At 42.2% G+C, this 222,553-nt stretch overlaps 3 protein-coding genes and 3 long non-coding RNA genes across 19 annotated transcripts; 3 read left to right on the top strand and 3 right to left on the bottom strand.

The window, feature by feature from the left end:
- Positions 1 to 10,040: 10,040 nt before the first annotated feature.
- Positions 10,041 to 15,609, top strand: B230220B15Rik. Its single transcript, XR_382885.1, has 2 exons — positions 10,041 to 10,192; positions 13,251 to 15,609. It is a non-coding gene; the product is annotated as an RIKEN cDNA B230220B15 gene (long non-coding RNA).
- An 11,002-nt stretch (positions 15,610 to 26,611) lies between these two features.
- On the bottom strand, positions 26,612 to 55,412 carry Gm41055. Of its 3 annotated transcripts, XR_003950674.1 has the most exons (6): positions 55,146 to 55,412; positions 45,659 to 45,774; positions 38,130 to 38,947; positions 35,174 to 35,260; positions 31,380 to 32,669; positions 29,704 to 30,105 (listed from the first exon to the last, which is right to left on the bottom strand). It is a non-coding gene; the product is annotated as a predicted gene, 41055 (long non-coding RNA). The 3 variants fall into 3 exon arrangements; XR_003950673.1 differs by having other exon boundaries at positions 26,612 to 32,669; positions 55,146 to 55,411; XR_003950675.1 differs by lacking the exons at positions 29,704 to 30,105; positions 31,380 to 32,669; positions 35,174 to 35,260; positions 38,130 to 38,947 and adding an exon at positions 42,135 to 42,359 and having other exon boundaries at positions 55,146 to 55,326.
- Position 55,413: 1 nt separating this feature from the next.
- Smim15 (small integral membrane protein 15) lies at positions 55,414 to 60,086 on the top strand. The gene is made up of 3 exons (NM_001048250.2): positions 55,414 to 55,426; positions 57,365 to 57,508; positions 58,380 to 60,086. Exon 3 carries the CDS (start codon positions 58,402 to 58,404, stop codon positions 58,624 to 58,626), a length of 225 nt encoding a protein of 74 aa, NP_001041715.1. The 5' UTR covers positions 55,414 to 55,426; positions 57,365 to 57,508; positions 58,380 to 58,401; the 3' UTR covers positions 58,627 to 60,086.
- Positions 60,087 to 63,528: 3,442 nt separating this feature from the next.
- On the bottom strand, positions 63,529 to 169,592 carry Ndufaf2 (NADH:ubiquinone oxidoreductase complex assembly factor 2). Of its 4 annotated transcripts, NM_001360140.1 has the most exons (5): positions 169,383 to 169,565; positions 102,474 to 102,563; positions 92,293 to 92,333; positions 77,134 to 77,231; positions 63,529 to 63,894 (listed from the first exon to the last, which is right to left on the bottom strand). In NM_001360140.1, exons 1-4 carry the CDS (start codon positions 169,507 to 169,509, stop codon positions 77,181 to 77,183), a joined length of 309 nt encoding a protein of 102 aa, NP_001347069.1. In that variant the 5' UTR covers positions 169,510 to 169,565; the 3' UTR covers positions 63,529 to 63,894; positions 77,134 to 77,180. The 4 variants fall into 4 exon arrangements, with proteins under 4 accessions (NP_001347069.1, NP_001120818.1, XP_030103303.1 ...); NM_001127346.1 differs by lacking the exon at positions 77,134 to 77,231; XM_030247442.1 differs by lacking the exons at positions 63,529 to 63,894; positions 77,134 to 77,231 and adding an exon at positions 91,776 to 91,829 and having other exon boundaries at positions 169,383 to 169,592.
- On the bottom strand, positions 142,076 to 147,224 carry Gm52057. Its single transcript, XR_003950676.1, has 2 exons — positions 146,340 to 147,224; positions 142,076 to 144,193 (listed from the first exon to the last, which is right to left on the bottom strand). It is a non-coding gene; the product is annotated as a predicted gene, 52057 (long non-coding RNA).
- A 58-nt stretch (positions 169,593 to 169,650) lies between the features above and the next one.
- On the top strand, positions 169,651 to 212,144 carry Ercc8 (excision repaiross-complementing rodent repair deficiency, complementation group 8). Of its 9 annotated transcripts, none has more exons than XR_003950484.1 (13): positions 169,651 to 169,810; positions 171,575 to 171,670; positions 177,330 to 177,431; positions 180,308 to 180,431; positions 183,642 to 183,723; positions 184,932 to 185,000; positions 186,494 to 186,560; positions 186,745 to 186,846; positions 188,557 to 188,657; positions 189,512 to 189,636; positions 194,665 to 194,862; positions 198,137 to 198,220; positions 204,996 to 210,224. XR_003950484.1 is itself a non-coding variant. In NM_028042.4 (12 exons), exons 1-12 carry the CDS (start codon positions 169,734 to 169,736, stop codon positions 205,062 to 205,064), a joined length of 1,194 nt encoding a protein of 397 aa, NP_082318.2. In that variant the 5' UTR covers positions 169,678 to 169,733; the 3' UTR covers positions 205,065 to 205,922. The 9 variants fall into 9 exon arrangements, 3 of the variants coding, with proteins under 3 accessions (XP_017171097.1, NP_082318.2, NP_001349332.1); XR_003950485.1 differs by having other exon boundaries at positions 194,763 to 194,862; XR_382743.4 differs by lacking the exon at positions 186,745 to 186,846 and having other exon boundaries at positions 169,654 to 169,810; positions 194,665 to 194,679; positions 194,763 to 194,862.
- Positions 212,145 to 222,553: the final 10,409 nt, after the last annotated feature.

A 222,553-nucleotide genomic window follows, 5' to 3' on the forward strand; every position in this document is an offset into this window, starting at 1 on the left:
CACGACAGCTTTCTCCTCTATATTTTCATCTTTTAAATGTTCGTTAATTTAAAAAAATCCAATAAATATTGTGAAGTCCGCTATTAACGTGGTCCCAAACACCACTAAATCAGTCATTTCCTATGACCAGTTTCTAATTGCACGTATGTGTTATCAAAATTTCAAGATGACCCCTAAGAGCCCAACCCTGGTGTATCTATGTGGTCCCCTTCCCTTGAATATGTTCTGGACTTATTAATATAAAAAAGTAGCAGTCCTATAATTGTGGTGTTATACAGCAGAAGAGATTTACAGATGTAATTAAGATCTCTAATTAGTCGACCTCTAGTTAATCAAAAGACAGATTATCTTAAGCAGGCCGGATCTAACCAGGGGAACACTTAGAAGAAATCAGAGCAATTCAAGGGGAGAGAGGCTTGCCCTGCTGACGATGCAGAAACAGCAATGCTTCGACCCGCTTACAGGAGGACAAATGGCAAGACCCTGCCAGCAGCCGGTGGGAACTGAGAGTAGTCTCCAACCAATAGCCACCAGGAATCTGGGGACTTGACTCCAGCAACTGCTGCAAAGCTGACGCCTTACAGTACCAGTGAGATTGAAAGGAATTTCAGCTTGAGATGGTGTTAGAGCCCTGGCTGATCTTTGGCTTCAGCTGGCTGAGATGCTGAGCAGAAGATTCAGAAAATCATGGTCCCTTTTTCTAATGCAAGGAGGCTGAGATAAAAGGAAATGCACATGGTAGCCTGGTGCAGCACCCAGGAGGCAGAGATCGGAGGAACTCTGTGTGTTCAATGGCAGCTGGTTCACAGAATGAGTTCCAGGACAGCCAGGGCGACACAGAAAAACCCTGTCTCAGAAAACAACAACAACAACAACAAAATAAATAAATAAAAAAGAAAACAAGCAAAAAATGCATGTTATATTAAGGTATCAAGTGTGTTCTACAGCAAAACGAATAGTACTTAGCTTCTTTATAAAGTGGGGTGGGGGAATTGTGCTATTATCTTACTTCAGGGCATTTGGTAGCCATTTATGCTAGTAAACTGTTTCCAGTTTCTCCAGAAACATGGCTACTGATGTGTTGTGTGTCCCCTTTGTGTATTTCTTGATGAATAGACCCTGGGCATCAATTGGGAGGGAGCAGAAGTGTGCTATCAGTCTAGGATGGGGCGTGCGGCTCTGGACACAGACTCTCCTTGGCTCTCTTCCCTCTACTCTGGAGTATGCTCCTCATAGCCTCACTCTAAGGGTAAAGGTGTGGGATTCACGATGGCTCTTCTAATGTGAGTAAGAATAAGTCTCTGATATTTTAATGCCCTGTTATGTGAGGTTGTTTGTTACTGAAGCATAACTGAGCTCATGGCTGACGTAAGTGGGAACAACACGCCAAAACATCAAGCTGAGATGCAAAAATGAGAGGGTAGAAGGACTTTTATTTTAAGCCTGGCATAGTGCACACACCTTTAATTCCAGCAATAGGGAGAGGGGGAGGGGGAGGGGGAGGGAGGCAGGGAAACAGGGAGGGAGGCAGAGATGGAGGCAGAGAGGCAGACAAGAGGCAGGGGCAGGGGCAGGGGCAGGGGCAGGGGCAGGGGCAGGGGCAGGGGCAGGGGCAGGGGCAGGGGCAGGGGCAGAGGCAGAGGCAGAGGCAGAGGCAGAGGCAGAGTTTGAGGGCACTATGGTCTGCATAGTACACTCCAGGACAGCCAGAGCTAAGTAGTAAGACCCTGTCTTGAAACAAACAAACAAACAAACAAGACTAGCAGAAGCCAGGTATGATGGTACATGCCTACAGTCTTAGCACAGCACCAGATAATTACAAATTCATTGGCCAGACTTGGAAGGGAGGTGCTAATAGGCATGTCCAAAACTAGAAGCCAACCTTTGTAAGAGCTAATGGTGATTCTTCCAGGGCCTGTGTCAGTCACGGGAGAGAAAGGTTATGACTGCACAAAGCAGCTGATACGAACTTGATGAAGAGTGGACCCCAATTCCTCCTCTCGTCTTGCCCTCCCCAGCTTTTCACCTTGTTTGACTCTCATATTCTGCCTTTGGTGAAACTAAGGCTGGGAACCATTTGGAATTACTAAAACAGATTTCAGATCTCTTGAACAAGGCTTGTTGTGGACAAATTTGCAATTGCTTAATCAGGAACACAAGGCAGAAGGAAAGGAGAGGGTGTTTGAGTGGCAAAGATGCTCACGCTGTGATACTTGGATGAAGCAGATCAGGACCAAAAAGGAGACCTGCGAGGAAACAGTCATCCCACCTAGGCCGAGCAGGGAGGTGAGGCCTATGTCACACATGTTTCCGAAGCTTCTGAGCTCCCGTGCGGAGGGAGGAGGGTTCGAGGCTGCAGGCCCCAGAACCACCAAGGGGCACCGGCACCATATGGGTGGAAGCGGCATTTGAGGACATTTATTTTTAATGTTTTTATAGACCTTGGTTATTTCTTTCATGAGAGAGAGGTTTGAGTGGACAAGAAGACACAAGAACAGCAACCATCACTCATCCATGTTGAACGTAGGCAATCTAAGGTCACAGGCTGTTCTTCTTTCCCCAAGGAAAAAACAGGGACAACTATTCTTGGGACAAATGCTATCCTTCATCTTTGGGCTTTCCTAACTTCCTTAATAGAAAGAACCTCTTGAAGGTAGGGTATGCCCAGAGAAATGGCTGTCCAGAGATAACTGGAAAGGATTGTGTCTACCCTGCAGAGACTTCTAGACAACATAAACACAACTGAAAAAGAACAAAACCAAAACCAAAACCCCAGAACTTCTCAGGAGAAAAGTGAAACATTTGCTATTTAAAAGAGAGGGAAGCTGCCTTGGGTTAAGTGGAGGGGAGGGGGGTTGAGCTTGGGATCAGTGAGATCGGGTTTAAAGTCCTTTTGAAAACAGTTCAGATGGGTTCTGTGGCAAACGCTAAACTTAGATCTTAAAGATGGAGGCTTTGCTGAAATGTTATTTGGGAAATTAACAGAAATTCCATCCTAGCAGGGTTGGATTTTAAAGTTAAAAATACCACTGGCTCTGTGAACAGTGGGAGCCTTAGAGCAGACATGTATAAATTAAGCTAACCCTATGCATATCTTCTCAATGCATCACTCTGTTCAGACACATCAATACTGTGGAGTGTAAGGGATGGATGGAGGGGTGGAAGAGGAGCCCAACTCCAGCGTCTGATGACTCTTGAGCAGCTCTAATGGAGCTGACAGATGTAGCTCTGTCAGAGCAACTGTGTCTCTCAGAAGTCTGTGACTCTCAGAAGTCAATTGATCAAAGGGATCAAGACTTAGATCTGGCATGGCTACTTACTGCTATGGTTTGGGTATGAGATGCTGGCCTCCTGAACCCCCAGCATCAGGTATTAGGGGCTTGGTTACCAGCTGACCGACTTTGGAGAAGTGATGAAATCCTAATGCCTCTGACCTAATCGATGGATTTATTCCTTGGTGGATTGATACTATGGTGGCATTACGGTTTGAAGTAGGAAGTAGGGTCCAGTTGGAGAAAGTAGGTCCCTGAGGGTGTGTCCTGGGGTGTGTCCTGTGTGTCCTGGGGTATAGGCCCTGGGGGGGTGTGTCTTGGGGTGTAGGCCCTGGGGGTGTGTGTCCTGGGGGGGGTGTGTCTTGGGGTGTGTGTGTCTTGGGGTGTGTGTCCTGTGTGTCCTGGGGTGTGTGTGTCCTGTGTGTCCTGGGGTGTAGGTTCTGGGGGGGATGTCCTGGGGTGTGTGTGTCCTGGGGTGTGTCCTGGGATGTGTGTCCTGGGGTGTGTCCTGGGGTGTGTGTCCTAGGATGTATGTCCTGGAGATATGTCCTGGGGGCGTGTCCTGGGGCTATATTTTACCCAATACCCTTTCTGTGTTTTCTGTCTTCTTGACCATCACAAAGTGAGCTGGTCTACTTTGCCATGTCTTCTTCACCTCGATGGATGGATGCTTCTGAAGCCATAAGCAAGATGAATCCTTCCCCACTTTAGTTGTTTATCAGGTGTTTTGTCACAGGGAACAAAAAAGTGTAACACCCTTGTGGGACATTTCTCAAAGCAAATATGTTGGCTGAGCCTGCCTCGTAGGAGGAAGTGAACCGCTGAAGGAATGATGGGTAACTCAGGCCAAAAGCTTATATTTACAATGAAAACAAACTAATTATGACAAAGTGGGCTGTAAAATGGAATCACCTAAGTTAATTGCTTCAGTTCCCTCACCCCCACCTTCCTCTATAGATGTTCGGTCTCAGCCTTTAGGAACGAGGATACTGTAGAGGTTGGCACGCTGTCTCAAGGGATGCACTCCCAATAACCGTAGCTGCAAAGCACCTGCCTGCTGCTAATTCTTTACTCTTCTCACCAAAATGCTGGATGGTATGGCCATAGCCATTGTAGGCAAGGTGGTCCTGTGTTCTTTGGATTCTATATTCAGTTCCCTGGACTCATGTGGCAGAGTCACCAGGCCAATGAGAAGGACGTACAGGAAAGGAATGTCACCTTGCTCTCGGGCCAGATCCACAACACAGGTAACAACTTAGGGTGCAGCGAAATGGAACTAATTGTATCAGATTTAATAAATCAATTAGCTTACCCCGAAAGAAATACAAAAGTAGCTTCAGGGTGGCTCTCAGGCTTAGACACGATTATGAAGATATGGTACAAAAGGGATCTTTTTGGTCTTTGGAAAAAAAAATTACTCTCTTCTGAGACCCAGTTATCACCCACCCCCACCCCTACCTAGTTCCTCAGCTTTTCGTCTAAATGGCAATACTGAAGCTTTATTAGTTAATCAATAAGACATGATACAGGGCATGGTTATCATAAAATAATCACACCCTGGAGCATTTTGAGGCTTGAGCCACTTGCCTCTAATCAGATTGGGTTGAGACTACCTTTGGATAACCACACTCCTGGGGACCTCCTCGTTTCTATCACGAGTGCTTTTTATAACGGGGACTATATGTTCCTGCAGGGAAATGAAGTTAGCAGTGTATGCCCAGCAAGCATGTCAGCTGGGCTGACAAACCCAGCTTTGTCTATGGAAGCAATGTCCGAGGAGGCAGCACACACACGCAGAGTGGCTGCCTTCACACAGGGAAACTTTTAGCTTGGAATGTGATGCAAACATCCAAAGGGGGTCATTTGAGACTTGGCAGGAGTGTTTACAAAGTGGGACACTTTGAAGGTGAAGTGTCTTTAGGTGTCTCGGTCATAAAATCAGAAGACCTCCCCAGGGAAATGGAACAGAACCTTTCTCTAACTTCCTGTAAAGCAAAGACGTTCATCGCTCCTTCAACTATTGTCACAGACAAATCGGAGATTCTGCTATGAGGAGTTTCCATCTCGTCCTTCTTGTCCTAACCAGCCAAAAACTTCAGATGCATATATCAAAGAGTTACAAACAGAAATGCCCGGTGAGCCGTGAAATTTATTTTACAAAGGTGTGCATAGCGCTTGCCCGGTTAGTTTCGAGTGGTGGAGAAAGTCCATTTCAGATGTTAGATGAATCCATGGAAGTTTGCAGGCATGACTCAACTCTTAGAGCCAGAGGTCCCAGTCCCGTTTTCTACACAGAACATTCACATCCAGGAAATTTTAACATAGAGGTAAATAAAATAGTACGATGAAATTTCATATGCTAATTGCTTTTTGACAGGGGTGATATTTGCAGCTAATAATTCGGGTGGGAGCAAGAGCTGATACTCTTGCTGTGTTGACAGCACCTGAAGGCTGATTCTCTGGGTTAGCCACACAGTTCTCACAATAAAGCAAGCATGATTTTTTTTTCTTGAAGGATGAGAAGGTAGCATAAAGAGAACACTCTCATTTTATGGATTTATTACATTAGAATTAAATTTAGCTTTTATATGGCAATACCACACTTAATTAATGTGAACCCCTTGCAAATGCTGGTTATTTCAAGAGCCTCAGAATGTCTGTCTTGGGTCCAACCATTGCTTCACCCTTCCTACTATTTCATTTCCTCCAAATTCTCCTTGATCTTTGAAAAAAAAAAAAAAAACCAACTAGGGCAGCTGGGCTCCCCGCTTGAAAGAAATGAGGCCTGGTCAGAAAGAAAGTGAGCAAAGATTTGCAGTGATCATTAAAAAATTCATCTCACAGCTAGACGAAAGAGGCCATGTTTAATTATTCAGAGAGCAGAAGGGCTCTCCACCCTGGATTCCGCCCGAGTTAGGAGCTGATCTGCGGTTTTGTGGGAAAAGTCTCATTTGAGCATTTCTGGGTGAGGCAGTCTGGTGAAAATCTCCAACCAATCCCGTCTGCGGAACTGCAAGTCACCAAAGGCTGATGTGGAGAGCTGTTCTGACAGGAGCCCGGGGGAGGCCCATTGTCTTGAGGAAGCAGGGAGATGCTTGGCTGCTCTGCCCCTTGACTGAGGTCCCCAGAGGCCTGTGTGCACCCTGCCCTGTGGATGCCTTACAACCTCTAGTCTGATGTCACCAGTGCACCAAACGTCTTTCTCTAAGGTTCCCACATAATTGAATTAGTGAGCTCTTCCAGCATCCTCTGTCACTGCCACATTTGCCTGTGTGAATCATGGGATCTTGAACTGCCTTCCGGGGGCTGTCTCCAGTCGCTCTTCAGTTTTCTCCTCCTATATTGGGTGGTTGGTTTCAACTTCTCTAGGTTTCCCCCTTGCCTAAGCAGTAGACATCTTCCCTGGCATAATGGCATACACTTGTGATCTCAGAACTCAGGAGGCAGGGGGAGAAAGTCCAAATCATAGGGGTAAGCTGAAAGACTCTATTTCCAAAAACAACAAAACAAAACAAAACAAAACCAAACCCAAGACCTGGACATTGGACTTAATGGTAGAGTACCTGCTTAGTATATGAAAAGCCCAGAGTTTGTTCCGCAGAACAACAACAACAACAACAACAAAAAGTGAATAATAAACACTTTCCCCCTCTGATTTCTCCTCTAAGGGAGGTATGCCTTCTTATATCACCAACTGTCAAACCCGGAAGTCAGAGTTTGACTTCTCATCTCCCACTGACGCTCACACCTGACAACACCTGAGCTGACTGACTGGTGGTGTGCAGACTCCTGCGATTTCCCCTGTGTCCAAGCCACAGGGAAATCTTCACCTTTCAACAGCGAACGGAGCCTGTACGTTGCTGATACCCAATAGAATAATGTCAAGGTGAAGGGATTTAGCAGTTATAAAAAGCTCCTAATCAGCTGGCTTTGATCTAATTAAAAGATAGGCATGCGCAATTGGGCCTGACCTATAGAAAGGAGCCTTTGAGCTTTGGGCAAGAGCCTTACCGAGAAGAAGAGATGGAAGCAAGAAGGTCACCTCCTGTCTGTGTTGGAAAACATACACACTGTTTATAAAGAAGATCTCTTCTAGGGGCTGAGGACCAACCACACCCATAATTGTAGGCAACAGATGCCTTCCAACAGTCTCCATTGGGCCTAGAAGACCCAAACCTCCAGGTGAGAGGATCTTCCTTGCTGGTCACTTTCTTTGCTGCCCATGGGATTCTGAACCAGCTAAGGCTTAGGCGTGTCTAGATTTCTTTCCCATAGAAATAGTGTGTTGTTTTAGCAGGCGGCAGTGATTTGTTTTGCAGCATAGAGAACATACTCCTCAATTGTTTTATCAGGGTCCTCTTTATCAGTATCAGTATTCTCTGAGGTTTTACATCCTTGTCCATTATCCAAGACTTGCCACTTTTCCACCACTGTCTACTAAGCCCAACTACATCCCTCTATTCAATTTGAAGCCCCCGTTTACCTAACAAAGAGGCGTTGGGCCCTCTGTCCCGCTCAGAGTATGTGACGATGGCTGGGCTGGGTTGAAGCAAAGTAGAATGCTGTTGATAAAGTGCACACTGAACGTGAAATTGCAAGGTGCCTCGTGAGAGACCTGCAAGGGACCTTCACCTTGTTTGGAAAAAGATGGCAGCCACATTATCAAGCCTGGGTGACTATGTATGCCTTACACCTCGCCTCTTTTCTCCTCATCCCTCCAGTGCACAGAGGCATTGGATTGCTTTTCTCAAAGATGCGTTTTAATGAAGTGCTTGTTGGAGGACTCTCCTTGGTCCCCTGTTGCATCGTAGGTGTAGCACACTAAATGTCAATAAGGTGGAGGTGAAAGTGAATTTGTCCCTTATCCAGACCAGAGATGTTTAAAGACTTGGGTGAAACCACAGAAGTGGTTAGAGACGGGGCTGAGTTCCCTGTGTTCCCACTTGGAATCAAATCCTCTTTGCACAGTTGCCACCTCTTTACCACTGTAACGTGTCCATGAAAACAAAACAGCTCTAAACCTTATATCTAATCATGAGTATAGATATGCCAAATATTGTAGATAATTTACAGACCAGATGTACTTCCTGAAAGGAAAATATTTAACCCATTTTTGGCCTTATTTTAGGAACATTTTGATAAGTCTTCATGCTTAAGACTGTGTAATATTTGACTGCTGGGTCTCATCTCAAGCCAGTGGCTATAAGATAAGGGTCATGTTTATGTTTCCACTCATTTCAGTAACTCTGAAACCCACCTCCCAAAGAGAACAGAGCACTGGTGCATGCTTTTGATGCCCTGGCCTTTTGTATCATGCTCACAGTTGCTTTGGGAGCCTCTTTAGTTAGGTGTGATGGTTTGTTGTTATTAGACGCGTTCTCACGACCGGCCAGGAAGAACACCACAGACCAGAATCTTCTGCGGCAAAGCTTTATTCTTACATCTTCAGGAGCCAGAGTGTAAGCAGCAAGAGAGCAAGAAGCAAGAGAGAGCGAAGCAAGAGAGAGAAGCAAGAGAGAGAAGCAAGAGAGCGAAGCAAGAGAGAGAGAAAAACGAAAACCCCGTCCCTCTTAAGGAGCATTCTCCTTCGCCTCGGACGTGTCACTCCCTGATTGGCTGCAGCCCATCGGCCGAGTTGACGTCACGGGGAAGGCAGAGCACAAGTAGTCATAAGATACCCTTGGCACATGCGCAGATTATTTGTTTACCACTTAGAACACAGGATGTCAGCGCCATCTTGTAACGGCGAATGTGGGGGCGGCTCCCAACATCTCCCCCTTTTTCTTTTAATAAGAGCAAATAGGCCACCCATATTAATGAGAGTGGAGATAGAGGTCAAATCCCCAGTGTGTAGGTAAAGGAGCCATGTACAGGATTAGCTCTTAGGCTTACAGGCTTTTACCCAGAGCAACCCTGACCTGTTCCCGTGTCGTTTTGCCTGGGGGAAGGGAACTAGGACACTGAACCTTCATGAAAGATGACATGTCTCCCTAGAATAGGCTCATATATGCCGCAGAGCCTTTCCATTGCAGTGCTTAGCCTTGCAACTCTCTCGGGCTGCTGAAGCACACTCACTCTATCCCGTGCAATGAGACTAGCCTCGTGGGATATAAGAGCTGAGTGGCCAGCGACCTATTGCCTAAGCATAGATATATCAGGGGAAGCTCCATGTTCTAGTCCTGCAAGCGCCTGGGCAATAACCACCTTGTCTCTCCTAGTTTAGGCCTTAAGCTTACAGACCAATCAAAGAAGCAACACTAATCCACAGCAAAGTGTATCTCCAAATAATATTAATCCCACCCATTTTTTAAAGAAAGAAAATGCTGAGGAGATCCAATTGGGTAATCCTTTGGTCAGCGACAGGTCCAAGCGCGTGGAGTTGACCTGAAGTCTCAATTCCCGAAGGATCTGTTCAAATTCAGCCATCCAATTCTGTAACATATACTGAAAAAGACTTTTTGACAATTTAGCTGCCCTAGTAAATTTAACATACTGAATGGAAGTAACACACAATCCCGGAAACTTTTGTTCACATCCCAGCTGAGTTATTTGTCATAATACATCTATTTGTATCTGGACAAGATCTATGAGTTGATTAACCAGCATGAGACCTCCCTGTATCTTGACATTAGCTGAGGCCTGTTCATCTATGACTGTAGTCACTGAGGCTGACAAAGTGTTAATGGTGTCAGTTGTCTGGACCTGTCCAGACAGAGCCAAGGCTGTCTGAATTAAGGCCAAACCCAGTTCCTAGTTAGTGGTAAAAAAGCAGGAGAATACTTGAGCATTATACATCACCGTCATTGGGAGTGGAAATGTCGACATTATCCCCCAACGCTGCTCTCTCTTTATTATTGACGCCCTGGACATCACCAAGACGAGGGACATTAGTATTCCCTTGGTCAGTCTGGATTTTTCGGGTGAGTCTTTCTGGTAACCAAAATGGGTTGTCTTCATTCTGTGGGAAAACACAGATAGCTCCCCTGGATCTTATCAAAATAGGATCCGGGCCATACCATTTATTATCAAGGACATTTTTCCATTTAACCATCTCATTGGGCCTATCTGGCTCTGAACAATGACGTTCAGCCGCAGTATGGCCATGAGCATCAATATTTAAAAAATTGAGTGTAAAGAGTGCCAAAGACACCGACACTCTTGGTGCTCGGGGTACAGTCTCCTCAAAAGTTCCCCTCTTCTGTTTTATAAGATAGGCTTTGAGGGTGCGATGCGCACGCTCAACAATACCCTGTCCTTGAGGGTTGTATGGAAGTCCAGTCAGGTGGGTTACGTCCATCTGACGGCAGAACTGTTGGAATTTTTGAGACGTATAAGCTGGTCCATTATCAGTCTTAAGGAGTCTGGGTTTCCCCCAAGCACTCCATGCCTCAAGGCAATGTTGAATCACATGTGAGGCTTTTTCTCCGGTTAACGGAGAAGCAAACATGATGCCAGAACATGTGTCAATGGACACATGGAGATATTGAAGTTTTCCAAAGGAAGAAACATGTGTAACATCCATTTGCCAGACCTGTAGAGGTCGAATACCGCGTGGATTAATTCCCACATGAGGAACTGGCAAGAACTCACAGCAGCTTTGACATTGAGTAACAATGTCACGGGCTTCTTTTCTTGTCAAGGAGAAACGACTGCGTAATGTTTCAGCCGTCACATGAAAATTGTTATGAAAATTTCTTGCAGCCTCTACCGGGGATGATAGGGCAGCAGCCACCACTTTAGTGGCCTTATCTGCCAAATCATTTCCCAGAGCCATGGGGCCAGGTAGGCCTGAATGGGCTCTAACATGAGTAATATAAACAGGAGATCTTCTAGATAACAAAACTAATTGTATCTGCTGAAAAATATTGGCAACTCTACTGGAAGGCTTAATCACTCCAGCCACTTCTAAAAGATTTACTGCATTAACCACATAATAGGAATCTGACACAATATTAAGGGGTTTTAAAAAGGTTTTTAAAACTTCTAAGACCACTAAACATTCTACCACTTGAGGTGAATTTTCATTATACTGTTTGGATACCACTTTACCATTAGCCACATAGGCACCTATGCCAGTTTTTGATCCATCAGTATATACCACAATCCCATTTTTAAGTGGGTTTCTTACTGTTATTTGTGGAAACACAACAGATTGATTTTGGGCAAACTGTAAGATTGGATGCTTTGGATAATGGTTATCTATTTTTCCTGAAAAGGAGGTAACTAAAACTGCCCAATCATTAGATGTGGCTGCCAAGGTTTGAACCTGTGCAGCGGTATAAGGTACAATTAAAAGATATGGACTTTGCCCAAAGTGGGTGATTGCTGCTTTTAGACCTTTAAGGGCAAGCTGTGCAATTGCATCAGGATACCAATCTATTATTTTAGCTGGGGATACGTTTGGATGGATCCACAACAATGGCCCATTCTGCCACAAAACTGCAGTTGGCAATTGTGCTGTCTTAAAGACACACAAACTGAAAGGCTGCGAATCCTCAATACGTTGTAATTGTGCATTCTGTAAGGCTTTTTCCACCTTATGTAAGGCCTGGTTAGCAGCTAGAGTAAGAGTCCTAGGGGAGGAGATATGAGGATCTCCTTCTAAAATACTAAACAAAGGCCTTAACTCAGCGGAAGGAATCTTTAAAAAAGGTCTGAGCCAATTAATATCTCCCAACAGCTTTTGAAAATCATTTAAGGTATGGAGGTGATCTCTTCTTATCTCTACCTTTTGGGGCACAATCTTATCTGGGGACACCACAGAGCCCAAGAATTGTCCTGTATCAGAAATTTGGACCTTTTCTGTGGCTATCTGTAAACCCCACTGACTTAAAGTTTTAAGTAGAAAAGGATATGCCTTTTGTAGCATGGTAAGGTCTTTATGGCACAGGAGGATGTCATCCATGTAAAGGAGCAAAATTAAAGAGGGGAATTGTTCCCTCACTGGCAAAAGAGCTTCTTGCACATAAAGTTGACACATAGTAGGACTATTGGACATCCCCTGTGGTAAGACCTTCCATTGATACCTCTTATCAGGTTTAGCAGAATAAGCTCTCTGACCCGTTAACAAGTCAAAAGTCCAATCTCTCTGCTCTGGAGTTAAAGCAGCAGCGTTTGCTCGGTCCTGCGCCTGTGCAGCCTCTCGCCACAGAGATCTCCATTTCACATATTTGCCCATACTAGGGAGAGCGGCTTTTGCAATCATTTGCCAGTCGGCAGGAGTTAGTGCCATGCCGGCAAGCCTGTCTAACTGCACCAAGGTAAAATTAGCATTGATCCTTTGTTCCTCTCGGGGAATGAATGAGTCTGCGCACTGCCTCTCTGCGCATTGCTGACGCACTACGCAGGGCGGGGACTCCGCATAGGGCGGGAGTGCACCTGGTAGCCGATTGCCCTGAGGCCAATTAGCAAACTGGCCTTCGCCAGCCGCTTTTGGCTTTTTCCTTAAATGACTAGTTAGCACTTTACTTGGCGGCTGGTATCCTTTTCTTTCATAATGAGCCGCTTTTTTCTCCCAGTCTGTTTCTTCAGAGCACAGGCTCCTTCTCCTAGAGACCTCCGCTAATTGATCTTTCTTCTTTTCCCTTTTTCCTCTTTTTCTTCTAATCTCTCTCCAGGTATTCCTACCTAACCTTAACTTTTCCTCGGGTTCAAGACCCTTGGAAAGGCCTGTATACTTATTTTGTGTACCATATTTCCTTTTTGTTCCTACTCTCTCTCCCCGCTTTACTTCTGATAGCTTGTCCTGAATTTCCTCTAGAATTTTCAGCCCTATCTTAACCACTATATAACATGTGAAAAGGAACAAAAGGGCTTCTAACACTAGAAAAAATTCAAGGCCAAACATAACTTGTAAAGCCATTTTCCACTTTACTTCTGATAGACTGTCTTGAATTTCCTTAGAAAGTTCAAGATCAGACTTACCTCGTTCCCCAGCTGAAAAGTTCTGAATTCATACAGTTGAATCCTTCTTAACAGTCTGCTTTACGGGAACCTTTATCACCGTCGTTCCCCAGCTGATGAGTTCTGAATTCGGCAGTTGAATCCTTCTCAACAGTCTGCTTTACGGGAACCTTTATCACCGTCGTTCCCCAGCTGATGAGTTCTGAATTCGGCAGTTGAATCCTTCTCAACAGTCTGCTTTACGGGAACCTTTATCACCGTCGTTCCCCAGCTGATGAGTTCTGAATTCGGCAGTTGAATCCTTCTCAACAGTCTGTGTTACGGGAACCTTTATAAACGTGATCCGCAGTTCTGGTTCCGGAATGAGGGATCCTCCTTGCGCCAGTCCCGAGTTTTTTTCTCGTCCCGGAATTCGGCACCAATTGTTATTAGACGCGTTCTCACGACCGGCCAGGAAGAACACCACAGACCAGAATCTTCTGCGGCAAAGCTTTATTCTTACATCTTCAGGAGCCAGAGTGTAAGCAGCAAGAGAGCAAGAAGCAAGAGAGAGCGAAGCAAGAGAGAGAAGCAAGAGAGAGAAGCAAGAGAGCGAAGCAAGAGAGAGAGAAAAACGAAAACCCCGTCCCTCTTAAAGAGCATTCTCCTTCGCCTCGGACGTGTCACTCCCTGATTGGCTGCAGCCCATCGGCCGAGTTGACGTCACGGGGAAGGCAGAGCACAAGTAGTCATAAGATACCCTTGGCACATGCGCAGATTATTTGTTTACCACTTAGAACACAGGATGTCAGCGCCATCTTGTAACGGCGAATGTGGGGGCGGCTCCCAACAGTTTGTATTTGCTTGGCCCATGAAGTGGCACTATTAGGAGATGTGGCCTTGTTGGGGTAGGTGTATCACTGTGGGTGTGGGCTTAAGACACTGGAAGTCAGTATTCTGCTAGCAGCCTTCAGATGAAGATGTGGAACTCTCGGGTCCTCCTGCACCATGCCTGCCTGGATGCTGCCATGTTTCCACCATGATGATAATGGATTGAATCGCTGAACCTATAAGCCAGCCCCAATTAAACATTGTCCTTTATAAGACTTGTCTTTTTCATGGTGTCTGTTCACAGCAGTAAAACCCTAACTAAGACAGAAGGCTATTCTAACTCTTAGAGGTGGGGGGTGAAGCTCAGCCTCTATATGACCAGTCTACCCTCTGGGATGCTCATGTGGGCTCCAGAAGACACTAAACTGAGGCTGAGACCTAGAGCTCTCTCCCCTCCCTAACCCATCCATTTCCTGCATTTCTTCTAGAATAATCACTCAGTGATGAACTTCGATGTCAGGAGCGAACCTCCGGAAACAGTGGGGTTCCTCGAGGAATACCTGATGTGTTCTGATGAGCAACCACAGGAGCCACGAGGATATCTTTGTCACTGTTCTTTTGCTGTGAGGAGACACCATGACCACTGCACCTCTTATAAAGGAAAACATTTAATTGGGGCTGCCTTACAGTTTCAGAGGTTTAGTCCATTATTGTCATGGCAAGAAACATGGCAACACGCAGGAGGACATGGTGCTGCTGGAGGAGATGAGAGTTGCACATCTGGATCCACAGGCAGCAGAAAGAGAACTGGCTAGAGCTTTTGCGACCTCAAGCCCCACCCCCTAGTTTCACAATTCCTTCAACAAAGGCACGCCCACTCCAAGGCCCCACCTCCAAATAGTGCCCCTTCCTCTGAGCGTATAGGAGCCATTTTCTGTCAAACCACCACAGTGGCGGACTGCCAGTCAGTCATGGCATGGTGGCAGTGCAGTGTTCCTCTGTATACTCTTCCACCTGGATGTCCTGGTGATCACTCATGAGTATCGTTGACTGAACCTCTTCATAATATCTGTAGAAAACCCTCCCTCTGAAAATAATGATGGCCATATCAAACAGGCTCATCTGGGACGTCCCCCAAGTCGTCACCATGACCAGCTATCTCTGGAGAGCTGGAAGCACAGTCTTTCTCTTCACTTCCTGGGCACTTTGTCACTTAAGCCACAGAACAGCCCTGGCACACCGCACTAGTTGTTGGCCTTTACTCTAACCCAGAGGGTCCACGCCCACTTTTATGGACAAGTAGGATGATGTCACCTCTCCCCAAATCTTCTTGGAGCCTGTGCAGAAACCAAAGTCTTCTCTCCCAAGCAAGCTGAAAACCAAAGCCGAGTGGAGCGCAAATGCATGTGGGGAGGAAGCGCGTCTACTCCAGTGTCTTCTGGCACCTGGCTCAGTCAGCCAGAGTCTTTTAAATTGGGTTTTTATTTTAAGCCTGTATCAAGGAAACCTCCTTCCTGGAGCTATTTTGGATGGAGGACATCCGTAAAGAACGAACAGATACAACCTGTTTTTGAGGAACTCTCGTTTTGTGAGACTGATTAAAATGTACGTAGACTCACACAAAGAAACTTTGAAGGTGTAATTCTTCCACGTCTTACAAAGTCCTTTTGATTTTAAACAAGAAACTTCTAGAATGAAGTGATTTCCATTTCTCTTTCATGGATAGTTAAAGTTTACAATAGTGTTTCTTCCGATAGTGCGTCGCAAGCATGTCCAAGCACACGTCAAAGTTAAACAACGCACATAGAAAAATCCCTATACCCCTTATGCTGATTCTTCCACTAACAATTTGCCAACCTTGTCCTATCTGTAGCTATATGTCTATCTTGCTATTTATAAACGATAGCATTGCAATTTTTAAGAAATCATTTTACGTTTTGGTGTAGACTAAGCATCTCATATAGGAACTTTAAACAAAAATAAACGGTAAAGGCTCTTTTTAATCATAGAGGTATTATACATATGATTTGGTTCTGTAAAGCTCCACTTTCCTAGTGGGAGGATCTGGAACTCATTTTAACACTTGCTGGGGTGAGTCTTGTTTTAGTGCAATCGTTAGAGCAATCAGTTATTCTACTGTTTGGAAGTTGAAAGAGACTGCCTTGCAAAGGTTTCAGGACTATTTCTCAGAGCCCCTAGTCTGCTTATTCATAAATGGGAGAACCTATTTTTCTTGAACTAGTGGGTAAATGTGTCTATTCATTAACACTTAAGCATAAAGTCACAAACTGAACTTGCTACGATACTAATGTGTTCGTTAGTATGAGCCATATGCATTTAGCACCATGATTTATAAAGATCTCAATCAGCTCCCTGGCACACAGAGATCTAATTACAAGAAAAGCTTTGAGTTAGAGGCCATAAAGACAATATACTTCACCCTGCAGTGCCATTTTTTAATAGAGGCCCAAGAACACGACGTGCAAATGTGAACTATCAGGAAACAGGAAAAACGTTTGTTTCACTATCATAAAAGTAAAATATTATTGTGTTGACCCATACAGTTTTCATTTCAATCAAAGTATCAGGCAATGAATGCAAAGAAAGATTTGGCTGTTCTGCCTAAAGTGACTACTTGAGAATGCCACAGTAGCATGGTAGTGTTAATCAAAAGCAGATCCCCTCCAGGAAACAGAAAACAGAAGCCCAACCCTAGAGCCACAAACTGTAGTTACAACCAAACATGGTGATAGATGCTCCAGAAAACACATGGTGTGGGCAACCGCCAGGGACCATAAATGTGTCTAGTCTTGGTCCCTGTGAGTAGGGCGAGGCTGGGGGAAACCATGGTCGTCCCCTAGATAAGACAACGGGTGACAGATCTCAGAAGTACCCAGGGACTTTCTCTGTAAGAAGAGTGTGATGAAACTGAAGCCCACAGGATTTTATCTTTAGCAATAGTGGATGGTGCCTGGTGTACAGGGTCAGTCACAGACTTAGAGTCTATGAGCAGATAAGTATGGTCCACACAGGGCTCCCTGAAGACCAGCACCTGGCATTGTAACAAGATGGCTGAAAGTGAACGGAACATGAGAAAGACGTGGACAACAGAGAGCTGGGAATGAAATCAGAGAGGAAGGCAAAGGCAGGGAATTTAAAATGTACTGCATTATGTTATTAGCACTGTGAGGACAGAAAGCAACCCAAGTCAGAAGCTACATGCAGTGGGCCTTCTCAGAGTGGAGGAAGTGGATCTCACATCAAAGTAAACAATGGGAAAAGCCCCAAGTCAAACTCCATGGTAACTGTCTCAACAACTGGACAGGAGCAGAATAACATCCCCACCGTCAATGGCAGACAGTCCAGAAAGATGCCCAAGCCACAGCTGACTACATCAGAATGACTGAGAAGTTACCAAGAAAAGGTTGTATAAGAGAATAAGTAAAAATTAGATCATGAAACCCAAGAAAGAATATAAAATAAAAGGAAAGGCCATTTTAGAAATGAGGAGTAAATGAGAAAGAACCTAAGGATAAAGTAGCAGAAGAGGAAAGTGAGAAGAGAAAGTTATTATTAATCTTTTAGATAAAAGAGGCCAGAAGCTGAGCTCACAGGCTTAGAGCTTTGGAGGTTAAGGTAGGAAATTTACGAGTTCCAGACTTGCTCTATATGGTTTGAGACCAGCATGAGATTTATATCAAAACAAGCAAGCAAGCAAGCAAGCAAGCAAGCAAGCAAGCAAGCAAAAACTATTTTGTTAATGTTTTAGTTTTATTTTTCTGTGCATTGGTGTTTTTTCCCTGCGTGTATGTCTGTGTGTGAGGGACAGATCCCTTGGAAGTTCCAAGTGATGTAGACAGTTGTGAGTTACCTTGTAGGTGCTGGGAATTGAACTTGGATCACTAAAAGAGCAGCCAGTGCTCTTTGCCATGGAGCCATCTCTCCAGCCCAGCACTGGTTTCTTTAAAAAAGAAAAGGAAAGGAATGGAAATATATATATATGTATATATAAGCTTTAAAAAGGCTGTAAGTGATAAATACTGAAAACAAGTAGAGAAGTTGGACAACGTGCAGAGAGTGAGAGACTTTGGGCCACTTGGTTCTAATGGGGTGTCTTCATCAAAGCTCTCCCCCTCTCAAGGTTCATGGATCTGTGTGGAAGAGGACGCAGAAAGATTGTAGGAGCCCAAGGGATGGGTGACTCCAACAGGGCTGATGTGTATATGAACTCACAGAATGGCCTCATGCACTAGAACTATACAGGTTCAAATCAGACAAAATCCCAGCTCAGAGAATGGGAAGTGGACAAAGTCACACCTGTTACCCAGACACAATTGCTATGTAATTGCTACCTGCTGGGGCAGGGAAAAGCAGTTTTTTCCAGTGGAGAATCACAGGGAATATCAACCATACTCATGGCAGGCCCCATGCCAACACAAATGAAAGTCAAGTTTTGTTCTTTGTTTGGGGACTTTTCCTTCTATCTTTTTTTGAGAGAAAGAGAGAGAGAGAGAGGGGGGGGGAGAGAGAGAGAGAGGGAGAGAGAGAGAGAGTTTGATAGGTAGAAGGAGAGGTCGGGAGAATTTGGAAGGAGCTGGAGGAGAAGAAAAACATAAAATATGAAATATGGAAACCTAATAAGCAAAGCAATTAAAATGATCCAAAATCTGGACAGCACAAGTACTTAAAGGAAAACAAAGGGGAGAAACAAAACAAACACTGAAAAATATAATTTAAGAGAATTTCTGAAAGTAAACTGCTAGAAGTCTTACCTTAAACCTTAGGGTTTTTTTTTTGTTTTGTTTTTTTTTTTTGTTTTTTTTTTTTTGTTTTTTTTTTGTTTTTTTTTTTTTTTTTTTGTGAAGTTTCACTTTTGAAACTCGGTTTCACAATGTAACCCAAGCTACAGTTCATAATCCTCCTGCCTCAGATTCCCAAGTACTGGGATTATACGTTTGCACAACCATGCCCAGCGTTTACCAGTCCAATTAGAAAGAAAAAAGGTTCTCTGGGCATCTAGCCCAAAAGGGACAGAAAATTAGATCACAATCAGACATTTTGACAGCAATGTTTTATGGCAAAGGGAAACCGGATGGCATATTTAAGATTTACATAACTAACACATATTTAAGATGTTACACAAGGAACATATTCAAGATTTGCATCTAGTAAAACATATCTGCAGTTACAAAAAGTGTGTGTAAACTATTAGCACTATGTGAGAACTCTAAGGATGTCATTCGTAAGAATATTTCTTTAGGAATCTACCACAGAATAAGATGACAAAAATAACCCAGGGTCAATGAGATGGTTTGGTGAGTCAAGGCATTCCGTTGCCGAACCAGACAGGTTGGGTTCAATACCTGGGACCCACAAGGTGGAAGAAGAAATGTAACTCATACAGATTGTCCTTTAGCCTCCATGTGTACACTGTTGCATGCATATGCCTAAACACAGAGACAAATGAAGAAATGTAATTGTTCTTTAACAATTAACCTAACAAAAACGTGAGTTACAGGAGGTTGATTGTGTACACCAAATACAGAATTGCATGTAGAACTAAGACTGAAAATTAAAAAGTAGTGACTATAGGCTATGCAATATATAGGATAAAAATGGAGGAGTAGGGGACTGGAGAGATGGCTCTGCCAATAAGAGCACTGCTGCTGATGGAGAGGACTTGGGTTCAGTTCCCAGCATCCATGTGGCAATTGGAATCAGTCAAGATTTCAGTTCCAGGGAATCCAACACCCTCTTCTGGCATCCTCAGGCACTGCACCCACATGGTGTTCTTACACACATGCAGACAAACACTAAGACACATGCAAATAAGTAATCCTTTCGGCAATGGAGAAGTACAAATAGAGGATATGCAAAAATGCTTTCAACTATTTTTAGTAGTAATTTTTGGTGGTAATATTAGAATTGTTGCTCTGAGGCTGTGGCATGCATGTCTGAGATAAAATGAGAGAACTACTGCAGAATATTCTCACTCCCTCATCCCATGAGTCTTTGAGAACCAAGATTCATGGAGTACAAGGATATATACCAAGAGGGCTAACCAAAAGCCCTACAGCTAGGAAGTTGAATCAAACATGGGAGGGTAAACCCAAGAGGTATTTTACCTTTAAGCATATATGTTACATTATTACATATCGTATAACTTATTTTTAATACTATTATATTTTATGCTTCCCTATAAAGCCCAGAAACAATGACCAGTTCTGCAAAGCATAGTCTCCAAACATCATTTACTGCAGAAATAAACCAGAGTTTCTAGGGAAAAGGGATGGTTGCATCTAGGTCTGGGACAAGGACTATTTAAAAAGGAGTGTGGTGTCGTATTAGACAGGAAGAACACTAACAGACGTTCCCAGCATTGTGTCTAAAAGGACCCAGGGAGCAACCCAGCAAGGCTCTGAAAGCAGAACAGCTTGAATTTCAGTAAGGATAAGTATTTCCATGGACTGAGACCTATCACGTGTTTATATAGTTGTCTGTTTATAATGTTAAAAATAACTGTCTACTTTAGGATGACCAGGAGCTAACTCATTGGAAAAACTTTTAAGTTAAGGAAAAGCCAAACATTTATCTTGCTCTTCTTGACTATTACTGACTCGCCAACTACAGATGAGAAGAAGCGTCTGTTGAAATCATCCTGACTGATAAACGCAGCGGCAGGAGTGTTTCCTTACTACACTGTTCCTTTCTGGCTACAGATCAATGCAACTAGATCAGCGGTTCTTAACCCGTGGGTTGGCTCCCTTTCATAGGAGTTGCCTAAGATCATCAGAAGACACAGATATTTACATTAGGATGCATAACAGTAGCAAAAATATAGTTATGAAGTGGCAACGGAAGTTGTGGTTGAGGGTCACCACAACACGAGGAACTGAGGGTCACAGGCGCTAGGAAGGTTGAGAACCACTGGGCTAGACAATGGTGACATTTCAAAAGAGAGACAACGCAACCACCTACAACCTTACAGAAAAGATCTACCCCGAGTCTGGTCAAGTGTCTGGATTCAGCTTTCACGGAATGCAGAAGACAGAGGACCATGATGAACTGAACCACAAACAAAGCTAGAGCGAGAGAAACACTCGAAGTGGCCCAGGTTCTTCAGCTGATTCACTGTGGAGACAGTAAGAATGTGGTCCAGACTAAACTGTAGAGTGTAAAGACTGAACTATAAAGTGTAAGGCTGAAATATGGATGGTGACGTCATACAGAACCATAAAGAAAATGTGACTGTAAGCCCCACGAGTGGTCAATTCTGGGTTTGTGGTAAGATCGACAGTGGGGGTTGGGGCTCCTGGATTCATTTCAGGACCTTGGTGGTGGTTTGAATAGGAATGTCCCTGTAGGGTCTGACATTTAAATGTTGGTTCCTAGTTGGTGGCACTGTTTGGGAAGGCGTAGGAGTGTGACCTGGTTGAAGGAATTATGTTACAGGAGTCAGGCCTGAGAGTTCAAAGACTCATGCCATTTTGGGTCTACTCTTTCTCTGTTTCATGCTTGTAGTTCAATATCTGACCCCTGGCTTTGGATCCTGTCACCATGTCTTTACTCCACCATCATGGGCTCCAACCCTCTGTAGCCATAAGCCCATGTAAGCTTTTCCTTAAGTTGCCTTGGTCATGGTGTTTTATCACATCAATAGAAAAGTAACAAATACAATGGGTGACAACAACGATAACAGCATGTGCCTTATAACAACACGTTCCTGAACTGTACAGTGAAAGGTGATGAGGAGATGAAGTTGAAGACCGAGATTGAGATGAGGAAGAAACACTATGAAGATATGGAGAAATAAGATTGAGCATGAGGATGGTGATGGTGATGATGACCGTGATGAAGATGATGATGAAGCTGAAGCTGATGACAACAGCGATTGGGATATTCCTAGCCTTTACCATGGGCAGACACTGTGCTCAGTATTTTCTCTGTGTGATCCTCTGCCATCCTCACAACAGCTCGAGGAGCTGAGGGTGATTGATATTCATCTGAAAGTGTGAATCGGTAGGACAGGGGATGCGGGGTGCCCCTTGGGAGAGCACTTGCCTAGCATGTGCAAATGTGGGAGAGCCTTGGGTTTGATCCCAACATCACAAAGACAAACCAATCAATCCAACTAATAAATGGTAGCTCCGCAATTGGTCCAAAACCACCTAGATAGTGAGTGACAAAATCCACTTACTATCCATGCTTATCTTACTATGTGCGCCTCCATCCCATTATATTTTAAAAACTGAAATGTTGGATATGAATCAAAACGTTTTCCTTTTTGTGCCTCTTCTCAATAAGAATGGTCTTTAAACTCCTGTTTATTTTATATGTTTTTTTAAAAAAGATTTATTTATGTATTTTATATATGTGAGTATACTGTAGTGTACTCTAACGCACCAGAAGAGGGTGTCAGATCTCATTACATGTTGTGAGCCAACATACGGTTGCTGGGATTTCAACTCAGTGCCTTTGGAAAAGCAGTCAGTGCTCTTACTTGCTGAGCCATCTCACAAGCCCTATATGTTTTGTTTTTTAATTCTCACTTTTTATTCACTTAGTGGGTAATTGACCCAGTAAGACCCACTAGAAACTAACTGTCCCAACTAGACAGATAAGGTCTTTGTTCTCCTGGAGTTTAAAGTGAAGTTCAATGGAGTCGGCAAGCCAGGAAAAAAATATCTGAGAATGGTGAATGCTGAGCAGACGGGTGATATAATGCGTAACAAAAAAGACTGCTGCGTAACTAACTAGGTCTGTTTGCATGCTCAGAGAAGGCATCTTTGGGTAGATATGTTGTGAAAATTTTAGAACCCACCATGTAAAACTGCAGGGCAAGAAACTCCCAGGTAGCGATACTCAGCAATTTGGCAGATCTAGAAAGAGAAAGGCGATCAATGAGCAGAGAAGGTGCTTAGTCATGTTTAGTCAGGTGAGAGAGAAAAAAACCGTTTGACAATCACAGTGAGGGAGAATCTTAGCAGGTGAGTGCCAATCCCTCATCCAGTTACTCCAGAGCTTTGTGAGGGAAGTGGAGTGTTTTCCCTTTCATCCTTGGCTCAGTGTAAACTCCACTCATCTCAGCAAGGAGGCCGAGGAGGAGGCTGCATACCTCCTCAGTCAGGTCCTTTCTGCTTCCTGCCCTTAGTCTCTCTAACCTTGGAGTAGGGGTCTTCAGGAACCCACCAGCACTCATGCAGAAGCTGGGGCTGAGCAGACGACGCTTGGAAGTCTGAGGGATAAGACCCATGAGATACTCACGCCCTTTTATCCACAGACATTAGACAGTCCTGAGGCACACAGGTCTCTTCAGGATCACCTGTAATTGTGGACACTTCCAAAGCATGGCTATGAACTCACCTTTAGCCCTCTGAATACTAACTAAAGCTCCTTGGAATCTTTGCCCAAATCCCCCCATCCCCGCTCTACTTTGGGTGAAAATGTATCAGCGATTTGTCTCACCACTCTCACCAAATAGCTCACAAAAGCAATTTACTGGAGGAATGGTTTATTTTGGCTTAGGGAGTCAGAGGATTTCAGTCCACCGTCCTGGGCAGGATGTCACGGCCATAGAAGTTTAGGCTGCTGTACAGGAACATGAGGTCATATCACAACAGGAAGCAGAGTTCTGGGGCCCAGAACCAGGGGTGGCTATGACCTCAAAGGCCTACCCCTAGTCACCTAATCTCAACCCTCAAGTCTCCACCCCATGAAAACTCCACAACCGTCAAACTAACACACAAGCTGAGGACCAAGTCTTTCAAACATGAACCTTTGAGGTTCAAGTTCAAAGTATAAAGAGAGCCAGCACTTAGAGAAAACAAAACAAAACAGAATGAAGTACTCAGTAGCCTTGAAGGGGCCAAGGGTCCATAAGACATACCTCAGTGGGATTATTACTGGGGACCTGGAGTCACACAGTTGTTTTCATATAAGTTACTGAACCTCAAAAACTTCCTACTGCAAATGTAGAGGACTTCTCAGAAATAGTACACTTTGGACTATGTTGTTCTGAAACAGTACAGTATATTATTTAAATTATTATAAATATGATTTTGTATTTATAACAGAATATAATTTTCCTAATCAGTATCTCAGAAATAAGAAAAGTTGTATGAATTTATCCAGCGGCTGAGAAGGGAACTAGCAAAAATTGCAGGCTTCCCAAACCAGAGACCTCAGCGGACACGTTTCTGAACCCCGCTGAGCCATGACGTCATTGTTTCCTTAGTTACTCAATGTGGAGGCAGAAATGAATAAGCCAGATACGACTGCAATATCTAATGGGGTGGGGGTGTTGTAACTTTTAATGGCCATGGGATCTGTCATCCTTGTAATTCAAAATGTAGTTACTCAGTACGTGTAACCAGAAACTTTATGGGGCCTGTCAAGTTGTTGCTTATGACACCGGTGAAAAATGTCCTGCAACCATTTACTTTGGAAGGAGCTAAATGTAGATGGTTCAATGACGGTAAGTAAGCTCTTGAGTTAACACTTTGCAGATATGTCAATATAAAAAAAATACATATTTTGTCCTTGACAAGGAGTCCGGAGACAGACATTTGAATATGTTTGTACTTATTATATAATGTATGAATTAGATGGTTCATTTTCCTTTGCTATATAGTATCTGCTCCTGCAGGCGCTCTGGAAAGTTGAAACAGCCCAGTCCCTACCTTGATATAAAACTCAAATTCACTTTTTCTTTGTTTATTGTAATAAGCAACCGCCAACTATCTTACTTGTTTATTGGCAGTTGTTGACGGGCATCGTAACGACTGTTTTGGAAAATCCATAAAAGGTGAACCAGCCTGGTTATTCTCATTTCAGAGTTAGCAAAACTAAGGGGCACACTTTAAATGCTGTGTGTAAACTCAGGATTCGCTGTGGTGAAGACGCCTGTCTCAGATCAGTTGTAAGGTCAATGGGGAACGAAGGGAGCTTTGACTGGTGCCTCGTCGCCTAGCTAGGATCTGGGAAATTGTGGTTGAGTGAGTGCCAAGCTTGATATACATTAACTAGAAGGTAAGGCACACTGTTTATGGCTAACAGAAACTGTGTGAAAAGTTCAGCCTCAGTAGCCTCTCATCACGCATGCCTGAACAAAAGGATGTTCTCTACCAGAAGAGTGTGTTTGAGTGTGTGTGTGTGTGTGTATGTGAGTGTGAGTGTGTGTGTGTGTGTGTATGTGAGTATGAGTGTGTGTGTGTATGCACATGTGTGCACACACATGCACATGATATTTTACAAAAATTATCACCTTGATCATGGTATTTCACAATGTTACATCATTCGATCTATACTTCTTCTAGTCTGAAGTTTGACTAATAACAATTTTGCAGGTATTTTTATTGAACCTTTGTTTGGAATCAAACAGTAGCACAGCTGTGTTTTTAGTTCATAATTTTTCAGAGTTTGAGGACCATGTACTATGGATATTGGTCTACTAAAGCCAATGCAAGTGCAACCCATACCCATTCCCACCCTTTTAACTGAGAAAGAGAGGAGGGTGAAGAAGCTGGGCGTGGTGCCACACACCTTTAATCCTTCGAGAGACCAAGCAGGCACATCTCTGTGAGTTCAAGTTCTACATGGTGAGTTCCAGACTAGCGAGGGCTGCACTGTGAGACAACAACAACAACAACTACTACTACTACTACTACTAATATTATAAGTAGTAGTGGAAAGAATTTGCTAAAAATTAAATTGTTGAGTCAGTAGATTATGCATAGGATGAGTTTTAGGCACGAGTTTCCCCTGTGCTCGGTTCTGTAGTTATTTTTACTTGTTTCTGATAACACCTTTTAACTAACATATAGCTTTTAGTTTTACTAAATTTTTAGAGTTTACAAATAGTTTAAAGGGTCAAACAGGGCTGGTGAGACCGTTCTGCACATGAGGAAAGGCACTGGCCACGAAAGCCAAAAGCCCTGAGCCCAGTCTCTGGCTCCCAGGGAGAAGGAGAGAAACAGACCTTGGCACACAGGCCCACTCCCACATCCCACACGTAATAACAAATTAAAATTTAAATATAAGTATAGAGAGTCAAGCAGCTTTCACAACCTTGTTTCAAATATCCTCTCTCCCTCCCAGCTCCACTGAGCACACCTGCTGGCAGCCATCTTTAACTCTGTCTGGCTGCATACTCTGTGTTTCTTCTTAGTTCTAATCCATACTGTCATTTCTCAGTTTTTCCATGCCAGACATTATCTGTCGATTTCCCAATAAAGAAAATAAGGATCTGGTCCTCATTACTTCCTGCTTGGCCTCAGCTTCATGCTCTACATCTTCACGTTTGGCTCGGTGACAATGGCTTAGGTCACTATCCTGCCCGTACATTACTTAAGTGCTCTTGTCCCATGCTGAGTAACACACTATGACTTTATTTCCTTCCTACATATTTTTTTTATTGAAATTGAGGTTCGTGGGTTATAGTAAAGGGACATGTGACACACACTTGTCATCGATCTGCATTTGGCTTTCCTTCCTTTCTTTACTTGATTAACTGTTCTTTTGTGTGTCCACGTGTTACTGTGTGTATAGGTGCACGTGCGTGTGTGTACGGGTGGGTGTGCTCACGTGTGCATGCATGTGACGGTCAGAAGACAAGCTCATACTCACACTATATTCACAATTTTTATTTTTATTTTGGAAAGAAGCCTTGGACCTCTTAATCAGCTAGGCCAGCTGGCTAGTAAGCTCTGATGAATCCAGCGGTCTCTGCCTCCCCAGCATTGAGAGTACAAACAGCCATCATAGCACGGGGTGTGAGTGTGTGTGAGTGTGTGTTTGTGAGTATATGTGTGTGAGTGTGCGTGAGTGTGTGTATGTATGTGAGTATGTCTGCATTTGTGTGTGTCCCCACATGGGTCTTGGGGCTTGAACTCATGTCCTTGTGCTTGCAACTAAGAATCTCACCAGCCCTAATTAGCTGTTTGCAGTAACGAGCCTTCATCTAATCACTTCTTAAATTACATTTCCTAGCCTTCTCTCTCCCCTAGCCCTTTTCTTTTTCCTTTTTAGGGAACACTCATTACTCAGGTATCAAATCTTTTGCACCGGTCTTCAATTTTTTTTTTATCTTTTCCTTCCTATTTTTAAAAACAAAAACAAACAAACAAACCAACAAACCAACCAGTGCTCGGAACTATTTCCTAAATTCTACTCTTTAAGTCTACCTTCAATTTATCTAAAGCATTTGAATGTGGTGGTAGGCATAATTTTAGTTTTTAAAGAAGCTAATTAATTTTTCTGTGTTTGCTAAGTGCCTATCTGTTTTTAGGATAGCATCATTAAAAAGAAAGAAGGAAAGAAAGAAAGAAAGAAAGAAAGAAAGAAAGAAAGAAAGAAAGGAAGGAAGAAAGAAAGAAAAGCACACGCATGTGCATGCAGCGCGCACACACACACACACACACACACACACACACACGCACACCAAGTCTTGTAGTATTTGAAAGTGTTAATGGTCGTTGCCATCTCCCTTAAGTGACTCTGTTTCCTTTGAGATTTTGGGGAATCAGTCAGATCAGTTTCCTTGCCTTTTTCCCCCCATTGCCTGGTTGTTTGTTCAACCCCCAAATTGTCCATCAGAGAGCTGATTTAAAACCCCAAGGTTGTACTTCATTGACTAAAGCCACCCCTGTCCCCCATGTCCCGAAATCTAGCTGCGTCCATCACTTGGGGATTCCCGAAGTGGAGACCTTAGGCTATCCCCTGAGGGGGTTGCTGATGTTGGGGTACTCCTTTTCTTCCCTAGATCAGATTTCTATTTTCTGCCAGGAGCATGCTGGTTTGATAGGCAACAGTCTGCATGCAGAGAGGGTCAGAGTTGTTGCTGCACTCGAAGCAGGAAAAGGGCTAAAAGAATAATTGCTTCATTAACACACTGTCAAAGAAACCTTAACCTCATCTTCACCCTCACTTTCCAGAGTCTTCGGGGATTTTGCAATGTAAATTGAGTTTCCCTTCATCTTTGCACGCCGCCCATTTGGGCTTCTGCTCTTTCCAGCCCCGCATCAGTACCTCTGTTCTTCCCAGCCTCCATCATTTTCAGACATTAGTTTTCTTTTTCCATTAGGCTTGCACTTCTAACTGGAAACACATTTTTTTAAAGGACTGTCAGAGACTCAACAAGAATATGTTGAGCATCTATCATGTGCCAGCTGTATACACTTCTCACATTAATGGGTCTGTGGACTTTTTAGCTGCTTTTAAATCCTATGTCTCTCAAGCTTTGGGCTTTTTCCATCACAGCCACTGGGCTATTTTCTCCAGCTCCTTCGGAGACCCATTATTTATCCTGTTATCTCCCGTGTCTCATTGGTCACTTCCTCAATCTCTATCAACTGGAAGTATCTTTTCTTGTTTTTCTACTTTAGTTTGAAATGTGTAATCTGTTTCTAACTCTGTCTTCTTTCTACATAAAGCGCTCAGCTCACTTCACCTATTACAACAGAGAGGACTTTAAACTCCAGGTAGTAAGAAATATTGCTACCTGCTCACAGTCGGGCTCAGAGCAGATAACCCTCCTCAGCCTGACTGTGCAGTGTCACGACCATGAACTATCATCATGTTTCATGTTAACACGGTTATTTCTTGCCAGGGACCACTGTGAAACAAGTACTATACAAGGACATTGCGTGGGTGCCAGGCAGTATGCTTCCCAGGGTGACAGTGCTTGGATCCCAGCTGTATGACCTTGGAGTCTTTGTGTCCCCATCTATGAAACAGAATGCACAAAAGCGCCTACCTCAGCTAACAGCTTTCTCTTCTGTAGGCTAAAGGGAGTCCTAGCATGAAGTTAGAAAGACTGTTTTCCAGATCACATGACTTAATAGATGTCAAGTCTTTAGAATGGCAAAGGGACACGGTCATAAGCTTGTGCCATCATTTGTGTCATCATCCCATTTCACATAAAACTTTAAAAAGCTAATTTGTCTATGGCTGGTCATCAAGTTAACAGCAATGCAAACTCAAACTATTCTGATGCCATCTTCACCCAAGTGTCAACATAACAGATCTCTATTTTAAAATATAGGTTTTAAAAAGTACTTATCGATTAGGTATTTATCATTTGCCAATTATATGTAGGTAACCTGGAGCTTAAGTTGAGCAAAACAGGTTTGGCTGGCAGAAAGAGTTTCATAAATGGTTGGAAAAGGAAGGTGAAGAGGATGTCTAAGCAATGGGACAGTCTGGCCCTGGGCGTATGCCGGCCCAGAGTGGTGAGAGGAAGCTATCTAAGTGGGTGTGGTCATTGACTGAAGCAAAACTCAAAGAGGGAGGGGACAGTGGTAAGAGGAAGGAATGTCAGTGGGAATGCTGGTTACAAACAGGGTCACTCACAGGTACTGGGAGGTGGGATTTTTGTGGCCAGAGCAGGGGGTTATGAGTACAGAAAGGGTAAAAACCAAACAGACTTTGTGGTGTCAAGTTGAATACTGGCATGAGAGATACGAAAGGAGGTACTTCCTAAGTCAGACTCCAAAGCTAACTATGAATGACACCTCAAACCAGACAGAGTCATTATGATAAAAGACAACTTACAGGCCAATATTTTACAGGAACAAAGAGCCAAACAAAAGCTTGCCACATTCTAACAGTCAGGTTTCTCTAGAGTCACAGGACTTATGGAATGTCTCTCTATATTAAGGGAATTTATTGGAATGACTTATAGACTGCAGTCCAACTAACCCAACAATTGGCAGCTGTGGATGGGAAGTCCAAGAATCTAGCAATTTCTTGGTCCCACGAGCCTAGGTGTTTGAGCTGGTCTTCTATATAAGCTGGAATCCTGAAGAAGTAGGTTCCAACAGCTATGCTGGCAAGTAAATTCGAGCAGGCAAAGGGTGAGTTTCCCTTCTTCCACTGTCCTTATATAGGCCTCCAGCAGAAGGTGTGGCCCAGATTAAAGGTGTATACCACTGTGCCTAGATTTGGAATTTGCTCTGTCCCAGGCTGGCCTTGAACAAAGAGATCTGCTTACCTCAGTCTCCTGGAATTAAATTAAACATCAAAATCCAGTCAGAAGCCTGAGTCTTCCAGCCTTAAGATCAGGATCACCGGAGTTACCCCATTTCTGGATTGTAGTTCATTCCAGATGTAGTCAGGTTGACAACTAGGAATAGCCATCACACACATCAATTATAACAATAGTCTTTTACAAAACAGTACATCATGACCAAGTGGAATTTTCACAGAAATAGAGTTGGCTTAACATTAGAAAAAACAACCAGTGGAATTCATCATGCCAACAAACTGAGAGCGAAACAACACAGGCAGAAGAAAAGCATTTGCCAAACTTTGCGCACCTCATCAAGGGCAATCTCTGTTGAGTCTCATGGTTAAAGAGAAAGATCCAGACAACTGTCTATTGTACAAGGGTGAAGCTGTGGCCTCTCCCATTACATGGTTCTTAAACACACATTCCAACTCCCTATGACATTTTGCCCAATATATTGAACCAGCTCATAATTTACTGTCTTCAAAAGTCTATTTCTTGGAACACCCAGCGTGCCTTGAAATATAAGGTTCTTCTTGGAATATCAAGATGCATAATATTAAAAAAAATTCTAACTCTAAGAGAAAAACCATTTCTGTTCCCATTTACATGTGGTGTGATATGTACAGGAACTTAGAACATAGTACAGCAGTGACAGTTTGGATGGAGGGTTCCTTGAATGGTAGTTTCCTTGGGCGATGGATTCCTTGGGTGTTGGATTCCATGAATGGTAGTTTCCTTGGTTGTTGGCTTCCTTGGAAGGTAGGTTCCTTGAGTGTTGGGTTCCTTGAGTGTTGGGTTCCTTGAGTGTTGGGTTCCTTGAGTGTTGGGTTCCTTGAGTGTTGGGTTCCTTGAGTGTTGGGTTCCTTGGGTGATGGGTTCCTTTTTGTTGTTATTGCCATAATTTTGTTTTTCTGAGACAACATCTTGCTATAGCTCACCTAGAACTTGCTATGTAAATTAGACTAGCCTCAAGTCTGTGTTGCTCTTCCTGCCTCTGCCTCCTAAGTGCTAGGGTTACACGCATGAGACACCATACCTGGCTCCATCTGCTACCTTTATCATGACTTCCATCCTGAATAACTTATCCCCACCATGGTAATCAGCAACTCTTCTTATATATTTTTCTAGTTCTGTCATTTTAACTCACTCATGTCCCTAAAATAATCTTAATTGTGTGCCCCAGACCAATAAAATCAAGCTGCCAGGACGATACTATATACCATCAGTCAGAATGATCCTTGCAGGGTCCTCCAGAAGTAGATGAATGGAGCTACTCTCCACATTCCGAGAATCTTCATGAGGGAGATGGCTCAGTGGGTGAAAGGCCCTGATGTATATGCCTGGCCATCTGAGTTCTCACCAACCAGCATAAATGTTGTGGTACTCACCGCAATCCTGGCACTCCTCTGCTATGATGGCAGGAAGAAACAGGATTGTCAAGAAGCTCGTGGGCATGCACACAGAGATGCAGACTCAAGAGATGCCCTGCCTAAAAGCAAGGTAAGAGCAGACTTGTTCGTTGTCCTCTGAGCTCCATACATATGTGCTATAGTAACCGTGTGTGTGCTTTCACAGATTTACACACACAAAATAAATGTGTAACAGTATGTACATGCATTTATGTAAAAGTCATATGGTAAAAACAACAACAACAACAAATTCTGGCATTTGCCAACTGTGTTTATTTCTATACGCATGGAAATCATGATGAAGAGTATGGAGCCCTGTGAGAGGTCAGTCTATAATGACCCTGAACATGGGACTGCATGGAAACCCAAACAAAAGGGAACTCTGCAGAGCATTGTCTTTTGGTGTTGCCCAGGGCACCACGGACCTATGCTGTGTGCACTGCTTTGCACATGCATAGAGAGGCTAAAGGTCCGAGTTAGATGTCTTTATTGTTCCTCACCCATTTTCTTTTCAACAGGGACTTTTGCTGAACCAGGAGCTCACTCACTGACTTGGCTAGATTAGCTGAGAAGCCTCCTTCCTGCCTTAAGCCCCTCCCTCTCCTTCCAGTACTGGGATTACCGACACATGCTACCACACCTCCCTTTATAGGTTGATGCTGGGATTTGAACTCAGGTCCTCATGTTTGTGTAGTAAGCCCTTTACTAAGTGAGCCATCTCCTCAGACCCCAGATTCTCTGGATGGAAATTTCTATTAATGTGTCCAGAAAGTATCCACCATCTTAGAATAACCCAAAGAATGGTGGTATGTTTATCATTGATTTAAGGAATTAATTTCTTATTAATTATTAATTAAAGAATTAATTAATTAATTAATTAATATGAGCCTACAAGCACTAAGAGCTGGTGGAAGAGAGCCCACAGTAGCCAGGCATGGTGGTTTGAGACATAATCCCAGCACTTGAGTGGCTGAGTAGGAAGTTCATGAGTTCAAGATCAGAATGGACTACATAGCAAGACCTTGTCTCAAAACATTGGAAAGGGGTGGGGGGAGGTGCATTTAGAATATCCATAGTGACATATGAAGTAGGGACACACATCTAAGCTAAATGTTCATCCCAACAGGATGGCTGAAACAGGTGGCTATGAGTTTACACAACAGAATACTACATAGTACTGAAAATGAATAACTCAGCAACACGCACAAGGAATGGAAGAAACCAGACGAAGGGACCCCACTTGTCTGTGTGGTGACTCATGTGGCAGAACTGTAAGGAAAAGCAGACAGGGAATACTTAAGTAGAGACCTGGAGTTCATTCAGGGAATGGGTACACACGTGGGGAGGGCGGCGGCTTAGAAGAGACTGCAAGGGTCCTGATGTGCTAGTCACGCTCTTCTTCGTCCCCTCCCCTTTCTTCCTTTTCACCACAGTTGTGGTTACAAGCAAATATTTGAACATTTGCAGATGCATGGCCTTTGGCTGAGAGTAGGCTTGCATACAAAGATTCTTCGTCTTTTTTCTCTTTTTCCTGATTCTGATATAACTTGAGAGCAGTGCTCGAGACAAACATATCTTCATGACATTACTTGAAGGTAATGTCATGTGACCCAGAAGCTTCAGTGCTTTGCTGCTTTGGGGGACAGTTTCTTGCTTCTGTCTGTATTGTTTTCTGACCTTCTTTGACAAAGAAAACCAAAGTAACACGGACTGACCCAGGACCAGATGATGGTAAATCTGACTTAAACCTTAACCAACTAACTGATTCTTCTGTACGTTGTAGGAAATTGACAACTGAAGCTAACCAGGACAATTGTTTCCTGTTGGTGTGTTTTAATAAAGCCAGCATTCTGCAAAAGGAGCAGGAGGTAGGAAATACATATAAAACAATCTTACTTAGAAGTTAGGTTGTTTAATCTACATGATAGTCCACTGTTTGACAAAACAAAACAAAAAAAAAACAAACGACAACAGGCCAAAGGCGGCTTCTCCAGATATAACTGCTTCTGTGACAAGATGGGGAATGCCACCTCTAACTTGTAACCTTGTCACTGAGTTAATTTCCGGAAGGATTCACATTCACATACAAATTCCAAGGCTCAATTCAAAGTCACAGTGTATGGTGATTAGTGGCTATTGGCTTATGCATGCAATGGCAGCTCTTCCTTGGGATGAAATTTGAAACTGGCAGATAGGAGATGACATTTTCTGTGGATTGGCATAAGTGCCCTCTAGGACAAAATGTAAACTTGTACATTAAAAAGGGAATTTAGCAAAAGACGAGTAAAATGTCACTATGTATTAGAGTAGCTGTAATGCAGACACAGGCCCTTGGACTCTATGTCCTCGCATGCTAGTAAGACACTACAGCTAGCCTTCCCTTCCTCAGTAATGACACAGCTAAAATTTTTATATGAAAAATGATGACCATTGTAATTTCCACATCTCAGACAAAAGCTTGTTTCTAAAAAGGTGCATGTGCATTGTCACCCTGTTGAGGCTTAGTAGAGTTTGTGTCCCTGTGAGGGTTCATATAGTGTAGCCTGGGTCTCCGTGGTGATATTTAGAGGTAGCTGTCTCTTTAAAAGGTGAGGCCTTGGACTAAGCCAAGAAAGAAGTTCATAGTTGCATGCCTTGGCCAGGTAGCGCTCTGGAGTCCCGGAAGGTTTCTTTTAAAGATTTACTGTTTTATTTTATGTGTTTTGATCTGTGTGTGTGTCCATGCAATGTGTGTTCACTGCTTGCAGGGGCCAGAAGAAGGCTTCAGATCTCCCGGAACTAGAGTTATAAATGGTTGCTTGCTGTCATGTGGGACTGGGAATCCAACACGGTTCTCTGGAAGAGAAGCCAGTGCTTCTAATCATCAGGCCGTCTCCCCAGTGCCTCCACTGAGGTCCATGAGGTGCTCTTAGGTAGTAAGCCTGGCCTCTCTCTCTGCTCTGCCCCATATGTAATGGTGGTCCCACTGTTGCTGTCTGCCAATCAACACGTGGTGAGTTAGTCAAGGAGTCAGGACTTATAGCCACCAAAAACTGGGAGCTAACTTCTTATATCCTGTGGGACTCATTTCATTGTATGAATACACCCCAAACAATTATATATAGTATATATATATATCAGTTATATTATATTATATTATATTATATTATATTATATTATATTATATACACATACACATACATACATACAAACATACATACATGCATTTCCCAACAAGAATTGTTTCCTGAATGTTTTTTTCCTAAGAGATATTATGAATGATTAGATTATAGCTGTGTGTCTTTGGTTTTCTCTTCTCAATGCTAGCAGCCAGAGATGAATTAAGCACAAGGTCAAGAACTTTTACATATTAGCATGGAAGGTTTTACGTAAGCAATAGATCAGAAATTAAGAGAGAGAGAGAGAGAGAGAGAGAGAGAGAGAGAGAGAGAGAGAGAGAGAGAGGTTGTTCATAACTTCTTTAAGTCAAAGCCATACCTATTTGGATAATTGCAATCATCCAAAAACTTGAGTTATAATTTTATTTCAGTCTATCTCTCCCAAGGTACAGCTAGCAAAATAACTGCTAGTTCTAAAATTTTATAAGCCAGCATGCAATTATTTGTGCAGTGTTAGAGCTCTGAGCTCCAACATGTACATTTACCTACGAGTGAACAATTTGTTGCTATAATTAAAATCACCTTCCTTTTAGTTTCTGGACAGCTAAGTAGTTATTTACATAAATAAGTACTGTATTATCTACATGCAGAAAGTTAAGGTTTTTCAATACCTACCTTTTTACATCAGATTGTGATTCGTTAAGCAGGACAAATGGACAGTCCTCACTCCCTGCTCTTAGGACTTCCTATTTCAGGCTGTACCTGACAAAGACAACCAAGTCAGAATTCTAAAGCTTACAGCATGAGACTCATTATACAGAATTCACAACCTGAGAAGTCTTTGGTGTCTGAAACTGCAAGAGGGAAAAAGAAACTTGGTTATCTGTAACATGCTTAAAAATTAGCCTCAACCCAGCAGGAAGTACAAGCATCTCTTTTACATCCACATCTGGGTCTTTGCCCCCTCAATGCTTGTCACCTTTCATTTATGTCTGGCCCAGTGTTCCTGCTTAGGCTTACATGCTCAGAGTTCTCTGTGGATGGAGATATGAAAGATGCTAAAAAGTCAAAAAACATACCACCAACGGCAGGGCTGGGGAGGAGAGAATGAACCACAGCCATGTTGCCGACAGCCTTGTCCAGATCATGGTTTCCAAACATGTCTACACATGGGGATGACCTGTGGAGTGTAACTACTACTGATGCCTGAAGCCCATCCTTAGAAGTGTGAGTTAATTGGTCTGGCACATAGCCTGGGACTTAGAATTTTATAGACCTTCATTAGACTCCACCTGCAGAAAAGTCTGGGAACAAGTGATCTCTTTAAAAGTCTATTACATTTTCAACAAATTCAGATCAACTTTAGCACCTTTCTCTTAATGGTCTCATGCCATTTGGAGACATCTAAGGAGGAACAATGTGTTCTGGAATAATCCCCTAACTATAAATCCACCAAGGTAAACTGAGACACAAAAAAGCAGGAGTACAACATAATCAGTTAGGTGCCATGGGCACTTATATAAAGGTAGAAAAGTCGGAGGCAGCCACGCTTCATAATGTTTTTTCAGGACAAGAATTACTACTTTTCAAAGCTATGCCACCTTAAAACCAGACAGAGGAACTGAAGACCACAACATACAATATCCTGGTCCCATTTTTCTACCTCCTTCAGATGGAGCCCAGGCAGCAGCTGGAAGGAAGGCTAAGCAATCGTGTGCTCTACATGAACAAACCTGCGTGAGATACTGAGTTCATTAATGTTCTTGTTGGCAGACATCTAAGTGACTTAGATGCAGTCAAGTGGAATTGCAGGTTTGATTTACTGAAGAGATACAAGTTAAGTTATGCAGACATAAGCTTTTTTTTTTTTTTTTTTTTTTTTTTTTTTTTTTTAAACACCAGCCTCAGGCTCGATGTCCAGACCAGACCTTGTAATTGTTTTTTTTTTTTTTTTTTCTTTTTCTTTTGGCCACAGTAAAGTTCAGCTGTGTTTCTCTATGACGGTCCCTCCTCTTGTGGGGACACAGCAGCTATCCAGAATAAAGGAGAAGGAAAAACAGATTGAAAAGCTCAAAGCATCCAGATTAGGCAGTGGGAATACTATGTGTTCTTCACCACTTAATAAAAAATGAAGAGCCCTGCCCAACAGGTGAGCAGATTGCAGCTGGAAAGTTGGCATCCATCTGTGTCATGGATCCACAGTAAAAACGTGTACGCTCGCCCTGACACTCTGGGCAGAAACGTCTTGGGCAGTACTGCTCTTTGAAAAGAAAACAAAGACCAAATTGTTAACGAGGAACATGAATGCTATCACTCACAAGTCCCTACCTGGAGATGAAGAGCTACAGGCAACTAATGGCTATTAAGAGAGGGCGAATCAGTCTCTTCCAGGGAGGAGCCCCCCTCCCCCATTGGTTATCTAACCCTATGTGGCCAGCCCTGGGCTGAAGAGATGACTCAGCCCTTAAAGGCTAGGCTCCAAACCAGAATGCCAATCGGTCAGCCCTAAACATAGGAGAACACTAAATGAACTCACCAGTCTGTGGGTGTGTATAATATTATTGTTATATTTATATAACATATATGCATATGTACATATGCATTCATATGTAATGATAATAATTAAGAAGAGGTCATGAATTTTAGAAGGAGTTAAGGAAACAGGAAAATTGGGGGGGGGAAGATGTAAATACAGAGCTCATGTATAAAATCCTCAAAAATAAAATAAAATACAGGTAAAAAAGTCTGATGATGTCAGCTCATATTCTACTGATTGCTGGAGAAAGAAACACTTTAGCTTGGGGCAAAGGTGCCTAAAAAGAAAGAACTGAATAAGCCACAGCCAGAGGGTGAGAATGGAGTCTGTGGTTGTCCTGAAATAACGCGTGCTCTCAGAGTCAACACAGCTAACTCTCAAGGTCTCCTGAGCAAAGCACCATGGCGCCCTACTGTGTAACCCCAGCTTTCGGAGGCAAACCAAGAAGACAGAAAACTCAAGGGCAGCCTGGGATACCTAACCTTTGTCTCAAAAAAGAAAAGAAAAAAGAAGGAGGAGGAGGAGGAGGAGGAGGAGGAGGAGGAGGAGGAGGAGAAGAAGGAGAAGGAGAAGGAGAAGGAGAAGGAGAAGGAGAAGGAGAAGGAGAAGGAGAAGGAGAAGGAGAAGGAGAAGGAGAAGGAGAAGGAGAAGAAGAAGAAGAAGAAGAAGAAGAAGAAGAAGAAGAAGAAGAAGAAGAAGAAGAAGAAGAAGAAGAAGAAGAAGACGGAGAAGAAGACGGAGAAGAAGACGGAGAAGAAGAAGAAGAAGAAGAAGGAGAAGAAGAAGAAGGAGAAGAAGAAGGAGAAGAAGAAGAAGGAGAAGAAGAAGAAGGAGAAGAAGAAGGAGAAGAAGAAGGAGAAGAAGAAGAGGAGAAGGAGGAGGAGAAGGAAGAAAGATCTCCCCAGACTTATTAAAGCTGACTACACATCACTAAAACACAAGTGTTCTGTCAGCAGCCCCCTACTCCTAAAGGGTCCTCCCTTTTTATTCAAATAATCATATGCCATCTCCTTGCTCATTTGACAACTGGACACCTTAGCTCTCCCTACTCCTTTGCTATGTTCATTCAAAACCACTCACTGGTTTTATACTTACCTTGAATCTGGGCCCCACATTTTTCTAGATGACGCCTGTTCTGATTTTAACAAGCTTGACTTAGGGCATTCCATCTTCTTTCCATTATCTTGCAACTCTATTGGAACGTTTGTCATTATTGTAATTAAAATCTGTTTTGCCTGGTGGTCTCTTTCCCTAGAAGGTAGGTGAGTATCATATTGTATTCTCTATTGTCACTTTCAAATGCAGCATTCAGAAAGTGTCAAATAAATAAGTAAATAAGTGTGATCCATCTGTGATTCTTTATGTACCTACTAGAAATCCATGGAAGACTTTGAGAGTGACTGAGACAGGAGTTCTACCCTAGACCAATTGAATTGAATTGAATTTGTGAAGTGAAGGTACTTCTCAGATGGTCTAATGTGTAGCCAGGGTCTCACAACTCCTGTTTTACTTGGAAATGCTAGTTAGAGCTATAATAAGGAAATGGGAAATAGGAAGGTCTTTTGGGACTTAAAAAAAACAAAACAAAACGATAAAAGACTCTTTATTGGTTATCTATGAATTAGTAATAAATTACTCCAAAAGTGAGCAACTACCAACACCCAACTTAACTCTTACAGGTGTCTTTTGGCCGGTAATCTAGACACAACTTGGCTGAGTCCTTGCAAGTCCACATTCAAAGGCTTAGCCCAAGCTGGTGCCACCTCTGGCTCCACTGGAAAGAAGAGGGTGCGTCCAGACCCACTCGCAATGACAGGATTGATTTTCTCCGTGGCTGTTGGCCCTCAGCCATCCTTTGGTCCTTGCTTTTCATTAGAGCAGTTCAGAGGATGACAACTGGCTTCTGTGAGAGGCTAAAAAAGGAGAGCGAGGTGGAAGCCAGAGGAGTGGGAAGGATCCAGAGTGGGATGTACCCTTCCCCCCCCCCCCCCCGGCTCAGACCTTGGTCCGTAAATACCATTCTCGACCAGAAATAAACAGGACCCCTAGAAAAACAGCTGATTCTAGGATCGGAGCTGAGGAAGCAGAAGATGAGACTGGAATACATTTATTTTTGTACTAAAAAGTAAGAAAGAGCTAAAAAAAAATGGTGAGGTTGGGTAAGGAGGGAAGGCAGATAAAGGGATAAAGAAAGAGCAGAGATGGTAGGAAGTGGATATGACTGGAGGCTGTCCTTAAGCTGCCTACCTAGACATGTAATAACATTTGGCTTAAAAATTAACCTCTGTTAAAGAAACTCCAGCTAGACGGTCTTAACACTAGGAGCAAGCCCATCAATGTAAAACCGATGCTGAAGGCTTTCATAGAAATGATCTGGAAGTCAACAGACAGGTGTACTAGCTAATCACAAATCTATAATTTTGACTAGTTATATAACTACAGATAGATTAATTGAAGGCCATTTAGGTGAGATAGTATCAAACCAGGCCCATCTGTACAGCAGTAGCCCGCATGTGGTCTTATAAATTAGGTCAGTGTGCTTTTCAAAGATTAAAAGTGATTTTCCTTTATCTCCCTAACATCTTCTTGGTTATACAAGTTCACAGAAAATAGGCCAAGCACTGTGAGGACACAACACTAAATCTGATTTTAGTGAAGAGAAAATGGTGAACAGAGAGGGTAAAATGCCAAGGAAGACAGGCAAGCTCATGCATGGCTCTCAGGCTGGTGAGAGTAGCAGTCTACACTTCTCACACTCTTGGCTAAAGCTACTCTACCGAAGGGTAGCCAGCATTCATGCTAACAACCACAGAAGCACAGGAGGAAAGCCTTCCCCAAAGACTCCATCAGTATGAATGCATGCAATCATGTTTGTTCTGTTCTCGGATTCCTGCTATGATGGCACGCAGAGTAGTTACTTTTCTATTGGTGTGTGTCTTTGTTAGATTTTCATTGTTGTGAAGGGAGACCATGACCAAGGCAACTCTTATAAAGGCAAACATTTCATTGGGGGCTGGCTTACAGTCTCAGAGGTTCAGTCCATCACGGTGGGAAGCATGGCAGCGTGCAGGCAGACACGGTGCTGGAGGAGTAGAGAGTTCTACATTTTGATCCAAAGGCAACCAGGAGGAGACTGTCTCCTATAAGCAGCCAGAAGGAGGCTGTCTCTCTTCCCCACTGGGAAAAGCTTGCGTTTAGGACCTGTACTGGCTAGTTTTGTGTCAACTTGACACAGCTGGAGTTATCACAGAGAAAGGAGCTTCAGTTGAGGAAATGCCTCCATGAGATCCAACTGTAAGGCATTTTCTCAATTAGTGATCAAGGGGGAAAGGCCCCTTGTGGGTAGGACCATCTCTGGGCTGGTAGTCTTGGTTCTATAAGAGAGCAGGCTGAGCAAGCCAGGGGAGGCAAGCCAGTAAGTAACATCCCTTCATGGCCTCTGCATCAGCTCCTGCTTCCTGACCTGCTTGAGTTCCAGTCCTAACTTCTTTGGTGATGAACAGCAGCATGGAAGTGTAAGCCGAATAAACCCTTTCCTCCCCAACTTGCTTCTTGGTCATGATGTTTGTGCAGGAATAGAAACCCTGACTAAGACAAATTGGTACCAGCAGAGTGGAGTATTCCTGTGACAACATGACCATGTTTTGGGGAGGACTGTGGAAGGACTTTGGAACTTTGGGCTTGAAGATCCATCTGTTGTTAAGAGCTCTGTTGGATGTTGTGTAGGAGCTTAGAAGATAATGTTGAGAACACTGCAGAAGATGGAGGTCTGGTTTGTGAAATTTCAGAGGGAAAATTAAAGACTCTTTTCAGGGCCATTGCTGTTTTGATTGTGAAGATTCTGTAGTTCTGGTTAGCTGGGGCTGAAGAATCAGCTGTGATTAACAAGATACCAGAACTACCAAAGCAAAAACGTTGCATTACTGGGACTATTGATGCTGGTTAGCTGGAGCTAAGAAATTAGTGGTGATTAAGAAGATACCAGCATCATTGAGGTGACATCTTCTGGGAAGTGTTTTCTGAAAGCATAAAGAGGCTGTGTTCCAGAGATGGCCAAGATTGTACTCCTGCTGCAGTGGGACTTGGTAATATGTAAGGGTCACCCAGGTGGTACTGGTTTTGAAGGCATGAAGGGGTCATGCAAAGCAGCTGAGGCTCGGCACTGTGAGAGGCCATGGAAGGCCATTGGTGAAGGTGCAGCCTCAGTTGCAATTGAAGGCCCAGGACTGAAGGGGTCATGCAGTGTTTTGGAGATGCCAGTACCATGAGATGACCACCAAGAGCAGCAGCAGCAGTGGGGTACAGTCATCTGGAGCCTAGAGGATGATGCGTGTGCTACAAAGGGCCTGGCTGGAGAAGTGACCCAAGCCCTTGGAGGAGCCCAGAAGATCGTGAGTTGGATCCCAGACATTGGACGGTTGGAGATTGACTTTTGCTTTTGATTGTGACTATGACCTGATATTTTCCCTCTTGAAGGAAGAAACTGTTTTAGTGGAGCCCACAGTACTGTTTTAGTGGAGCCCACAGTTAAGAGACTTTTAATTGTAAAAAGACTTTGAATTTTAAAAGAGATGGATATTTTAAAGAGATTGAAATTTTAAGAATATGTAAAGAATGTGGGACATTTAAAGTTATTTAGACCTTGGGGATGAATAAGAATGTGAGGGTTGAGGCTTACTAGTGATGTGTTTGTGTGTCAAGTTGACAAGGGGTCAATTGTACTGGCTAGTTTTGTGTCAACTTGACACAGCTGGAGTTATCACAGAGAAAGGAGCTTCAGTTGAGGAAATGCCTCCATGAGATCCAACTGTAAGGCATTTTCTCAATTAGTGATCAAGGGGGAAAGGCCCCTTGTGGGTGGTGCCATCTCTGGGCTGGTAGTCTTGGTTCTATAAGAGAGCAGGCTGAGCAAGCCAGGGGAGGCAAGCCAGTAAAGAACATCCCTCCATGGCCTCTGCATCAGCTCCTGCTTTCTGACCTGCTTGAGTTCCAGTCCTAACTTCTTTGGTGATGAACAGCAGCATGGAAGTGTAAGCCGAATAAACCCTTTCCTCCCCAACTTGCTTCTTGGTCATGATGTTTGTGCAGGAATAGAAACCCTGACTAAGACAGGACCTCAAAGGCCACCCCCACAGTGACACCTTCTAATAGTGCCACTCCCCATGGGCCGATCATATTTAAAATACCACACTGCGGCAAAACACCATAAGCAAGGCATTTAAAAGGCAGCACTTAATTGGGCTTATAGTATCAGAAGGTCAGAGTCCATGATGGTGGACGGAAGACATGTTGACAGGAGCATCATCTGAGAGCTCACATCTTGATCTGAAAGCAGGAAGCAGAATAAGAACATCAGGGATGGTGGGGAGGCTTTTGAGGTCTGAAAGTCAGCCCCTTCACACACCTACTCCAAAAGGCCACACCTCCTAACCTTCCCAAGTAGTTTCACCAAGTGCTGATCAAGGATTCCAGTATATGGGGCCTATGGGGGTATTCTCATTCAAACCACTGCAGTAAGTTTAAGTTGCTTAATGGTATTTAGCAAGTTACAATGAAGTACCCCAGATGAGAAGAAACCCTCATGAAGGCACAAACGACTGTCCTCTGGAAGCTTGAGACGGACTGCCCATCACACACAACCCTAATCTCTGAATTTCTGTTCCAACTCCAACAGTCCACCTCCTAAAAACTCCATTGTTTTTGTGTTGAGAGCACCAGCCTTCCACTTTGGGAGCACTGCCTTTGACAGTGCCTTTTCCTTTGAATGATTTCCTAAATATTTGTTCGGAAGCATTTGAACAAAAGTCTTATAAAACCTGATATGTGTGTGTGTGTGTGTGTGTGTGCTAAGGACGTGGTCATAATGCAAGATATAAAAAGACACAACTGAGAACCAAGCTTCATGTACTTTACCTGGATAGAAACGACTTAAAAGCAATCTATTATGGTCTGCTTCTATACGGATTAAACACCACCACGGGGGAAGCCTGCCCTTTCTTTCAGCTGAGGTGGCAATTCCTAGTGACATGATTACAAGCACTAAGACTCACACGACAAAGCTGCGATCAGTTACTACTGTCCAACATAAACAGTTTTGTGTCAGACCATCTAACCAGTTAAATCTAGTAACGTAGACGGCCTAGAGTGTTGGATCTCCTGCTCATGGGCTACACATGGCTACATGGGGCCCACGCTTGACTTATTAAGTTTGCTCCACAGTTGGCACTTCAGTGACCAAAGCCGAATGATAACTGAGAAGGGGCAGATCACCTAAAACTCCAGTAAAGGGTTTTTTTGTTTGTTTGTTTGTTTTGTTTTTTGTTTTTGACATGATAATATCAGAGAGTAATTCTGAAATTACTTTCTGTATGCTGTACCCTGGAGTGAATGAATATGGAAGCTAATGCCAATCAGGTTTCTGTCTGTTGAGTGAGTTTGAAATATGGCAGAAGGGAAAACTAGAATGCACTCCTTTTTTTTTTTAAATTTTAAGATTAATTAATTTATTTTATGTATATGAGTACGCTGTTGCTGTCTTCAAGACACACCAGAAGAGGGCATCAGATCCCATTACAGGTGGTTGTGAGCCACCATGTGGTTGCTGGAAACTGAACTCAGGACCTCTGGAAGAGCAGTCAGTTCTCTTAACCGCTGAGCCGTCTCCCCAGCCCCTAGAACACACTCCTGATATGGTCCTGAGGGGATCAGAATACCCTTTTGGGTTGTTTTGCTTTTCTGAGGCAGGATCTCACCATGCACTCTTGGCTAGTCTGGAATTCACTATGTAGACCAGGCTGGCTTTGAACTTACAGAGATCTGCCTCTCTGTTTCCCGAGTGCTGGAATAAAGGCTTGTATTATCATAACTGACCCAAACTTGTGGTTTTTTTTTTTTTTTTTAATACGTTGAAGTAGCTAGAGATAGGAGTGTAACTGTCTGCTGAGAACGACAAGAAGTGACATGCCAGACAAGAAGTGACATGCCAGTAGCTTGAACAAACCCGGCATTGAGGTTTTAGATATGGAATACCATTTGCCATGGAAAATAAGCAGGGCTCCTCAGAAACCTAGCTAATCCTAGGATTGGAGCTGAGAATGCAGATGAGCCTGGGGCATCTTCTTGTATCAAAAATTAATAAAGGGCCTGTGATGGTTTGTATATTCTTGGACCAGGGAGTGGCATCATTTGGAGGTGTGGCCTTGTTGGAATAGGTGTGACCTGGTTGGAGTAGGGTGTGCCACTGTGGGTGTGGGCTTTAGACTCTCACTCCAGTTGCCTGGAAGTCAGTCTTCCACTAGCAGCCTTTGGATGAAGACATAGAGCTCTGCCTGCGCCATGCCTGCCTGGATACTGCCATTCTCCCACCTTGAAAATAATGGACTAAATCTCTAAACCTGTAAGCCAGCCCCAATTAAATGTTTTTATAAGACTTGCCTTGGTCATGGTGTCTGTTCACAGCAGTAAAACCCTAACTAAGACAAGTTGGTACTGGGAGTGGGGTATTGCTGTGATAGGCCTGACCATGCTTTTATTTGAAAGAATGTGGATTTTGGAACTTTGGATTTGGAAAGCAGTGGAATGCTTTAAATGGTGCTTAATGGGTCATCCTAGTAGGAATATGGAAGACTTTGTTGCTGGGAGTGATTTGAACTGTTTTGACCTGGCCCAAGAGATTTCAAAGGAGAAGAATTTCAGAATGTGACATAAAGACTGTTTTTGTGGTATTTTGGTGAAGAATGTGGCTACTTTTTGCCCTTGTCTGAAAAGTCTGCCTGAGGCTAAGGTGAAGGGACTCAAATTAAATGAATTGACAAAGGAAGTTTCAAAACAGCCCAGCAGAGACTTTGTTCTCTGGTTAAGTCTTATGAAGAGAAGTTTGATCAAGCATAGCAAGCCAGTAAAGAACATCCCTCCATGGCCTCTGCATCAGCTCCTGACCCCTGACCTGCTTGAGTTCCAGTCCTGACTTCTTTCAGTGATGAACAGCAATGTGGAAATGTAAGCTGAATAAACCCTTTCCTCCCCAATTTGCTTCTTGGTCATGATGTTTGTGCAGGAATAGAAACCCTGACTAAGACAGGGCCCAATGAGTGATGACATAAGAAAAGGATACAGGCACTTGGGGCTTCTATTGGTCCAACCAGGGATATTCAGAACATCAAAATAAATAATCATAGTGGGTTTTAATTTGTCGAGTAAACACTGTGAGTGCATTGTGTTATAAATGAAAAGACAGAGACAGAAGAAAGGAAGAATGTTTTCTTTTCACAGAATGTGGACTAATAAATACTTCTGGAATGCTTGAAGGGGCTAGGAAGGACACATTTTCACGTCCTCTGTTCTGGGTCTCTACTGGGTTCAGTGCCATGAGAACAGCTACCTCACTGGGCCTTCAGGTCTCTGTGGCATCACCTGCTCCTGAATTGGAAAAGCTTCAGCTATGATTCTTCCACTGGAATCTCTATAACCTCTCCATGGCACCTTTCCCCACTACTAACACTGTGTGTGCAGGACCTTTAAAAGCCTGTCTCAAGTAGGAAGGCTTGGGCAATAGGCAATACAACATGAGGACCTGAGTTCAGTTCCCAGAACAGGCATACAAATGCAGGCATGGGAGATCTTACCATCTTCTGAGATCTTTAATTTCTTTGGATATGGCAGTCTCTAGATGGTCCATCCTTTTGTCTCAGCTCCAAACTTTGTCTCTGTAACTCCTTCCATGGGTGTTTTGTTCCCAATTCTAAGAAGGGGCAAAGAATCCACACTTTGGTCTTCGTTCTTCTTGAGTTTCATGTGTTTTGCAAATTGTAACTTATTTCTTGGGTATTCTAAGTTTCTGGGCTAATATCCACTTATCAGTGAGTACATATTGTGTGAGTTCTTTTGTGATTGGGTTGCCTCACTCAGGATAATGCCCTCCAGGTCCAACCATTTGCCTAGGAATTTCATAAATTCATTCTTTTTAATAGCTGAGTAGTACTTCATTGTATAAATGTACCACATTTTTTTGTATCCATTCCTCTGTTGAGGGGCGATCCATCCCATAATCAGCCTCCAAACGCTGACACCATTGCATACACTAGCAAGATTTTGCTGAAAGGACCCTAATATAGCTGTCTTTTGTGAGACTAGGCCGGGGCCTAGCAAACACAGAAGTGGATGCTTACAGTCAGCTATTGGATGGATCTCAGGGCCCCCAATGGAGGAGCTAGAGAAAGTACCCAAGGAGCTAAAGGGATCTGCAACCCTATAGGTGGAACAATAATATGAACTAACCAGTACCCCGGAGCTCTTATCTCTAGCTGCATATGTATCAAAAGACGGCTTAGTCGGCCATCACTGGAAAGAGAGGCCCATTGGACTTGCAAACTTTATATGCCCCAGTACAGGGGAACACCAGGGCCAAAAAGTGGGAGTGGGTGGGCAGGGGAGTGGGGAGGAGGGTATGGGGGACTTTTGGGATAGCATTGGAAATGTAAATGAGGAAAATACCTAATTAAAAAAAATGCAGGCACGGTGGGAGGTACTTGTAATCTAAGTGCTGGGGAGACAGAGAGGACCCCAGGGGTTCACCCTATCTCAAAGGAGGTGGATGGCATTCCTGAGGGGGACACTTGACCTCTACATGCACGCACACACATGCAGGAACATTAAAAAAAATTGGAGAATTTTTAATCTTTATAGCGTTTACCCCTCTCCATCAGGAGCACCCACGTCTTACAATGGTATTCAGCATAGTGGCTGTCCTTTGTTCATTGTATCCAAACAGTACAATGTGGTCGATAAAGAGGATCAGGCCATTGATCTAACGAACACTTAAATGATTCAGATTAATCCATTCTTATTATGATTGAGGGTGGAGGCGTTAACAGCCTTGAGGCAAAACTCATTCCAAATTACTATTATTGCCTGTATTTTGTGAAGGTGTTTCTTTTCCAAGTGGAAGAGAATAAATGCACTTGCCAAATCAATGGTTGTATGCTGTGTATTTGTGGTAGAGGCTCAGATCTCAGTTACTGTTTGGTCAAGTCAGTGATGGCCCATAGTCATTCTCCAAGACCCATCCAATTTTAGAGACCAGCCTGGCAAATTGATGCCTCCAGACAGGAATATCTCCCCTCTGTCCTTTAGGTCTTAAATTGGGGCACAAATCTTTGTCTTCTCCTAACATACACTTTCGTGTCTGATCTGTCTTGGAACAAGAGGCAGTTTCAGTTTGTCATTTGGCTCTATCATAATAGCTTTCAATCCACAGAATCAAGTACTGTTAATATCTAGTCCCAGGTGTACGCTCCTGGTTTCTGCCAGAACATGTCACTTGTCTTAGTTGGTGTGTGCTGGGATTTAATCCTAGTGATTGGCTTGGCAGCCAGGAATGGAAGTGAAGGGCAGTTCAGGGAGGAGGTAGGCAAGAGAGTTTTTCTATCGCACCAGGCATGCCAGTTAAATCAGAGGGAGTCTATGGGTACCGACGAGATGACCTCATCTTATTTATGTTCAGGATCCTACCTTTCTCTGCCTTCATTGTAACAGACTTGCCTACATGTTCAAAGCCCAAATGTAAGTGGAGTGCTGTGCCTCTTAGCAATGAGCTCTTCGGCCCCAGTTCAGCTGGATCTGCTCTGTGCTGAAGGCCTCTTTATAAGTTAGCACAGTGCTTCCCACGTTTTCCTTCTTAAGGACTCCAACACGGGTATCCAGCCAATCTTGCTGTCTTTTAGGCATCAACCCCACTCTGTTTTCTGAGCCCTTGTATTCTTACACCTACTATGGTATTTACCTCCACTGGGACATTGTCCCAGGTCAACATAAGCTTCTATCTTATGCCAGGGACTATGAATGCCCTGGGCACCAAAACTGGTGTCTCGATTTTGTTACCCGAGGACATGCCAAGAGAGGAATACACATGTAGGAGTTTTGTGAGATGGGGAAGGATCTGGGAAAGACTGGGTGGGTTATCACTTGACAGTTCAAGTGTGACCCCAAATGCAAGTGACAGGGGAGGTATGTTGGGTGGAGTACTCTAGACCACGTAGCCTAAGGAAGGCTTAACAAAACAAAGGACATAATTGGCTATTGGAGGATTTTCATGTCTACAAGCATGCTAGCTCGACCACTTTTTGCCGTGATTAGCTATGGAGCAGAAAGAACCAAGGCCCTGACACAGACACGGTGATGGCCTCCGGTTGTCTCTAGAGTATATTCTCAAAGTAGCTCCATCGTCCCAGTAAGTAGCAGTTCAAACCAGGCAGTTTGGGTTCATAGTCTAGACTCTGAATCACTGCCCTGTGAAGCATCTCAGAACTGCAGAGATCTACAATAAATTGGTCTCTGTCATACTGAGAGTTTACATGGAAGCTTGGCCAGTCTGGTAAGTCTTCATTCTATTGTATGTGTATGTGGGGAGGTGTGAGGGACATATTACAGATTAACGTATATGGACAAATTACATATGCATTGGATATACACATGAATAATTTATAGAACCATATGTGGATTTAGTTTCCTGAAGTATAAAAGGGGTTAGCAGATTGGAAAACAGATGCAAGAAAGAGTATTTCCTGGATTGCTTATAGAGTAAGATGGTCAGAAAATGGTGGCTAAGCATTCATATTTTCTAGGGAGCAAAAATTTGAATATGAACCCATAAAAATTCATTTTCTTCTACATTCTTTGAAATCTTACTGTAGCACAAAGCATAAAAAACTCATTTAATTTTTATCATTTTCTTAATAGTGTTAGAAATAACTTTCTATCATTTTTTTTCAGAGATGCTTTTTTCACTTGGGCTGTGATAAATATGTATTGATAGGACTTTTCTGTTTTGAGCTGGAGCCTCACATAGCCTTGTACTCCTGATCATGTGCCCCCACCCCTGACAAGTATTAGGTTTATAGGCAAATACAGGCTTACATGAAGACCTTAGTGACACTAACCTCTTAATGATCACTGTAAGCATCCAATAATCAACACACACACACACACACACACACACACACACACACATATACAATGGACTGCAGTATACTTAATTGGAAAAGGAGTTCATGTGTAGTCATTATTTTACAGAAAATAGGCATTGCTATTTTTTATGGATATCAGAACCAAGGTACAGAAAAATTAGATTTCCTTCTTCCACAAGAGAATAAAAATAAACTGAAATATTAAATCAGATACTTAAGCGTCTATGTTCATTAACAATATAATCCTACCATTGTAATGTATTCTTATATTCAAAGGCAGACGTGAAAAGATAATTTCAAGAATACAGATCCGTCTGAAGGTAGATATTGTGTATTATGTGTAATACAGTAGAAAACTAATGTTAAAAGTAAAATGGAAAATTAAAAGTTGAAAATTTAAAAAATTGAAAATTCCAAATTCACAGCCTCTGGAAAAATCATAGTATTACTTCTAAGGGGCTAAAAGGGCACACAAAAATCCAAATGGAGCGTCTGAATTCAGACCGTTTCCCTTCTTAAGTTGGGAGATACCAAAGCATCAAATGTGAGTAAGACAATGAAGGGAGGAATGTTGGAACCAGGATGTTTGTAAGTAACGGCCTAGCAAGCTTTATTTATAGCCTGGCATTTTCAATGTTTCTTTACTTTTAAAAGCTAGATTCCAAATATATACTTTATACTGGTGGTGGGGATAGGGGGCAGTGGTCCTAAGGACACAGACTGGCTTTTAGAATTAGACCTTAGGAAGCAATTTTGATTTCCTCCTTTCTTTAGTTCTGAATTTGAAGAAGTGGTTCTTAATGGTTATAATACAAGATAAAAAAAAGTGAGTGCAAGAGTTTGAATAGCAAATAAGTAGTTGTTACACATCAGGGGTTTCTGTAAAGTGTGGAATTTCACACTCCACTTAAAGGTAACCTGTACCCCTACCCCTTAACAAAGGACTTAGGGTGAACAAATGTTATGTAGGATACCTACCCTAGGAAGAAATAATCTAAAGAAATGTAGAGGTTTGGTGTGTTGTCTGCTGGTATAGTGTATGCTTAGGACATATGAAGTTAGGGTGGATGATCAACATGAATTTCAAATTTGGCTCAAAGTTTCTTGACAGTCAAATCAACAAGACACAATTCTATCAAAGAGTAGTTTTGAAAAACCTTTCTCATAATCACATTTCACAAAAGTCTTTAAATGGGACTTTAAAATGTTCTTGATAGCATCATTTAGGAAACATAACTATTTTTAAAAACTGCTATTTAAGCCACAAGCTTATATGCAGAAGCTTAAAGTTAAAAAGCGATGTGGTGAAGGTGGTGGTGCTGGGCCAATTTTGTCAAGGAAGACTTCACACCAAAGTGTGAATCTAATACATGGATTGCTTTTCTCAATGGGCGAGTAACTTCTGTTTGGTGACTAGAAAAATCCAGCAGAGAAACAAAGGGCATCTTGACATAGCAGCCAGCTGACTCATCTAAGAGACAGGACTGACATCTGAGCATCGAGACTCGGGAAGAAAGTCCAAGAGGCCTCTCAAACTTTAACAGGATTACACAGCCCAGAGCTTTGCAGGAATTTACTAGAGCATTTTCCTCATTCGAAAGGGCGTCCTCCAACTACAGGACATTTGTTGGCCGCCTGTGCATATGCAGGGCATTCTGGAAATTAAGAATTATGAGCAGTGTTAAAAACAGCAGGCATCCAATTTTCAGCATTATGTGAACAAAAGCCTAAAAATGACCCAAATCAGTAACATACAGCCACACGCACTGACTGAAAAAGATAAAACAAGCACGTGCCTCCTCCAACTGGCTCAAAACTGTATGGAAATAGCCCTGGCAGGCAAAGGACCGAGGATGGCTCCTGCTATCTACTCTGCTCCTCTTGCAGTCTGCACCGGGAATGTAAGGCTAAAACATATCTCGAAAGGGCATCTAGTCTGCATATACATCCTTATCCCGTTTTCAGTATCTCTAGTTAGATCTGTAGTCCAGCTGCTCTTATCTTAAGTTTTAGCACCTATCGTGTAGAACTAATTCTTTTTATCTTATCAGTGAAAATGATGAATCACGACCTTCCTTCCTGTAGATAATTTTACATACTTGGAAAGCACTACATAAACTTCGTTCATTAATGGGCTATAACCACGATGTATGTATTGATCTACAAACAGCTTTATTAAGTTTGACACTAACATCCCTTCCCAGGCACCTTTATCGCTGTCAAAATCTTCCAACCCTCAGCACTTAACAAAAGCTTCACAAACACCCAGGACTTAATTTACTTAATTTGTTCCAACCCTAACAGGTATTTGAGTAACACTATACCCTGAAATCTACTATTTAAAACCATAGCAAGTTCAAGACTAGACTGGCCAACTTAGCAATACACTGTGGTTTCAATGAGACTGGCACCCATAGGATCATATGTTTAAATACTTGGTTTCCAGAGGATGGGCTGTTTAGTAAGGAATTAGAAGTGTGCCACGCCCAGTCTAGCTTATTCTCTGCTTGTGATTTAGATGTGAGCTTTCAGCTACTTCTCCAGGTCCCTGCTATGCTGATGGTGGAGTAACCCTCTCACCCAGCAAGCAAGCTCCCCATCGACTGCTTCCTTTTGTAAGCTTCCTTGGTCTCGGTTTCTCTCCACATCAATAGAACAACAACTGAAATCCCTTGTTTCAAACAAACTAACAAAGACATTAAATGACAAAGGGCAAAAGGATGTAGGTCACACACAGGACAGGACTAGGCACTTGGGTGGCATGTGCCACACACCTGGGTTCAGCCCAGTACTGCAACAATGATACAGTGATGTTCATACTTTTGAGGCAACTAATCCTGGGGTTTACATTCTAAAAAACTGTCTAGGTTACTGTCTAGGAGAGACAAGAAGCCAGTAAACCCAGACTGAAGAGCCGTGCAAGCAGAGCAGTGGTGGCTGTGGAGGACTCGGGTGGGAAGGCAGCAATTGTTTGCCAGCCCCCTTCATAGGCATTAGCTCTGCAAAGGCATAAAAGCAAACTCCCAAGAAGTCATCAACAAAAACAAAAGCCATCTCTGTGTGTGTGTGTGTGTGTGTGTGTGTCTGACCTTCCATGAGTCGGGCTCTGGGGATGGAATTCAGCCTTGATTGCCAGCGTCTTTACCCTCTGTCTCTTTAGCCCCAGAAATGATAATCTTGCATTACTCCCTGTTGAGTTTCTTACTCTTTTGAGTACTAATTGTTTTTCCTAAGCTCCTACACCGATGAGTCTGTGAGTGTAAGACACATGCCTTTAATTTAAGCAGACGTTTCTTAGTAGTATTAGCTAATATTGATACTTTCAGTACTGCCCAATAATACCAAATGTTGGTTAAAAATAACAACTGAAATAACACTGTCTGGCCTGATAGGCCCTAATGAGTTTTCTAGAAAGAGTCTGATAGACACTTCATAGATAAAAGAAGCTGAAGAGAAACTCCCGAAGTGTAATCTACCAGAAGAGGAGGCTATAGTGGGATGAATCACTGATGGGTCGATAAATGGAGAAGTGAGAGCTCTGCACAGAGGCAGGTTATGCACGTTCACACAAGCAGCCAACCAGCACGGCTGGAAACGCCTTCCCCAGCACGCTAGCTCTGAGACATGCTGCCACCACCTGGACACTAGGCAAGTCGGGGATTTTAGTTTTTGTCAGCAGTGACAGACTCTAAAAACATAACTCCACTTTGGGGGCCGGGGGTGAGGGGGAGGGGAGAAAAGAGAAAACATTTCTGCCAAGACTGGAGTGAGCAGAGATTTTGATAAAATAAGTTTAGAATCCTGCTTTACTTTTTAAGTCTTCTGTTGTTAAACTGGAAAACCTGTATAAGAACATGAACTTTTGATGGGTGATTTAGTTCGGGATTAGTGACAGTATTTGAGAGGCACTGACTTCAGTACTGGGTACACAGAAAGTACTCAACTGATATTTAAATAAGGTTATGAAATAAAATTCAGGGATAAAACCCAATTCCATCAAAAGAAGTTACATATGTACAGGGTTACTGGAGGGAAGGAAATAAGGCCAAGTACAGGTGAGAGACCTTTCAGCATCTTTTAATCAGAGCAAATAACATTATTACAACAACAGAATCTTATTCAGGGTACATGCCTTTCATTGACACATGGTTAGAGTGAGACTTAACTTTGTACTTACAAACATTAAAAAAAAAAAAGACTTTAGAAACTAAGGAATGACAAGTCTACCAGGAATTACCTTACAAGAGAAAAGCAAACGAACAATTTTTTAAAGGCTTTGTGCAATAACAAATATTGTGCAGCTGTTCCTTGGCTTCAGAGCTGCTATGTGGGCTGCTTTAATCCTGCACACACAGCTTTTCCTAGTCTGCTCTCCATGGGAACTACCTTAACACCCTACCTCTTCTCTGAGACAGGGTCTCAAGTAGCCCAGAATGGTTCAAACTCACTGTACGCCTACCAAGGTTGTTCATCTTCCTGTCTTCACCTCTCAAGTCTCGGGGTTACACCTGGCTAAAATCTGCTTCTTAAGAACAAGGCAGAACGTATTAGTTGTTATCTCATAATGCATTTGGGACATTTGGGAGAATAAAATCCAAGTTAAGACAACGGTGGTGGTGACCGCCCACCATCCCATTACTTAAGAGAGTGGACCACAATGACCCAGAGCTCAGGTAGAGTCTGGGCTACATAGCAAGAGTCTTTCAAACAAACCCGTGACTACTCCCTCTCCCAGAAAGGATAAAGAGCTAGGGGACTGGCCAGATACACTAATTTACTGATCTGAAGGGGCCCGAATGATCAGAGGTCAACTAGAATGCCCTCTAGATATACGGGAGGAAAAGGCTCAGAGAGAATGAGTGCTGTAGGGGCATCAGTACAGAGACTAGAAAGCTGACCTCGCCATGGAACAGTCAGCCCATGGTTTGGGAGCCTATCTTACTTATCATCTTTGGTTAAGGTAATGCAGGCCCCAGTAAGGCTGTCCTCCATGGCAACCTCTATGCTGTTCTTGGGCTTGCACAGGCCTGCCTAATACACCAGAAGAGAGAGCCCTAAAATCTGAGTGTGAAGGCTAGGTCTCCAATAGCCAAAGAAGCTTGCTGCTTTCTTTCTCTCCGTTGTAAGTGTGTGTACTGTGCACGATTAGGCTGGTGCACCCCCTCCTCAGTTCCTTCCTTACGGTACTGCTTCCTTTTATTCCCAAGACTTGCGGGGACCCTGGGTCCTTTAGAGATAAAACAGAGCAACACACTGGGAGGCAGAACTTGTGAGGAACCATCTACTGAAGTGAACATGTCACGGATACAAGCCGGTTATGGATACAAGCCGGTTATGGGTACGCTTGTTTGTACAGGTTTTAAGCAATCCTTCAGGCTTTCACACAAGAATAAGAAAACCACGGCTGCCATTACAATATGCAGCCATTAGCATATACCCGGGTAGCAGTATTTTAGATCCTTAGATTAGCTGCCAAAGTCTGCTCCTTGGTAAATAATGGTTACTGTTGTTATACTCTAACTACTCATACATGTCTCGGCTTGCTCCTCAAAGGGAACGCTCACAGTCTCTCAGGAATAAAAACTTGCTTTATTTGGCACACAACAGCGAGGAGGTCTTGCAACATTCGCCAGAGGCAGTCAAACAGAGCAAGTAGTTCAGGCAAGCAATCACAAAATTTGAGCACCAACCAAACCAGAGCTAATCTTTCCGTCCCTGTAGATTAGGAGACCCATTTAACGCACCCCTTTCTGCTTGTTGACTTTTTGAAGTCCTTTATTTATGTATTGCGATCTCTATGCCCTGACAGTTTAATTATTGACAGTTTACTTTGGGGCAAGTATCGACCATTCCTTTGTGAAGTAAGTTAGGCTCTTAAATGAAAAACAAACAACGGAACCTCTTTCCCACAGCGTGGCAGCATTTCCCCCTGCTACCAAGGTTCACTGGACACATCCCAGCCGGGCTGCTGCTTGGCCAAATCTTTAAATATTTAACTATTGTTCAACTCTACAGCATGAGTGAGGGGCGAGTTAGGGAACACGCCAGTCCTTCCACGGCCTCGAGAAGGCTCTAAGGAGACTGCGGGGTCCCCCTCGTGTCTAGCTGCGGCTCTCTGGGCTGAGAGTCCCCTGGACGAACTCCTCACCCACTCCGTCTCCTCGCCGGCGTCCCACGCAGGACGCGAGGCCACGATGCCCCACCTGCAGCGCACACGAAGCGGCGCGCGGCAGCATCCCCGACCGCGGACACGAAGCCTCCGCGCCTCGCCTCGCCTCGCCGCGCCGCCCCTCCCCGCCCTCCCGCTATGGCTCTAGACATTGCGCCGCCGGAAACCCGCCCGCCACTTCCTCATCCCGCCCCGCCCCGCCCCGCCTTCGGGCGGGACCTGAGCGGAGCGGCTTCCGCTTTCCACTTTCCTGCCTGGCGGTGAGTGGGAATGGGAGCGGGGATCCCCTAGGGCTGCGGTGGCTTGCTGTAGCCTAAGCTGAGCGTGTGGCCGGGCTCTCCCGGCTCTCTGAGCTCCTGACCGCGGGTCCTGCCCGGCTTCGCTCGGCGGGGCGGCGTCCTTAGCCGGTGAGGCCGACTGATGGCCGTGGACATGGCCCGGGGCAAGGAGAATGCTAAGCGGGGAAAGTTAGGAGAGAAGCTGTAAGTCTAGAGACGCCTGGTGCAGCTCCGGGTCCCCTAGGCTTTGTGAGGTGAAGGAATGTGCCTGAAAGTAAGGCGAGGATGTTTTGGTGCGAGACTGAGGTGCTCTCGAGATGTGTGGCCTGTGGACCGTAACTTTGCCATAGCCTAGTCATCAAGTCGCGCTAGTCTTATTTGCAAAGTTGGGCGGATTTCGCAGACTTGTATTTAGTTCGTTACTGGACTCGAGAAAGATCGATCTTTCTTGGACCTTCCTGCAAACTGGTTACAACTGGGCGAGGGCGTAGCGACAAGGGACTGGATGGTTAACGTCTCCAGAAAGTTTAATGTGCTGAAAGTAGGGGCATGGTTTCTGATACAAATACGGAGATAGCATGGGGACATGGAAGTTAAATCCAGTGATAGTTTTCTTGATGTGACGGGTTGTGGGTACCATAATTATTTTGGTAATTCTTTATTTTCTTGTAAGGTACATTAATTGAACTACAGACCACAAAACCTTTAAAGAGCAAAGCATAGTGTTTGACTTTGTAACGATGTACCCAATCCAACGAATAAATGAGGATTCTTAAGTACAAGCAGTTTAAATTCTTGGTTGGTCAGCGGTGGAGCATCTGTCTACTGTGCTCTACTAGGCTTTGGGTTGGATCCCCAACAGTAGACGCAAAGATTAAAAATCTTTATGGGTATGGTACCTGTAACATGTCAGCCAGCCAGCTTGATTTTTTTTATGTTAGTGAAAGTCATTATTATTCAGACAAAACTTTAGTACTCAAATAATTTACGTAGAATACTTGGCTTCTACGAATTAGAACTCTTATTTTGGGACATTTGCAGTTGTAATTTAGGGAGAAATAGGTGTTAAGAGGCTATACTATTATAGAAAGATGTTTTTACTTGTTTGTGTTTAGAGGAGAATTTAGAGGTTTTTTTTTTTTTTTTTTTTTTTTTTCCATTTCTAATCTTACTGTAAAGGTATCTTTTATTCTCCTGTTGTAATTGTCATCTTTGAGGCTTACTGCTCAGTCTGCTAACCCAGGCCTAGTCCCGGAAGCTTCTAGCCTCCACACAATCTTATCTAGGCCTAGAGTGTTTTCAGCTTCTGAGACTTATTGCTGAAAAGCGCATCCTTTCTTGTTCTTCCTGTGTGCTGGCTAACTCACTTACTCAGCTAGCTGTTCTAGCTCAAACTCCTCGCCAAGTTGACTGATTCAATCTGGCTTCTCTTTCTCCTCTTCTGAATTGCTCTGCTTGACCTCAGACTCTAGCAATGTGTTCTGCTCTTCTGGCTTCTCATCCTCTGGCTCATTGTCTTCACCTGTGTCTAGCTTGTTCTCTCTCTCCAGCCTGTCTCTGTAAAACTCTCCTGGTAAAACTGCCTTCTCCTTTCTTCTTTCTCTGTGCTGCTCTCTTAACTAGCCTCTTTTTCCTCTTTCCTCTTTTGAGGGCTGGGCATATCCTGTATCAAATCTTTCTCTGATTCATCACTTTGACATCACTTTCAAATATGGTGCTTCCTTCTACAAACTAACTTTACCTTGTTTGGGATTAAAGGTTGTATACTAAGGGCGTGTCTGCATTCCAGGCAGAGGGACCAAAGGTGTGTGCTAAGGAGCGGGGAGGGCACACTACAGCACAATCTTGGGGTTCACAGTGTGATCAAAATATCCTGCAACTATCTTACAATAGTTATGACTTGATTGTCTTCTTTTCTAGCTCATCCATGTATATGTATATAGAATTTAACCCCCTCCACATCGTATGGTCAGACTGAAGAAGACATAACCAACAATCGTCTGAATTCTGACTGACTCACTGATAGTCCCAGGGGAAAATTAGAGGTCACTACTCTAACATAAGGTAAATGGTTTTTAAAAATCTTAGCTTGAGACTTTAGGTGGCTGTAAATACACACAAACCTTCCCTAAATGCTGGCATTGTAATTCAACCTGTAATTGAAACAGGTTGCTAGAAACAGGAACAATATAGGAAATGCCACTCAAGTCCTCACCATATTTTACCAGGTGATCCTCTGTTACCAACTCAAAAAAGACCAAGATGCACACTTACCGTGTGGACGCATTTCTCTTTTTTTTTTTTTTTTTTTTTTTGGTAGAGCTGTCAAATTTGAAAGCCCATAACTTAGCAATCTTTTTTTCCCCCGGATGTATGAATGTGGATTTTTTTGTTTTTTTTTTTAAGCATCATGGTTTCCTTAACCTATGTTCCAAAAATAAACACCTACTTCTCTTTCTCTGGGAGGACTTTTTATGGTCTGGCCGAGATGTCAGACAAGGAGTCTGATTTGTACTTTGGTTAATTAGCACTTAGCAGTACTGATGGTGTGTCAGCAACGGCCGGCTTCAGCCCTTTCCTGAATTGAGCCGGTGGAAGTCAAGCTCTTTGTTTGTCTGCTCCTGCACGGTTTGTCCTGAGAATTAGAGGCATGGAGGATGCCCATAGGACACAGTTCAAGTGGGCCTTACCTTCTATAAATTGGTCTTTACTTTCTAGAAATGATCTGTGTTGTTCGATTTGAACTATTTTTTTCCTAAATGGAGATGCTAATCTTTATTGAAATGCTACTAATTAATACTGAAAAAACAAAACTATGCGATAATGGAATTCTGATTAAATTGGATGTGTTCTAACTTTCAGGATTTGAGTAACCATATAGTCTTCTTTTTTGTTTTGTTTTTTTCTTCTTTCCCCCCTCCCTTCATTCTCCAAGCTGCTTCCTGCTTGCTGCAAAGATGCTTGACATAAAGGCTTGGGCTGAGTATGTTGTGGAGTGGGCTGCAAAGGACCCATATGGCTTCCTTACCACAGTTATCTTGGCGCTCACACCACTGTTCCTAGCTAGTGCTGTACTGTCCTGGAAGTTGGCCAAGATGATTGAAGCCAGAGAGAAGGAGCAAAAGAAGAAACAAAAACGGCAAGAAAACATCGCAAAAGCTAAACGACTAAAGAAGGATTGAAGGGGCGCACAGACTGTAGCCAGAGAAAACCACTCTGGAAAACCTGCAGCTTTGGAAGGACTCTCACGAAATTTCCAGGCTGTTCCTGATAGTATTATTTAGTGAATTAATCTGACCGTACAGAAGAGTCATGTTCTGACCTCAATACTATAGTAACTTTTAGGCTTGGAAATAAAAGTTTGTTGGTATCTACTGGCAAGTATTTAAGTTAGCATTTATCATACAGGTGGAGCATACCTAATGTGAAAATTCAAAGCTCAGAAGCACTGTAAAACCTAACACCTGTGCTCAGACATGATGCCAAGAGCGGAAAAGCCCACAGCCCACTTCGGGATGGGTTGCAGTCAAAATACAGGTGCACTAAAAATACATCAAGTTATCTTCAAGCCATGAGAAATATAAGCGGACCTTGTGTTCAGAATTGGATCCCATCCTCAAGGTATTATGAAATACTTTAAAGTCTGGGAAAAAATTAAAACACTCCAAGCCCCAAGCATTTCTGTCTGTTCAACCTGTAGTAAAAATTCTTTAAACTGACACTCATTTGCCATTTTGGAGCTTAAAGTATTCAAGTGAAAAATGATGAGAAAATGGTTTTAGAATATGGTAGTTTAAATGGGGTTCAGTTCTAGACAGAGGATATTAGGAATGTAAAAGAATTAACCGGAAGTGAGGTTTACGTTGGCTGAAAAGAGATACAGTATATTAATCACTTTTTCAAAATTGTTACTGCTTATTTTTTTGGAATGGAAGCATTACTTTCTCAAAGGAAAATTTTATTAATGAGTATGGCTATTTTCATTCTTCTGACGTTAGCTTTTAACACAGCTAGTAATTATCAAGATACTGCATTGTAAAACATAACTTTATATAGGATTCTTATTGCCTTGACCATGTTCAATACCATGTACTGGATAGAATAGGTTTTGTACTTTGAACACTGCCATTTGCTTCAATGTGTTGCAGAGTAACATGCTGTAGAGCCAGCAGTGCAGATGCCTTGTGCTGGTGACACCTTGGGTTCTGTTTTAAATGTAAACTTGTTAAATGTCACCGGATAATTAGCTGATTACATAGACACTACTTTTGTTTTTATTGTTTATAACCAATATAGTAGTGATGTCCTGTTACTCTTTACTTAATATAGGTTCAAAGTAAAAATCAGAATTTCAAATTTATGAAGTCAGACTTCATAATTTAAGCCAGTAAGGGTTTAAATTTGGGAACATGATTTCATGGGTATAACAGTGGTTGCAGGGACTGCAATAAAATGGCAGTACAAGCTGGGCACCTTCCAGTGAGTGGTAATACACACATGAGAAATTAATCATGGCTTTTCTAAATGCATTGTCGAGCAACATTCACTGCAGTATTGAAGTGCTTATTACTGTTTTCTGCATCTCTGATAATTTTAAGTTAGAATAATTGTTAAGTCTTAATAAAAATGAAACTAAATATTGAAATAAATTTGATACCTTTTTATAAAGAGGTCCTGAGTTTTTGTCTTTTGGTGGGAGGAGTATTCGTTTAAATTACATATGTCATCCAAGTTAATGTTTCAAAAAGATTACGAATTTCAGTCATATCTAAATGTTCTAGAATTAGGACAGTTTCTCAAAAGAAGTCAAGGACCCCTGAGAACGCTGATGGACCAGCTGTTTTCTTTAGGTTATTAGCTCCTGGTTAGTCCCATCTTCAGCTCTAAGCACTAAAAGAATTCAGTATTCACTTAAGACAGTCAGGTGATCTCGGTTGTATTATATTTATGTAATAAGGTATTGTATCATCAGAATTAAAAAAAAACTTGCTTATAAAGAACCACTGGTCTCCATAGATCTTCAGAAGCCACAGTTTGGATGTCACTCATTTCACAGAAAGTTTTAGTATATTTTGTTTATGGCCACATTTTAGTGTGGAGTCCAAATAGTGAAGCAAAAGATACAATAATTCTCAGTAAAGAAGAGGTTTCAATAATTTAAAGGTATGTAACTAAAAGTCTGGTTTCTTAATATACCTTAATGTCCTAATGTGACAATTTTGTATTTAAGCTATTATTTCTTCAACATTGGAGACTTTGTATCCATGAGATCAACAGACATTTAAACTATTGGGGAAGATGTATGTGTGTGTGTGTGTGTGTGAGAGAGAATAAAGCAGGAAACACTGTGAAGTTTGGAATTCTTCCCCAAATCCATCTTTTCTCACTGAGAAGCAGTAGTGTCGTTAGAAGACTCTTCCATGTGATCCAGAATACTTTTTAAAAGAAATGCCCGTTTGTCATGTCTGAATTCCCGAAAACTAAATGCAGTTGTTTCCCCTTTTGTGGCTAGAAACAAGCTGTTGTGAGGCTGTGCAAGCATTTTCCCCAAATGATAGAGGAAATGTGATCCTACTTCAGATGGCCGCCTTAATATCTGCATTTGGTTATAGGTCATTTAGTTTATTGCTTCTTGTTTGGAATAAATATTTAAGGCCAGTTTTTTTGGAACACAATAACAGATGGTCAAGATATCAAAGTTTTGAAAATGCAAATGGAACTTGGACAAGTTTCTTCATAATTTCTTGAAATCTCAGTTGCCTTCCAGCCTCTTCATCCTTTTTTTCAAAGAATATAAACAGTTTGAAGAATGATTTAAATAAATTGAGATTATATTTTAAATAATGTGGTTAATGAAACAGCACTAAAAAGATCAATACAGTGGTAATTAGTTCAAGGTTAATTAGGAAAGGAGCTTTCAATGTTGATAAAAGAATGGTAATGATTTTTCCTTAAATTTTTTTTTATGTTTGAGATAATCATATCTTCCTACTTTTCTTTCCTCCTTCCAAACCTCCCCATTCTCCTACCCCAGCCCAGCCCAGCCCTAACGCCTGCCATCTTTCAAACTCATGGCCTCTTTTTCTTTGTTACATACATACATACATACATACATACATACATATACATACACACATACATACACATGTGTATTCTTAAATATAACATGTTCAGTCCACATAGTTACTTCAGTGTGTATACTTCAAATATAGGTGGAGCTAAGTTATATGATTAAACCCTGGAATCAGAAACATTGTTTTGCGCTTTAGGAATCTGCACAATAATAAGGCCATCCTTGCAGAAGTATCCACATACATACATACATAGCACAAGTTCTTAAGTATGTACTTGGGTATATAGCGTTCTTTTGTTAATATGAGCATTTTCACTCTTGAGACTAACCTTAACCTTTGAACATAAGTATAAAATCTGCCTTGAAAGACAATAAATTTTGAAATGTTCAAATACAGCTAATTAAAAAATGAAACGTGGCAGGCAAGATATTATTTAATATTTAAATTCTGCTTTGAGTGTTTTCACTGCTGGGTGGCTTTTTTTTTTTTAATGTAACTTTTCTTATTCACTTTATATCCCACTCACTACACCTCTCCCGTTTATCCCCTCCCCTAGTCCTCCATCCTACCTCCCCTCCAAGCAGGTGTGGACCCCTGTGGGTATTTCCCCACCTTGGCACTTCAAGTCTCTGTTAGGCTAGGTGCTTCCTCCCTCATTGAAATAAGACGAGGCAGCTCAGCTAGAAGACCATAGCCCACATACAGGCAACAGCTTTTGGGTAGCCCCCATTCCAGTTGTTCAGGACCCACCTGAAGACCAAGGTGTACATCTGCTACAGATGTGAAGGAGGCCAGCCTGTGTATGTTCTTTGGTTAGTGGTTCAGACTCTGAAGCCCCAAGGGTCCAAGTCAGTTGACTCTGTTGGTCTTCCTGTCCCTTTCACACCCCACAATCCTTCCTCCTATTCTTCCATAAAGGGTCCCCAACCTCCATCCACTGTTTGGCTGTGGTTGGCTAGGTGGCTTTTAAAAAGTGGAACGGCAAATGAAGTCTGGCGTGCCAGCAGAGGCAGGTGAATTCCTGGATTTGAAGCCAGTGTGGTGTACAAAGTGCAACTTTTTTTTTAAACCATTTTTTATTAGATACTTTCTTCATTTACATTTCAAATGCTATCCCAAAAGTCCCCTATACCCCCTCCCCGCTCCCCTACCCACTCACTCCCACTTCTTGGCCCTGGCATTCCCCTGTACTGGGGCATATAAAGTTTGCTAGACCAAGGGGCCTCTCTTCCCAATGATGGCCTACTAGGCCATCTTCTGCTACATATGCAGCTAGAGACACGAGCTCTGAGGGTACTTATTAGTTCATATTGTTCCTCCTATAGGGTTGCAGACCCCTTCAGCTCTTGGGTACTTTCTCTAGCTCCTCTTTTGGGGTCCCTGTATTCCATCCAATAGATGACTGTGAGCATCCACTTCTGTATTTGCCAGGCACTGGCTAAGCCTCACAGGAGACAGCTATATCAGGGTCCTTTCAGCAAAAGCTTGTTGGCATGTGCAATAGTGTCTGGGTTTGGTGGCTGATTATGGATGGGATGGACTCCCGGGTGGGGCAGTCTCTGGATGGTCCATCCTTTTGCCTTAGCTCCAAACTTTGAGACCTTATTTCTAAAACAAGGCCCATAGCACATGATAATCAGGCTAGAATTGTATCTTGTTTGTTCTGTAGGGGATTCACATGACTGTTCGGCATCACCTGACAGCAAACCTACTATTCATTACTTAAATTTTCTTTGGATCATATGTTCTGTCCCAAGTTCTCTTATTGAAATAAGAATTCCCCTCCCCCTCCCTTTTTATCTGTGCTGGTTCCTGCCTGAGCCCGGGGACATTGCATGTACTGGGTATGTAAAGTGGCATGCCACTTGCCTGCATAGTTATCAAGGAGGGAAATGATCACGTGTAGGATTCAAACCTAAGTACAGTTAGGCTTCTATACTTACAATATCATGTTATACATAATCAATAAGCTTTGTGGAACACAGTTTATAGTCAGGAAATACGAAGGGATCGACTTTTAACCTTTTATTTGTTAAAACAGCCATATCCTTACAATGCTATGACTTCAGGGCAGGGCATTCATTGACTTTGTCATTCATTGACTTTGTCATTCATTGACTTTGTCATTCATTGACTTTGTCTTTTGCCATCTTCTGGCGTCCAGGACCCTGGCTGAAAAGTCTTGCCAGTGCTGGTGGGAGCCACTGAGGGCTCTTCCCTTCCAAAATACGGGGCAGAGGCGTGCCCTTTAACTTGAGTTGCAGTAGGTGAAGGCAAGAGTTCTTCACTGGTTTCTTTACCGAGTTTATCTTTTTCATAAAAATCTTGGCTTTTTATTTTAATTTCTTCTCTGTACTTTTCATTCTTTAGTATTTCCTGCACATAGATAAAATTGGGAAACATGATTAAATTTTTAGTTTAAATAATTCAAAGGTTTATGGAAATAAAGTCAATCAAGATATTAAGAGATACTGCGTTACATGTGTAGCTAATGAACAGGCTAAGGCCGGAAGGCTTTCAATTACATATCTTTCTGAAATATTCCTTATTTTATGTTATAAGAGAAAGACTGAGACAACACAGAAAAATATTTACTACTTAAAAAGTGAAACAAATGTTACCTAAGAATCTGCACTACTCCAGTTTTCAGGTTTCACAACTGCTTTCTGCCTTAAAGCCAAGCGTCCATGACTGCTTTTCCACTGCAGAGCAAGATGCGCTGGAGTATTCCAGAATGCTACTCATACCTGCCACTCTGTGTCAGTGGGATTCACAGAATGCTAATTCACCGTCTGTATTGCTGATCTAAGCTCCATCTACTTCTGTGTCCCTAGAGTGGTCTAGTGGAGAACAGAGCTGAGAGTTCAGCAGGTCCTAGGCTCGAGCTACAGAGAGGCTCTTCACTACTGGAAGTGTTTCCTCAAAGCAGCCAATTGGCAGGAAGTTGCAGCTTGGCTCTATCTGGGATCTATACTAAAATTATGGTGAATCTTTTATTATTGTTTTACATTGAGTACAAGACTGTCATAGGAGCATCATTACATAGGCCTTTCAGAAAGGCAATGAAATCCTTTTGGGTTGCAGGGTGAGAAGGCAGGATAGGAGCATCCTTCACATGACAATGAGAGACTAGAGTATGAGGAAATAGAGGACAAGCTCCAAGGATCAAGAAAGACAAGCAGAGAAAGCTAGAGGGCACAGAATCAGAAAGGCACAAAGCACCCATGTTTCAAGATTGGCTCCCTGGAGGAAGAAGTGTGAAGTAAACTGGGAGAGTGTAAACAGCCCCCCAACCCCACCCCAATATCAATAGGCCAGGGAAACTTATGATTCTTACAAACTTTAAATCCAGCACAAGGAGTTAGTCTGAAAGTGACCCCCTCCTCTGCAGCAAACTAGCCCAAAAAGAAATCCATCACACAAGTGTTCTAACAAGATGTCCCGCAACCACCCACATGAACCGGGTGGTGGTGCACAGGCCTATAAGTTCAGCTTCCTTGAGGTGGAAGCAGGAGAATTCAGAGTTCAAGGTCCTTGCTAGTCCTAGCCAGTGCCTGTCCAGCTGAGCTAAGTGAGACCCAATCTCTTAAAAATACAAAACTGCATTCAAAGATACAGGAGTAGATGAAATACTGCACTAAGAATTCAGACAGCTGTTGCTAAAAGGATGAGTAAATTCCAAGAGGGTAAAGTAGAGAGGTTAATGAACAAAGGAGACAACAGGGGATATGAGTGAGTAACCATCAGAGCAGCAGAGGCTCTGAAACAGAGCAAGCCTAAGGAAATGGCGGCTGTGCGGTAGGTACAGTCTGACAACGAAGGCTCATGCTGATTTAAAGAGAGTGTCTGCTTATTTCACTATGCTAAGAAATAAACACCCAACTTCTTAGCCATCCTCCTTTTTAGCTCCTGTCCTAGTAGGGACTTAAGCTTAGGGTGTATACAAGCTTGGCAAGTGTTCTCCTACAGGGCTGTATCCCTACCCTACCCTAGTCCTTTTGAAACGGAAAGGAGGTGATACAATGTCATCTTCAAATTTCCCACCAAGATGGTGCACAACTAGTACCACATTAGCCTGTTAAAAAAAAGAAGAAAAAAAAAAAACAGAAAAAAAAAAAAAGTAGAGAAATGTACAAAACACAGTGCTCAGAGCCCAGATGTGACTTCTGAAAGGTGAGGGATAAAATGAGGTAATGCCTGTTACCCTGCATTTCTGCCTGGATACACATTATGGACTGCCACATGGGCTAGGACCCAAGAGAACTTGGCATCTCACTAAGCTCAAGCCATAATGTTGGCTGCCTATGGAGACTAAGGAAGATGGAGCACACTGGGCAGATTATCAAGTTCTAGACTCTGCACAGGGACCCACTTGAGTGTTCAGAAAGATACCTGCTGAGTATGCATAATGTGAGCCTTCACAAAGCCAGCCAGGAGGCCTTCTGGCCAAGTCTTAGAGCAGAGCAGAGCAGTAAGATGGACCACTGCTGGAGCTAGCCCTGGATTAGGAGACATTCAAGATCTACCAGGCCAAGGAAGCGTAGAAGCACCTGGGCAAACAGTAAAGACCCCAGGAGCACAGCTGCTTGGATTAGAAGCAAACAGCATAAGAGCAGGCTTGGCTTTAGAACTGTGCTATTGAATGCAGTAGCCAGATGTTATTTGACTGTAACTTATTTAGAATAAATAAGATTTAGAAATCAAAGTATTTAACAGCCAAATGTATACAGTGGCTACTGCACTGGAAAAGACAGATACAAAAATCTCCATCATTACAGAATTTCTTATTGGAGTATACTAGAGTTTATCTAATATAACTTAGAAATAATACTTCAGAACTTTGAGATGATTCACATGCCAATTAATGGTCCATCAGTACAAACCTCAGTAAAAGGAAAGATAACAAAACCCACACATTATAAACAAAGGAATTTCTTAGCGGTCACCATGCAAGCAAGAAGAGAAAGGTATGATTTAAATGTAGCCCAGAGTTATAGAAATGATTATTGAAATGATTGAACCAACAAATAAAGATGCCATTACAGCTATAACATAAAAATGTTCAGCTATAATGGCTGCAGGAGGAAAGGCAGGAAACAAAGAGAACCAAGAGAAGAACTAGAGGGGAAACGTACATGCCAGGAAACCTTGAGTGCTGTTTAGCAGCCAATCAGACACAGTATAAGAAAAGAGTTAAAAAGCTATGAGCTTAAATGAGGGATTGGAAAAGCTTACAAAATAAAGCCTCAGTGAGGTGGGGACGTAACAAGTTGTTCGCCATGTACACACACAATGGAAATAATAATCAAAAATACCCAAAGGGGATACAAATATAAACTTACATATCCAAGAAGTTCAACAGACCCCATTGGGATGACCACACACCAAAATCAAACTGCTAAAAACTGATGAGAAAGGGGAATCTTTAGGGGAAAGGGCACTCAGATGTGAGAGACAGAAATCACCGAGTTCTTTCAGAACTAGTGAGTGTGCTAAGAAGAGAGAACGGCTTTGAAGTGCTCAAATAAGAAGACCAGATACAGAATTCCCTATCCTGTGAAACTCTTCTCAGGAAACAAACATTTTCAGACAAACAGAAGCTGAACTGATCACAAGCAAATCTGAAGATGAGAAACATCAGAGGAAACACTTGGGCTAATGTACTGGCTAGTTTTGTGTCAACTTGACACAGCTGGGGTTATCACAGAGAAAGGAGCTTCAGTTGAGGAAATGCCTCCATGAGATCCAACTCTAAGGCATTTTCTCAATTAGTGATCAAGGGGGAAAGGCCCCTTGTGGGTGGGACCATCTCTGGGCTGGTAGTCTTGGGTTCTATAAGAGAGCAGGCTGAGCAAGCCAGGGGAGGCAAGCCAGTAAAGAACATCCCTCCATGGCCTCTGCATCAGCTCCTGCTTCCTGACCTGCTTGAGTTCCAGTCCTGGCTTCCTTGGTGATGAACAGCAGTATGGAAGTGTAAGCCGAATAAACCCTTTCCTCCCCAACTTGTTTCTTGGTCATGATGTTTGTGCAGGAATAGAAACCCCGACTAAGACAGCTAATTAATGTAAATTCCTGCATAGAGAAGTCTGATCTCAGGTAATAGGACGAGCCCACCGGGAAGCAGCAGTGAAGGGCTTCACTGCACAGAAACTCAGGGTTTCTGCACACTTTGGTAGGTGTTGGTGTTCTAGAACTCTGTTCATTCCTTTCAAGTTCTTGAAAAATATGAAGCCCATCAGAACCCTGTCCAGTGATGGTGCTGCTGCCACGACAACTCCTCAAGCTTTGCAGACCAAGTTCAGGACAGTACAGCTGAGAAGGGAGGACTGCTAATCCCATATGCAGCCCTCACACTACCATTACTTTTGTGTCTCAGCACTGTGTCTCAATAGGCAGCATAAAGCAAGCAGCTTCAGGGGAGGAAGGCTGTTTCAGCTCACAGAGTAAGGGGAAACAGTCTGTCAGGGTGGAGAAGCGTGGCTGCAGGGTCATGGATGTGAGTGCACAGCTGGGAAGCCTCATGCTTTTCACATCTCAGCAGAACAGGAAGTAGAGAGCAGTCAGAAAGCTGGGCTTCACTATGAAGCACATTTCTAGCAACTCATTTCCACCTCCGTCCCCCTCTTCCTGCCGCCCACACACCTGTTCTTCCAGACAGCATTAGCAGCTAGGGACCTAGTGTTCAGGCACACAAGCCTATGGGGACATTTCACATTCTCAAGGCTAAAGCCTTCCCTACTTCCACTAAGGACAAGCACCTGCCTAACATGCCTTCCATGGGCCACACCACTTTCTGTGTCCCTTGACATAGGCTTTTGTGCAGCATATCAACAGTGGTCTTTTGATTCAGTCTGAAGCCAAGTCATGTCGCCCCATCCTGGGAGAGTGACATGGAGTCTCATGGAGTGAACGGCTGAAGAATATTATTCCCTACCAAGCTCAAAGAAGAAACCCTACTGACAATGGAGACAGACTGAAGTCAGTCAAACTCTGTATGCTAAGTTGTTGCGTAAGTGTGGCTATGAATGACCAGTGTCTGTGATAACTCTTATTAAAGCAGGCAGCAGAACTTACTCCCATGTAGCCCACACACTTAGGTTTGTTTATGGAGCCTTGTTTTGGTGACAGTTGACAGACCTGTCAGTGTTACCTCTTGTTTGAATGTATAGGCTGTTTTATATGTCAATACTGTGACCTTAAACGTCACTGTGGAGGATGAGATGCAACAGCAGAAGGGGAGGGGTTGAATCCTTCCAAACGCTCGCTCCATGGGACAGAGACGGGCAGCTATTTTCCTGGTCTCATTCACTAATGTGAACTCAGGCTCCCCAGAGGTGGCCAAGTCCTCGGTAACGCCGTTACTTGCTAAGAGTCCTTTGGGTAGCTGTACTCAGCAGTGCAAATTGATACATGAAGCATGATGCCAAGAAGCTTTTAAAGTTTTTTTTTTAAGGCTTAAATATGCACTCTACTAATATGCTGACATATAGCGCAGTCACAGACATTAGGCATGATATCATCAGGAGAGTTATCTTTATCAGTCTTTTATGTAAGATTCTTATAGAGGCATTTTCTACAATGGTGAGGAATCAGCTCTATCATACAGTTACGGCTGTAGGAAATCTGAAGTAAAAGAAATAGAAATGTAGATGATAAGAGAAGGTAAAACAAATGGCAGACTAGAGAAAAAGTCCCCTCAATAATGTGTCCTGAGAGCGAAGGAAACCCAGGCAGCGCACAGCTGAGACTTGGACAGAACTGTAAAATCTGAGAGAAGCTGGGGGGGCGGGGTGGTGTGGGGAGGGGAACTGGCAAACACTCCCTGACGAGGCTGCCATGGATGGACCAAAGCTTCGATGACTGCTGGGTTCTGGGGACAAGGACAGGCCAAGAAATATGTGAGCAAGTCCTAAAGACTATCCAGAGACTTCCACCTCAAGTTCTTCTGACTCTGAGGCTACCACTGGAATTAAGTGTGCAAACGAACAATTCTGAGTCTGCTAGTGAGGGCAGCTGAGTACTGAAGTGCAGGTCTATGTACTTAACAAGAACATTTAGGAGCACTGTTAGCAGTATACCTAGTAATAGTGCAACAACGTATGTCACTAGACTGTTTACATTTTGTGTATGTGATACATGCATAACGAGAATAGACAGTTGTCTCCATTATGTTATTTAAGATCCTACCCCAACCCAGATTTAATTTTTAAAATATTTAAACCAAGCAACTGAGACTTAGTCTATCAAGGAGTTTTCCTGTAATGCATTTGTGTATACACATGTGTGATGCTGACGATAAGATACTCATGTCAAATTTAAAAGGTTCCATGATAACAGCCTTCAAAGTGATTGTTAAAATTTTGAGCGGGGGATCTTGGGATTGACCAGGCCTTGTACGTGCTAAGCGTGCACCCTGCCCTGGGTCATACTCTCAGCCATGTCCTTTTCCCCATGGACAGACACGTGGAAAGACAGACTAATGACAGTCTTTCATTAGGCTGTTACCAATTTTGCGTTGAAATTGCTAGAAATCTAATCAGGAAACAAACAAACAAAAAGGCAAGCAAGCAAATAAACAAACCAAAAAACCTGATACAGGTAATGAGTCTTGTACACGTCATGGCAGAGCCCGATTTTGAAGTTTAAGCTCTGGTTCCTGAGGTATATGTAGCTACCAGTGCTTGAAACTTCTAAGTATAGTATACATAAGTATGTTCAAATGTAGTTCAAAAACATACTGAAAAATCAAAATGTAGTTTAAATAAGTTTAACAGCCGTTCATTATTAGAAAGTTTCTTATATATAAACAAGTAAGCCTTAGGAGTCAGTCAGATTCAGGCACATACCATTCTTATATTTTTCTATAGGAAGAAAACTGTTTCTGTTGTTGAATTTTATGAAGCTCAAATTATAGTACATATAGAAAATGAGAATGGAAATTTATAAAATGTTACTACTTAAAATTACAATATTTATAATATAGTTATTGACATTATATATAGGAGAACATGTAAAATAAAAATATAAGGAAAATTTTGGTCTCACATAAAGACATAATTCTAAAATGCTTAAATTACTACATATACTCTCTAAAATTTATGTACATTTTAATCTCTTATCAGCCATATGGCATAGAGAGGATAAACTTAATTTTACTAGTTCCACTAGTTTTGTTTTATAAGTTAAACTATACTTGTGAAAGAATAACATTTAATTTAAAATCATATTAAACATTTTAGTATGAGTGTATTTCCTTTGAGTTAAGTAAAAAATTACAAATACAAAAGGATTTAATCAACAGATTAAAAGTGAAATTTGGCCAGAAGTATGTTTCTGAATGCCATATTACAGATAGTCACAGAGATGGGAGCACGTTACATTATTAATATACCACAGAGATCCATCCCTCGGGAACACTGTAAGCTGAACACGCACACTGGGCTGTGTGTGGAGGCTGGGGTTGAACTTGGCCTCTACCACTATCACTGTACTGTATCCCACCTCCTGGAAATTCTTTTTGACATCAATTTTGTAACATGCAGAGAAAAATTCAATCCTAGCAAACACTGTGTTGAAAATGCCCCTCAGTTGTTTAAGTGACCTTCCTCATTCTATAAGGTGAACTGTTGGGGTGACACAGTGAGTTATTAGATTACCCCCTTTTCAGTCTAGACAAAGGGGAGGTACATAGGTCCCCCAAAAGTATTCTGTGTTCAGACAAACCCAAGGAACGTGCTGACATGTTATCCAGTGATGCGAGGCTGACCCACATAAGGATAAATAAATGAGCTTTAGCACTCAGGTTAGAACGCACGGGGCTGCAAAGGCGTCTATTAGAACCAAAGAGCAGGAGGGACTTAGGCTCCAGCACATGCTGCTCTGCTCTGTGTTCCTGCCAATCACTTCTGTGCCTCTGCCAAATCAATGTCACAGTTAATTTATGCACTTTCAAATCCACTGCAAACATCCTCTGATCAATTACAGCAATGAAAATACACACGGAGGTTTGTTGTTTTGACATGCTTTCTTGAACTCTCCCTTCTGCATTCCCCCTAAAATGTCTCTAATTACAAGAAGTTAATCTCACTGGTTCTTGTTATTTGAGGGGACAATTGTAAGGTTTGTTTATATTCTTTGCTGATTAGGAATTTCTGGCACTGAGTTTTCTGTCTTTGAACTTGAGCCAGATTAATAATTAAATCTTGAAATGTCACTAAAACGAACTAATCACAGAGCCCCAGTCATTAATAGTTTTGTGTTGGTATTTCCTTTAATAAAAGAAATGAACTTCCCCATGTATACATTAAAAAAACAAAAACAAAAAACAAAAAACCCTCCGAGATAAAGACACCATTATTTAATAGAAAAACTCAGCAGTTAAACACTAATAGAAAATAATTAAAGTTACTGAGCTTTAGTCTTATTTAATTGAACTACTCTGGTAGGAGACAAAGAAAACGTTGCTCTCTTATGTGAAGGCGGGGGTGGCGGGGAGGGATTAAAATCCCTGAAAGAAAAGACAATGTTGGAAGTCCATGGCTTTCTTCTGAGAAAGGCAGTGACATGGCAGAGAAGCAAAAGCCAGGAAGAAAAGAGAAGGAGCCGCAGTGAGTGGCTGCTGACGTTTACTGACTCATCTGCCAGCTGCTGGAGGGGGAAAGAGTTCTCTTCTGTGTTGAGAGATGAAGAAGGGTTGGGCAAGTGATGCACAGAGTTAGAGAAGCCACATATACGAAGGCTGTCCCAGAGAAACAAAAAGGCTGTGGTCACACATCGGACTTAGGACTTGATGCAGGGACAATGCAGACTGTGATGCTAAAGACTCTGACCCCTGCTCTCTCTTCTTCTGTGCACTTGGTCAATAAAGGCCAGGCATCCTCACATCAAGGTTATGTTCTTATACCTGTCCTTGGTGTGCAGGGCAGACTAAGTCATGGTGTTACCCTGCAGTGATTCCGATCTAGATGGTGTCAAGGACTGAAAGCTCTGTTTGGCCATCAGGGAAGGCCTAGGGATCCTACTGTCCCATTCAATTACTCTTTGCTCATCCATGTGAACCATGCGCGCAGAGCGGAGTTAAAGGATACAATATTTACCCAGTGCTCAAATAAGTAGCAACTTTAGTGAGAAAGACAAGGACAAATGTATTCAAGTGTAGGATGTTTGAAAATGCAGAAGAAAGGCCATCTCCTGAATATTAGTCTCACTGAGGGAACTAGGGTTAGAAATGATTTTTTTGGAGAAGATAATATTTGAGTGTTAACCAGTTTGCAGAAATTAATCAGAGAACCAAGAGGTCAGAGAGGTGTGCGCATGCTCACAGGGCTGAGGAGGAAAGCAGTGTTGGGCATTCATGATGCTCCAAGCGGAATCCGAGACCACAGCACTCAGAACATGCGATTTCTTGCAATACACTTTAGGTTTTATTCCAAAGACTCTGGAGCAAGAACAGGGTTCCAGAGGGAGAATACAAACTCTTTAAAGGTGAATTTGAGTTTCAGATACGCAAACAATAGTTTAGTATTTATGACCTATATACTGCATGGGACCTACTTACACTTAAAATCAGTTGTTTATTTAAAATTAATGTTTAATAGGCTACACTATATTTCTATTTGCTTAATCTGCAGACATAAACACAGGGTTTCCATGTTCACTTCATTTTTCTAAAGTAAGACTATGGCAACTGTGTACACTGGCCTGAGAGGCGAGGGGGAGGGGCGGGCCTCCGAGAATAGAGAGATGAAATAGGTGTTTCTACAGAAATGCCAGAAAGAAGTCATCAGGCCAGAAAGCCACAGTGGTGGTGAGGCTGAGAAGCCTCTGTGCTCTTGGGTGGGAAGCATGGAGGGGGGCAGCAGACCAACTCACCGTTTCGGAGAGCGACTGCGAAGCATGTCCTTAGCCATGGCTGCAAAGACAAAAGGCCATGCCAGCCCTCAGTGCTCGGCAAGGGGAGGTTGAGGCCAAGGTGAGATAAAAACTGAGAAAAAGAGGTATGTGTGTGCATGGTATGTGCATGTGCACATGTGTGTTACACATTCATATACCAAATGATATGTCTGTAAAACATTCAGGTTCTTTTTACCAAAATCAGCTCCTCTGTGGTCAAACATCCAAACAGTTTGGCCTCAAGTGTTTGAGGACTCAGGCATAGGCCCTCTTATTTCTACAGGGATAACTGTTTTTCATGCTGCAAGTTTAAACACTATTTCCATATTGCTGAACAATCTCAGATTTATACTTTTAGCCCTGACAGATTTCTAGGGTCCAAAGCTCTAAGTCAAACTAGCCCATTAGACTTGACAGTTTCATTCAAACTGTCCATAGGCCACAAGGTCACATGACTAGCCTGTACTTGAAGTAGGAATCTGCTTCTACCTGCTGCTGCCAGGTACTTGTCACAAGCCACTCACAAGGCTCCCATAGAGTTGGGGCCAATGCAGGCGTGTCTATCTGCTCTCCCTGGACCCCTGACAGCTCTGTCGTGTTTCACTGGCCTCTCTTCCCAATCCTCATCTGCTAAACTACAGGCCAGCTCCAAGGCAACAGCCGACAACGTGCACAGACAGCCTTGAAAGTTACTGATCACTCTCGGAGTAGGCTTTGTCACAATCAAATGCACATTAGGGGGAAGATCTGATGAGGAGGTGGAGGCAGGAGGGGGGAGGTAGGAAAAGTTAGAGGAGGAGGGGCTTCACTGTGCATATTTACAGAGCTGCTCCTGTGTCCCCTTCCATCCTCTACCTACGCAGCACTAGATCTTACCAGCTCTTCCTACTGCACCTTGAACTCTGCATTTGTTGCTACCTCTCCTGCCAAGAGCATTTCTTACTAGGACTACAGGCACTTCCTAACATGTCTCCTTGGGCCTCCTGGCCAACAGAGGCTGACTTTTCATGCCAGTTCTCACTAACAAACCTTCATGGGTTTATTATAAGTTACGTTAGATTTGCATGTAGGAGACTCCAGATCCTTCCCAGCTGCAGGGGGAGCTGTGACAAGACAGCTCACACCTGTCCACGCTGCTGTCGCGTGGAGCAGTAGCAGAGGGCTGCAACTCACTCATATACTAATGCTTTAAGGGAAGGAAGCCTATCCAGTGAAATAGACAGGCAAGGACATAAAGCCAGGCCACCCCAACCAGACGGGCAGTACAAACGTGCTCAGGATCCCCAAGAGCTTGCCAGAGCTTTGCTGGGCCTCTGTCTCTGTTTGACTTCGTCGTTTTGTCCTTTGTCCTCTTTCTTCCACAAGGATCTACTAGACACCTTCTACTGTAACTTCATCTTGGGCCTGCAGCCTACGAGGAGGGTCAGGGATCTGACTGCACTCTCTTCTCCTCCAATCATGGCTCTCTCTGCTAAGCTGCAGCCCCACTGGCTGCTCCTATGTTCTTCAGACACTCTCCCCGTTGTCACTGGGCCCTTTTTCCGCCTGGGAGGCTTTTCTTCCAGCTATTCATATGGCTGCCTAAGTCTCATGGTAAAGAGAAGATCACAACCCACAGACAGCTCCCCTTGTCAAGCTATGTAGTGATTGTTGCACAGTAAAATTAAGCAAAACGGCAGAGTCACCAAAATTCATGCCTCACCCTTGCTCTGCATACTGGTCTCTCCCTCCGCGGCTAATCTTTTATTTAAAAACCAAACCAAGCCAAACAAACAAACAAAAGCAAAACAAAACAGATTTTTCTATATACTTTCTGCTTTTTTTCATAAAATAGGCAAATTACCTATCTGGCCGTCCTTCAGCTATCATTCACATTCATATGCGATCAATTTCTTGTTAATCTACTTGTTTGAAACTCTGTTGTGGCACTAAGTCCATATTGCTATGCTTTCTTTTGTCGTCTCGTTTTAGTCTCTGGGAACTCCCTTGTGTGGCCATACCATTGCCTTTGTCTGATAATTGAGTAGATTTCTAGACGTTGGGTTGCCAAGGCAGAAGGCAAATATATATGCAGTTTGGTTGCCATAGGCAATGAGTTCTTGTCAGCTCTTTTTGGCTCGGTCCCCCTTTGTCCCTCAGACACAGTGCCTAGAACAGGGGCTAGATTATAAGGTGCACTCAGCACGTATTTGCTGAATGAATAAATGGCTCCACATAGTGCACTGTATCACACATGCAAAGCTAAATTTAAACACCTAACAATTAAGAATAAATTGTATTTCACCATTAATAAGTTATGGTTCTAAATAATTTTACAGGCCTTTTCTTCATAGTAACAAAAAATGCCATAGATTCTTGAAAACTGGAAAAGGATATTTATACTCTTAGGAATTTATATTAGTTTTTAAAAATAAATGTGGCAAAGATGATGCTTTTGAAATTGGGAAAAATGTATCTTTGTGTATCTTCACTTGTCAATCATTAAGCATTCGGCTTTGAATATATCACTACTCAAATACGGAGTTCCTAAGTTAGGTTAAAGAAAGAAACTTTAATAATCAGCCAACTTTTTAGACCCCCAAAGCTTTTTACCCCCAAGAGAAACAAGTAATCATGATGGTTCTATTTCCTGCCTAGTGCACACTAAGTCATTTATCCAGAGCAGCACATCTGCAATGATACGCAAGTGTGGCAGGTTACGATTCCACCCACTGCGCCCGAGACCAATGCAAACAGGACAACAGGTACGGACAGCTCAGAAAACCTACTGATGTTTCCCAAAGAGGCAGAGGTGGTTCAGAAAAGCAGGTGGGTAAACGACTCAGGCATTTAACATGGAAATCAGGACAACTCCCCCTACCCATACACCTTCTAAAATAGACAAAGCATCTCCCTTCCTAGTATAGGACTGGAGAAGAAAGGAGTAAGAAGATAGGCTACGAGGTAAGGGAAAAACAGTCGCAGGGGTCAGGGACAGTGGCCTGTGATTACCCAGAAGCAGAGCTGTCACACAGGCAAACATTACAAAGTTTAGCAGTGGCACCTGCCTTGGGCAAGGTGACTGGCACTGGCAGCCAGGCAGTTGGAGCTCCCCGAAGCAACTGTGCTGGAAGGGAAGTGGAATTCTCTGAAGGGCAGCATCTGATGAAACGGACTGAAATGATACCGTGGGAGGGATGAAGGAAGAGTAGAAGGAACCACAGTGACAGCTCTTCTCCTAAGAGGACTTGAAGGAGCTCACACATTAATTAGGATACAGTGGTCTCTGAAGGTCAGGCAACCCAGTGCAAGCTCAAATGGGTATCAGTGGAGTTGAGAGCTTCTTTTAGGATTGGTGCCAGGACTAAAAGAGGCTCAGGGATGATGTCCCTGATGCCCCATTGATGGGACTAGAAGATGAAACAACAAAGTCAGGTGAGAATTCTCACAGGAGATGTGAGAGGGACTCCAAACAGTTGCTGGGGACCCGGAGAAGTGGCTCAGTGGGTAAGACTCTTGTCACACAAGCCTGGTGACCCAAGCTTTATCCCTGGAATCTATGTAAAGGTACAAGGAGAACTGATCCCACAAAGCTATCCTCTGCCCTCCACATGCATGTTAGGTCAACATGTGCCTCTATCCTTTAGCAACAGCAGCAATAACACACACACACACACACACACACACACACACACCCGCAAATAAGAGCAGAAGAGAAAAAACAAACGCAAATGAGGAACTCACCAGGAGATAAGTCCTTCAATACTCTGAGCCAGGGACTGTTGTAGATGCTACAGATGCAGCAGCTCCAGACCACAGAACCTGATCTTGAGGCTTAGACTCTAATAGACAGAGACAAAGCACAGCTAGGGACTGAAGGTAAGCAGGTGACTGCAGTTGCTGTGCACTGATTTAATCAGCCAGCCTGCCCTTTTGCTACCTAACAACTGGAAACTTAGAACTCTGCACAATGTCCCTTTTGCTATCCTTTCTCACACGGAAAACTTCTTTTCTCTACAAAATACTTCTAAAACAAATAAAGGAATCTAAACAAACAGAAATTCATGAAGTAGAAACCATAAACCTCTTAGATTTTTATTTGCACTGCTAAAAAGCCCGGAGTCCATCATTATGTCCTTTCCCTTCATTGGCTTTATATATTGCAAAATGAATGCAATGTGTCTTGTTTACAAACACATTTGTCAATATAAATAAAACAAACCCAGCGCATACTGGCTCATAACTCTTAGTTAATGTTCTTCAGATGTGTGTGCCCGCAGACAGATGTGTGTGTGTGCCCGCAGACAGATGTGTGTGTGCCCTCGGACAGATGTGTGTGTGTGCCGGCGGACAGATGTGTGTGTGCCCGCAGACAGATGTGTGTGTGTGCCCGCAGACAGATGTGTGTGTGCCCTCGGACAGATGTGTGTGTGTGCCCGCGGACAGATGTGTGTGTGCCCGCAGACAGATGTGTGTGTGTGCCCGCGGACAGATGTGTGTGTGCCCGCAGACAGATGTGTGTGTGTGCCGGCGGACAGATGTGTGTGTGCCCGCAGACAGATGTGTGTGTGCCCGCGGACAGATGTGTGTGTGTGCCCGCAGACAGATGTGTGTGTGTGCCCTCGGACAGATGTGTGTGTGTGCCCGCGGACAGATGTGTGTGTGCCCGCAGACAGATGTGTGTGTGTGCCCGCAGACAGATGTGTGTGTGCCCGCAGACAGATGTGTGTGTGTGCCCGCGGACAGATGTGTGTGTGCCCGCAGACAGATGTGTGTGTGTGCCCGCGGACAGACTATTACTCTTCTTACTGGTTACTCAGGACCCAATAAACCATTGTGTAGAAGAATGTGATAGATTCACCCAACCCCTTGTGGATGCATGTTTAAAATACTTCATATTTTATAAATACTACATCTCCATGTAAATTTTAGCTTATTTGCCACTCACTTCTTGGCACACCTTCTCAGGACCAGAAATTCTAAATCCGAAAGGTTTTTTTGGTATTTGGAAAACCTGTATCTAGCACTAACTTTTATATCTTTATGTATGAATGAGAGCACACGTTTCCCCATAGCTTTGTCAAATTAAAAAACAAAAAGCAAAAACAAAGTGTTCCTTGTCCTCCCTGCATTTGGCTTACTTGTTTTCTGTATTCAGGATTTCAATGTTAACTACGGAAAACCCCGATGCCTTGGGCTGTTAGTCTGCTCTCCCCTATGGTGTGTGGTTTTGGTGTGAGGCAGCTGCGCATGCGTCAGCCCTCAGCCTCATTCTCACCTCTCCAGAGTACCTTTCTTGGACTTTGTCCCACATAAAGAAGGCTGTGTCTGTTATTTTTGTTGAGCTTCTGCTTTTCCTGAGTCCTTTTCACATTTGTAGTGATCCACTTTGGGCACATGTGAAAAGTGACTTTCCTAAGGACAAGCTCTGAGGTGACCCTGATGCCGTCAGGGTCCATCAGCATCCTGACTGCTAACCTCTGCCACGGAACAGGCACTCATAGGTATTCAGGGAGCAAACTTTAGCTTCCTTCCCCGGGGACTCCCTGTTAGCTGTCTCTTCACCAATACTCTCAAAGGCAGCTGGATTAACGCCTGCTTCCCTTGGAAAGGTGCTCATCGGGGGTGGGAATCTTGGTCTTCCTCCAAAGCAAGTGAGTTCAGGCCCTGCTGGGTCTAGACTATCCTCTGACTTGGCAGTGGGGCTTGGAGGACTACTGTAAAGCAACTGGGCCAAACAGGCTGGGCCTGGTCTGGTTCAAGAACTATAATGTAGTTTTCATGATATCTAAGAGGACATCATAACCTCCAAAACTTGATGGCTGCAAGATCTAATATTAGTTTACCTCTGTAAATGAATATATACCACCCAATAACTTTGGAGTAAAGGGAGGAATGAGATGTCAGAACACTCAAAAAGTTAGGAACCGTTAGTTAGTTGTGACTGAATTTCTACTGCCAACCACTCTGTGGTGACAATCGTCCCCTTATTTAAAGTGACATCTCCTTCACGTGCTTAAGTATAAACTTCACAACAGTGATGGTTGGCTCCTGACCATTAATCAAGTAATTAGGACAGGATGACATCAGAAGAGACTTCATGCTTTTCCACTTGCTAGGTAGAAGTTCATTTCATAGGTTACTTCCTTATTTTCATGCTGGGACCAAAAGGCTTTAATTATCAGGCTTTGTGAGACTTTTCAGAGCATTCCTTAAGACATGGCTGTGTGGGTACACCTGCTTTCTGCTAAACCTGACTGTGCCCCACCCAATGGGAGTTGGTGTGTGTGTGTATGTATGAGAGGGGGGGGACCCAACTCATTGCTTTTCTTTTATCCTAGGTATCTTATAAACGTGGCAGGAATTAGCAAAGCTCTTAGGTTGAACAAAACTGGGTTGAGTGTAGCCTAATAGCATTTATATTTTATGTTCAAGCTCTCTCTGTCTCTGTCTCTGTCTCTGTCTCTGTCTCTGTCTCTGTCTCTCTTTCTCAGATCTTGCTCTGGAAAGACTGGCTGTAGACCCCTGGCTCTCTTGTTAAGAGGCAACAATAATGTTTCCTTAGGTAAACCCATGTCACTACTCAGTGAATAGACCACTGAACTTATTACCTGTAAATATTTTGCCAATACACAAATGAATTTTTTAACAAGTATTGCACTAATGTGATGTCACAGCATTAAAAAAACTATAGAATTCAAATGACTATAAATGACCACACAGTATAAATGTGGTAAAAGCATCCAACCAGCAATGAAAGCACAGAACTCCCTCTGCTAAGAAGATGTCACTAGTGAGGCGATTTTAGACAAACACTAATAAATGTTTTTGTTTTTATGATGAATTGCCATGTAATTTGGTGAGAGCTGATAATGCAATTAGTCTGATTTTGTGGGGGGGAGACAATTACTGAAACCTTGTGCTTATCAGTCGTGGAGAAAAACATACTTTCTTCCCGTCTGAAACAGAAAGACTGTCAAAATACCCCATTATAGAAAAGCTAGAAATAGACGGCAGGAAGACAGGGCCTGTCATAGAGACTTCATTTCCCTCCTGAACATTTCACCCTATATCCAATTGTGCAGTTCAGAAAACACTGCATTTTTATTGGTACATGTCAAGAAGAACTTTATACATTAAAGATGAAAAGCAAAATTTAAAACCTAAATGTATTTTTATTCTCTGAGTACAAATGAAATAAAAATATCTTAATAAAGAGATAAGCTGAACAAGCCTAAATGATGGCATTTGCTTTAAACAAAAGGCACTATTTTCATTTTTCCATTAGAAATGACACCCCCCGCCCCACTTTAAAAATTAAAGTCCACCTCGAGCTGACCCCCACGCTGGATCTGGCCTGTAACGGACGCCTTCCCCCTGACAACTAGCTTTCGTGGAATGACAAGCATGAAGTAGTGGCTCACGTACCTTGATGTACCTACAGCTCTCTAATTGGACTTACGTCCCACTCAACCAGAGGAAAGCCAGGCCTGCTACTAGAAACCTAACCAACCACCTAGCCCTAGTGAAGTCATGGGTTTTGGAGTACAACCTGCTTTTGCCACCTTATTAAGCCAGCATGACCTCTGAATATATTCTTAACATTTGTATTTATGCACACAGATAAGAGTACTCCTCACCCCTCATCAAAGAAACTCCCTTTTGCAATGGAAGAAGACCATTATGGAGAACTAGAAGCAATCAAAAAGGCAGCTTGTGGAGCCCATTCCCAACTGGTACAGCTACAACACAACTCACTTACGGGAAAGAAAACCGCTCAACGCCACGAGGACAACAGGTGTAGGCTATACCGAGCTTGTTAGTGAACATTCACCTCAGGGTTTCTGAATGACCTGGGCAAGGCCTCAACAGCTCGCCAGGATTTCATTCCCTTGAGCTGGTCTTGGTCACCAAGTTTTCAAGCAATCTGGCACACTGTTTTGGCAGGCGCCATTCTTAATCAACATATTGTTTTGCGTCAGCAAAACCCAAGTGCAGCCAGATTACAAGATGAGCAGACCTGTTGAACTTAATGACCTGGTATTGACCATCGCTGGTTTGAGCTCATGTCTGCTGAAGACAATTTTGGTTTTGATACGGCTGAAGCTGAATAAAGGACCCCAGCGGAAAGGAACTCAACACAGCAGAGTTAAAGTGGGAGAAAGGAAAGCCCCATCAGCATGTGTTCTGTTACTGGTCCCTGAACTGGGGGTTGGGCCTTCTGAGGAGGCAAGGCAAATGTGCATCAGTTGCCTGAATGAACTTGAACTACTAACCCAGGGGACAGAAAGAGAACATTAGTCCCTTAGTTCCAACCCCTATTGATCAAAGGTTAGTGGTATGTTAACTCTTTCAACTGTCACATTCTTACCTATAGACACCCCATGCTGTCTGAGCGAAGGGCCAGAATAAAAGAGTACATAGGCGAGTTACAAGGGGCATCTGGTATTGGGGCTGAAGTTAAAATTATCAAGAACTCTCAAAAAGGTAGCTATACTTTAAAGATTCATATATATTGCATTTTCAAAATTCAAATACTTTAAACATCACAAGAAGAAAATGGGCAGCTCTCAGGCTACACAAATGGGGAGACAAAATCAAAAAAATTATATTAATTTCTACAAAGTAAACATTTAAAAATACTATTTAGCACTACTCATAAATGTAGATCTTTCCAAAGGATAAGCAAGGGCCAGCAAGATGGCTCCGCAGGCAAGAAGGCTTGCTTCGAAGCCTGATGACCTAAGATCAATCCCTGGGGCTCACAGGTAGGAGACACTTGACTGGTAAAAGCTGCCTTCTGACCTTCCACACCTCTCTCCACAGGTGCAGTCCCAACACCCTCACAAGTACCAGGACTTCTCCCTCTGAGGTCTTCATCTGATTGGATGAGGCCCGCCCAAACACTGAAGGTAATTTCTTTTACTCAAATTCTAATTTATAAAAATTAATTGTTACTGTATACAAATAGTGGGTTTTATGAGATTCTCTCTCTGTCTATCTCTCTCTCACACATATGAATGTCCATTTCTGTTCTTCCCACTCATTGTCTTCCATCCCCTTTCTCTTCCCCTGCAATTATCTACCTTCTGTCCTGTGTGTATGCATGTATGTATGTATGTACGTATGTGTGCTGTGTGGTTAGATGTAGATTCTGCACATAGAGGAAACTGGCACTTTTGCCTTTCTTTTGCCCCATCACAACCTCTTATAAACTTCCTTCCTTCCCTCCCTCCCTCCCTCCCTCCCTCCCTCCCTCCCTTTTGAGTTCCTTCTCTTCTTCCATGTGCTACATGGTGGCTTATTTCATTAACATTGATGCTCTCTAGTTCAGACCATTTTCCTGCAAATGACATTATTCCATTCTTCTTGGTGCACACATGTCACCCTTGCCTTACCCACTCTTGCACTGAGGAGCATCCCAGCCAGTCCCACATCTTGGCTACTGTGAACGGTGCAGCAGTAAACACAGATGTGCATGTCTCTGGTACCCTGACTTGGATTCCTTTGGGTTGCACAGTAGTTCTCTTTCAGTTATTCTGAGTAACTTCCAAACTGATTTCCATAGTGGCTGCCCCAGTTTCTGCTCCCTCCAGCATGGTACCAGAGTCCCCTTTCCCACATCCTTGTCAACAATTTGCTGTTTGTTTTCTTGGTGATTCTGACTGGTGTGAGAGGAGGTGGAATCTCAACACAGTTCTAATTTACATCCCCTGATGGTAAACACTGAACGTTCTCCCAGACATTTATCAGTCGTTTGATTCTCTTTCTTCTGAGAAGTATCTGCTCAGGTCATTCACTTGCCCACCACCAACTGACACTTTGGCTTTTCTAGTTCTCTATGTTCTCTAGAGATGAATCAATCCTCCACCACATAAAGAGTTGGCAAGATTACTTCCTGTGCTGCGGGCACTACTGACTGCTCCCTCTACTGCCAGGACCTTCTGAATCTCATGCAATCACACTTGCCCATTCCTGGGAGGAGTTCCTGTACTTTTGGGCCTTTCTGGCCCCGCTCCCCCTAGCTACACCCGCATCTTAGACTGTCAACCTTTAGGAGCCTCTGAGTTTCAGTCTTGTAGAAATACCATTTAAGGAATAACTTTGCTCTAGGCCAGACAGAATTTTAAACAAACACCCGAGGAGCAGAGTTTAAGCCCAAATGGCCATCTGAGTGAGAGATAACACAAGGCCACTTGTACCCAAGCACATGGGCAGCAGATGTCTGTTGTCAGCTTTTATTTTCTCTTACTTGTACCTGCTACTTCATAAAAAAGAAAAATATATGCAACCCAGTAATTTCATCTCCCCACCTATCATGTATGACAGGGATTGAGCACCTGTTCTAGATGGCACATCTATGGCTGGTCGAGAACCCCGGTGAAAAGGCATCACAGCGACAGGAGGACGGAGAAGGCAAGCTTGAACACATGAACACAAACTTATCAAAGATCAATACGTAAGTAAACACCTAATTCCCATCACTATAGGACCAACACATGCCTAGCATTTTATCACAGTCAGGACCCATCTTTGAGAATAAATCAAGCATGCCTAACAATGTAATCAAATCTGAGGTGATCCATTCTTGCAGGATATTTGATCACACTGTGAACCCTGAGATTGTGTTGATTTCTGGAAAAACCTGTTTGTAGTTGTGGTGTGGCTCACCCTTAATCTCAGACAATGATGATAAAGTAAGTTTGTAGTGATGCCAAATTGAGTGGCAGAAAAAGTGACGAATCAGAGAAAGATTTGACAGAATAGGATCTGCCCAACTCTCAAGGAAGAGAGGGGAAAGGGAAGCTACTTAAGAGAGCAGTGCGGAGAGGGAAAGGAGGAGGCAGCTTGACTGGGACAGTGGTACAGAGACAGGCTGAAGAAAGAGCAAGCTAGACACAGGTAAAGACCGAATGAGCCAGAGAACAAGAAGGAGCCAGATGATTAGAACCGATTGCCAAAGTGATTATCAGTCATGCTTTTCTTTAAATTTAGATCATATAAAGTAACGAGAAGATGAGTGAAAAGAGTCAGGATACTTGATGAAGTAACAAGAGGTGTGGATTTAGAGACATTATCCCCAACTCTAACTTCTTCAACCTTTCCCAATCTGGATCTAAGGCAGGCTTCCAAACCTACGTGAGGCTCCTCTTCCTGACTGACGGTCTAACTTAGTTAACTATGCAGAAAGAACTAGTTAATATGTACCTTCTATGTTTCATGGACTTTAAAGACTCTGAGTAGGAATAAATCTAAAAATAAATAATAGTACCTTACTTACAACTTATTTAAAAACCCTTTTACATTCTGTTCCTGAAAGGTCAGATAAAGGTCAAAAGAGATGGAAATGTGTGCTAGGAATAAAACAGTGCCGCTGCTTAGACAGGCAGATGAAGGAGCCGCTCCCCAAACTGAGAAAAGAGCGAGCCAGGAAGTCCACAGGATGCTTCTTAGCAGCACTCACCTGTGACCAACGACTTCAAGAGGAGGGGCATCTCCACCAAACTTGCACAAACAGCTCCTGAACAGCCAGTGATGCAGGCAGAGATGCAGGCTGTCTTAGCAGTGAAGAACACAGACCCAGGGCTGAGACTCCAAATGCTTCCCAGATTCATCTTTGCCTTTTACCACACTTTTCTATGAAGCACAGTGAATTTTACATTTCCCCTGTTTTCACAGAGCTGGAGGTCAACACTGAAGAAGGCACACAGGGAGAATTGGCCTCTCCAAGGCTGAGTCTGTGTGCTGCAAGCAGGAGCTGCTGGGTTTTCATTTATTGTGATAGTTAGGTAAGAACAGAACACAGGCAGTCTGGTCTGCTAGCAATGAAGGGCTCACACATGTGAGTGAGTTATCTTGTTAAAGTTGTGGAACTGGCCAGAAGGTTTGGGGGTAGTTTATTACATCTGTTATTTTAAAAAAGTAAAATGATTTTTAATACTAACACTTTAATAAGATAAAAGAATAAGTCAGGTAAAGTCATAGTGGAAGGTGTACACTGCAGAGCTGCAATGCTGCTATGGGAGCCAACCCTAACCCTTGACCTTTCACCTGACTTTTGCACCTGACCCGGACAGGGCCAGATGACTTAGATATGATGGAAGTCAAAGGACCAGCATGGCCAAAGGCTGTCTATTACGATGGCAGCGATGCTGGTCAAGCATGCCTTTTTTCTTGGGTGATGGGAATGCCAGGGGCTGAATCACCAACGTGCTGCCAAGCAAGCTCTCCAGCCTTGTGAGTATAGGATTCCAGAATGACCCTGTCACAGCACACAGCCACCCCTGTGTAAACCGCACCAAGATCCAGCTTACTGTATTGGACTAATTCAGTTTTACAAAAGGCAGAAAGATATTAAAATTAGAAACAATATAGCAGTATTATGTCAAATGAATTTAGATCAGGTTGATACATACTAAAGAAGTCTACAGAGAAAGTATGTTAACTTTTAGCACATGTAAGGTATTTGATGGTAACTGAATAAGTACTAAGCTTAATTAAGCATCACACAGATTTTAGAAGGAATTTCAAAAATTAAGTCCTTCTGATTTGTTTTCTATATATGTTGCTAGAAAAATTCTTGAAGTTCTTAAGTACGTTTGAATTTCGAGTATCTCATGTATTAGTTTAAAATCGTCTAATGAGAGAAGAAAGGGTGAAGAAAGGGTGTGCTGTGGGCAGGATCTGGGAAGAGCTAGGAGCTGGGGAGCCACAATCAGATCACACTATATGAAAAGTATTGTATTTTAAAAAGAATGTCTTATTATTTTACCAGGGATTCAACCTGTTCTCTTAATTATGTGACTGCAGGTGTTTTATTGCTTGTTTAGCTTATTACGACGACAGGGTTTCAAACATATGTAGCTGCAGACAATCTTGACCTTCAGATCCTCCTGTCCTTTCAGAGTTCTGTATGACAGTGGCACCCCATGCCTGGTTTATGCTAGGAACTGAACCCAGGGCATGCCTGCAACACTCTTCTAGCTGAGCTACAAATACAGCCCTCATGGGATTCTTTTAAACAGAATATTTCAGGAACAAAAATAATATAGCTAACAATATAGTCCTCTGTACCCACTATCAAATGGAATGGCTTAGATAAACTCTGCAGTTATGACACAAGCCCTCGATGGTCTTTCTTCCATTCTCCTTCAGCAACAGTTGCCCTCTGGTTCCTGCCTGTCATTCTAATGCACGCTTTAATGCTTTTACTGGGTCCAGAAGCAGCAGTGCTCTGATGTCCTGAGACTTTTCAAGCCACATCACGTTTCAGTTGGCACAGTCAATAGCAAAGCCTGCGTCAGCAGTGATTGCACACCGAACGTAGGTTTTAAATATTTTTTAAGGCCTCAGAGCTTCAGTTTAGCTTGTTCAATTTATGGAAAAATATAACCATACAACTGAATTGGCAAAGCAAGTCCTGATTGTCAAACCCAATCAGCCAAATCTGACTTACTGTCAGAAAAAGTCTGTTTTAATTTTAAAATTCAAATAAATGTGTTATTATGCATCCCCATGACAACTTTCACACTTCTGATTTTTAACTTTAGGATGCTAAGTGGATAACCAGCTAGTGAGGTGGACAGAGACGTGCAAGTCTCGGAGACTGCTGCGAGTTTGTGGCCTGGATAAGGACAGTGTCTGACCTCTGACCATTTACTGAAGCTTTGTCTCTCTCAGTCTTGAGGGATTCCCCTTCAGGTGAGATTCTCGCTGTAATGGTCTCTGTGATGCCTGGAGATTTTAAACCCCAAAGCAAGAACCCACTGTCAGGTGTAGCGTGGACAAAGGAAAAGCTTTCCTTTAAAACAGTCCAACACTTTAATAGTAAATTTAAAGGAGCTCAATGACAAGTAGCAGGCCAGGAGTTCGTACGCATATACATGCATGTGTATTGTATATGTATATGTGTATGTATATGTATATTGTGTGTGTATGTGTGAAAGACTGCATAAACAGAGAGAATGTGAAAACTGACCTACTGTTTTCATAAAGTTTTATTGGACACAACCACAATCAGATATGCTGCCTACAACTGTTTCACACTACAACTACCTTAGAGTGTTTGGAGTAACTACTAGGTCTACCACAGAAGGGTTTGGCTCACAGAACTTAAAGCTGAGAAGATCAGCCACTCCTCATGTGTAGCACTGCATGGGCCTCACCCCTGCAATACCAGGAACCAGGAGAGTAGGACCAGAAAACTGTTTCGAGTTCAGGGCCAACCTGGGCTACAGTGCAAGAGCCTATCTTTCAAAACAAAACAATTTCTTTCTTCTTTTTTTCCCTCTCTCTTAAGTTGAAGTTTGCAGGACTAATGCCACACGTTTGTCATGAAAAAAATATTATAATCCCTTCCCTCGAAGCAGCTACTTTACACATTCTATTTGCCTCTGAGTGGTCGTTTGCAGGGCTAGGGATGCACGTGGAGGCTCAAGTGTGTTAGTAAAGCCTTAAGCATGGGCTCTAACCCAGTGCTCACCTGCCCTTTACGGTCACCTGCCCTTTACGGTGCCAGCCAAGGCTGAAACAAGGATCAAAGAACTGCTGAAGAGCTACACGGAAGGCTCTGCCTCTTAAGCATTCTGCAGCAGCCATGAAACACCACATCACGCCTTTGTTCTTCAGATTTAAGCTTTGTGAGTTAACTCTTTTTGACTAGAAATGAGTTATCCCGCCCGTTTCCCAAAAGCCAACAGTTACAGATCAATGTGCAATATCTGCATGGATATTTTGAACTGGACTGTTTTCTCCTTCACAAGTATGAACCTGGAGTTTCCAACTGGAAGGGAAGGAGCTATTGCCGGTGTGAACTATCACCAAGAGAATTTACCATCATCCTTTTCTGCAGACTTAGCGCTGATAGGAGTTGTTATTTAATACACGGCACAGGCCTCGACTTCACCAGTTGGGCCTAACTATCCTCCACAGTCAAGTCCTACCCCAGCGCAGTGTTAGGTTTCCTGAACTTAGCTGTCCACAACACTGACATGACAGGGCTGAAGTTTGATGGAATGTCTCCCAACTTATGTTTTCTGATCATTTTCTCATGTTATATTAGGCTTATGCATTTTGTAAGTTATTTTACAGATGATGCCGTATTCTATGCCTTAAACAAGAAGATACTCGTAACATCAATTTTGTATGGCTTAGCAAAACATTTGACCATCTGGCTAGGGTTTTGTCTGCCAGATTTATCTGGTAAGAAGGTCTAGTTCCCCTTTTGTAAGCAGTACGGAATTCACGGTGCTATGCTTTCAGCCTGGGAGGCCTGCTAGAACACAGAAAGCAGGCGTTTCAGTATCTGTAGATGACACTTCCCCGAATCAGTGATGGCTTTGAGAGAAGGAAATTGTAACAATTAACTTTATTGTTTCTTCTACTAAATGGTCAGCAGCAGATTACAACTAAAAATTTTCCAATCAGTTCCTGGTTTTTAGCACCAGGTCACCCACATTCAGTTTCCAGACACTGCTGACTGACTATAAAGCACTGTGAGTTCTGTGCTCACGTTGGGTTACTTCCTAACCGTTTTTGGCAAGGCTGTTACCAACTGTCTGTATGCTTTCTAGCCCCCAAAGCATAGATGCCATCTTGGCCTTTTAAAATGTTCTCTGTTGCTGTCATTTCCATTAGACTTGTAAATGTGAAGTGCTCCGTTAACTCCCCACCTTAGGAATGCCGTATCTTTCCCTAGTTCCAAGTTTACATAATTGGCACACAAGATGGAACTCCTGGGATATGCTGTTTGTGCACTTCCATGTTTTCTGAGAGTCACCCATATTCATAGTCCACTTCTCTCAGTCTGTGGTGCTGGACCCCAGAGTGTGAACATGCTACAGTTTCCTTATACGTTTCGACCACAATCCTAAAAAGATGAGATTTGGGGTAAGAAGGGTCTACTTTTCGCAAGAACATATACTCCTACCCTGTAATTTAAGTCTACAGGAAAGTAGGGCTATATATGCCTAAGAATACAGAGCACAGAGAACTCAATAAATATCGGTTACTTGGAGACAACGTTGAAATAAATAGGCCTTAAAAATTCAGAAGCAATCTTCCTCTCTGAATGTTAAACTGCAAAATCAACATATTATAGGCCAGAGCAGGGAAGTGGCAGGCCAGCAGCCTCTGACTAGAATATAACTGCAGTAACAGTATGAGAGACGCCGGGCGTGGTGGCACATGCCTTTAATCCCAGCACTTGGGAGGCAGAGGCAGGCGGATTTCTGAGTTCGAGGCCAGCCTGGTCTACAAAGTGAGTTACAGGACAGCCAGGGCTATACAGAGAAACCCTGTCTTGAAAATAAAACAAACAAACAAAACAGTACGAGAGACACGGCACTCAGAATAGGGAGCAGAGAAGAGGAGACTCGAGAGACAAATGCTGGCAGATAATCCTGATAAACACTGTCCTGGAGAGTCTTAGCCAGCACATGACACTTTTTGATTCCAATCTATCAGACTCTGCCTTATATTGAGAGACAACAGAAACAACAACCGTTCCCAAGCACTTGCACTGCTTGGTCAGCCTGAGTCAGTTGTAAGATGGACAGAATAGGCAACACTAAATAAGTATGAAGCAACTAAGCATTTAATTCATACATTCCCCTCATTTGAATACTAACCAAGCTCCTGTTGCCCCCACTGTAATCCAGTACTTGGAGTTCTGGTAACCACTTCAAGACCATGCGATTCAGAGTTAAACGACCTTCAGCCTAGACAATGAGTCTCTGGAGCTTCCAGCCCAGAGTCCAGATCATGGTCCAGGAAGCAAGCAAAGCCACGCTAAGTGCGCCTACACATCTCCCGAACTTAGTCCACATCAGCACCATTTCCAAGCGCCTCTGACTGCTCTGTCTCCATTGGTTCCTTGAACTCCTTTTTCCCTTCATGAAGCACATGTTAAAAGTAAAGACGGCAGACTGTTAATATTATAGCTTTCTTTTTTACTGTCTGTAAACATATTACTGAATCATCATGCATTTTGTCAATAATTAGCAATAAACATAACCACTTTTCAAACAGAAGACTGCATTATGCTTCCAACTATTGTTAGTCTGAAAAGAACGATATTTTTAAACATTTGCTACTAATGGCTTCTAATAGACTAAGAGTCAGGGAAAGTCTACCTCATTAGCTTTGTGAAAGAGAGCTCACATTGTACCGCACTGAAGGCCGCGTGCTGAGCCGTCCTGACATACAGTACCTGAATGTGAACCCCTCTGAAAACAGAGCAGGCAATGTTCAGCTTGGAAATATGTTTTACAAGGTTAATCTATAATTGTTAGATGGAAACTCAAGCTCATTTCTCAAATCTGTCTATAAAATCCAACCTCATAGTAACAAATCAAGCTCTGTTAGCATCTGATTATGATGCACAAATGAAACCGTGGACTAGAACACTAAGTTCCAAGGGCCTATGCAGGTGTCCAGGCCAGGGTACACAAGAAAGACGTTATTGAATCTGCGAGTTAAGAACTTGAGGAGAAAAAGGTTCAGAGAGGCATCCTAGGATTTTAATGAAAAGGAATTAGATACAGGCAGGTAGTGAGCCAGCGGATGGCTACAGGAAGAAGCATTAAGCCTGAGAGACTGCAGAGCACTCCTTAGAGGAGGATGTAAGGCAGAGCAGGTGAGGAAGATCGGGGGCAAGGGAGGAAGCTGACCTCCCACTGGTTCGAGCACCCCAAGAACGGTACTACAAACGGATCCCTTCACCCTTCAAGTGGGCCAGGAGAGAACTAGTAATTTCATAGTATCTGAGTTCATAACAAACTTCTAGGCTTCAAACATATACTATTGTCTTAGTTAGGGCTTTACTGCTGTGAACATAATTGGGGCTGTCTTACAGGTTCAGAGGTTCAATCCATTATCATCAAGGCAGGGATATGGCACCATCCAGGCAGGCACAGTGCAGGAGGAGCTGGGAGTTCGACATCTTCATCTGAAGGCTGTTAGTGGAAGACTGGCTTCCAGGCAGCTAGGACCAGGGTATTAAAGCCCACACCCACAGTGACACACCTACTCTGACAAGGCTACACCTCCTGATAGTTCCCCATTACCCAAGCATATACAAACCATCACAACTATTCTAAAGAATTTAAAGACTGAGGTCCCCAAGACTCTCAGGGTGGCCTCAAACTAGCCTTCCTCCTGCCCCAACCTTCTGAGTGGATAGTAGTACGTCATCGGGCTTAGAAAGTCTTTGTTTCCCCTGTAAAAGTGTGTTCTCCATATTTCTAACAAGTTACACACGATGTGTACTTACTGCAGCCATGGAGCCAAACTGACTTCTAAAACATTCACATTTATACTTATAGACTGGGCTGCTCTCACCCTGTGGTCCCGCCCCTTAGTGAGAAACAACTGGCACTTGATGGCTGTAGAGGGAGGGAGGCTCATTTTCTCTTGAATGAAGATGGTCCCTTGTAAGGTTCCTGTGAGCAAACAGCTTGCTTTATAACCACGTACAAATAGGCAGTTCTAAAAGGACTCAGTGGATTATTTAAAAACAGAGAGAAAAACCAAAAGGAGACATGACATCAAGAGAGGGGCATGATGGGAGGGGGTAGGAAGTCGTTGGAGGAACAACAGGAAGGGGTTATATCATAGTTCATTGAACACTTGTATGAAATTATCAAGATAAAGAAAAGTATAATTAAAAGAATGCAAGAGGAAATGTGTATTTTCATTGTACAATGTTTTATTACTATGCAATGCTAATAATAATATTATGATTTTACTAGAAATATTTAAGAATTACTTCTTAAGGAATAAAACTAATACTTTGAGATATGCCATATTCCCCCAAGAATATATGTATTTTTAGTAGTACAAGCTTAGCTGAGAAGCACAGCATTACAAACATAAATCACTCCAGTAGTTCCCATGTATTCTTACCTCCATAGTGGGTGGAGTCTTCCTTGTTCTTCTAATCCATGCTAGAACAAAAAACAGCATTTAAATGTCCGCTTTCCATAACTCACCCAATTTATGTACTTATTTATTTAGGAGTGGGGTGCCTAGCAGCATGTGTGGAGATAGGAGGATAACTCGCCAATATCAGTTCTCACCTTCCATTTTGTGGTTTTGGGGGATGGAGCTCAGGTCGTCAAGTTCAGTGGCAAGAGCTATTACCTGGCCATACATGAACATTGTATTCACTCCTGGCTGGAAGTTATTTTTGACCATCTAGGATGTACTGTCTTAAGTGCTAGAGCTTTGGCAAGGAGGCGAGCAGATGACGTCCTCATCCAGTGCAGACACGCATTAGTGAGGGACAGGGCAGTGTCAGGCAGTGACCCAGGCAGTGAGAAGCATACTAGGCTATCAGGAGGTCAGTGTCATGTCTTCATCTGCATTCAACTTAGTCTGTTTATGGCGCAAAGGACAAAACACAGTAAAGTTGGAGGCAATATTGTCCTGAAGACCTGAATTTGTAATTGCCTAATTTATCAAAGACTTAGAGAAGTTTTATCATAGTTTCCTTCACATGTGCTGCGGTAAGCAGCTGCCTCCTCTGGCTGGAGAGTTCCATCAGTCTGCACTTTCCTGGTGTCGCTCACTTGCTCGCTCTCTCGGGAGGCGGAGGCGAGCTACTGAGACAGAGCACAGACACTGGGCAAGGGCCTATTTGGCCGTCCTTGTGGCAAAGGGGAGGGTGGAGCAGTCGCCTCCAGAAAAGCTACTAAGCACGGTCTAGAGTTAGACTTTCAACTCCATCACTTCCTTCCTAGGTTTCCCAGGACACTTAGTGAATTTTCTAAGCATCAGATTTTTCTTCTAAAATGAAACTATAATGGTATCTACAGTGAATGGTTGTTACAAAAGCTATAATGATATTTATTATTTACATATATATTCAGCTCATTGTTTAGCATATAAACATATTTGTTTTTATTCAACACAGCTAAGTTTTTTCTATTTTGTTTGTTTGAGACAGGGTCTCACTATATAGCTTTGGCTGGCATGCAACTGGCCAGGTAGACCAAGCTAGCCTTGAACTCATAGAGATCCTCCTGCCTCTGCGTCACAATATAAGATTAAAGATGTGCCACCACACCCAGTCTTGTGAACTTTTTTATAAATGATTTTTAAAGGCAAAGATCCAGTAACTCCTGCTTGGCCTATGTGGTTCTTCAGGAGATTCCAAAATAAAACAAAACAAAACAACCCCCTTCCCCCAACCCCTCCAAAAAAAAAAACAAACCAAAAACCAACAACAACAAAAAAACCTCACTGTGGGTATGAAATCTTTAGAAAGTAAGAAAACCCACTGTTTTCTGATTTTAGTTAATTCAGTCTTCCCTATGAAACTGTGAAGTTTTCTTTTATAGGGAAATTAAATAATTTTCTAGGTTTGAAGATTAGGTAGTAATGGTGGAATTGAATCAGATCAGTTCCTGTCTCTGGCTGTAAAACTAACTATGCCTTCCTAAGCAGTTTGTCAAACCTTAGCAGCAAAGGGCGCCAAGCGAGGAAGAGGTTAGCTGCAAGCCTAACCCTGTCAGGAAGGACAAAGCATCGACCCCACTCTATACACTGAGGAGCCAAGGCTCAGACAGACTGAGCAGCCTGCTTATGGCTATATAATTAGTGAGGAGCAGGCTGGAATCAAACATGCTGAACTGGCTGGGAAGGCGGTCAGTTGAGCAGACACCTCTCTTCAAACCAGCTTTACCAAATTGCCATTTTTTCCCCATACAAATAGTAGCATCTGACCTAGCTTTCTGCACGGTCTCCTTCTGTACGGTTTGTGGGTGTGGAAAATGGACCGCTCAGCTCGCTGGGATTACTGCCCCCTCGTGTTCTCCTGCACTGACCCCACGTGTGCATCTCCAATACACTCCATGCTCAGCAACCTCTACTGTTTTAAACCTCCCTACTTACTTCTTATTTTGTTCTGTGCTCTCTATTTTACTTTAGGCTTTTTTTCAGCCCATTTTAACCAAAAATTTGCCCAGATTTTATAAGACTAAGGTCGTCAGGGTCAGGGTGCATCAAGGAGAGATTCCTCCATCACTTAAATGCCCTGAGGAGCAGGTACTCACTACCTGCTGAACACGCGAGTCCAACATAGACCTATATTCATTATAATAGTGCTTGCCCACTAGGAAAATTAACTTAGCAATGAAATCTAACTAGCAATTTAACTTAGCAATTAAATCAAAACTTCTTGTATGCAGTCATAGAAAAGAAGTGATTTACAACATTTTCAGCTGCTTCTTAATGGACAAATAAGTAATTCACATTTGTCAATTTTTTTCCAGGAAAGGGGTTTGATTTAAAAATGTTCAGTGGGGCTAGAGAGATGGCTCAATGGTTAAGGGCACTAAGCGTTCTTTCAGAGGACTTGGGTTCAAATCCCAGTACCCACATGGTGGCTCACAACTGTCTGTAACTCCATGATCTAACATTCTCATATACATGGAAGTAATGCATAGGAAATAAAAGTAAATACAATTTAAAAACATTCAGTATACATCCTACTCTTTGAAAAAGTTTCAAATAACTCTTCAGCTTTAAATTACATTAGAAAGTTAGTTCAGAACAATCAACTCCTAGGTCAGTGCTCAGCAAATCTGAAACTTGAGCTAAATTCAGTCTCTACATCTTTGCATGGCTTTTTAAAAAAATGTCAAAAGATGCATATTTCATGACATATGAAAATTATAAGTAACTCAACTTTTCAGTGTCTATAAATAAACTTTTATTGAAAGACAGCTATACTGATTTGTATCTGTGACTACAGCAGCAGAATTGAGCAACTGTAATAGCCCAAATGACCCACAAAGCCCAAAATACCATCTGGTCCTTTAAAGGAAATGTGTGCCAACCCCTAGGGCTGTCATTTAGTACAGTCTGCTCAGCAACAAGTATACATCAGATGCAAACCGCTACGATAGCGCCTAGACAAACATCATGATTAGCTTGTATGTATTTTACTAATGGTCACTGTATATTCTAGAATCTATAAATACATACCAGTGGGCATGAAGCTGGGATAAGACTTACATCGGCATAGTGCACATTATCATCATGAGAAAACACCACAAAATAACTTGCTTTACTGGGAAACCCACAACTCAGCATTTTTCAAATCCCTTCCAAGACTGGAAAAAGATGTTTTAATGAATCCAAAGCATTTTAAAAACAATTCTCCTGTCTCGAAGATTGAACCCAAGGGCCTTACGTGTGCCAGGCAAGCACTCTGCCACCAAGCTGCACCCCCCACTCCTCATTTTAAAAGGCTCTAATAGAGATGAAGATATTAGGAGAAATTATGCTTGTTTTATATCTTTAAATGTTAGTTTAAAAAAACTCAAAAGAACATTTTATGATATGAAAATTATATAGAATTAAAATTTTCCATGTCTTCAAGTCATATTGTATTGAAACATCTGTTTTCTAATGTTTTATTAAGTTTATAATATTCATTTATAAGTTTAAGAATGTCAGAGAGCCCAGATGCTGAGTGTTGAGTGCCACCTAGCCGCTGTCATAGTACATAATTCTCTAAGGCAGGACAGAGGGCATCCCTAGGCTTCGTCTAACTGACCATTGAACAATCTTTGCTTTAAATTGATATATAATCGCACTGTTGCAATAGGCCTATATGTTTATGATTCTTCAATAAGCAGATACTGGAACATCTTGAGATGATGGTGGATGCTACTACTATTTGTTACGTATCCAGGAAACACCATTCTGGGCATGCTCTGTGTGACCACTCATTTTAGAGACCCACTTCCTCAGCTACAAGTCACATAGACATGTCCCAGTGAGAGCTAGCAAAAGACAGAGAATGACACAAGCAGTACAATCTAAATAGAACCTTTACCCAAGTATGAATCACAAACTGATCCTCCTATTGGTAGAATGTCCGTGAGGTGAATTCTGCACTGTCTTCTTTATACTGCCACCATGGTTTAAAGAGAGCTCAGCACAAGGGCTGGACAGTTAAAGCCTTGCAGTCTAGCAGTCTTTCCTCAGTGCACAAGTGCATTCTCACCACTATGCACGAGCCTTCATATTCCTATTGGCACAGACAGAGTACACTGAGTATAAAGGTGAGCATGAAAATCAAGCCTCCGATTAATCGTGTAGAGAGACAAAAGAAGCAGGCAGAAGAATACTTCATGAGGCACATTTTCTTCATGTCTCTACAGGTACCAGGATCCTTCTAGAAACACTGCCAACCATATACGGTACATCAGATATCCTACCAACAGGTGAGCAGGTCAATAAAATCGAAAGTATAAAGATGTTAACAACTGCATCCAAAATATATTAATTTGGAAAGAGCTGTTTACTTCACTTAAGGAAGCGACTATGATAAAGCCTCATAATTAATAAAAAATAAAAGAAGAAAAAAGATCTTCATCAGTTCTGAGTGTTGGCACTTCATTAAAAAAATAAATAAAATAAAGATACATTTTTTTCCAAGTATGAGAAAGTCTTCAAAAGACATATTGTGAAAAGAGTTGTTTTCTGGTAACTGAATTTTAAGTATAGCTTACAGATACACAAGAATTATCTGGTGACCTTTAGGATTCAGGGTGGCTTCTCAAATATGCAGCAAAAACTTAAGCTGAGTCCTAAAACTGCAAGGAACTGAGCGCTGCCAATAATCACCCAGGTGGGGAGGCGGAACACTGCCTGGCTGGCACCCTGATCACAGTATCTCAGGATCCTCATTAGAGAAGCCGGCTGAGCTGAGCCTGGGGTAAGAAACACATGCTGTTTGGAGTAGCTAGAGTTTGGTGTACTTACACAGAGCAATGGAAACAGCACATCATCAGCTCATTCTTGTACTACTGGGCACAGAAATAGGACTTTCTGTTTTAAGTCACTATGACGTAAGTAACTGAAGCTTCTACAGAGAATTTGGGACAAGTATTTAGGTGGGTAGACACATGTCTTTATTATGTCTCTGGGCAAATACCTAGCAGAATTTCTAAGCTGTAGGGTAGCTGGACGTTCATATTTATAAAGACAAACTATTTCCCAAAGCCGTTGTACTAGTTTATATCCCAGCCAGCGATTCACGAAAGGTTGAGAGATTTACAACAGTGAAATATCAGTTCCATTTTTTTTGTCCGTTCTTAAATTCTAACGTATCTCAGCAGTAAATTGTCCTGATAAAAAAGACAGGTTTATATCTTTTAATCTCCCAGCCTTATTCTTATTCAAAAGGTTTTAGGAATTCTTGGTTTATTGCATGTTGATATAAATCAACTCAGAATCAGCATGCCAAGCTTTTTTTGAAAAGCTAGGTACCAAGGGTGTGTGTATGAAGGGTGTGTGTACCTGCAGCTAGACACTTGTTGACGTCACACATGGTGTTATCCTCTATCCCTTTCCTCATTAAAAAAAAAAAATGTGCATGCATGTGTTTGTGCATGCATGTGTTTGTGCATGCATGTGTTGGTGTTGGGAGGTGCATGTGTATGTGGAGGTCAGAAAACTGTTTGCATGCGTTGGTTGTTTCTGTACCACATGGCTCCAGGGGACTGCACTCAAGTTTCACACTTAGTGGCAAGTGCCTGGTATCCACTGAACCAGCGTCCTGGCCCTTCTCTCCTTTGATTGGTCAGACTGATCAGTGAGCACTGCAAATCCACGGTCTCTGCTTTCCAGCCCCAGGTTACAGCAATGCACTATCACATTGGGCTTTTTACCTGGGTGCTGGGACTCAAGCTCAGGTCTTCATGCTTACACAGCAAGCACTCACCTACTGAGACATCTACCAGACCCTGACTTTCCAATGCTAAAACTATTCATCATATTAGAATAACTCTATATAGTTATTGTCATCTAAAGTGTGTGTGTGTAGTGTTTTGGGGATTAGATGAAGAGTCTTGCACATGCCAGGCAAGTGACCTACCACTGAGCTGTACCCCCCAGCCCCTCTTCTATTTTTATTTGGCACATGTCTCATTAAGAGGTCTAGCCTGTCTAGGGTGGCAGTCTTCCTGACCAGACTCCCAGGTGGCTGAGATCCAGGTGTGCACCACCACATCTGGCTCACTTTTGATAGACTGCAGGCTTAGCTTGCTGACACCGTGTGAGTGATTTCTGTGTCTGTGCTGATGTGGGAGGTGGGCTAAATAAAACATTATAGAGCATAATAAAATATAATTTAGTACAGCATATTGAGTGAAAGAGCTGGGGCTCAGCTTGGCAGTGCTGCCCTGGCCTTGCATGCCCAAGGCCCTGGGTTCAACCCTGGACCAGCAACTAAAAACCAAAAGTCACAGACTCTGAGGTCAGATGATCCGAGTTCAAATCTTGTAGCAGCTGTTAGCTTTGGGGAGGTTTTAAGCACCGTGACTTAGCAGGAGAAACCAGGAGTTCACGTAAGCTCTCACTGTCTCATCCACCGACATCGGCTTTGCCAAGATTCCTACTGATGGAATTCCCACTGTCTTCCACCCGTGGACCAGCGCCTGTGCACCTTCTCAGGGGCTTTCAACTGATAAGAGCTTTCTTAGAGACTAGGTCTTCCCCATCAGTACTGATGGATTCTCTCATTTCTCCTTGTCTCCAAGACAGCCAACATAAAATCCTTCCCGCCTCTCGAGGTCTCATCACTTTCCTTACAAACTCCTTAAAACACTATCTCTGCTTATCAAACTCTCTTTTCTCTCAGGCTCATCAGTCCACTGAATGTTTTTGGGGGGTGGGGAATCTCTGTCTAATCTTAAGGTAAACGGTCAATCTTCAGGTCTCATGTGACACCTGCTGATCACGACCTCCTTACTGATGATGACTGCCTTTTGGATATGAAATTGTAAATTTTTCTCCTAATTTTCTTGTCACCCTGCTCGTCTCCATGGTTCTAAACTCGAGGGGCACAGGCTTCAGCCTTTCACCTTCTTATTTCCTGTGTGGCTTCATCTGGCCTCACAGGCTTAGGCAGCGTCTGTTTGGTGTAATCTACATTTTTATTTCTAACCACGCATTCTCCCTGACTTGACTCACAATTTACCATTTCTAACTGGATGTTAAATGGGCACCTCAAGCTTACCGTTTTCTAAACTGCTTTTACTTTCCTCCTAACCCATGGTTCCCTGCAGCTGTTAACAGACACCTCATTTTCTCTGGGGGAGACCAGGCCCAGGCGTCATAACCTCTCTTCTCACAGTCTGTGTCCAATGTGTCAGCAACCCCATTAGTTCTACTTTTAAACTATTTCAGAATGCATCTACTTCATTCCATTCCTACGGCTAATCTGGTCTATGTCATACTTATTCTTTGCCTTGGGTATCAGAAAACACGCTGTCTCCTGTCTTGATGACATTGTCCAATTCTGCAGCCCGAATAATCCTTTTAACTCACTCAGCATGTGGGTACCCCTCAAAGTTCTCAGTGGCTTTCAGTCTCCCTGGAAGTGAAGGCAGGAAGACTTCCTACAACAACAGCTCACAACGCTGCCCACCACATCAGGCAACCCTAAGGGCTCGAAACTCATCTCCCAGGGCTTTCTGGACGCTCCATTCCAGCTTCCATGATAATCCTTAGTCACCAGAGCAAGGCTTTGCTTCAGGGTCTCTGTGCTTGCTTTAGCAATGCCCCTCTCTGGCTATGGGGAGGGTCAGATCTTTGATCAAGAGAGAGAGAGAGAGAGAGAGAGCGAGTTACCTACCTTCTAAGAAAGAATGCTAACTAAAACTGTAAAACCTTTCAAGTATCTCTTTGTCCCTTGCCTGCTTCATTTCCTATGGTTATTGGCATATTATGTAGTTTAATGCCTGATTTATCTTTCTCCCACTCCAGAATGTATGTTCTAGGAAGTAAACAGTTTCATAGATAAAAGAATGAAAGCCACACTTAATCTTATTATATGATAGCAGGCAACTGGTAGGCATGAGTACTTTAATATGATCAATTAAAGATGCCAACTTTTATTCACCAGGATTAAAAACAGGTGCATTTGGTGCTGAAATCAGCTACCCCGACAGCTTCCTGTTCCCCGCACGTAGTGTGGTATATGTTTGTTAATATTTTCATGGCAAAGCGTGTGTATCTTCCATATTTAATTGATGTGTGCCACTGTAAAAGTGTTTGTGTTTCGGCACTTGGCTGATGCATGTCTTTAGAGACTATGCCCATGGGGATAGCGTGCTGAATTACCAGATCAGGACAGAGGCATAAGAAGCATTAAAACTTCATTCTCATTCTCTGAAAGCCGCAGAGGCTGAAAAATGAGCCATTACCTATTTGTTTATTTATAACTTAATTTATTTCGCTAAACATTTTAATTCTATACTATTATTGGGAAAATGACAAAATAGGCTCCTAAGAAGGCACAAGCACTAGTGGCGATTTGCAAATGTGGACAGTCTGGGAAAATGAAGCTCGACTGCTCCTTCTACAGTCGCCAACTTCAAGACTGCATTTCAGAAGAAAACAGGCTCTGCTCTCTGCCCTCATGTTGGCTCTTTCTTTCATGGTCATAGCATCCCCGCGGCCAGTGAGCAGACATGGATACGATGGTACGGCTGAAACGGTATTTACAGGCCCATGCTGCCAACAGTGGACCATCATGCCTGTGGCTACCACACAGAAGCTATTATGTTCTGACCACAAAGAAGCAAGGGCTCTGTATGTATGCAACTGCACCATCACAGCAACTGATCTACACTTACTGGACCCTGGAAACTCTGCAGATTAAACATGTGTCTGTCTAGACTGTCCGGCTCATTGTCATTACGATCACACGTGATGGTGACTGTAGAGAAAGTGCCTACCACAGGTGATACTTGGCTAGTGCTGAGCAAAGTAGAAGACAGATGCTGGCTATGTCAGTTGAGTCTTTCATTTTTGGTGTCTAAGTGACTGTGTGTGCCGTGTGCATGCACCAGCTTCTGTGTACTTATCACCAGAGGAGGATGCTGGGGACTCTATCACTCAATTGCTTTATTCTCCTGAGATAGACAGAGTCTCTCACTGAATGTGGGACTCGCTACTCGGCAGCAAACTCCAGCAACCGTCTTGTCTCCACTGCAGTCAGCACTGGAGTTACAGGGGCACAAGCTGCGACACTTTGCTTTCCACTGTGGCATCTCAGCCTCTGACGCTTGTGTATGCAAGCACTCTAAATATTCAGCCATGTCTCTAGCCCTTGGTTAGGGTTCTTCTCATTGTAAGTAGCAGAGGCTAACTCAAGCTAGACTCCATGCTTTCAGTAAATTATTTACTGAGCACTTCCTAGGTGCCAGGCATCATGCTGGAAACTGGTAAGCTTAGGAGGTCCTACCAAGAACTTAGAAAGAAGCTCTGCTGGGAACCAGAAAGTTGCAAGCCTGGGGAATACTGGGTCTCTCTCCGTACTTCTCATAGGAGGCTGCTTCCAGTTTTCTTCTTGGTAGATCGTCCTTTTGGGAGTGAGAAGCTCGGATTCTAAAATGAAGATGTCTACTTAGAAGCTATCAAGTCTATATATTAATGTTCCAGAATCAAGGAGAGACAACCTGTTGTACTTTGACTACCTGATCTTTAATATGAAAAATACTGTTTTTGAGGCAGGGCCTCATGCCAGACTAGCATGAAATCCACTGTGTGTTCCAATTCTCCTATGTTAGCCACCCTTGTTTTAAGAAGGAAGTCAGTTAACATTGTCTTTGTAAGTCAGAGAAATACTCCAAAACAGCACCTGGGCTAAGTGTTCTCCTCTAGTTATAAGACAGAAAATGGAGACCTAAAATAAAATATTTCCCCAAGTTCAGGGACTAGTGAATCCTGGAAAAAGAAGTCCAGCCTGGAGGCTGTGCAGGGGCGGGTGTAGGGGTGGGTGTGGGTGCGGGTGGGAGGGCAGGGGCAGGGCAAGGCATGGGTGACTCCCTTGACTTTACAGGGTTAGGGTTAGGGTTAGGGTTAGCTTGATCTGCCTGTTTCACCCCAACCCAAGTCCTGCTGGAGCTTCACAACTTTTACAGATTTCAAAACAATGCAATGTTCCGGAAACAAAGCTGTAAAAATGTCTCCATGGAGGAGTAATTCTGTGCACTCTTGCTAAGTTCCCAGATCGCCTTAAGTGGCTTGCCTTTCCCAGCATCCTCCTGGAGGCAGACACTTACCTTCCCACTCGGTTGGGATGTCTCCTGCTTCATAGTCTACCTCTTTTCTGTTCGCTGCTTCTACAATCCTTTTCTCTCGAATAGTCTGCCCTGTAAAATCAAACGAACATTTGACATGAGCCTGCACTACTATAGCTATGATGGGCTAGTTTATTTTGATTATTGCATACCACATTATATGGCAAAATTATTAAATTTTTAGAAAAAATAATGAATTTTGCTTAGAGTTATATGGTGGGAAAGGTAGTTTTTAAACTACTGCAAATTTTATACTTTCTAGCATTGAAGCAAAATTAATTTTCTTAGAACAAATCTAGATTCTATTTAAAGAGAGTAACCAATTAATCCTGTAGGACACTAATAACTAATAAAAAATAATAATGAAATGTGTGACTCCTAAAACTCACAGCGTATATATTATCAGTGCCAACAGCTGCTGTGACTGCCCATATCCACAGCCCTTACTAGTAGGAGACCCAATTCCTTGCTGCCACTCTGTTCCCACAGCACACGGGGTTGGATTCTGTGCTCCTACCTCTCAGACTTGGATTCTGTCACCAATCTGGGTCACTACCTCAAGGGAATATAGGGACAAGGGACAAAAACTGGTGAGTCTCAGATAAGCCAGCTAGGTGAGACCCTGAGTTTAGAATTTTTGCTCTACAGTTTCCTTTCTTGAGCTGTGTCCACAGCTGAAGTGGGCTGGTGGCAGTGTAGATGTGGAAGTACAGAAAGGAAAGAGAAACATGGAGAAAAGCTCCAGACAAATCCCTTTTCTGGATCCCACAGCGGATCCAGAGTTGCGTGACCAAATTCAATAACGCTTTGAAAAGACCACACAGGGCATGACTGAGGAGGCCACGCTCAGCTGCGTCGCCACCACTACACACCCTCTGCTTGTCTGTTTATTTTGTTGGAGCTCCTGTATTTGGTGAGTCTGGCTGACCATGTCTTCTCAGAACTGGAATTACAGATGTGCGACCACAACTGGGGTTTCCCTCCAGTGCTGCAACCCACACTCAGGTCCTCAAGCTGTGTGGCAGGTGTGTCACCCCCTCAGCCACTGCAAAGGTCCCAAGATGCACACAAATCCAATGCTTACTATAAACTCTGCTTGCACATCACTTACTAAAACATTTTGAGGATCAGCATGTTATGTCTTCATGTAGTCATTATTTAATGCTAAGATAGAAGTATGTTCTTTTAGTAACAAAGCTAAATAAAGGGAAACCATCATCCAAAATACAAGTGGACCTCAGTAAGTCTAGCACAGGAGGAAGACAGAAGTCTGAATTCCCAGGAGCACCACTACTTGCTATAGGTTTAGCTGTACACAAAAGTTAGCCTTTCATTCCTGTTTTTCCCATCTATAAATTTCATGTAAAGTCCTCATATAATTTGAAAATACAAGTCACAGTTACTTGCATATGAATGGGAAGACAAAGAAAGTAATGAGCATCCTTATTTTTCTTTATTTTTTACTTTATTTGTCTGCACATAAATGCACTGTGTGGGGATGTATGTGCAGAGTCACTCCCTAACATGGAGCTTGTCAGGTTCTCTGGCTAGGCTGGAAGCCAGAAAGCCTCAGAGGTGCTCAGCCATCTCTGCCCCCTTCAGGGTTAGAGATACTGGCACGTGTGGGACAATGGATGGTTAATGACGTAGGTTCTGGGATCCAAACCGCAGTGCGTGCTCTTGATTGACAAGTCATCACTTCAGCTCCATATGAGCTACTTTAGCTCCTTGCAATTGTGGAATAAACCCTTATTTGGGAATAGATGACAAAGATTTACTTAAAACATATCTATTTTGGAAGTATTAAATAAAACTATTAGTTCGTATAAATTATTGGTAATTAGATGCTTTTGTAAGACACCCCCCCCCCCCCATGCTGGGCCTCCGCTCAAGTCCAGGGATGAGCTGGCCAACACTCCAACGTTCTGAGAGAAAACCACACCTGATGCAAGCTGCAAGAGGTTTTATTATCAGCTAGCTAAGGATGATCCCCTGACAGTAGGGGGCTTTTAACAGCTAGCTGAGGAGTTGGGAGGAGTTGGGAGGAGTTGGAAAGAGTTCTTCTCTTCCGGGTGTCCTTGGTGAAATTTACAAGGCAGGAGTGGGTAGTGAGTTCTTTCTGAATTTTTATCTCTGTGTCCTCCGCACAGGAAGGCAGGCATCTCTGGTTGTATAGTATAGAAACAAAAAGGCTTTTTGCTGGCTATAGAGAACAAAGAGCTTCTTTCTACCTGTATTTTTAAAGATCAGGGAAAACAAGTTTGGGGAAATGTTTTAGGGGCTCTGCCTTTCAGGGAGAAATGCTTTAAGCTGGGGTCTCACACTTTCTCTTCCAGAATAAACTGCTACAAAAATCCACTCTTATGAATATATCTTACTTGTGTGATTTTTATGAATTAGGAATGAAATTTATGTTTCTCATTGAATAAGAATTTATAACACAAGCTACATTTACTAATAAATGTTTTCAGACAGTATCTGTGAAGACACCCTATTTATAGTAAAAAGCAGCCAATAATACCCAATAAGACATCCATGTTTAGACCTAATATGTCCCAATACAACAGCAAAAACTAGTTTATTCAATGACCATTAAAAGAAGCAATACACAGCTGTAGTTAAGAGCAGACAATCTTAGGCTCCATTGAAAGAGGCAGGACAAAAGCTTGAACTCAGGGCGACTGCAGTCGTCAGTGAGAATCAGGAGACAACAGTAAAGTTTCCAAACATAAAAAGCATTAAAGCTCATTGCCACTGGGACAATAACAAGTTCCTATTCCTTCATCTAGAAAACTGTGGAGCCCATTTAAAAGAAACTAGAAAGAAGGAGGGAGGAGCCAGGGAGGGGTGAGATCCGAGGTGGCATAGTGTAGATACAAAAGCTCATCAGGTGCAATAATAATTCCGTGTTCTCCGGAGTGCCTGGGATGGGTTGGGGGACCCTGGGATGAGAATGAGAATGCAGAAAGTCCTAATCCTAGTTATTCCGCGTGTTCTTTTCTCTGGTTTTGAGTTCCAACCCTGCCATTGAATATTATCTTTGCCATATTTTGCCATACTGTATACTATTCTAATTAATGGTCCTCCACCCAGGGACTTGAGTTGACCTTTCCTTAGAGTCACTTTTGCCAATTCTAAAGGCTCCCCATCCATGTGCTTGTTGGATTTGGAGTTCCTATACACGTTAAACACATTAAAATGGACAGACGTTGTAAGTCCGAAGAGTTATCTAGGACCTCCTTGGGTAACCACAGTTCAGAACACAGTAGCCTGTCTAATCAACTCACTAACACGGAGGGCACAGGAGCCATTATAATCAGGGTGGGGCTTCTGTGAACAGAACAGGCAACGTCTGATTCAATGTCAATGCTCTGTATTCACTGTACTCACTCTCCAGTCTAAAGAGGTCAGAGTCCTAATGTGACCAGGTTTTAAAAGAGAATATAAAACTAACATTTATGGTATGTTTACCATAGACTAGTCATTGAATAAGGTTTACTTTTTAAAATTAGCATACAAGTATTGGGTTTCATTATAGCACATACACACACACATGTGTATATATATACATATACACATACATACATACATACACATACATGCATACACACACCGTCATGATTTTGTCACCATGTGGATCCTTTCAGGCAAGTGCTTTCCAAGCTGACCTATTTCAGTGGCCTTTTCTGTTTTTTGAGGAAGAGTCTTATGTATCCCCAGCTGGCCTCAAAATCACTATGCAGCCAAGGATAACCCTGTACTTGAACTAGTGATCCTCTTGCTTCTACCTCTTCTCTACCAACTGGACTAAATTCAGTCCTCTGTTCTTTGTTATGGTTTCTTCTTCCTTCTTAAAAAATTTAACCTTTTATTTGATCGCTCTTTCAACCTCCTCTCCAAAAGAAAAGAAAAATTCTCTTTGTGGAAGCTGTAGTCTGTCACTGTGTGCCCTACAGTGTACTCTTTTGCCACATATCTTTACTTGCAAATGCTCATTGCAATGAGTCATTGGTCTGCTGTGAGGCCTCTGGCTTCTGCTACACTATCAATACTGGGTCCTCACTGGGACTCCTCTCAGATATCCCGTTGCTGCCCTGTGTCATGGAGATCCTGGAGCATTGGATCTACAGGACCTGCCCCTTCATGAGCTCTAGCAGTTCATAGATGGAGTAGATGCTGGGTTGGGCCAACTCAAAGTCCTGGATCTGTGCCTGGGCGGTAGCTGAGCTGGTCAGCCAGCCAACTCTCCTGCATCAGCATCGCCGGAATAAGCTCTGTAGTGCTGCCTGCTAGCTCACCCGATGCTGTGGCCAGCAAGGAGCAGGGCCAGCTCTCCTGCTCTCTGCCAGCTCACTGCTCATCCTGCCAACACCAGCCCTTTGTTCTCATCCATCTCCTTCATAACCGCTCCTTCCCTTCCTGCTTCCCTCAGGCTGGTCCCTTGTTTTCCCCAATATCGTCCCCACTTCTGCTCTCATGTTATACATACTCTACCCCCAACCCCCATACTCTTCCCTTCTCACCGAATTCCCTTCCTCAATTTCTCTTCTTCCCTTCTCATGGTTGCTCCTCTTTTATTTTGCACACACACACACACACACACACACACACACACACACACACACACGAGAGAGAGAGAGAGAGAGAGAGAGAGAGAGAGAGAGAGAGAGAGAGAGAGGGAGAGGGAGGAGGGAGGGAGAAAGAATGTGGGATTTGTCCGAGTGTACCTTATTTTGCTTACACAATCTCTAGTTGTGTACTTTTTTCTGTAAATGCTATGTCCAGCTGCTGTTATAGCTGAACAAGCGTCTGCTGGATCCATGTAGGTGTCAGTTCCCCTAGGGATTGGTAACGAGGCTGGTGCCATTTCTTCCCTACTCATTTGTTTTCCCCATTAACTACTTTACTCACTTTACAGACCAATTGCAGCCTCCCTCTTCCTAGTCCCCCCTCACCGAGCCCCCACCCAGGGACTGGAGGTGCCAGGCAGGGTGGGTTGATACCCAGGGCTACCTCCCCTTTCTTGGCTACTCCTCCCAGCGAGGCGGTAAACACAGAGGTGTGAGTGCGGCTGTGGTGTGCTGACTTCAGGAGAACTCTGCCATCATGGAGTAGCGCTATTTTAAGTTCTTGACCAAACCCCACTTGGCCACAGCACTTGACACTCCCATTAGCAACTATAAGGTTTCCTCTTTCCCCACATCTTGCCAGCATTTCTGCCTGCCCCGTGTTTTCTTGATGGCAGTTATTCTGACGGGTGAGATGTTAGATGAAAGAGTTGAATTTCAGTCCTATCAGTTAAGGATATTAAACTTCTTCAAATAGTGTTCTTGTAGCTCCTCTTTCTATAACGCTCAGTTCAGATCACTAACCTATGTACTGACTTGACGATCTGTATTTAGCGTCTTAATCTTTTCAGTTCTTTATATATTCTGGATATTAGTCTGCTGTTAAAACCCAACTGGTGGTTATTTTCCCACCTGCAAGCTGCCCTTTGCTCGGCTGGTTGGCTCCTTCGCTGGGCTGGTTGGTTTGTTTGCTATAATGAGTCTGTTTACTTTCACCTAATCCCATTTGTCAACTGTTGGGGTTGCCACTGTACCTCGTCTTTACAAAGTCCTTGTCACACCTATATCCTGAAGTACACTGCCTCCCCTTTCCTCTGCCATCCCAAAGCTCCAGCTCTTTCCTGTCAATGTCACAGCTCCATGAGTCACCCACCGGTCACCTCAGCTTATACACAAAGACACTGAGGCCTACAGGAACTCAGTTTGTTAATTTTAGGTGAAGTGCCAGCGGTCTTCCAGGGCCAACCTTTGCCACTGAATTTTAGTGTATTTAGAAATGTTCATCTGTAGACACACAGGTTTCAGCTAGAAGAATATAAGGGCTAAGCTACAAACAAAAGTAACTACTATCTCTAAACAATTAAGAATGAAAAGCACCACCCTTTACTAGCATATTTTAGAAATGTAGAAACCATCCTTAAATCAGTTAAGGCAGTAATCCTGCTAACCATTCAACACTTACTAAACATTCACTACCAATTTTTTTAAAAGTGCAGGCAATTATTAGAAAGGAAAACCATCTAAAATTCCATCACCTGAAGACTATATATAGACACACAGACAGACATGCACATACATGTGCTGACAAGGGTATATTCATACAGAAGTTTTCTGGCACAGGAAATATGAAAATTCTCATGTCATTTTCCCTACCTTAAAAAAAACTCCGCTACCCAGCTTCAGAGTATGTTTTGACACTCTGGTGAAAAGAAAGCTCCTATGTAAGCATGCTAACTTTTTTTCTCTGTTGTTTTTTTAAATGTGAAGATCAAAATAAAACCTGCTGCTTTAAGAATTAGCAATCAAACCCACAAGCCGAGGTCCAGACCCACCATGTGCCAACACTGTGCGTGAGCCTCCTTCCCTGGATATGGGTAGCTACCACCTCCATCAAAGAAGCCTCTCTCTGCAGCAAATGGAGACCATCACAGAAGATCACAACTGGATACAATGCAGAGGACATTTCACGGTGAGCTCTGCTCTCTGGGACACATCTGCATCACAGTTCCTGTGTCTGTGGCTCAGGGAACAGGCAGAAGACGGGGTGAAAGACTGTAGAGCCTATAACAGTGTCTTAGTTACTTTTCAGTTGCCGTGACAAAACACCATGACCAAGGCAAGCACCTCTTCCAACATGGCCTCATCTCTTAATCCTTCCCAAACCAGTCCACCAAGTGGGAACCAAGCATTCAAACACAAGACTGTGAAACAATTTCTCCGAGAAATGGCTGTGTAAGCAGGACCAGAACGAGGGCAACGTCAGTGGACGTGTTCATGTAGAAGCAGATACTTCATGGGTCCTGCCTGGAGACAGAGAGCCCCCTTACTGATTGTCCAATGCAGTGCTCAGCCTTGAAACCATGTGCACGCAAACAACAATGGACTCAGTAGGTTGTATTTATCTCTGGCTGTGTGTGTGTGAGTGTGTGTGCTACCTACCTCCCCGAGTAAATACTAATTGCCAGCAGCTCCTCACTCATGATGGACACACATAATCCTGTATGTGTCTGAGGCAGGAAACTATAGTTGCTGTGGGTTCATGAGTTCATCAGCCATTCATACCCAGATGCCACATCTACCCACCCTGATTTATATTACTTGTGCCGTGTTTGGGGAACGATGACAAGGAAAACGTATCTATGTTTAATATAGACGGCTCAATTTGAAAACTGGGTTTTCACGTGAGCATTACAATTCCGTATGGAGGTATATTACACATGGAACTTCAGACTACTCCCCAGCGTATTCACGAGAGTGATGAGGCTTGGCCACTTGAGTCATTTTCAGTACTTTGCCACAGCAGCTAAGGCTGTAATGAATACTTGTGTGCATATGTATTATTAACACAGTCATTCTTAAATATATAAAGAGCTCCTATGAGTCATTAAGAAAAGACCAGCAGCAACCAGAAAACTATCCCGAGGACATGGACAGATAATCCAGGGAAAATAAGGACAAAGGCATAGAGGATGAAACTGGGAGACTTTTATAGAAAAACAGTTTGGAAACAGTTGTCAAAATTACAAATGCAGGCTCAACCTGACCAGCAATCCTGGACGTTTTTTATCTAATATTCTCACTTGTTTGAAAAGACATCCATAGAGCTATTCACTCCAATGCTGTTTATAATGGCAAAGGCTTAGGCACTACTAATATATCCCTCAACTAAAAACTACGGAGAGGTTATGCTGTGCCCATTCTTTGTTCTACCTCAGGTCTGTTTAAAAAAGGAAAACACGCTGGGCGGTGGTGGCTTACGCCTTTAATCCCAGCACTTGGGAGGCAGAGACAGGAGGATTTCTGAGTTCTAGGCCAGCATGGTCTACAAAGTTGAGTTCCAGGACAGCCAGGGCTACACAGAGAAACCCTGTACCAAAAAAAAAAAAAAAAAAAAAAAAAAAAAGAAAGAAAGAAAGAAACGGGAAAACACTGAAGTGCAAGATTGGACACAGATGGCGAGAGGTCTTGTTCTACGTGTGTGAGAAGTTGTAGTAGGTTACAAGCAGAGAACAAACAGCACTCACAGCAGTCTGACCTGGCTGCTACCATTAATGCCATCTGCCTACCCACCCAATCTTCCTCCATACTGGCTTGTACAGCTAAAAGCTGCCTGGATGCTGCTTCAGAAACAGAGCTCTGGTTTACCACCAGAGAGAACTGAGTGGTCAGGAGCCAGGAGAGGCTTCCATTCTTGTGCTCAGTGCACGCTCACACAATGTGCTCATGGACATCCGGAGTCTAGAGTTTTGTTTCTTTGTTCTGTCTTTCGAGACAGGGTTTCTCTGTGTAGCCCTGGCTGTCCTGGAACTCACTCTGTAGACCAGGCTGGCCTCGAACTCAGAAATCCGCCTGCTTCTGCCTCCCAAGTGCTGGGATTAAAGGTGTGCGCCACCACACCTGGCTCGGAGTCTAGATTTTAAAGTAACGAAGATGAAGGTCTGGAAAGAGGAAAGAGCCCTGTGGGAAGCAGAGGACATGGAAGAAGGACTGGAGTTAAAGTGTGTCACACAAATGTACCAGCCTGCCACACGGAAACTGCTATAGTGAATCTACGCTGATGAACGCCAGAGCTTCCTGCAGCCTCAGTTACCCTGCAGGCGAACAAGACTAGGCTTGTGGCAAGAGATGCCACTGGCCCCAAAGAACAAGAGAGCAGACCCAGGCACCTTTCCTGGCACCCGCACTCCTTTCTTTATTCACCCTCACAGGCCAGGGCGACAGTGGAGTAGTCTTTAATCCTTATGTTTCAGAGATTCAGAACTCCAAAGGTATTTCTGTGAAGAAGACTATGACCAAAAGCGACTTAAGTGGCTTATTTCATCTTACAGCTTACATCAGGGACATCAGGATTGGAACACAATGCAGGAACCTGGAAGCAAAAAATAGAAGCAGAGACTGTGAACGGACACTGCTCACTGGCTTGCTCCCACAGCTTTTTCAGTTTATTTCCTGATAAAACCTAGAAGCACCAGCTTAGGGCTGGCACCACCCACAGTGGGCTGGACCCTCCCACATCAATCACTAATCAAGAAAATGCTTCACAGTCTTGCTTATAGGTCAACCTGAGGCGTTTCCTGTTTCCAGTTGAGATTGCCTCTTCTCAGATGACCCTAGTTAGTGTCAAATTCAACAACATCAACAAAAAACAACCCATACATTTCTCTTTCTTAGACCAGAGCTAAGTTCCAGTTATCCTGGACTACAGTGTGCAAGCCTGGCTTGTGGGTAGGAGGAGAAAGACAGATGACATGACAGAGAGAAGCATGGTGAGGGGTTTCCCCTGTTTACTCAGCCCAGCACTCCTTAGCCAGTCGGCATGGGAGCTGAGCATCAGCTGCAGGCAAGGCTGGGTTGCAAAGAGCAATTGGGCCGAGAGAGGTGACAGGTCTGAGGAGCTCCCCCTTGGAAACACAAGTGCCTGGCTGAGAGACATAGTTCTGCAGTAGGGAGGATAGCCAAAATAAGATCTTTAAAGTCTCACAGACTTTTGGCCTTTTATCACAGGGGCCTCTGGCAGAGCAGCCAGCTGTTAGTTTTAACTATAAAAGATTGAATTCTGCATATAAAAAGGAGGCTTAGGAACATCAGTGCATATGATATGTATATGAAAGGAAACCTACTGAAGAGTCCAGAACCCCAACTACAGATGTTAGAGTTGAACTTTTAAATTCTGATACTCTGAAACATTATATTGTAAAACGAATCTCAATTATAAGAACCAAAATAGGAACTCAGACTGAAAACCATGTTACAAATGACTTAGAGAAGAAGTTGACTGAAGTTACTCAGATGCGGCATCTGTTCATTAGGAGATGGACGGCCACGGACCGGTTAACTGTCTCCCACGTATTACATCTCATCTTAAAAATAACCTTTTACAGATGAGAAAGGGGCTGAGTGATTAATGTATTCTGAGACACAATCAGTAAAGAAAGATAGCAGACATTTTAATGGAAGCACTTTTATTAATTAAGTTATTTATTCACCTTACATCCTGATGGCAGCTCCCTTCCCTGTCCCTCCCTCTTCCTGGTCCCTTCTCTTCCTGGTTCCTCCCTCTCATACCCCCCCTCCCCCCCCCCCACCACAATCCTCAGAAAAGAAGAGGTCTCCCATGGGTACCAACCAGCCTTGGCATAGCAAGGTGCAATAAGACTAGGCACATCTTCTACTGAGGTGAGTCGAGGCAGTTTAGTTAGGGACAGGAATCCAAAGACAGGCAGTGTGGTCAGAGACAGCCCTGCTCCTGCTTTAAGGGTCCCACATGAAGACCCAGCTGCACAACTGTTACATATGGGAAGCACTTTTCTTATTTCTAAAGATAAGTGTGGTCTATTTAAGATTTTTAAATTAGTATTTACACATTTGTATGTAGAATCATTGCAAATATCCCGTTAAAAACAAGTATTTATTAACAGTTAGCATAAGCTATCGTTTTCTTGTAGTGAGTAGAAGGAGCGTTCCTGCTTGAGAACCTGATGCCTGTATAATCTGACATATTCTACACACATTTATTTATGTGAGCTTGGAAGGCTCACAGGTCTCAGTAGGTAAGACATTTTTAAAAACAATTCAATAGGCCTGACAGGTGAAGATGGTGAGTTCTTCAGACCACCAATGAGTTTGGTGGCTGAGCTGAAACTGTAGTAGGTTCCCAATATTTATGGGTCTTCCTTCACAAGGAAGATCTCCTCAGGTCATTTCATGGTAGGGAAAAAAAATCAGAAATTATACCACACTGCTTGGCTATTCTGAGATGCCTGTTATAATATGGTTTAACCTCTTGGGCTGCAAAAGCTGAAGGGCCTCACACAGTGTGCAGAAAGAGACAGGAAGCCTTAAGTAACCTGCTTGCTGTAGCAGTGAAATGCTTTGGGACCAGCTAATAGCACATCTGTGTTCTTTTCTTGACTGAAAAAGGATGAATTTTTTTCTTGAATTCATTAATATTTTTAAAAAAGCAGTAAGTAAAATCTGTAATAAAATGTATGTCTGGAACCATATATGAAGGATATAATAATTTAAGAAAAAAATATAGCCACTTACTACAAATTTCCTACACAAACTTTCTTGTTTACTGCTGATAAAAAATCAAAATATTATTATATTCAAACAAAATTTTAAAGCTCTAAAAAGTAGCTGAGAATGTAAGACAGCCATTGAACACTTGCCTAGAATGGGTGAGGCCCACTCCAACCTCACTACCTACCTACCTACACACACACACACACACACACACTCACACACTCACACACACACACATACTCACACAACACACTCTCACACAGTCACACTCACACATACATACATACACACACACACACACACACACACACACACACCAGCCTTGAAGTCCGAACAACATCTTTTACACAGCAAACACAGTGGGTAGTCTAAACTACTCACTTATGAAGATTTACAATAAAACATCAAGCAGGTTTTCTGATAAGCTCCCAAATGAAGCGTATAAATCTTAGAAATATCTAGTATTTTACGTCATTTACTTCTTTCTCATTACTCTGCAGAACAGATATTTAATAGTGTGTTTTTAAGAAGCACTTATTTTTCCTAAGCTGCAAACGATTTCTGAAAAAGCTCATGGGCCTCCACCAGAAGGAAAAATCCAGATGACGCCATCATGGCAATTCACTCTGCAGAGCAGAAGATCTAAGTTTTGCTTGAGGTCCAAGAGTTGAAAGTATTCTGTTCACTTAAAATGTTCTATACTTCTTTGTAAAACATATAAAATTCATTTATAACCAAAAATTTGAACAGAGTAAAATACCACAAGAAACTAAAATTAGGTAAATCTGGAATTAATGCACATGAATTATGAGTTCATTTATCTTATACAAAAGGAAGGAAGTGAAGGATTCGTATTTTTTAAGCCAAATTAAATAGATCATATGACATATCATAAGGAAATCACCTGACATATCATAAGGAAATCACATTTTTACACACACACACACACACACACTCCAGCCCTGGATGGCCTGAAACTCACTGAGATCTGCTTGCTTCTATCTCCTGTGTGCTGGGATTGAATACATACACCACCCACATACCTTGATGGTAACCACAGCTCTCTAGAGGAAAACCATGCCTGGTAATGAAACCTACCCAGTGCTAGTGAAGGCATGGTAACTGGAGGAGAATCTCCAACTGATAATTTACTGAGCCAGCATGATCCCTAACAACAATCTGTAAACACTTGTCCCCACACCCGAAGATCCTCTCCTCATCAAGGAAATGTCTCTCTATACCAGATGAAGGGAGCCCAGTCCCAACAGACACATCTACAAAACGCCAACACTCAGGTGTTCTTTCTGTGTGCTCAGGGAACACTGCAGAAGAGGGGAGGAGACTGAGAGCCAGAGGAGCAGTCAGGCTTCTAGGAGACTGTGTCTCCTGGTAAACCATCTGACCACGGGCTTAACAAGGAGAACACAACAAATATACCAAACTGGATGGGGGCGGAAAGGGGGCCCTGGGGACTCCACCCTACACAAAGGACAGTAAAGGTGGGAGCAGGACAGGTGGTCCTCCCCTGAGAAAAGCACAAAGATTGTCCAGGGCCAAACAGTCATCCCTGAAAACATATACACAGAAAGCATTATATGGATGCAATAGGTTAGACTTTGGAATATATATGTATATACCAACACATATATGCCTACAATAACAACTGATGAAAAAGGCCATGAATTTGGAGGAGAGTGGTGGGGGGTAGGGTGGGGGAAGCAACATATGGAAGGGAGAAATGATTAAAATACTGTCTCAAGAACAAACAAACAGTGTGCTGCCCTTCCCATCAAAGACTTCGAATAAAAGGAAAATACGTGATTGTGATGGAAAAGCTTTGTTCTAAAACAAAACTTGCTGGCTAAAGGAATCAAATTGCAATCTCATACCCCATCTCAAAACTCAGCAAACGCTTACAGTGAAATACAATGAGTAGAATTAAGTATCCGACCATCATGCTGCACACCTGACTGAACGCTTTGGGACTGACTGCTAATAGAAGTAAAATGAGAAACAGGCAGAGTTAATAAAAATGGCAGCAAATATTACTAGTTACAACACTTGTAAACGTTAAGGAAGTAAAAAGAGAAAATGGGAAATAATTAAAGAGAGATGCCTCTTTTTGCTGAGGATGGGAATCAACAGAGAACCACAACTGGACAATGTGCAGAGAGCGAGAGGCTTTAAAACACTTAGTTTCACTAAAGGTGATGGATGTCATCAAGGAAACACTGTCTTCCACTCAGGAGGCTGGCCGGCATGGGAACTCACAGGACCATGACAGCATCCACAGGGCCTGCCCAGGTTCAAGCCTGACGGGACCCAGCTCTCAGATGGGTGAACCCAATTCCTGAGCTCCTACTTTAACAAAGAAGCTATCTCTAATCCATATCCATTCCCAAGCAGAAATTACTCTTCTCCATTGAATGTGACTTGGGATAGTGGCCACACTTGAAGGTAGACTTTGTGCCAGCAGTAGAGGGCCATGACAGAATGAACTCAACGCTACTTCTGAAGACTTGGTCATCTTTTGCTTTGTTTGGGCTGTGGGTTTTTTTTTTTTAATTTATTATTTTTTGTCTTATGATTCTTTTGCTTGTATATTATGTTTCAGATTTTGTGTTTTTATCTTTCACTGTGTATTTCTTGTGCTTTTTCTTTCTTTTTGAATTCTGATTTGTTTTCTTTGCCTGTTTGTTTTCCAGAGAAAGAGAAAGAAGGCCATGGAGTTAGGTGGTCGGGAAAATTGGGAGGATCTGGGAGGAGCTGGGGGAGGAGAAATCAGAACATATTGGATGAAAAACTTATTTTCAATGTAAAGAAGAGTAGCAATTACTACAGTGTAGAGAATTTTGAAATTATTATGTTTGTAAAGCTTAGCCCAGACTTTGCTTTGTCTTTAAAATATAATAAATATTGCTGTTATTTCTAGACTCAAGCTAATTTTTTAGAAATTGATTTCTAGACTCAAAAATGTTCATAGCAATCAAGGATTTGGTCATTTATCACAGGCCATAAAAGAGTCAATGGCTGCAGTACTGTTGCTAGTTCACAGCATAGACGACAGTTCTTAAATATAAACAGTTTAAGGAAAACAGAGTACATTTATTGGTACATTCATCTTAATTTAAAAAAATTATATTTATCAATCCATGAAATTGCTAATACCCTTCATTAATCTACTTAATCTAGCTCAACACGAAGCAGTATTTATCATTAGTAAATGGAAATCGACTCTGATGTAACAAAGAGCACATAACCATCTAATGGAATATGATAGTTATCTACTGAACAGGACTAGCCTCTGCTACACAGTGAGAATGGTCTCAAAAACAAACAAACAACAAACAAAAACAACAAACAAATAAAACCAAAGCCAGAAATACACAAGAAGATAAAGACTAGAGTCACAGAGGAAGGGCTGCCATTCCGGGATGGATGGGATCTCAGAAACGGGGCCTGTGTGCTGGTGGGATGCACAATCGGTTGATCACCAAGACAACAGGTAAGGATGGACTAAAGCATCCTCTATGCTCAGTAGTAAAGAGGGCCCTTCCCGACTTCTGCTACTTCTTTGCAGTTCGGCTGATACTATGTTCGTGTGGGTTATTACTCACTGTTACCTGACTGAGCTGGAGGGGGCAGGGCTGTTTACAGTGACAGGTATACCTATGGTTCTGTTAGGTGTTATTTTGCTACCTTAATTCTTACAACAATCTTCAGGTTTGTAATTTTGGAAAACTATGTTCAAAAGCCCTTCATCTTTGAGGGATAGTGTTGAGAATTACACTGAATTTCAAATGGATTTAAGAAACTGTGCTTTGGTATAGCCATTCCCGTGCTAGAAACTGTCCACACACTCAGGCTCACACTGCCTCCTTCTCTTCCTGCCTCCGTTTCCCCAACCTGTGAGACTAAATCCCCTGCACACCTATCCTCAACCCTCCCTTTGCTTTGCACCATTCTGTGATGGTATCACTGGCTGCTGACTGGCAGAGAGACTGAAAAATTTAAAATTTCAGCACCCATGTCCTTAGCTCCCAGGAGAAATGCCCACATAACTTTTGCTTTCTTTTGATTCAGCTTTTGACTATTATAGCTGAGTCAAATCCACCTGGAAAAACATTTATCATATCTATTCTTTACTCTTCTTAAAAGATGTGAAGAGTTATTGCATCTCTCTTGGCTTCACTGCTAATCAATATGTTTTTATTAATATGTTGTAATTCAGATAAATTATAGATGAAATGAGATCTGTGAATTATTCTGAAAACTGAACTACAATTTATAACACAATTTCTATGGAAAATGTGTTGAATTTAAATAAGCTGCTTACATAGAACTTTTAGAATTAACTAATTTGTAGGTTAGGAACTTGTATTAAGACATAGAGAAGCAGCCCGTCTTCCAGAGTGCAATCCAATGTAAAAAGGAGCGGGCACAGCATCACTGGACACACGTCCATGCTTGCCTTGCTGTGAGCCTTCACACAGGTCACTGCAGGCTCTGCTGAAACAGTGCATAAGATGCGCTGCTATTTGACAGGGACCCCTGAGAGCTGTGTCACTGACACACCAGACGACACCGCCCACTACTTTACCTTTTATCTCTATGACTAAAACTGCAACTCTGCGAGCTCACCGTGCACGTTTGTTTAGAAAGTTTTACTTAGACAGTACTGCATTCTTCTGTTACCCAGTGTTCTGTCTTCTCTAAATATTGTCCTTATCAGCCTATCTTCTTTAGTACTATGTGACTTTGTCTGTCCTGGCTTATCTATAAAATAGGGCTTAAAATAAAGTAATCATAGGATTCTACTAATGTCTAAGAATAATGTAATATACTTGGTAAATATTATACATGTTAGCTTTGTATTTTTTTTTTCTGTCAGTGCTTGCCATAGGGTGGGAGAATAGCAACATGGAACAGATTTTGGACCCTCATAGAACAGATTTTTTTTTTTTTTTCGAGACAGGGTTTCTCTGTATGACCCTGGCTGTCCTGGAACTCATTTTGTAGACCAGGCTGGCCTCGAATGCAGAAATCCATCTGCCTCTGCCTTCCACGTGCTGAGATTAAAGGCGTGCGTCACCACGCCTGGCTTCATGGAGCAGATTTTGACCTTGTAGAATAAGATCCATCAGTTAATAAGATCCATTGCTGAAGGGAAGAAGTGAGCATTAAGTCTGATGCTACCAAAGGCTGGAGCGGCCTTAGCAGCTCTTAGTACAGGACCGTTTTTTGCCTGACAACTGCTAATGACTTTAGGATCAACGACCCCCTCCCCTGGAGAGGGAGGCAGGGAATGAGGAAGACTGGGAACAGATGTGCTCTGTGCATTCGGAGCCACACCACCTCCGGGCTCTAGGGGAGGCTCCTGAGGTGTGTGGTGCTTAGTTTAGGTCTGCAATCTCCTACCCTGGCTGCTCAGAGCTGTAACATTATCAGGAGGGCATGGAATGCTTAGGAGGCAGGACTTGGAGGCAGTAGGTTCATTCGGGGCTTAGCTTTAGGGTGACACTACCTCCGCGTGGATGCTTGCTGCCCATCTCACTTCCCAGGTATCAGACATAAGCTGCTTCAGTCCAAACACTCCACACTCTCTACACTGCCTGACCCCAGGTTTAAAGCAATGAAGCCTCCCAACTATAACAGGAAGCCCATGAGACTTTGCTCTAAAACAAACCTTTCCTGATGCACACTGCTGTCATCGTCGGGTGCTTCATCACAGCAGGGGACAGATGTGCTTAGCAAACATTTTCTTCCCCGTGGCAGTTATGTCATCATTCTGATGACCGCTTAATTTCCTGCACAGAAGCTTTCTAACCTGACCTAATCCCACCTTTGTAAACTGTGTCCGAGTCAGTGCACTGCTGTTAAGGCCATAGGCCTTCCTCCCTTCTTACTCTAGGACTATTATGGTTTCTGGTCTAACATTTAAGTCTTGAACAATGCTATTTTCCCAATGGCTACCATACGATCTACAGCCATACACCGCATAATGACACTTGAGTGGACAATAAGACTTATACACTGGTAGTTATGCCACAAACTATTACAGATGATTTATAGAGTTCACTGGCACTCTATCCTAGGCTGAAGGAGGAGTAAAAATAATACACTGCCACCATGGGATAACCGCACACCCTGATATAAACATGTCACAGATTTCAAACTGTTTAAGGAAGCAGGGCAAGGATTGTGGCAGACTTTTTTGATGTTTATATGAAATACTTCTACTTCATACTATTTGTCTAATTACAGTAAGTAATGAATTAGGTTAAGTATTAAAGTGAAACACAGTTTGAAAAAATTATCATCTAAAATCATAGTTGTAAAAATATGCAGATGTAAACCACTGAAGTCCACAAAGCGTTATCATATTAAAGTGATTAAAATTCAGGAAAAGACAAACCACTACAAACCATACATCACTTCCAAAGAAGCAAACCAAGAGACATACCCCATGAGCTGTGACTGAGCCTAAGCCTCTGTACTGAGCATGATTCACCTAATGAGCCAACCTGAGTTACCATTAGAGCCTGTTGGCGACGTCTCCCTGACAGAGGCACCTCTAAGCTCTGCACCTCGGTTTCTCTGCTTTGGTGGCTTAGTGGGGTCAGTCAGAGCTCAGTAACAGACACTGGCGAACAAGCGATGCTTGCAACAAGGCCCCGGGGTTCAGGCCAGGAAAGGCACAGGAAGAATATTTCAACTTCACACTGCTGAGTAGTTTCTACTGTAGGAAGAGGGAAAACAGAGACACTCTCGTGGAATTAAACACGACTGCTATGTTGCTTCAGGAGGAATATCTGCTTACCGTGGCAGAGCAGAAGATCCAAATGTCATAGTTGTAAGTAGCTGGGTAACGTTAATACAACTACAAAAGCTAAGAAAACTGCTAATCACACCAAACTACAGCATCTGCTGATATGTGTGAGTCTAGACTGTAGAGCATACGCTAATATAACTGACAACACCCAGAGGGAAGCAAACACTGAGGTATGTAATTAGGACCTACATGTACATACAAGAACCACAAGCTTAATTTACAGATTGGAAGGCTGTGGCTCAAAGACATAGGACACAGAATCCTTTAACAAAATCAAGGACATTTTGTGATATAATCATACATACTCAGAAAGCTCTGACTTTCCCTTTAAACTTTTTGTGGTAGAGCAGCAACACCTACCAAAGATGTCTTCCATACAACGGAAGCCTTACATATTTCTAATCTACGGTAGCCTCAAATACAATCATTTCCTGTGTTATCGTTTAGAGCAGTTTAAGCTCAGAGCACCACTGAGCAGCAGGTACATCAGAGATGCGTTCCCTAGTTCCCACTTATGCAGACCACTCCCCACCTGCCAGTGCCCCTTCCCAGCTGCACGCTTGCACAGATCACCAGCACAGAAGTTCAAGTGTGCTGTGCACATTCTATGGGCTCATCATTACCCGTCTCACTTACTATCAGAGAAAACTTCACCCAAGAATCTCCCATGTTGCTACCCATCCCTCCTCTGTCCACAAGAGCTGGTAACCATCCACGGATTCATTAGCTCCCTAATTTTGCATTTCCTAAAGTGTCACAGGGGAGGTAAACAGCATGCTTTTCTACTTAATGTTTTAAAGGTTTTGCTCCCATATTTTTCATAGTTTGATAGCTCATTTCTTCTTGGCACTGAATATCACTCCATTGTCTTAAAGCAGAAGTCATCAACATACTTTTTTCTTAATAAATATCACTATCTGTCAACCTATCTTTATTTTTGACTAACCTGTTCACATGATTTACACTTATAGGATATAGTGATAGTAATGTAGGAAGAAGGCAAGCTTCTGTATGCAGTCCTGTGTACTGGGTCCATCTCTGCACACACACACACACACACACACACACACACACACACACACTCACACACACACAGACACATTCACACACACACACTCACACACACACACTCACACACAGACACACACACACAGGCGTGTGCACACTCGTGCACACTTACTGTTTGTTCATATATTCTGAATAGCAGTTTTGAGTTCAAATACACAAATGCATTTCCTTAAAAGGCTCTGGCCTATCAGTGATAAATCAACTTGACTGTGGCTGGATCTCTAGTGAACTCCCTGGCCAATGCTGCTTGTTAATAAGAATACATGGTTTACTATGGCTTCCCATAGGTTTTATCAAAATTACTTTATTTTGGTTTATTTTGCTTTATAGCATGTGAAAAGCAAAAAAGAAAATAAGTTGCCTTTAAAATCTTCCCTGCCCTCTCGGAAGATCAGTGAATATGTATGTGTCTGAAGAAAAATATGTTAAGACCAAGTAAAGACAACGTCACTTTTCTCCATACTGGAAGATAATTTTAGAGTCTGTTCAGGGATATATAAAGACTTACACCTCCACGCAATGCTCATTCACCCCCTTGGATAAAATACATCTGCTTATATTCATAGGTCAATGCTTTCTGCAACTAGCGAGTCCCACACCCAGGGCTGCCAAGTTTCAAATCTGGCACTGTTTTGCTCCAGTGTTGGTCTAGGTGATGAGTTGAACACTATCTCTGCCCTGAGTCGTTCAAAAAAGAGTGCAGAGACTAATGAATGCTGAGAATCTTTGTGTGTTAAAATTCATGAAAACAGTTAGACAGGTAAAAACACCCACCGCCCTGCCAAGAAGATGCCTGTATCTCTACTAGTAAACGCCAACACTCATATAAGAACTACCCAAAGCCACACTTTAAAGCTACTTCCGAGCAAGGAGGAAGAAGTAAGACAGAGCCTGTTTAAACTGAAGTCAGTCAATGATCATTTTTCACATGGAGAATTAGTAAATTACCAATATTCAAAGAACTTAAACCTTTACATATTCACTCAGCTGTAACTTTTCTCTTTAAATTATTTTTTAAGTCTTTTTACTAAACTTTAAACTACATTTTAACTCTTTTTTAATAAAATGTTAATTTCTCTAAGTGGTTTATACTTCAGACAGAATTTTGATAGTTAAGCAGTTATTTTCAGCTGTGCTCTATAATATTAGAATAAAATTATTGAACATTCAATATTCCCTTAAGAATTCAGATTGAAAGCCCATTAGAGATTTCAGTTGCTGCTTTAAAACATACTTTGGATCCTATCTGTCATCTGGACGAGACATAAGAGTGATAACAACAGCTCCCTTTGCTAACTATAGAAACCCTTTTCCATATAGGATATTCTTGTTATTTATTCTACTGCAATCTTCCTCAAATACACGGACTTTAATAAGAGTGAACATATTTGTTCATAAAGAATATACCTGAGGGTCTTAGAACCTATGAATGTTTACATAGTTATATGCTAATTAGTATGTGAGGGATACTGACCCATGTGTTCAAGGGACAGAGTGAGTATGACATTGGTTCCCATTCAGGACTTAACACTTGCTGGACTAAGAATAACGTATAAATGTAAACAGGAAAACAGAACCAGTCCCAGTAGATACATCTAGGATCTAAGCTCAGGGAACATTGCGGAAAAGGGGGCAGAAAGACTGTAAGAGCCAGAGGATTGTAAGATTTGGTCTTCTCTGAACATCAGAAGCTACATCCCTAAGTCTCATCCACATGACTGCCTGAACATGAGATAAACAAGAACAGCAGCAGACATGCCAAAGTGGATGGAGAAAGGCCCATGAAGCTGCAACCGTACACAGAAAACCACAGTCAAATAAGGAATGCGGAGGTGTGGGAGAAATAGTCTTCCCCAGGGTGGAGGCACTCATTGGCTATTCAATACTAGGTGGTCAGTCCTAAAAATATACATATGTGTAACATTATACAAACTGAGCAGTTTATGTTTGGGAATGTGTGTGTGTGTGCATGCATGTACATAATACATGTAGTAACAATGAAAACAGAGGACTTAATTTGGGAAGAGAGCAAAGTTAAGAGAGGATTATATAGGAGGATTTGGAGGAAGGAAAGGAAACGGGGAATGAAGCAAAAAGTAATATCAATAAAAGGAAAATAAAGTTCAAGGGAGATCTTCAGGCTTCCTAGAGTTGCCATAGCAAGGAACTAATTACGGGCAGCTCATGCAGTGGAAGCCATTGTTTCCATTCTGGGGGATACGAGTCTAGAATGAAGGTACAGACTGGGGCATGTTTGCTTTGATGGGGCTATCAAAGGATGGCTCCCCCAGTTAGGATGGCTCCCCCAGTTAGGATGGCTCTTCCAGTTAGGATGGCTCTTCCAGTTAGGATGGCTCCCCCAGTTAGGATGGCTCCCCCAGTTAGGATGGCTCCCCCAGTTAGGATGGCTCCCCCAGTTAGGATGGCTCCCCCAGTTAGGATGGCTCCCCCAGTTAGGATGGCTCCCCCAGTTAGGATGGCTCCCCCAGTTAGGATGGCTCCCCCAGTTAGGATGGCTCCCCCAGTTAGGATGGCTCTTCCAGTTAGGATGGCTCCCCCAGTTAGGATGGCTCCCCCAGTTAGAATGGCTCCCCCAGTTAGGATGGCTCTTCCAGTTAGGATGGCTCCCCCAGTTAGGATGGCTCTTCCAGTTAGGTTGGCCCATTTAGCGACCTTTCCTTACGTTGTGTGGTTGCAGCTGCATCACCTCGAATTCTGCCACATCCTCATGTGGCCTTCTTCCCTGTATGAGCAGCTATGTCTTTCTTCCCCTCTGAGAAAGACACTGGATGAGGAACATCTTAGTTATGGCCGAAATGGCCCTGTTTCATATATGATGAGGCTGTCTTCTGAGGTTTCACCTTAGAAATAAGTCTGTGGAGAACTTTATTCAACCCACTCTTCTGGCTGGGCAGGAGGAGGGACAGGCACAGAAATGCTTGTCTCGTCAGCATGTAAACTTAACACACACATGTTCCAGGATGTAAACATTCGGAGAAGTTATTCAAACATTCAAATAGGAGCTTTATAAACCACCATCTCAAAAGGAATCTCAAATGATTCTATACAGTGCTCTCAAACCCCCAAAGCACCATTACACTACCATTTACATCTCCAAGTTTACTTGCGGGCGTGAATGTGTGATCCATTCCTTCCTACCCTAAACACCCAGCGAGCAGCAGAACAAAATTTGTTCTCCTTGATGAAATATGTATGAGATGCTGTGGCTTACTGGGCACACTTGCTTATCTTTGTCAGAAGTAATAGAAATACAGCCATGACCACATGATCATTAAAACAAAAGCCCACCGTCAAAGCACAAAGGGGGTCCTTTTTTAATTTTTTTAAAGACAGGGTTTCACTATGTAGCTGTGGCTATCTTGGGACTCAGGCTGGCCTCAAACTCACAGATATCCACCTGCCTCTGCCTCCCAGGTACTGGGATTAAAGGCATGGACTACTACACCCAACACTTGAGGATTCTTAAGCCACACTTTGACGAAACCTGGACTAGCTGACAGACTAGAGGCTAAATAACGAGCAGTACTGTGGTGGTTAGAAAATGATGACATCGTTGACTAAGGCTCCACTGGAAGCTTGGCCATTTTTGTGGGAGGCAGAGGTAGTTGAGTTTCAAAGGATTCATATAACAGCACTGGTGGCTTCCTGCTGTTTTCTAAAGAACCACAATCTATTTGTTTTATTTGCTTTATAAAATATCAGACCATTAAAAAATGAGGATTTAGAAGATGAGTTCTATAAGATGGTTGATAAAATACAGTCTTTTTCCATGTCTTCTTTTTCAATAGTACTTTAAATCATGCAAACACAAATGCCACTTGCTTAAATGTGAGCCGGCCCCAGCACTCTGGCATGTGGTAGCTTTGTCCTCAGCCCCCCTACTTCCCCCTTTTTTGGCCTGTCAGCTGTGAGAAACAGTTTTCTACCAATTACTGTCACAATATGAATAAATTCAAAACTGAAAATATAAGCACTGAATATTTTCAGTAAATTTATCCTAAGCGACATTGAAATAGGGCTTTAGAACTTAAGCCTGGCATTTAGTTAGCAATAAGGAAGACGCTCTACACTTTACTTCATTCCCTGCAAATAAACACACAAGATAACAAGTAAAACATGTAGAAAAACAGGCAGATAACAACATCATATGATATTAAACAGCCACAGTGACAAAACAGAACATAAATTAAGAGACATGACCCCAAAACAATAGCACAGAGCTGCTGCGTTCCCTCCCTCTTAGAGGTTAATTACGTTAATTATGATTTAATGACAAGCAATCAGATGGGCTACAGCATCTCCTAACCACTAACTCCAGCCAGCTCTCCTACCACGTGGATCACACACAACCTGAAGCACACAGCTCATCTGGGACATAACTTTGGTTCAAGAAGAGTTAAGGCCATGCTACAGAAATCAAGATTGTTTTTAGGCAGTCATTGTGATCCTCCAAATAAGGAGAACACAGCTGTACTTTGTCCTAGGCTGGCCTGTGCTAAACTTTCCTTTGGGTGAGAGGTGGACAATAAAGGGCCTGTGTTTGCAGGCACAAGAGAAAGAGGGGTCCAGTCACCTATGCACACAAACCCCAACGGTGGGGGGGTCAATCTTGTTTGGTCAGAATACGCAATTTTTATTATTTTTAATTTTCCCCCCACTCTGCTAGATATGGAACCCAGGGCTTCTTCCCACACACCAGGTTAATCAACTGCCACTGGGCCTTTTGCATTTAAGACTACCAACCCTTTTACATTTTAAGTTCTCTAGGCTGACCTTGAACCTGCAACCCATCTCCATGAGGATTACAGGTGTGTACAGCCACTCCTCCCGATATCACGTGAGCTGGAGTACAAACCCAAGGGCTCACACTGTCCTGAAAACCAGAACAGGATGAATGAGTGAAAATAAAGAAGGAAAAACAGTTTGAGGGACAAGTTTTAGGTATGACCGTCTTGCTTTCTGGGTTAAGGATGACACTTGGGAGAGACAGTTTCTAGTTTGTGAATTGTAGGCAGTTCAGAAAAGGGCGCTGACACACAGACCCTGTGGCTGTACTCTCTCAGCTGACTGTAAGGGAGGCATATGTGCTTGTCTGTGTGCTCCTACTCCATCTTCCCAAATGCCTTTCCAAATATTTTACTCCTGATGAGCTATGAAAAACTTTTCCAAAAATCATAACTTCTATTATCACCAACTCCTGTCTGTCCCTCCTGCCTCTCCTTCCCTCTTATCACCCATAGCCAATCAATTATTAGTCAGACTTTCATTTCTTTCCCTACGCCCTCCAAGAGCCACCATGTTTTACAATGCGATGACCCCCCTTCTCATCAGCTGAGCGATGTGTGCCTGCATCACTGCTATACCAATCACGGCTTACAGGGCGCCCGCCCGCATGCTGATCCACCACAATCATCTTCTTAAATTACCTCGAACCACATCACAATGCTCCCAGAACTACAAGGCTTTCCATTAACTGTAATTTCCCAAAATACGTCTTATAGAAGATCAGTTTCACAAGATTTTAACCTGTTTAAATTATAAAACAGGGGGGAGTGGGGTAGATTCTCTTTCCAAGTGCTTAAAAGAAAAAGTGGTTTCTTCTTAGCAACTGTTCAGAGCTTTCACACCGTGTGTATCCACGATGGGGAATTACACAGTTCACAAATTTATTTTGTGGCAGGGCCCTTTCACCACAGGATCCCTTGTAAGCTGCTGCAGAATGCCAGGGCAGGTTTAGAAAGCCCAAAGTTGGCTCCTTGTGGTTCTCTATAGGCTAATCCTAAATGACTTTAAATTACTGCTACTTCTGTAAATTTACAGGAATGTCCCCCTTCAACCCTAACTCACAGTACTCCATGATATTATACATGCTATGTGTTATTATACATGCTATCATATAACCCTGCCCCCATTCCCAATCCTATAATCTGGTAACCCATGACAACTGTTAGGAGCTAGGTAAAACATTAAGGCTGAAATGGAATGTTAAGGCCTAGATAACTGTTCTCTGGCTAGCTTACACTTCCTAATGCCAAGATTGGTTACATATTCTGTTTTGTTCTGTGCCCTTGGAAACCAATCACGATAGAAGTCAGTGGAGCTGTTTTGTATAGTTACCTACAATAAGCTTGGACCCAAACAACCACCCAGCAGCACTTCCTGCACCTGTGTATAAACTTTTATGGTATTTGCCTTTGTAAGCTGGCCTAGGATGGATGGACTCCAACATAAGAGAGACACCTGCATTAACATAAGACAATATTTGGAATAAGACTTCCATTTTGAGTAGTGGTGTAGTGGGTTGGCCTAATGTTGTTTGTATTCTAATGCTAATTTGGGGCCCCCAAAATTGTTTGCCCCAAAGTCGAGAGAGTCCACACATCAGACACTGAGGAATCCTGCACCCAGTTAATTCTGATTGTTAAATACAGATGCCGACAGCCAATAGCTGGGGAGAAAAGACATAGGTGGGGTTAAAGTGTGGCGGGCTTGAGGGAAGCAGAGAGAGCTACCATGGGCTAGGGGCCAAGAGAACGTGGCCCAGATAGCTGCTAGGCTGATGCTAAGAGCAGCCCAGATAGAACATGGTAAGCAATAACTTGCGTTATGGATAGGAAGGAGATTCTAACAGCATGGAGAGCAGGCAGCTGCCCAGCTATTGGGCTATGTAAGGTATGTTTAAAAATAGAAAGGCTGTGTATCTTTCATCCACGAACATGAATGGTCTAAGGCAAGTAGAAACCCCAAGCCAGGAATTTTAAAATATTATTTACTACATACTGGTTTAGTAGAGTTTAAGATCCCAAGACCTTCCTGGGAACTAAGATTCTACTTGGCAGAAGCATGCAACTAGGTAAGTGACATCCTAGACAGGTCCCATCCTGGTAGACATGAATGTTAGACAAGGCAAGTTCCCTGCCATAGTTGAATACCTCAACCAATGGGAGCAGGATAAGTGTACAACAAAGACATGCTCTTACGGAAATCCCTGTCCCTAAAGCTTGATTGTTGAAGTAACCTGACAGACAGACTTGTGGATTTGGATCCCTGTAGAATCTTAACTCAAGGTTATGTTCCTAAATCTGGACCACAGCCTTGGTCCACCAGCTCTGGGATGCTCTAGCTGTCTGACTGAGATCAGTGTTTGTGTGGTTTGTGAGGCAATCCCTGGACCCCAACAACAGCCAAATCAAAGTTCTGGTTCTCCCCAAGAGTGCACTGTGCATTAGTAACCCCCTCCCCCAAACACATACTACCATCAGACCCACCACACACACACACCACCACCACCACCACCACCATCATCACCATTGCACACCACATACACACTGACACCACCACCACCACCACCACCACCACCACCACCACCATCATCACCACTGCACACCACATACACACTGACACCACCACCACCACACTACCACACTACCACACTACCACACAGGCTTGTACTTTAATTTTTCACTTGGCATTCAGACTCTGCTTGGATACAGATTACAGGGAGCTCTTCCTTTGCATTTAATTTAGAAAGCAGGACTCCCGAAGGGAGAGGTGTGGCTTTTGAACCAGCCCCATATTATTAACACCTTTGCAATCAACAGGGCCTTGAGAATATTTGTTTCCCTCCCCACATCCAGCCTGCCCCTGCCCCCAAAGGTCACATGATGCAGTAACAGGCTTTCCTGCCCTTGGGTGTCTAGGAAAAGTCATGTAGCAGGGAGCACCAACAGGAAACTGAAAGGGAGGAGGGAGCAGAGTAAGAAGACAGATTCTGCTGGTCCTCTTCTTACATAGTTAAATGGCCCGTCTGTCACTCTTGGCCCAAGGTCACACTCTCACCAGGTCCCAGAGCATAATCTCTGTCATCCAGAGCTTGTTCCCAGTCACCTCCCCATTGCTCCAGAGCAGGGCTGCTTCTACTTTTTCTACTCATGACCCACTATGGACTGAGAAAGTTTTACAAGAATTTGGGTATACAGGCATATAAATCTACATGAATACATTTACTGGTAATAGGTCATGAAAACATTTATTTTTGACAACTCCTTGGTATCCTTATAATCTCACTATTCCTGCAAAATGAAAGGAAATGTGCATACAAATGAGAGAGATGGGCTTCTTTGTTTTTATAGGATAAATTAAATCGTGGATGAAAAGTTGATACTGTGAGATGTATAGCGTCTTCAGTGTTTTCCAGGGTTGACTGATATTTTGATTTATAATCATCAGCGCTGAGAAGTCTACCTTACCTAACTAAACACACTGCACACAATGGCATCTCAGAAACTGTTGGGAATTCTGTCCTAAGCCAAAATTCATTTAATGACTTTTTAAAATGAAAATCAAATAGCAACTTTTAAAATCAAACATTTAAAAATGATATAAGCTAAAGTTAATTAATTAATTTTATACTTACATGTTGAGAAATAGCAGTAGGGAAATATTAAACATTTTGGTTTTCCATAATAAAACCATCATGTTTCTATAAAAGGAGTCAACTTTGTATGTACAGTAAGACACTGCACTAGATGGAGGTATACCCGGCAGCACTCCTTGGGACCATGTCAGAATGCATGGATGTTCAGACCCGTGCTGTGGTAATGGCGCGGACGCAGCATTAGCAAGTACTGTCAGCAGGACCACAGGCTTGCTACTCACTCGGTCTGAATTAACTTTCTGTTTGTGTGTGACCAGAAAACTTGACCTTTGTCGTATTCTGTATGAATCCTAAATCTAGGTCCCCCATATGAGGTCATGACGGTGTAAGAGAAGCTGAGTTCAGCTGCTAATATCCCTCTAGGAGGCACGAAGACAAGAGCCCAAATACACTGGTGCTAGCTAGAATGGGAAGCAAGCTGAAGGCTTCTGACCAGTCCAGGGAGCACTTCAACACGATGCTTCTAAAACAGAGGCTGCTTGAGGCCAGTGCAGGACTTTGATTATTCTCTCAGTCTGAAAAAGAATATACTTTTATCTGGCTGCAACCAACAGGCTGCCAGACGAAAGCCAGCGTTTCTTCCTGCCTGACCTCTCTGCAACAGTGCACATCCCACCAGGGTGAAGACACATAGTGCTGTAAGAGTCAGCAATATTATCTCAGAATAAATCCAGAGCATAGTCCTCGAGCAGACGTGTGATCTCAGGGTCAGAAGAGTGTGAGTAATGGTTGGCAGTGATGTGACAAATACAAGTGTGTCCAGATCACAGTAATGTGCAACTGAAGACAAACGTTTCCTTCAAACGCAAAGTGCAACAGTGCCTCCTTAAAAGAATGTGTGGTGTTTCAGGCAACAGCTCTACAATGTCCTGAGCAGGTGCTTATCCGTACCGATAAAGAAACCAAGGTGACCAGCAGTCAAACATCTTAAAGGTTTCTTTCACCTTATTTTAAAGACTTTCCTTTGAGCTGTTTTAGTTCACAGACAAATAGACCCAGGAATACAGAAATCTCTCTATCACCTCATCCTTATACATGCACAGCCCCTCCCACTATTGACATTCCCTCACTAGGAAGTAGTTGAGTTTCAAAGCAAGTATTTACCCAACTGTTTCCTTCTGTGGCAGGCTTTGTCTTATTTACTTGTTGGGATCAGCATGAGTAAAGCATTTCTGGATCTTAAGGCTGCTGGAAATGCTCTGGAGAGTTCCATGTGGGCACAGCAGCTCCATAGGCATACAGACTGTGTGTCTAGAATACCTATACACTGAGCCTGGGAAGACAAGACAAGAATGTGCTAAAGAGGAAGAGAGGTAAGAGGCTAACAGGAAATCTGGTGCTGGTGAGGCTGTGGAGAGGAGAACACTCCCGTCTAGTGCTGTGAGCAGGTGCAGGGCCCAGGACCTTCCCCAAAGTACTCTAGTAATATTCACTATCAAATTGCGCATATCTTCTGACACAGCAATATCACATCTGGGAATTTATCTTAAAAAATAAAAGCATGTGTAGAAAGAGGCATCTTATTGGATGTTTATGAACATTTTTAGCAGTAACAAAACCCTTTATATGATTCAAATAGTCAATGATGAATTAACACAGGAAAAACTATAGTTCATCACACTATGAAAATACATGCAGCCATGGGGCTTGAGAGGCGAGGTGCCACGCCTCTTTGAGGGTCTACTGGAAGTTGCTGGTTGCTGAGGCAGGGGCATCACTTTCTTCAGTGGTATAGCCACTGATAAGTGCCTGATGGTCCTGTAAATAACACCCACCCCAGCCTGTGCAAGCAATTCTGACTCTCCTCAGTGGATTATGAACACAGACTGGAAAGAAGGGAGGGAGACCTGGTTGAAAGCTGGAGAGGAAGGAGACAGAGACAGACGAGACAAAGGGAGGATGGGAAAGGCTAACGTTCACTACATACATGCAGGAAATTGTCAAAGAATAAAAGCATAAACATATGCAGCTTTAAGAGAATAATTTAGTTTTCTGTCTTCTTGGTTTGCTGCAGGGTAACAGCCGCAAGGAGGACAGGGAAGGTAAATAGAACAACTGTGGTTCTGTGTGAAAGAAATACTTCTCCAAATCTCGTTATCTGTATTTATATATCAACATACAGATCACCTGAGCACGGGAGAGTCGCTGGAGCTGCAGAAGCAGTTTCCAGATGCAGGGACGGAGCTGACAGGAGGATGGGGGCTCAGTGGGGAGCGCTCACACCCAGAGCACAAGATGGGGGCAAGCAGTGTCTGCGCTGCCAAGCAACGGTGAGAATCTGAGAATCATTTAGTACTGTCCTGGCACTTTACTTGGCTTTTTTCAGATGTCATGTTTGGAAAAGGACCTCTTCTGGACCTTCCCCTCTACTTTCCATGCTCAGTCTTCGCAGGCCAGACCCCGAGCTCCCTTTGCTGTCTCTCCTATTCCTACCTGACACATAGAATCTATTCATTCATTCGTTTGCCTCTGCCATTAAAACACAAAGTCCACGAATGAAGTTCTGTGTGTTACTCGGGTAGCGGGATCTGAAACAGGACACAGACACCAGTCAGTACATACTTGTTATATAAATAATGAATGAGTTACAACTCGTGTACAAGACTTAAAAACAGGCATAGAGATGGCAAGCTAACAGTAAGCAATGATTCTAAATGGATGATGAAATTAAACTTAAGAAGGCGGGAGAGCAGAGAGATGGCTCTGCAGTTAAGAGCACTCACTGCTGATGCTTGCAAGGGCTGGGGTCAGGTTCCTAACACCCATGTGGCAACTCACAACTTCTGTCATTCAGGTTCCAGGAGATCAAATCCCTTCTATTGGCAATACATGTGGTACCTCGAACCACATAAAATCTAAATAAGTAAATTATAAATAAATTTTAAAATGACAGAAAATGATATTTGCTGAAAGATTTGGCCTTTAACACATGGTGAAGAAGACACTATGCCCTCACTGACAGTGGAAAGGAGACCACTCCCAGTCTCCCAGCAGACAGCCATCTCAGACCACCTAACCCGAAAGCGCTTTAGAAAAATAAGGCCCAGTGTGCACTTCCAGGGACGACTACTAGAAGACATAGTATTCTTTTCAAATAAGAATAGTTGAGACTCTCAATTATAACCACAAACAAAACATCTGAAAACATTTTCTATGTTCTAATATTCATAATCTAGTATGTTAATAAAGTTCAATAATTTCACATTCCTATTTTCTAGGTAATCTTATATATTTGGGTCACATTGCTAATTAAATATAATTCTTTTCTCTATAAGGTAACTACTTTTACTTAAACTTGTATAAACTCTAATTTTCCAGAAATGCTATCTGAGGGCATGCTACATTGTTAACGCTGTCCACACAAAGAGCTCTGGATGAACAATGACCCCCCATCCCCAGAGCCTTCGGGTCTCCCAGAGACCACAGGATTTTTCAATTGAGTGTAATATGAAGGGCTTACAAAAGAAGCGTTAAGTACAAAAATACAAGGTTTTGTCTGTTTTGCTTTTTAAAAGCACTTTAAAAGGAGAATGGACTTTTTAGTATAAATTTAAACACGCTTATATTTAATATCTAAGTATATATTTCATCATTTGTAGAAAATCTAGTACATACTTAAAATCTGGGAACATTGTTACTACATAAACAAGAAGAATCAAGTCGTTCTTAAAGGCACAGTATTATACAGGCTTTTCCTGAACCCCTGTAAAATGACGGTATTACAGAGACAAAAGGCAAGCTTGTTTTCTATGGGATTGGAATAACGATTTCATGGGCTTGCACGTAACCTGCAATTCACCTGAGAACAGCAATCAACTACCCCAGAATGTTCTGGCTGTTCTGAATGAGTGTTCAAATCTCTGAAGGCTCTTACGAAGAGACCCTGTGTGATGGAGTTCTGTAGCTTTAACAACTGCCTTATTTTTGCTGTTTAAATAGTGAAGACTGACTTTTAAGTATATATTAGGTTTTCTATAGATGAATAAACACATATTTAGATATCAAATGTAGACATATTTAGTTAAAATCAATTAGGCTGAGGAGTCTTTCCCTCCTGGCTGTCTATATTTTTCTTTAATCCCGGTCAGTGTAAACCCTTATTACCAGTAATTTGCGGCTGGAACGTCGAGGAAAATGCTGGCCTCACAGGTTTTTGTCATGTCTCCCCCTCTTTCCCTGCAGGCTTCTACTGTTGATGGCCTTTATGGAAATATGAATTCAATCAGCAGCTGCACATTTTATGAGACGTCCATCTTCATGCTGAATTTCTAACTGAGTGTCAAAACAATCCGTGGGTCTCTCCCTGATGAAACGCACATTGAATTGTAAATTTCTGCAATTTCCTCACGTTTGACTTTCGGCTGCCAGCCTGGAAACAGCCTACTGGCCTCAGCAAATCACTCTCCATTCTTCCGTCTTCACTGCATGTAAAGAGTTAAAATAACAAAGAGCACGGTGGCAGCTTCCCCAGCATGGACAATTAAATTTTCTGCATTAATAAGGAAACAAGCCAAATCCCCCTAAAATACACGATACATCTTATAGAGACCGTTACCTAAGAGCGTGTGAGTGCTATACGGTCATCTGTATTTACTTATGCTGCTCGGTGAGGGAGACAAGCTTTGACAAAACTAGTATTTTCTATATATGATATCCATGGAGTGCCTAACTGAAAAGCAGCCACAAAGTCATGACTAGCAATGACAAGTTTAATGAGAGACATTTTTTGTCAGGTATTTCCAAGATAAAAATACTAAAAGAATTAAAACAGCCAGACAGGGCATACTTCTTAATATATAATTACAACTGGGTTAATTTTTCACCAAAGAATCATTTTCAACTGAAAAACAAATGGAACTGCTTTTAAAGAACACACTATTACAAAACCTATGTTGTTTTAGAACTAAATAAGGAAAATGTCTCGAGCTTTGAATTAAGAATTCACTATACTTTGCTTCAAGATACCTACAAGATACTGCTTCTTATAAACAGTTTTCACTGTTACAAAAAAAAAAAAAAGCCGGGAAGCTGCTGCAGTAAGCAAGCACTATGTCCCTAGAATCATAACGGAAACAATGGCTTTTCAGTCATTTCTTTAATAAACATTTATCGAACATCTCCTGTGTACCAGGTAACGCTTACTGGGCCGAGAGGAGACAGAGATCCGAGCACCCCGTGCTCTTCTCTCCGAGAGAGATGGCAACAACAAAACAGCTGCTAAAGCGAGGCGCTGTAAGTGCTATGAACTGGAACAAACTCAGAAGAGCACTGGAGAGGGACAACTGTCCGTAGACAGCGATGACACTTCCAGAGACAGAGGAGTCACCAGGAAGGCAGCATAAAGAAGAGCTGACCTCCAGGCAGGGGCAGTTCATGGCACACAGCAGCAAAGCACAGAGGGACTGTGAAAAACTGGTAGGAGCCAGACATGGCCAACAGGGCTGATGTGTGGTGACGGGCTAGACTAGGTAGGCTGGAGTCTTAAAATATTTATTGAAGCATTTACTTTTTAAATAATAAAATATTTATTGAAACATTAACTAGAATGCAGGACAGTGGGAGAGATTTTAAGCATGAATATAAAACTAACACATTTCTCAAAAGCATATGAAACCATACAAACTAGAGTATAATGAAAAAGAACATAAATTCCTGGAGCCAGTCTTGATTCAGTTCTACCAGGTAAGGCTGTGCGAATGGGGCAGGTTCTTTCTCTACCTCAATCAACGTGTGAAGAAGACAACAAATACCACCATATACAGCAGGCTTAGTATGAGAACTCTGTACCTGATAACCAGTTACAGGGCTGGACCTCCAGCATCAAGATGTTATTTTCATTTAAAAAATACTTACTGGATGTTTGCTGCATACTTCAGGAATACCTCACCGAAGTTTACAAACAGAAAACCAGAAGAGAAATTCAATAATTACGAAATAGATTTTAGAAAGATATTAATATACAGAATCAATCAATACCTTAAAATACAAGGGACCATAAAGTCAATGAAATTTCATCAATATTTTAAAAATTCATGAGATTTACAACAAAAATAGTCCTTCTCTCTCTCTTGTGTGTGTGCATGTGTGTGCACATGTGTGTGTGTGTGTGTGTGTGTGTTAATGGTACTCTACAGAACACCTTAAAATAGCACAGTGTCATAAAATTGGGCTTTAGTTGGGACTGTGACAAACCCTGGGTTTCAGACCCGACTTCAGGCCCTTGGGGTGTAGGATGGCAGCAGTCTCTCTCTCTCGGTAGAGAGAAAATTTACCATTAGCTGCTGAGGGGCGGCAGAGGAGGCACTGAGCATGTGTGTAACTGTTGCAGGATCAAAGTCGCTCAAGAAAACGTACGCAGGAGATCCTTGGTGTTTGAACTGGAGCAAAGCAAACGGTCACTTCAGTGTGGAAAGAAGCGGGAAGCCAGCAGCAACAAGTTTAAAATTTAGAGAAATATCACAGGTGTACAAGGGTTTCAAATGTACTCCACTGTACAGTGTGAAATTGATAAACTTGCAAACGAGATTTTGCTAGACCCTTGAAATCCTTTAGGATCCAAAGGACATAAAAGTAACTAATGTTATAAGATACCTACCACACTAGATTTCTGCAGAAATAATCTCAATGAAATATGATTATTTTTTTAAAAAAATGGGATTAGACCACCATGATGGGAAAACTTTACCTGGTGTAATGAGACGAACTGACCCCCACAAACAGAACTACGGCACTGTAGTAGAATTCTGACTGCACTGGACTTACAATGGTTGGCTGCAATCTCTTGAGTTCATGATGGTGTGTATGAAAGGGTATCTATACCATCATTCTGCTTTTTATACAAGAGAATTATATATTTGTAATCCTGTTATATACAACATAGTATGTGAGATAATCACCTTGCTAAGAAACTGGTCTTGTGTTTCATTTGCCCAGCTGCACAGTGTACATCCTTGAGTTGAACATGGCTGAGCGGGAACAGATGAGCAAGGATGCTCAGTGCTTCAGGAAGATGAAATGCACGCTCAGCTGATGCTACTTTCAACTCACCATGGGTTTGGGAGGATGCAACCGCATGGCACAACAAGCACATCTGCAATCTCAAGGTGACTGAACACAGGAGTGTTTAGAGCGAGTTTTAAAAGGTAAGAGGAAGAAGATGACGGTGAAGACGAAGTAGTAGTAGTAGTAGTAGTAGTAGTAGTAGTAGTAAAATATTTTTTTAAAGACCCAAAGAGAAACACAGGAAATAATCATCAAAGGGAACCAAGATCTGATAAACAACACAGAGAGGGAGGAGCGGGATGCAGAGTACAGCTTGAGGTGGGCTGGCTAAACATCTGGAAGAGAGTTGCTACACAAACATGGGGATCAGAGTTTGAATCCCACCAGCCATATAAAGAGCCAGACAGACTGCATACTTCTGTAAACTCAGCACCAGGAGACAGCTGGTGGGCAGCTATCCAACCCAAATGGCCAGCTTCTAAGTTAGTGAGAGACTATGTCTCAGGACAATCAGACAGGGGAGGTGGCAGAAGACAGAAGATGACATCTAATTCTGGTCTCCTCATGCACACACACACACCACAGGCTATGCACGAATGTGTATACATACACACATGACACACACATACTACAGGCCACACATAAATATGTGCATACATACACATGCACCACATATACCACAGGCCACACATGGTTATGTGCAAAATATGCATGTGCAAAATATGCATGTACCACATATGCTATAGACATGCACATAAACATATGTACCACATATGCCACAGACTATACATGAATATACATACACATGCAGAATACATTATTAAGAAATATACTAGTGAACATACTGGAAAACTAAGCAAATAATATTAGCAATAACAGTAAGACTTGGACAGTACAAATTTTTATTTACAGGAAAATACACAGCCCTGAGTCTTGATATCAGGAAACAAAAAGGATGAAGACAGATGCCCTGAGACTTTTAAGAAAGTTGAAGAATAAAAGAAAAAATGTAGAATTGGTGAACAAAAATAAAGAAAATAGAATACATAAAACAGAAGTAGAATTAATATTTAATGAAATATAAAATAAATACCAAAACCAAATTCTGGTTCTTAGAAAATAGACAAACTTGTTATTCAATTTTAAGAGAAAAAAAATCTAAGTAAACAACACTAGGAATTTAAAAATATATGAAAAAGCAAAAGAGAATATTGTTTTTATACATGTGAATTTTAAATTTTAAAATAATTTCAAAAACATGTACATTATTTTTAATGTGTATGAGTGGTTTGTCTAAAGGTACCAAATGCATGCAATGCCTGCCAAGGCCACAAGTGGGCGTCAGATCCTCTGGAACCAGAATCATAGACAGCTGTAAACCCCCATTAAGGAGGGCCAAAAAGGGGGAGTGGGTGGGTAGGGGAAGGGGGGTGGGTGGGTATGGGGGACTTTTGGTATAGCATTGGAAATGTAAATGAGCTAAATACCTAATAAAAAATGGAAAAGGAAAAATAAATTAAAAAAAATAAATTAAAATTTAAAAAAAAAGAAAAAAAAAAAAAAAAGAACTGAACCCAAGTCAAGAGCAGTTTGTAATAGCCAGGCCATCTCCCGAGACCCTAAAGTATGTGAATTATTAAAAACAACCAAATAATTAGAAAGAGCAAATAGAACTATTAAGAAGCCAAATTGTCATAATGAAAAAATTCTTATAGTCAATAGATTTTAGTGCAAAATTTCTATAACAATCTTTTATTTAGATGATAAATATATATGGACAAGACTCTGAAGCCCAATTCTTATTTAAGAAGCTTAGCTTGCCCTTACATACACTTCCAATTCACAGGTATATGTGCTATCCAAAATAATCTTACAGGATTAATCAGTGTCTATAGAATCTGCCTCTTGTAGGCAGGTCTTTCACAGTTACTACCAAAGGAAGGACTTTTTTTTTTTTTTAAACCAGGAGAAAGAAAAAAACTTCTGAGGCAAATGCTGAGTTCTTAAATGGATAGAGAGGATAAGGTGAGTTCTTGCCTTGGCTACTACTGATCATATTCAGAGTACACGGGACTTAGAAGTGTGTTGTTGCCACCACCTGGCAGGAAAAAAAAAAAACAAAAAACCCCACACATTTGAAAGATAACACACTCTCCATCTTTTAACATAACACTGGTCCCTAAATTCAATTTTCTTACTGTAATAGAAATTCACAGCTCACACCTAAATACAAGCTCCAACCAGTCCAGGTAACTGGTTAGAAAACAAAGGGCTTTGGATCTGGGATCTCCGGGTTGTGGGGAACGGACTGCTGCAGAGCCTGGGATCATGATCCTGGGCGAAGCAGAATGCAAACCCAGCCAGGAAAGAAAACACTTTCTGCTTTCTCCTGACAGTGAGCCTGAAGTTTCCCTGCAACCCAGGTATTTGCTACCATGAAACTTGGCTGCCAGCTCAGAAACTCCATTATTACGATGTCAATGTGACCATGACCACAGCCGTCACCCAGGAGGCTGCTCTGCCCACAGTTCGCAGTTCTTATGCAAGTTTTTGCTTTTCCAGCCTACACAGCATCCATTTTAATGCCCTATTATACTTTTATATAAAAAGAGGTGTTGATCGTTCCAAAAGGTAAATCATTTTTCCTTTGGAGATATATATTTTTTTAAATCAGTTAATCATACGATAAAGATATTTATAATTGTTACTACTTTTTAACCTTTTCCCTTCAGATTTTAAACTAACCTTTAACTATCAGTTAGAAATTTATAGCAATATAAAATCATTTGCTCACTAAATATGGAAAAACCTCTGAGTACTAGAAAAGGCAGAGAAATATTTAAAAACCTGTTTCCATGACTCTCCTGTTAAATATAGAAACAGGAAAAAACTGGATTTATATTTAGTAATAGTTAAAAATAATTAAGAATAGCAAGTGAGATAAATATACTTTCTATCATCCACTTAGGCAACAGCTTAATGACATTAGCAGACATGGCATACTTTCACTAAACTAGTGGAAGCTGGGACTTGGTGCACATCTGCTTTAAAACAAAAGCCAACACTTCCAAAGTCAGCCGTCCCAGCGAATGACGGCTCCTTCACTTCATTGTGGTCTCAAGAGAGGATGAACAAGATACCCGACAAGCAGGGCCTGCACTCCTAAGTACTGTTTTTTACATTTTTTATATTAAGCAAATGCAAAAGATGCTCTTTTCAACCAGTAGATGGCATTACTCCAAAATCTTAAAACATCATTTAAAAACCCCTAAGAGCAGACCAGGTCTGTGATATGGGTACTTAACCGGAAGTTCCCCGGCACTGCAAAGTTACACTGTAACACTTCAGTTCTGAACACTGCTTTTACCCCCCCCCCCCCAAACCTCTTTTTAACTTACTCCTAACTCTACAAAAGGAAATAATGAACTCGGAACAAGCAGGAGCAAAAACTATTCTGCCTGGCTCCCCAGTGATACACAGCATCAGTTTAATACAGCTTCCTGAAGACATTCGATGTCATGGGATGCAGGGATAAAAACACGCTTTATTCGAACAGCTCTAAACATCCAGGCAGCTGTCCAATGGAGAATAATAATTAGCTAGAAATAAATCCATTGGCTTTAATATAATTCAAGTATGGAAGGCACAAAGCTTTAAATCAATGTATCAACAAAGGGAAATCTTAAATACCTTATTTTAAGAGTTGAAAGAAATTATTATAAAGGGAAATTTTTCTTTTTATGTACCTTTGAACAAAAGACATTAAACAAAATTAAAATCCAAAGGAAACTATGGTGCATACATAAATTAAGTGCCTGGAAAAAAATCTAATTAAGCTTGAAGGTTTCCAAATGAACAAAACCGCACTAAGCATGTTTTTATGTATCAGCCATTTCCTAGGGGTGATTAAAAAATTTAAAACCAACTCTACAAATTTCAATGTTTTCTCAACTTCCATGTTTAAATGTCTTCAACACCAACAGTGTGTACTCGTTTGCATGACTTAGTAATTCTACAGCTTGAAAATGTTTAACCAAATTGCTGAAGTCTCTCTTGTAAGGTGGCTGACAGACACAGAACTACTGGCACAATGTATTAATACTTAACTGACAATGTCAATGTGATTATGTGACTTAGTTTACTAATTTTTCACGCAGTCTCCCTCCCTTTGTAAAATACTTTATAGTTCTTTCTGAACTCTTCTTCCTTCCTTCCTTCCTTCCTTCCTTCCTTCCTTCCTTCCTTCCTTGTTTTTGGTTTTTCGAGACAGGGTTTCTCTGTGTAGCCCTGGCTGTCCTGGAACTCACTTTGTAGACCAGGCTGTCCTCGAACTCAGAAATCCGCCTGCCTCTGCTTCCCGAGTGCTGAGATTAAAGGCATGCGCCACCACGCCCGGCTTCTGAACTCATTTTTCAATATTCATTCTTCTTATTGTACTTATTCTTTTGAAAAAGAATACCAGCTCTATTAAGTAAAAATTATATATTAAAACTGTCAATATGCAATTAAGACGGTTTCTCTAAACAGAGAAATTCAAATTCGGTCTTTGTAACATACTAAGATTATTAATACAGTATCATTGTCTGCATTTTTGTCTTGGTACAACATAAAAATTTGGAAATTATAAACAGCCTTAATTATATTCTAAAAGGAAATCATAAGCCCTAGACTGAAAGAAAAAAAGAAAATCTGAGAATAAATTTTAACTGACTTTATACATACATATTAATTTAGTCTCAGCTAGTTTGCTGAGAATTAGAGTAAGCCAACGATTTAGATAATAGCCATATGTATATTATGTCTCTGCTGGGAAGGACAGCAGAATTCATTGAATCTTCAGTCAGGCAGAGCATGTGGAGTTGGAGAGTTCTGCAGAATATCACGATGCATACATTGAGTAGGCAGTTGGACAAATGGTCTGAAACTCAAGTGAGAGGGCTGGGTGGAAGACAAGGCTTGGAAACCATCAGCACGTATAGTGACTGACGCTATAGGAGTGGGTGCATTTAAGAAAGAATTCTGGGGGGAACAGAAGGATGGAGGAGCTGCCAGATAAGTGGCAATACTTTTGGAAACCTGAAGGAACAGTCAGAATGAGAGAATGACACCCCGAAAGGAATACTGTGGTTAATTTTTTTTTTTTTAAGAAATTAGTCAAGGCACAAAATGGAAAGAATATACTGAGTGTAGCAAGCAGAACACCCCCAGTGGTCTTGCCAGCAGCACCTTGGGTTGACGGTGAAGGCATACACACGATGCAGGGATAGGTGAGAAAGCGGAGGTTGGAGACTCAGGTCTGTCATTTATTAAAGAAAGAAAAAGGCTGAGCAGCTTCTTAATGTGTAGCATTGAGCTAGGATCCACTGAAATCCTACACAGTGTGGAGAAAATACTCAGACACAATGGTCCTCACAGCGTTTACAACCTGCCAGGGAAGGCCACACACAGCAGTAGACAATAAGAGCATGCAATAGAAACCGTGATTTAATTTTTTAAAGGGAAGGTTGGATGACTGATAGCATTGTGTAAATCTTGAAGATACAGGTCCCAACACTATGTAATAAGAGAACTATCAAAAATGCCACAGAACTGATCTAATAAAATATTATCTGGCTGGCCAGATGATTCAATGGGCACTTGCCAATAAGCCTGGCATTGTGAATTCAATTCCCAGTACCCATGTGACTAAGAGAACCAACTCCTACTGCAAATTGTCCTCTGACCTCCACATGTACAATGTGGCATTTGTGTGCCCCACAAAATAAATAAATATAGTAACAACAACAGCATCATCATCATCATCAAAAAGCCATGTCTGCCATCATTAAGCACTAGATGTGACCGTCTGAGAGAGAAACTTTAAGGAAGATGGGCTCTACTCTTTGGTAAAACATAGGGAACAGGAATACAAACAGGAAAAGGCCTGGAAAGAAATAGAAATGCTATGTTACAAGGAAAATGTTTACAACAAAGTAAAGAACAGTAATAAGGCAATTAATTTTTCTCTCATAAAAAATGATGGAAGACAAGTGTCAGGATATAAATAATGCAAATCTGCATCTTAAGGGCTTCTCATCTGCTCTTTCAAAGTGCCATCTCACCCTCCAGCGAGTAAAAAGGTAGCTGAAGCTTCACACTGCTCTAGCCCAGGAAAAATAAGAGGCAAGAGAGTACTGCTTTTCCCAACAGAAACACAGGGCAGTCACTAACCCTGTGGCATGGTGCCAGCAAAAACTACCTTCTTAGTAAGAAAGGAAAGACGGTTGTATAATGGGAGGCAAACTGCAGCATCAAGCCTGGCTCAGGACAAAGCAAGTGTTGCAACAATTAGATACATGATAGCAATGAAGAGTGGCGCTTCAGGCCCAAACAACCCTGAGACACCCCCCCCCCCCCCCCAAAGTGCCCATCCGGTCTAGAGAGTAAGGCAGGTCTAAAAAAGAGTCCTTTAAAGAGAGAGTTGAAGGTCAAAAAGAAAAGGCAAGAGGAAGGTGGTAAGAGGTAAGGGAACCAGAGTTCAAGGGCTGCACATGATACTAAAAAAGGAATTAAGACTCCTGAGAGCCAGATCAGGAGTGGAGAGCGGCACTGTTTACCAGGTCCATGGGAAGCTGTTGCTGTGGAATGTGCAGAATGTAGCAGCCTGGACCCAATGCTTAAGGACGGTATGAAGTTACTGAACTGAAGCATCCTTCATTTAGAAATCAGGGTAAGGTTAGCATGTAGGACCTGGGTTAGAGAAGGACAGCTAGAAAAGCAAAGCAAAAGGCAGCTGTACTTCAGGAGAGAAATATGAAAGGCCCAGCCCAGGACAGAGATCCTGAGGACAGAGAATATACTGTGGATTCAAAAGCTATGTAGAAAGGATAGTTGGCCATCCTGGTATTCACAGGGAGTCGAAAAAAAAAAGTGTTAAATCTGATTCTCAAGTTTCTGTCTAGACATGTAGTTGTGGAGTTAGATATGGCTACCATTCATAAAGACGGACTGTTTGACTATTCAGCAAAACTTTTGCTTTCTTTTTTGGGAGATAAGATTTTCATTTTTAACACGGTCACGCTGAATCACCTGTCTGTCAGCTACTGTCTTCTGTCTTCTGTCTTCTGGGCGCTGGGATCCGAGAGAGGCGGAACGGGTCCAATCTTTCAGGGCACTGAGCAGTGAGGCCACAATGCACCTAGTCAGTGGCTCCGAGAAAGGCAGAGAGCGACTACAGCGGGGTCAAAAGAGCTCCTAGGAGCCCAGTCTCCTAAGAGAGGGAAAAGAGGAGGGGTTGTGTTTCTCACTTCTCAAGGTCCTGTTTTGTGGTTCTGGGTAGAACCTATGAAACCTGACACTCAAAAGCACTATACCCTACCCGGCACCCAGGCCAGCCTTCAATTTGTGCTGGCCTATGAACTCTGTGGGGAATGGGGGGAGCTTCGTGCTTAGCTCTCTTGTGAGACTATGCCAGGGCCTGGCAAATACAGAAGTGGATGCTCACAGTCATCTATAGGATGGAACACAGGGCCCCCAATGGAGAAGCTAGAGAAAGCACCCAAGGAGCTGAAGGGGTCTGCAACCCTATAGGTGGAACAACAATATGAACTAACCAGTACCCCCGGAGCTCTTGACTCTAGCTGCATTTGTAGCAGAAGATGGCCTAGTCGGCCATCACTGGGAAGAGAGGCCCCTTGGTATTGCAAACTTTATATGTCCCAGTACAGGGGAACACCAGGGCCAAGAAGTGGAGTAGGTGGGTAGGGGAGCAGGGCAGGGGGAGGGTACAGGGAACTTTCAGGATAGCATTTGAAATGTAAATGAAGAAAATATCCAATAAAAAATTGAAAAAAGGTTTTATTTTATATTCATCCCTCTATACCCTCTCCTTCTTGGAAATTTACAGTGCATAAAAATAAATTAAGAACTCTAACGTTCTGTATATTGTTGTAATGACATATTTAATCCTGGTGCAAAAAATTGTAACCCAAATTTACATGGCTTAAAATATTTCCAGCTTATAATACACAGAAGTATGAAAACCGAGTCAGAGAACCTTGGCTGACACAGGAGTATTGTGAGTTCAAGGTCAGCTTGGTCTACACAGTGAGTTCCAGGGCCATCTAAGCTACAAAGCAAAAAGACTGCCTCAAAAGTAAATAAATGAATAAATAATGAAAAAAAATCTGAAAACACTGGTCCTTGAACAAAACATAGGGAGTGACTGTTAACCAGGATGACAAGAGACATAGACCTGCACAAAGGCCTGGGTATAGAAGCCCTGAGAAGCAACAATGTACAAAACCACAAAGGCAGGAAGAAGAAACTATAACAGAAGGCACACTCACAGAAGGCATTTCATAAAAGGCACTGGGCCCTACACCACCTCTTAAGGCCCTAGTTCATGTCATTATCCTAGAGAGCATAACACACTCTGGCACAACGGATAACACAGTCTTGGAACCACGCGCCTTGGAATGAAAGGATGTGTGTCAGCATCCTAGCTCCGTCACATCCTACCTGTACCTGGCTGATGAAAACGCAGGTGGTGGTAACAATGCTGATTTTAGAATTGTGTGTGTATGGGCCTGTGTACCTGGTGCCCAGAGTGGCCAGAAGAGGGAGTTGGATCCCCTGGAACTAGAGTTGCAGATGGTTGTGAGCTGCTTCGTAGGTGCTGGGAACTGAAACTGAGTCCTATCTAAGTGTAGCCAGTTGTCCTAATCACTGAGCTCTGTCTCCAGTCCCTGTCAATCTCTCTTAAGATTACTCCAAGTAATTACCAAGGCTTGAGAAATGCTAATATCACTTTCCTATGCACTACGTACTGCCTGACAGTTTATTTCCAAACCAGAATTTTAGCATTACTGAATTTTCACATGCTCTCTTCAGTCACCTGATCACTGAGTTTAAACAAAGGAAAGAATCAAGTTTCTTTTAAGGTATTAATTAACAACACAGTAATACTCACATTCTAGTACATTCAATAGACAGACTTACAGGAATTATAAATTATGTATTACTTTAGCTTGTAACTTAAAAAAAATAAGTACAATTTTTTTAAATGTGTAGCCAGGTGTAACGGTACACGCTTCTAACCCCAGTACACAGGAGGCTGGGACATAAGAATCAAGACTTTGAGGCCAGCCTGAGCTCCATAGCAAGGCCCTATCTCAAAATTAAATACATAAATAAACCAGCCTTACCACAGCGAAGGTACACTTTATAGCCATATAGGACTAGCTTGTCTACTGGGGGAGCCTCTGGACTAGACTACACTATTTTGTATTCAGTGCTCTGGATAACTTGCTCTCTCAGAAAAGCTTTGACATCTTAGTGGCAAGTCTGTGATCTGAAAGGCTCTTTATGTGACACGCGGTCCCTGTATATTGTCCTTAGACTTAACCAGTTCTCACCTGATGAGTGCCGGTTCCCAGGTTACAAGCTGAGGATACAAACACCAGCATGACTTCTAATCTTTCTTCAAGACACACTGGGTCTAATGGGGCAGATACTGTCAATTCCAACATTACTAGAAAACATCAATATTATTTCAAATTTTTAGTTTTACCAACAAAAATGTAGTGTGGCATAACTAATTCAACTTCCGTTTTCGACATCAAATTTTACAAAACAAATGGGATAAAAGGGCTATTAAAACAAAAAAAAAAAAGAAAAAGCTGAAAAAAAAGGAAGTCAGATCATGTGACTTAAAAATCCTACTTAAAAATCTCTCAAGAGCTTCCAAACGTATTTTGAATAAAAATCAAGGCATTTACCCTAATCAATGAGCCCCACTTGAGCTGGTACCAGTCAGCAGCTGACTCATTTTGTATTACTCTCTTCTTTGTTCACCACAGTCCAGCTGCAAAGCTTCCTTCTGCTCTAGGAACAGAGCCACTCCTGCCTTTAGGCCTTTTCTCATTGGTCAGGCAAACGCAGACCGGACGAGTTCCTCTCCCCATCTTGTTCCACTGCACCCACGGTTTCCCTCTCTGATGGTTGATCGCCCAACCCCCCCCCCCCTTCTAAAGAGAGAATGACAGCATGTACCTCTCAGAGTTTATTTGCCAAAGTGGACTAGAGCTTACAATAAGAAACGGGTGTGTTGTATACATTCAACAAGTATGTCTGAATGAATCAAATTACTGAGTGTTTGAGCTAGGATTCAAACTCTGTTAATCCTAGACTGCTGGCCCAGATAGACCCAAATTTGCTTTCTTTCTGTATCCTCCTCATCCTACACTGCTGTCTTAGTCAGGGATTCTATTCCTGCACAAACATCATGACCAAGAAGCAAGTCGGGGAGGAAAGGGTTTATTCGGCTTACACTTCCACATTGCTGTTCATCACCAAAGGAAGTCAGGACTGGAACTCAAGCAGGTCAGGAAGCAGGAGCTGATGCAGAGGCCATGGAGGGATGTTCTTTACTGGCTTGCTTCCCCTGACTTGCTCTGCTTGCTTTCTTATAGAACCCAGGACTATCAGCCCAGGGATGGTCCCACTCACAAGGGGCCTTTCCCCCTTGATCACTAATTGAGAAAATGCCTTACAGTTGGATCTCATGGAGGCATTTCCTCAACTGAAGCTCCTTTCTCTGTGATAACTCCAGCTGTGTCAAGTTGACACAAAACCAGCCAGTACAACTGCTTTACGTAAAATATACTATTACTATATACTTGCTGAATGAAGTAACATTTTAGATTTCAAGCCTTAAATTCTTAGGTACCCGAACAACAGAAACAGTACATTACAAGGACAAAACCAATTCACACCACTCTGTCTTTCTACATAGCTTCACTATCTTACCTACTGTTTCCCCATTGTAAAAGAAAAAGAAATATCAAGAGCCACAGACTGTTTTGTTTATAAATGTTTCCCAGAACTGGTGGAGCAAGCCACTCCTATCCTTGCAAATTACCACTGTTTCCCAAGCCCTTCCTCCCTCCAGTCCTCAGAGCTTCGTCCGTCCACCTTTCTTTCTCCCTACTTCTTTGTTCTTCTGGGTCACTAAGGAGAGTAGCTTGAGATGAATTTAAAACAAAAGAGAACTGGAATAAAAAAAGGGAATAGGTTGTTTCCTTATAAGTATATGGCTACATCTTCAGTATTTCATCCCTGACAAACCTGTTCATTCACAGAGGTAGACTGATAAATAAGAATGAGACATGAGGAACATTTTAACTACTGATTCTCTCAGATCCTAAGATCCCAAAGACAGGACATTTAAATTTACTCAATATTTACTCAAAAATGTACAAAGAGAATCGAATACAAAGCTGGGATCCTTTGGCGGCAACGTTTAGCATGCTCAAGAGTGGCCTTTATCCCTTTCTAGGATATTCCAACAGGTCTCACAGCCAAGCTGTTAAAATGCTCGCCATGCTGAACAGCCTCCAGTTGGTTATCCATTCGATCAGGGTTTTATATCATAAGAAAACATTAATTCCTACAATTCTAAAGCAGTACCTTTTCCATTGGGTAGCACAATCTATAATTGCAGTATAGTACTTTAACTCATTGATGCGATCCCCGGGACATCACGGTTGTTAGGCAAAGGTACATGAAATATTAGGAAGGCCAGTGGGAAATCTATACGCCAATAAGCATGGGACAAGCACTAGACAAACTTATAGTTCAACATATCTCAAAGGGCCACGGCACAAATTTTGTATCAGATAGCAAAAGGTACTGTTAATGTTATTGAACAAACATCATATTTCCCCGAAACACAAGAAAAGGTACAGGGATCAGAGATATTTATTAAAGTATAGACATTTAAAAAATATTAGCTACCCAGAGTAATTGTTGTCTAGGATTCAGCACAGCTTCATCTAGTGAATTGGTATAGAGTGTATTAGGAAATCATCACAAAAATCAGCTGTTTTATTCTGATCCTGCGGCTCCTCCAGGAATATAGCTATACATCTGGTAGATAATATATATAGGAATATAGCTATACATCTGGTAGATAAAGCCATAGTTTATTCACTGCACCTAAAAGTTTTCCATTACCTGGTTAATTTAATTAGAAAGTTAACAGTACAAAAGAAATTATTTCTGCTATTTCAGCTATGAAGCTACTTGAAACAATATTTTTCAGCTTTTAAAAGTAAAACTTTACAGGAAGTATATTACAAAGATTTCTTTAGGTTTTTTTTTTTTGTTTTTTGTTTTTTAAAGTACACACTAATCAATAAACTCAGCCTGTAACTGTACCTTCCAATTGGAGACATTTGGGAGTTCAATGGAAAGCCACATAGTACAGGCAGACACTTATTCTTCAGAAACAGAACTCTGAGTTTGTATTGTTCTGTTGCTAGCATTTAGCTAACATGGAGGGTTACTAATGGACAGGAAATATATATATATATATAATGAAGAGTGGACCGAAGCGTGGACAGCAGCTACTCATGCTCTGCTGGTCGACAGCTGCAGGAGAGACCAAAGTTCCCTCCCGGAATCTTGGGCAGCAATTTTTTTTTTAAAAGAAGAGAAAAGAAAAGAAAAAAGAATCCTTTCTTATTAAAGCTCAAGAGAATCTGAAGAGGAAGAAAGAGGAAGAGCTCAGGCTGGTTATGCTGTCAATTTTCGTTGTCATACTTCAGAGAAACATTCCTCCGAATGGCAACTGAACAGATGGGATTTTTCATTTTTGGTTAACTGGATGGAAGAATTGGACCAGTACCTAAAATGACATTGAAAATGAAGCTGAAACCCCCTCCCACAAGAAGGAAACAGATGCATCACTCCAGATACAAAATAAATTATTGAACAGTGCATATATTATATTGGCATCATTGTATCCAACTGTACATCTGCACAGTGTTTTAGCATCCTGGTGAGAGAACAGACATTTCCGAAAGGGAAAAGGCAACCATTGAAGTGAGTCAGATAAGTACACATTTGGGGAAGAAAAGCCAAGGCAACACTTGACTGGATTTGGAGCTATTCATGCAGAGAGGGAAAAGGAACCATAAATTATACTTTTTCCAACGCCCTTGAACTCCTGCAATAATTAAGCCATGATAGATTTTGATACAGAAGCACATTTTCAGACTCTTCAATCCGAGTGAGTAACATGGAATAACATGGAATAACATGGAATAACATGGAATAACATGGAACAATCCTCAGACCCTAGAGGTTGAGGGTGACTGTCCTCCTTCAGTACCCTGGCCGTACCCTGATGACTGAGCCACATTAAACCAGACCACACTCCTGACATTAAGTGAGGACCAGAACGGACTCACGGCGCAGGGGGATAAAAGGACAATGTGGTGATTTAAAGTTAAGTGACTGGTGCGTATGACCTGGAGCTGGAAGGTGGGCTCTTCGTGGCTTCTGTGCTCTGTTTGTACACGTGCTGTGGTCCCCTCCTCGCTCACCCTGTCCACTGCGGAAGCCAATCCAGCCAATGCGGGCGCCCCACCCTGCCCATCCTCTCGGGCGTCAACCCAGCTGAACACGAGGTTCTGGTGGTTTGCTATTTTGTTTCACTTTTAGAGTTAACCTGAGCTGGCCCTGGGCCAGCCATGGTCCTGTCACAAAGAGTGACACTACAGGAAGGTATAACCAGGGGCTGTAGATGATGCCTGAGATGCCAAATCCTAAGGATAGTGTCTAAAAAGGAAAAACACAAAGGGAAAAAAATGTTTCCAATATGAAGATTTTGCAGCTATAATAAAATATCTGGCTTCTTTTTATTTATTAAGTCATTCATCACAATGTAATAAGCTTTAATGTCTAAATATATAGATATTTATCACACATAGCTTCCAACCAAATTATATTTAATAAGGATTCTCTACTTTGAGACCAATACTCTGCCTCCCAGACTGGCAGGACGGCAGAGATGAGAAAAATGCGTTCCGCTCAGCCCCACCTGTGATTCAAGGAGAGCAGACAGCACACCGGCACAATCACAAGCCTGGAGCGTGGACTCACAAGCCTCACAATGGCATTTATGAGTAGTATTTATTTTGGAAATAGAAGTTGTACAGGGAACTGTTGCAAAGTCCTTCTGTGCATTCTTGCAATCCTTTTTAAATGTAGGCAACTGTGGAGTAGGAAAGAGCTCACACAGAGAGAGACGGACAGAACGTAAAAGCAAAACTGAGAAGAGGTTGGGCCAGACTGGACTTTAATCAAACAGCGGGAAGCCTTGAGGGGAATAGGTGGGATGTGGGATATGAGGAGCAGAGAGTGACTGGGAATGGTGAGTCCATAGGGGCTCCCTCCAAGAAAGGAGAGGGACAATAGAACCTTTAGAACGGCCATGGTGTGGCTGGACGCCTAAAGAGTCTGTTGCTAGAAGAAAGGCCTTGGTGTGATATGGCAACGATTCACAGAAGAATGAGAGAAAGAAGTGAAGCACTAGTTAGGTATACGCTGTCCCCCTGCCTCATTCCAAAGCTCTTTCTAAGCTAAACCTGTGCTGTTTCTATTCTTCATTCTCTACTTGTAACACCTCGGATACCACCTGCAATCAGTCTTGCATGAACATGACCAAATGTCTTATTGCTATACGACCTAGTGCACAATATTCATCTACTTATGCAAGATGCTCCTTCTACAGTGGTCATTGGTCATGGGAGGACAAGGAAGCTGAAGGATGAGTCATCAAAAAGCCAAGTGAAAAGCTGCGTCTCACAGGGCACGGTGGACACCCAAGTCCAGCTGCTTCAAACTGAAGGCTGATGGGGTGGGGGAGGGCCAAAGGGTGACTCCAGGAAGTGCCGTGTTCTCCTTTCAGGTTAAGTTAGCCTCTCCTAATTAAATTCATTTTCACATTGATTGATTGATTGTGTATGAGCACGCACACATTCTTGGGGGTCATGCTATAGCATGTGTAGAGGTCAGAGGATAACTTGCAGCAGTTGGTCCTCCTTCTACCATGTGGGTCCCAGGAATCAACCCAGGCCTGCGTCATCAGACTGGCAGAAAGCACCTTTCCCCGTGAAGTCTTCTTGCCAACGCTAAGCTTGACTCTGACTTTTTGTCATCATCAGAGAAACACACCTGAGGTAATATGGGCATGAGGTTAACATTTATTAACATTAAACACAAACCAAGCTAGTTTATGAGTTTCTAGGGCATCAGTGTGACCGCTTGGAAAGTTCTGAATGATCAGTGCTTAGAGACAGATGAGACAACCAGGGGGCTGAGCTTCCTCCTCTGAACGTAACATCTCAATGTGACAGAAAAACATCCAAGTGCCATTAATGAAACCACGCAGGGTACAGTTATCAATAAACCCACACACCCCACTGAAAGGACTTTCACTTTGCTTGCTCAGCCTTCAGTTGGTCAGGTGATTCATACATTTTTAACGCTATCAAGTTATATAAGCATCAGCACTGATCCTTCAAGGCGTTTTATATTCACCTCAGCAATCTATTATATCTATATTTTAATTTTTCCTATATGCTGTCCTAACAGTTTTTACTTAGCCTGATAAAAATTCATTATGTGAATTCCAGACCAAAAAAGAAAATTCTTCTAGAATTCTAAACATTGTTAGCTTTCTATTATAAAATGAAAAGGTTACAATTAAGCCATATATATTAAGGCCTTTTTTCATTTTCATTTTCAACATGTATGGGTACTTTGGCTAAATGTTTGTGCTCTCTAGGTGTGTCTGGAAGCAGTAGAGGCCATACGAGGGGCTCAGATGCCCTGGAACCAGAGCGATAGCTGACTGTGGGCCACCATGTAGAAGACTTTAATTAATTTTCTGCTGATGCCGTCTACTGCCCTGATCTGGTTCAGATGGCCATGCCACAGTACTGGGACTTGCACTCAGAACTATTTTCTTTATATTTTCGGCACATGTGAGTGTGGCTGTGTGTAGAGTTATATATTGACTGCAGTGTTTTGGGGGGCCAGAAGGGGACCCTGGGTCCCATGCAGTTAGAATTACAGGTTAATTTATTATTTTTAATTGAGGTAAAAATCCATTTGACTTTTATTAACGTGGGAAATTCAGTAGTGCATTATCCCTGTAGTTGGCTCCTTACCTATCCCAAAGTTGTTTTGTCGTCGTCCCTAAAGCAAACCCTGTAAGTAGGAAGCTGCCCCTTCCTGTGTCACGGCTGCCCGTGGCCCCTGCAGTGCACACTCTGTCTCAGTGCATCTGTCTACTCTGGACACTTTATATAATTAAATCATACAGTGTGAGCCTTTCTGTTTTCACAGGAGACTCACTGGGTCATCCCCACTCAGCATGCATAAATCAGCGCTTTATTCCTTTTCCTGCCTGAGTGTGGGCTGCATTATACATACACACATGCAGCAACATCACATCTGCTTTATCCATTCTTCTGCGACGGCCACTTGGGATACACTGAAGCTATGCACAGTATTTTAAGGCAATCAAGTGAGTTCACTTTTCTTTGCACACATGCAGTAGAGGGGCTGATTTTGGGGGGAGACTCTGTGATAACCTCTGAGGGACCACTAAGCATTCTTCCCAGCAACACACCTCCATCAGTCCCCAGTCCCACAGAGAGCTCTAGTTTGTATGCCTGCCATTACTTTCTTTTTCCTCTGAGACTCAGCCACATCCCCCTCACATAGCCCGATGGTTTAACTTTATCATTGTATTTACTGATTTACTTGGGGCCGAGGCAATGTCTTCCTATAGAATCCAGGCTTGCCTTGAGTACACTGTGAACCTCTGGTGAGGCTAAAAGTGCAAGCCTCTGTGTCAGCCTCTCAAGTAGCTGGGATGATAGGCCAGGACCACCAGGTCTAACTCACTTTTTCCTCTTTGAAATCATAGTGGTTGTAAAGTTCTTGACTTGTTCTTCTCAAAGGACTATGCTTCTGTGTGCTTATTAGCCAGTTTATCATCTTTGTAGAAAGACCTACTGACAGCCATTGCATGCATGTATACAGATGAGATGGCTAATGACTACTATGTATAAACATGTACATATGTCACTATATGTTACATAGTTATATATGTAATATTAAATATCCTATAATAGTATGTTATTGAATGATTATATATTATTTACTATATATTAATATTATATAATATATAGCTACATAGTTATACATATCTAGTATATATAAATATGTAATACTTAAAACATATATAACATGTATAATGACATATATATGATCATTAGAATATATATAACATATACAACTATATAACATATAATGCCACACACAAGCTATATATATGTATATGTATATATGTATGTATGTGTGTGTGTGTATATGTGTGTGTGTGTGTGTGTGTGTGTGTGTGTGTGATTAGTCTTTTCCTCCATATATATGCATGCAATGGATGTCAACAGGCCTTCTTGCAAAGATATTCTATAACTATATACCATGTGACATACAGATATAGTGATCATTAGTCTTGTCATCACTGAGTTATACAAGTTCTTATTTTAGATAAAAGACAAGACACGTTCTATGGTCTTCAAGCATTTCCCTTATTCTTATGTAAGTCTTTTGATTTCCCTGACAATGTCCTTGATGAGCAAGGGTTTTTATTGTTGATGACGTCTACTTTATTGTAGTTTGTACTTTAGGAATCCTGCCCAGGACTGCATCGGTAGCCCAAGGCTACCGACGTTTACCCACAGGCAGGGCTTTTAGATGTTCGGTAAGCTCCACTCTTGTGTTAATAGTTGATCTCCGTGGCGCACAGTGTGAGTTTTTGCAGCTCTATCCTTCGCAGTGCTCTCAGTACCATTGGTTGAAGGTGTTTGTTCCCCACAACAGTGCTGGTGTCCTTGCTGTAAATCACCTTCCTTGTGAGCTCCTGTCTGTGGTCATCTATTTAAACTACACATTTCTCCAGGAGCTTGAATGTTCCCGGAGCTGGATCTGAAAGACTGCTGAGGTCAAGGACTTCCCGTCAGCTTGGCTACATATTTTGTGAGCAGCAGCCACCCCTGTAACCTGGGTTACACTTCACAGGGATGAGAGATACACTGATTTTCAGCATCTTCTTCTTCATGAAGGGAAATGGAAGTTCCATAGTTCGGGCACTCCAACAGAAACACAATTTTTACAGTTGTGAACTACACTTATTTTTCTATGCGATAGAATTCTACACACTAGAATTACCAATCTCCCGTTCTCTTCAGGCCGCCGTTGCTGGAAGGAGAGAGATAGTCAAAGGGAGGGAAGGCAATCCAGTCAAGGCATAGATTTCTATTTTCAGGAAATCTCTACCACTTTAAGCAATAGTCAATAAACTTAGAGGAAGGGACCAAGAAGCAGCTTACCACGTAGGCACGGGCACCCATCATTAGCACTAGCACATTCACAGCGGCCACAGCCAGGCTGTGTGAGACAACTGCTCTTGTATTTGGTCTTTGTTGCAGAGGCGTTACTGCAAGCTGTGTGAGTGCATAGACTCCCACGACATCTATGCTCTCTAGGTTTATGAACCAAGGAACTCGGACACAGAAGTGGGCAAAAGGAAATGAGACAGTAAAATATAAACCTTACTTAAAATTGTGAATTGCATTTGTTTTTCTATGCGTGTCTGTGTGCAAAAAGACCTGTGGAGACTTCTGATAATTGTGGGAGTCTGTTCTCTCCTTCAAACCTGTTCCAGGGATCAAACCTAAGTCATCAGGTTTGGCTGCAAGCACCTTTACTCACTATGCCATCTAGGCAGCCCCTCAAAGATTTTTTTAAAGCTAGCTGAAAACTAATTTTCAGATCAATGTAAGAAAGAACTAGAATAGGAACGAATAAGAATTATTTCCTTCTAATCTTTATTACATCAAAAAGTACAGGAAATTATTCTTTTTCCCTTTTTATTCTTATTTATCACCTAGTGCCTAAGACCATAACTCAACTAACCCTGCTCCATCAAGTTCCTAACTCCCCACTGTTGCCAACATGGAGCAACACCGATGCATTTATTGACAATTCAGTGAGTGACATTTTATAGGGAGATCAGTCATTTCGAGCACCAACTCTCCAACTTAATAATAGGCTATTATGATGAAGACTATTCAGCAGCCTAGGGTGGGACCGGAGATTCTGCAAGGAGACAGATCTATGAACTGCAGTCTCAAGGACAGACTACCAGGACTCTGAACAAAAAGAATAGGATGTAAAAGATAAAATACCAACAAAATCGTTAGGCCTACAGGGATGTGCACACTCTCAAAGGACTGCTTTCCCCTTTATTCTGTTTCAAGAGAGAGCAAAAGAAGCCGTGTAAGACAGGTAACGGGACGGGATGAGCCAGTCCACCTCCCAGGTCCATTTTCTTAATGTTAACAAGCACCAACTAGACTCCTGCTATCCACCGGAGGTGTTGACAACAGAAAGATTATACAGTATAAAAACTTCACCTTAGAATTGGACGGCTTTGAAATTTCTGAAGAAATGGGAAGCATCCACACATACCCAGAAAGGTTCTGGCATCACAATAGGAGAAGCTAAAGCAATCTCAGACATTCTAACCAAAGTCCACTGCAGCAGTGTTAGAATTAAATAAACAGCTGAGTGAGTGTGGTGTCAACCCAACACTCAGGAGAGAGGCAAGAAGACAACCACAGGTTCGAAACCAGCTTCGTCTACATGAGGAGTTCCAGGTCAGCATGGGTTATGCAGTGAGATCCTATCTTAGGAAACTAAAAGGTAACAACAACAAGAATTACAGTAAACAGAAAATGTACTAAAACAAAAAACAATCAACTTAATAAAATGAAAGGATTTGTACTTCACAATGTCACCTTTAAAACGATCTTACATACTTTTTACCAAGTCCTTTTACTATCCGTTTCTGTTGTAAGTGCTCCAGACTTGACATGGCAATACCCTAAAACTGTTGGCATCTGTAATTATCACAGGAGACCCACACAAGATTGGGCTTATTAATGTTCCATCACGAGGAAGGAAAGAGAGGCTCAAACCACCCCACACCTCCTCAGCAGAGAGAGAGCAAGTGCCTAATGCTGGCAGGGAGGGGCTCACAACCCCCCCGCCCTATAAAGTGGTTACTGATTGCTGGGGAGAGAAACTTGAGTGGTTAGCTGCTTCTAAGTTAACATGCATCTGTGGGTCACTCCTCACTCACGATCCTCTAAGGAACCCAGTTATATGCACTGATTCATCAAGCAGGACTTGGATGGATTCACATCTTTGTTCTGTCATTAGTGCCCTATCTGAAAGGAGCAGATGTCTGTTCATGTCTCCTCAGGAAAAGCTAATGCAATAGTTCTGACCAAAATGATACACAGAAACTCAAGACATGACATTAGATCCTTTATTCAAAGTCTGTTTAGAACAAGCCAGCCTCCCGTCATCTTCAATCTTACACACCACAACTCAAACTGACCACGAGCAACACTATCAAGCCACCATTTATAATCAAATGTAACCATTGGTTCATGTCCTTATCAGTAACTCCCAAATCTCTATTTCTAAGTCAGACTTCTAAATTCCAGGCTCATTTACACAATTTTCTGGGTATCTCTATTTAGATGTCTAATCAAAACTCAAATGGAGCCTACGACTGAAGACCTCATCTTACCTCTCCATTCTTGAACCTCTTGCAACTGCTTAAACAACAATCCTCAGAATTATTCTTAAACTGTTTTTCTTGCCTCACTTCAAAAAATAAAACAGCAATCCCAGATAATGGTAGCCATACAACTGTAATCTCTCAGCACAACTTTCTCTAGAAAACAAATGTGTGTGTGTGCATACATACCTATATACATACATACATACATATATATACACACACATATATATATGTACACACACACACAAATGACTCAGCCTGTGAAAACACTTGTCATACAAGCTAGATGACCTAAATTTGATTTCCAAAGCACAGAAAGAGGAAAGAACTCTCCAAAATTGTCTTCTGACCCCACACACATAGCATGCCCACATCCCACATTCACACATCACAAGTACAGTAATAATATGAAGTGTGTGTGTGTGTATGAAAGTGATCTCAGTGTGCACCTATTGGGATGGTAATGCACACCCTGTGCTATTTATGCTGAGAGTATGTAATTTGCTATTTGATTTTATAAGGGTTATCATTAAGAGACTGCATGGAGTCTCAGAAGAGATTCTGAATTTTGAAACTGTTGAGTGTGAAGGACTATGGGGACTTTGAGGTTGGACTGAATGCATTCTGTATTATTATGGCCACCAGCCTATGGCGCCAGGGAGTGGAATGTGAGGGTGACAATGAGATGTTCCCCTATTAGTCTCAGGCATCTGAACACTTAGTCCTCAGTTGGTAGCACTGTCTGGAGAGACTTCGGTGTGGCTGTGTTGGTGGAGACCTGTCTCTGGTGGCAGGTTTCTGAGACTTACGCCATTTCCAGTGTGCTCGCTCTGTTTTTTTGCTTGCAGTTCAAGCTACAAACACTCAGATTCCAGTTCCAGCTGCCACGTCTCTACTCTGCCATCATGGACTCCTATCCCAATGGACCCGTAACCCCAAATAAACTCTTTCTCCATAAATTGTCTTGGTCATGGCTTTTTTTTTTTATGACAGCAATAAAAACTCAGGAGCTGTAGCCTCGCTGGAGGAAGAGGATCATCGGAGGTGGGCTGTGGTCCTTTAAATCCTTGGACCCTTCCAATCTGCTCTCTGCTTAGTGCTTGCCGTTCAGGCTGGGAGCTCAAGGCTTCCTGCTCCTGCTACCAGGCCGGATGCTTGTTCCTGAGCCTCTTCACCATGATGGACTCTCAGCCCCACACCCGTAAGCCAAAGCAAACTCCTCCTTCTATTAAGTTGTTCAGGGTCACGGTGCTTTTATCACAGCAAATGAAAAATAACTAATATGCACTTTAAGTTATAATAACAACAACAACGAGAATGAGAAGAGGAGGGAGAGGAGGAGGAGGAATGGGGATCTGGAGCGATGGCTCAGTGGTTAAGAACACCGGCTGCTCTTCCAGAGGATCCGGGGTCTATTCCCAGCAACCACACAACTCTCCTCAGACGATGCACATGGCACACAGATATTCATGCAGGCAAGACAATATATACATAAAAACAAAAAATCTCTTCAAACTTATCAAGAAATAAATGTGTAAGTGATAGATTTGGAGAATATGTTCTAAAAACTGAGATAGGCGAGGAAGACAAATACAACACAATCTCACGGATGCATGAGATATAAACTCAAAGACACACGAGCGATGCTGCTTATGAGGAGCTGGGGAGGTGTGCTGGGAGCTGAGGATACACAGGACGGAGGAAACAGTTTCCTGCCCAGCATGGTGACAATGGCTAACGACAGACCATGTATTATAAACCTGACACTTGCTGTGGGGTTGGAGGTATCTCACTATAAAAAAAGAAAAGTTCTAACTATATGAGGCAGTATGCCTGTTAGCTTAACGTATTCTATAATGTAAACACATACTAAATCATGCTGCATACCAGAAATGTAAATGCTAAATAAATTTTCTTAAAAAAAAAAAACAAAAATAAAGCAAATGTTTTACTGGTTAAAAACAGTAGCATCGAGAGCGCTTGCTTGGGGAACGTATGTGAGAATTTGTTGTGTTATTTTTGTAGCTTCTTTAAGTGTAAAATTATGTTCAAGTATGAAAACAGCCACCCAAGGCGAAGCTCCTAAGGTGATCTTGTTCCAATCTGACTACTACCTGTTCCCAGTACAAACTAAAGCGGTCCTTCTGAGACCATGAACCAAATGACGCCATTCTTCTCAATACCCAGTAAGAACAGCTGGCTAAGTCCAGAGTGAAGAAACTCACATTGTTATTCTCTGAATGATGCATTCTTGCTTCAGAGAGCCACTTGGCCATCTCATTCCAGTCTTCCTTCAAATATAAGTCAAGCAGTCCTGCCCCACTGACCTCACCCACTCCCCAGTACCCTGCACGGTGTACCCAGGTCACTGACTACCCCTTCTGCACTTCCTGCATGGTCACTGCTGTGTAATCTACTATGCCTACGTATGCTTTTTAACAGGACTCCCTCCACTACGCTGAGAGCACGCACTACAGCGTACACTCTCACTGGTGTACTTCCAATCCCAGAACTATGAATACCAGTGAAATAAACGGACTAGTTTTGCTGAACACCTGTTACTATCTAGCAGTTATCCAAAGGAATAACAATCCAGCTGCATAGTAACTATTTATAATCAATTGAGGACATGCATGAAATACATAGGCTGACTATATTTTTAAAAGTTCTTGGCACAGAGGCAGTGGCAAACTGCAGCTGTATTTATATCCAGGAATTGCTCAGTGTATCATTAACAGTTTGTCCAAAATAAGACTGTGTCACCTATAAGATCAGTCCTCGACGCAGCTATTTACTATTACAACTCCTCAACTCATTCCTCAAGAATATTCCTCAAGGCCGTTGCCACAATTTTCTAGGGGTTAAAATGTGTCAAAAGATGAGTGTAAAATGAAAGGGCAAATCTTGCAGAAGGTAGCTTTATGAAGTCTACAGAAGTACTATAGAATCACAAGAAAACTGCTGATTTCTACTTTATATGACCAAGATAGTGCAGCAAGATAGGAATATGAAAAATAGCTCAAACAATAATATAGTAAAGATTATTACAAATATTTAGAAAGAATGGCAATACCCTCAAATTTTGCAAAAAAAAAAAGAAAAAAAGAAAAAAAGAAAGAAAGAAAGAAAGAAAGAAAGAAAGAAAGAAAAATAACACTTCTTACTTTCAGTAAAAGAGACAAATGTGACTTAAGGATATCATGTTGTGTTATTATAACTTTGTCAAAATATCTAAGTTAAAACAAACACACAATACCATGGTGGACAGATGGTTTAGGAGTTAAGAGCACCAGCTGTTCTTCCAGAGGACCCGTGTTCAATTCTCAACACCCACATGGCAGCCCGCGACTGTGTTGAACTCCAGTTCTAGAGAATCCGACATCATCTTGTGGCCTCCTCAGGCATGCACAGGTGTGGTGTGTAGACTTATATGCAGGTAAACCACTCATACATCAAAGAAATAAATCTTTAAAAAAAAAACAGTATTGGGGCTGGTGAGATGGCTCAGTGGGTAAGAGCACCCGACTGCTCTTCCGAAAGTCCGTAGTTCAAATCCCAGCAACCACATGGTGGCTCACAACCACCCGTAATGAGATCTGACGCCCTCTTCTGGAGTGTCTGAAGACAGCTACAGTGTACTTACATATAATAAATAAATAAGTAAATAAATCTTAAAAAAAAAAACAAAAACAGTATTATTCAACATACAAAGGGGGTGGCGCTTCTGGGCATGTCCCCAAAGACTGTATGTCATACCAGAGAGACACTTGCACATGAGTGTTTATTGCTCCAAATTCACAATAGGTAGGAAATGAACCAGCCTAGGTAGTCATCAATGAGGGACTGAAGACACACATGAATGAATGAAGATCATGTGCTCTATTTGTTCAATGGAATTTTACCCAACTGTAAAGCAGCTACATGAAACCATGAAATCTGCAGGAAAATGGATGGAACTGGAGGTTACTGTGTTAAGCCCAGCAACCTCGACTCAGAAGACAAATTCCATGTGTTTTCCTTCATATGAGGATCCTAGATTTTAACTTTCATGTATGTAAGTGTGGGTACAGAACATACGACTACAGAGAGCACCGTGAGACAGGAAAACAGTCTTAAAAGATGGGAAAGTAGGACATGAAAACACGTGGTGGGCACTGAGAGGGAACAACAAGTGCAGGGGGCACAGGGTGGGCACTGAGGGGGAGGCAGCAAGCAGGGGGCACAGGGTGGGCCCTGAGGGGGAGGCAGCAAGCAGGGGCACAGGGTGGGCCCTGAGGGGGAGGCAGCAAGCAGGGGCACAGGGTGGGCCCTGAGGGGGGCAGCAAGGGGCGAAGAGACACAAGGGGACAGGAGGGGAGTGCAGGAGAAGCACCAGCAGAAACAATGCATATCAGTGCCACAGTAACCATTACTTCATATGCTAATTAAAAATACAATTTCAGAACCCGAGGGAGAGGAAGTATGGAAATAGGGGTGCTTATCATATTGCATTATATCATATTGCATTATATCATATTGCGTTATATCATATTGCATTATATAAATGTATATGCAGTTCTCAGAGAACAAATTTTCTATACAATTCCAAATAGTAAGCCCTAAATACATATACATATGAAAGATGTTAAATAAGCTCAGGTTATATACACACATACATCATATCTCATATACACACTTAGATATATGTTATCATGATGAAAGACTAAGAGGTCATGAATATGAGAAAGTGGTGGGGCGATGGAGGAAAGGGAGGGAGAAAAAGGAGGGGCAGAAAATGTAAACAAAATTCTCATATATAAAACTGTCAGAGAAAAAATAAAATGTAAAAAAATTACATTAAATTATAAAGTAGAATCTCTGAAACATCGTTTTTAGAAAGATGTGAGGTGCTATAATTACACTGATATACTCACTCACAATATGCACATATGTCAAGACATCACTAGAACAACCATAGCTACATACAAATTTTGCAAAAGCCACTCAATGAAGCTGATGGGGAGACAAGTACTTAACTCATTCTTACGTCAGAAGTCACCATGCAGTTGTAATTAGTCTCACACCTCCCTGTTCATCAAATGTCTCCTTCCTCACACGGCCATCGTAAGACTCTTCATACATACACTCTTTAAGAGTTACTAAACACTGTGCATAGTCCAGGCCAGCTTAACTTCACTTATCTAAGAGTTTTATTTACTCATAGGCAGTGCACTATAAAATGGCTTCTGGACCTTAAGGGGCTTTAAAGTGGAACCAACATTGATGAAGGGAAGACAGAAGACACACTAAAAAGGGGGAAATGGTTTTCAGAGAAAAGCCCTAGAGAGATGCAGACACAACTAATATATGCTAAGTGAGAGTTATGTTCTAATAAATAAGACAATATAAATCATTTTATGTGACATATTCAGCTAAAATGGAAAAACTTAACCAGCATCTTAGGCAGAGGGTGCAGTTTCTCATTTGGACCACAAGATGGAGCCATTAGCCAGCTGGAATGCAAGATTAAAGTAGAGACAGCCTGATTGAAATGACTCAAGCTATTTTAAAATGTCTTTATGCAGTCTATTTTTAACAGTATATATTCTCTACTCCATTTTGTAAAAATGGATTTAGAATAAAGTTTATAATAGAAAAAAATTATTCTAACAGTTGAATAATGAAGCCTACCACATAACTCTGAAGGTATTTATTTCTCAGTACCAGTCCTCATTCAACTGTGACTTCTAAAGAATGTCATCGCAGTCTGTCCCTTGTAAAGCAGCTTACACTTAGCCTCGGGCAGCAGCAGACATGACTTTCTGGACTGACGCTCTTTGGAGTTAGATGAGGATAACAGTTATCTGCCTGGTTTTAAATGCCAGGGAGAATGGGCTCTGTAAACACATGACACGGTTGGGTTCTGTTACTGAGTGGTCCTGATGAAGCAACACTATTGCTTTTCTTAATTCTTGAAATCTCCCACAATGCAGCGTCTCGGGGCAAATGCTTAGAAGCGAGTCTAGCACACAGTGTTTACACTATGATCGTTAGTATCAATACTGACCTTACTGTCCTAAGCTAAAGCAAATGTCAAAACCCTCAAACACAAAGACAACCAGCAGCCGAATTCCTGGAGACACTTGTGATGTCATTTAACTATAGACACAACCCAGATTGCCAACCTCCCACAATTAGTTTCCATTGCAGCTCAAAGGTCCCACGCTCCCCGGGTAGGGAAACCAGGAGTCTGTTACAGCTGCTTAGGTTCATTTAAAGCCACAGCAAGGGACTGGCATGGGTGACTGTCAACACACGCCATCCTCACGTTTTGTTGTTGAAAATGTGATAGACACATGTTCAGGGCCAACAATGGGCCTGTCCTCCTGTGACAGAATACAGTTAGTACTTAAGGACATGGACTTTGTACATGACTGAGGGAATTCAGGAAACAATAAAAAACAAAATCTTGTAGGAAAAACTACCGACAGCAAAGTATGACTGCTGTCCCCGTCCATATTGTGTATTCCAGTTTTTCTTCTATTTTCATTATGTGTTTTTGTTGTTGTTGCTGCTGCTGCTGCTTGGATAAATAAATGCTCTGATTCCTCCTGGGTGTGTGTGGGAAGTGAGATTCCTTCAAATCACTTTCAAGTACAAAGCAGGAAAGACAGTCAATCTTGATTTTTGGAACAATGCTGCCCTCTGCTGGAAGAGCTGAAATATTTTCATTAGTCTCAAACCTGGAGGAGTCTAGAACCACCTTCCAATTATTAACTAAAAAACCAGAAACTATACTTTCAGTTGTGGCTGTTTTCCTTTCCCATATTCTCCGTGATTATTTCTAGTCTCTAAATAATACACGTGAATTGGCTGAGGTGAGGCCTTCCAAATCGATATGTCTTTACTATACACACAACAGTGGAGGATGCAGGTTTTGAACAATTAGATAATGGTTCTGAAGGGAAATTGTAAGGCTAAGTATCTCTACAGAAGTCTGATGATGTAATGAAACTCAGTTCAGCAGGTCAGAGGCAGGTCCATGTCTGACCACACTGGAAGTTCACTATACCATGGCTAGGTTCTTTTATTTCTGGTAGGAATACTTATTCCTGCCAGGCTAATCTAGCTCATTTATTGAACAGTATCTGAATTGCCTAGTCTAGACTCTTTGAACTACTTCATCCGTGTATGTGCTTTGTTCTGTTTTGACTTTTAGAATTGAGGGCCAAATGATACCTCAATTCATTGTATAGCTGCCTTTGCAGCACCTACCCCATACACAGGCAGACACACAGGAAACTCATCGTTATACACAGGGGAATGGGGCAATAACCCTGCATTTGAAATGAGAATTTAAGCTAGTTGGTGGCTGTGAAAATATTAAAACTCAACATTCGATGAAAGAGCGGTAACTACGGTTAACTTAAGCTCACACAATGGAGGTATTGTGATGACACTGAGAATGGCAAAGTGTGTTTCTAGTGTGTGTTCCTATATGAATGTGTAAATTTTAAATGACTAGAACTCTATCTACCTATTATCTCCCCCAATCCTATTCGGTTCATATATAAAAGAGGCTTATAGCTGTGCTAGAAAACAGATCAAAGTTCCATCAATAGGTCTGTGACCTGTAGCAGCCGCTCTGTAGCAGCCTCCGGTAACTCCAGCCCCGAGGGTCCCATTCCCTCTTCTGGCCTCTGTGGGCACTGACATACTTGAGATACACACACATGTGCGCACACGTCGTGGCCAGGGGTGGGGCAATAAATAACTATGAAAGCACTGAAATCAATGCATAAAAAATAAATTCTACTAATTTAAAAGGCTCATCAAACACGTATCAATGCATAATTAACAGAATGAAGAAGAGGGAGATAAGAGAGCCATTATGTCGTATGCACACAAAGAAAACAATATAATTGCATATTATTAAGTGAAAGCCAATGTGAAAAGGTTATACACGGTACAGTTACAACTCTGGCTCTTGGGAAAAGTAAACTACTCAGGCAGTGACAGTTAGAGATTCCGTGGGAGGAGCAAATGGTGGAAACTCACCTAAGACGCTGGCTGAGTGTGGGAAAGGAAGAAAGACTGTGTTAGTAACTTCCAAATAGCTTTCCTGTAAACCTAACACAAAGTCATGGGCCAGTCAGATGCTTCCAAAAGCAGAGGTACTTGCTTCCAAGGCTATCGACCCGAGTGAGCTTCAATCCCCAAACCCACAGAGCAGAAGGAGAGAGCTATCTTCTGTCCCAAGGCTTCTTCTGCTAGCCACAAGCACCCTGTGGCCCAAGCAGACCCATGCACACACACATAATGAATAAACAAGTCAATATTAACTAAAACGCCAGCCCATATATTTCAGTTTATGAGAGTAAACAATTTTGAGATACACTCATGAAAAAAAAAAAACAAAAACCTTCTGAGCTAACAGGGAACAAGCAAGGAGCTATTAGATTAAGCTTACAAAGGGAGTTTTAAAAGCTGGGTTAAGGAAATGGTTCCATGGGTAAAGTGCTTTTATACAAGTGTGAGGACCTGAGTTCAAATCCCTGCATCCATGTGAAACACCAGCTCCTGTACCATGTGCCTATAATCCTAAGGCAGAGAAGGTGGAGCCAGGACGATCCCCAGGGACAGCCAGCATCACAATGGCCAGTCAATCAGGCTCAATCAGTGAACTCGGGGTTCATCAAGAGACCCTGCCTCAAAAAATAATGTAGACAGTGACTGAAGAAGACAGATGGCATTCATCTCTGGCTTCCATATAGAGGTACACATGCATAGGAACACGTGTGTGCCTGCGCACTCAGAGGCACAGGCGCACGCACGCACGCAAAAGGTAAATAAAAATCCTAGCACGGGAGAGCCAAAAGCCAAAGGCAGGTGGATCTTTTATGAGTTCCAAGCCAACCTGGTTTACACAGTGAGTCTAGTTCAGCCAAAGCTACATACTGAGGCTGTTTCAGAGGAGAAAACAGAAAACCAAAACAACACATACATACCCTTCATAGTATCCAACACAAGAAACTTCTAAGCAAATATAACAAAATATATGCACACTCCCTGTGCTGAAAACTACAAGTGAAAAAAGAAATCACAGAACCAAAAAAAAAAAAGGAATCCAAATTTAACTCCAGTTGATGGGGACTTAAACCTCACTCTCTTAAAGTGACATTTTCCAATTTATTTCTCTTGCACTCCAACAAGGTCTTGTGATGTTAAGTATTTTATTCACATTTTTTGGAGCAAGTTGGAGCACTGAGCTCATGTGGAAATTAAATGGTAGGAAAAGGCTAAGAATCAGTCATACCTCTGGGGAAATGAAAATTAATGCTCATGCAAAACCCATATGTGAATTCTGTGGCAGCTCCATTCATAAACATCAAAAGCTGGACTCAGCCCAAATGTCCTTCAATGTAAACATACAAACTACGGCATATCCTTGACACGGACTGTTAGTCACCAATAATAGGAAACAAACTACTGATAACTCTTCACATCTTAAAGGCATCATGCTGAATGGAAGAGGCCATTTTTTAAGAGTTACAGATGGTATGACTCTCCAGATAATATTCTCAAGAAGACAAAACTCTAATTGGCATAATAATCAGTTAGCAAGGTTACGAACCTAGAGAGTCAAGGGTCAGCTGATACTGAAGGCAGTATCCTGATCATGATGAAGTTAGATGAAGCCCTGACCCACCAAAAAGCGAGATGTGTGCTAGTTTTATAGCGTTTGAATTTGAAAAGGAAGTTGTGCTGTGTCTGGGTGCTCTGTGTGTGCCAGCGCACATCCTGTGCACAGGCATGTGGAGGCCAGAGCTGGACGGCAGGCCTTCTCCTCTATCTATACTCTCCGCCTCATTACCTTGAGACACCACCTGTCTCTGGGTTGGAAACTTGCCTACTGACTAGGCTGGCTGACCTCTCGGAGCTGCCAGTCTGTTCCTACAAAGCTAGGGAGTAGGGTACACACAGCCATCCCTGGCTTTGGTGCTGGGGATCCGAACTCAGAACTTCCTGTGTGCTGAGCAAGGGCTGAAACCCAGTGAGACATTTCCTCAGTCCTGGAAAACAACTACAAATAAACTCAGTTCATTAGAAATAAAGTAAACAGTAAAGAAAAACTGAGTATCTGTATGTATCAATTATGTATGTATTATGCCTAACAGTTGAACCCTTTAGTTCAACTGTTGGTGCTGGTGGGGGTACAAAATGGATCTTCAAGCTGTTTCTTTTCTCTCTTTTTTGGGGGGGTGGGTGTTGTTGTTTTGTTTTTTTCCTTTGAGACAGTGTTTCTGTGTAGTCCTACCTATTCCAGAACTTGCTCTGTACACTAGGCTGGCCTCAGATTCAGAGATTCCCTAGCCTCTACCTCCTGAGTGCTGGGACTAAAGGCGGATGGGCCACTAGGGCCACTCTGTCTGTTTCTCACAAAGTTTAACCTACATCTCCAGGCTGATCCAGGCGTTCTCCTTGTAAAAGAGAAATGAACGCATTATATCTATAAGTCTCATCATTTATCTGTGACAGTCTTAAGACAGGGACTAATCCAAAGATCTATGAACAGGTGAGCAGGTAAGAAAACTATATATACTGCATTCCACACGATAGAACATTAGCAACAAGGTAAAAATTTTGATGCACATAAAGATGAACTTCAAAATAATGATCCTAAATACAGGACCCAGAAAGAAATCTATAAAGACATATATACAAATATTCACGTTTAAAACCTGTAGGAAACGAAGACCAATTTGTAGCATCAGAAACCCAGATCAGTGGATATCTGGGTACAGGCAGCAGAGGCAGCATATTTAAATGCTCAGTGGGCAAAAAAGTTCAAGGTAGTAAGTTTTAGAAAAGGGTTAAGTGGGTACTAGAGAGATGGCTCAGAGGTTAAGAGCACTTGCTGCTCTTATAGAAGACCCAGGTTCAAATCCCAGCACTCACATGGTGGCTAAACAACCATCAACTCCAGTTCCAACAGCTTTGACACCAGATACACAACTACACACCTGCAGGCAATACACACACAATTAATAAATCTTTTTTAAAGATAAGAAAAACATTTTTATAAATGTTTAACATAGTTAATATTGTGAGAAATTAATGAAACACAGTTGTTGGACCAGTCTTCAACCGTCCCAGTAGCGACAGACACTACTATTATCTCTTTCATGTAAGACCACCTAAGTGAGAAAAATGGACTTGTGCCTAAGCTGCCTCAGTCAGCGCTTAAACTCTGACCCAACTTCTTTCTCTGCGACTTTCTATACTGGAGCAATAGAGAAAAGTAAAAGACATTGTGTGGCCTGCTGCAAGGGGGACGGGGGAGGAGGGGGGCGGGGAGGTGGGGACAGAGAGAGTCAGAGACACACAGTCACAAACACACACACATACAAGGAACGCCCCCCCCCCCCCCCGGGGGGACGGGTCTAGGTGTAGCCCTGGCTGTCCTTGAACTCACTCTATAGACCAGGCCGACCTCGAACTCAGAGATCTATCCGCCTCTGCCTTCGGAGTGCTGGGATTAAAGCCTGGCTATAAAAGAACACCTCTTAACTAAACCGTTCCAGTTCTTGAAAACAGTTTTAGTTAGACACACATTTCTGAAATCGACCTGGACATTAGAACGGATCAGTGTATTCGGAAAGTTCTGGGTTGACAAGGACGGCGACAGACAGGGAGAGCGCGCCAGACACTGCGACACCAAGAACCGCAAACTCTGCGGACAACCCGGATCTGAAGACCAAGGCAAGGCACTGGCGCAAGGCCTTTCCCGATGCTCCCCAGAACCTCTGGCAGGACCGGGTCCAAACTTCGTCGCCCAAGGCAACCGCCAAGTCCTGGGACCCGGGACAGGGACCAGGGCACCCGAGGCCCGGCCCCCAAGTACGGCGGCCGCCACCCGCCCGGGACGCGCATCCATCGACCGGTATCCTCTCCTCGCTCTCACCTCTCCAGTTCTTGTACTCGGCGACGTAGTAGTATTTGTTCCCCAGATGGTCCGTGCCCACGTGCTCCCTCACCTCCCTGGACAAGGCGCTCCAAACAGAGCGCCACACACCGGACCACCAGCTCATGCCTGCGCCGAACTCAAGGTCTGAGGCTTCAACCCGCCACCGGAGGACACGCCCACGCTAAGCTCCGCCCACTGCCCGGCGTTTTCCGAGCCCCCCAGTAACGCCGCTCTCCGTTGGTCAGGCCACATCGCTGATTGGCCAATGAGAGCCCGTGTTGTTGCATCCCCCAGTTCCCCGGTCTGTCATGGCAGCGCCCAGGCCTCCAGCCGGTGTGTGGACCCGAGATGTTGAGCTTTTTGTCCGCTCGACAGTCGGGTTTGGAGGACCCTCTTCGCTTGCGTAGAGCGCAGTCCACACGGAGGTGAGTCACGCGCGTGTCTTTTCCTCTTCCGGTGCCAAGGGAGAGTCTGGAGCAGGGAGATCGGGTCGCAGGACCGACTGGGCTGAAGATGAAGTCGGCAGGAGCCGGAGGAGGAAGACCCACGTGTGCGTGTAGGGGAGAGTGTGAAGGAAAAACCCAGGTCACAGTAATTGTAGCTTGCTGTGTACATGAAGGATGTAGTTGGAAGTAACCAGGGAGCCGAGTTAGATAACTGTCACTCCAGGAGAGACCTGATGGCAGGCTCTCCAATGGCAGGACTGTGAACATCCTCACGGCCAGCTCACCCCACGGCCTTCCACTGGACCCTCACTGCCAACATGACTGCTTCTTATTTCTTTGGTGCGCTTTGGTTCTGTTGACCAATGCCTTTATTTTTGTAGAATTTCATGTGGGTTTATCTCTGAGGCACAGACGAACCTGCATGCTTTGACTGTGTTTGTAAACCGAGTAACAGGTGTACAGAAATCAATCGTACGGATTTCGAAAAGAAGGCATGTAAATAAGTCCCCAACCACGTGCTATTTATATAGTGGCTTGTAGATGAAATAGCTTTGGAGCTTTGAGCTTTATGGTGTTTCTTAGTAACTGAAATTTGAACAATGTTGACGGGGTCTAGTATTTAGTTAAATTACACTGAAATTATATATATATATTCACGCTTCAGTGAAGATTATTGTTTTGTTAAAGTAATGAGGTTATTCTTTAATTCTCATTTATTTTTGTAACTGAACTGGAAAGTCCTAATTTATTCAGAGAAGATGTCCTTCCCTGTCATCTGCTAGTGACAAAAGCATAGTAAACATTACATTTGGCGCTCTCAGGCAACATCTTTTAAAGGATGTTTACAACCTGGAGCTGTAATTCACATAAACTGGATATTGAACACGCTGAACATTGGTGACACAAGCCTGTGACCCCAGGTTCCTAGAAGCAGATGGAGGAAGATTTCTGGCCCAGCCTGGGCTACCGAAGCAAGTTCCAGGTCAAACTGAGCTGCATAATGACATATGCCACTCCACCGCACCCCTACAGAAAGAAAAATGAAATTTTCATGGTTGCGTAAAACATGCTGAGTGCTGACATGTTTTTAAGACCATCACCGTATCAAGAAGTTTAACACTTGCGCCCTAAAGCTTTGCTGCGCTTTGGTACCGCTAACCCTCCTCCGCTTCACTTCATTTTAACTGTGGCATTGATAATAGTTTGTATTTCTACAGTCTTAGACATCTAAGAGAATCTTTAAATTGTGCAATTCAAACTTTTATCCACTAGGTGTCATCAGCCAAGTTTATTGGAATTTTTAACTTTCCCTGAAAGCTTGTTTATCCATAGATAACTTTTTAAGGACTTAAAAGCTTTAAATCAGCAGTTTTCGACCTGTGTGTCTCTACCCTTTCACAGGGGTTACGTATATCCTACATATCAGATATTTATATTATGAATCATAACAGAAACACAGTTTCAGTTATGAAGCAGCAGCAAAAATAATTTTATGGTTGGGGTCACTACAATCCGAGGAACTGTGTTAATGGATCACAGCACTAGGGAGGCTTAAATGAAATTTAAAGTAGTGTTTCAGTTTAAAACTTGTTTAGAGGCCTACATTAATAAGTCTGAATATCTTTAGATGTAGTAAGAAGCTAAAGCCTTGCAGAATTTGTGGTAATCTTGGGGAAATAAGGAATTGATACTAAATGTTTTTCTTATCGTTGCTTTATCTTTTTTCCTTTTTCCTTTTTGAAGGGTCCTGGGGCTGGAGTTAAACAAAGACAGGGATGTGGAAAGAATCCATGGCAGTGGGGTTAACACCCTCGACATTGAGCCCGTTGAAGGAAGATAGTAAGTTACGGCTTCACGTTTCCTTCTAAGTGAGGTGCAGAAAAATCTTGCCTTTTCAGACTGATTACAAGAAAGCTCTTACAAATACTTTTTTTTTAAGTTGTAAATTGTAGCGTTTGTTGGAAAAGCATCTATTCATTTGAAATCGAAAATCAAATACGCAAAATGTTATCAGATCGATATTCCAAATGTGGCATTAATATGTTCATGTTAAATCAATAAGCCAGGGATTTATGTTGATGCCGAAGGCTTTTAAGTGTGGGATGCATTTAAGTGGTCTTCTAACCTCTAATTGTTACTTTCAGGGACGAATGGGAAGTGACATGTAAAAAGTAGAAGTGTGCTTGGCACTGGGCGTGAAGCAGACGATCACTGAGTTTCTCATTTACCAGCAGTGACCTTGTGCAGTTTACCTAACCTTTCAGATTTCAGTTTGTCTCAGCTGTTCTATAGGAATGATCCTGCTTAAGAATTGGAGAAACTGTAGTGAAAGCATGTTTGTTCCACCCTACTGCCGACCCTATAGCTGAATGTGTTCCCCGTCACGGCACACCACGCATCGGCACACCACGATATTCATTCGGGAAGGTTTTGGGGTGGAGGGTGCAGCTCTGTGGCAACAGTATGATCTGCATGCACAAGATCTGGGTTCAGTCTAGAGCAGAATTGGAGGAGAACTCAAGGCTGTTAAGGAGTGTAGGCTCAGAGTCCTTCCTGTGAGCTGAGGGTGTGGTTCACAGATAAACCCTCACCTAGCAGGTCCAAGACCCTGGATTCAAGCCCCAGGACTACAAAGAAATAAAACAAAATCAAGCCTTATGTTGTTTATAATTAGATTATGTATTACAATAACATATGGGAAGTAGCTTCTCCTGTTTTGATCTAGTTACCAGTTGCCCTGGCTTTTGATTCCTGGTAAACTGTTGTCATTTACATTAAAATTAGCCATGTGGGTTTGGCAGACTTGCACTCTCTACCTTCCCCCTCTGCCATAATAGTCTACCAGAAACGTGTGCCCAAACAGTTCTCCCTTTAGCACATGGTTACAGTTAAAAGGTGGCGCACAATAATTCTGTTCTTTGCCATATCTTTCCAAAGCTTAACATATTTCCTGTTCAAAGGCGGTCAAGGGACACTCATTGATAAATATATGCAGATCCAAGGAACAGAGAACAGCTGATTTGTCATTGGTGTAAGTGGGAAAAGTACAGTAGTGAAGCAGCCAGGCACTGGCCTAGCGATTATGTGCCCTGGGTTACAGTGTGTGTCTGTGTGAAGAATGTAGGATGAAGATGCTTTTGTGCTGCATCGAATTAAAGTCTGAGACACTTAGCACAGTAGCTTTCCCTTTAATACATGGTAAAAGCTACAACTATGTATTTCTTTGTTTGCTAAGATATACTATGTGTAATCACATTTAGTAACAAGAAGAAATAAAGTGAAAATATATGTCAAATTGAAAACCAAGTATTTTCTTTTGCTTAAGAAAAATCAGTGTATGTGTAAGTTGTTTAGAAGTATATTAGTAGCCCGGCGTGCTGGCACACGCCTTTAATCCCAGCTCTTGGGAGGCAGAGGCAGACGGATTTCTGAGTTTGAGGCTACACAGAGTGAGTTCCAGGACAGCCAGGGCTACACAGAGAAACCCTGTCTCGAAAAAACAAAACAAACAAACAAAAAGTCTATTAGTATTTATCGTCTACCATGAACACTATAGCAGAAACTCTAAAAACCATTACCAAAACCAGAACACAGAGATCTAGTAGACCAGACTCAGTTCTAAGATAGGTGTTATTTTAAGAAGACTATCCATAAACTGCATTTTAACAGGTTCCGTTACATAGAAAACATTTGCATACCCTTATGAAGATTAAAATTTCTGTATCTTTTGAGTTCTTTTGATTTATTCATCTTTTGTTAGTTTTCTTTTCTAAATCAAATTAATACCCTACCTATTTAATATGGTCACAATTAGCAGAATAGCAACCACATTGTTAAATAATATTAATGTTTGGTACTAAATAGAAATTCATTTAATTTCAATAATAATTAATTTTTATGTAGTAAATAAACTCAAAAGGAAACTTTTGGCAGTTATTTTAATTTAAAAATTGCATTATTGTAAATACCAATTAAATCCAGTTAAAAAAACAACCACTCTAGAAGTAATCATTTGCTTTACGTTGATAATACATTGTTAGTACTGGTAGAGAAACAAAAATCCAGCAGGTGTGAGCATGCAGTTCCGTTGGTGAGATGGTCACACACACCTGTTGTCCCAGCTCTCAGGAGATGATGGCAAGAGGCTGACCCCTGGAAGGTCACCAGGTCATGAAGTGTCTGCACAAATCCCAAACCCTGAGTAAGGGGAGACAAATCTCGATGACTGCAAGGTCTGTGTGCTGTCAGCATGTACACGTGGAAGAAGGGGAGTGAGCAAAACTGATGGAGCCGCTGATCTGGCCGATACCTCCAAATAGCCATCTGATTACAGCATGTCCATCCCACACCAGTTACAGGTGACTGATTTCATGGCCAGCCTGAGACTGCAAGGAGCCAGCCCAGCCCCTATAATGGCCCCTAGGAACTAATAGGCCAAAGCTCTGTGAAGAACAGAGCCCCATACTGAAAAGTAGACTCCAGCTTAAGCAGTGTGGGGCAGTTCACACAAAGGGAAAGGGCAACCCAGTAACAGTGTGTACATGAGTAGATCAAAACTTTCATGTTTTAGGTTTCTTATCAAAATGAAAGAAAATATAACTTGGAATATTTTTTCTGAAGATAAAAGTTTAATTATTATGCTAAATCCAGACTCCCTTCTGAAAGAATAGGGAAAACATGTAAAAATAGGATATAAGATGTAAGAGCTATGAGACAGTGACATCATGCCAGTCAGGTCATCTGAAAAATGTGTCAATGCTCTATTCCAAAACTAACAAAAAAAAAAAAATCTGTTTACCTACACATACATCTGTGTGTGCGTGCATGCGTGCATATGTGTGTGAGCTCTTGTTGTCATTCGTGTGTGTGGCCCACCTTTGACCAGCTGAACCACCTCTCCAGCCTTCCCCCTAAATAATTTTAAAAGGTAGAATCTATGGAAGAATAATGTAATTCAAATTTAAGAATCTCAGAAATGAGGTTATTAAACCTAAGAAAAAATTAGAAGTAAAAGAGAAATATTTCCAAAATGAACCAAAGCCTAAGGAACACAAGCAAATAAGAACAGGGTGTAATTCCGTAGAAACAGAGCAAAAAGCAGCGAGAACTTAGAGATCAGAAAGGACGGGAAGGCGAGGACTGGGCTGTAGCGCAGTGGTGTAGTGCTTACCTCTTCAGGTTCCGTCCCGGCACTGAAGGAAAAGACCAGGATGTGAAGGCAGTAAGGCAGACAGGATAAGAGCCAAGAAGACCCAGATGGCACACCACAGGGGCCCACAGAAAATGGCAACACAAGCAAGCAGAATAAATATGAAACTATAATTCAGTAAGCCTTGCTACTGGAGTAAAGTCTACAACTGTGGTTTATAAGGGAATGGATCACACGTCACTGTCACCGAAACTTGACTTTAGGATTTTTACTCAAAGGAAGAATTTTTTTTTAATCTAAAACACTCTGAGAATTAAGACTTTTACATCTGCTCATACTGACGGGCAGACATTTGTCAGCTTACAGTATTCTTACAGTACTGTACTCATTAAACCTTCTTTGGTATTCTACCGAGTTGAAATCAGATAGCGAGAATAACCAGAGGTACAGAAATATACGTGTTGATGATAACCAATAATTCTAGAAAACAGCAACATTTCATGTAAATGTATAACTGTGGGTCTAGGTATTGGTTTGACTGCTGATAACATCACAATAAAGAAATTATAAGCAAAGATTATAAGTAAAGATTAAAAGTCTAAGGTTGAAATTGCAGAGCAAATGACCTGGGTTTTGCCAAGGATAAATCACAAGAAATAACAGGTTGAGGAAACAAAGAAGTACAAGGGTGAATTGAAGGTCTGTGTCCATCTAAAACAATCTAGAGCAAAGCTCCTGTATTCATGATGCACTGCTGGGCGATGAGTTGGACAGTATTCAAAAAAGGAAGTCAGTGATTCCTATAAAAATTGCATTGGTGAGGAAGGGAGGGGAAGGGAGTGGTGGTGGGAAAGGTCCTAGTGTGTGGACGTTCCCGAAGACCCTGCAGATGACATGGACCTGCTTAACTGGCTGACTATTTTGTGTAATACTGGAATAAAATTCAAAATGTCTGAAAACTTTGCAGTTAAGTTTGATCCCAAAGAGGTTTTCATCTTGTAAAGAATGTAAAAGGATGATGCCCCCAGTGAGGGTAGGAATAGAAACAGTGACAGTATTGAATGTGAAATGGAATGCATTCCAGTCTGTGGGAAAATTAAAACCTCCCTTTTGTAGACTTTGTTCTGAATTTGCCTCATGCTTCACCACCTGTTATTTTTTTTCAAAACTGAAAATATTATGGCTGATGGGCAAGTTATTTAAATGTTACAACTTCAAATTTGAAGATTATTTCAGGTAATGTTAGGAAAAAAACAAAATCATAATTGGAGAACAAACAGCCTGCAACAAGCTAAGAGCAGTCCTGGGCAGACTCAGGGTCCTGTGTAACATACATGGCGGACTACTACAAGCTCATTTTGTAAATTAGTTGAATTAATATGAAGAACTTTTTGTTGTCAAGTATATGATTGCATATGACTATTTAGAAATCATTTTTTAAGGTTTTTTTTTTTATCAAATTGTTTCCAGGTTCTCCTAATGTAATGTAATGGACTGGTTTGAAGGACAGCTTTGTCCCTTTAGTGCCCTTTGCTCCTAAGTGAGACACCTTTCATCTCTCCCCTCTCCCTCCCATGCTTCATAGTACGGTCCTCCCTCAGACACTAGAGTGTGACTCCTGTGCACCTTCTCTTCCTCCTTAAGGAAGTATTATAACCAAGGATGCTGTCCTTGAAGCTTCAAGCTAAAATAAAAGTAGCTTATTACCACGGTGGTCCCAGGTGCCACTTACACTTTAAGAGCAAACACAAGGCCTTTCCTACTAGGCTATAACCTTCCTGGTGGTCAGGGAGAGTGCCCTGTGTTTACTGCTCTTTAGCAAGTGAGTGCCTTTTGTTTTGTGGGTACTGGGGACAAATGAATGGAATGAATACCTTTATGAAAGGAAAGGGGCCAGCTTCCACTTACTGTCATATCAGCTTTATCATTCAGGTAAAATGCCCTCCCTCACTTTGTTATTACAACTTTTACAAATGTCCAAAGGCTCATAGGTGGTATAACTTGCCCAGGAACCCATAGCTGCTGTCAGTCATAGGCTAATTCTGTTTTCACTTAGCAGATTTAAGAAGACCTTTGGAATGGTACTGTAATCTTTTACTTTTTTAGCTGTCTTTTGCCGTCTTGTCATACCATCTTCTTGTAATCATAGAGGTAAACTTGAAATGATCAAAGGTTGAGTTTTTCTCTAGTTGTGCTTTTGAAAATGTTAAGAAATTCTAGTTGCTGAAGTCTGATAGAATTAACTGAACTCGCTGTCTTAATACTTGTGGCATCTCTAGGTGCAGTGATGAAGGCAGTGGGCTGTGGGTGGACATCTCACAGTGGTTAATGTGCCTTTTCTGTTGTCAGCATGTTGTCAGGTGGCTCCGATGGCGTGGTTGTACTCTATGACCTTGAGAACGCCAGCAGACAGCCCCATTACACATGTAAAGCAGTGTGTTCCGTTGGCAGGTGTGTATTTGAAAGTGTAACTTATGAATATGTAAACAGTTCAGTATGTTTGCATCAAGTAGAAAAGGTGAAAGTAGCAGTCATATGCATGGTGTAATCAAAATTTCAGTTGTCATGGATATCCCTTGATGCTTTCTTGAAAACTATCAAATTCAATATATTTTTGTCATGTGACTTCCTCCAGTTTTCGTGTCAGCTTTCAAATGATTTTTTAGAAAGACTTTTGTGTCATTTTGTTCTGTACCTACAGAATGTATCCCAGTAGCTATGGTTTTAAGACCACTTAGTATAAAGTTCATGTATGAATCTTACAGCTAATTATAAGTGCAGACTAAGTTTTCAACTGATGTTAATGGGGGAAAGATTAAACAGGGTGTAGTGACTATGTAGGCAGTACTCTCACCACACACACACATGCCCCCTCTCTTGTCTGTCTACTCACTCAAAAAGGCTCAACTTAAGCCCAGGCAATGTCATACTCAGTGCCTTTAAACCAGTACTGGGAGGCAAAGGCAGGCAGATGTCCAAGTTTGAGGCCAGCTTGGTCTATAAACTGAATTCTAGGACAGCCAGGGCTACATAGAGAAATCCTGTCTTACGGGGGGCGGGGGGGGGAGGGGGAGAAATACACACACACACACACACACACACACACACACACACACACACGCGCGCGCGCGCGCGCGCGCGCGCGCATATATTTTGCTTAACCTAAAAATACACCTGTCTGTCCTGACTTCTCTGGCTCTTTGGTAGTTTCTTTTTTCCTAAGAGTCGTTTGAAGCTCTTTGCCAGCTGTGTGTGTCTGATCTGTTCTTACAGTAACTTTGCCTTGGCCAGTGCTCTCTCAGGAGAAGCTCGCAGAGCTGTGCGTTCCAGAACACTGCAAAGGACCCTAGGTTCTGATTTATAATTGTGTGTTTACACACTATTCATTTTAGAAACACAGCTTTGAAAATCTCTCTTGAGACTGGCTTATTTTGTCTTAGAGGTAATTTTACTGGTTCCATCATTCTTAGTATGCTTCTGTGGTAATTAAATATTTTAAAAGCATGTTTAAAGCTGTAAAAGCTACTGTGTAAACCAGCATAGCAGCTTCCCGCACTGTGAAAGCTCGCTGGCTGGGAGAGCGCTTGCAGGTCAGTTCCAGCTTCATCTCTCCATGTCGTGGCCAAGATGCACTGTGTCCTGCAGTAATGCCTTACCATCTGATTAATGGTGGGCAACCAAGATTAATAACAGTAGCCTAGGGCCTCCCAGAGTTGCAACACAGTGTGGGACCTGCTTTTTAAGATGTTTGAGCCATTTACATACTTTCAACCCTAATCAAAAAGAAAAACAAAGGAAATGAAATTCTAAAGTGCTGGCCTTGAACTCACAGAGATCTGCCTGCTTCCTTGGTGCTAGGATTAAAGGTGTGTGCCACTACACCCGGCTTTAATTTAATAATTTTTAAAGTCTGATATCTGAGATTAAAATTTAGCATTAAATTTATTAAATAATGAAATATATACATATTTTATATGTTTGACATAACTGTGTATATATACATATAATGTTATGCTATGATCTGGTAAGTTTTTTGGTATTTAATTTATGTAAATATTTAGTGTGTCTCTATTATAATACGACTTTTATTCCTAGGTTCAAAGGCTAAATGTATGACATTGAATTTCAAAATGGGTATATTCACAATATCATTTAAAAAAATAATTTTAATAAAATTTATTATGTTATTGTGGCTTAGGCAATTTAGTAATATTTAATGTTCATATACTTAATTTGTTCTTGAGCATTAATAAGATTTTACTACCAAAATTTTTACTAAATGTATCTGAAAATAACACATGTACTAGAATGATACAACATTGTGTCCTGTTTCAAAATTTAAATTTAAAATATAAATGATCTTTTGTTAGTATTTCTACAGTAAGGACTGGCTTTATTTAAACCAACTCATCAGAAAGTCTGTGTTGAAACCGAGACTCTGTGGAGCATAGTAGAGTCATTCTAACCTATTTCAAGTTGAAATCTATTGGAGTGAGCTTGTATCTCATGCAATTGTGGAGAAAATGAGAGAATCAAGTTTACTCAGTGAGGAGAAAGAAAGAAGGAAAGGCTCGAACAGGGAATGTGACAGAAATGATGCCATTTGCACTTTGTTATGGGTCACCAGCATAGGCCCAACTCTACTGCCCTTCTCCTTGGGATTTCATCCATACCTGAGATTTGGCATTCCAAGCAGATCAATAAAACTTAGCACACAGCTTTGCCATTGGATTGCCTTAGCCAAGGATGAGGAAAAGACAATGTCGAGGGTCTCTCACTTTCTATAACAGAAAGTAGGTACAAAACAGAGGCTCCCTGCAACCAGGTAGAGTTTGAATTCTTAGCTGAAAAGAACAAAGGTGTTTATGAACTGCTGTCCACCTGTCTGTCTTCACCCAACTGTGGGTAAATACTGTTGTGTGGAATCCCATGGCAGTGTGTGGAACAGTCCACAGTTCTAATAATGATAATTGAGAAAGGAAAATCCCACACCGGTACAGAAAACCACTACCACCTCCAAGATGAAGGAAACCCACTGTAGTTGGCCACACATACACACGCACACAGACACACACTGAATGCAGTATAGTGAGCATATCCCACATGATGTGCCTCAGGAAAAGGCAAGCCTCCACAGCTCGGAATGGGTACCAAATTTGGAGATGCCTAGATATCCTCTCTTCCCTTCAGAGCAGCTAAAACAAGGATGTGTGATCCTACTGTAGAAATCCATATCTTCTTCCCATAGCCTGCTTTTTTTTTCATAATAATATATTTGAAATTCCCCCAAGATTTGAAGACTCTAAATCTTGATTGCTGTTTTGTAGAAGCCATCCCGATGTTCACAAATACAGCGTGGAGACTGTTCAGTGGTATCCTCATGACACTGGCATGTTCACATCCAGCTCATTTGATAAAACTCTGAAAGTGTGGGATACAAACACATTGCAGGTAAGAACATTAACAACCTTTCCAAATTACTCTGCAGGATAATGGAAAACTGAGCCTTCAACTGTATTGGATGGTCTTTTGCTAAGATGTTCTGAGTGTCAGATAGGAAAACAGTATAGTTAAGGAGAGTTATACCCTGGTTAACTAACTTCTGCGGATTAACTCTGTGACAATGGGCAAATGACAAAGAACCCTGTATCTCTTTGCCCTTGTCTGAAATGAGGGCAAGATGGCACCTTCTAGAATGGTGCCATCATCCATGAAATAATCTAGCACAGTGCCTAGCACATAACCAACACACAGAACCTTAGCAAATACCTTCGTTATTTGAAAACTGTGAGCTAAGGACGAGAATTAGACTTTCCCCCTCTTGATCTAAAAGCTTGCAGGAAAAGAACGTTTTTAAAGTATAGTAAAAATATAGATAGCAGATATGAGTATTAGATGAGAATTAGAGAAATTTTTCAGTACTACTCCTTTCTCTCAGCTTTCTACCTACATACCTGTAATACCTCTCTATAGGAATGTGACATCCATCGCTTCAGAGTTGTTTCTCATGGTCCTGTATTCTGTGCCTGCCAGAGTTATGTAGCAAGACCCTTTCTCAAACACACACACACCCACACACACACACACACACACATACCAGAAACCAACAAAACAAAACCCAACATATGTGGTAAAGATTAAATGTGTGTCATGAACTTCCTGTTTGAACCACAGTGGGGTATCTTGAGATCCAGCCAATCCTGCATTGGCAAAACCAGCAAAGTTCTGTTTAAAGGGTTTGCAGAGCTGATAAGGAATCTAGAACTCTATAGGCTGGTTCTCAGAGACCAGAAAGATCTAGAAAGTAACTTCAACTTCATAAATGTTGCATTCTTGTCATTTTTATATACAGCAAGAGATGGAGACAGCAGGACTTGGATAGCTTTTAAGACACAGAGTAGCAGTGGGTCATGGTCTATATGCCTGTAATTCTAGCATTTGGGAGGCTAAGGCAGGAGAGTCATGTGTTTGAAGCCAGCCTGTACTTCTTGTGAGGCCAGCCTGGGCTATAGAGCAAGACCCTGTCTTGGAGCAACAGCAACAGACAAACACACAAGAATGGTTCCTGGTTCTGGAGTGGGAGTTAGGGAGTTTATTACGACCTAAGGGTTTGCAGGACAAGCGTCTGGAAATAGTCCAGGGACTGGTGTGTTTGGATCTGATTGTGGAGTGAGCATACGCTGACAGTGCCGGTTTGTGAGTCAGGAGCATTCGGCTGCAGAGAGGAAGCTCACACAGAACAGGACGCCAAGAATGACCAGGTTACAGCACAAAAGAACTGGCAACAAACCCGGCAAAGTGACAGAAAGGAGAAGGTTGCGGAAAATTTCCATTTCACTTAACAGGAAAAAGACTTTAAAGGACAGTGGGGTGAACGAGATCGGTCAGCTTCCTAGCTGACAAACCAGATAGAGTAACAAGGCTATCAGTGACAGCGAAAGAGTAAAGAAGTGTAAAGAAGAATAATGAAACAAAGCTAAGATTGCAGTGAGTTAAGAAATGGTAAATGGGTCCTGGTGAGATGGCTCAGCGGTTAAGAGCACTGGCTGCTGTTCCAGAGGACTCGGGTTCAATTCCCAGCAACCACATGGTATCTCACTATAGTCTGTAAGTATAATTCCAGGACGGTCTGGCACCCTCACACAGACATGAATGCAGGCAAAACACCAATGCACATAAAATTAATGAAATTATTTTAAAAAGAAGTGGTAATTAAAGATTGCTAAATTAGATATGAAGAAGAGGGAAAAAAGCTGAGGGGTGGTATTTCATTATTTTGTCTTGGGGATTGATATTAAGATGAAGAGGATTTAACTTTCAGTGCTGCTGAGAATGAGCCAGAAAGGATAGTAGTTAGATTAACCCATGGGTAACCTGTGATTGAAGTTGGCCACAGTGTTTAGGGGATCTGAACACAAGCAGAGAGATTGCTTGTGAAATGGGCAAAGACTGTTTTTCCATGATGGAAATGAAGAGCAGAAAACGTAAGCAAGAATGACTGAATGCTGCATAAGACATTGGGAGATTTCTGATTCAGTGGCTTTTATTTTCTCTTTGAACTAAAAGATCTGATCACCTGTTGTGATTGAGTAAGGATATTTGTGAACAGTGAAGAGAGCTGGAAATGCAGCAGGATATTGCAGACAACTAGTTAGTGAGACTCTGCACTGTGGGCTGGCAGTCCTTACTGTAGTCTATCTGCAGTGAGTGCTCTTCTACTGAGACCAGTCTGCTAACTGCAGGGTTTTCCTGAGTAAAGCAGAGACTGACCAAGAGTAAGCTGTGGTATAGGCAAGTCTGACTCAGGGTGTCTTGTAAATAAAGTAATATTAAGTATACAGACATTGGGGCTGGAGAGATGGCTCAGCAGTTAAGAGCACTTACTGCTCCTCCAGAGGTCCTGAGTTCAATTTCCAGCAACCACATGGTGGCTCACAACCATCTGTAATAGGCATACCACCTTCTGTTGTGTCTGAAGATGACTACAGTGTACTCACATATATATAAAATAAATAAAATGCAGGCATCTTCATTAGTTGCTAACTGCTTTGACACTACAATAGCAGAGATGTCTGACTGTCTTTGCTCATTGAAACTGCAGAAAAAGCTTGCCAGCCCTTTTGTACATCAGTGTGGCAGTAGACTAAAAAAAGAGAGACTTTATGGCTTTGGAGTAGAGGTCTTGACAAAGAGGATAGCAACAAACAGAGAGAGTGGTGTTGGATGTGTTGGACTTTACAGTCCAAGCTGGAGAGGAGAAGTGGACAGGAAGGAATGCTGGGATTTCGGGAGCTTGTAACCGAGTTCTAGGGTAGTTGGTGAAGAAAGCCCAAAGGAGATAGTGTGGTTACAGATAGCTGTCATTTATGATGTCAAGGTCATTTGATTGGCATCATGGGATGAAAACTGAGGCCGGGTGGCTCTGAGAGACAGAGCTAGCTAACTCATTGCTGGAGATGCTAGCCTGATAGAGAGGAATGGTAAGCCAGAGGCTTGCTTGTCTTGCCTTAACTTCCGGGATTTGTCATGTTTTAGATGATAAATTGCTGTCAGTCAATTAAGAATACGTTTAAGATGTGGGAAGGAGAATTCTTGCTTTGGCTTTTATGGTTTTGTTTGGGTTTTGTTTTATTTTGTTTTTGATTGTGTCTTGATTAACAGGCTGCAGATGTGTTTAATTTTGAGGAAACAGTTTACAGTCATCACATGTCCCCAGCAGCCACCAAGCACTGTCTGGTAGCAGGTGAGTGCACATCCTTTGCCTTTTAGCTTATGGAAAACTCTCCCATTTTAGAGTGAGTTATGTTAACCCAGAAAAACCTTAGCCCAGGTAAAGATTACTTTCACCACTGTATCCTAGGGTAGGCCGCACATGCTAATGACTGGGACCCAAAGACTGGGAGAGACCAGATCTCTCGCCCCTTTCTCCTTTCCTTTTGCTTTGCTCTTCCAGAGAGCCTGCGTCTGTTCTCTGAGGAGTCCTTTTAAATCACTTATCTTTCAGGTATTTTTATATGAACAAAAGATGGCAACTTGTTCTGGCGAGATTCCTCAGTGCGTAGGGCTGTTTGCTGCCAAGCTTGGTACCTAGAACGTGATTCCTGGAACACACGTGGTAGGACAGACTGACTCCAGCAAGTTGTCCTCTGCTCTCAGCACGTCCTATCACACACACACACACACACACACACACACACACACACACTACATAAATGTATTTTTTAAATTTGATACTTTTTCCTATTCAGCACATAAAAGGAAAACTTCTTTCTCTTTAATATTGTTATGGAAAGCAAATAGGTTTTTATATGAATCCTGCAATAACAACAAAACATTCATGTATAAAGAAAAACTGTTAACCTAATATTAGGTGTCTGGTCCCAGGACTCCATTAGTCCTGAGTACTGCGTGAACCACCTGGCCTGAGTTTTCATCCTACAGCTGGACATCAAGCAGCTGCTTCATCTCTAAGAGCCAGACACTAACTGATCCTCAAGTTGCTAGGATGCTGTTTCTACCAATTGGAGGGATAGCAATAGCATTAGCTTGGGGAAACTGCTGTTGAACTTGAATGGTTTCATGTGATAACATGGCAAAGAACAATACATACGTTGGAATGCTGATGGAGGCTCCCCTGTGACACTTCACTGTAGTCACTTCTCAGTGTCTCTGCGCAGCCCTACAACCTGCACGGACTGTTCTGTTGTAGGATGAGAATAGGCAGTGGAGCACAGGCCTCCTGTGAGTGAAGTGCAGACACAGGTCCATGTCTCGGCCATAGCCAGTAGAGACAGACGGTTTGCATGTTTGTAAGTGTATTATGGCATGCCTTTTCTAGTTCTGTATAGGCGGGCTGAAAATGGTGTGATTCTTAGTGGTAATTTGCTGAGACCTTTTTTATAATGTATAATAAATATTATATAAAAACTTTTACTTTTTTTTCTTTAACAGTTGGAACAAGAGGACCCAAGGTACAACTTTGTGACTTAAAGTCTGGATCCTGTTCTCACATTCTACAGGGTATTTTTTCTTTTTTTAAATATGGAACAACTACTACTTTTACTAAACAGTAAAGTGTTTAGTAAGAAGAAGCGTTGCTAACAATGTGTTCTTTGTAAATGACGTGACTGGTGCATTCTGTGCTAGTTGTTAAGTCAACAGAGAGATCAAGGTCCTTCTGTGCATTATTCTTGTAAAACTGCGCTGTTGAGACTTTTCTATGAGCAGTGACTGCAAGGGGAGCTCAGAGGAACTCAGAGGCAGGGGAAATAGGAAATGCAGCTCGGAGCCCCGGCTGTTTCTACATGAAAACCATTAAACGAGGAAAGAGACTCGGGTCATGAAGAGTGTGGCTAGCGAGGAAGCTCTTCTCCTCAGTAAGGTTAGGGAGAAAGTGATGAAGCCGTGCTCTGGGCAAGGACATTAATTAATGTAATCACTTCATTAACTGTTATCCGTATTGCTTCATCTAATTCCAAACAATGTCATGTTAGAATGAAACTCAGAAATGCACATTTTTATCTGTCTCTGAGAAACATAATAAATATACCAGAAAAACTTGATGGAATGAATACCCTTTTTTTTTAAGGTTTATTTAATAATTTAATGTATATGAGTGTTTCCCTGCATATATGTATGTGCACCACAAGTGTGCCTGGTTCCCTCGGAGGTCAGAAGAGGGTGTCAGCTTCCCTGGGACTGGAGTTAGAGTTTCGAACTGCCTTGTGGTTGCTGGGAATCAACCCCTAGTCCTCTGCAAGAAAAACAAGACTCTTAACCATTAACCAATCCTGCAGCCCAGTGGGTAGCATTTTTTATATCATTATCATCAATTTCAGTTGATTAAAAAGCTAGGCAGATGAAATGTCTGATTTGAATAGTTCCATTAGGTAAAACTATTCTATGAATTTGTCATCTCAGTCTTTTTTTTAATATTTATTTATTTGTTATGTGAAAGTACATTGTAGCTGTCTTCAGACACTCCAGAAGAGGGCGTCAGATCTCGTTATGGATGGTTGTGAGCCACCATGTGGTTGCTGGGATTTGAACTCAGGACCTTCGGAAGAGAGGTCGGTGCTCTTAACCCCTGAGCCATCTCTCTAGCCCCCATCATCTCAGTATTTTAGAAACAGCTGTTAACATGCTTTTTTCAGTTAAGCTTTTTCTTTTTTTCTGTTACAGTTTTATAAGAAACCATAAAATATTCTTATTTCTTTAAAATACTTAATTTTTATTGCCGTGTATTACACCTCAGTGATGTGGACTGCTTTATCCAAAGTAGTAATTGTATTTTTCCCAAAGCAGAAGCTAGTCAGGTCCTTTTCCATTAAAAGTCTTTGATTAAAAACTTCCCAGAAACCTCACATCAGTCTTTAAACGAAGACACTGCAAGTTTAAGACATGATCATATCCATTCACTACAATTTATGCTTGCTGTTTTCTGAGTCAGGCAAAATTATTGCCTTCCTACTCTGTTTTGTTTTGTAAAATACTTCTTTCACTCGTGCTTGCAGGTCACAGACAGGAAATCTTGGCAGTTTCCTGGTCACCACGCCATGACTATATCTTGGCAACAGCAAGGTAAAGTGCAATTTATTTGGCTTTACTCTTAATATTAGTAATTAGAAGCAATTTGAGAGATTGCATTTTCATAAGATACAGATTTTGTCATATATAGTTAGTACCTGAAAATGAAACATTAAGTAATAAATTTCAATTCATATCAGTCAAGAAAATATCCTTTGCATCTTTTGTATGTGTGCAGGTGCACATGTATGAGTGTAAGCCAGCGGCTGACACTGGGGTTGTCGTCCTCCACTGGATTTATTCAGAAGCTCTCCACTGAGCCTTGAGCGCATCAGTTTAGGTAGGCGGCTGCCTTGTTCTCCTCTGCCCAGCTCTGGAGTTACAGAAGCACACAGCTGCAGCTGGCTTTTCAGGGAACCTGTGCTCAAGCCCTCACCCTCGTGCTGCAGGCTGCAGGCTGCAGGCTGCAGGCTGCAGGCTGCAGGCTCTATCTGTGAACTGTCTGCTCAGTGCCCTCCTTTGCATGATATCCGTCTTGAAGGCATTCACAGTTCAGAGCCCAGAGAAAGCAAGAGACTCTCTAGTGACATGAATCAGCTCACAAGGCTAGTAACACAATTGTGTTGTTTTCCTACATGGAAGTATAACAGTACACACTTAAGAGTAGTTTCTTTAACCCAGAATTTTTGCTCTGATATAAAGTACCCATCTATCCATTGATTGATTTGTTAGTATTTAATGGCTACTACCTGTTCCAAGTACTATACTACAGACACAGGTTGATAGCAACTTCAGAAAGCAGACAGTCTGTAGAAGGAAAGATCACTGCCTACAGACCTTCAGGCACTAGTACAGGGAGAGAGCAGGACTGCTTGCTCTCCGTGAAGTTAAACAGTGTGTATGTGGTAGTGTGTGTGGCGGGGGGGGGGGGGGGGGGGTATGGATTGGAGGTGAGCTTGTAAAGATTCGGAATGATAGGCTATGGGAGAATGGCTAGTTACAGTACATAGGACCGCTGGACAGCTGTGCTCAGTTCAAGAAATAGACTACAGCTATACCCAGCCACAGAAATCTAAGCATCACACGATGCAGACAAAGGATTTATGTTGTATGTACCTCAACATATGGAAGCTGTGGAAGCCCTGCTAAAAGGAAAGAAGATCACATACACAAAAACCTGTAGGAGGGGTCAGTGACCCGAGGAGGTCAAAGTGTGATTACTGAGGGACAGTGACAGCTGGATTGTAGGTATCAAAAGGCAAATAGGTCAGGCAAGATGGCAGGGGAAGATGCTCTCTGCCAAGCCGCCAGAGAGGAGAATACAAGCTCACATAAGTTGTCCTCTGATACTTTTCCTTGTATTCTTGTACACACATGCACACGTATGTACCCCAACATACATGTGCACATGTAGATAAATGTAAAATAGTTTTTATAGAATATTATTATAGTCTTTATAGAGACAGGATGGATTGAGTGAGTCTGACTGGGAGCACATGTTATTATCAGGGGATTTTTAGAGGAGAAATTGACACATGTTCTGTCTGTTCCTTCGTTATTTCACTTGAAAGAAAGTGAAGTGTCTAGCTTCTAGAAGATATTAAAGATGGATTTGACCACAAAGGAAATGAAAATAGATTGTCTTCATTATGTACCTTATTTTCAAACTTCTATAAAAAATTAAAGAAAAAACAAATTGATGCTAAATAAATAAATGTTTAAACAATGAGATTCCTTAACTGCTTGATTTTCTAGATGGCAATTGAGAAATAAGAGAAAGTGTGCCATAAGTAGCGGGATAAGACCCTGGAGAAAAGCAGAACTTTGTCCTTGAGTCTGATAAGAAAGATTACCTCTCTTTGCTACTGTTTTGATATTTTCTGTATTGGTGAGTGGCCAGTGTTGAATATTTGTTGAAAATAATCCAGTACAACTGTAGGAATATATTTGTGCTAATAGAGTGAATCCACGGTGGTCAAGTTGGCAAAGTAAAGAGTGGAATTATTATCGTAGCTATGTATGTCAATATACGACTTCTGCTTTCCCTCAGTGCTGACAGTAGAGTAAAATTATGGGATGTGAGAAGAGCGTCAGGATGCTTGCTTACTCTTGACCAGCATAATGGGAAAAAGTCACAAGCTGCTGAATCAGGTAATGAGGACCATAGGAAGAGAAATACAGTAGTGCTTCTTATGGTGGGCTTTCTTTTCATTGAAATCAAATAATAAATATGCATATTGACAAATTAAAAACTGATTTTTGTAAATGGCATTTACCAGAAATCAGTTTGTGAATCAAATTTAATTATGGTTTTCTTTCTCCCAAGATACAAATAACTGGGGATTGCTTTTTCCTCCAGAGTTGCAAACGTAACTTCTGTGTAACTTGGTTTGCAAATATTTTTCCTTTAAAGCCAACTATGCAAATCCTATATTACACAGAAAGTTACAATAGATTAAAGAAATAATGATGTTTTGTCACCATAAAAACTGCAAGTTGTGATGAGTGGAAGTTAGGTGCAGTCCATGTGACATTGCAGCTCGGCTGTGTTTCTGGGGGATTTAATTCCTGGGTGGTAGCACGCACTTCATCTGGACTAGAAGTGTGTCAGGGTACAGCGGGAAGTTCCCTCTGCTTTCCTAGGGATGGGAGTCCAGGCCGGCACCGCAATTACAGATGTTTAATATGACAAATGATTTCGAGTTTGGAGGGAACTATATAGAAGGGTCAAAGGTGTTTAAAGTTCTGATATTGAACTGTACAGTTAATTTAATTTAATACCATTTACTTACTGGAAAAAATTATACTTAGCAAGTTTCTTTGCCTTTCCTTTTCCTTTGTATTCATGGTTCTTTGAATGCCGCTTACTGTGTTCACATAATGTAAAGGTTGGTTAATTTAAGGGTGTTCAAATTATAGTTAAAGTAACTCACTAGTTATTCTTTAATGTGTTTAGATATATGCTTAATACAGAAAAACATAAGCCAAATGTGTTTTCATTGCAGCAAACACTGCTCACAATGGGAAAGTTAACGGCTTATGTTTTACAAGTGACGGCCTTCACCTGCTCACCATTGGCACAGACAACCGAATGCGCCTCTGGAATAGCTCCAGCGGGGACAACACCCTGGTAAGGGACTTCAGAGGGCCTTTCAGTGGGTGATTGTGATGTACACTTTCTACTTTGCTATGGATGTGACTTCATTTCTTGCCTTTGAATCACAGCTCTTAACATAGTTTAGAAAGATGCTTTAGATGTGAACGACATATTCTCAAGTCAAGGCAAGCCACCCCTCCTGGCACGCCTGCCATGCTCCACTCCTACTGCAGCACTGGTGAAGTGCAAGTGTTTGTACCTCATGCTTCTAATTAAAACATTGAAAACTTCTAATCCGGATGAGTTACCAACAGTCAAATTGTACAGCTAATCACATCCCTTTTTTACCCATTCATTCTAGCTATTCATTTTCTCTAAAATTCTTGAGAGGGTCACTCTGATTACTTACATAAATACTAGTATTTCTATGCTGTATGGAGTCGCTTGTGTCTGTGATGATGACCTCAGACCCAGAGGCTTGTGCCTGCCAGGCAAGCACTCTGCCACCAAGCTGCACTCCCCAGCCTCCCATAATCAATGTGGAGTGGTTTTCTGTCTCTCAGGGTAGATCTGCGGGTGTTGGCTTCATACTTTAGACTCTTCTCTTCCTTGTGTTATATCATGTCCTAAATCAGACTTCTCCTTTCTCCTTATCTTCTTTTAATAAGTATGTATCCAGCTTTTACTTATTTGCCAAGCAATAATCATACAGCAATAGACAAAGCATAGAAAAACCTGTTTTATCTTAGGAAGCTTCCATTCTAGGAAGGAGTTTAAAAAAAAGATCAGTCAGTAGATGAGCATAAAGTGAAACTGTGGAGAAAGGAAGAGCCTGCTGTGTGTCTACACTCAGGTGGGTCTCAGGGGCAAGACTGGACTACCTAGAGAGTTCAGAGCCAGCCCAGGCTACCTAACAAGACCCTATCTCAGGAAAAACTCAGTAAAAGAGAAGCTACTAGGAAGTTAGTACCTGGGTCTCATAGGGCAGTCATGAAAGGCTTGATTGACCCAGAAGAAAAGAAGAGTTGAGCCACCAGCGACTTAATCTAGGGAAAGGAAGGAAAAAGCACTCAAAGACTATGGCAGCATCATGGGTCCTGTGGGGACAGCGGGGAACTCTCACGCTGAAATCCACAAACAGTAACAGGAAGTACAGGCTGCCAGCGAGCTGAGCCTTGGAGGCCCGGGTGAGGCCTAGGAGAGGTCTTTCAGTAGAGAAGTGGCAGGTCACACTGTGTCCACGCTTAATGTGACGAACACAGACGGCACTGGACATGTGTCCATGGTTAAGAAGGCTTATTCTGTTTTTGCCTCTATAAAGATGGTACTCCTGCCTTAGGGGTTTGCTATTAAGAATATAAGTTTAGAATGGATCACAGAATTTTTAATAGACATTCTCAAAGTAAGTTATTCATAAAAAGAGAGCAGTGCTAACTGAGAAATGACACTTGAAGAGGCGTGAGAAATCGATCCCAGAATACTTGAAGAGGCATGAGAAATCGATCCCAGAAAAGTAAACTCTGAGGAGAAACCCTGCCTTTATATTTGTAAAGGTCTTGTCAAATCAGAAACCAAATTCTACTCCCGCCATTTAGTAATGTTTCGGGTATTGGGTGATTTACTTAATATTCTTTTCAGTTTTACTGTCATGATTTTGTAAATCATGGATATTGTCTGCCTAAAAAAGAATTACAAAGTTTAAAAAGTAATACTGAGATACCAAATAGAGGGCAGAGTTTTTGCCTTATGAAAATATGTATAGGTACAAATTTCCAATATTTCTTTAATTATAATTACATACAAACATTGTGTCTACATACTAATCTTTTTAAAGCTTAATAATTTACCTTTTAAATAACAATACATAGAAATAGAATTTTTTAAAAGTTTCCTCCTCACACAAACATTAACAGATCCTTAATGATTCGTGACACAATCTCCCCGTGGTTTGTAGACTAAAACTTGGAGACCGTGCCTTAAAGTTGGAGCAAATTCCTGCAGGGAAAGTTCACAAGGAGACAGGTTTGGCAACAGCAACAATAACAAAAAGAATTCAAAGTAGGTATTGGTGCTGTTCAGTTACTGGCCTTATCTGTCATATTGTGGTGGATGTGTCAGGGAACTGAGCCTCTGATCTTTGTTCATTAGTACCACAGAGCTGTTAATTTCTCCGTGGTTTCTTTTTCCTGTGTATTCCAGTGTCACTGCGAGGCTCACCTCTGATTAGTTACTCTATCCTGTTATGGCTCCTCCCAGTGGAAGTCTTCCACTTATAATTCCAACCTTTCCTATTGTTCTAACTGAATGCCTTCGCCTGTTGTCTGCACTCTGGCTGTCTGGCAGTTCTGCCTCTTTCCCTTGTCCTAATACATTGCCACTAGCTTCCTCTTTTCCGACTCCTTCCCTACCTAAGCTTAGCTCGCCTGGATCTTGCTCTGTAGATTGATCTTGTACTCAGACAACTACATACCTGTCTCCTGGTATTAAAAGTGTGTCCCACCACACTTGATTTAAGCTTTTTATGTATAACTTGCTCTGTCCCAGGCTGGCCTTGAGCTCAGAGATCTGCTTGGCTTTATCTCTTGGGACTAAAGGTATGTACCACCATGCCTGGATCTAAATTTAGTTGGGTAGGATCTTGCCACAAAGTTCCTTAATCTGTTATCTCCTAGAACATAGGATTCAGTTCTATTTCACTTCCTGGTGCCCCTTTAATACTGGAACCATATATTTTATGTCTTTGCTTTCTAAACTTGCTATGCTTATTCAAAACATTCTTCATGAGATTTAACCAGAGAACACACTCTATGCTTGGTGTTTCTGAGACTTCCTTTGTCAGTGCAGTTAATCTGAGTCTCTTCACCTTGGCAGACTTTTCAGACAAAGGCAAAAAGTAGCCACATTCTTCACCAAAACACCACAAAAACAGTTTTTAGGCCTCATATTGAAATTCTCCAGTGAAACTTCTTCGGCCAGGTCCATACAATTCAAATCACTCTCAGTAACAAAGTCTTCCATATTCCTACTAGGATAGCCCATTAAGCCCGCCCAATTTAAAGCATTCCCCTGCTTTCCAAATCCAAAGTTCCAAAATCTACATTCCTCTAAATAAAAGCATGGTCAGGCCTATCACAGCAATACCCCAGTCCCTGGTACCAACTTCTGTATGAGGGTTTTACTGCTGTAAACAGACACCATGACCAAGATAACCCTTCTAAGGACAACATTTAATTGAGGCAGGCTTACAGGTTCAGAGGTTCAATCCATTATCATCAAGGTGGAACATGGCAGCATCCAGGCAGGCATGGTGCAGGCAGAGCTGAGAGTTCTACAGCTTCATCTGAAGGCTGCTAGTGGAAGACTGACTCCTAGGCAGCTAGGGTAAGGGTCTTAAGCCCACACCCACAGTGGCACACCTAATCCAACAAGGTTACATCTTCTAATGGTGCCAAGCATATATAAACCATCACAGGAAGTAACCCATGTCTGGCAAGATTTTCACTTACCTGTGTTTTCTGTGGGAGGCATTATCCATGCATGGTACCTATGTTCAAACTTCTTTAATAGAAGTTTAGTCTCCATAGGGCTTTTCCATACAGCCTTTGTGTTCTTTAACCCAGCTCCCTCCTCTCCTGTTCCTTTCCCTCTTCTCATTTTAACCACCAGTAATCCTCTCCTAATTTCATATCATGTGTGTTCTGCTCTCCCCTCACTCCTAAGGCCCTTCCCCACTTAGGCCCTCTCTAGCTTCCGGAGCCATGCCTCCCCATAGTTACATGGTCCATCCATCCTGGCTGTCTGTGGAAGTGGAAGGGTGTTCTTCCTAACGTGGAATGAATGAATCTTATGTAGCTGGCTCCCCTCATTTCCCAGATGCTATCCTGTGCAGGACTTCCCCTGTAGTTTTACAATAACACTGTGGTAAATAGCATCATTTCCACTTAGCAGATGAGAAGAATGAAGTTTAGAGGTTAAGTCTGGGAGAACCTCTAACACCTAGATTGCAGAGCCCAAGTTCAGCTTTGAATGGACCTGCTAGCACAGGGTGGCTGAGGCACGAGCTCCTGCGAGTTAACACGAGTTGGTTGCCGCTGCGATGCAGAGAGTCCCCTGGGCATAGGACTCTCTGATGCTTAATTGTTTCCTTCAAGTAAATCCCCAAGAAGTGAGGATGTCTTTCTTGTTCAGTGAGTTAGTTCTGAGAGAAGTGAAGGCTCTGCAGCCGTGTTGATCGCGTTCACCTGCACACTTGAGTGGCTGCGATGGTCGGGTTACAGTGTGGGTTGTATCACGGCACATTCTTAGGAACAGGGCAACAACCAAAGGGACAGCTTCCTTCCTAGTTTGTTTTATAATCAGCCATTGTCCCTTCTTGAAGAAACAGCCAAAATATGACACCAATAACATGTTCTCCTTACTCTTTACCAGAATTGAATGTTTCTTAAAGTTTTAGTCAAACCAAAGGTGGGAAATGCAGTAATGCGTACACATGAGACCCTGAGAAAAGGTGAAAAGGGAGGGAAGGAGGGAGGAAGGAAAGGAAAGGGAAAGGGAAAGGAAAAAGGAAAAAGGAAAGGAAAGGAAAGGAAAGGAAAGGAAAGGAAAGGAAAGGAAAGGGGAAAGGAAAAAGGAAAGGAAAGGAAAGGAAAGGAAAGGAAAGGAAAGGAAAGGAAAGGGGAAAGGAAAAAGGAAAGGAAAGGAAAGGAGAAAGAAAGAAAGAGAGAGAGAGAGAGAGAGAGAGAGAGAAAGAAAGAAGGAAGGAAGGAAGGAAGGAAGAAAAGCAAGCAAGCTCTAAAGAGTTTGACAGTGGAAAATGATTCTTCAAGTTTGTCTTTGTTGCATCCTATGTCCCTTGTGGGTTTATTTACAATTTCTGTTTCCTCAGATATAAAATGTACATGTGTATCATTGGCCCTAGTTTTTATTAAGATGCTGTTTTTTTACATTTAAAGGCCCTCTCTATTGAATGCCATAATAAATGAAGGAAGTGTTTGTTTCTGTCTTTGTTGCCGTTATAGCTCAGGCTTTAGTGGTGAGTAACACTATAATTCAATCCTGCAGGTGAACTATGGGAAGGTGTGTAATGACAGCAGGAAAGGGCTGCAGTTCGCTGTCTCCTGTGGCTGCAGCTCAGAGTTTGTGTTTGTTCCCCACGGCAGCACCATCGCTGTGTACGCAGTCCACTCGGGAGAGCGGCTCGCCATGCTCAAGGGACATTACAAAAGCGTCGACTGCTGTGTGTTCCAGCCTAATTTCCAGGTAAGAGTGATACTTCGGAGAATTTATAGTGCTTAGATGGCGGGATTGCCAGACTCTCAGAGTGTAAAACAGGAAGTTGTTCTATTCTCTCGTGTTACACACTTGTAATCATTCTGAAGTATGTATGATACCGTCAATCCACCTTTGAGCTAGTACTTCTTTAATAGAGATTAGGGCAGCCTAAATCTCAGGCGGAAGTATAAATGAGTCAGTATAATACCATGCAATTGATTGGGATTAAATTGTCTTCCCTTTGAATATGAACTCCATTTAACCATTGAAAATCTGCCAGATGCTGATATAAGTATTCTTTTATAGTGGCTAGATACTGAAATGATTAGTAAAAGTCTACCTTTTAATTGACACAACTGACATAGTTTCATTTATTCATTTGTGTGTGGGAGGGCGCATACCATTGTATATGTGCAGAGGACAACTTACAGGAATCGATTCTCTCCTTCCATCTTTGGGGTCCTGGGATCAAACTCCGTCATCTGGCATAGCAGCAAGTGTGGCTTTACCCACTGAGCCACATTAGCAGCCCCACAAAATCTCTTAATTACTTACATTCGTTAATTTTCTTGTTAATGTGGCCAAATGCATGACCAGAAGCAATTTAATGCGAGAAGGGTTTATTTGGGCTTCTGCTTAGGAGATAGACAGTTTGTGACGCAAGGAGGGGAGCCCGTGCAGTGGATACCCAAGCTGGTCTCTGTGCCCAGTCAGGAAGCAGGAGAACGATGACTGGTTGGTCGTCGATGTGCTTGCTTTCTCCTTCCCATTCCGCCTAGGACGCCAGCTTACGGATGATCCCACCCACGGCCAGGCTGGTGTTCCCTCAGCAAATAAACCTTTCTGGAAATGCCCTCATAGGCACAACTGAGGTGTTTCTCTGTGGCTCTAACATCCTTGCTTTTCCCCTTCATATTAACTATGAATCAGGCTTTCTGGTCTTGGTATATGTATGTGGTATGTATTCACATGTGTGTACATGTGCACATGCCTATGTACATGCATAGAAGCCAGGGCTGGTCATCAGATGCTCTGTCACTCTGCCCTGGTTCATTGAGACAGGATGTGTCACTAAACCTGAAGCTGGGCTGGCCATCAACTGTCCCTAGCAGTCTTCTGTCTCATCCCCTGACACCCATTGCCTGCTTACCAGTGTGTGTCACCACACTTAGCTTTTTTACAGGGTTCTGAGGACTTGAACTCAGTTCCTTGTGCATCCATAACAGCCTGCTTATTCATTTTCCTGGCCTCAGCATGGGCTCTATCTGTGTATGTTTTGGGTTGTTTTGTTTTGTTAAAATATATGATTGATGATATATCCTGATAGCTGGTAAATCGCTACTATACCAGTTACCTCTTTTGACTTTTTCTTAGAACTCTTTAGCAACTCCACAGTAGCTCTGTACAGCATCTTCAAGGGGGCTCCCAAGGAGCCTTCGCCAACTCTGAAGCCAGTATCTTTTCTGACTAGTCAGTATAATGATATAGTAGTTGATTTTTTTTTCTGAGAAAAGAATTCTAAAGTACCAGAGATATAATATGACTGACCCCAAACTTATAAGTTGATGTTAACAGTGCATGGTCATCTGAAGGGTCAAAGAAAACAGTCCTTCTGAGACAACCACAATTCTAAATAAGACGCTCTGGCTGTAAGTACAACTTTCTTCTAGGCAGAAGCTTCTAGGCAGAGAGGGCTAAGATTCAGTTAAAATTACAGCAAGGGTGAGCTGGAGAGATGACTCAGCAGTTAAAAGCATTTGCTACTCTGACAGAGAGGGGACCTGGGTTCATTTCCTAGCACTTACATGTCAGTTCCTAAGCGTCCCTAACTCTGGTTTCAGGCAATCTGACGCCCTCTTCTGGTCTCTGAGGTATCATGTACACACATGGTTCACATACATGCATACAGGCAAGACATTCATACATGCACACACACACATATAATATTGTGTGTGTGTGTGTGTGTGTGTGTGTGTGTGTGTGTATAAAATAAATAAATAAATAGGTGAACAAACATTGCCTATTAAGCTAGGTGTGGTAACCCAAACACTGGATTATTGTCAAGAATTCAAAGTTAGCCTGGGTTACATAGTAAGTTCGAAGCTAGCTTGAGCTATAATATGAAACCTTATCTCAAAAGCAAGAAAGAGAGGAGAGAGAGAGAGAGAGAGAGAGAGAGAGAGAGAGAGAGAGAGAGAGAGAGAGAGAGAGAGAAAGGAAAAGAAAAAGAAAAAGAAAAAGAAAAAGAAAAAGAAAAACTATTCTGAGACAGAAATTGCTCTCAGTTCCTGAGCAGCCAGACCTCTGGTATGGGCTGTCACCTGTAAAATGCTCTGCCTGTGTTCTGATGTTTTGTTCTGCTTTGGTTTTTGGAACAGGGTCTCCTATAAACCAGGCGGGACCCAGACTTGCTATGTAGACAAGAATAATCTCATACTCCCGACCTTCTGCCTCCACTACCCAAGTGCTGGGTGTAGTCCTATGACACCACTCCCAACCAAATGCATGTCTTTACCTTACTGTGTTATCAGAATGCTTTTGGTTTAGTTTGGGAAGGGAGTGAGTGTTGCTCAGTAGAGAGCGACAGTCTGTCTATAAAGATATTGACACAACTGCATCAGCCCATGGGTCCTTCCTGTCAGTAAGTGTCTTAGCAGACAGGGTTGGGACTTGAAGCTCTAATGAAGAGCAGCCAGGTAGACAGCTGTAAGTCAATGGGGTTTTTTCACAGAAACTTGTGGTTTCTTCATTGGAGTCTTTATTGTAGGTGCCTCGGTTTTTGCCAAAGAGAAGCTATCATACAGTTTACTTTCTCTAACACTTAAAATATGCTTATAAATATTGACAGAACTAACTAAAGCATTGGATTTCTGTGGGATTTTCTCACTTGCTTGTAAGCTCTGACACATCTTGGTACTATTTTAAAGTATAAAATAAAGCTTCATATTATATCAGCTATTCCTAAGAAGATTCCAGTAGGGCAGTTGATACTCTCATCTATAGAAGGCACAGATTGGTATGAAATCTCAGGATATAGCCAAAGGCTTTGTAGCATTTTTGTAAAGTTATGCCAACATCATGCACAAAATTTAAAGGTATCACATTTTTAAGAAAGTGAAGGCCATCATACTTTGTTTAATGAATAGAAATTAGTGGAATTAATCTAACCTAACGTAACTAACCTGCTTAATCTAATCACTTCAAAACTTGATAGAGCTCATTTCAGCTTTCGATTGATCAGTCTTTGTTTTCTATATCACAGGAACTTTACAGTGGAAGCAGGGACTGCAATATTCTTGCTTGGGTACCACCTTCCTATGAGCCAGTTCCTGATGATGACGATGAAGTAAGTGGTGTTTTTACCTAGTGTGCAGTGCTTTCTATATGAGGATTAGTGTCTTATTTATGTGGGAGAAACTGTAAAAACAGCTCTTGCAATTTTCCTATTGAACAGATAATTTATTTTCATACATCTGTAAAAATTTAGAAAAATATTAAAAGAACATATCGTTTTCAATTTTAATTGGTGAAGGCTTTATTTACTGTTTTTAAGGTAATAGTTAATTCATCATATATAACTTAGAGTCTTCTCTCATTGACATGCTATAGTACCCCCATTCATGTCATTAGTAACTATTTGAAAACTTTTTTGTTGTTTGTTGAGACAGGATTTCGCTGTATAGCCCTGGCTGTCCTAGAACTTACTCTGTAGTCCAGGCTAGCCTCGAACTCAGAGATCTGCCTGGCCTTGCCTCCTGAGGGCTGGGATCAGAGGTGTGCACCACCATGCCCATCTACTATTTGGAAACATTTTTAATGCTATACCATTCTGTAATTTATAAGTCATAGTCTAAATGTTTAACTGTTTCTGTTGATTATTTTAAACCTCATCAATATAAATTTATTCTCAAAAGTTGTTCATATTTCTAACTAGTTTTAGGGTAGCTTCCTAGAAGTGTCCCTAAAGTACCTCCTTTGGTTATTGTTTGCTTGCTTCCTGTATGGCTTCAAGCCACCAGGACACAAGTGCCAGATGCAGTGAATCTTCTCCTGCTCCGCTGCTCTGAAGAGTGTGGGCTTTATAGCAAGGAGGCTTGCTTAGGGAACTGTCCCCTTCCCAGGACTCTGCACTACATCTGGAACAGGGGGTGCAGGTTGGCAGCAGTTGCCCATGTCTGTTCACTGGCAGGATCCACAGTTTAACAAGGCTGACACGTGGGCAGTCCTGGTTCCTCCTGAGTGGTGATGCCACACCACTTCCTGATCCCGCAGTGACACATGCATCCGGCATTACCGTGGCCTCCTGGATGCTTGTGCTTGCCTGTCAGCTATGACCCTGCCTCAAGTAACTGGATCTTCCCCAGTCTGGATGGCAGGAAAGAGCTGGAGTTAACTTTTGAGTTATGGTACATCATGTTTTAAAATCTGTCTGTTCACATGTCAGATTCCATCAGTTCACACTTGGGTCTGCAACCTCAGAGCCTACCTAGGATAATATGACAGTGTGAATAAAAAGCCTTAGATGAAAGTGTTACACAGAGGGAAAAGGCCCGAGCCCTGTCCTGAGACAGTGACCTGTCTCACTTTACATTACAAAAAGAGGTGGCATGACAAAGTAGTGTTTGCAAACTGAGCACTAGTGTGATATCTTAGGGACCTTTTCCTGGTGAGCAGTAGGAGAATTGCCTGCTGTCCTGCTGTAAACTAACCGGCATTGAGTGACAGAAGCAGGCTTAAGGGTGATGCTCTTTGAACATGAATTTTGCTATGTAATTTAACATGTCTAAGATGTCATCTCTTTCAGGAATTTTTCTGGAAAGTGGTGTTAAACATCCACATTTTTCCTAAGGTCAAAGAGAAAAATATGAATGAAATGACTTGGTATAGGTTTTTTTTGGTGGTGGTGGTGGTGGTTTTTTGCTTTTTGTTTTTTGTTTTTTGTGGGTTTTTTTTTTTTTTTGATGGAGAAATGGAGCAAGCCCTGTAGGTAAATCAAAGCAACTCGAATAGAAATGGAAGAAAATGACTAATAAAGCAAGTCTGATATTCTGAAATACTTTTCCATATCCTTAGTTCCTTTATAAAAAGGGGGCCATGTCAGAAGACACCAGAAACAGAGCTTTCCCTGGGTAGTAAATAACCCTGATAGACACGAGAAGCTATTGGCCAAATACAGTTTCTATCTGAATTGCTACCAGTACAGACAGTGTTAGTCCTGGAAATTATTTCCTTTGGTCCTTAAACTAGGTGAACAGAGAAAGGCACATTCATAAATCCTTACGCCACCAGCCAAAGCCAAATAAGTGTGTCCAGGTCTCCTCACATGTCTCAGTTGGCTTGATTGTTTTCAGCATACAGCCTCTTTGGATGACTGGACTATGAATAGTTTGATTTAGACACTTATTTTGCATTTTTATTTAATTATTTTGTCCTGCTTTTGAAGACACTCTCTCTCTCTCTCTCTCTCTCTCTATATATATATATATATATATATATATATATATATTTATATATAAATGTGTGTATGTATGTGTATATATATGTGTATATGTGTGTATATTAATTATATATATATATAAATAATAACTTACAACTGTGGGTCATGTTGGGAAGTATAACAACCATTTGCCAAATTAAAATCATAAAGACAATTAAAAATAAAGCTACTGTGATAATCACACAGAGGTGAGAATTTTAGAAGAAAATTAAATGGCTGTGGTGATAGTTTGGACGTCTCATCTTTTTTTTTTTTTAAAGATTTATTTATTTAATATATATATAAGTACACTGTAGCTGTCTTCAGACACTCCAGAAGAGGGAGTCAGATCTTGTTACAGATGGTTGTGAGCCACCATGTGGTTGCTGGGATTTGAACTCAGGACCTCTGGAAGAGCAGTCAGTGCTCTTAACCACTGAGCCATCTCTCCAGCCCCTGGACGTCTCATCTTAAGCAACTCTTACATATGGAAAATGAAAACAAATAGGAACACGTGTGGGGCACAGGCTTGTGACCAAGTGCTTCTGAGGCGGGGGCGGGGCACTGAGACCAAGGCCAATACTGGCCAACAGAGTGAAGCCCTGTTTCACAAAGATGCAACAAGTTTAAGTGTGAGAGCTATAAAGCCTTAATCTTCTCAAATATGCTACTGCCAGCCAGAGATGGCTTGTCAGTTAAAAGTGCTGGCCACTTTCTAGAGGACGTAGATTCAATTCCCAGTATGGCTCACAGTCACCTGTAACTCCTCTTCCAGCTTGTCTGATGCCGCCTTCATCTGCAGGCACCAGTCGTGCTAGTGCTGAGCAGGCATACATACAGACAAATAGCCATACATGTAAATAATTTTTGTCTTTAATGGAATACTAATTTTTATTGAAAATATATTTTCTATAAAAACAGTAAGATAAGCCAGGTGTTTATGCCTTTAATTCCAGCACTTGGGAGGCAGGGGCAGGTAGATCTCTTGAGTTCAAGGTCAACCTGATCTACAGAGCAAGTTCTGGGACAGCTGGGACTACATAGAAAATCCTGTCTTTAAAAACAAAATGTAAATAAATAAAATAGAATATACTGTTCCTATTTTCAACTTTAGGATCTGAATAACTCATTAATGTAAAGTGCTATTTTAAAAGGTTCGTATGAGTGAGTGTAGGTAGAGTGTGTATACCCCAACAGAGAGTCAGTTGGAAAGAGAACTGGTTGCATATGTGGATAATTTAACTCAGGTTTTTCCTTGAGCTGTTAACTGAGTAACTGCCATTTCCCAGGAGGCCGTGTTATGGCTCAGCACACACAAAGACAGAAGAACATAGACATGCACACACTGCCTGCTCCGAGTGTCAGCAACCCTAGGTCAGCTAGGGGACAACTGTGGCATTTTCAATGCATGTGTTACGTTGTCAAGCCAAAGTTGTTCTTAGGTTTCCCTTGGAGCCTAAGGAGGATGCCTGAGGGGTGCCTCTCAAATTTTAAAGGAGTAATTTAATTTTACCTATAGAAATTAAAAGACGTTAGATTAGGTGACAGGAACACATTTTATGATCTCTAGTTCCATTTTTTAATTGGCAGGCTGTATATTATATCTAATGAATCTATCTGTTTGGTTTTACCCAGACTTTCTAATTGGCCAAGGTCAACTCAAGCCAATCTATCTCCTAAGTACCTTTCGCTGCCAGAGATGTATAGGGAAGATACACTACAGTTTTAATCTTGTTTTCTAGAATCTTACTTCCAGCTGAGTGTGCTTACTCATTGCTGTAACCTTAGCACTCAGGGGACTGAGACAGCCTGGGACAAAACGCAAGATTCAGCCCCCGCTCCCTTGACATTGGCACAGGAAGTGGCTGTTTCTACTTCGTCCTTGTATGGCTGTATCACTGGCTGACATGGAAAATTCTGAGGCTTTCCAGTAACACCAGATACTTGAAACTTTGGGATGCCCTGTTTTAAGCCTTATTTTTTGGTTCTGGGCTGGGTACCTTCTAAACCCAAGCTTTATTATCCCCATAACATGCACGGTCTATCTGTAGAGCCAGAGACCTGGCAAGGTAGAGGGAGGGTTGTTCGTGCACAGACTCGGCGTCCACTAGGAGGAGATGTTGTAGAGCAAACCGAAGCCGGGGACTCTCAAATAGTTATGTATCTGTTAAACCCGCCTGCAGTGCTCTTATTGCAGTTCTGAGCTGCTGTTTTAGTTGTGATTGTTTTAGCAATACAGTAGACTAGTGTATTGTAATGTAATGTGTTCCAAGTCTCTGTTTACAACTGTAAGTAGTAAATATATGCACAAGTATGTAAAAATCTTGGTTATTTTTGTTTCAGATAACTAAAGAAAAATAATTCATAGTGAAATATAAATTTGTTTTTCTGTTGAATCTTCAAATGAAATTAAAATGATTAGTAGATTATACGTTGGGTTTTCACAATGGAAGTAGAACACATGAGCTTTGTGTGGCTTTTATTTCCCAAGGATATTTTTGGTAGCGATCTAAGGCAGAGTTAAAAGTCTAAAGACAGGAGAGAATTGTCATCCCGTGCTCAAGTACAGTGCCTCTGAGTTTAAAGCCTTTCTGAACAACCTAGTTTAGCAGTTAAATGGTCAGGCTCCAGAGTGGGACGTTTACAGACATGTCCCACCACCCCCAGTTTAATATATCATCCTTGATGGAAGTCATATTTGAACTGTAAGGCATTACCACTATTAATCCGTCATCATGAGAATCAACAAGTGTTTGGATCACAGAAGGAAGGAGTAGATTTCAGGCCTCCGTTACTGCTGGCTGGAAACGAGTGCTTAGCTGGAGTTTGGTCATACTTTGATATGGGATGTTTGGAGACAGTGTAAAGAAATTTCTACTGTTCTTAGTGGTGATAGCCACTAAGTTTAGCGAGCACTCTGGTCTGTTTAACAACTGCAGCAGCCTGTATCACTGTGTGTTTTCTAGCTGGCCTATCTGGTGTGGGAATGGGAAATTACTGGGAACACTGGCTTTCCCGTCTGAATTGTAAGATTCTGTCATGTTGATCCTAAAGGAAATGACGTTCTTAGACATAACCCTTCACAGAAGATGTTTCTCTACATTAGAAAAGGCATTGTATCTAAGACAATTTAACACCAGGCTTACAATTTGTGTAAGATTTGGATTAGATTAAATAGGCAGATGCAGAGCTACAGAATAACAAACAGACCTGATTCCTAACTCAAGAAAAGTGATCATCTTTTACGCCCTTTGAAATGATTTCCCACCGATAAGAAAGTAGCTGTCTTGGTTTCCATACAAGTAAATTGATAATTAACAACTGAATTGATAATTCAGTTAATTAAAGTTTCTCCAGTTGCTAAACCTTTTTCTCCTATGGCTCTAGGGTGGAAGAATGTTATATATATAATATTATATTATATATGTTTTATATAACATTATATATGGAAGAATGTTGTATATAATATATATTATGTTATATGTGTTTTATATATAATATATTATATAGAACAATATATAATATATATTATATAATAATGTATTATATGATAATATAATACATATTATATTATTATATGATATATATATATATATACATATATATATACATATAAATATCCTAAAGGAAATGACATTCTTAGACATAACCCTTCACAGAAGATGTTTCTCTACATTAGAAAAGGCATTGTATCTAAGACAATTTAACACCAGGCTTACAATTTGTGTAAGATTTGGATTAGATATATATATTAAACACAATATATATATTGCAGTTTTGAGTAAACAGCCCAAATAACTTTTAGAGAAATCTCCCAGGGAAAAAAAAACTCCATGCTAGTTATTAACCTTGTTACCATTTCTCTTGGAGTTTCCCTATGCTTTGGCACTATTAGCTGTAACAAACCAAGAGACATGGCTATGCAGTAACCCATACATAGTACTTCTGCATTACAAGGTGTATTCTTCACCTGGGCTCAGTGGCCACAAGCTCATTGTGCTCCTTGCCCTCGGGAGGATGAGTTGCCACAGCTGAGAATCCCTGATCTACAGAACTATAGTGAGCGTGGCTGAGAGGGTGGCTCAGTGCCTAAGAGCACTGTTACTTTTCCAGAGGACATGGGTTAAATTCCCAACACCCACATAAGGGTTCACAATCTCTGTAACCCCAGAAATGTAATGAGCTTTGGGTCAGCCTAGACTACAGGGCAAGAGCTGTCTCCAAAGGGGGCTGAGGTTATTAAATTATCCTCACTGATAAAAATATTCTTCAAATTTTGGTACTTCTTATTTCTAATGGTAAAGTTCATCCAAACCATACAGAGTTGGCGGGCGGCATTTGTGTGCTGGACTGTCTGTCCCGTCCGCTGTAGGCCTGCATCAGTGCTGCACCTTCTCCATGGAGTTGAGGACACTGTGAGCTGTGTTGGTGTGCGCATGTGCCTTTGAGGGAAGCATGGTGTTTGGGAAAAGTCAGCTTTTGTTGGTTTTAAATAAATCTACATTATCTTTACATTGCTTTTGTTTTTAAATTAGCAGCAATACCGTTTCCAAACATTCTAATTGATGTTAATCTAGCATATTTCATAATGATTATGAGGCTAAAATTATGAAATACATAAAATAGATTCTCCTTTCTTTTATAGGCTCCAGCCAAATCCCAGTTAAACCCAGCATTCGCGGACGCCTGGAGCAGCAGTGACGAGGATGGGTGACTGTCAGCCCTGGCTCCTTGTCCATCAGACTTCCACGACAGTGTTGTGTGCACTTCAGCACGAGCAGGGTTGTTCTTCCCGTTATTGTTGGTTTTGAGACAGTGTCTCACGATGTAACCCTGGCTAGCCTGGACTAGCCTGGAACTCTGTATAGAGCAGACTCGGCTCACACTGGCAGCTATTCTGCCTCTGCTCCCAGGTGCTGGGGTTAGAGGTGTATACCACGTGGCCCCTCCTGTACATGTGTGTGATTGTTTGTTTCATTGTTTGTAAACTCTTCAGTCAGTTTTTAACCTGTTAATCCTGAGTTTGGGATATTTCCCTGTGTGCTTTAAAATGAGATCGATGTGTATGATACCCTGAAATATACTTTTCTGTCGGTTAATTAATCAGAACTTGTCTCCTTGAGCGCATTCACCAGGGTGGTGGGCCAGCCCCTACGGGCACAGCCCAAGAACAGACTTGTTATTCCCAGCTGGGACCTTCATATGTGCATCCAAGGAGCTGAAAGTATGACCCAGGAAGCTCTCAGCTCTGACTCCTGACTGTGCTGCCAGCCTGCCCTTCCCACCTTCAGGGAGGAGTTTAGCAAGGAGGATTAGAGAAACTTGTTGCAACAGTGGCATCATAATGCTAGATTTTTTACTCAAACTGAATGGCTTCATGTAATCGAGCCTCTTCTCCCTCATATTGAATGTTAGCCACTCATGCATCTTGCAGTGTGAACATCGTATCACATAGGCAATCCCTGACCACTTTGTATTGCTCTCAGAGGGCAGCTTACACTCAGTCTTAATTCCTTCCTGTGAAACTCAGCAAAATCCATGCAGGGATGTAGATTAAACATGAAATGCCATACAATTGTTCTTTCCTTTCCTTGTGTCAACTCAGGAGTGATTGTTATGAAGTCTCCTCCATTCTTTGTGTGTGTGTGTGTGTGTGTTAATTTAAGTTCTGTTGCTGTGATAAAATACCCTGAACAAAGACAATTTAGGAGAGAAAGTGTTTATTTCAGTTAACCTAGAATTGTTAACAAACACTTTCACTGTGACTCACTGTGGAAAAGTCAAGACAGAAGCCTCACAAAGCTAGGCACATGGCCTTGCAGTCAGAGAAGTGAGTGCGCAGAGCCTTCGCTGCCCAGCTAAAGTGAAGTGACCTCACGGAGAGAAATGGCTTCTCTAACTGAAACTCTATTCATGAAATCTGTGCCGAAAAGTTCCATCTAGAACAGACAAGGAAAAGATAGAAAATAAAACTTTAGAGAAATTCTGAAGACAGGCCCTGAGTTATACCAACTGTAAGATGCAAATGACTTCAGGCTGGTGTGAACACGGTGACTGACGAGGGAGGTGGGAACAGGGAGGTGGGAACAGGGAGGGTTGTGTGTTTGCGGCAAACCTGGGAAGCAGGAAATAGTAGTCATGTTTTTCATGTCTGGAATCAAATGCCTAACAAAGGAGGAAGCATCGATTCTAGCAAATGGTTTGAATGTACAGGACACCGAGGTGGAAAGAAACAGATGGTAGGAACAGCGACAGAAGCAGGAGGCAGACAAGAAGGCACAGACAGGACAGGAAGCAGCGGGGCCAGGCATGAATGTCAAGAGTGCAGTCTCAGAAAAACAGCACTGCCAGCTAGGATCTGAATACCATGGGGACATTTTACATTCATCCACCACTGGTCTCTATAGGTTCATGGCCATCTCATAATGCAAAATGCATTTGGTTCAACTTCAAAAGTCCCCGTACTCCTTCAAATCCAACCCTTGAAAGCGCTAATATTCCCTTGTTCCTGTAGAATAGACGAGTAACCATTCCCATTCCACCACAGCGGAAAGACTGGACCAAAGCAAGATGCAGACCCAGCAGAGGGAAGGAAGCTCAAGTTCCATGTCCGCACCTGGGCCTATTATGGCATCTTGACTTCAACAGGCTCAGCTCCATTCTTTAGATCTGTTGCCAGCAGCATGCCTGGCCTTTCTTAGACCAGTTCCACCCAGTGCCTGGACCTTTCTTCCCTCAGATATGCCACACTTCTGATACCTGCAGTATCCTGGGGTCTCCACTGTGACTTGAACTTCCCCTTTACAGTTCATGCACGGCCCACTCAGGAGCTCCATGCAGGGAGCCTGGCCTCCCTTCCGTGGCTCTTCTGGAATCTCGGTGCACGCTTCCATGATACTTGGAGTTTGCAGGGCTGGAAAACTAACACTACATAGAAAACACCAAGTGCTGCTGTCCTTCCCAGATGTAGCCTGGCACTCTTCAGCCATGGCTGCAGCAGCTTCCATGTGATCTAGGATGGGCTCTCGCTTTTGAGTAGGGAACCCTGCGGAGGCTCTCTGACTTCGGACACCTCTGCTCTCTCTCTGAGTTCTCATGTTTATATCCTGGGACTTAGAGCCGGACTGTCTGTCGGGCTGTCGGGTGCAGAGCTAGGTTTCTTTCTCTTTCCTATCATTCACCTTACTACTAGCTGCTGTCCCCACACACACACACACACACACACACACACTGCAAGTTTAAACTCATTCAGCTTATTTCTTGCCTAGCTGTAGATTTATCATCTTTCTACTTTCTTCCTGTAAGTCTGGGCAGTGAGCAGTGACCATCCTCCAGCCTGTGTGCTCTGCTGGCCTGAAGCTTCCTCCACAAAGCAGTTTATCCTAAATTCAACGTCACTCGGATTATCAGGACATGGCTGATTATAACACGAGTAGCCTCTAGTTCAGTTCCAGTTTGGGTCCTCCTTCCTCTTGGACTCGAAAGCATCTCTCTTGGTGGTGTGATTTTCTGAGCTCCAGCTAAAATGGCTCAGTAAGTCTACTTACAGCATTCAGGATGTTCTTTAAGCCACAACTCTAACTTAATCTTTCTCCTGCAAATTAGTCCCAAAGTTTGCAGGACACATAATCACATTTATCTTAGCAACAACCCTACTCCATAGCACAAACCTTGCTCTCAGTGCCAGTTTTATTTTTTTAACATTTGTTTTTATTATTTTTATGATATGTATCGTATGGACATGTGTCGGTGAGTGCAGAGACCCGTGGAGCTCAGCAGTGTCTGATCCCCTCGGAACTGTAGTTACAGGTAGTTCTGGATGCTAAGAACCAAACTTGGGGTCTCTAGAAATACAGTACTGAGACATTTCTCCAGCGCCATGTTTTCTGTGTTAGTCTTCACACAGTGACCAAATAGCTGGCAAGAAAAAAAATAAAAATCAAAGCAAAAGGAGGAAGGATTGATTGACTTAGTTTATTAAAGCAACGAACTTAGTTCCGTCAAACCTTGCCAGAAATGGAATGGCAGAAGCCTGGCACACAGGGAATTTTGCCTTTCAGAGAATATACCAGGGAAAGCTAACTACAGAAAGAACAACCACCTTGCCTGTCACTGTGTTTAGATAGGCTGGTTACAGCAGGGCTGGGTTAGAGAGGGACTCAGTACTGGGGAGAATTAGATTGCTGCCCTATAGTTAACAGTTCAGTTGTGAATGTGGCTTTTCTTTTTGTGTGCAGGGGTTTGGTTTTGGTGTTTTGTTTGTTTTTGAGACAGGCTGACCTTGAGCTTGCTGTGTATGTAGCCCAGTGTCTTAGTGAGTGTTCTATTACTGTGAAGCCACACCAAAACCACAGTGACTCTTACAAGGGAAGGCATTTAATTGGGGGCTCAGTCCATTTTCATGAAGGTGAAGATCGGGATGGCACGCAGGGAGACATGGCACTGGAGAGGTAGCTAAGAGTTGTACGTCTGAGTCTGCAGACAGCAGGAAGAGAGCCTCTAGACTTGGAATGGGCTTTGGAACCTCAGGGTCTACACCTAATGACACACTTCCTCCAACAAGGCCACACCTCTTTGTCCTTTCATATAGTGCCCCTCTCTGGTGCCCAGTATACAACTCTGTGAGCCTATGGAGGCCGTTCTCATTCAAACCACCACACTCAGTCTGGATTCCAGCTCCGGATCCTGCAGCCTTAGCTTCCCCGGTGCTGGGATGGCAGACATGGGCCTCCACAATGCCTAGTCTTTTTTTTTTTTTTTTTTTTTTTTGCAAAGAACATGTGAGTTTCTTCTTTGCTACCTTGAGTGGCTGTTAAATCTCCTTGACTTCTAGAATTCTAACAAGTCATGTAAAGAGACATTTTTTGAGATAAAAATCTCATGCAACCCAGGTTATCCTCCAATTTCTTTTATGGCCCAGAATGACCTGGAACTCTGGATGCTGCCAATCTGTGGAACCACAGGCACGAGCCATCACACCTAGTGTGTGTTGCTGAGATCAGACTTCTTGTAAGCGAGGCAAGCGCTCTCCCAGCTAAGCTGTAATCTACTCCCTGCAATATAAACATAACCTGTCTCTATAGTTGTGTCTGAAATAGTTTCAGATACAGGCAACTCGGTTCCTTTCTTGCTGTGTATTTCTAATCAGATAACTGACAACTGAAAACAGAGGAAAAGAAGGTGAGCTGTTGTGATCTCTATCAGCGTTCTCTGTGTCAGAATCAGCAAGCCAATGGCCCGCACTCTCTTGCTACTCATGAAAACTCCTGTAGCTTTTGCACTAATGTATACATAGAGCTCTCCTGGTTCGTGCTCCTGCGGGTGAAGAGGGTCCCGCAACCCTAATTAGATCTGTTCTTTGGTCATGGCATCAGTTGCATCAGTGTGACACTGGGTTCCTCCAGCTTGTGTTTTGGTTCTGTGTGTCTGTCAGGGTTTATTATGTAAACTTTGCAGAACTGGAGAGTGAATGGCCCTAGGCTTGATTGGTGGTTTAGTTTCCTTGCCTCTGGTGGTCAGCTCTGGAAAGCAAGTGACTCAATGATTTATACACACCACTTCTCTTTGGTTTGTATTATTCTTTGTGGCTTCGGTGAGCAACAACCTTAACCTAGGGCCTGTTGACATCTTGGGCAAAGGGCAGCAGCCTGTGACTCAGGCTCTAGCTCCTCAGAATCCCACCCTGTCACATGATGCTCCATCAACACTGCTCTGTACACCAATAATTTCTAAATAAATACATCACGCAAAGCTGTGCTTAAAGAATATCTAATGAATCTGGGAATTGACTTAACCATTTTTATCAATATTATAGGGCTGCTATGTTTTCCTATATGTGCAAGGTTATTTTAAAAAAATAAAACATTTTTCAGAAGATTTGTTTATTTATTTAATCTATGTGAATACACTGTCTCTCTCTTCACACACACCAGAAGAGGGCATCTGATCCCATTACAAATGGTTGTGAGTCACCATGTGATTGCTGGGAATCGAACTCACGACCTCTGGAAGAGCATTCATTGTTCTTAACCTATATTAGGGTTCCCATAAATACTATTGAAAGAAGTGAGGGGACTGGATAGAGTGGTCAGCAGTTCAGAACATTTGCTAGTCTTTGAGAGGGCCTGAGTTCAGTTCCCAGCCCCCACATCAGTAGCGCACAACCACCTGTAATACCAGCTCCAGGGGATCCAGAGCTCTCTTCTTGGACACTCATACATACATGGTGTAACGCACACATGCACACAAATGAAAATAAGTACTTAAAATCACTAGATTACTATAGAAATTGAAAACTATTAAGATTACTTTTAAAATCATAACAGATCCATCAAGAAAGAGCAGGTAACTAGATGGGGTATGAACACTATAGCCCCAGTCAGTTCTCAGTTGGCATAAGGATTTGAAAACCAGCTGGAGTACATTACGAAGTGAATAAGGTGGGCTAGACCTGGGGAGGAAGGAAGGATTAAACAAGGAAATGGAAGCAGAAGGCCTGAAGCTCAATCTTGATGGCAGTGCCAGTAAACAGGAACTGGGTGATTCTGACAGCCTTTCCAGTACATTCATTGGCTCAGAAACTAGGTCAGAAAACTAGAATAGAAAATTAGTGAAGCTCATTCCTTTTCTAAAATCACTCATTGTGAGATTTTTAAAAACATTTAAAATGGTATTCAGTGTGAAAGGCACAAATAGAGCTTTATAATTCATGAATAATTAAAGTTCATTGACGGTAAAGGTGAAGGAACTGCCTTGCTGAATGAACACCGAGTCTGAACCCCCCTTCTCTCTCTCTTCTCTCCTCTCTTTCTCTCTTTATGGGGGTCAGTAGAGGGTTGGTGGGCATGCACGCATGTATGAGTAGGTGCATACACGTGCACATGTGTGAGTAGGTGCATACATGTGTGCATGTATGAGTAGGTGCACATGTACGAGTAGGTGCATACATGTGTGCATGTATGAGTAGGTGAACATGTATGAGTAGGTGCATACATGTGTACATGTATGAGTAGGTGCACATGTATGAGTAGGTGCATATGAGACCACAGGTTGACCTACTCCGCCAGTCTCCACCTCAGTGTTTTAAGACAGCCACTTACTCAGCTCCGTTAGCTGTTCTGCAGGCTGGAAGCATCCTGCTGTCTCCACCACCATGGCACTGGGATTACAGATGCGTACTACCACACCCAAATTTTCAGGTGCCTGTGACCTCCCTCCCTCCTGCTAGGCTACAAGCCCTTTACTGCCTCCTTAGCCCCCTGAGCTGACTTTTCATGTTTCCATCTGAAGTGTACAGTGAGCACTGGTTAACGGCTTGGCTTTGCAAGTTCATATAGTGAGCTAGCACCATTGTTTGTAGACGGGAATAAAGACATCTTACGGAATCACAAAAGTAAAGTATACTTCTGACATATAAAAAGCACTTGGCTAGTAGATTTCTTATGGTAAAATCTCAGAGTATCAGCCTGCACCCTTCTGAAAATCGACGAAGGTCTTACTCCAAGACGACCTTTCTTCACTTTGCCATGCTCTTCTGTCTAGACTGGAAATATTCCATGAGGGCAAAGACTTCATCTATTTTGCTTATTACCACATCAAAAGCACCTAGAATACTGCTTGACAAAAGTTTGTGCCACATGTATATGTGTAATTAATTAGCAAATGACCCACTGCCAAGCCCTTAATTGCATAGTAATCTCAGAGTTTATGTACTGCAGAGTTAATTGATTGTTATGTGTGTGTGTCATTTACTGTGTATGAAATTTCAAGTGTATTAAATATTAGCTAAGTTGTACAGTGAAATCTATTATGTGTTAATGAATGCTATGAACGCTAATGGAAAACAAAATTGTTACTTAAGTTGGTTGTTACATAATTTGGTTCTCTTCTCATCAAGTAGCAAATGATTCTTCAGGCAGGGTTGCTATTACATCACTCAGAGGCTGCCTGGATCTTCCACTGCTCTCCATGGACCGTGTGCTGTTGGAATAAATATGGCCCCCATAGGCCTATAGGGAGTGGCACTATTAAGAGATGTGGTCTCGTGGGAGGAAGTATGTCACTGGGCAAACAATTGAGGTTTCAGATGCTCAAGAATGGCCCAGTGTCACTCTCTCTTCCTGCTGCCTTCTGATCCGGATGTAGAACTCTCAGCGACCTCTCTCTAGCTGCCTGTGTTCTGCCATGCTTCCTGCCATAGAGATAAGGAACTAAACTTCTGAGCTACAAGTCAGCCCCAATTAAGTGTTTCTTTGGTTGGTCATGGCATCTATTCACAAGAAGAAAGCCCTAAGATAGTGCTCATTAGCCATATTCTATAAACAGGGCATTCAAGGGTCTTGTGGTTTTCGGAAACTAACGAAAGTAAGGGGCTTTTATGAAGCCTAAGGTTCAGATTTCTTTACATGGTATTTACTGCTCACACATTCCTACTTGGTAATGTGGTTGAATTAAATATTTCCATTGCATTTGACCCAAAGTTTGGCTATTTATCCTCATCTCCACCTTCTATTATGGACAGCTCAAAAGACTTGGAAAGTTTACACACTTCAGGTTACAATTAGGACTGTAAAAAAAGAAAAAAAAAGAAGAAAGAAAGAAAGAAAAGAGAGGCGAAATGAAGACTCTCAAATGTCTAGAAGACAAAGAAAAGAAAGACTATGTACGTGTATCAAGAAGCAAATGGAAGATTTAAAGTCATGGGGCTGAAGAGATGGTTCGGTGGTTACAGTAATCTCTTTGTAATTGTAAGGACCGGAATCTAGATACTAGCACTCAATTAAAGGGCCAGGAATCTGGTGCATGCTTGCAACCCCAGCTTGGAGCATGGTGGAAACCTGAAGGCTACTGGGTGCTGTTGGCTTCTAGCTTAGCCAAGAAAACTTCCACCCAGGGATTATGGATAGAAAGCCGACCTAAGAGGAATAAGTAGATAGTATATAGGGAAAGATACTCAACCCCCTCTCTGGCACACAGATATGTACACCTATACACACATGTGCATATTCAGACAGGCACACACACTCTTTAAAAATGAAAGTCATTTATTATACTGTGGTATAAACACAACAGAGATTAAATTTATGGTGTAAATTACTTTTTTCTATAACATCCAAGATCAGTATTGATTTTTTTTTCAAATGAATACTGTGGGTTGAACAGATGGCTCAGTGGCCAAGGACAAGTGTTGCTCTTGCAAAGGACCTTGTAGGTACACGGTAAGAGAGCACCATGTCTCTCACGGGGAAGGAAGTGCGAAGTCACAATTGTCTCAGAACCCATTGTCCAGAAGTTACTTTCATGACCAAATGTAAAATGTAAGGAAGGCTGGCTGGGAAATATCACTTGCCATGTGCGCAGGAGAAAAATGAGAAAGACCTCCTGAATTGTTAGCCATCGTTAGCTGCAATCTTGAACTGGGCCAAGCGCTTCATTTCTTCCGTTCTGTTTTTATTTTTAATGTCTGAGAATTAATTGTATGAGACAGTCTTGTGTGTCTGAACCAGTCACTCCTCCTCCAGCTCCTCCCATACCCACACTTACTTCTCCAGCCCTGCTTCATGTACTTTTTTTTTTTTAACCCACTGAGTCTGCTTAATGCTGGCAGTATGCGTGTGGGTATAAGGCCATCTTCTGGGGCATGGGATCCTACCAGGGATTGCATCCCCCCCCCCCAAAAAAAACATGAACTCTTCCCCACCCCCCACCCCAGCACCTACCAGGTACCCCTCGTCACCTAGGGTTGAGATTTCATGATCTCCTTGCCCAACCCAGGCTGGACTTTTTGGCTGGCTTGATCTTTCACAGGTCTTGTGCACACAGTCATAGCCACTATGCACACATGTGTGTGATGTCACATACAGAAAGTACTTTCACCGAGGCCCTTCCTTCCCTCCCGCTGGCTCTTACAACCTTTTTGTCCCCTCTATGATCCCTGAGCTTTGGGGAAAGGAGATGAGATCCAGATGTGATCCAGAGGTGGGCATTCCATAGTCTCTTATTCTCTGCATTGTGGCCAGGTACGAGTTTCTGTCAGCCACCTTCTCCTGCAGAGAGCAGCTTTTCTATAAGGATTGAGAGTTGTCCCACGTACATCATCAAGACATCGGGCTCTCCTTTCTCAATTCACCAAGAGCTCATTCCCTTATAGATTCTACGTCATGATGGGCTGTTTGTGTGCTCACTGTCATCACCTGTTGCAACTCCTTAAGCCCTCTGGACAAATCCAATCTTTCTCTGTTCTGGCCTCGATGAAGGATGCTGAAATAAATGAACTGTAGCTGAGTAGTGCAAATTTTCCTTTGGAGTTGAAAGTCACAATCAATCAATCAATCAATCAATCAATCTCTTTCTCCTTCCATTTCTTCTCCTCCATTCTGTTCCTCCCTCCTGCCATTCCTCTGTCCTTCTCTTTCTTTTTTTTTTTGCTTTTACATAGTCATATTTTTTATTAATAACTATCATTGAAGTTCTCCAAGAAAATATAATCATCAATTATACTTATATTCATTGAAAATAATATGCACTAACATTATTTGCATATGGACAAACTGAAATTCAGAATTTAACATAGTATCTGGGTAGTTATGACTCCATAGTACATATTTAATTTTTAAAATGTTTTATTACTTTAATTTATTATTCATCTATCTTTCTATCTATATTTATTTCTCTGTGTGTTTGTCTATGTGTGTGTCTGTGTGTATGTCTGTGTGTGTGTGTCTGTCTATGTTTGTGTGTGTGTTATGCTTCTGTGTACACAGCATGCCCCAGTGCTCATATGGAAGTCAGAGGACAACCTATAGTACATTGTCCTTCTCTTTCTATCTCTCTTCTGAAACGGGGACTCAGATGTCCCAGGCTGACCTTGAACTCACTGTAGTTGAGGGTCACATTGACTTTCTCAGTCTTGTCTCCCAAGTGCTTACATCCTGTGTCATGTGTCCCTAGTTTATGTACTGTTGGGGTTCTAACCTAGGGCTTTGTGTATCCTTAAACAGGCATCCTAACAACTGACCTACATCCCTGACCCTCAGAGTGCTTTGCCTACATAATTGCCTTGTATCTGAAAATAGAGAACTCGTCTGAAATGCATTAAAATAGATATGTAAAATCAACACCAGAGATACTGCCTTTAAATTACAGCCATGTGCACAGTCGGTGCTTGACAATGTGTGCCATAGAAAATGAATGCTAGAAAGCAGTGTGTGTTTTCCTGTTTATGTAGGAACTCAGTCACCAGCCTGTGTATACCCATCTCCACTAAGCCTAATTTTCAGAACTGGTCTCCATTGTCACTTATGCCAGGTATATAGTGACCTATAAATACCAACCACATACTTAAAATAAAGAGAACAAACAGCTCAGAATACACATTTTAAACAAAGGCAATATTCTTAGGACAATCTAGGAAAGCTTGAACGGTTAGATACTCCTGTTTGCAACTGAGGTTCACACATACTTTTCAAACAACAATTCCTGGTACCTCTTCCTCCTGATTTCCCTCAGCATTGTTACTGTAGTGAAATTATGGTCTTATTGTGTCCCTTTAAATTCATACATTGAAACCTAGTCAGCAGTGTTCTGGCATTGGGAGGCGGAGCCTTGGGGAAGAGATGAGATCATAAGATCAGAGCCTGTGCAAATGTAGTGTCATATAAAGGTCTCCAGAGAGCTGCCTTGCCTCTTCTGCTAACAAGAGCTTAGCCAGAAGGTCTGCTGAATAAGTCTCCAGACATCGAAGTGACAGTTCCTTAGTCCTGGCCCCAGCATCCAGACATGTAAGAAGTAAATTCCTGTTTATACCTTTCCCAGTTGATAATGTTTTTTTAAAGTAACGCAGGCTTTTTTAAAATTTCTTTTTCAAAAAAATATTCAACATGTTATAAAAAATACGAAACAGTATATCGCTTGTACAAATCAAATTTCTTTAACTAAGATCACATTTGATAGTCTGTTAGTAAGAATATCTTTGGGCTGAGTGTGTAGGTGAGTGGTAGAGAATGTGGTTTCCATGAGCATGGCTCCATATTTTAAAAGAGCGCCCTCAGTTGCTCATCCTGTCCCGACTGATGAAGGTTTTCTAAAAATGGGATGAGAGTCAAAGGAGCAAATGTCCAGAGTTAATAAGAAGTTACATAATCACTCAGTGATATTAAAACAAGGCAAGATTGTAAAACACGAACCAAGCACCAACAAATTTTGCCCTGATAAGACAGAGCCCATATCTTCTGAATTATGTGACCCTATAGAACACGCCAAACACCAGTTAGCCACCTACTTAAAACTTACAGAGCCGTATATAAGGCAAACAGCATAACGGATGTGGTAATGTCTGAAAAGTGCTGAAAACTAATGAAGTTTCAAAGCATAAATATGATAACAGCTTCCTAGTTAGTTACTGTAAATACTTGTCGCAATTAAAGCATTAAAATGTAGTGTTCCTGGATAGTACATTGTTGGCCATAATAAGATACAAATTAGGGCAGCAGTTCTATTTGAAAGGCTCTTTATCACAAAATGTAGACGATGGTAATTACTGTGTTGTTGGATTTGCCCCACCCCATCTGGGACTTTGTGATATTAAGATTAGTTGACTACATCACCTTTCAGGTATTACAAGCAGCACAGGAAACATTTTCACGGCATTTGGAATCAAATTAGTCAATGTTAATCTCAGGCTTACCAGTGGCAATCCTTCGCAGTAGAAAGACATGTATATTCAGTTTTAAATGATTGGAGTTTGTATGAAGAGTATTACAGTAGTGACTGTTACAGTCAGTTAAGGGGTGGTATTTCCTCATGTCTCTCATTTATAGCATGAAAATTTAGCACGCGCTTTACATAAATGAACAGGATTACCCCAAAGAAAGTGATTTGTCTGAGGTTCATAGTTTGTGTCGATATCCAATCGTTAGTATCAAAACCTTTGAGATAGACAGACTATAAAGAAATTGAAAAAGTGCAGTGGGATCTGGGAATGGCTGGCTGGTATCAGTTACCTGGCACAGTGCCATTATGTTCTTCTCGTGACTAAACCAAAGTTATTTTCACACATAACAGAGATATGACGGTGTAAGTATTTTAAGGCACTTTCATGCTACAACTTTATCCAGTTTCTCCTCACCATCTACACACTTATTTGGCTATTAGAAGGTGTGGCCTTGTGGGAGTGGGTATGGACTATGGGAGGAAGTGTGTCACTGTTGGGGTGGGCTTTGAGACCCTTCTCCTAGCCGCTTGGGAGCAGTCTCTCTCCTAGCAGCCTTCAGACCAAGATGTAGAACTCTCAGCTCCTCCAGCACCATGCCTGCCTGGACATTGCCGTACTTCCCCGCCATGATGATAATGGACTGAACCTCAGAACCTGTAAGCCAGCCCCAATTAAAAGTCCTTTATAAGAGTTTCCTTGGTCATGGTGTCTCTTCACAACAACGGAAACCCCAACTAAGACAGCGTCTTCGGCATGTAAGCTATTCTCCTAGGCAACAAGGATTGAAAAGTAAGACAAAATCTCTTTCCTGAAGAGTTCATAATCTAGGTGGGTAGGTAATAAAGGAATGTCAGGAGATATGGGCCAGACAGCTTGTTAAACTGCCAGTCATACAAAAACTGTATCAGAATCATGCAGAGTATTGTGGAAATAAATGTTGGCCTACCTTTTTGGGCTACTAAATCGGCATCCTTAAAAATGCTTTTCCAGGAGACTGATTTTTTTATATATATTTCTTAAAGATAAGAATTTGCTATATGCCCCAGGCTGGCCTCAAACTCATGGTGATCTTCCTGTCTCAACCTCTAAGTGTTTGGATTACAAGTATACATCACTACACCCAGATCTAGAATTGTGCATTTTAACCATCTAGTGATCCTGGCTCTCAGCAAAGTTTGGTGGCCATTGCTAAGAGAAGCAACCAGTATGCATCAGTCTTCCTCTCAGCGGATGAAAAGCGGTGAGCAGAAATAAAAGTTTATTTATTCTCAAGGGAAGTCATTAACTCAAGATAAGCGTTAAAAGAAGCAGTAGCCAAGTTAATAAAACTAGAGTTTAGGAAAGACAAGGGACACAGAATTACACAAAAAGTATCACATTTTGGGGGTAACAAGATGGCTCAGAGGGTAAAGGTGCTTGCTGTATAAGGCTGACAACCTGTGTTCCATAAATGGAACCCACCCAGAATGGAAGAGAAGAACAGAAAGTTATTCTGTAGCCTCGGCCACACCATTGCTCACATGACTGCACCGGCCTCAGTCCTGTATCAGTCATGTGGCCACAGCTCATGTATCTTCACACACACACACACACACACACACACACACACACACACACTCACACACACACTCACACACAAATTTTAAATCTAAAAATTAATAATGGTCTTAAATTTACAATTGAAAATATAACTTAAATGCACATAAAGCCTCTATTTGCTAAATAATTTATAGTAGCAGCAATAAATACAAAATGAACAAGTATAACCGAATATGAGAAAGACAAATACAGAGAGAATTAAAACTATTAACCAAGAAGTTTAACCAGGGCTAGAGACCACCTCAGTGGTGACGAGCACTGGCTGCTCTTTCAGAGGAGTGGGGTTTGATTCCGAGCATTCAAGTGGCAGCTCACATCCATCTGTAACTTTCATCCCTGGGGATCTAATGCTCTCTTCTGGCCATTAAGGACATAAGTACACGTGTGGTACACAGCTACACATTCAGACAAAACGTTCATATGCATAAAATTATTTAACAAACTAAAAAATACCCAGAGAGGTTAAGCATGGTGGCATATGTCTATGATTTCAGCATACAGAGGCCCAGATGCAAATATATCAAGTTTGAGGTCAGCCTGGGCGACATAGTGAAACCTTGTCTTTTTTTAAAAAAAAAAAAAGGTTTTTCAGAAATGGAGAAGCAATAAATATGTTTATGGCTGAGATCGTCTCAATATTTTAAAGAGGCCAAATTATCCTTATACCTTAAAAGTAATTAAAACAAAATTATATACCTTAATGTTTCAGTAGAAAAATGAATGCCTCATTGTAGTAGTGTATCTGATAAGTGCACGAAGATCATAGCCAGACAGCCTGCTTTTAAATCTCAACTCTAGCATGTCATGACACTGTGTCCTAGGGTACATTAATAAATCTCCCTTGAGCCCCAATGGCTCTGTAAGTTGAGGCTAACTTGCCTCTTTTGTGTGTTGGTGGGGAGATGGACTGTGTTAGTCTATGTGTTTACTATTGTTTTTAACATCAAGGAACTGGTTAAAGAAATCATGATTGAGTCATATGGTAGAGATATAGAAGGTAAATAAATATTTTATGGAATGAACATCAAAAATCACTGTTTATTAAGGAAAAAGGAGGAATATAGATATATGTGAAGTTTTCCAGTTTTTTTATTAAGAAAATAAATAGGCAAACAAATAAATAAATGCTTGTGTTGCCTTTTATATGTTACAAAATATCTCTGGAAGTCTATCAGAACAACTTGGATATAGGACAAAGGCAGGCAGGAGGTTTTTACTATGTACCTCCACAAGATCCAAAGTTATAATGTGGGGTGTGTGTGTGTGTGTGTTTGTGTGTAACACTAAATGATTAGATTATTTTTTATACTATGTGCCTGTGTGTTTTGCCTGAGTGTGTGCCCACCAGTGTAGGCATAAGAGGACACCTTTCAGAAGTCACTTCTCTCCCTCATCCTGTGGACACAGAAGACTCCACAGGTCTCAGGCTTGGCGGTGGTGCCTGCCTGCACTGACTGAGTCTACCCTCCAGCCCCATCAACTTCTGTGTTGGATTGACTGCTTGTTTAAAAATAGGAACAATTTTTAAACGACCCAGAGCATTGGCTATCAATTTTGGAATGTCAAGTGAGCATATGAACTCACGAAATGGTGTTCAGTATCACTGAGCATATTCATCAAAGCCACGGTGAGATGGCACTTCACATCTGTCAGACTGGTAAAGTATAAGGTCTGAGGTCATGAGGTCATTCAGCAGTAGAGGTCTAGAACTGCCCACCCAACAGTGGAAATAAGAGTACAAAAGGATTATTGTAACAATGTACTTATTCCATGTCTATATTGTATTGTCACGATTAGATGTTGTATAATATATATGATCTAAGAATGCCACATGTTGGCAAGGGCTGGGGGCAAACTGAGCTATAACATAATGTAATAAATATATAATTTGGCATTACTTAGGAGGATAAAACTTTAAGCACTGTGTACTAAATGCACTTCCCTGAATTTAGAACTGGTGATATTTGGAGGTGGGCCTTTCAAATGATCGGTTTTCATGTTTCAGTTTTTAAATGTATTTATTTGTGGGGTGTGTGCACACATGCTTGTGCAGTTCACAGTCTTGTGGAGTTCAGAGGAAAACTTTTGGGAGTCATTGGCCTAAAATGATTAGCTTTAGGGGGTAGTTGTAGGTGAGACATCAGAATGAGGGTGCCCCTGACCCTTTTCTAAACACACCCCCCAAGAAGAAAGGAAATCCATGAGCAAGATCAAGAAGATTGCCATCTGCAAGCTGAATAGGCCCCTTCCAGGACCCGACCTTGGACTTGACCATATAACTCTAAGAAAATGCCACTTATCTAATCTATCTAGCCTATGGTATTTTGTTATAACTTAATTTTGTTCATCATCAGTCAAATGTACAAAGGCTTGGTTGTTCAATACTGTAGTAATTAAATGAATAAAAAAATTACATGCATCTACACTAATAAGTCATTGACAAGGATTGGTTGAGACTGGTGAGATGACTCCGTGGGTAAAGATGCTTGCTGCTGGATAGAGAGACCTGACTCCTGCTAGATGCCCTCTGACCTCCACACTAGGGTCATACATCCACAGTATACACACACACACACACACACACACACACACACACACACACACACACTCGTGTGCACGCATGCTAAAAATAAATCTAAAAAGTAAAAGTTGACTAAAAAACAAAGTTTTGGGATAATATATGTGGTCTGGTACTAGGTACTTACAATGTAGTTGTTTATTTTACATTTACATGAAAATCAAAGTATGTATGAGGGATATGCAACAAAAACCACAGGAAGGGCCCACTGTTGTTTCTGAATTCCTTTTTTGGAATAAAAAGAATAAAAGTAGGCTAGAGCTCCAGCTGTTGCCTGCCTTCCTCCTCCTCCTCCTCCTCTTCCTCCTCCTCCTTCTTCCTCTCTCTCTCCCTCCCTCTCTCTTCCTTCCTTCCTTCCTTCCTTCCTTCCTTCCTTCCTTCCTTCCTTCCTTCCTTCCTCCCTCCCTCCCTCCCTCCCTCCCTCCCTCCCTCCCTCCCTCCCTCCCTCCCTTCCTTCCTTCCTTCCTTCCTTCCTTCCTTCCTTTTAATATGTATGTACCACAGAGCGTCTGCATACCTGACAATGCTTGTGCTTCACTCTGTTCTCCTTGGATCCTTTCCTGACTGCACAACAAACTGGATTACAAACAGTCTAAAACTCTCCTCTGTGATTGCTCTCTTCCCGTCTACTCTTGAAACCCACTCTGGCCAGAGTTTCGCCCCATCCATTTAACTAAAGCCATTTTTGTCACATTTGGTGGATGACTTCCATATTGCTAAATCCGCAGTCCCTTCTAGTGCTCGGCATTCGCTAGCGCCATGTTGTAACATGTTGTTCTTCTCCTACGGTGATAAGAATCTGTGTCATTCTTTAGCAAGCGTTCTTTTTCATCACCTTCTAGAGTTGGCTTAATATTTTTATAGGTCATTGATGTTGGATCTGGCTCTCTGATGGCTTCAAGGCAATGGAATGTTAGCCAGCTTGATGTGCCAGGGACCTTCAGTGTGCTCATAAGCTTGGGAATGCCATTTGGACTCGAGTGGTGTGCTGTGAGGTCTCAAGCCAGTTGCTGCGCCTTCCTTCTTGGTTCCAGAGGTCATCAGTTGAGGTAAGGCCAGCTTGCCTACTAAATCTACCTACAGATTGGTGGCCATGAAGACAAAGGCAAATCTACTAATTATTTTTGCTAGGGAGTGATTTGCTGTACACTGTTACTATGGCATTCCTAACAGAGCTACCTTTCAGGAATCATGGATGCTCAGATTTTCCTCTAGGCTGGCTCTCCATCCCCATTCCATAACCACTCACCACTGTGGTGCCCCAGGAGGCTGTCTGCAGACTCCTCATCTCCTTTCTCCTTTCTCGATGCTCTTA

This window comes from Mus musculus, chromosome 13, assembly GCF_000001635.26.
Source record: "Mus musculus strain C57BL/6J chromosome 13, GRCm38.p6 C57BL/6J".
Lineage (NCBI taxonomy): Eukaryota > Metazoa > Chordata > Mammalia > Rodentia > Muridae > Mus > Mus musculus.

What these genes read in the sequence shown, in the direction of transcription:
- Smim15 (NM_001048250.2), top strand. Translation starts at nt 58,402, where the DNA reads ATGCTTGACATAAAGGCTTGGGCTGAGTATGTTGTGGAGTGGGCTGCA.
- Ndufaf2 (NM_001127346.1), bottom strand. Translation starts at nt 169,509, where the DNA reads ATGAGCTGGTGGTCCGGTGTGTGGCGCTCTGTTTGGAGCGCCTTGTCC. An exon ending in CGAGTACAAGAACTGGAGAG is followed by an intron (nt 102,564 to 169,382) that starts GTGAGAGCGAGG and finishes TTGATTTTACAG; the next exon opens with GGCAGACTATTCGAGAGAAA. An exon ending in AGACTCCACCCACTATGGAG is followed by an intron (nt 63,895 to 92,292) that starts GTAAGAATACAT and finishes ATCTATGTGCAG; the next exon opens with GAAATACTAAAGAATGAAAA.
- Ercc8 (NM_028042.4), top strand. Translation starts at nt 169,734, where the DNA reads ATGTTGAGCTTTTTGTCCGCTCGACAGTCGGGTTTGGAGGACCCTCTT. An exon ending in TATATCTTGGCAACAGCAAG is followed by an intron (nt 186,561 to 188,556) that starts GTAAAGTGCAAT and finishes GCTTTCCCTCAG; the next exon opens with TGCTGACAGTAGAGTAAAAT. An exon ending in CCAGCGGGGACAACACCCTG is followed by an intron (nt 189,637 to 194,664) that starts GTAAGGGACTTC and finishes TCAATCCTGCAG; the next exon opens with GTGAACTATGGGAAGGTGTG.